Raw genomic sequence first — 209,716 nt, 5'->3', positions numbered from 1 at the left:
ATAGGTCAGTAGTGATATAAGAAAATGCAAATACAGAAGAAGAAGGAACGGTTTTAATGTGGCAAATAAATGAAGCATATCAGGTGGCTGCTGGTGGATCTGTACTATGGAGCAAGAAAACAAATTCAAGTGACCGGGCTACAAGTCACCAATCACCTTGTGAATCAAAGCTTGGGTAAGTTATGTTCACTTGATGTGATCCTTACAAACAGGAAATTCATGTAAGACAAACCTTTCCTTGTCCCAACTGACTGGAAGTCCCGAGGTCCCATGGAATGTAAATACTGAAGACTCTCCTGTAAATCTGAATCTTGATGACTAACCAAATCCAGATATTCATTTGCAATCTTGCTAACAAAGTGTTACTACTGTATATGTCTGCTGTACCAACACACTTTTGAAAGCTGTATTCTCTAGATGGATGATCTCAGACAAGCTTGAGATCTTATCAATAAATAAATGTATTTGCAGAATGTGTTACTTCTCTTTTTGTTAAGTGGGTTACAGCTTTGGCACTTTGTTGTTGCACAGGATTTTTTTTAATGTATAAACATTTATTTCAGAGGCTACAAGGAATGTGAGTTGCTACTGTATGTAAAGAAATTAAACTTGAAGGATTACAGGGTTTAGGCTAGCAGTTTATCTTAGAATTTCTTCCTGATGTACAGCAGCTGCAGCACTCTAGATGGTAAGCATAATTTTTATAGAACAAAAGCATTCAGAAAAACAAGGTACTTGTTACTCAAGTGTAAAGTAAGTAACAAGGAGGTGAGGTCTAAAACAGGTAACAGTAAATTGAATTCCATTATTGAAACATTTCATTTTCTAACATTCTCACTGGTGGGTAAGAGTTCTAGAAATGAGTTGAATTTGCATGTCATATTTCAGAAGGAAAAATATCATAGCTGACATCATAGCTGACAGTGCAGGGTTATATAAAATCAGCTTTTAAAATGGGCTGGAGGTACAAGTTGTTAGGAAATCATCAGAATTAGATGGAAAAATACCAAAGTACTATATTGAGCATGAAGTGTCTGAGCTGCTGCCAGCTGCACTGCCTCTCATTAGAGAAAATTCTTTCTGATGTTTAGCCACTAGTGTCTAGTTCTTATTTGGAAGAGAAAACCACCTGTGCTTTCTTATTTCGGATTTTTAAAAAATTTGTCTAAAGTATGGCTTATTGCTAAAAGTTTATAAGGAAAAATTAACACAACTCTTCTACAAGGTGATTTGCCCTCACACGTTCTTGTGTGTTACCCTACATGAGGAAAAGTCCTTGGAAAAAAAAAGGTTTTTCAGAAGCCATTTTATAATCTGGCACATTTCTTCTGTAGTCTGTGTGAAAACTTTAAACTTCAGAAAAAGCAAGATTCCGAACTGGAATTAATTACTAGCTTTTACAAAAGCAAAACAAAACCAAACAAACACACCCCCCCAAAAAAGAACCCAAACAGAAAAATGTGCATTTAGAACAGATGTTAGACATTTACCAAGTGCCTAAGGGAAAAAGCAATATCAGGGCAACAAAAATTTGTGTTTGACTTACTTAGTCTATATAAAACTAAAGGTGGCTGAGAGACATTTGGTCTAGTCAGGTTGAGCAAATACCATGATAGGAGATTAAATGTAATAATGGCAAATGCGAGTCAATGAAAATGAAAATAATTTCAACTTTTCTGATGTCCCTGGACCTCGATGAAGTGCATAGGGAACATTCTGCATCATTCCAGAGGCTCAGTCAAAATTGGTTCAGGTGAAGTTCACACACGTGAACTTAATATGTGTGTGATTACAATATAATAATATGTGTGTGCTTGCTTCTGGAAGAGGCTGGTTTTACTTGGCCTTAATACTTGAGCCTGATCTTGACAAGTTGATGTGACCAAATAGCTCCATTTAATGAATTCAAATTGTCAGCACATGCAATCTCATTTGTTAATTTCTAGTTGCTTTTATCTGTGATATACTGGAAGTATAATCCAGTTTATCCACCTCTGAGAAATAAAGTTTTGCAACAGATTCAGAAAGTAGTTTTGAAGGTAGTAATTAAATTCTGTCTTAACATGTTTGCACCGTCTCATGAATTGATTTTCTGAGCAAAAATAAAGGAGATACGTATTTCTAATTTTATAAAAAATTAATACTAGAATAAGGAGAAGTACTAGGGTAGAAATAGTTTAAGTACAGAGTTCATTCTTTACTTGCAAAGGTAGGACACAGTGCAGAGGCAGTAAATTTAACCTCTGGAGTCACCAACAGTATCCTCATTCATTGTCATGAATCAGAAACAAAGTTTGGGTCAGCCAAAGAAAATCCATCAAGAACAAAATTTCTCAAGACTGATTACCTCCTTGAACAGGAACCTACAGAATTACGCAAGCAAGAAATTACAAAGATATAGTTCAGGTACAGAGAATATGTTTGTACTTGTAGTTGCTTAATTTAGTTCACTTCTTCCAAGCTTTCCAGTAGAATTGACAGATTTGAGGAAAAGTAGGTGGCTTGGGCTCTCTAGCCTTCCTTAAACCCCAGTTGTGTATGTTATGTGATTGCCTGGAAACCTGGTGGATTTGTGGCATTTATGTGAAGACCTTAAGGCCATGTCTTCAGGAAACCTTTTATGTAGATAGGTTTATGTAGGTTTTTAGGTAATTTCCTTTTGTTTTCCCTTGGTAGAATACAAGGCACATCTTGTTCAACTTCATCTGTAGTGTGCCCTTGTATTTCTCAGAAAGCTTCTTTACATCTGTATGTTCCAACAATAAAGTTGCTTTTACAATATTGCAGTTGTTGTGTTACCTGTTAATGCTGTTTTGCAATATACACAGGGAATAGTGTTGTATTAAAAATATAGTAGAAATGGTGTAGAGTTATTTGGGTGTGCGTTTATGACGGAATTCCAGTCTGCAGTACCAACTGACTCTTTGGTGAAAGCTTCCCTTCACACAAGAGGAACAAAACCACATAGAACAGCAGTAATGGGAGTCTGTGTTCTGTTTGAGGCATTTCTCCCAAAACCTCGTGGATCTCATTGTGCAATCAATTTGCATAATTGTTCCCTGGACTTGTAAAGCTGCTCCTGCCTCCTTTAGTGACAGGAGCCAGTGACCTGTGTACGCCTTAATTCTAAATTAAGTTCTGAGTCTGTTGCACGTAGGAGTGTGTCACAGGTGAGTTATTAAGAGTATATCAATGTGGGTGTAACTAAAAAAGTTTTATTAATGATTAAATAAAACAAAAGATAATTGACACCTAAATGAAAAGTGAATGATGGTAGAATTGTTATTAAGCAATAATTGAACAGTAATTAAACAGCGATTAAAGTGATTTAACAATATTTTAAATTATTGTTTAAACAATAATTTACACTCTGGTCAAACACTCTGCTACTTAATGTACATCTAATAATTAAGCAACAGTTAGATTTATAAAAGCTGCAGCAAGTGTAGAATATACTTTTAGGCTTAATGTAAAATGTCACTTTCCTCGTTACAGATCTCAGATGTTTGGTAAGGGGATCTTTCAGCCTCGAGCATTAACCTTAAGAGCCAGCCGTGTCTGAGGAGGAGTTAATTGCTGAGCAGCCTACTGCTGTACAGGGGAGCCCAGTGGGCTCAAGGGGGCTACAGACATTTATTTAGAGGTTAAAATGACTGACTTGTAGCCAGAGCCCCTTTTGGTGTATGTGCAGGTGTACACCTGTAGCAGTTTCAGTTCTGTCTAGTCCAAGCTCAGTCTGGTATTGATCTCCTGATAAGAGAGGTCTAAACTCCTTTGTTCCTGGATAAGATTCAGTTTAGGATTATTCTCAGAGTTTGCACTGCAGGGATGCTTTTTAGTCAGGTCTCCTTTTTGGTGATGCCTGAACCAAAGTACTGTCACTCAGTCAGAAGGGGTGCATCCATCACAGGGATATTGCATTATAAAAAAAAATAAAAATGGCACTATCAGTGGTATCAGTATTGTATAAAAGAATTGTGGTCTCTTAGGTTGCTGGTATCAGCATCTAAAGTCTGAGTACAGGGATGTGCTGGAGCACTGCACCAGAAAATATTTTTCTCCAGCTGAAATGGGTTAGGTGGTGTAGCCTGTGTTCTTTATATCTGCCCTCCCTCAGAGAAGATAATGGGATTTTCTTCACAGAAGGGTGGAGACAAGGGGTCTGTTGACAGCCACCTGAAGAAGGAACATCTTCTCAAAAGGAAATGGCTTACCCAATTGTGGGACAGAAGCTTTTGGGAAGAGTGTCATGTTACAATTGCCCTATCCTTGTTTAAGTAATGGATAGTATGGTGATTCCTACCACAAATGTAAGCACTAGGAGCTCTTGCAGCTCAAACAAGAGACAGCTGGGGAGTTAAGGGTGAAGGACTAAGAATTACAATTATGAAGAAAAAGTTATGAAGTTATTCTTGCTTTCAGAATGAGAACAAAAGATGATGGAGTAACAATAGAAACCAAAGAGCCCAGGAGTAACATGATACAAAGCTAAAGGGAATACTCATTCCTATCTTTAATTATAGGTTTTTTTCTGAAGTATAGGTGAAGCTAACAAAAGGGGAGTGATTATTAACACAGACAAAACCTTGAAGCAATCTGGAAACCAGTGTAAGGCATGGGAATGGCAAAAAACTCATTGCCCAGGATATGAACAGACATGGAGATCATCTCCCAAGTGCTGTTATAAACTGGGACGTGTTCAAACTCATTTAATTTCCTCAGCTCTTTCATGCTTGTGGAACCTCTCCTACATAAAAGTTTAAAAGGAGGCTGAAAGATTATTGATATTTTCCCAAACTGTGTGTCTGATAGCCTTGCCTCTGTATGCCCTAGCTGCAGTGAGCCCTGGGCTTTGGCCAGTTACCCGTGTCTAACGCTGTCTTGCTAGGACTTCTCACTCCATCCTTGGCTACCAAAGGGTGTGCCAAGCCAGGAGATGTTCTGTTCCTAGCGGTGTGCTTTGGCTGCAGGCTCGCAGCATGATGTGGCAAAGTAGCAAGGGCTCACAGACTGGGAAAAGGAGTAAACAAAATGGAATAATAGAATTACTTAGTTTGGAAAAGACCTCTGAGTTTTAGTCCAACCACAAACCCAGCACCACCACATCCAACACTAAACCATGTCCCCAAGTGCAATATCTACATGTCTTGTAAATACCTCTAGGGATAGTGACTCAACCACTTCCCTGGACAGTTTGTTCTAGTGTTGGCTAACCCCTTCATTAAAGAAATTTTTCCTAATATCCAGTATAAACTTCCCCTGGTGCAACTTGAGGCTGTTTTTTCCTGTAATTTGTTTTCTGGGAGAAGACCCCCACCTTGCTATAACCTCCTTTAACATGTAGAGTACAATAAGGTCCCCCCTGGGCTTTATTTTCTCCATCCTAAACATCCCCTGATGCTTGAAAATGCATCAGACTCGATTGGTCCACATAGAATAAGAAACTATTGTCTTGAAAAAGCGTGACTTCGAAGACACCGGACTTTAGGCAGGTAGAAGGGACTGTAGTTAGCAAAAAGCAGAATGTGAAGTTTAATATTGCGTCCTCATTGTAATTAAACGCTTATGTTAAATGTTTGGGAAAGGGAATCACAGAATCACAAAATGAGTCCTGTTGAAAAGGGACCACAGTGGGTCATCTGGTCCAGCCTCCCTGTTTGAACAGTCATCCCAGAGCACGTGATGGTGCTTCTGGGTCCTTTTCAACTCAGACTGTTCTGTGATTCTCAAGTGAAATTGCTAATTATATATATATATATAAATATATATAAAGTGGCACTATTGCTATTAAATATGGCACAAGATTGTGTTCAGGAGGTTCTTGAACATCTCCAGTGAGGGAGACTCCACAACCTCTTTGAGCAATCTGTTTCGGTGTGTGGTCACCGCATAGTAAAGAAATTCTTCTCATATTCAATGGAACTTCTTGTGCATCGGTTTCTGCCCGTTGCCTCTTGTCCTATTGTTCGGCACGACCGAGAGGAGCCTGGCTCCATCCTCTCACCACCCTCCCTTCAGAAGCCGACAGCCACTGATGAGATCCCCTCTCGGCGGCCTCCCGTCGAAGAGAAGCGAAGCTGCTGGTGGAGAGGAAAGGCGCTATTGTAGTTGCAGAGGAAGGAAGAAGAAGGCGTTTCCCGGTACCCCGGTGCTGTATTTTTCCCAAAGGCCAGATCCCAGACGCCGCCGCCGGCTCCCCCTGGCCCCGGGGCCCGCGCGGGGCGGGGCCGCCGCCGCACGTGACAGGGCGGGCGCCATGGCGGGCGCGGGGGCGGCGCGCGGCAGCCTGGAGCTGGCCGGGGCCGCGGGGCCGCCGGGCCGGGCGGAGCAGCCGCCGAGAGCCGCCGCGATGTCCTCCGTCGCCTCCTACGAGAGCCTGGTGCACGCCGTGTCCGGCGCCGTGGTGAGCGAGCGGGCCGGCACCGGGCGGGGGGCCCGGCGGGCGGAGCGGCCGCGCCGGCCTGGCGGGGGGCGCGGGCCGCCGGCTGCCTTTGTTCGGCCGGGCCGGGCCGGGGCGGGGAACCGGCTCGGGGCTTGGCAAAGCTGGAGGCCGGCGCCGGGCCTGAGCAGCCGGAGCCGCCTCTGAGCCAGCGGGAGCTGCGGGGAGCTGCCCCTCAGAAAGCCGGTTTGGCGCACCTGGAGCTGGGCATCCCTTCAGCGGTGAAAATCTAAACTCGGGCAGAGGGGCAGCACCTCAGCTGTGTAATCCGAGAGCCGGACCGAGCACCGGCCTCCTGCCACGGCCTCAGAAATGCTCAGGAGTCGCGAAGGGTGAGGCAGCGCATAGCTGCTAATCAAAACGTAAAGCGAGCGCAGTGCAGCCGGAGGTGGTTTGTGTCGGTTACTGAATTTAGTTTTACATGTGACGCTTGCAAATTAAAAAAAAAGTCGCATTTAATTCGTGTAGATTTCCTAGCTTGCCCAGCCCTTGAATTTTTCCAAATTCTAGCTCTAAGTAGTAAATCAGCCTTCTGCTTCCAACAGATTAAGAATTTTAGTGCATGTAGCATGTTGGATTGGGCATACTGATGGATAGAAAGAATTCCTCATGTCTCCTGTAGGATGAAAGTTGCTAAATGTTATTGAACGATAAACACTGGAACAGGCTGTCCAGGGAGGTCATGGAGTCTCCCTGTCTGGAGACATTCAAACCCCACCTGAATGCATTCCTGTGTCACCTGCTCTGGGTGACACTGCTTTGAGGGGGGTGGGTTTGGACTGGGTCGTCTTCCAGCCCAGACAATTCAGTGATTCTGTTATAAAGGCTGATTCTAAAAGGAAAACCAAGACTTTAAGGGGTGTTTTGGTTTAATTATAAAAAACCATAAGATTTTTGTCTGCTCTTTAAGTTGTTTTAAGTCTGCTTATTTAAACATCAAAGGCTGTGGGGATTTTGTTTTCACTTTCAAAAAGTGGAGCTCTCTCAAATGATCTCATTATTGAAATACTACCCATTTTTCTTTTGCTGTCTTCTACAGAAGTCAGTGATACTTTCTAGATCTTGCTGTTAGCTTCTCACATACAGATTGCTGTAGTCACACTATGCCCCTGAACAAAGTTTGTGGTGTGAACCAAGCTCATAAATCCATCTGTAAACTCAGAACTGTGTTGAGCTAATGTATCAGAAGCACATGTCAGACCACAACATGATAATTTTTGTTTGTAATCTAATAAACTGAAAGTTCGTATACCTTCTAGGTAACCTAGTCAAATTTGAGATGAAGGAATAGATTTGTGAACAGTAAAAAAAACAAAACCCCGTGCTTGATTTCCTGTCAACTTTAATTGAATTACATAAGTATTCTTTAACTCTGCGTGTAGCTAAAATGTAATCTTCCTGTTGCAAAAGGTATAGGGATGAGAATTTTATGGGAGTATTATAGAGCAGTCAGGCTGCTTCATTGGCAGAATGGTGGCTAAAAAATAGCAGATAAAATTTTTTTATGTGTTTCACGGGTTTTTTTATTACTGTTTTTTATAAAGCCCAGCTTCAGGCTGCGGTCCTGCACACATTTTTTTGGCAGCAGTCACCTCAGACCATTTTTTCTGGCCACCTCTTGGCTCCTGCACCGTTGTTTCTCTGGTGCTGCAGCTGGTCAGTGAACTGATGTGACTGAAGAAGTAGCCCAGTGGAAAAAGTTGTTTTTCAGCCAGGTTAGTTTCTGTGTCTGCATCATTGTGTAGGTGCCCAGAAAGTTATGCCTCCAGCTTGGAGGAGGTAGGGATACAAATACAGTTGACCAAGAGCCTGGGATTACATGAACCAGTCTGTACCTGTCCCTGTGATTATTCAGTGGTAATGTGACTTGGCAAACTACCCAGTGCTGACAGTGAGGTGGTGTGAAGGCTGACAGTGAAGCCTCACCCTTCCGGCAATGCAGGGTAATACATGGCAGCATCTGCTCTGCACTCAGTAGTATAATTTTACCTGCTGGTCCCAATGCAGTTTAGCAAGGAATCTGAGTCCATCTTGAGGGCTTTTGCTGGGGAAAGGACTGGTCCTGCTCATCCTTCTTTTCCTTTCTTCTAGCCATGAAATCCTGTCTCTTCCGTGTGATGCTTCTGGCAGCCTCCTCATCATGTAGTTGAGTTGTTCCATTTGTAAACACAGGAGAAAAGTAACTTGGCTTTTCTATTTCTCTCAATTTAGCAAAAGAAGGGGAGAGGGTAGAAATTGTTTTTTATGTACAGTGATCTATTAGGTCAGTTTAGTTATCTAATGGTGTTCTCTTGAACTATAGTTCCATTGAAGTTTTAAGCCAGTTTGACAGTCAAGCACTGGTGCAGAGTGCTGACAGAGGTGGTCAGTGCTCTGTCAGTGTTTAAGAGGCATTTGGGAAATGCACTTAATGTGCTTTAGCTTTTGGTCAGCCCTAAAGTGGGATGGGGGCAGCAGGATTATGTGATCACTGCAGGTCCTTTCCAACTGAAATAGACTATTCTGTGTCTTGTGGCCACACATCCAATGTGTCCTGTATGATGCTACCTGACTATTTCCTCATTTCCATTTTCTAATTTTGAGTGCAAGTGTGTGTGTGTGTGTTGCTGCTGTGTGGTGCATTGCATTTATCCAGGATAAATCTCATTTTGGGAGGATGGAAGCAGGATAAATTGAGCAGGGGAAAGCTGGAAGTTGTAGTGACTGTGCAGTTGTATTCTGTGTGTAGGTGTAACTGTGTTTTGAGGCTGTCTTCAAAACTGTGGTAATGAAGCTCTCATTAGGAGGAGTATTATGGCTCTTTCTGGCACTTCTTGCTGCTGGCATTACCCTTCTAACTGAAATACGCTTTTTAGAAATTTTCAGTCAGATGGGTTCATTAATCCACTTGCTGTCTAGCTGGGTACATGGTAGGTACTGAGAATGATACAACACAGGACAAGTACATGGGAGACCAAAATCAACTGTTTTGGCAAGAGCCCAAACTAAATGGGTTAAAATAACTAGGTAATTGTGTCCAAGTCTTACATCTGCTACCTAGTGTTTTGAATACTGGAGAAAATTTAAGTCTAGTTAACACTTCAGCATAGAATTGTTTCAGTGTGGAATCACCACACGGAAAATGAATCCTCTGTTGCTGGTTGTAGAGATAGATCCAAGCAGCCTGCTGAGGAGCTGGAGTATTTCCAGAGGCAAAGCTCACTTAAATGTTTGGCATAAGACAGCTGTAGAAAAGCTCAAGTCATACTGTGCACTATACTCTAAACACAGCATGGAGTGACTTGCTATATCCCAGACCTTCCCACCATTGAAACAGTTTGCATGACTGCTAAGAGAAGAGATGCCACAGCTTTAGCAGCCACCTGATGCATGGAAAACAGGTTTACACCAAGCCAGGGAGGGCCTTTTTGAGGGTAATAGGAGGTAGAGAAAGTGCAATGTTTGTTTTCTGATGCCCACTAGATCAACTTTCAGGCTCCAAAAACTTTCTCTTTTGGCAAAAAACTTCTAATGATTTTAATTTTAGCTTGATCTAATGCAAGAGAAAAAAAACAACAAAACCCACAAACCTTATTTGTAAGTATGGGACAAAAAAATGCATTATTATATATGGAGTTTATCCCCCTTTTAAACTTGCTCAGCAGACTGATTTGTGGGTGAGAAGTGAAGGGTTACAAGAGTCTAACAGGCACTGTATAAGCAACTGATAAACTATACAGCCAGTTTATTTTGTTTTTCAGGGCAGTATGACTGCAATGACTGTATTTTTTCCTTTGGATACAGCTAGGCTTAGACTTCAGGGTAAGTGTCAAAATCTAGTTTCTTTGTACAATGGTGTTTCTGTTCATCTTGGCCTGGGTGGTTGTAGGGGGGGAGGTTCTACGTGAACAAGAGTCTTCTTACTTGTGGCACAGTAACACCATTTTTCCAGTTGAAGGTAATTCTTCCTTTTGAAAGTTGGGCAACCTTTTAATTAGCTGAAAAGGCTGTGTGCTCTGTGGCTTATAAAGGATTATCTAAAACCAAAGACAAAAACAAAGATGTGAGATTGAACAGGATTTGTGTGTTGTTTTTGGCTGCTGAGAACACTTCAAAATGCAGGGGCAATATCATGAAAAACAGGTCTAGAATTATTCCAGAGGATGTTTTAAAGGGAAAAGTCAGGGCTAGAATTGAGATTAGGAATATCCAATATTTACAAAAATGCATCTAGGTATAAACTGTGTTGTTCTAAAACTCTGTCTTCTAATCGAAAGTCACAGAATCACCAAGCATTTTAGAGCTATGACTAAAGTTGTGTTAAGAGCTGGAGGGAGATCATCAGCCAGGTTGCCTGAAATATGTGGTTGAGAAACGAACAGCTTTCAGTGCAGGAAGAGACTGCTTTGCTAAGGCTTAGCTGTTTGCAGATGAACTGTAGGAGATTGCTCTGCTACTGGTGCTAGTCTGCTGTCCAAGGAATAATTTTGAGAGCAGCTAGGCAGGTCCAATTCTAGCCCTTTACCTAGGGGAACCCACCTTCAGTTCAACTCACAACTATTAGGAACTGGTAAATCCAGGTACTCTGAAGCACAACAGAACCTGCCACTCTGGGGAAGAATGAAAAAAGGAAGTAGTCTTACCTAGCAAAAAAAAATAAGGAGAAATAGGATATTTCTGTCCTTTATGAGGAAGATGAAACATGTATTTGTAGGGTATATTCAGAATTGTGAGGATAAGGACTTGAAAAAGAGTGCTAAAAATTTGAATCACCTAAAAGTTTGATTCTTTTGCTTTCCAGTTGATGAGAAGCGGAAGTCAAAGACAACACCAGCAGTCCTTTTGGAAATAATCAAAGAAGAAGGCCTGTGAGTAGATAATAATTTTCTAATTTTGTCATCTTGTAGACAAGCTCTAAAACTAAATTGAATATGCTTTTAAAGTGGAACACTTAGCCTGTATCTATGTAGACAGATTTTTATTCCTAATTGAAATGTCTCTACACAAGTGTGATATGACTTACATAGTCTTATGTGTTCATCTTTAGCTAACTAGGATTAACTTCCTTGAGCACCTTATGCAATTGCTCTGTTCAGTGATGTAACTGTGCCTTCATTAGTGAGGTAGCTTTGCCTCCTCAGAAATGCAAATATACCTTCACATACTTGATCAACCAGCTTTGTCTGCCTGGATTCTTGGGTGTGTCAATTTCTCAGTAACCAAGATGAAACTCCTGGACAACTGAGCCACTTTCAGGAGGAGAAATGAGACATGTTTCCCAGTTGGAAGGTTTTTTCCTCTCCTAAGCATGTAGAAGTAAACAACACATGACACTTTATACTGGTGGGATTCAACATCTATCTAAAAGCACAGATGTGCTGTGCTTTAGTATTTGTCATAGTCTGAGCTGAGCTGTCTGGGAAAAACAGTTTATGCCTGTCCTTGTTAGAAGTATTTTCCCAACTGAATCCCTGGAACTCCTAACTAGACTAGAGCTTAAACTAGACATTAAAGCTGACAAAAGTTTAACTTGGCCCATAATGCTGTGTCACCTTTGAACTTGGGCAGTTGTATGCATGAGGAATTCTCTGTCAGCTGATCTCTCTTGTTCTCCTTCCCACATTACCACTGTCATGTGAGGGTGGCAAGTAAACTTCAATTAAAAAACGAAAAGAAAGAAAAGAGTAAAAAAAAAATAAAATTGAAGTTGTCTGAGGTAGAAAGACTGCAAAAGTGGTCATCCTGCTTTTCCTGTGAAGGAGAAAAATCAGTCACTCAACAAGAGAGGAACATTACTACTTCCGAAGGCATTGGGAAGGCCCGGTGAAGCAGTGGTACTAATTTAGATGTATCTAAAGTAACAAAAAAACTCCAGACAGCAACAAATCTGGAATGTGATGTGAGATCATAAACATTTTGCTCAGATAAGCTTGTAGAGTCTTGTCTCATTACCATACTTTTGTGAGACTCTCTTGTCTAGGTAAAGCAAATAGGTTGAGCTAAAGGACTTCCTGCAGAAGTTTATCAAGCAGCTTTCTTCCCTGCACTCCCTTCCTTTTCTAGGTGATCTGAAAGGTGTTCACTAGTGTACACTAAGTTTTTCTCAAGATTGCAATGAATCATGGATGCTACTATTGACAACTTAAGTTTTTAAAATAAGCTCATGGGTTTTGTTTTAGTTTCATGTTTTGTACTGCAAGATGTTTAATTTGAAAATCGTCAGAAGTCATTCTTAATAAATCAACCAAGCCCAAACTAACACTCAGTTAGAGGACATGCTCCCTAGAGGATGTTTCTTTCTTTCTTTTCCAGCACATAAGAGATAGGTAATATAAGAATTCTTTTAATTTGGCTTATGAATAACTGCAAAGTCACTTAATTTGTAACTGTATGGTTAGCTTTAACTTCAGAAGCAGTTGTAACAATAAGGTGTATTATCAGCTACATGGGAGGGAGAAGCACTCATTGGATTTGAGATGAAAAAGTAGCATTTACATTTTAAGAAAAGTCATATGTGGTGTTTACCAGCCTTGCATCTTTTACAGTCTTATTAGAGATCCTTAAATTCTATGTACGCCCAGTATTTTAATGAATTCTAAAGATCCTCCATAATTACAACTGTTGAGGTGATTTTTTATGCTTTTAACATGATACCAGTTGTCTGTTCATTCTGTGCAACTCCAGTGAAGGTGTGTATCATTATCTTTCGTTGAGATATGTTGTAGAACATGCTGGGAATGTAGGATAGCTGTTGAAGTGTCCCTGTTTTACAGGATCATCAGGCCTGTCACAGAAGGGAGCTTTGTTAGTCCATTGTTACGAAATCATTCCTAAATCAAGACAGGTTTAGATGATACTCAGTTTTTCATCTGTGATTAATCTAGCTAAATTTAAGTAGGTAATGCCTTTTTCTTACTTATCTGACTGATTTGCCCTAGATTTTACAGTAAGGCATTTGTTAGAAATTCTTCCCACCTGTATATCTTGTGTCCCCAGGTTGCATCCTTTGCAAAACTCTCCTAGGTGTAGGATATGAATTTCGGTAACTAGTCTTCAATTTTTAAATTTTGTGTGAGAATCCAGATACTTTTTTTTCCTTACTCAGGAGTTAAGTTACCATTGCTGATAAAGACATACCTAGTTAGTACTTCCTGTAGTATACAGCATTGTATCTCTGGGATCCTCTACCAACACATAAAATCAGCCAGATCACATAAATACTTTGCTGATTCTTACTGTGATTTTTTGCTCTCCATTAGGTTGGCACCATATCGAGGATGGTTCCCTGTTATCTCCAGCCTTTGCTGCTCCAATTTTGTTTATTTTTATACATTTAATAGTCTTAAAGCCCTCTGGGTCAAAGGCCAGCATTCAACCACTGGAAAAGACTTGGTTCTTGGGGTTGTTGCAGGTAATACTTAAAAATCTACATTTTGTCAAGGATGTATTTTTGGTATATTCCATCTAATGATTTTCTTTATGAAGTCCTCTGGAGGCCACACTGAGTGCTCACACTTCCCACTGTATGCGGACCTGCTTCTTTCTGATTGCTCCTCTGTGTCGTCCCCGCCTCATACGGAGATGCATAACCCATTCCTGTTGTGAGTTCCAGCACGAACCACAGTGCTCTTGTGGCTTAGTGTGATGCTTGTTTCTGGTGTGCTGCTTACCAGGTACCTAAGCATCATCACTGAGATGCTGAAGGCAAGTGGCAGAGAGAGATGATAGCTGGGTTTTTTTCAGAGGAAAAGATATATGCCGATTTTGAAGTAATTTAAATTACAGTAAGAAATTTTAATGTAAGTATTTGGTTGTCAGTTTTCAGACTTGGTTTTGGGTTGTCACCTGAAAATGACAGGAAGTTCCTAGATATATACAGGTCCAATGGACCATATGTTCTTTTTTATTCTGTCCTCTTACGTGGATGCTGCAGTGCCTTCTTTGAAGGGATAGTAACATTAGTGACTTTTCTAGCACATCCAGTGTGAAAAGTTACCACTGTGGGCTTTGTGTTTGCTGGTGATATTCTTTGGGTTCTGTTGCTCATGCAAATGCATAGAATCAAATGCATAGAATCAAACAATTAAAAAAAAACCAAAAAAACAAACAAAACTGTAAAAAAGGCCTCTGGGTTTGGGGTTTTTTTTTTTCTGGGGGTTGGGGGAGGAGTTGGTAGTTTCTTTTATTTTCAGTGTAGGTATAATGACTGGCTGAATAGCTGGTGGAAGTAAAGAAGGAAATTCTTAAGTTGGCTGTATGTCTGCATTAAAATTCCACATAAGTATATTTTGGAATAAAGGCTACAGGAATTAGGGTATAAATTATCATTTACTTTTCCCATGTGCTGTGTTGGTTTTTTCCTTCTTCGTACCAGAAATTTCAGTAGCATGTGAATCAGGGGGGAAAAGGGGATAAGAAAACATATGAAACCTTCTGTTTCATGCTGATTTTCTTTGTGCTGTGTTTTGCATTAGGAGTAGTGAATGTACTCTTGACTACCCCTCTCTGGGTGGTGAACACACGCCTGAAGCTGCAGGGTGCAAAATTCAGAAATGAAGACATTGTACCAACCAATTACAGAGGCATAATAGGTAAACCCCTGTTGTTGTCTTCAACCAAAGAGAAGTTAATGAAATTAAATGTATCAAGGACTTGGAAGACTTTAGTTCATGTAACTGTTTTCACCTTGTAATCTATGCTATTCTTTCACTTCGCAGTCATTGAGTTTTACAGGAAAGTGGACTTGGCTATTTGTGATGGTAATTAGGAGTTTGCAGTGTGCACTCCTGTAACTGAAATACCTTTTGCAAGGGCACATATGTTATCATAGAGATAGTGGTGCAATAGTGAACCCCATGAAGTGGTAGCTGGTAGTCTTGAGTTTGGACAGACAGTCTGAAAATTGAACTTCACTCCCCTTAATCACTGGCATGTTCAGGCTGTCCTTCTTTTAAAACCAACTAACCAAATAAACATTACTATTATTTTGAAGAAGGTTTGGAAGACCTTAATGTGGATGCTACACTTGTAAAAAAAAAAGATGATCTTCCCTTGCAGATGATAAATGTTGTTTATGTTAATGGTGATACAAACAAGAACCTCCTTTGTCACTACCTTTCTGTTAACTTCTGGATTAAAATGGAAGATAAAAATACTTGCATAAAAGACTGTGTGGATTTTTATACACTTTGAATATTAGGCTTTAAGAGTAACTTCTCTTATATTTTATATTCAGAGTTCTGTACTCAAAATGTTAATGTGTTTTTCCCTCACATTTTGTCTCAGATGCCTTTCATCAGATAGTACGAGATGAAGGAGTCTTAGCTCTGTGGAATGGTACTTTCCCCTCCTTGCTGCTGGTCTTCAATCCCGCCATACAGTTTATGTTTTATGAAGGCTTTAAACGAAAGCTTCTGAAAAAGCGGGTGCAAGTGAGTATGTTTTGAGGCCAGATGATGAACATGCTCTGTTACAAGACAGGTTTTTTGAAATGCATCACTTGAACAAATTCAGACTATAGGTTTGGTTTTGGTTCTTGTGTTTTCAAGTGATTTTTTGAATTAGTGTGTCTAAAAAGGGTTCAGGTGTGTGAAATGAGATGAGAATCTTTCCTGTCCCTAGGGAAGAGATTCCTGTAATAAATTCTTTACCTGTAAAAATGAAACTGAACCTTTGGTCCACATTTGTTTGCATATGTTCACAGGTCTTGATTTAAAGTAGAGTTTTCAATTCTAATATATCTTTTTTATATATTTACATACTGACTGTTTTGAGATCTGCTTTTAACGATTTTTGCAGTATATAATAACCTGTTTTTACTTGAAGACCTCAGTTTTTCAGTATAATTTTCCCAAGGATGGACACTAGAATTAGACATAGCATTGCAATCATAACTTCCTGATTTTCTGGATAGAAGTATAATTGCTTTTCTGGCCCTGCTTTTTAGTGCTCTTCTTTTTCCTTATTCTTTCTTCTTGTCTATATCAGATATAGAATCTCAGCTGAACTCACGTTCTGTTCCTTTTGTGTTCCAACAAACTGAAAAGCATTTGTATTACATTTTCAGATAACATCATAATGTATCTTTAAGATGAGGTGCTTTGCTGTTAATTTGTGATTTTAGAATGTTAGGTCATACCAGTATGTTACCAAGCCATCTTGTTTTTCCCCAAGACATAGTGAGATTATTTTTATATAAGATTTTTGCATCATCAATGAGACTTTGGGTTTTTTACTGTCTTTAGTTAGTACTGCAGCTGTAGCACCCCATTTGTGCCTGATGGATCTCCTCAGTTACATCATGCACATTTTTTTTTGAATGATGAGCTTAGCTTCCATCAACACTGTTATTTTCTTATTGGCTAATAACAATTTATTTATTTATTTATATGTATTTATTTCTTGTGCTTCTTTTAAATTACTTAGTTTCATCTTGAATTAGGACATTTCTTTGTCCATGATCAGTGAAGAGGGGGAAAAAGGTTTTTTCCAGCTAGGAATGGGAATTTTTATTTTGGAAAACATTTTTCTTCCTATTTGTCCTAAATATATCAGGTTGACCTTTCTAAAGATGTGCATGCTTGAGTGTATTTTTGATTGCAATCAATATGTTTTAGAATATATTTTGAGCATGTTTTGATAAGGGCACCTACTTATGTTCAGTGATTAATTCACACTGTTAGACTGAGGTGCACTGTAATCAGCTTAGGCTGTAACAATATATTTGGTGCATCCTGGAGTAGTGTGAGTTTTGGTGCTGAGGATGGGCTTTCAGCAGGGGTTCTTACCTAATAAGGGATGAGATTTTTAGCCTAAGGCATTGAGACTAAAATTCTGCCTGGGAGTGTAGTGATTATGTCTCAGGAAAACAGAGTGATGTTCAAGGGATCTTTTGCTGTCACTCTTCCACAAGCACCATATGACGTTCCACTGCTGCAAAAACTGAAATGCTAATTGATTGATGGTGTGCTTAAATGATATTTCCTTATCTTTTGTCTACTCTCAGTGCTTTGAAATGGTCTCATTGTATGGCCTTATATCAACCATGTTTTTGTAGTCTAGTTATATTGAGAAATGAGAAAACAGGTGGAAGTTACAAACAAACTGTACCATGTGGGAAAGTTAGTTGAACCATAACCTACTCTTTAAAATGACAAGACCCTGAGATTTCATGAAATCTTTATGCCGAATATCCTTAGATAGTCTTAGATAGTACAGAATCCCCAAATACAAATGGATAATTGGCTGTTTTGGTACTACGTAGAAGTAAATTTGTTCTTTATCCATTGAACAGCTCACATCTTTGGATGCTTTTGTCATTGGTGCAATAGCCAAAGCAGTTGCCACCACTCTCACTTATCCTCTGCAGACAGTACAGTCAATTCTGCGGGTAAGTAGTAATTGCATTTCACGGTAACTCTGCCTCTGACGTGGTCTGTATGATGCAAGCCTTGTTCACAGGACTTGTTTTTATTTGTGTTAATGAACCCATTGCCTTGGGAGGCATTTTTTCCCAATGTAGGTCATTGATTAGAATGGCTCTCCTTTTTTTGGTTTTGATTGAGCTTGGTATATTGGTGCGCATTTGTTTCAAGTAGCTGATAGGATTGTCAGTGTATTGTATTGGTGTAGTGTCTCACAGAAGGTGATGCATTGTACTGCTTTTAGGCACTACAAAATGTACATTTACTTCTTGGAATATAAGTGCAAAATGTGTCAAGAGGGAAGTTAAAATTAAGTCTTCTAAAACCAGCCTGTTTCCAGATGACCTATGGTAATTTAAAAAAAAAAAAAAAGTTTTATTCATAGGTTTTGTTGTTCAGATGGTGGTCTGACCTTGTCATTGTCCAGAATGTAATTCAACAGGGGAAGCTGAACTCCCTCATAAATAATATCTTTAACCTCATAAATAATATATTTAACCCTCATAAATAATATCTTTAACCTTCATAAATAATATATTTAACCACTTGCCTGGCCATGTAGGCTAATTGTGGTGTTAATGGAAACACTTGCATTTATTCTTACTTGCAATTTGTATATATGTTGGATAATGCTGCTGCCTTCAGAGTGTACCAATATTGTTGTAATATTGACACCAGACAAAACTGGGGAGTAGGAGGGAAGGAGAGACCTGGTGATGCATAAGCATATTGTACTTTAAACTGTGTAACAGTTAAATATTATTAAGTGTTTCCACATGAAATATATTTTCCTAAGTAAGGAGGAGCCTTAACTTGCCTGTACAGTAAAGCCATTGTGTATGTTCTAAAACTTGGACAAATTTGGAGAATGAGTTGAATTACTGAAAACAAGCCTTCCATGCTAAGAGTATCACTTTTCAGACTTTTCTAATGAGGGAATTTTTGTGTTAATAGTTCATCTGGAAAAAATATTTTTCAAGCAAATTTCATAATAATTTGTAATAAATGTATCTTGATTTTTTGTAACTGTAAAAAGATAGTTAGGATGCTGTATTTCAAATACTGTGTAATTTTGTCAGGAGTCATGTTTTCTGAAGTTTGCCTAATTTTTGATCAGCTGAACCTGTGTTTTCTTTCAATGCCTTATCCTGTTTTAACAGCCTGGGCACGTCTCAGTAGTAGCTAAACTAATAACACAGGCTTCTGCTACTGGAGTGGCAGATACAGAAAAACATTTAAGCAAAAATATCTCTGTTTGGATAAGTTGCAACATCAGTCAATTTCTAATTTGTGATGCTCCTGTTTTCTCCTGGTGTGAGGGAGAGCTGGAAGGAAAGTTGGAGTGCTCTGTTTTAGCCCTGAGCATTGCACAGCAGTGCAGGTCTCATGGGGCTGCAGCCATATAACAGCTTCAGCCCTTTCCATGGTTCCTAGAGAAGTGGTTACAGTCTTGAGGCTTCATGATATTTCTGTTTCCTTTCAGCTTTTTGAATAAAATTCTTCTGACTCTTAATAGCAGTGTTAAAAAAAAAAAAAAAAAAGAAAAATCCCGTGCCAGTCCATCCTCTCCCTGTGATGATGGGGAACACAAAGACCCTGTCTCTAGTTCTGCAGTCACTAGGGATGACTTCTTTCTTTGCTCTATGAAAGAATAGCCAGGAGCTCTGAGCACAACTGTCAAGGACAGCAGGAATGTGTGTCTGTGACATCTTTGCTGTCCAGTTCAGATTTGCTCTACTTTGTGACATGTTTTCTAATCTAAAGTTGGTATTGTTCTAGCTAATGAAGTTTTTGTTACTCACACTAAGTGATGTTAAAAAGAAGGTTATGAGTAAAGGCTTAGTATTTTCAGAAATAATATTCTGCATGAAAAAAAATAAAATATATAGTTGCAGGTGTTTTTAAAAACAATTTTAGCAGATTTGCACACAAACTAATGTAAGCTCAATATAATTAATATAAACTTACATATCATAACTAAATTCTGTCATCAAAATAGTACAGGGCTTTTTTTTTTTTTCTTTTTAACCTTAAACCTTTAGAAACTTACTCTTTTTTGAAAGTTATTAGGGTTCTTTGTAATAAAGTCTCTACACCTTTGCTTTCAACTCTGTCACAGTTCTCTTACTGACATATAATGAACTGTTATCTTGTGTAATTGACAGTGATAGCAGCTTCCAGGTTTGCCATTTGATATGTCCTTCTCCCAGTCATTAAAACTATGGACACTGGTGTTACTCATTGTGCAGTGAAACTGTTCTTTAGCCTGTGTGTCAGTAAAGAGCCAATAAATGAAATTTGCCTCTGGAGGTACAGCAGTACCATTAATGTTCTCAGTGATCCCAGATGAAAAAGTTGTCTTTAAAACTGAAATCTTTTTTTTCACTGTCATAGAGAATGTTAATCCCGTTGGGAAATCTTCTGCAGTAAACACTGAAGTGCTAACATCCTGGTGAAAAATTAATGGTTTCTTCTGTCTTGATGGACCTTTGTTTGTAGTACAAAAATTGTCTAGTGGTGGAGAAAAGAGGAGAATGAGGCACCTTATGGTGGTGTAGTGTGGAAGCCTGTGAATAATCTGGGCAGTGACTGACACTGTAACTTAGCAATTTTTGGGGGGCATGTCTGAGTCTTTGACAATCACTTTTAACACTGATTTGTCAGTATCAAATGAGTAGTTGCTGATAAGAAGATTGTGGATTTTGAGTGCATATTTACCTAATAACAGGGGGTTTCCACTAGCATTCTGTGGCTGCTGTTTCCACCCAAGTTATTATGACACATAGTAAAGGAACCTGTATCATCCTAGCATTCTCTTAAAATTTCTGAGCTACCTGAAATCAGGGGGCATACTTTACCTACTGTCAATGGCAATTTCTTACACCTAAGAAATAGCAGTTGCCTAAGCATGTTCTGAGAAAAAAATTATCCAACATGCAGTTGCTCAAGATCACCTTTCTTAGCACAGAAGCTTAATGCAGTCTCAAAAAGCTATTAGGCTGTGCTGTTACAAATACAAGTGTGCCAGCTCTTGTATATTAATAATTCATAGTTACAGCTTGCTGACAGTACTATCGACCTGTATCAGATAAGAGTATCAATGAATGCTAGAAAAGGAGTTGCTGAAATTGCTAGTTTAACTCTACAGCAGCAGCTATCATGCCTACTGAAAACCAGCTTGGGGATAAGCAAGTGCATTGAGTAAAAGAGAAATATTATTTAGGTCAGGTACGTGGTGGATCAAACAATTTTGAATTCTTCCACAGCAGTTCATGCATAAGTGCTCCAGGACCATTGCTGGGCAGATAAATTTTGTGTTCAGTTTTGCAGTCTCAATGTAGTAATGATTTGCAGATGTCTGAGAGTCTGAATCTTTGCAAAGTGAAAGCTGAGAAAGCCAGAAAGAACTTGCTTTGAGTGTCATATTCTTATTAAGACTCTGCAAATTACACTTTTGAGATCTTGAAAACTGCTTCCTGCAGAGCAACTGAAAGGGAGGAAATATTTGTTGGACTCCATCTTCAAACCAAACCAAATTACAGTAGAATGAACGATTTTAATGCTTGCAGTGAGAGCTTTGGCTTCTGTTCTCTGTTGGTGGTCCTATAATGTGGAAAATGTTTAAAGAGGTTTAGGGTAGGGTCTCCAGATTTCATGCATGTATGGTGTTCTCTGCCAAGCACAGTGGAGAAACAGTACAGCAAAATACTCTTCTTCCTTTTCAGTTTGGACGTCACAGGTTGAACCCAGAGAACCGAACACTAGGCAGTCTTAGAAATGTTCTTTACCTTCTTCAGCAGAGAGTGAGGTGAGCTTTCTCATTTTGTTTCTCCTACCATGATAGAGAAGACTTGAATATTACTAATATTTCAAAAATGTTGCTGGATCTGGATTTTGTTTCCTTTTGCCTCCTTTAAACTTGACATTTGAGTCAACCTGGTTTTTGTAATATATTGTAGAGTAAGCCCACAAACACAAATTCTCCTTAATGTCTGTACAGTAAATGACATCAAGAATACATAAGGATACTAATTCATTTCACATCTCAACTTGAAGCAGGTTTCTTGCACAAAAGACCTTAAATTGCTGCAGAATTTTTTCTTTAAAATATTATTAAACATAGCTGGCTCAAGATCAAGAATGGGTTTAAGATTACTACAGTTGTCATTAACTTTTGATATTGATTTCTCTTTGTAGTGTACAGATTTACTTACAGAAAGCTATTCATACTTGTTTTCTTGTTTGGTTTTTTTCTCCTCCTTAGGCGCTTTGGATTAATGGGACTCTATAAAGGCCTTGAAGCAAAGCTTCTGCAAACAGTCCTTACTGCTGCTCTTATGTTTCTGGTGTATGAGAAACTGACTGCTGCAACCTTCACAGTCATGGGATTAAAGCACTCGCGCAGACATTGAAAAGGAACCTATGCCAAAGATACTGGGTCTAGAAATCACATTCCATTCTTGAGACCTGGCTGGGTAACAAAGGGTCCTCACTTTCTCTGCTTCTCTTCTTAGCCACCTTTATCTCCAGTATTTGGAGAAATCTGGAATATGCTCTATAGGACCTGTTGCCACGAATTCAGGGAGAGCCCATTCTCTATTGTTCTGTGTACTCACTGTGTTAAGGAAAAAACCAGAGACCTTATTTAAGCACTTGACATGAAATTTAAACTATTATGTGATTTGGTTGTTTGGTTGCTATTTTTGGCAAGGATGATTATCTCTCACTATGCTTTCTTCTTTGCCCTCAAATCGTCCTTAGCTCTTCTTGTATCTTTACCTTCTGTCAGCAGCTGGTGGGGCTGGTTTTGTGTTATTTTCCTTGACCTGTCACCTGTGACCTGACCTGTGACCTTGTCACTTCATATTTGATTCATTAAAATAATTCATAAAGAATAACATTTTTGGCATGGTTTTCCTTTACCTTCAAGTATATTTGTGGCACAAGATCTGATGTTGCCCCAAATACCTGGTGGTGAGGTCTCTGGACTCCTGGAATGGATATTACAAGTGAGTGTGCAGTCTGGCTTCTTGAATCCAGCTATTTTTAATCTTGAGAATTTTGAATGCAAATACTGCCTAGGCAGGAGGAAGATAACCTCTTGCTTTCTCAACCTGAGTCCCTCAAGATGCCTCAAATGGGCTTGCTACAGAAATACATGAAGTTTTGTGACCCTGTTCCTTGTGAGAGTATGTGAATTCACACCATGTTCTTATGCAGACAGGGGGCACTGCCATATGCTTCAGAAGTGCTATGCCTGCTCAAAAATGTGCTTTGTTTATTTTTCCACTGATATTCCCAGACCATAAAAGTCATAACTGTTGTCCCAGTTAGTGTACATGCTTATGTTCTTTTGCATAATTTTGATCAATATTCCTAGACCCTAAAATCCAAATTAAATTATGCTCTGTCCGTTGTTAAGTTGGCAGTAGGATTGTTCTGAAGAACAGTTTTCTACTTGAAGTATTGAAAAACTTCATGGCAGTTTTAACACCAAGGATGTCTGGGAGGAGAAGACTTGAATGCTGCAGGAAGTACGTTACTGAATTGCAAAATGGCACCTGTTTTTGGAGTCTGAACTGAGTTAATTTTAAGAATGAAATTGTTAAATAATTCTGCAGATAATGTCTTTTGAACAAGAATAAGCACCTTTACACCAATTGTTTCTTTTAATAGAGAATACAGAGAGTATCTATACAAGAAGAATGTATAATTCAATGAATTAAATTTAATTAATTAAATATTTAAATAAATAAATGCTGGTTGGCTTTCAGTTCAAGTGGGATTTACATAGACAAGTAAGAATAAAAAAGTGCAATGAGCTGTAATTACACTTTGTTAGAAGATGAAAATGGAAGACTGGAGACCTTGCCACTGGAAAAGAATGAATCACATTTCTGAAAATTTCAGTGAAAATGAAATTTCTTCTGTAATGAAGTGCCCTGTGGAAAGGTCATCCGCTGTCTTTTGAGTGTTTTTAATAAGAAATTTGGAATCTGTAGTATGGCTCTTGATAAACTACCTCACCTCAAAATCCCTGCTGTCAGAATCATTGTGGGGAAGCAAAGTGGTTCTTGTGCCAGGCTGGCTGAAATCTGTGTGGCTGCCAGGAGCTGGAGTTCAGCACCTCGGACCTTTCTAGTCTGTGGCATGGAGGAGCAATTCCTGCAGAAATGTTTTTCTATTTGGTTGCTCTACCTATAAGAAGAAAATAAATTCTTGCTAGCATTTACTAGCAAAAAAATGCTTGTCTACCTGCCAGTGTGCATTCAAATGGTTAATGTATTTCCTTTTTGCAAAAAAGCTGAATACAGAAGCCCTGTGTAAAGGTGTGTTGGCCTTGGCTGTGTTGGCGTTACCGTAAAGCCTGGAACAGACATTTTGCCCTAAACTCTCTACTTGGCTCTGCTGAGCAATTGTAATGAAACAGTTTCGTAAAGGAATGAGAGCAAAAGCTACTGAAGCTGGGAGCATCTCCAGTCTTCTTTTAATGGTAGACGTGTGGGCATTTAAAGCTTTTCTTGCTTCTGCATTCTCTGGTATTGATTTAGACATTAAGCTGAAATAACTGAGAAACTACATAACCTTGCATGACTGAGCCAAAATGCAGGTGGTTGAGGAATTGTTTAGTCATTTGTTCAAATGGCAGGCAGATGTTCATGCTGCAGCTGGTACCTCTACCTGAGTTTTCTCAGATGTAGTTTGAACAGATGATGACATATTGTTAGACAGCCTAAAACTATTTTGGGCTTCAGAGGTGTTGGTGAGTATTTTTGACGTTAGAAAGTCCATAATTTGTCAAAGCAAACTATGAAAGACTATTTTTAATCTTGGTACTGGAGTTGTAATTAATTGTTGGTGGATAAATACTGTTCAGAAATGGAAACTAAATAAAATAATTTTACTGAGTTTTAAAATACATTTACATAAATTGTCATTTCCTGCTGTGCTCCTCATAAGCAAATAACAGCTTCAGGGGGTGCTGTAAAGATATAATCCAGCTAATCTGGCTCTGTAGATTTGTCATTTCACTGGAGGAAGATAGTAGGAGAACTAATAACATAGTTCCTGTCAAACAGTACAAATCATAAAGGTGTTCCTTTCGACACAGGTGGCTCCCCATGGACATGGTTCTGGCAGTTGAAGCTGGAGATGGAACATGGAGGCAGAGTATGAGGTGGTGTGGTATGTTCCATCCAAAAATTGTGTAAATGCATTCCTGGAGAATTTAACAGAAAATATTTTCATTTTTGGGTGAAAACCAGATCTTTTCCATATATTTTTAATACTGTTTTTGAGAGAAGAGAAAAAGGAAAGATGATAAAAAAAGACAGCAGATGAGAGGATCGTCTGTCTTAGCCGAGTTCCATCATGAGTAATTCTGTCCTTGGCTCAATTTAGGAGATTTAAATTTAATTCTGTGCTCTTCTTTCTCTTTCCCACCCTACACTTTGACTGAAGATAGCAAGACATTTTAGCATGTAGCATTTTAGAGCTTGCAAAGCAAGTGGCTTCTAGGGTATCTGTGATGTTTGGGATGAATTCTGCTCCAATTTGTATTCCAAACTATGTTTACTGGTATTATAGATTGCCTGTATGGTAGGAGCAGTATTTAACACATTTTAGCTTATTCATTAATGTCATTTATATAAACATATCTATCTATCTATCTATATATCTTTATCTTTTGGATATATATATATCTCAATATATAATATAATTGAAATTCTATTCACTAAGCCTCAGTTAGGAGGATGATAACTGATAGGGTATAATGTGTTCTTTTTGTCTTATGTAATGTTGAATTGCTAAGTACTTGCTGCCTTGGCTGTACTTTGCTGGAAGAGTCTGTCCATCAAACAATTTTCTGGCTGCACTGAAGAAAGTTATTAAAACCTGAAAGCTGGTGCATACCCTTTGTGGGAGGAAAAACAGGATTTACCTCCTATCTGACCGAGGGGAATAAAGCGCGCTGCACTGCAAAAGCTTCTTGTCCAGATGAATCCTTCTTTACATGTATTACTGCTCCCCTGCTGAGGAAGGAAGAGGGGGAGTGCTGACCCTGCTCATTGCTGGACTTCTGTAGTAAACACAGGCAGTCCATTCAGAGGAAAAAACAGGTGAGCTTTCACAGCTGGGATATTCCTAGCACAGGTGTCTGTTGAAAAAGGTATTCATTGCCATCAATGCAGTTATTTTTACACCACATGTCAAAAACATTTCTCAACTGGTGAGCATGGGACAGGAGAGCACAGGGTTGTGGAAGAGAGGGAGATATATAGAAGGCCTCTATTGTTTATGCCCATTGTTGGGGTTTGTTTGGTTTTTTTTAAATCAATGTTGTTTAAAGCAAAGAGGAACGAGGGTGATGTGATAAGGAAGATGGGTATAAAACATATAATTGTTTTTATTATTATTATATTATTATTATAATTGGTATAATTGTTAAATCACCTAATCTAAAAAGCTGAATTCTGTGTCTGCAGAGGGTACTTTGTGGGCATTATAAACCTCTGCCTCTTGCAGTCTTTCACAGCAGAAACAGGTTTTAGGGCATGGTCTGATGGCCTACATGGACTGAAGAACCCTCTTCAAAGCAAGTTTTCCTGGCACAGAGAGGGGCCAGGTCCATCTCTTGCACAAATAAAGCTGTGCTTGACTGCATGGTCTGTACAGGGCTATTGATGCTGACCTAGTGTAAAACTTTACTAGGATATATCATATATAACTTACATAATATTCATAGCTTACAGGTTTTGATAGCACTTGGTAAAAGAGGATAGCTTTAGGATCCACTGAACAGCAGCAAAAGAGCTTTTTTGAACTGACACTGCACCAAGCAATAAACTGCCTGCTAGAGAGCTATTTTAAATTCTTTATTCTTCCTTTGCTTTGTGTTTAAAAGAAATGGACTCCAGAACTTTCTGTGAAATGATAACTAAAAGGAGTTCTCTCCACCTTTCTATTTGGCTGACAACATTTTTCTCTGCTGTTTGTAGCAACATAGTGAATTTGTCAGAGCAGCCTGGAGCACAACACAGCCACTTCAAGGTAAAGGTGCAGAAGCTTGTGCAAATACGGGTTTATTTCTGTCCTCTGCAGTTGGAGAAATTATCCTACAGTTACTTCAGCTGGAGGAGAGGGAAGAGCAGGAATTTGGTGGTGGTCCAGATCAGGAAGCTCAGCAAGACAAGAGTCCCCAAAACTTGGAGCAATGGAAATGTGAAGTGATAACATGGCCAGAATTTCTGTGAGAGATTCTCCAGCACATTACCAGATCCTGGTGTAGCACTTGCACAGTGGAGCCCAGCTCACGGTGGTCCTAACGCAGCAGTAATCAACTTCACAGTTCATACCCCCATCTCAGCTGTACCGGTGGTGAGAGCCTTCATTTTAACAATTCCTGACTGAAATCTTGGGTGCATATTCTTTTGGAGCTGGAATGGTCTGGATAGCCAGGGGGTTTTCTTGTGGAATTCCCCATTGCTCAGCACTTTTCATTTGCTGTGTTGCTTTCTATGGCTTTTCAAACCAGCTGAAGAAAATAATAGGTGTGTCTAGGTTGCTGGTATTTGCATTTGGATTTGCTGCCAAAACTGCATAAGGCATTTAGAAAATCTCCCAAATGTGGCAATGTGCCAGACTGTAAGCCAGTTGAAAAGGCCCAGACAGTTACTGGCCACACTGGGAACAGTGCCTCAGAGCAGCAGATTTTAACTGCAGGGAAAGCCTCTTAACAGTGTTGTATTTGTAGCTTTAATGCCAAACACCAGATTGATTCACATGTGCTGGGCTCAGGGATATGTATGCAGAAGGGGCCTGGGATCAGCCCAGGTTTATCCATAGGAAACCACATTTCTCTGACTTTGGCTGGTGCTCAGTTCACATTGGGGGTTTGCAATTGTTGGTGCCTGTTATCCAGCTGTCGTCACAGCGCACGTCGGTCTTATTCTTAGTAACAGCTAATCTCCTCTGCACTCTGACATCCACATATGGAGGATGAGGTTGGGTTTTTTTCCCCAATAGGATTTATTTCAAATTAGAGACAAATGCTGGCCAGGCTTTGGCTGCCTTCACTGTGGATTCCTTGCTGAAAATTGTCAGTTTACAATTCTTGGCTTGGCCTTTCTGACCTTCATCTGTGATGGGCAGAAGATGCCCATGAGTCCCACCGTGTCTGGGTGGATTCAAGATGTGATAGGGCCTTCCCTAATTGTTTCATTGTCTCAGCTGAGTGATGGCACATCAAGGCCCAGAGCTGCTGTTTTGAACAAAAAAAAAAGAATTCCTTTGTCCTGTTGTTTTGGGAAGTTCATTATTCTTTTAATGTCCTTGAGAAGTCATGGTGACTTGTTGATGCGAAGGTTTTATGAAGTGCTGTCTTTCATGAATGCTGATGCGAGAGAACTAATTTGATGGATTTTTCTCATTATCTTTCCTCATGCACATGTCCATTCAGTCCCAACCCTCAGAGTCACCTGCTGCATACAAAACAAATGTCTTCATTTCTTTTGAGTTATTTATCCTAGCCTTGCTTTGTGGCCATGAAACAGGAATACTTTTACACCAGTGTTCTCTAGTTTTTAAATTCCCAGGATTACAGAAGGCAATGTATGAGGGTTTTGTATTTTTTTCACTTGACAAACCTTAGTCTTTCCATTATATTTTGAAAAATGCAATTTGGAGATTTCATATGATGCTTTCAAAACTCTCAAAGTATATATCAAGAATAAAGCAGAATGTTCAAAGAAAACTGAAATATCGTGTTTAGTAGATATATTTAGTGTTTGGAGGATAAAATGGGAAAAATTTCTATTTTCCTCATAAGCAGGGAAGAGGACAAAAAATGGAGAAAGAATTAGTAAGATTTCTTTGTTGCTTTTCTCTGGGGCAAATGCATGTAAGTGTTTTCTAAAGCCAAAGGAGAAACATTCACAGAAGTCTTGTGCAAGATGTTAACTGCTCCTGTAGTGTGACACAAGCTTTCATATTATTAAGAACTAGGAACATATGCATATTCATATACATAAAAACTATATTAATTTGTGAAGCTCAGCACCCTGAAGCTCAGCAACCTCTCTCATTCCCCTTCTCCATGATAAGTCTGTTTTATTCCTGCAGAGTTAGAAGGGGCTCTACCCGAGGAGCCGGAGGGCAGTGCTGGTTATTATTTGTGTTTTTGGTACGTTCTGTTTTCCATGGGGTTTGGAGTGTGTCCAGTGAAGAAGGCGGTCAGACGCCAGGAGGTGGCAGCCAAGCCCCGCTGCCCTGCCTCGCTCTCCCTTGCTGCCAGCAGCCCAAGGAAGAGGGACTTTTCTGTGAGCCAAAAGAAATCAAATTACAATCTAGAAATCAAATTAAAGATCTGGAACTTTTTGACTGGAGAGAGGGCACACCAGAAGCTGAGAAAGAGGAGGGTCAATACCATTCTGTAGCAAAGTTGTATTTCTGTGCTGGGTGCTTGGACTTGGCCTAAGCTCTGTGTGTCCAATGCTGTTGGTACACATCAGTGAGGTTAAATATTTTCCTTGGTATCATTATAGCATTATGGTGAATGAAAACCTTAGCTGAATCTCAGGTCTTTGTTTCAATACAGGCAAAATTTTTGTTTGTTGTCATGTCAGAAGAGTAATGAATTGAATGTGCTGCCTATTGCCTTGAATGCTGCTTGAATGGGCAAAAAACCAAAAAAAATCTCAAGTTTGAAAAATATATGTTGAGTCAAACTGAGAGACTGGTGGGAAGAAAAAGAAATAGCCAAATTGTGGGTTTCAGTTCAAGAAACATTTCAGGGGGGAGAGTGAAACCCATGGAGTTACAGGAAATGGAAAAATTAAGTTGCAAGAAGGAAGAATTTGTAATGTGATTGTTGCAGAAGGTTGTCTGAACTCAGGTCACCCCAGGGATGTGGCAGTATGATATTTCCATGTTTTATTATTATATTATTAATAATATATTACATATATTGCTGCCACCAACACCAAAACCTGTTGTTGTCATGTTTATTTCATAGATTTGACATGATTCTGTGGGACAAAGTGAATTACTTAGGCTGACAAAAGTAGATGTTGCTATGTGTGATTGTTGGCATTTTACCCATGTTTCTTACTAGCACTTGGCTTAAAGTATAATTTAATTTCAAATAACTTCACTGTGCCGCCAACATCCGTGATTTCAGTCTCTGCTTCCTGGTTTGTGCAGCTGAGTCTCTGCCAATGACCTGAGCCTTGAGGCACCCTTCCTCTGCCCAGCTACAACTTCACCCCAGCTCTCCTCCTGCCTGTATATATTCCTCCTTTGTTCCTGTGAAGTTGCTTTCCAGTTGCATTAGAAGGTCAAAGGTGAATAAGAATGTGGCCCAATCTCTGTGGAAAACACACTTTTCAGTTGTGAAAGCCTGTATGGTTTGTAGTGGCTGTAGTTGCTGGCTTCCTCTGTTTGAGGTGACAAAGACTTCTGAGCATTGTTTTGAGAAAGCTGACTCTTTGCAACAAGAACTGTTCCAGGCAGCCACCTCTCCAGTTGCTTTCAAAAAGGAATTCGGGTTGGTTTCCACAGGGCAGTGATCTAATATTCTATACATTGGAAGAAATGGGGAGGAAAAGTCAAAAGTCATCTGTTCAGTGAACATCACAATGACCTTGAACTGCTTTATGCTGTCCTAACAGACCATAACACTCTGTCATTTTCTCTTAATGGAAAGAAGTGTGTGGTTCTGGGAGGCAAAGGAAGGGGAAAATGATGTAGCGGAGGAAGGACATGCTTGTCAAAAGGCTCCTTTGCAGCATTGCTCTACAAACATAATTAATGTTAGAGCAGCATTAATGAATCTTGACTGTCCCTTCCTAGCTGCAGGAGCAGCTAATGTGATGTATGATATGTCACCTGAGCATGAAGCTTGTCTTTCCAATGTCACACAGAATGACATCCAACCGCCCGTGGCAGGGGATGGCAGAAGCTGTGTGAGGATGATGGGTCCCAGTAAATGACTGGTGGCTGTGTACAAGCTGGGCCATGTGGTTTTGTAGGTGCAGGCATTGTCCAACACCCACCTGTCTCTACAAAATGTGGCACAGGTCATACAGTGCAGTTTGCTCCAAGTGAAAAGACCATGAGTACCTCCTCAAGGAGGTCTGGGGGCCAGCAAGGCTCAACAGCTCTGTGATCTTCCAGCCATCTTAGTGTGGTTCAGATCGTGTTGTAAACCTTTCTCAGGTGTCTCATGCTGAGTAGAATAGGGAACTTGTGCCTGATTTTGCAGCAAATTGTGACCTTTTTGTTTGTCTCATCTGTAAAATGGGGGTAACATCTGACCCCTTCTCATGAGGAGAGACCTTAATGAAAGTAATTTCTTTTCCAGTGCTACAGACTTAATGCAAATGCCATGTGAACATGACCTGTTTTTAAGTTGGAAAAGTTAGCTGGATCAGTGCTGACTTCTGGAGTGATCACTGCTGACACACAGCACCATCATCTTGCAGAGATGTGGTCAAATCAAGTTCAGAGCAAGTTATAAAGCAAACAAGGTCTGTCTCGGAGAGCTTACGGATCAGCACCCTGTCTGCCCTGGTAGTCCCTACTGCTGATACAATTACCTGAAAGGAGGTTGTGTACATCGGCCTCTTCTCCCAGGTAACAACTGGAATGGAATTTGACTGAATTGAACTGAAGAGATTTGATATTGGAAAAATTTCTTCACTAAAAGAGTGATCAAGTATTGGAACAGACTTCCCAGGGAAGTGTTGAAATTACTGACGCTGGAAGTTTTCAAAAAAATGTGTTGATGTAGTTCTTAGGGACATTGTTTTTTGGTGGCCTTGGCAGTGCTGGGTTACTGCTTGGACTCAATGATTTAGAGGCCTTTTCCAACCTAAACAATTCTATGATTCCATTCTCCAATCTAGACACAGTTGCAGAAAGTCCCCTCATCCACTAAGCACACAGTGAGAGGTGTGAACTCAGCACACCTCCTATTTCTTCTAATCCCAAGTGGAGGTGCTTAGAAAAGTCCTGGGTTATCACCAGGAGAGGCTTTGAATAACCCAGGACAGAAATTGAACATTTCTTCTCTTGGCCACAATACAACTTGTGGTTGGGGAAGTGTGCTGAGACCTCTCAGCTGGTGGGGGATGTTTTTGGAGACCTCCTGAACCTCAACAAGTCTGCCCAGAGATGAAGGTAGCACAGGAATTCCCCCTCTGACTTTTGCCTTGATGAGCCAGGATGAGTTGTTTGATGCAATCAGCTGCTTCTGGACAGGAAGCTGCACTGTACCAGCACTGTTATCACTGATAATGATTTATTCCTGCCCTGTCTTGCAAGGAGTCTGGTAAAAGAAGCCAAAAAGTGTGGGAATGTGAAAGCTGCCTTCCTCCTGGTCTCCTCCTGATTGTCCTTTGTGACAAAGTGCTGCGTTTTATGGTGAGTTTTTATTTTCTGTCTGTCATTGAAGTAATCATACTATGGAATATAGGTAAGAAATGCAAGTATGGTTTAAACTCACAACTGTTTCAGTAGAGGAATCCTGGAAAGGTGAGTTTGGCACACTAGTCACACAGAAGACATTAGAGATCATCCTCCTATTTTTTTTACTGAGAAAAGATCTGGCAGGAATGAGGACAGTTTCTAGCAAGCCATTATTTTATACTTCTCTTGAGTGTTGATCATTTAAAAACATGCAAACAGAAAAGGAAGGAAGGGCTTCCTTTCCTCTTTCCATCTTCACTCTACAAGTGCCTTCCTGTCATGGTAACAAGGTGGGAACCTTACGCTTTATATACTTTGCAAGGGAAAGCAGTTGTGGAGTTTCTGGTTTACTTTCCCATGTGTCCCTTTGCTAGGACTGATTCTAGGCAGAAAAAAGAGAGAAAACACAGTGGGAAAACAGGTTCATTCTGAATGGCTGGAGTTATGTGTGCAAAAGAGGGGTGCAATTTTTCTCTCTGCTTTTCAGTCATGGGATGTGAGGCTGGGATGAAGGGGAGTCAACTGAATGAACTAATTCTCTTCAGGAGAGAATCAGTAGTTTTACAGAAAATGAGTAATCTTTCCCTTTGTCCTTTTTCATAGTAGATTCATAAAAAAAAAACCCAAAAAACATGGGAGCTAAAATATTTGGGCATTTTTCCTGTGGTTGTCCTTATCTGGACAGTCACAGCCCTCAAGGGGGCTGCATCATTTGGATGGATCTTTTATAAGTCAAGTGGGATGAATCAAAGAGTGACCTTGGCCCAGGAGTGCTCAGCAGAGTGTTCCTTACTGCTTTTCCCAAGGCAAGGACAGTCCAGGACAGCAAAGGGAAGATCCTACTGTGTGCAGCCAGGGAACAAGCTCAGGCTTCTGAGCACTCACATGAGCAGCTGATGGACAGTTTTCATTTGCCACCTCCCTGTGCTCACTACCAGTGTTTCATGTCCAACACTGAACGCATTTCCCTTCCTCCCAGGCTAAGCTGGGGGGTGACCTGGGCACTCTGTGGCACAACAGGAGCAGGCTGCCTGTAGGTGGGAGTTGAGTGGCTCCCTGTCCTGAAGGGAAGGGAACCATCACCTCTCCTGCCCCCTTCCACTGCTGTCAGGCAAGCCCTGCCCCTAAACTGGCCCACAGCCAGAAACATCTGAAAACTCTTAGCATGGGTCAGTGGTTGAATTCTAAAACTTCACATGTGCATCAGAAAACAAAAGAAAAATAAATCTGTGGCTTCTTCTGTAATACTCAAAAGAGCTTGGGGTTCTCATCTGAAGTGAGAGCTAGTCTTGTGAAATTTGGGCTGTTTGGTGAAAAGTACTGGATGGCTCCAATTTGTGGTGCTGATTGTGAAAAGTTGTGGGATCAGGCTAGATTTTCAAAGCAAGTACCTCGTTTTGATTTAATTCTCAGGTTGGTTGAGTTGAAAACTGACAGCAGCTACACATAACAAATAGCATATTTAGGTCCCTGATACAAAAAATCCTCATGGTAAGGAGTGTGTATAGATCACTGGTACAAAACCCATGCTGGGTAGCTTAAGCAGTTTTGAAATGCAGAATTTCTGTGGCGAGTCACACATGTACAGTTTCCACCTCCCTGCACAGTCTAGACCTCTTCACCAAGGCAGAGTGGGAGAAGCTGTCACTACGTCCCCGTGAGCCAAAGCACATCCAGACAGAGCAGCTTCTGGTGTTCCCAGCTGGGATGGGCAAAGATCCAGGTCTTCCTTATGTGAAGGTTCCTGCCTCATGGTGGTTTCATAACACACTTTCAGGGCCTCTCAGTATCCCCTCTGGGATTCCCCAGTGATAGAAGAGGAAAGAAATCCAGCCAGGTTTTGTTTGCACAGGAAGGTATTCAGGAGCAGTTATCAAAATTAATTTCCTGAGTGTGTAATTGCAGGAACAGGAGAGCCCACATGCACTGCTCAGGTTAAATCATGTTATTCTTTAATTCTTGTCAGCTCTCTCACAGGAAGATGTGTCCATGAGAAGCTGAAAACCCCACAGCAGGGAGAGACAGAGGCTCTTCTGCTGATACATCTGCCTGTTTTCAGGGCTTTTCTTTTACAGCTCATACTTTCTTTACCCAAGTGTAAAAAAAAAAGGCCAAACAGCCCCCAAAATTAAAAAAAACAAACAAAAAACAACAAAACAAACTAAATTAATGTAAATCTTCCTGGAAACAGTCAAACATGCAGAAAAATAAAAGAAGTGGAAGGCAACAGAAGCAGCCTTTCTGAAGACTGATTTCTAATGCCACTATCAAAAGATCAGCAGCGACACCCCCTCCTGCACAGATAGGGATGAGTGCCAGGCTGAGCTGGGAACCTCCCAGAAGAGAAGGGCTGGGTAGAAGTGGCACACTGTGTTGCCTTGAAGGTGAGCAGGCAGCTAATCTGTGGCCAAACCTGCTGCCATTTCTGTCCCCTGTTTGTACTGCAACTGTCTGCTGCCATCCCCTGCCAGCCCCTGCCTCTCAGCTGCCCTGCAGAGCCTTGGAGGCTGGCATTATTGTTGCCATCATCATAATTTTCTTCCTGTGCACTGGTCCAGTACTATCCCAGCCTCCTAGACTGGCTTTGTGGTCAGCCCCAAAAACCACTGCTCTGGAATCTAAAGTGAGTATCTTTCCCTTCCTTTCCCTTTCCTGACCTTGCTCCTGGTGGACTTTCTGTCCACCTCATGCCTTTGTAGTTGGCATCAGTTCCCAGCTCCTCTGTGCTCGACAGCCTGTGGGGTTTCTCTCTGGTTGGCTGCTCCCTCAGCTGACCCCAGGGGCACCGGCTATTTTCAGGTTTGGAATCTGATGCCACAGACATGCACATCCACCTGTGGCCCAGAGAAGTGCAGATGGGTTACAGGTGCAGATGGATGGACTCCTTGTTCCGGGCTCTGAAGTTCAGGGACAGGTGCCCCTCTCTCTTTCAGTTGTGCTTTATAACAAAAGCCCTCTTCATCCATCCTCACCGTCATTCACCGCCTCCAGCATTTCACGCCCATATGGCTTTGCTTCCTCCTGCCTCCATCCCAGCCCACCTTCCTACTAATTCTGCTTTGTGCTGAAATTCTGATCTCTTGGGCAATTGGCAGCTTCTCCCCCTCAGTGTGCCAGCAGCCCTGCAGCCAGTGAGAAGGATGTGCTTAAAGGAAAGTCCAGCTCCATTTCAGCAGGTGTCAGACAGCCTTTGTGCACAAAAAGCTCTTGGTGAGGAAGGCACCAGGCTGAGTTAGTGACAGGAAAGAGGGAAACAAAGTCAGGTTTTTGTACAGTGCATCACTTTTCATTGTGAGCACACACCTGAGGGCAGGTGGGCAAGAGCCAACAGAGCCCTTCAGAGGAGGTTCCGTGAGGACCTGTGGCAGGGATTTCTTCTCTACTGCTGTCCTCATCCATCTCCCCTCTGTTTTTCCACTCCCTCACTTCCTCTCACTCAGCTAGTTTTGTGCTAGTTCAGCTATCCTTCTGCAGCTTAGGCTGCAGAGCCAGCTGTGACTGCCTCTGTGTTGGGACCCTTTCCTGCTTTAGGGGTCCCTACGGGAATTGAGTACTGCACTTTGAATTCACTGTGAGTTCCCAGAATCTCTAGGATGCTCAAATCATAGAATATTTTGGGTTAGAGGGGACCTTTAAAAACTACCTACTTCAACCTCCCTGCAATGAGCAGACACCTTCAACTGCACCGGTTTGCTCAGTCCCATCCAGCTTGACCTTGAATGCTTCCAGGGATGTGGCATCTACAACCTCCCTGGGCAACCTGCTCCAGTGTTTCACACTCTCATTGTAAAAAATGTCTACCTTATAGCTAACTGAAGTTTATCCTCCTTCAGTTCATCCCTTGTTCTATCACAGCAGGCCCTGATAAAAAGTTTGTCCTCATCTTATTTCAAGGCTCACTTCATGTACTGAAAGGCTTCAATCAGGTTTCCCCAGAGGCTTCTTTCCTCCAGGACTGGGGTGGTCGAGGTGCTCCGGGAGCTGTTCCTTTGCCTCCCCTCTGCTCCCTCAGCTCCTCTGGGAGCAGCTACAAGGCAGCATGCTGGAGGGGATCTGCTAGCCAAAACCAGTTTATTTTTTCTGCTGTACTAGGGCGGCTGCTGTGGGATGACAAAACCTCCTTGGAGTAGCTAGACAATAGCAGAGAGAGTTTTTCAGGGTTCTTTATTTTATTTATTGGTAATTTTAGCCACTACTTCACTGATGAAGTTGAATACATTTGCTTAAATCATCTTTTTAGCAATAAAATTTAAGCTTATTTCATGCAGAATTTCCCTTTTGTTCTTTGCTTAAATACTCCTGCCCTTTGGCTGTTATTAATTACATCCATGGATTTCTAAATAACTTAATCTGTGGAAGTTAGAGTTTATGGGGAGGGCCAAGATCTAGTACATCTGAGAGCAATATTCCTGTCCCTTTTAAACATTGTTAATTTGTATTGAATACAAGAGCAGGTAAACAAAATGCCAGCTGTACAGCAGAGGAGAAAAATTACAGGGCAGTGAAGCCAATTAAATCAATTGCTATGGGCTTTGCCTTTCCCCTGTCTCCTGGGAAGGGCTGGGTTGGAAGGCTGGCAAACAGGTGTGGACAGAAGGACACAATAATTGTTCTCTGTATTTTAAACATTGTTACACGTTGTCACCACTGCACCAGATACTGCCACCGACCTTTAGAAAGGAGCTAACTTGCTATTTCAGCTCTCAAGCCACCCTGCTTGGCATATTTGCGTACAGTGCATCAGGGAGTCCTTCTCATCCAATTTTGAGCAGTCAAATGGTCTGACTAGCCCCCAAAATAGGGACAAGCTCATAATTTTATTATGAAAATCTACTTAAAACTGAAGGGAAAGTTGGTTTTCACCTGTCTGAAAAGACTGCTTTTCTAAAACAAGGATACAAGGCTCCCCTTGGACAGTGTGTGAGGTCCCTGCAGGACAGTTGCTATTGCAGTTTTGTCTTCTTCAAATGTTGTTTGGCATACAGAAACCAGCACTTGGTCCTGCAGAGCTGCCAGCACTGCAACAGGAAAGTCAGCATCTACATATTCTCTGGGCTACAAAGATAGGATAGTATCATGGAATCATAGTATCATAGAATAACTGATGTTGGAAAAGACCTTTATTGTAGTAGTGTAGATTTGCCAATTTCGTTTCGTGGCCAATACACCAAATAAATGTCATGGTTTTAAAGCAGTAACTAAAAATCACGAGAAAACTTACTTATTTCTTGCTGTGAGATATGGATTAGAACAAGAGCAAAACAGGCTTAAAACTTAAAAGGAACAAAGAAAACAACTTTCTTGTTGAATAAGCAAGAATAAGAAACCAGAATAAAACTTCTAGAAACCCTTTTTTCCCCACTACCCAACTACTCCCTTGTTCACATGACAGCATAGAGACAAAAAAACTTTGGTGGTTAAAACAGTCTCAATTTTGCTATAGTCCTTTCATCGGTCTTTGTAGAGAAAAAGAAGTCTTCTTCTGCTAATCTATGGGTTTTTTTCACTAAAAAACCATTTTCTTCATGGCTTTCTATTTCTCTGATGCCAACTGCCTGGAAATTCTGCCATCAGTTCTCTCCTCAAATTTCACATCACTCTGAGGTGTGTTATGGGTCAATGAGTCTAGGGATGTCATTTTTAAGGATGAGTTATTCAAAGGCCAAAGTTCTCTTCATCTGTCTCTGTGAGCTTCCCTGGAAACAGAAGTTTTCACTTTGCCTCTACAACGGCCCCAAATCTTCAACTATTACTTTTCTCTTTTTCTGTTCCAGCATCTCATAAGATCACAACTACTTCACCATTTGCTTAAAACCCACACTTTGAACTACTCCATTCCTCCCAATATACTGTCATGAATTAAAGGAGTTTTTTTCAGAACACTACTGTCCATCTCTATACTTTAATAGAAAAATATTTCAGCTTATTAAAGCATCTCCTTATTTCTCTCCCCTCTCTGAAGCTTAATTCCTTTCTTCACTGGCTTTGATAGTTTATGGTGTCTCTTTACATGTTAATCACTCCCTCTCTCTTCCTCTCTCTCTGGAAAAAAAGGATTAATCTGCAAGTCTCATCTGGATAGTAAAAGAGTTAAAGTCTTGCTCAGGCTGCAGGTGTTCATGGTGTCAGGTTTCAGTTCAGCGGCAGAAACTGCAAACCGAGCCAGGAACCGGCCCGGACCGGCCAGCCCCGCTTTTCCCCCCTCCGCAGGCTTGTCCAGCTGGTGGTCAGGGGGAGGAGAAGGCTGAGCCAGAGCCCTGTTACCTCTTCAGAAGCTGGAAACCAAAGAAAAAGATAAAGTCTCAGACTTTGGTCTTAAGGTGGTGTTCACAGGTTGATCTCAGTTTTCAATGATTAAAACCACCGTCAATTCTCAAAAATGGCTAATTATTGGCCAGGAGAAAAACTCCCATCATGTTTTAACTTCCTTCACTCTCAAAGCCAGTCTTAAAAGTGCAGAACTTAATATATAACATCAACCAGGCAACTGGGGATACCAGTATCATAAAGTCAACCCAGGAAAATTATTGAGTCCAATTTTTAACACAGCACTTCCAGGTCCACCAATAAACCATGTCCTTAAGTGCCATATCTACACATCTTTTAAATACATCCATGGATGGTGACTTCACCACTTCCCTGGACTGCCTGTCCAATGTCCACACTACCATTTTGGTGAAGAAAGTTATATGAGTATCCAATCAAAACCTCCTCTGGCACAACTTGAGGCTGTCTCCATTTGTCCTGTCTTGTGTCACCTGGGAAAAGAGGCTGACTCTCACCTTGCTGCAACCTCCTGTCAGGTAGTTTGAAGAGTGATAGGGTCTGCCCTGAGCTTCCTTTTCTCCAGGCTAAACAAATCCAGCTCCTTCACCTAATCCTCATAAGGTTTGTGTTCCAGACCCTTCACCACTGCCCTTCTCTGGACATGCTCCAGCACCTCAATGCCTTTATTGGCCCCAAAACTGAGCACAGGATTCAAGGTGTGGCCTCGTCAGTGCCGAGTATGGGGGGTGATCACCACACTGGTCCTGCTGGCCACGCTATTTCTGGTACAAAATGTCACAGCCAATGTGTTTACAATGCCTGCTTTTGAGCAAAGCTGCCCACCGGGATTTTCAGCCCTGTGTCACTGGCAGAGGTCAATGAGGAGGTGGTTCCACCAGGCAGGGAACTGGCTCAGATGTGGTTCAGGGGGTCCATGTGGTTTCTCAGTGGCTTTTCTTCATTTGCGTCAGGTGAAGGGAAACTCCCAGTGGGTATAAGAGCACACACAGGGCTTTTGGGACACTCAGCTCTTCCAGTTCATTTACTTCCTCTTTTTTTGCTCCCTGACTGTATCTCAGACTGAGGTGAGGAGGATGTTGGCTTTGCACTGTGCGAAAGGAAGAGGTCACCCTTGAAAGGAAAAGGTTTCCCTTGAAATCTCTTGCTGTCCTCAAGGGCAAACTGTGTGGGTGGGTTTGGCGTGCTGGTGGCTCACAACATCCAACCCACAGCAAACCTGGGTCACTGATAGCTGAGGTTCTCCAAAGCCACCCACATCTGGGTGCAAACAAACTCTTCCTCAAGCTTTCATCTCCTCCCATAAGGATTTGGCTGGTGCAGGTCATCTGGCTTCCACACCAAGCCCAGTTCCATTTATCATGCCATGTAGGACTGCCAGCAGCAGCTGGTTGTCATAACAACTGCATTTCCCAGCACTGGAAATAGTGTTTCCTGTTGCCCATCTTTCATTCCTGTAATCCCAAGTGGATCCCTTTTGCTCTGTTTTTGTTTTATTTCCCTCTTGAGGAAGACATAAACACATTTCTTAGTTTCCTGTTTGGAGAAAAGTGGCTGAATCAGGACCAAAATCAGCCCTGGGTGCCTGCTCAGGGTGAAAATGGGGACTGTGTGGCTTGGGGTAGCTGCAGAGTCACCTCAATTCCCTCTGCTCCTAACTCACCTTCCCATAAGCTTCAGACTGGGCTTTGACAAGTCCCTGGCCATCCCTGCTCTTGGGCTCCCTGGCAGTTTTCCCTTGATCTCTTAAGCCTGAGATGCTCTCTGTGGCTTCAGCCACGGCTGGCAGCTGGTCAGTCCTGTGAGCAGCACTTCCAGCCAGCCCTCCAGAGTCCCTTCCTCCCTCTGAGCCCTTGTGCACATCAAGTTTTCCAGTGAAGCCTCCCTGTCTCCCCAACAGCCCCCTGCCTGAGTGCAGCTTTCACCTGGTCAGCAGCCAGACAGAGTCAGGGTAGGGGCACTGCAAGGATGGGAATAAATTGGACCCTCACCCTGGCTTAATCTAATTGTAGCATTTAATAAGCCAGTGCAGAGAGCATATCTGACAAAAAAGCTTTTCTGTTTTTGGTTTGTTTGGGTTTTTGTTTGTTTGTTTGTTTTTAAAAAAGCTCTGCTTAATTTAATATTTTTCTAAATGCTACCTATTCAGATTGGTTCTCTGTGGGAGCAGACAGCAATGTTGCCATGGGTTGCACCATGGGGGTGGCTCTTCTTCCTGCCAGGAGGGAGAGGCCAGGGGAGCATAATACTGGGTGGAAAGCCAGTTTATGAAGGAAACATTAATATTTTCAAAATCACCAACCAAACTTCCTACTTGCATGAACAGACTGATGAACATAAACCCTTTACAACTCTGTTTTCCCCTACTCCCATCCAACAAAAACAGAGTAGCAAATGCAATTCCTCAAATGTTGCTAATATAATAAAACAGCAAGGACAGAGGACACAGGACTGGGAGGAGAGGCAAGAGTAGCATGGAGGTGTTTTCCTGTCCATGAGGAAGTAAGCTTAGGCCTGAAGTAGTGCTTCTCCTCTTCCCAAACAAGGAATGACTGAGACCAGCTCTTCCTGGGCTTTGCTTGATGCAATCATTCCTAGAGAGGTAAGAAATTCCTGGGTCTAAGGGGACTGAACTTTACCAGGACCACTTGAACAGATTCCCACTCAAGCAAGGCTTGTAGGAAAGGGTTGGCTGAGTCACTGCTGTGTGAGAGGCTGCAGCCAGCAGATAAAAGGTTTGCATCACCAGGTGCTGTCAGAATGAGTGTTAAATTAAGTGTAAGAGAGACACGTTGTGCCTAAGGCTCAATTAACTCTTCCTTTTCACCAGGAAATCTTGCACTCATGATTTTACTATGCCTCTTGCTTTTTAACTGAGCTCTGACTATCACCAGCTATTTAGCAACAATATCTGCTTGGACTTCAGCCACCTCCACATGGGAGCAGCTCTTTCAGGGCTGTGGTTGAAGTGAGTGGTGAATTTCAAAAGGACAACCTCATCTCACCAAGTGAGTAAGCAGAGCTTAGGCCACAGGAGGCTCTGAAGGGTGGGGTAGCTCTCAGCTGTGGCAGCACTGGGAAGCCCAGAAGCCTTGTAAGAGGAAGCTGAACTGCAAGTAGAATTGGGGTCTGTGGCTGTGATTTGCTGGAGAGATTTAATTAGGGCGTAGTATTGCAGATAACACTCACTTCTGGGAGTTTTTTATATTTACAAAGCTAATTTACCAGAGAAATCCTGTGTAAGGACTGTTTCCATATTTATCTTGAAAAGATGACCTTTCACTGCTGTTTTCTGCCCCATTGGTTCTCTTTGGTGGCACACAGAGCTCCAGGTGGTCTCGATGAACTCATTTCCCCTCCCTCAGATTTTCCCTGAAAAGTTGCTGCAGCTGGTAGCTCATGCAACTGCTTCTGCTTTATCACCAGAAGCTTTCAAGGAAGCCAGCTTGCTGAGACCTGAATTTCTGACAGAGAAGAAAAAATTTGAAGGTAGGAACCACTTTTTTTTTTTTTTTTAGATCTTTGAATAGCGCGCAAAGTAGGGTCAGAAAGGCACTTGCTTTCATTTTTCCATGTAAAGTTTATCTCTTAACACAGGAGCAGACTAAATCAGTGGGTCCAAGCAGGGCAAAAACACGGACAGGTTTCTCCATGGCTCACACATCATGCCCAGGGAGGGCTGGTCCTGCTCGCGGCTGCCATATGAACCCAGGGGCTGTGTTTTCCTGAAGGGCTTTTTGTGGCAACTCCCATTTAAAGAGATCTGGCTGTCTTCTTATCCTGCTACACTGGGGTTTTAGCCTGGATCAGTTCTCTGTTGGGGCTCAGCACTTGGCTCTCCAAGCCATTGTGCTGGTGCTGCGGAGCTGGTTGTGCTAAAGTGCGGCTGAAGGAAGGAATGGCTGGAGATGTAAGGGGGAAGCAAGGGCTCCATGAGCACAAGCATTGCTAGGGGGGAACCTGAGTCAGGAGATGGTGGCCTCAGACCTCTGTCCAGAGTTAAACTGCACAGGCTGTAGGAATAAAGCCATGATGCTGGGTCTTTTCCCCCTGATGACCCCCAGTGTCATGCCCTTCCTCAACAGGGGGACTCTGCTGCCAGGGTCACACCTGTTTGCATCACTGGGTTATGGAGCTCTGCTCACAGCAATCCAAATCACAAATAAGCAGGGACTCAGATGGTCTGACCTCATTAACACCTTCTTTCTTGTGTTTTCCCCCTTGATATTAATAATAAAGCAGCTCTTGAGCTGGCAAATATAACACTTCCATTATTTTGGACAGTTCAGGGTTTTCTCAGGATATGGATGTCTGAACAGCAAGAAAAGACACAGGCACATTTGCTCCTGCTGATTCTGACCCAGCTTGGTCCAGCTACTTCCATGATCATATTTTCAGTGGCAAGCACAAATACCACCATTGATTCTTTGGTGTTATGTTATAGCACCAATAAAGGAGGTGGGTGCTCAGAGAGGATGCAGGTTTTCCTCTTCCACACCACACATCACCCTGCTGGATATCCATTGTCCTTTCACATCTTCTTCATCTGCCATAAAACAAAAACAACAGCTGAACATTGCAGCTTTCTGAAGGTACATGTATGTGTCTCCTCCAGTGCCTAACGTAGCTGTAAAACTGTGACCCAGCAAGAACAGGGCCACATCTGATCATGAGAGGCACAGGGAGGAAAATGCTAATGGCTGAGTTTACCTGAACCTTTATCTTACTGAGTCTGATTTCAAGCTGTTGATAGTGTTCACAAGTGGTGTGGGCAGGAAGTTTCTATGCTGGGTGTCTATGCGTGACCTGTACTGTCTCAGGAAAATTTCGGCTAAAACAAGACAGTCATTTCTCGACTCCTAAGAGAAACAAGCTTTATTAGCATAACAAGAAAACCACATCCTCTTTGATTAAGATTTTCTAACACAGCTATACCCTGACTTCAGACACAAAGTTAGTCTTTCTATTACCCTCTGCTCCATGCCAGCTGATATTAGAAGCCATTCTTTCTGTTCCTACGTTTCCTTTGGCACAGGCCGGCTATGGCATCCTTGAACTGAACAGAGGATTCCTGGGAATTGTTCGTCTCAGTAGTAGGATACTAGTGTGTAACTGGCATTAATTTACTTATTTTATATATTATTGTAACTATTACATGCTGTTATATATGAGTAATGATAATAATGTTAGGGAGACATTGTTCCTGGTATGTTCAGGGGTTCCAGGAGATTTGTGTTCAAGTGTGGGATTTGGGTGTACACTAGTAGAGCAGGTAAAAGGGTTAAAACAAAAATTGGGACCTAGAGGGGAAAAAAATCAGTGGTGGATATCTGGGAGAAGAGGTTAATAAACAGGATCTGAAAAGAGAGAAGGATGGAGCATGATTAGGCTGCGAAACAGGAGAGGAGATTTAGCCTGCAGTGGGTCAGCGCAGTTCATTCCCCAGGCTAGAGCAGTGAAGCAGTGCAGAGCCTCTCCGGCCGCTCTGCCGGGGCTCCAGAGACACGGCAGCAGAACCAGAACCAGAGCCGGAGCGGAGCCGGCACGTCTCGCCCGGGCCCGCAAACAGCAGCACGGATCCCTGCTGCCTCGGGGAGGGGGATGGCGAAAATCCGGCCCGCAGGCTTTGTCTGAAGAAAGATCGCAGGCGATTGTACGTGCTGGTAGTTCCTCGGCCTCGTATGTCCGTCTCGTAAAACACAGCAAGGATTTTCCCAGATAAAAAACGGCACATCCCTTGGCAGAGAGTCACATCTGCAAGTACACGAGAATGAAAACATCCGGAGAGTGCTGCCCTTGAAACAAAATGCCCAAGAGGTCAAAACCACGGAGGGGAATGGAGAGTGAGTGCCATGATGGCAGCACATTCCCATCTCCTGCCTCCTTCTTACCAGCAATCTTTAGCCAGCCCTGGGCAGAAGCCAGCAGAGAGGCGAGGACCGAGCTGGATGCCTTCATGCCAGGAACCAGGGCAGCAGGAAGGAGAAGAGTGGTGCCTCTGCACCGTGGGGTGATGTGGGGACTTGCTGCCTGGCACTGTGCCCATGTCCTTTTAAATTTGTCATCCCACTTTCCAGCAGGAACCCTATGCCTTCTTCACCAAAGCATAAACACAGAACAAGGGAACAACGAGTGCTCATTCACTGCACGTTTGTTTGTTTCAAGAACCAAAGTTTACATAGTTTAAAGCTTCCACATGCCCCTTTCACGGGTGCCCCTGCAGCCTGGTAACTGGGATGTGACGGAGAGAAATAAGCAGTGGAGCACTTTAGTGTGATCTAACAGCGGAGTTATTTGATCTGGAGTTTGGTATGCACTGAAAATGCCAGTGGTTAATGGACTGTGAACATGGTGCAGCAGCTCTTTGCCTCCTTGCTGGCGCAGGAGCCAGTGCTTCATAAAGCTGAAAAAGATGCTCTCCTTCGCAGCATCTGTCCCACTGATCCAGTTACCAGCCTTGTTTTACTACTCATCCATCAAAGCACAGCCATCAATAAACAGATATTTCTAGCCTTCATTTAAAAAAAAACAAACAACCTCCATTTAAAAATAGAAAAGTCTGTCTGGGATGATCAGCTTTGTTCTCTGGTTTTGACCATTAGCCTGACTTTAAATTTCTACATCTTCAAACGTTTGGTTTAGCTCCTGCTACAATTTTCTAACACAGTGCCTAAATTTAAAGGCTACATCTATTTATGTCTGAAGTTTTAACATTTCCTCCACTTGGACTGAACGTACTTTATCACATCATCTAAACCCCAGGGACACTCCAGTGAAGAGAGAGCGCTGTCCATGTGAAAAGCAGTGATATTGTCCCAGTTTCAGACCCCTCATCTGTGCCAGACTCTTATCCAGGTCAGACACCTTTGTTTTCTCTGCACTTAAAGCTCACCAGGGAAAGGAGGACACCAATAAAAAAAAGAAAGGAAAAAAACACATCAATTCTGTAATAAGAAGACAAATCACTCTTGTCAAATGTATTTGTCTCCATAATGGGAAGAAGTACTTTTTTTAGGCTTTTTATTTTAGACACAGAAAAGCATGATGTGTCTGTCCTCTATGCACAGTGCCCAACAGAAGATTGTGCCATTCCCTCTCTGCGTCATTTACTCTACGTGCCAGGTTTCTGCTCAGTTTTAATTTACTGCTTCTGAGAGATTTCATCCTCTCCCTTTTGGGGATTGTTCAAATCAAACAGCAATTATTGTTGGCTCTTTCCATTTTAGGCAGCCACCATCACCATAACTTTTTGACTGACTTCCATAGAAAAACCCACAACAAGAGTGAAGCTCGCAAAGAACTCAATGTAGTATCTGGTACTTTTCCTCTTCCAAAATAACTGCTTGGAGGAAAGGGTTTGTTTGGTTTCTTAGGCTTTGTATAGTTACTTATTTTAGGTTGCTTTATTTAGTTGATATTTTTGTTCCTTGTACTGAGCCAAAATATTCCTTTTCTCAAATTCACTTAGGTCCTCCTGGCTATCACACTAGTACCACCATAACTACTCCTCTTTCCTTGACATTTATATCCTCCAAAGCTTTGTGAGTTATTATCATCATTCTCTTCTATATATATTCTTGTCCTTCTACCAAATTATACATTGGATTTGTCTAAATGTTTTAAAGCATGGAATCACCAGGGAAAATCAAACATCCTTTTGAAGTCTTTCTGGATTCTAGGCACCTGTAAGTCCCTTTATATCCCTCTAGATCAAATACTTTTACTTTTTGGCTTGCGTGTGGTCGGTCCCTGCCTGTCTTGGGCTGCTGACCTGACAAAGAAACCCAGGGATGGCTCTCATGACCCACCAAGTAGAGGGAGGGATGAGCCAGCTCAGTGCACAGCCCAGGATGAAGTGCCCATTTCAGGTGCAAGAGCAGATGAGGATCAGAGGATGTGTGTACCCACGGCAGCAAGGGGCACCGTGCCCAGCAGATAGAGGAAACCAGATTTAGAGCAATTGTGTAGCTCACTTCACCCTCAGCTGGGCACTTTGCAGGGCCAGAAGAGACTTGATCTTTCAGAATATTTGCATGTGGTAAGTGCAGGTCACTACAGGACACAGCCGGAGTTGGGACAGTGAATGTCAGAACCTCTGGCATCATCAGGATAAGCCTGCCATGGAGCCAGATCAGGGTAATGTGCCCACAGAAGGCAAACTATCAAGTCAGCAAGAAGGGACTTGCAACATCTTAGGGAGAAAATTGGTGAACAGCGGCTAAACATCAGTCTGTGTATGCAGCAGTAAGAATAGAGGTGCTGGAAAACTGCTGACATCCACAGCAGGGGGAGCAAACGTAGGGTCTCTCAACATGTCAGAGCTCATTGCCCACACGTTAACAGATTTTAAAGATTTAGATGTCTGGAATGTGGTGGCAGCAGAGAAGTTTGGATTTCTTCTCTACAGCATAAACAGTAATAGAGATGCAGACAATGTCCAGGAAATAGATGATGCTCAGGTTACAAAGCTGGACAATATTAACCAAGGAGATTCTCTGAATGAAGACTAGGTTACTAAGAAAAAAAGAAACATAGTCACAAAACACAAATTTAATATACTTTTTCTTATGTTTGGGAGAGAATCAAGTGGTTGAAAAAAGTCAGTCACTTGACCTCTATCTTCATCTGTCACATGGTGTTTTTCTGCCAGTCAAAGTGACCTGAAAACAGTCTTTGAAATTCCAGTTCATACCTTTCCTAACACACCCCAGCAGTAAAAAACATACTGAAAAAATTACCCCTGCAGGCTACTATCTGTGACAGAAACCAGCAGAAGATTATTCCCAGAAAAGTTCAAGAGAAGAATAGGCTAATTGGCCTACAGAAGAAGTTATTTCTAGTCATGGGCTTTCTGAGGTTGCTCTATGCCCTGAAGCTAGTAGGATTTCATCCCTCAAACATGAAAGAGAGAATAAAAGTAACAACCTTTGATTATCCTCTTTTTTCCTCTCTCTAATCCTACTTAAGTCTTAAGCTGACTCTTGCTCTCAATGATGGTCTGCAAAAGTCTCACAAATAACATTATTCTGTAGTAAAAAATACATTTCCTGTATGCACCCAACTTTGTTCTGTGATAAACATGTCTTTCCACTTCAAAATACATTATTTTTGGGTTCACTGAGTCCTCATTTAGTACAGGAGCTATCAGGGCACTGTAAAACACCTTTACAGACTGCAGTATTTTCTGCTTTTCCATTATGTTCCATTTCCTGAATGTCTCCCTGTAAACTAAATAATCACAGGGGGCTTCAGCATAGCAATATCTCCCTCCTTTTAATCATACCTGTCCTTCAATTCCAACCTACACCCTTTCTCCAGTGTCCTTTTCTTGAAATGAGACACCCCTGATATTTCAGGCAAAGCTACCTCCTGCCATCACTTACTGGCATCACGCACATTTTGGGAGAAATCAACTCTGTGAGAATGCTTTATCATCAGACATTTAACTCTGACAAGAGGCTCTTCGGGAGGACTAGAGGAGTGTTGGTATCCAAGATGCTGAGCAGTCCCAGCGCTAACAAACCACCCCCGGGCACTCCCCTGATTGCGTGGGCTCCATCAGGAGAGCCCTGGCCGGGAGCCCGGCGCTCTTGCTACATTGCCAGCAGCTGGAAGAGCTTTTGGTGTCTGACAGGCAACTGCCACACAAGGATATCTTTCTTTGGGAGCAAATTCATCTGCCCAGTTTCAGCGTTGTGCTGCAGCAGGGGGCAGGGAAAAAGTGGAAAGCAGTTCCACTTGTATTTCATTCCTACTTCCCTATGTTTGTGCCTCTTTGTTTATCTGGAACGCTTATTTGTGGATTGGCTATTTTGTAGGAACATCAGGCCTGTCTGAGAGAGGCTGCTGCTGTGTTCCCCAGACAGCATTAAGCACTCATTCCCTCTTTTTTTTTCCTTCCATTTGATCCCTCTTTTCTCAAGCATAAATCAGAATACTCTAATTTTTCTCCAGAGCTTTACCCTCCGCTGTTCTTAATGTATGTATTAAATCACACTTTAAAATGTTTCTTATTACAATTGTAAATCTTGTTATTAAGGCTGAAAGGCTGAATGTTATGTTAACAAGCCTTACCCAGACCAGGGAGAATTTTGGAAATACCAGGCATGTTGGGTCATGGTAAACAGACAAAGGTAAACTGAGGCAGAAGATGAGACTGCGCTCATTTTGGTGAATATCAGCCTACTCTGCCATTGTACTGCACAATTTGCTCCATCTTTGTCTGGGCACTGCCAAAATCCTGCTCCAGAGGCCATTTATTGCAGCTAAGCCATGGAAAGGTGTTTGGTCACATCAAAATGCCAAAGGACCTCTTTCCCAGTGGATGGTGATTATTTTCCTCCACTATTTACTGCCTTTGCAGTCTGCTTGCTTTGAAGCCTGTGAGGTCATGGCAGTGTCCAGTGTTACTGAGCCTCTTGGACAGCACACTCTCTGTCCAGCACCTCTTCCAGAGAGTGGGACCCCACAGTGCAACTCCCCCAAGCTCTGAGAATAGCTCTGAACTTTCCCAGCCTCTGCATGTGTTCCTTGGAACCGCAGCCCTGCTGGATGAGTCAGCTCTTGCAGGGTGACATCGCAGCTGAAATCAGAGCCGGGCTTTGCAAAGAGAAATCCAAAGATCCTCTTGTTGCTTCATGGGAAACATCTAAACAAAGTAAAGATGAGAGTGTCACACACTTCCTCACCCCATGCTGATTACTCACCACTCTGGGGAACCCCAAGGGTTGTGTGGGGATCAAATCTTCTCTTTCCAAATCCTCCAGCTGCACCTTCTCTGGCAATGAAAGACGGAGAACATAACTCCTTCGAGAGCAGACCTTGGAGTCAGAACAGCAGCTGGGAAGTAATACAGCCCTGATGAGGATGTGCCAAACAAGAGTGGGCTCCAGAATCTTTTCAGCAAGCCTCTGGAAAAGGAGGCTCCATCTAAAAGACTGGTCTGGCACCCGAAAACCTTGCCCAGCTTCCTCAACTGTTTGGTTGCCACAGCCTCTTGCTGCACTCCAAATGCCTCTGTGAAAGGGATAAAATGACTTCTGCAAATGCCATGATAGGTGTAGAACGATAGGGATATAAAACTGGATGCAGATCTTTTCTCCAGTTAGTTCCACAATTACATGACTGGGATATTACCAACACAGTCCCATGTTTCAATTAATGATTTAGTCTGAACACTGAATGGCAGGATGACAAGACAGACCTTTTAAATTTAATGGTCTTTTGAGAAAATTATGTGTTCTGTGGTTTTGCTTAAAAACAAGAGGCTAGAAAAAGGGCACTCAGTCGAAGTTGCCTCAGATGCTTCTTTCAAATCCAGTGTAACATCTGTTGCCAGGTAAGTAAAATCAGTGTGGAAATATTTACTCTTGCCCTTTAGTGGGACATGAGTGGCTTTGTACTCTTCTGAACACAGATGGGAAGGTGCCTTTCTTGGCTCTTGAATTGAGGAAAGAACCTTAATTTGCTCTCAGGAGAGTAACTATGGTTTCTTACTCCCAAAGGCTGGAAATGCTTACTCCTTACCCTGTAATTCTCTTATCCGTGTTTTGCTGATGGCTGTGTCTGTCTTCCTTATGCAGCTTTTTGATCAAATTGCTGCAATTTAGCTTTCATTTCACAGGTAGCAGAGACTGTAGACTCCTCCTCTCTGTTACATGAAGTTCTTACTTTCTATTACAAGTCATTGCACTGCAATCATGTAGATCCCAAACCTTGTGCAGTGGGAGGCCAGAGTCACAAGACCTGGTAGATCAGAATTTTGCCCAAGATCACAGTGCGACATGGAAGGAAAAAGCCTCCAAAAGATGCTTTCTAATGCCTTGTCCGTTCAGTGTGCTGATGAATAGACCAGCAGTAAAAACTGTGATACAATGTGTGATTAGAAAGGTAATATCTGTAACATTAGAAGAAACCATTTCCCCTCCAGCTGAAAGGGAAGGCAGTGTCAGATTAGTGCATTTGTGTGTCACTGTCTGTCGTGGTGGCACTGTGGGAACAGAAGCGGGGGGCAATGAACCAGTGTTGGGAAGTCAGTCTAGGGGAACGGGCAGGAAATGGGGCTTAGGGACCCATGACAAACTCTCCTGCTGCATAGTTCTCTGATTTTGGGCAAGTTTGCATGCACTTCTGGTGAGTCACAGGCAGCCGGACGATGTGAGTTTGGCTCCATCTACGGGGAGCAGGGAAATACTACAAAGCCCCAGGAACGAGTTGGTGTCTGTTCCAGTCCTTTCGAGCCAAAAGAGGATGGCCAACCTTCACCTCTTCTCATAAACCACAGCGTAGCTTTATCCCTACACTTTTGGACCGATGAGTTTGTAAGCTGTGTTATTTACTACGGCAAATGCTTGTCTATCTACGTGGGTCACAACTTGGATGTTGCAGCCTCGAGTTAATGATTAATGTATTATTTGATGGAAAGCACTAATTATTAACCCTGGACTCTGATACTAGTCCACACACTTTTTTATGAGCACTTACACTTCCCCAAACAATTTCTTTATTGCAAATTCTCGTGCTTGGTATTTGCCTAAAGGATATAATTTTAAAAAGGATTTCAGTTTCCTTTGCTCTGTTTTTCCCATATGTTACTCTTTCTTTCAGCAGCTGAGCAGGCAAAATACTCTTTTTGTGTAAAGGGTACATAGGAAGGTAGATTCCTTGCCCACAAAAACTTAGATTAATAAAAATATGTTGGTGTTTACCAAACTGAAACTGCTGACCCGTTTCAAAACAGAAAATTGTAGTAAGACAGGAAAATGAGTGTCTCTAACATTTTGAGCAGTCATTGAACTACCTCTCTAAGATGTTTATGTCCTTGCCCAACTCCTTTCTCAAGAGACACTTCTACTGTAGGGATTATAGGACAGAAATCCACCACTGATGTGCACGTCATGGAAACAAAGAATGAAACCATGTAAAAAGAGCAGGGCTCAATTTAAAAAGTAAAAGCAACTGGCCTTACTGAAGGCAAGGAATCTTGTTAGGCACTTTCTCCAGTTGTCTCTTGCTTGTTAGGACTTGATTAAATAAGGCTGAGAACACACCATATCTTCCTAGTTTTACAATGCAACCCTGAAGTCAACTGCTCCTTTTAAAGGTCTCACAAGAACTCCCAACCCAGCAGGACTGTGGCACCACCGTGAGGTGTTGCAGCAGCTGCCTGCTCAGAGCTGGACCGTTCACAACCCTCTGCTTTCCATTAGGGGCCCAGTCCTCCGTGTCCACAGCCTGCTCCTCCTCCTCCTGCCTACCCCAACACTGCCTGAACTCCAGTACTTCTGCATCCTCCTGCTCCTTTCCCTGCCCAGCTTTGTCTGGCACACCCTCCTTTTCAACCTCTGCCCTGCAGCCTGTGAGGGAATTGTAGGCTCTGGCTTGAGGCCAGACAGGGAAGCTGAGCTGATCAAGTGATGGACAGTACTTGGTCTGCTGTAAGGGCTCCTGCAGCCATGATCCAGGCAATTATGGCTCAGCAGAATCTGTCTATGTGCAAGTGCTCACCAGAGGCGCCGCAGGGGTGGCTTCCCTTGAGCACAGGTCTTGCAGGAGCCTGGTCACAGCAGCTGGTGTGCAGGCTCTGCTGAGCCCAGGGCTGGCAATCATCCCTGTTTGGCCAGCTGCCTCTGGAAGGATCTTCCCCAGAGCCCTGGGAAGTCCCTGCACACTCTTGCTTGTGGGTACACACACACACACACACACACACACACACACACACACACGAGCATCTGCTGCTGTGGTCTGTGCAAACCACTGGAAAACCTGGGATCTTGCTGAGCTGCTAAGATGCATGTTACCATTCAGAAGCCAAGATATCAGAATTCACTACTCCCCCAAAAATGAAGCTGGACCAGTTCTGTGCCAACAAGGTTCTTTCTCCATCAGAAGATGATTTGTCCATCAGCCTAATCCCGAGCACTGTTAGGCATGTTCTGAGCTGTTGGGTCATTAAGGCTTCTGTAATGGTTTGTGGTTTTAAGCAGAGTCATCTTTAGATGGCTGAAGGCCATCCAGCCTTTAGTGTTAAGCACCACACTGGGCCACTTTAAGAATTTTATCTTTAGAAAGACTCTTATGGACACTCTTTACTTTGTTCTCTTTTGATTTTTTACCCCTCCATTCTTACTTGCTTTGCTTTAAAGAGAAAGGAAATCCAAACACAAAAGTGAGTATAATCCTAAATCAATGATGACTAAAACATCAGGTCAGGAAAATAAAACATTTCTACATAAGATCCCAAGCTTAGTTGTTCGTGGTAGGCACCCAGAAGTGACCTGATTTTGTAATTATACAATTAAGTTCAGAAGTGCACATACACAGTCTCAGTGTAACTATACTGAATTCTATTGTATTCTGTTACACTACACTGGTGCCTTCTTTGTTCAGTGTAAACTTCCATCTAACATTAAATCCAAACGGGAGTCATTTAATAGACTTCATTTGCTGCCTTTACTAATGCTGCAGATGTTCTTCTGCATTTGTTAATAAAATGTGGATTTACTTAATTCATTGTGAGTCTTAAGGAAATTGAAAACTACTGAAAATAATGAGGCCTTCAAAACTAAATCAAAAACATAGCTCACATGTAACACGTGTTCTTCACTTGTTCCTGTTCTTGGTGAAGACAGGAAGATTTTATGGACAAGTGGAATTATTTATTTATGGTTTCCCCTACTGTATATTTATCAGGGTCTGTAAATACCTTTGAAAACTTAGTAAAGCATGGTAGTACCTACTGAAATCAATCTGTAACAGGCAGAATTTGTAAATCAGTTCCATCTCTTAAATGTTCACCTGTTTGAAGGAAGATACAGTGAGAAGGACTCCAGCTTGTGAACTGGAAATATGGGCAGAGCTGTGAGTTTTGCCATCAGTTTGTGGTATGCCCTTTGTCCTAAACCAGGACACCTTTGCACACATCATCCCTCCTCCCCTGTTCTGTAAACAGAGCTATTAACAAGTCTGCTAAGCAAATGATTTCAAGAATGAGCCATGCACCATTGTTGCTAAAATTTGCAGTGTAGAACAGAAAGATATCCATGCTTTCCCATTCACTTGGAGTATTTGTCTCAGACCCCTAAAAATAGCTGTGAATATTCCTGACTTGTCATTAAACCTGAAACTCCCAGGATTACCATCATACATGGGACTGTTTTGTGTTTTTGACTCTATCCTTCCATTAAACTGCCTCTGGAAGGCTAACCCTGTCAAACAGCAGGGAGAAGAATTATGTTACTTCAAAGATTTATGTGTGTATACAAAGCTGAACTGGATCTCTGGGAATGAAAAGCAAAAAGCTGTAAATGTCAGGACTGGAAACCAGGGCAAGACAGTGGCTGACTGGCAGTAACTGGCTAAGAATTTGGTTCTTCTTAACATACTTGTACCATCAAGCTTCTTATCATGAAATTCACAGATTAATTGTACACGGCACAAACATTTTTTCCTAACTACTTCACATACATTGCTTTGCAGTTATATCACGTCCTCCAGTTCTCTGACTGCATGAGAGAACGAGGAAAGGCCCACGACGCCTTCTTTGTATCACTTGTTATTGTATACCTCGCTCTTTTCTTTGTTTTGAAAGGTGAGCCTAACTTTTTCAGCTTCACAGTGCGAAGCAATCCTTCACAGGGCATTGTTACAGTCTGTCATGACTCACATCCCTTTCAGATACAGTAAGCAGGGCTGAGAACATTGCTGCAGGTAAAGCGCACAGGGTATTTATAATGGTATTGTAACACTCCAACTATGGTCCTCTGCCCTGCTCTTTAGGGATGCCGTCATTCCTCCATTTTCTGTGCAAACCCACTCCATTTTCATTAAAACTCCAGGTTTTCATTATGGACATTTCACCCCCTTGCACCATTTATTTTCCTGGCTTTGTACCACATCAAGAAGCTTCGTGTTTCTCCGAGAGAAGGAGCAGACCTCCCTGCCTGGCATCCTCCAGTTCAGCCACAGGTCAGGCAGTGGTAGCAGCACAGTCACATTGTGGGCTGCTCTGGGATTTTGAGACTCGGGTACCCCTGAAACCCCTTTCCACACATGAAAATGTGGAAAAGTTAGAAATGCGTTTCATTTGAAGATTTCTGCTGGCCAATCCCTAATTTCCAGTAAACTTGCTTCACTGAATATTATCTTCCAATTTAAGATTGCGGCAGTCCGGCGATAAAGCTGAACAATCACCGTGCTGCTGCATTTGGTTTCCAGCACTTGAGGTCCAGCCTCTGCCGGGAACCCCTCCATTCCCATCCCAAGGATTTAGGGGTGGGTGGTGCTGGGCGAAAGCGCGGGAGAAAGGAAGGTAAATATTCCTGACTTGTCATTAAATCCGAAACTCCCAGAACTGCCAGCACGAGCGCGCGATGTTTTTGACCCCAGTCTCGCTTTAGTAACCCAAACCCCACGGCGCCCACAAGGGCGGCCCTGCGCCTTTAAGGGCGAGGCCCCGCCCCTCCCCGCCCAGCAAGCACCCGCCCCTTCTCCCCGCCCACGATGACCTCATCCCTGCCTTTCGATTGGCTGAGCTCCCCGTCAGTCAGGTGGTGCCCGCCCCTCGCTCCCGTTAGCTTCCCCAGGTGCTCGCGGCCCATTGGTTGCTTCTGGTGCCGCTCACCGGCGCTTCTGCGCGCCGATTGGCGGGGCTGGCGGGGGGCGGGCCCTTCCGCGGTTGCGAGGCGCCGGCCGGCGGTGGCGCGGCCGGGCTGCGGGAGCGGGGGCGGCGCCTCCTCTGCCGGGGACGGGCACGGGCGGGTTCGGGCGAGATGGAGCCGTGACCAGGTGAGCGCGGAGCTCCGGCTCAGGCCGGGGCTGCGAGGCGGCCCCGGGCAGCGCCAGCGGCAGACAGAGGGAGGATGGGCGCGGGCCCTCCCCGAGGGGCCTCCCTGCGCTGGGGCACGGGGCGGCTGCGCCCCCTCCGGAGCCCCCGCGCTGTGTCCCCGCTGCCCCGGGGCGCTCTGCGCCGCTCCCCGCCCTCCCCCCTGAGAAGGGTCCCGGGCGTTCAGCGGGTCGGTGGGGGGGGGTTTTGGGGGGCTCTTTGCGGCGTTGGAGGCCGGGCAGTGCTGACAGGGATTCGCAAGGGTTTGGGCAGCAGCCGCCGCCGTGTCCTGCCACCCCCACCGGGCTGCCTTGAGCGGGGTCGATTTTCCCCACTGGGAAGATGCTTGTCCGTGCTGTGGCTGGGCGCTTATTTGAGGTAACATCCGCGTGTCCCAGCCGTTTGTCTTCCTCTCTGTGACTGAAAAATCTTTTATCAAAGAGGACTGTAATTTCACATCTTCCCTGACCGCGGATGGAAACCGACAAATCTGTATGTGTGTTAGTGGAAATAATCCTCCTGAGACCTTTATGATCTGGATCTGTGTAGCTTTATGCTGCATCATGCAAACTTTGTGTTAATACGGTTCTGTGTGGCTCTGTTTTTACAAAACGAGCCTTGAGTGAGCTGAATAAAGGGTTGCGGGTTTGCTGCTGCATGTAGCAGTCTTTTTCTGGTATCATTTGTCCAGACAGCATCAGGGCCTGTGCTGTGAAACTGCATTTTAACCTACCATCCATAGAAAATACATTTTGAAGACACTAAAAATGTTTCTGTTTAAGTCTGTAGCTTCGTATCTGTATCTTGGAACCCAAAATGTGCTTTTTGTTTCTTGGTAGGATCTGAAGACAAAGTGCTGAATATTTGGAAAATATAAAATCTGGGCTGAATGTGTATAACCCAACATTCTGTCTTAATTTTAAATTTGTATTTGACATCAGGGCTAGTTGTGGTATAGATGACTTATTGTAATTGTGTTTTCTACTTGTGTGTTGGTTTTCAGGTAAAAATACAAATGAACTTCCACCACTGATTTTAAAATATATCTGCTTCTTGCACAAAACCCCTCACTAGGTTTCTGTAATGACACATTTCTGTAAAATCCATACTGTTGAACTGGTAGAGGTGTAATGCCTTTAGATCTTCATAAGTATTTCCAAAAATATTTCAGTCATTACTGAATATGAAATGAAAGGGACACCAATTTGTTCCCATTTGCTGCAGTGATTTAATGAGTGATCTAATAGTTGTGATTAAATAGAATCTAATAATAGATTTTAAAATAAGTGTATGATCTGAAGCTGACTGTGAACTCCTTTTTTGCTCTTTAGATTCATGCTTACTGCTGAAGGGAGAAAAAGACTCGGGGCTAAAAGCAAATGCCTTAAGCTTTCCACAAGTAGGCAAATTTGCCCTTCTTAATTACTAGACATTGGCTTACTGAGCCCTTTCCAGTCCTTCCTCACTTATAATTTAGAAACCAAATGTGATTTCAGGAAAAGAGTGAAGTATTGCCAGCTACAGCTTCTTGAGCATCACCCTGTTCTGTACAAAATGTGAGCAGTGCTGTGTTTGTTGGCTCCAATGGTTGTGAAATCAGCTTTAATTTCTGTTTAATTAAGGCCATCCACTCCTATCATCATGTGGGAGAAGGCTCCCAAATCTTAAGGCTACAAGCAGATCTTGAAATAAAATGCAAAGAAAGGGAGTACAGAAGACTTTTTGACGTAGAACTAAGAGAATGTGGCATTTTTCCAAAAGCAGTCTTTAATTTTTCCTCCTTTCGAATATGAAATAATGGGAAACTCTTAGGTTTGAGGAGGAGTGCTTGCTTGCTTGTGGGTTTTTTTAACGCTGACTTCTACTGGCATGGCAAAGCAACAACATTTTTCACAGACTTTCATCCTTGAACCTCCAGGTGAAATGTACATTCAGGCAATAAAAGTACCCTTTAATTTAATGAAGATGATAATAATAATAATAATAATAATAATAATAATAATAATAATAATAATAATAGCAATCCCTACTGGATTTCCTTCATTATTGAGCCATGATTAAATTCCTGTATTTTATTTGGTGGGGAAAGCAGCAGCTGTACTAGAGAGAGAGAAATATCAGAACAAAAAGGGTTTGGATGTTGGAGCAGAAAGTGGATGAATTCTTACGATGTGTCAAAACATTATCACAAGATTAATTGTTGCACTCATTTGGAATGTGCAGGGTGTCTCCTTATATAATTTTTACCTCAAAAACACAATTTATAGCAACTCCAACACTTTTCTGCCTTTACTCTCTATACTCAGCTGCCCTTCCCATGTTGTAGATAACACAATAGGACTACCTCAATGTCTGTTTACTTACTGATAACTCAGTATTTGATTCAGATCCTTTTTGAGGACTACAGTTGATTTCCTCCATGTAAAAAGTAGTAATAATTAGCAAATCGTATTACAGTTATACAAAGCTCTTCCTTTAAAGTTGGTTGGGGTTTTTTGTTTTTTGTTTTTTCGGGTTTTTTTGATCAGTTATGTCCTGAGGGTCAATGTCTTTTCCTGAGAAACTGCTGGAGAGGAAGCAGAAAAAGCAATTGTTCAGCGGTCTTAAACTGTCAGACACCTACTCTGGGAAAGCCAAACCTAATTATTTCCTGTTGGACATATTGCTGAACTGCGACTGCAAACAGAGGATGTGGTTACACAGACATTTCTTTTGGTGGTAGGGCTGTCTTAAACAGCTCATATTCCCATTTGCCTTTTTTTCCCCTCCCCACCATTTGCTGTCACCTCAGTAGTAATGTGGAGTCTGTGGAGCTGTGTGCTAGTCCAGGTTAGAGACATGATTTTTAATCTGGGCATGTTCTATTCCTCTCCCCCTCAGACTCCCCCAAATAAAAAATGAGGGAGAGCTGCAAGAATGCATAGCTGGAGTGGAAGAGTGGATTAGTAAGAGCTTCAGCTGAAAGGAACTATAGTTTAAACTGTTCCTGTGATTCTTTTATGTGTGTGTCAGATGAAATGGATGAGTTTGTGTGAATTCAGAAACTCATTTCTTTGTCAACTACTCTGTTCAGTTTTTCAGGGATGCGGTGTGTGTGGTTAATTTGTATGTTTTACCTTCCAACCTTTGAATAATTCTGGAGTGCAAGTACTGTTAAGTGGCTTCTTCAGGGGAAATGAATGGCATTGGGGTGAGGACAGCTTTCATTACCAGACTTAGATATGCCACACTGGTCAGTTAGAGCCTTCTGATTTTTAAATGCGGGTTGTCCTTGCGGAGGGCAAACAGTGCATGCAGCTTGTACAGGAATCTGCCCTCAGTCTGATACTCTGTTTTCAGATGTGGAAAAACAAGGCTGCTAGCAGTATTTCACTTCCTTTAGTCTTTTCCTATTTCTTATTCAAGGCTCTTATTTTCCACACAGATAAACCTTAGAATTTGTCACTTAGTAAGGTAATGTAATTGTTTCAATTAGTTTGGTTTATATTTCAGAAATTGATGTAATGAATTTAGTTTGTGCAGCATTCCTTTCCCTTTCCCTCTCCCATATTTTTTATGTGTGTATGCAGCATCATTATTCTTGTGCAAAGAAATATTTTGGATTTGGGCACATAGCCATATTGATAACATCTCTGCAAGAAGGTGAAATTTAACATAGAGTCACAAATCTTTTTAAGGCTGAGCTTTTAATTGGAAATTTCTGCACCTTAACCTCATGTCATCCATCTGCTTTTGCTCTCTTACTGCAAACTAGAGTGTTGACTACTTCTTATCCTTCTTAATTAACTTGTGCTCCCGATTTCAGCTTGTTTGGGCCCTGCTGATCCAGAAAAGCTGAGCTTTTGTGGAGCAGCAGAGGAGGCATGGTAGCTGCTGCTGTGTGTGCCAGCACATTATTTGTTAACAGCTGATCACTGGGGGCTGCCTTTTTGGCATTGAGAGAGAAACTTTCTCCTGGACGTGATCAGGAGTTGCTGCTGCTGCTGTTGTCTCTGCTTGCCATGGGTGCATATTGAAATGTGTATGTACCACAGTGCAGGGACCCTGGCAAAAAGCAGTGCAGAAGCTTCCCTATTTTGCCATCTTCTAGTGAGGCAAATAAATGTGCTGACTACACAGTATCTTCAAAGTGTTTTCATGTGAGGGGAACAGGAGACTGAAATGATATATCTAGTTCTGTGAAGTTAATTTTCTTCTGAGACAGTCTACATCACAGATTGCTGCAACCTCAAATTAATGTTTCCTGTAATGTATGGCAATTACAACTAGTTATAGAAACACCAGGGAGGGGATGTGTGGTTCCTTGAGTCCTACCCTTCCCGTGGTTTAGTGGAGCACTGAGGATATATTTTCATTGCACGACTGATCCATAAGGTTGACACCCTGTTTAGGCTTACTCAGATGAGATCATCCTTTACACACAACCTTAGCCATGTTGTGATGAACTCATTCGCTCTGCAGTTGTTTATATGTGTGATGGTACAGCTCTGAGCAAAGATGAGACAAGATTCACTTTCTATCAATTACAGGGAAGCTTTTCCTCCTTCAGGCAGAAACTTTCAGAAAAAAAAAACATTGAAGGACTCTACTGGAATGTTTTTTTTAAAAAAATACTATTTTTGCCCTCCCTTGTGATCTTTATAGCTATATGAGACATTTCCCAGCAGAATGTCATTACAATCCACATTGTAACTTAATTTCTGTTCCCCAGTGTAAAATGGACCTGCATCCAGATGAGCGTTTTCTCCGAGTGACTGGTAGGGCCATGGTGATGTTAGGCCTAATATAACTGTCTCTAAATTCACTCTCATATGTCCTGTTGGACATGACTTATGGGAGCAGATCATTTGAGTTTGAATCTTTTTAAAGCCTCCAGCTGAGAGACAGCCTGGGTGTCGGAGGGTTGGGATATGAGTTCTGCATTCCCATGTTCCGATCAGGCTTACAAGTCATGTCAGTGAGTTTCTGTGTTGTTCAGGCATGCTGAAACTCCAAGTCACCAGTGAAGGCAATAAGCCATTGTAATCACTGGAATAGCAGCCATTTGGCTTGAACATGTAAACACTGACATATAAACTTTTCCATTGGATGGAGAAGTTTATCAGCAAGATGAGTCTTCTGCATTTCTTAGAGATGACACGATTTTTTCTTCAGAAAATCTAGGACAGTAGAGTTATGCCTGCATTGACTGTAGTGAGAGGAAAAAGGAGTGTTGGAGGAATGTTTTGATTATGCTGTGGGCAAAGAATAGCAAAAGCAGTTTAACTGTGGAATTTTGCCAGAAAATGTTTCAGTTATCAGATTAATCTTTGCTCACTCACTGCAGCGTAGAAGGAGCAGTAAAGAGCTTGTCTTTCATTACAGTTGTAAGGCTGTTCTGCTAAATATTTGTGAAGTTTGACTTGTTAATTTTGAATGTAGGGTGTGTCTCGCTTTTCTGTTGTTTTGTCTTGAAACTGGATTGAAATTCCATGGAGTGAGTGAATAAGAATAATGATAGGAATATGTTATACCTGCAGCATCTCTTAGCTTAATAGCACACACATATAAGAAAAAAAATAAATTGATGACTGTTCATGCCTATTGCAAGCCAGTTATCTTCTATTTGGGGTTCAGATGACCATGCAGTAAATTGCAGGATGCAATACTTTTTAACTGTCTCAGGTTGAGCAGGAGCTTTGTTGGCAAATGGGACTGAAAGTTTAAAAGTTGACCTTTTATTGTTTATTATTTTATAATAAACCTTTATTATGACCTTTTATTATTCCAGTGTATCTGGAATAGAGCTTTAGTTCTTGGTAGAGAAAGTAAGAAGAATGTCTGATGTCCAGGAGAATGAGTTTTGAGTGGGAGAACAAGGATCTCTAGGCACCTGAGAAGGCTAATGGAAGTGTTGAAAGGTCAGGAGAGGTAGAAAACCAAGCCAAGGGAAAAAAAAATATGCTCTGAAGAAAATACAGAGATTATTTTGACTGCTTATGGGGTTTCAGTTCTGTAGAAAACTTGTAGATTTCCTGTACCAGGACAGGCAGATCAAGAAAAAACTCACTGTTGACTCAACTGAGACTCTGGAGAACATGGATCTTAAGTGCTGGAAACTAAGTGCAGCAGCATGGTGATTGTTCAGCTTTATCAGTGCTGTTGCAATCTTAAATTGGAAGATAATATTCAGTGAACCAAGATTACTGGAAATTGCATGGGATTGGCCAGCAGAAGTCTTCAAATGAAATGCATTTCTAACTTTTCCACGCTTCCTGGTGAAAAGTGAAAAGTGGTTTCAGGGATACCTCAGTCAAAAAAAAAAACCACAAAAAAACTTCTTTGTGTAGTCTTGCATCATTATTATGTTTTAATTACAGTTGTGTCAGTTTGACTGCTTTATTAAAGAAAAATAATTACTTATTATGGGTTCTCACATTAAATTAATTAAGTAGTTGTAAGTAATTTTACATATGGACTTGATGACAAATACTGTAAGAGGTGGCAGAATGACTCCTTGATTCTATGATAGAGCCATGATTAATGTGTGCTGGCACATTTTATTCAGAGAAGAATAGGAACATTCTCTGTAAAGGAAGTTTCTGAAGTAGTTGTATCCTTACTTGTTTGGGGTTTTTTTTTTCACTTTTGTACCAGTATTGTAAATCGCTTCTCCTTCAGATTAGTGGAGGAGAGTGGAGAAGAGTGGACCAACTAGATGTGCAATTCATTACCTGTAGCTCCTTCTAAACAGTGTAAAAAGAATAAAATTATTTTATTTGTTGGGAATCAGAACACTCACATTTTGTGTTATGCTGACTATCCAAGTATCAAGACTAATCAGTCTAACTGATCTTATTCCTTCTGATGTTGAAGTAGTAGATGGATTATACAATTTTCAATTTCTTTTTTTTTTTCTTTTTCTGTGGAACTATGTTAATACTCATGCCCAAAACCCATCTGGTCTGAAGTTTGTATTTGGGGAGGTGCCTGTTTCTTTTTCATTTTATCTTTTTGAGAAAATATCATGTCATCTTGATTGCAGTTCTGTGCTTCCGATGTCTAGGGAGCCCTGGAGTCTGAAAAGCTTGGAGGAGGAAATGGAATGGAAACTTTGATATGTATTTTTTTAAAGGAGTCTAAGGAAGTAGGAGTAAATGTATGGCAACTTCTGACCCTTTTTATTGCCATTTGAAACAACAATCTTCTAGTGCCTCTGAAGTAATTGTTTTCTAGTTAGGTACTGCTGTGTATGCCATTTAGAACTGTATTGCCAAAGAAAAATGGTGTGTTACTTCAGTATATTTATGAGTTTTTAAGGTGCATGGGATGGTTCTTTTCCCCTCCTCCAAAATGTGATTCCTGTAGCTGTCTTGACAGATCTCTGTAATGTATTTTTATCTTTTCCCTGTTTTTGTGTGGATGGGTAACCTGATGTGATAAGCTAGTTATTGCAGTCTCCAAGTTCTACTATCCAATGTTTAAGAATGATTTCAGTACAGAGACTAGAAAATTGAGTATGTGATTTGGTGAATATTCTACCTTAGTAGACCTCAAACAGTGCATTCTTCAGACCTAAAAAAAAAGCAGTCCTAAAATAAAAGTTATGCTCTGCAAGTAGCATGGTGTGTGTATACCAGGGTGGCAGTCTTGATGGTATTTCAGTCCAACTTCTGTAGTGTGTACCAAATGAGTTAAAGATTATGTTTAAAAAGAATACCGGATAAAGGACTTTTCTCCTTACTCTTAAAGGAGAAAATGGGCTGTGTTTGGTTTTTGTTTAGTTGTTTGTTTTTAAATCTCTGAGTATTTGTGTCCTATTTTCTCTTTTAGTGACTGGGGAGTGAGCTGCTGGCATGGAAGTGAGCTGGGTTTGTCCGTGGGAACTGTGAGTAAGGTATGTTTTGTGTTCTTTTTTCTGTCTATAGTCTGCACCTTTTGGTCTTAGGTTTTGACTTGAAAATTGCTCGTAGCCGCTAAAAATGAGGGATAGTATTGTTTAGAGATAAAATATTTTGAATTTGTAATAGTTTCAAGTGTGACAGCTGTGCAGTAAGGACTTTATAGTGTCAAGAGTATAAACAGCACACGTGTGCACTTTTTTTGTGCTGCCGAGCACTTAATAAGACTTCTTTCAAAGGAAGAAGCAGCTGAATTTGTTTTAATTTAGTATCCTTTGAATTGGCAAAGAATAGCAGGAATCCTGATTCTCCCATCCCTATACAATGTTCTTAACATTGCTTATATTTCCATGCTAGGGAGCACTTGCTACTTCTTTTCAATAAACTGGTTAGCTTAAATATGCCTAGACTTATCAAGAAATATTGATCTTAGCTTCTCTATGAATCACTGAAGAACATTCTTACCTATTTTCAGTAGTGGGGAAATCCAGGGGTGGAAAGTCATCTGTTGTAAGGGAAAAAGGGAACAGAATATCTAGTAACTCAATTACTGGGCCTTCCACTTAATGAATGTTATGCTGGGTAGCTGCATTAGAAGATGCCAATAAATGCAAAGAAGTTTGAATTCTGCACCCAGTGTCTGTTGATGGGGAGGAGAGACAAAACCAGTTCAGATTGGTTTAAATTCTGTAGACGGTTTCATACTGTCATGACTAAGGAATGTGACTGGGATCAGAAAACTTCTTGCAGACTGTGTTTCAGGCTTTGGTTTCGCACTGTACTTTGCATGAGGTAACTGTAATTAAAGCTGTAATTTTTCAATGGGCCTTGCTCCTCTGTTCTTCTATTTGTTGTTTTGATGTTTTGTTTTTGTTTGTTTGTTTGTTTTTAATGAGATCTGAAGAATCCATGGTTGCAGGGTTCAGATTGCTATCACAATGGGAAAACAAGCATGTTTCAAGGTGTAGCTTTCCATCAGGACAGCAAGCTGAATTGACTTGCTCTGTGGCTGTGGAGTCATTGCTTGAAGGAGAGAAGATGAGAGTTTCAAACGGTGGTGAGGTGATACAATATACAATTTCAGTCACAGCTTGTGATCAGACTGAATTAGATAAAATGTAAAACTACCTCCTCAGACACATAAAAGTAAGTTGCCAAGAAACCTTGCCAAAAAATCCTTAAGATTATGAAGTTTTGCAGTTTTGCCTGCTGCTTTGTGCTGCAGTGAGTGCTTGTGCCAGGAACTGAACTGACTGAAATTTAACTATTTTATCTTTGTTTTAATTCTTCCTTTTCTGTTAAAAATTTAGAAATTAAAAAATTTATTTTCTTTTATTTTAGTCTAGATATGTTCCCTGAGCTGTCTTTCCTGCCTTGCCCAAGTCATCACTTTATTATGTCCTGTGTCATCTGATTCTAAACCAAAATTTCAAGTCTTCTATCTGAAAGTGTATTGTTTCTTCTGAGGCTTTACTTCCATGCTTCTCTTGTCCAGTGACTTTCTCATTCTCTCTCATTTCTCATGTAGTCTGCTCTACATCCATATTCAGCAAGAGTTCCTCCATACTTTTTTCAGCTGTGAATTTCCAAGTCAAAGCTCACATCTGGCTGCAGATCATCAGCATTCCTTTTTCTAGTTTGCTGCAGTCTCCCTGCTTCCATCGGTTGTTGGCATCCACTGCCACATGCCTTTGCTGCTGGCTGAATCCATTGCTTCTACTACTTGCCCCTATGGGGTGAAGAAGAGTGCTTTGCCTTTAACGTGAAGGAAATCTTAAAAGATGCGTTAGACAGTGATTGCAAGGAAGCCAGCCAGTCAGAAGGTGGTGGAAAGCAGGCAGTCCTGTTCTAAACACACTGCAGTTCATCATGCATTTCTTTGGCAGCAGTGCAGGCTCAAACAGCTTGCTCCCTTTCTCAGCTCCCTCTGTTTTGCTGGCATAGCTGTTTTTGTGGCCATGGTGAACCACTCTGGGGAACACATCCTCCTGGAAAGAAGTGTTTTTCTCTAGATTATTTTTCATCTGGTCCAGTACATGTTGTCTCTGTAAGATTTATGCTGGTTTCACAATGAAGAAGGTATGAGAACGGGAATGTGTAGCAGGCTGCCTGAGTTGGCACCACTGCTAGATATTTAAGTGTGCTCTTTGACATTACAGTTAAGTTGATCTTTCAGTGTGCTGCTCTTGAAAAGGCAGGTCAAACTTCTGCACAGCCTTGCACCCCTGCTTCTTCCTTTGCATCAGAGCTGGCGATTGTGCAGCCACAGGGCACAGCCAGCCAGCTGACTGATCCGGGCAAAAATGGTTTCTGATCTTTTGCAGAGTGAATCGTCTGCTGGTTTGGCTGACCTGAGTCACCCTGTTGGTGCACAATCATTTGATCAGACAAAGGGAAAGCAGCAGAAACCAACAGCTTGATACCAGTAGGCTAAATTCTTCTTTTAATTATGATGTCGAACTCCATCGTTACCAAGGCCTAAAGTACATTAGTGTACCCACTGACACATGACACCTGAACATGACTTTTTTTTTTTCTCTCTTTTTTTCTTTGAACTTCAGCAAAAACTGTTTTTTCTTCAGTAGCTATCATCTTTAGTCTCACAAACTAGATCATTCATTCAACACACTGAGAGATATGAGAGAATTAGGTGTCTGTAAAGGACTTCACCAGTTTGAAGCTTAATGTCCTCTGAAATTAGAAGAATGTTGTCCTCATTCATGCTCTGAACTGAAGTAAGAACTTCAGAAATTGGCGAAGAGTTAATTTTTTTTTTTAGCAAGGATTGTTTGTTCTAAATATCATTGCTAATCTCAACACTAGCTTTGGTATTATCAGTTCTCTGTGTACCCAAAGTTTCATGAGCTTGAAAACCACAAAGTTCCTCCAAATACATATTGAAGAATGAAAAATATTTCTTAAAAAACAGCTGGAATGTCAAACTACATTTCTTAGTTTGCTATTTGTGGCTTTAAGGAATTAATGTTTAATAATGATTTTTCAAGACCTCTTAAAAACTTTCTATCATTGCTGGATTGAGTGAAGCAAATGTTAATGTTCTATGAAGGGAATATTTAGGGCTTGAGAAATACCATCATTGATGAGTGGTTGTTAAAATGATCAAGGCTGTGTTTGTCTACAGCACAAATGATGCAGTTGGTTGCTTTGCACTAGATGTGCATTTTTTCTCCCTCAAGTTCTCACATCTCTGTACAGCTGTTCATGCCTTTTGTCTGATAACATTTCTTGCTTACCCAAGCATATTTTGACTCTTGTACTGCTAGATTTGCTGGAGGTGGTAGCAGAGAGAGACAGTGAAGATTCAAAGATATCCTCTGTTACTGCGGTGTTAGTGGCACAGTACACATACAGATTTGGGTTCTTTAGCTCAGATAAAGTTGTACTCATATATGTTTTACCAGCATCTTCATTCCCATGTGTTGCAATCTTTGCCTTTATAATACTGGCTTTGCAGTATAGTGGCTTGTGATTGTGGCAAAATGGAGTTTACACTTCCAAATCACTGGTTCTAATCCAGAATGAATTTGGTTACTTTTTGATTGCTTTTGTCCCTCTGCCTGTCCCTGCTCCCAATTACTGTAGAAGTGAAGGATGCTGATGACAGATTCATTTTGCAGAAATCAAATGTGTGTGGAGTGTGTGTGTGTGTTAAAATAAAACTCCATAATCTAAGGTGGCCTCTTTTTAGTGGCCTGCATAGTTTGGATTCTTAACTTAAGGTGATTCCTGAAGAAGTCCTTAAGACTGTACCTCTTCCAGGATACAGCCTTCGTGATATTTGCCTCGCTGCTGACTCTGTTGTATATTCTTTCTGGACACTATCATCAGGTTAGCTCTCTATTAACTGGAGAAATAATTCTGCTGACAGTTGTGTGCCTAAATTAAGCTGACTGACAGGAAATTAAATATTTTTTTTAATACAACTTTGTAGGTCTTCCTGTTGGTGACTTTGATATCTAAAGATATCTCTCACTCTGATTGTTGTAACTTCTCAAGCTAATGTGGTGCCTCTGCTTCCACCTGCTGTAAACTTCACTTCTCCTGGGTTATTCTTTTAATTTGCCATGACTTGGGAGATATAGTTGCTTTTTGGGCATGTCATGACATTCTCTTCCAGTCTTCTCACTCATTTCCAAGATTTGTCCACTTCAGCCACTTTGCTCCAAGATTGCCTCTTGGCTGGCTAATCTCAGCTGGCATGATAATTTAACAGAAGGCTGCTCTTAAGTTTAAAATAAAAAAATGCCCTGTCTACTCAAAATAGCACAGCTGTACACACATGCTGTTGCTGTTAGGTGCTGGAGGTTGCTTAGCAATTCTTAAATCAGTAGGAAATTGCTATTGCCCTGGCAACTTGGTCCTATAATGCAAACAAGGGAGAGCTGTTTTGAGAGGTGTCCTTTCTTAATTTGGGAGTTGCATGTGTTTTGTTTTGTTTTTTTTTTCCTGTGCTTCTCTGATTTTTACTCACTTATTTTAAAATTTATTTTATGTTTTAATTTTAAGTTAAAATTCCTCTATGTTTTACTCTGGTTATTGAGTTTTCATGTAAGGGAAGGTGATAGTGCTTGGTTCATTTAAACACTGTCAAGATCTTAATTACACCATGAGTATGTGAATATTTCCAAAATCATGCAGGGGCAATAGGAGCTCTCAGGAGCCAGGAGGTTTTAAGTTATGTTGCTATAAAACACAAAACCACTGTCACAACAATACAAGCATGAACCATGACACCTGGGAAGAAACAGATCTGCTCAAGAGAAACAGTAGACATTACTTGTAAATAATAACTAATCTTTATCCATTTCTAACTTCTCAAGGCATTTAAACACTTCAATTTCAGATAGACAAACAAGACAGAGTCAGTTTTGCACAAGGTATAAGGTTAGGAACCACAGCCATAAAGAATTTTCTGAAGAATACTCCCTTTATCAAACCTGCAAACTACAAAAACTAAACTGCTCTGAAGCTTGTTTTACATGGTAGCTGTTTAAGCGTATCCTCTTGCCATTGTATCACCGTATCACAGTAAACACACAGGAAAGCTGATTAGCTCACTCATTGGTAAAAACAGTATTCTGCTTTATATTTACCATGTGACAAAATTACTTAGAGAAATTTCTCTTGAAGCTGCTCATCCAGGGTCACTGAAGGATAGCTCAAAGCTCGGGAGGTGAGAGGGAATCAAAATAGACACATACAGCATGGAAACCTCTCTGACCAACAGTAGACTAGTGAAAAATAAACTGAGAGTAGGAGAAGGGATTGGAATTAGTTTCCTGTCATTTTAGCTCCATTAATCATCCCATCATAAGGGCAGACAAGCACCAATGTTGGCACAGGGAAGCAACAAAGGCATGCATCCAAGACCTCCCGTTTTGGCAAGAGCTGGCTTAGACCAACTTAGCTGTATCATCCAACCACATCCTCTGGTTAGACACTAACCTGGCACTGCCAACAAAAGGAGCAGTCCAGCCTGCTCATTCCTCACCTCCTGCCAGCCAGCACAGGCTGAACCAGATCAAAGAACTGATCTGTGTTAAGTTAGATCTGTTCGCACACTCCCACACACACTCACACACTCACACACACTACTTGTCTTAATCTGCAGCAGATCTGACTTGCCAGCCAGCCACACAAAAACTTGGTTATCATGAGGGAGAGTAAGGCACAGAGAAGTAAAAAAGAACTCAGGATGGCTACTTTTGATAGCAGTCATTTTAAGGCGTTATTAAATGATTTAGTCTATCCAACATTTACGTTTAATATGGACACACGGACTATGGTGACACAGCTGGGTGTGTAGTTGGCTGTGGACTGGGGAAGTGATTTTATTGAATACCCAAAAAATGTGCAGTTTTCAGCTAAATAGATTCCCCAGTCAAAGAAGGGGCAGTGTAGGGACAGAAGTGAGCAGCTGAACAGTGGAAAACTTAAAGGTTGCTTAGTCTGATGTTGCTGCTATAGAACATCTGTGGTATCACAGCCACTCTTGTCCCAGAAGCAGCTGGCCAAAGAGTAGAAAAATGCCATGATAGAAAGCTTTTGCCTGGTAAGGCAACAGATACGAATCCTTGAGGGTACTTACTCTGAAACCCTTATAGAGGATAAGAAATACTAGCTCTTAATACTGTCCATCAGCTTCTGGATGACTCACTTAAAGATCATGGCACGGTACATTTCTTTATGGGAAAGTTTCTAGTCTGGTTGGAAATGACAGGAAAACAAACACTGTAAAATTTTAATTAGGTTCTAGATATTAATGTGTGTAACTATCTGATTGATCATTCTACAATGACAGTTATAGAGTGGTATAACTGTCTGGGAAATCTAGAAACAGACTTATGTTGGCTTGCAGAAAAGGATTTCATGTCTTTCACAGGACTTCTATATACTGTAGCATGAAAGTTTATAAATCCTCAAAGCATCTTGCAAATCCCTCTCCGCCCTCGTCAGACTTTTAATTGAAAACATTTAAATCAAACTCATCCAATTATAGATTTTATTGCAGTCTTGAGGACTGGATGACTTTTTTCTTTTTTTAATTGTGGCGACGTGTTCCTTACCAAAACTGATCTGAAAAAGGAGTTTTCTTTCCCTTAGGAAGAGGCTGGATGTTTGGATGTACTAATGGTATCAGCAGGTTCTGTCCTTGCGAAGTGCTGGTACAAGCGCTGGTGATGCTGCACAGCAAACTGCACCAGCGACCTGACTGAGCAGAGGTGTAAACCAGAAGGCAGGCTTTTACACCTGGCTGTGTAGAATCTTGTGCTGGCCTGAAGTGGGAGGTGATGTGGAGGAAGGAGAAGACAGGCTCACCAAATACATTTCAATTGTTCATAGCAGTTCATCCCAGTTTTGTTTCATTTGAGATGCAGCCCTATTTGGACTTCCAGAATTGTTGTCCAAACTGACTGATTTTTTTTTTTATTTTTTTTTTTTTTTTTTTTTTGTGTTTTCTGGTGGTGTTCCACTGCTGGTTCAACTGTGCCTTGTATGGAGGAATTGATCCATATGAAAAATTGCATTTCAGATGAATCAGCTTTCTGATACAGTTCACAGTATGGCTCTACAAGCAGCACATCCAGCACAATTTGACATAGTGGCAGAGCAAGAATGAGTGTCAAGCCAAGGTTTGCTTAAGCTGTGTTCCTTTGATGTGGGACAAACACTGACTGACATGCCAACTAGGATTAAGATACCTTCCGTCTGTGTCGTTTTCTGCATGAGTTAGGAAATGTGCAGGTCCAGGTGCAATTCTGGATAGTCCAGCTGCTCTGATGAAGTCTCATTGAACAATTTAATGGAGAAACTCTGGTTTATAATCTCAGTACCAAATAACACCCTTTGGTGTGGTGTTGCTCAAGGTCACATAGGGAAATGGTGTGTGAGCATGAGTCTTGCTCCTTCTTGGGCTGTAGCTGGCTCTGCTGGACTGTTTTCATTGTGGCTTGATACTCTGCTTTTCCATAAATGATGCAGTTTCAGTAGTCTGGCTAATGTCAGTATACTGATTAGGGAAATAACACTGTTGTTAAAGTGGTGCTTGAAATGTGTTTTTCCTAGTTCATCATGCAGGTTACAAATTCCTCTTGAAAAGAAAATCCAGTATGTTAGAAATTCTTAAAGACATTTGCTATTTACTTAGTTGAAGCAGATCTTTCATATTTGAGACATGTCAAGGGTTTTTTTTCCTTTTGAGAAGAGGAAGGGAATTCTTCTCTTCTAGGGTAAATTGAGAAGGGAAGGTTGAGAATTCTGTTGTTCCATATCCTTGTTGGGTGAGTGTTAGATATGTCTGTCACCTGTTTGTGATTTCAGGCCTGGCTGCACTTGTGCTTCCGCATGATCTGACCACCATGTGGAACTAGGCAAGGTGTAATGTCTCCAGTACATCTCTTTCCATAAAGCAGATTGGCTTTGGCTCCTGGAAGTGTTGACAGTAGCCCTTACCAGCCAGCTTCCTACCTGGGCAATTACTCTTCCTTTTAGCTCCTTTCCACAGGTCTCTCATCCTACAGGGACAGGGCCTGAGGCCAACTATATTGGTTGTGTTTTAACTCTTTCCAACCTTTGCAAAGGTTGTTGTGGTTTAAGCATATGTGTTTTCAAGTTTTCTCTATCCATTATTAAGAGGAAGGCATGATACCAATTTTTTATCTTTTCAGATTTCTGTTACAAGTTGCTTTCAAATAGATATGATTTTATGTTTGCTTTGAACAGGAAAAATACCAAGGAAGGGATAGGCACTTTCTAGCCAAATTTTAACTGAAGTAAAAGCAAGTACTTCATATGGCAGTAAGGTTTGGCTCAGTCTCATTTGTTTTGTTTTAACAAGCACCAGCTTCAGTTGGTGGTGGTTTTTTTTGTTTTCTATTTTTTTTCTCCACCCTTCTTTTCTTTGCTTCTCTTCAGATCATGACATAGGGTCCTGGGAATGAATGAACGACAACGTGGATGAAATAGCATGTTTTCATTACCAGTGAATTCTTATTGTTGTCTTAAATATCTGCTGAAAAAATTCTTGAAACAAATTTTTGTACCACTTATAACTTTGTTCTGGATATTACAGAATAAATGGTGCTAATCAACTGAAGTATGCAAGAGGGGAAAGTGACTATTGTTGATGTTGTCACATGTCACACTCATCCAGGTTAATTATGAGTGTTAAGAGGGGAATACTTAATAAAATCTGTATTGTTAAAATCCTTGTTTCAAGTTTATGCTTTTTGATTGGTTTCTGGAGGATTATCCTGATGGTTTTGACTCTGCTCTGCCTGCATCTTTTTGAAGTTGAAGGTTAGTGTCTGCAAGTACCTTTTGCTTGCTATATTACAATGGTGCAGCCAAGTCTTCCGAGTTGAAACAGCAGTATGCTAAGAAGCAGGAGACCTCATCCTCATTAATCAAAACCAAATATGATTGCCCTTGTATAATGTCCGTTATTGTTTAAATGTTGACACAGTAACCATTTCACTGGAGACTTACAGCTGGTTTGTTTCTGTTTAAATTACTGAACAGAAAAGAATTTTAATTTGAACATACAAGTGGCTTTTGAATACTTATTTAAAGAATTATGGAAATATAATAAAACATTTAAAAATCACTTGTTTTGTTAAAGCCCTTTATATATTGCACATTTTGGTTACTGTAGCTGAGGTTTAAGACAGGAAAGCTTTTTTGTTTGTGTGGAATATTTTTATTTCATTCATTTTCACTGATTGTGAGTGGGGAGGACATCATGGACTAAGTGAATTATTTTTTGACATTCAGTTGATTTTTATCTGAAAATTCTCATTTATTGTACTCAGCTGTCCTTCCAGGTTTATTATTTATTACTTTACCTGACTGGATTTCAAACAGACTGTTGTTAAAACACTATTGTTGGTATAAAGGATGGTAGTCAAGAGTTCAACAAGGTTCCAAATAGGCTAACTTCACTGGAGCGAATCAATCTGTGTCTTCTCAAGACTGGGTTCCTAAAATACTGAAAGTTGAGAATGTTCTCATGCTTTCTAAGAAAATTTTAATAATCTTCATCATCAGTAGTAGTTTCATCAGTAGTTTCTGGTGCTGTTTATGCAAGGTTTACACAAGTTTTTAAACTGCTGAGTTGAGCAAGTTTCATTGGATTTCAACTGATGGTGATCACACAAACTCAACACGTTTCTCTCCAGCATGGAAGACACCGTGATGAACTGGACATATGGCCAACACTCTCATGTGAGACTTATGGTCTATTTTTTGCTGTTTTGTCTTGCAGGTTGCCATCACGAAAGCCAAAGTGGATTTCTCCGGCGTGGTGTGCCTGCCCCCTTCCGTCATTGCTGGAAATGGGCTGGACGGAGGAGGGGCTGGCGAAAATGACGATGAGCCGGTGCTGGTGTCCCTTTCAGCGGCCCCCAGCCCGCAGAGCGAAGCTGTTGCCAATGAGCTGCAGGAGCTCTCCTTGCAGCCCGAGCTGACCCTCAGCCTCCATCATGGCCGGAACCCCAACCTCCCCCCACTCAGTGAAAGGAAGAATGGTAAGTGGTACAGTGTGCTGGTGTCTCGTGCAGTGTGTCCTCACCAAGTGGTGGTGTCATGGTAAATGTTCTGATAACGGGTCTGCTTTTTATTGCTTCTTACTATGGTAGGAAAAACTAATGATCTAGAGTTCACAAAATGTGTTTACACTGTTCGATTGGAAGGATTCGTGTTAGTGGCTGTGGAAGTTCCACAGAGCTCCAGTGATAAACACTTTATATTATTACTTTAGGTGAACGCCAGAAACAGCTTCCCTGTACCTTGTGTTTACTGGGTTCTGCAAAACTGAAACAGTCAAAGGAAGTGTTAGCTCACCTTCAGACTGTAGCCATCTGTAGATTTTTCTTTGTCACCTTGGTCTACACTTGCCCAGGGTGATTTTCTCACTGCAAATGTCTGAAAGGTTATTTCAGACTTCCTGGAAGGAGAAGCAAGACCTAGAGTTAAAAATCAAGTGTTGCAGTAGGCCTAATGATCCTAGAGTGAGAATGGCCTCTGTATGTTTCTCAACTTACAAGTATCTTATGGGCAACTATATAGTGGGTTACAATACAGTGGCAAAATACAAGGTCACTCAGTGACCAGAATTCCTGGCTTTGAAAGGCTGTTAACTGTCTGAAGCTCAGGGTCACCACACTGCCATGAAAACCTTTGCATGTTCAGCCTCATCCTGTGAGAACGATAAAACCATATGATAAGCGGTGGTTTCTGTTTGTGGGTTCCTTTTGGTGATCTCTCTTCACTCCATCTTTTGGTGTGTATTTTGGTAACTCTTGGCAATATGAGGGTCTTGTTGCAGTCTGAATTCATGCTATCAGCTGCAGAGTACTGTGGATTTGGGCATGGTGAGTCCTGTGTGCCTTAGTGTTGGACATTATGGAGTTGCATGACACATCATATGAGAAATCCTGGGGAGCTTCAGAGTGGCTGTATAGCCAAAACATAATGTTTATAGTAAAGTGATTTAGAATATGTGCACTGAAGGACAGTAATTTGCATTGAAGGGGTACCTCATTTAACATGGCTGGATCTTTATATCTAGAAAATGACCATGCCTTTCTCTGAATTGTGTATCAGTGTTTTGCAATTTGGAGGAATTTATTAACTTAAACCCAAAGTGTTGGGACTTTAGGAGGTTAAAAAGACTTTCCTCATTCATATACATTATACCATCATTATGTGATCACAGTTATATTTACAAAAAATGGAGAAGATAGAAATGGCACTAACAGAACAGAAAACTTCTTAATGTTTTCAGTCTTCTAAGATAAAATACAACAGATAGAGATAAAGGTGGTGGGTGGAAAATAGAAGCACGTTGGAATGTTAGTCAGCAAGGTAGACTGTGATCTCAGCACTTCCCAACTAGTGGTAGACTTGGGCATTTTATAGTTATGGAAGCAAGGAGAGATTTCAAATGGTGTTTAATCGAGATAGCAATGAAATGGATAGAGAGCTGGAATATGGGAAAAGCATATGAACCTTTGGTTCCAGCACCCTACAACTGGCCACCTGAAGGTGACATTGTGATTTTTCTGGAAGCAGGATTCTTCTCTTAGCCAGTAAGGCATGATCAAGTGGGAAGAAGCAGTTTATTTTTGATGCCACTGGGAAAAGGATACTAGTGCAGGGAACAGATAAGAGTACCTTTCAGAAAAATGAAACTTGCAGCAGCAGTCTGAATGGCATTGTTATAAAGGAAAGGATATTCTGGCACAGGAACAAAAGTCTTTACAGGATTCTGTTGTTTGGATAAGTTTAAAAATTGGTATTTTGGGAATATTTAACAGAAGTAGGTAGTTTTCCTCTATCTGAGTAATGTTATTTTTATGGACTCAGCTTTGAAGTGGTGTTATTGTGGGCCACAAATCTGCTTGACTGGAACAGGTAAAATAGAGTTGTACTTTAAAAGTATTTGAAAAGGAACACCTCTGCCCATATCTTTTGCCAAAGAAAATTAGGATATTCCCGGAAATGACACATTAGGTGGGTCTCTTCAGAGCTGATTCTTTATCAGGGCTCAGCACAATAGTGAGAATTTTATTGCTGGAGGGGCAGCTTTTCAGGCGAGGCCTAAAGTCCAAAGTCCCTGGGCTAGATTATCTGAATATTCCTTATCTTTGGAGGTACATGGGAGGTACACAATGCTCTTTTCTCCTAGGCTGCAGTATTTTATGTGTTCTTTGTGTGTACATTCATTAAAGTATTGTGGGAATGAAAAGTGCGGTTGAAATATAGTTGTTTGCAAACTGTCACAGCATAAAAGAACACTTGGTTTAGTGGGCTGCTGAGAAATTCAGTGAGCTGTTAAGAAATTTAGCTGATGCATTTTGAATTAATAAATGGTTTCCTTCAAATGGGAACTTCTCAGTTATCTTGGGGTGGAGGTTGCACAGCCGTTGAAAGCTGTTGAACTTTTTAAAACTCCTTTTTAAATATGGCATACCTTTGTTGTTGTGTCCTTGGTTTCAAACATGTTAAAAAAATTCAGAGATGATCTACCAGTAGAGATGGCAATCTGCTTACACATTTGAGCAATCCAAAGTGGTTGTAGAACATACCTTGTGCAGTGACAACTTGCCAAATTCAAGGTATGAGGAAGATTCAAGCTGAATGGCAGTGGGAGGGAAGGAGATGGTAAGAGACTTGCTGGAAGCTGCCTATCTGTGTCAAAGGGTCTCCTGTTTGCAGTTTTGGACAGGCACTGCTGACTCACAGCTGAACTAACTACTTAAGCTGAGAGTTTCTAACAGATTAACTCTTTCTGTAGCTTTTGCTAAATAGACTTGGCTTATCTGTGGGTATCTGTAGAAAAGTTGTACATGGGTTGTGGCATGTTTGCGACAGACTGTGGCTCTGGAACATAAACTATTAGCTGAGTTAAAATAGAAATTTCTTTGGCTTATGAAGCATCATGGAATTATGTATCCCATGGGAAAACAGGGAGTGCAGTCCTGTATACACATGCTGCCGTATGCCCTAGGACAGAAGATTCCTTTTTAATTTTTTTTCCCCTTCTCTTAGAACTGAAGAGCAGCCAGACGCAGTTCCTGGGGGTTTTCTTGTTGGTTTTGATTTGTTTCAGATCCAGATTTCTCTTAATATTCTCTCTTATCACAGCTACACATTCTCCTGGAAGGATAGGTACACCTGGACACATGGGTGTAAAGACCATGAACAACTTGATTGAATAGCTGCTGTTAAGTTACACAATTAAAGTGCAATAAAACATATTAAGGATATAGAATTTCAATATGAAGTATTTGAACACAAATAGCTGGGAAGCAATTTTTTGTCACTTCAGTGGAAGAGACCTTATGTGGTAAGGTGTAAGTAAACTATTTTGACAGAATTGTTAGGTTCTGTTCAGACATCAAGCTTAATGGGACATTAAAGGTGTAGTTATTTAATTTGTGCTTCAGAGTGAATTTTCTACCCCGTATTTACATCCCTTTTCTACTGGTGTTCATCAAGGCCTCAACTTTCTTTAACTATGAGACATTACCTATGACCGAGTCATTTGTTGCCACACAAGCCAGAAAAAGTCCTTTAAGGAGGCATCTGAAGCTCTTCAGTATATGTGGTTTTTCTTGGTCACCTATACTAAGATTCTAAGATAACTTATCCCTGCCCTTAGGGCAGAGTTAGAGCAGGTCCCTGATGAATGCATTTACAAAGAAAAAAAACAAAAACAAACAAACAAAAAAAAGCCCTCCCAGGTGATAAATATACGTATCTTAGGTAGTTGGATAATTTCTAAAAAAAAAAAAAGAGGTCCTCTTCTCCTTAACTTTCATTTGAAATTATGATAATTGCTCCACTAACTTATTGACCCTCTCTCTTTGCCCGTTTTCCCCAGATGAATTCATAGTTATCTTTGTCCAGGGGTTATGAAAACCATTGTATTAGAATCCTCCAACACTCCAGGTTTATTCTCAATGTCAGCTTGTTTGAGATGAGGTAACATTCTTTCCAATGAACTGTTGCATTTTATGGTTACTTGTCTTGGATGGAACTTGCATCAGCTTGCTGGTGATTAGGGTTTACTTGATCTGGGATTCTTGCCTTCTACAGAGTACCATACGTGTTGGGGGAAGTCTAGTAGGAATGTGTGGAATTTCAGTATGACTCAAGTCATATAAAAGGCATGTGCTGTAGGTATGGGAAGGTATTCCTGTTAGTGCTGTACAAAGCATGGGATAAGTAGTTGCTATGTAAGCTGTTCTGATACTCAGAAATTGCAGAGCTGAACTTTTAAAATGGTTCTAAAGCTCTAATTTACTGCCCATGTTCTTATGCCCATTTACTATTAAAATAAATGAGTGTTAGGGCACCTTTTTTATTTTAAATAATTGTGTAGGTAATTGATTCCTTTAATTCTTTTATTAGGCTATACATTCCTATCTCCGTCCTCTGCTATCCCTTTCCCATTTTGAATTGTCATTACACTGAATACAGTTAGACTCAAACATAACTTACTATAAAGGGTTTGCAAATTTTATTGTCTTCTTGTTATTCTGACCTTAAAAACAATAATAATGTTTCCTTAAAATTGTGTCATAAACCATTATTTTAAAAAGTAAATTATGTGACTCATGAACCCATTTGAGAAGCTAGGCATGTTTACTTATAAACAAGGATAGTATTTTTTTCCTGAGAAAGTGTTTTAAAGATATGAGTAAATTGTTTTTTCAGTTTTTTGAGGTCTGGTGGTTTTCTTCTGGAATAGTGGGACTCAAAGTTACATTTCATTACCAAGCACTGGTTACTGCCTCATCCACAACTTAGATGTGAAGAAGATTAAGTCTGTATTGTAGCAAAAGGACCAAGACAAGAAATATATAGTTATCTCTGATCCGTCCTTCACACACATTCCAGTGAGGCTTGTTGTTTTCTCTTGTGTGAGAGTAAGGGGAATGGTTATTAGAACAAAAACAACCAGTCTGTCTTGGATAGATTTGTGTTACGAGACTTTATGTCCCAGGAGACTATAAATTTAGCATGCTGTCTGAAAGTTTCTGATAGAGCTATGAGATCCAGAGCATGACAGAAATGACTGGCCTGTTACTGATGGGAGCTACCAAACAACTGAGAAGTGGTAATCTCCCTGAAATATTTTAAACAAACTTTTAAACAGTGATGGGGGAATAGTTGAGCTGGAAAGAATAATGCCAAAGGCAGCTTTAACATGGTGGCTTTAACAAGTTAGCTCTTAACAAAGTTTTCGTTCCTTGTCAAGTTAACAAGGCTAACACCTTTCTACAATCACTCACTCATAATATTACTCTCACCTTCTGTTTTTTCTGTCTAATTTCTCTCTTACTCCAGTTTGCCTTTGAGGTTTCAAGCTTTGGGGCTGCTGGATGAATGTTAGACATACAATTTGATAGCTGTTTTAAAAAACATTCCCTTTTTATGAATTTAAACTGCTTGCTAAACAAGTCAGGCCCAGATCTGGGCAACGGTTTTGTCTGTGTGAGGACTTCTGTTGATGGTTTTGCTGTTTTGAGTGTTAAGGTCGGTAATGGTGAAAGGAAGCCTGGCTCTTTAAAGGGAGAATGCCATTCAGCAGGATTCTCAATCTGTTCTACTTAAACAGAGAGTGGCTGCATATCAAAAGAAAGATTGCACTATTTCACAATAGTCAATTGCTCTTAGTACTTAACCAGCTTTGGGACCTTTGCTGCTTCTGTAATGTGTGGCTTTCTGGAACTCAATTTTATTGGAATACCATCAGCCACTTCTGCAGCTGTAGCTCTGCCCCTGCCACGATCAATGCATTGCCACAAAGTATAATGGCAGAATCTCTGTCAGAAGACATCTGGTAGTACAGTCTTCATCTTCCTTGCTGGTCAAATGAGCAACATCTGCTTAATGCTTTAAATTTCATCTACCTCTTTGTGGTCACTGACAGTGTACACGTGCATGCTTCAGAGAGTTAAGTGATGTTCCTGGAAACTGTCGGAAAGATTTCCTTTCCACTTGGGTCATACTGCTTCCTCTTATATTTCCATGTATCACAACAAAAACAAGCATACCTTCTGCTAAAAATGGATGTTTCCTTTATTTATGATGCATATGAATATTCAGAGGAGGTGGTAAAGTGAGTTATTTCTGTCTCTGAATGATCAGGATACAGTGCACTGTTGCAGTTCCTTTTCATAAAGATTGCATAGCAAGAAGGAACATTTAGGCCTGGGATTTTTGCCTACTCTGTCTGCAAATGTAGGACTGCAAAGGTGGCACTTGAGTATGAGAGAAACACAAATTAACTGATTCTTGTCCTTTTAAAACACACTAATGTATGGAGTGTGAAAACCAGGTAAATACTACGATATAATCACTTGAAGGGATCCTCCTGCATTGTTTAAATATGATAAATTAGTTTTTCCTGCCTCCTTTAAAGCTCCAGATGTGTTTGTGTGTGGGAAGGAAGATATGCTGCCAGAACCTGCCATGCTCTTACCTCAGCAGTTGAGCAGCTGTCTGGGAGCTCTTGTATCTGAATGGTAGAGAAGTCCTGAAGTTATTTCATGTTAGAGTGGTCAGAAAATAGGGCTTAAGCAGTTTTGCACACCTAGGTACTCATTTTTATGCATACTGTTGTGGCAGGAGAGGAATTCTGACTTGCTAAAAAGGAATTTAAAATCTAAAAATTTGTCTGTATCTTAGATTTGCAGAGCTCAATATATTTTAGGGCTTGGTAGAAATATATGCAGTTACTTATTTAGATGACCTAAAGAGAAACGATGATGAGCCTTGTGGAAAGATGGGGAACGAGGGAAAGGTGCTCTGGGGACAGAAGTGTTGGAATTAGTTTGTTAAGATAATTAAATTATCTGTTGGTCAAATTACTTGAGACTCTTTAGAGACCAAGACTGAATTTTCTTTCTGTTGGGAGCTGTAATCATCTAGTGAGGAAAGACTTAATTCTATTTTTATCTTTTACTCAATAAATACTTGACTGTGAAAGTTTTGTCCACTCTCCCAAATAATCCCAAATAATGAAACTGATCATGTGGATGTGGGAAACAAGACTGAATTTTTTTAACCCCTAGTCCAGTTAGATGGAGGGTGTGATCCATGGTGGGAAAAGTCTGAATGACACAGGCCAAGTTTTTTGTTTTTAAGAAACAAAAACAAAACTACCATCTGTTAGAGTAGCTCAGGTTTAGTGATTAGCAAGGGGAGTTGATTCGGGGAGTAGTTTAATTACTGAGAAAAAGGACTGGCAAAGACTGAAGAAAAGTGACTGATCTATCAGCAGGATGTATATGACTTTGTCATGTTGTTTCAAAGCTGAGGATGTCTGCATGTTTATGTTAACACTGGGTCTCCTTGTCCTTGGAACGAAATTGCCTCATCAGCAGAGCCCCTTAGGGGATTGAAAGTCAACCCGAGACGTCATCCTCCTCTTATAAAAGGGGAAAAACTGCCAGTTCTAGTGTCTCTGACCCCTCCCTCCCCCTCCCTTCAATTTACAGAGCATCAAGGGGCGGACCTTACTTCTGCAAACTTCACATCTTGCTCTCCCTTGCAGTATTCATTTTTCTCCTAGCAGTAATTTGATCTTGGACTATTCCAACTTGCCTGTAGTGAATAAGCAGAGAACTGCATTTTGAAAGACTTGAGTTTTCTCACTGGGCACAGATTTCATGATGCAAGGATGAGAATTTCTTGGAAGTCTTGAATGAGATTAAAGTTAAGAGATCCTCTTGGATTATTTTTTTTCTTTAACATATCTGTGTTTGTATAAAGAGAGGTCTTTAAGGGCTTGTAACTGTTGAGAAAGGGATCGACATGACACTGCTGGAACCAGAAATGCAGATGACAACACTCCAATCAGGTACCACTTCAAACATATACCGTGGCTAATTTTTCCTAGTGAATCATGGTTGCTGAACTATATAGGAACTGCCGGGAAGCTGTGTGACTTCAGATAAAGACAAATTAGAGAATTGTGGTGATTTCATGTGCAGGTTGCAGATGGGTACTTTTAGGATGTTAAATACTGTTCAATTTAGAGCTTCATCAGAGATAAAATTATCTCTCTTTTCTTCCCTTGTTGGTCTCCAGTGTTAAACTTATGTGTCTTATGAAGATTAGAAAGCTTCAGTCAAAGCTAAGACCTGTTCTAAAAACCTGTTCCTCCATTTAGCTTTTGACTGATTTACGTGGTTTTACTGTTAATTATTTTCTGATTAAACATATTTTTGATACTTTGGAGTGATTTTAAATTGCATGGTTTGGGAAAAACTTGTATTTGAAACTTTTCAATACTTGTTTTATATCTTGAAAGTTTGTTTCCTTGAGAATGACAATGGTATTTTGTTTACATGATTCATTTGTAAGTACTGTGGCCTTTTGGTAATACTGTGCTTACCCATTAGATATGTACAGGGTTGCATTTCTCACATGTGAGCCATGCAGGAATGAGAATTATCTGTAAATGGGAGCATGAGATACTTCTGTAGGGCGTTTTTATCTGAGGCTCTAGGACATTATGTAGTCATGAAAATAAATACATATATAGATATGAATGGCCTTTGCTTTCTCTGATGGGAACAGAGAATGTAACCTTCGTAAGATTTGACCACAAGCTTGTAGTAGCCTAGGAGTTTGGGTTTGTATACTCTTAATCTCTTGGGCAGCATTGTCTGAAAAGCAGCACAGAGGTAATGCCAAAAGTGTGAAGACAAACGTGTTCCTGAAAGTCAAATGCTTTTTCATTTCTGTAAGTAGTGACTAGGAAAGAGACAAGTAAAACAATAATTCTGTGGTTTAATTTTTCCCCAAAAATTGCTGGATTTTTTTTTGGTTATTTTTTCAGGGTTTTGTTTTTGTTTTTCCTGAATTGACAATGTTAATTTCCCTAAGTTAATTTTGTGTATTTTTAAGTATCTGTGAAGATTTTATATGTGTATAAAGATCCTGTATGACCTTTATCTTATAGTCCTGACATATTCTTTGCTGTCTAGAGAGCCAAAGTATGGATTTTTCCTGTCTCCAGGACAGACCTACATCTTATGTAGTGTTTGTGTCAATTCAGAAGAGGGTTTGTACATAATACATCATTCCTCCTGTTGTACTCTTGCAGTCTGTGAATTTTGGAGGAAGGGTTTAGACACTAACAAGGTGTTTGGTGTTGAACAGGATGCATATGGCAGGATAGTATCTAATCTGGCTTTGTTGGAAAGAAGGCTCTTGCGTGAAGGCCTGAAAAAAGGTGTTGATTTTAACATGCTTTGTTTCTGATAAGTTTTTTAATTTCCTCCCGCTCCCAACAAAGAGCAGTCATGAAATTTACATTTCAGTGTCCTTGTAACTGAAATTGTGCATAATATTCTCAGGAAACTCACATAATAAACTAACACTTGTTAAAATTAGGAAAACAGCCTTTATATTAGTATTGGTTTTTCTCAAAATTAGTGTGGCTGTGTTTCTTGGCTCTTCCAAATTATGGTAACTCCTGAGGCTTTCATTTAATTCTGAGGGCGAGAGTTTCTCCCACTAAGGAGTTCTTGAATGGAGCTTTTGCTCAAGTCAGCCAACCCTAGTCCTAGATAATGCAGTGGCGTTCTGCGGCATTGAGGCAATTTCCTGGTAAGATTAGCTTACCTAATGAGGGATAGATTTATTACACCTCTTCCATCAGTGGCCACTCTCTTCTCTCCTGGATCAACCACTGCTAGAAAAATCCTCATCAAGAAGTGGGCGAATGTTTACGGAAATGGATTCACAAGATTGGTGGGGAAATGGAGTGTGACAGCAGGAACGTGTGTGTAAGAAGATTTAAAGATCTGCCTGGAATAATGGAAGTGTATTACAAGCTTCTGGATAAGGAAAGCAGCTACTTGATGATGAGGCCAATTTGTTCAGTTGTAATATTTTGATACTTCATGTGTTGCTGGTGTCTGCTCTTGTTTGGCTTAGTGAAGTAGTTGTGTGTTGGGCAAACTATTTGAGACTTCAGAGGCTGAAATTGCATCTCCTGTCTGCTGAGAGCTAGAATGAGGAAATGAGGAAAATGACTTAGCTGAGGAGAGACTTAACTTCTCAAATCTTCTTGGTCCTGATGTTCATCTCCAGAAGCCCTGCTGGAAACATGGAAGATGGAAATAGTTGTCCCAGTCAACTCCTCAAATTTTCCAGTCATTGAAGAAATACGATAATCATGACCTAAGCTGGGTAAATAAATTATCCTGGTAGAGCTTACACAGCCTGCACTCCATAGACCAAAATTTCTTCAAGACTGCAGGTCATGAGGCTGTGCTTATTTACTGCTTGGGTATTAATGGGAGTCCACTCAAGAAGCAGGAGGATATGAAGCCATTCCTGACCCAGGACATATAATAATATGTCTGTATTCCATGTTGGTGGGCACATGCAAAGCAAATCCCTTGATACCAAAGATGAGAAAACATTCTTAATGTTTTGGAGAAAGAACTGAGGGGGACATTACAACTTTACTCTTCTGGGAGCAGGATAGTTTAAGCAGGGAGAGACTGTTTCTTCAGAACAAAAAATAACTGAAGCAAGAGTAACATGAACAGGGATGTGCATATTGTATTAACCAGAAAAAAGTCAAACATGCCTGTCAAACTGAAATAGAGGAGTAAAAAAACCAATGCAAGTGGTGACAGCGGAGGAAGGAGAAAGTGAAAGTGAAAATCAAGCTGAAAAGACATTCCAAAACAGCAGTAGACACAGAAAAAAATTCCAAAATAATACCAAAACCTAACTGCTCTATTTGACATCTCATTGGACTACTGAACTTATTTAAAGAACGGGTATTACTGGTATTGATTGTGGTAGTTTCACATTTCACATTGATTGACATTTGGGGAAGTAAACCGCTACACCGATCCAGTCATTCAAAAAGCAGCCATACACAGTGGGGTGAAATTCTGCATTCAGTTTCCCAGTGCATTTCACAGGCCAGCCCTGTGCTAGTTTGTGTGTGTTCATTCTGCTGAACACAGTGAAGCTGACCTGCAGATCTGTACCAAGCTCTTAGTAGCAGGAGCTCCCTCTTTAGGGTTTCTTCTCCAAGTCACTTGGTCTTTTTTGCTGCCTTGACTCTCTCAGCATCTGAATAATTTGTTTTCTTTATATTTATTTGTGGATTCCAAAAGCTTGCTGTTTCCTTCCCATTATCTACTTCTACCTAATCTTCTCCCTATGTAGCTTCTTTTTTTGTTCCCCTGCCTTTTTGTTATTTGTGTCATTATCTAATTATCCCATTTACAGATCTTGCAAATTCTTTTGCTGTTGGTCAGTGTTCAGTCAGGATATGGACTAAATAGGTTTTGTTGTTACCTGGCTTTGTAACAGACTGGCCACTGAAGGAATGAGTCATCAATATTATTTTTTCTTTTCCTTTTTTTTTTATGGAGAGGCAAGAGTGCTAGAAACATACTTTTTTTAGGACACAGACTACAATTTAGTAACACTTAAGTGTTTTTGAACAGCCATATGAGGGACTCATGCAACTGGGGGAAATCTCAGGAGTCTTGGGTATGCTGCTGGCCTCTGTATAGAAGTTCTGTGTTTAAATAACAAATTTTCAAATATAATTTCGTTTTCTTTTTAATTTTATTTGGTTTTGTCACAAGTTCCTTTTTACAGCTTCTAGCAGGTAGCTGGGCAGAAGTGCGTGTATAATACGCATACAGAGGTGCAATGAGCCAGAGAGAAACCCTAAATTTCAGACTTTTTTTTTCCTGATGTTTTGCATGGGTGGATAAGTGTTTTGGCCACTTAGGGTCATGTAGAATCTAACAGTGCATTGCCAGAATTAATGGATATTAGCACTTGGCCAAATGGCTGCTTCTGTTAATGAATTCTATTTCCTTATGGTTTTGCTCTACTTAAAACCTTTGTTTACTGTTCTGTGTAGCTTTGGTTTGTTACAATGCACAACGCTGTTGTTTGCACTGTCTTGGTATATATTGAATGTTAATAATTGTCCCATTTTAATCTTCTTTCTGTGAGTATACTGAAAAAAATTAAGATTGTTCAGCATAGGGTATTCTGTTGAATAGCATCTTTGGGGTTTGATAAGTGTGTTCTGTTGACCTGCTGAAAAAAATCTTAAAGTCTATTAGATATCAAGGCAGGTATGCAAACCCGGAAGCAGGTGGTTCTAAACTGTCAGAAGTTTGGTTTAGATGAACAAGAGGGGGTTCTCCATGTATATTTAGAGAACAAAAGAAGAGCTGTTTTGAAGTCAGCACTGTAAATGAGCACAGAAATAATTTAGTTCTCTGTCATGGATAAAACTTGACTTCTGTGGTCTAATTTGCTTTGCTTCCAACTGGTTCTGAAAAAGGAGCAATTCTTTTAGCTAAAAATTAGTGTCATTTTGAATCAAATGCAAAACTTCTCTCGTTTTCTGGGGAAAAGTTGGATTTTTGAGCTGCTTTAGCAGATTAGGGACATATTAAATTCAATTTAGGAAAAAGCAGTGCTGATCCCTTCATTCTTTCTTTGAAACCACAACTCCTAGGCTATTTTTCTTCCCTCTTTACAGGATTTAAGTTGAAATGCTTTAGGGATGTCAGCTGCTGAACTACTTTTAATGGGAAGAAAGGGGACAGACAGCATATCTGTGTATTCTTAGAAGGAACACGTCCCTTCCTCAGCTCTTTCAGGAGTGACAAATGTCAGAGCTGCAGTTTGTGGTTGGTGTTTTCACTCCTGTTTTAAATAAATTTAAAATTCAGTATTGACTTTTAGTACATGAGGAATGACCTTTCATTGAAGCAGTAAAATGCCGTCTAATTTCATCCTGTCTTTTTCAAGAACCAGTTACAAGGACTCTTTTTTTCCTTGCTATTGTTTTCATTTTCTAATGAAAGATTTTTCTAGTTGTGAGGTTTTTTGCATTTTGCTTTGTTCAAGTAGTAGAACTTCCATTTTTCTTCTCCTTTCTTCCCCCCCCTCCCTCCAACTTGGAATTTCAAGATTGCAATGAGTTCTTGAATCAAGACAATTGGGATTTTGGTTTTGAATGGAGGGTGGAGCTGAGGGAAGAACATTCCTGGCTCTATAGTATGCATCATCACCACTTTAAAAATAGAACTTTTGATTTCTATTTGGAATCGGTGGCATGTGGAAGTGTAACGTTTTGTATCTAGGTAGCAAGTTCCTGGGAAGTGTAAAGAGTTCCCCCGGTACTGGTGCAGCTCCCTGAGTGTGTATATTTTGAGTAGTGATAAAATGACCCTCCACTGGCTTTTAACCAGAATCCTGCATGTGATTCAAAGACTGAACAAAGTTATGTGAGCTTCATCGTCATCATGCAGTGGGAATTCTTTCCGAAGCAACAAATGGGATGTTCCTGAAGTCAGCTTTAAATATGGAAATTTTTGTGCTGGAGCTACAAACTGCACAGAGTTCTGGGTTGGCTGTTATAAGACATGGAGAAAGGAGTGCACAGCTGTAAGCTGCACATTAGTGAGTTATGCCATTAATGAAAGATCTGAACAGAACCTTTTGCTACCTTTTATCCCTGTGATTAACTACTGAGTAAGCAAATCACAGTGTGGTTGTGATAGTCAAACTAGAGTAAAAGGTTGTACTGAAACTAAATATATAGAGGATGCTTTTCTTTTTTCTTTTTTTTTGGTGTCAAGAGTGACAGTCTACAATAAAAAGTACTCATTTTAATAATTTAGTTGAGCAGTATCTATTTCTACTGACAACCTTAAATTTAAATAAGAAACTCCTGGAAGTTTCTTTAACCCTGTAATAAGTATTTGTTGAAGCATTAAATCATCTTTTGAAAAGAATATTTTTTTTTCTCCATCTACTTTGAGAATACTCTGTTTATTCTTTTTATACAGCAAGTGTTACCCTATAGGTTGAGAAAGGGAGAATAGGGAAAGAGAATCCTCAAGCAGCTTTTTGCCCTTATCCATTCTGTGAACTAAGATCAACTTGCAGGGGGGCACAGATAAGGCTGCGCTTGTTCTAAAACAGTAAAAATGTGGTAGACACAAAATGATTATTCATTGACTGCTTTGTCTCATAACCCTTCTTATGGCTCCAGTTTACTTTAAAATACAGCTTCTGAGAATTAACTTTAGGGGCGTGTGTGCGCGTTTTAAACAGTTTCCAGTGTACGCAGTAAGATTGTCATCATCACACTGCAATTTTCTGTATCATTCATCAATTGTTATTAAAAACAAAATGAAGGTTTAAAGTGCATGTAAAGTCATGCCAGGTTTTATATGTTCTAACTGTAATCAAAACAGAGTCTTCCTTTCTGTGAAATTAATGCATTATGTATAACGGGCCCTGTTTAGTTGTTGTCATCATACTCTGTGACTTACACACTCATTTACATAATGAATATGAATCAACTTTTCTTTAGGAATGTAGTTCAAGTGCATTGGAAAAATGAAATAAAAAAGGATTACTTTAATCAAGTTTTTATTTGGGGCTTTTAGGCACAATTGTGTAGGAATTATTATTGATTATGTATATAGCCTCAGACTGATAATTTCCTATCTTTGTGGGCTCAGGCAGATCATAGTTATCTTTGTGGCCTGCCACTAACTTAGGTTCTGGATTAATATCTGAACGTGTGCTATGCTGAGTCTCTCTAAACTGGTATGATGATTACACCATGTTCTTTGCCTAAAGGGATACACAGCAGACGCACATCCGTTCTGTCTCCCAGTTACCTGGTGACTCCTTGCTATCCAGTGTTTGCCAGATTAAAGAGATGACTAAAGTTTAACAAAGTGCTCAAGTTTCCATGCCTGTGTGATAGCAAAAATTTGCATTAGTGTTTATAATCAAGATTTTTATTTTTTTTTAATAACGGGATCCAAGTCCACTCTATATTTTGATTGTAGGCATTAAAACACATTTTTTTTATGTCTAAGCATCAATGTGAATCAATCTCTGATGTTCTAATGTGTGCCCAGAGCGGTATAGATCAATGGTAGGGATTATAGGTAACTGTTGATATTTTGAAAATCTCTCTGGTGTTATTGCTTGATGTTATGTGGAAGCTACTGTAAATAAATTTTTGTATCAATGCTTTTACCAGTCTCAAATGACTCCTGTAGCACCAAAAAACCTCCAAAACCAAACAAAAAAACCTGACAAAAAACCCACCCCATAATCTGCAGTAGCCTACAGCTTCATGTTGAGTCTAGATTCTCCTTGCTGCTGAGCTGCTGCACCTCAGTTCAGACTTACAGCACCCTCTGCTGTTGTGACCTTAGGGTTCTTCCAAGGAGAGATTGGCACTTCTTCCAAATTGTCTTTTTAAATGGAGAAACCTCAGCTGGTTGTCCTGAGGCTGTCTGGCTTTTCATTTCTGGCCTCCCTGCTTTATGGAGGTGAAACTAGAACCTTTATCTTAATAGAAAAAATATTGCCACCCTTTCCCCTTAATTTCTTTGTCAAGAGAATTTTACTATCAAAATCAATATAGAAAACTGGTTTAATTACATTGGCACAACTCCCTTTTGTGATTAACCTTAGTGTGGTTTAAGAATGCTGTATAATTTAGCAATAGTTTAGGTAGGTAAGAAGTTATAAAGCAACTGAAGTGGAATTACTCTTTAGGGTTGCAGAGCCCCCTCCCCTCCTGCTGCAAGTAATCTGGTCATATAGTCCCCTACATAAATTTATTGAGCACTACTTTAGAAAGTGTTAGATTTCACACTCATACTGGAAAGCTGTCCTAGAATTTCTCTCTTTGGTTAAAAATCTTTTGGTTTTCAACATTTGCTTTCAGTGCAAATAACATCTTGTAGTTAAACTGATACAAACCTTAATGCAGGCAAAATAGTCTCCCTAGAAGAAGCTTCATTTAGTTACAATATTCTTAAAGTAGTCAAGTGCTAAAATAGTATCTGTTAATGTGACCTGCTTTATGGGTTTTTTTTTGTATCTTTCTGTAGTGGTGCTTATTTTAAATCAGATCCTCTACCTAATGTTAATGATGGTTCCCAGGCATTATGCACAGCATTGGATCCCCAACAGGATATGAACCTATTTAATTATCCCATGTGAAAAGTAGGTTGAGAAATGTATTTGTAGTTTTTTGTAGTCTTTCATTTTCTTTGCCCTGATTGTTTTTCCTCAAAAATGAGTTTTTCCTCCTTCTTTATTTTCCAAATAAAGAAGCTGTGGCTTCCAGTGAAGCACAAGCAGGTTTGATCAGTCTGTAATCATAAATGACCTTGAGGATGTTTTTTTTTTTTTCTTTTTTTTTTCTTTTTAATTTTTCTGGAGATACTCTTGTTGAAGCTGTTGTTCCTTGTCTGTGTTTGTCAAGGTTTGAAATTTGGACTTTGTGTTCACTAATGTCAACTCATAAATATATGCCTTTCAAAAATATATTGAGTGGTTTTGATTTATTAAAGTTACTATGTGACACTGACGAAAAATTGCAACTCCCAAAACATTTGGTTCAGAAAGTACTTTGAGGTTGACTTACTGTGAAACATTCCCAAAGCTTAAGAGACTTCAATGTTCTTTTACTAAAACTGAAATAAATGGAAAGAACTTTTCAGTATAGCTTTGCTGATTTCATGTTACCTCTAAGTAAGAACAAATCCAGATTAGTAGACTCCTTTTGGAAAATCTGCTATTCTTAATCTTTCTGTGAAAATGGAGAGATTAATGAGATTCTAGAATATGCCGTGTACGAAAAGTGGTGTCTCAGGCACGAAAAATTTCAGCCCATTTAAAAGTCAAAGCATCTTTTAAGTTTAAGGTAGAAATTTACTGGCAACTTTAAATGGACCAGAAAAGAACAGCAAATTTCAACAGACTTGCAGTGCTCTACAGAATTTAAGTTTGTTTGCTTTTTAATTTATTATGATTTCTAGATGGTGCACAATATAAAATCTCCATTCTAGGATTTTTTAGAATTTGTTGTTCTTTTCTGATGCTTATTTTTCTTCTTCTCTTTGTACTGGACCTTTGCATTATGGCGACAGACAAAGTGGCTGCTTATAATAAGAGGCTGCTCCACTCCTCCCAGTTTTCCTTGGAGAGAGGCAGTCACTGTTTGCTGTGGTTGTTGATTTAGTGCCTGGGAGGAATGAGGTTTATTTGGACCCCTTCCTCATCTCTCTCTTGCTAAGGGAGCCTGCGTCATTGAGAAATGTTTAACCTTCTGGCCCTGAAGCAGGACTGGAAACTTTGCTGCAAAATCTAGAAGCTAAAACTGGATCTTGGAAATGTTATTTATGTGAACTACTCTTTCCTTTGATTTAATTGGGACAGGAGATTGCAGAGCTTGATTTAGAATTTTGAGTAGCAACTAATTTGGAGAGTTAGCAGGGGGGAAGATAATTTCTTCAGTGAAAAATGGTGAGTAACTGATTGAGGGGAAGAGGAGAGAAGAGCTGGGAGCAGAAAACGGAAAAGTGTGGGAGGACTTAGTGGAGAAAAATGTCCTAAGATCTTAATTCTGGCGTTGTCAAGTACTTGAGTACTTCTTTCAAACTTGTATCAGGAGGCTGGCTGTGCATAATTTTATTCCTGTAACAGAAGTTGGTTGTGGAGAGCCAGGGGCCTAAATTGTGGTGGGAACTTTATTTCCAGGGGATTGATTTAATAGCAGATACTGCTTTCTTGTATATGTCTTATTTTCCCGGACTTTCCATTTTTTTCCTTCTGCCTCCTCCTCCATCCTGGACCATGAGGGTTCTTCTAACACTTCTGCAGAATTTCCAGATGTCTGGTTGCCCTGCTTCAACTACGCTCCATTAACCGAGAGGGAAGAAGACATTCAGAAATCCCAAACATTTCTGCAGCATAAGCATAATAAATCTGACATATCATGAAACTGTTGTGCTTGTGCTAATTAAGTATCTAGTGTGCTTGTAGTACAAAGAGTAATCCTGATGTGCCCACAGAGTGTTGATTTTATTTCACAGGCTCTGGCTATCTATACACAATACATGCCTGTATGTTTATCTTGAAGATATTCCAAACAGAAATGTGGCAGCTCTGTCTCTTGGGACTCAATATCTTTATGGTAAACTAAAATAAGGAAACTAAATTGAAACTAAAATGAAGAAGCTTGTCTCAAGGGTGAAATAACATGAAGCAATTTAAATGATTTGTCCCAATGATTTGTCATGACCAGTGTAAGGGAGGGGAAGGGGCTGTACTTTCCTTCACTCCTCTTTTGCAGCAGCAGCAGCTCAATGCATCTGCTGCTCAGTCCCAGCTAGCCTGGACAATTGGATTTTCCTGTGAGGAGTCTAATTCACTTTTGAAAACAAAGCCATTAAAGCCCTCATACTTTTCTGATGGATCAGTGACCCTAATTAACTCATGGAACTTTCTTACGAAACCTAGAGCCCCCAAAAAGAAGGAATGATGAGAGCAATAATGCTAGATGATTTCATCTGGCTTGGGCAATATCACTTAAACTCTGTACTGAGCAGTGAAGCTGAGGAAGCAGATAAACAGTTTCAACTCTGAAACTGTAAGTAGGGTGAGGAAACTACTGAACTCTAGGTCATGGATAAATGGTGGCAGTGGTTGGGTAGTAACTCCAAGAGACGGAAAAGTTTGGCCAGCAAAGAATAATATATGGTGCAGATAGACTCAAAATATTAAGAATTAAATTAGAAGTGAGTGATTCTTAGGAGAATATTAAAAATATGTGCACTTCCCCAGTATGAGGTTTGTCATGTTAGAATTTGCTTTGATTTTACTCTGAAGTTGCTACATATCTATGAATGGACAAACAAGTCCCTGGCAGAAGGGTGGTTACACGTCTCTCACAGAATGGTTGAAGTTGGAATGTCATCTTCCCCAGCCCCCCTGCTCAGGTAGGTTCCCCTAGAGCCAGTTGCCTAGGACTGTGTTCAGATGACTTTTGAGTATCTCTATAGATAGATGGAGATTCACAACCTCTCTGGGCAACCTGTGCCAGTGCTTGGTTGCTCTCACAGTAAAAAAAATTCTTTCCTGATGTTTGTAAGGAACCTCCTGTGTTTCGGTTGTGCCCATTGACTCTGACCCTGTCACTGGGCACCATTTGAGAGGATTCTGGCTCTGTGTTCTTTGTACCATTTCTTCAGGTTTTTAGATGGATAAGATCTCTAGTATGGCCATGGCGCTCCTGTACTGGGGACCTCAGAGCTTGAGCCAGCACTCCAGGTGTGGCCTCATCAGGGCTGAGCAGAGTAGGATCACCTCTCTTGATCTGCTGGGAACATTCCTCCTAGTGCAGCCAAGGATGCCTTCCTTAGCCTTCTTTGTCCAAGGGTACATCACTGTCTCACGTTCAACTTGGTGTCCAGTGGGTTCCCCCGGCCCTTTTCTGCCAAAGCGCTTTGCAGCCACTCAGCCCCCAGTGTGTGCTGATGTACCCTCTGGGCTTGGCCAATCAGTTTCCAGTCCATCTCACAGTCTCCTCATCTGACTCAGACTTCATCAGCTTCTCCGTGAGGGTCTCACAGGAAGCAGTGTCAAAACCTCACTGAGTCAGGGCAGACAACGTCCACTGCTCTCCTCCCTTACACCAGGTCTGTCTCTCTGTAGCTGGAACCTGAAGACAGATTTGCTGTGGTGCCCCAGGGAAAAATATTTTCTGACAGGAAAGAATTGTGAGTCAGTTCTGGCCTTACTATAGCATAGTTGCTAAAAGTAAGCATATGGCAGTGTCTGTACTGTTAAAATTGATTTTGTTTTAAAGAGTTTGTTCATAAGTGACTTCTGTTGAGCCGGCTGCTAGATGTATCGGCAGTGAGAAGCCAAGTCCTGCCAGATCATAACAACTGTCAGCCATATAAAAAACATATCTTCTTCCTTTGCATGTTTGTCTATTCAGTTAGATCCTCCACCTTTTTGCTTTTATGCAGACCCACCTTAATGGTCCCTCTCTTGTATCTGGATTCATAAAATAGATTTGGTAGCCAAGGAAAGGAGGATACACAGGTTACTAATTCCATTTCTGACACACAGACTCTGTTATATGTAAATCTCTCTACTTGTTTTAACCTAGTTTATTCAACCAAAAGTTTTTTTAATGTATTTGAATTGATTCGAATCTGTGAATATGAGGTTCTGATCGATAAGTTCTGGTAACTTATATGAAAGCAAGAAAGGAAGATCTTAAAGGGGTGTGAGGCAGCTAATAGAAAATTGTGACTGAAGAGACTTCTCTGCATATTGTTTCAGGTGAACTTAAAGATTTTAGGAATAGGCAAGCAGAACAGAAAGCTGATGTCTGAATCAGAACATCATGTTCCAAGCACACTTATCTTTACAGTTATAAGCACTTAGGCTATGTGCCTTCCAATGCTTTTAGGACAGTTGGTTATTAAAACTCCTAAGATTTGGCAGATTTTGCTGGGAAGAGGATGCACCCTCTCACAGTTACTTGCCTTTTTTCTTTGCTTTCATGGCTGACATTACCAGAAATCCTGAACATAAGATAAAATTTGTTTTAAGAGTAATCACGCTCCTTGCAAAGGAGGCCTGTATCTTTGCCCCTGCTCCCTTTAGATAAAGGAAAGTAAACCTATAGTTTGGTTGATACAGAATAGGATTCACTTAAAAATGTAATTTATGGAGAAGGACTGGTAGTACTGTCAAAACTACACCTTCCTAAAGTGATAGGCAAGTGAGTCCCATGAAAGCATTAAAGGATTTCTTCCACCACAGCATGCCAAGAATATTTTTCCTGCTAATGAAAAGCTGAGTAATTTAGCAGCATCCAGGTAAAAATAATCCCAAATCTAGTCTAAAATTCTCCCCGTTTTGGGATTTGTGCTTTATGCTTCACTAAAGGTCTGAAAGGTCGGCATGTGTGGAGGGGGGATGAACCCATACAAGACCTTGTGAGTCCAGGATCAGTGTGTCCATACCATGAGTTTAACCATATAATGGTTGTGTGCCTTGACATTTTGTGTTGTAGCTATAGATTAAAACTCAAACACACTATACATTTTTATATTGGAAACAAATTCAGTTGTTGAAGCCGCCATGAGAGCTTGAGATTTGCATTGATACATCCAGAATTTCAGCACTAAAGGAGGAGTTTGAACACTGATGTTGGAGGTGATTATAGATTTTTTGGGGAATGCAGGAACTGAATTTTACATTATAAAGAGAAATTTATTTCCTATCTCAAATAATCCTGACAATAGCACTTTTCTACTGTGAGATGAAATAAGCATCCATGGTGAGGGGAAAGGAGATTACTGCTTTTAGTGGCAGCTGAATTGGTTTAGAGGTATCACAAAACTTGGTCTCCTACTGTACCTCAACCAAGCCTCCACTACTACCCAATTGTGACAAGGGACTTGAACCACTTTTAGAGAAGAAGTTAAGAGTTGAAAAAACCCCACATCTAAAATTATTAGGGTTGTCTACTAACTTATTAAATGAATGGGATGATTTATGGTCTTTTTAGAATTATATCTCCATTAGTGAAGTTTTATAAGTTCTGAAGAAATCCTCTGCAACCATAGGGGGAAGATAACCTTTAATAACAATCTAGGTTCTGAGATTGTAATTCTGTATCAGATTAACCAAGAATAATGGTCATATTGAGCCTCAAGAATGTTTTTACTGCCCATGTATAACCAATGTGTTCGGAGAAGGAAGTAGCTTCCTGGGCAAAAAGCACAATCCTGTAATGAAGGTTCACCTAGTAGCAATTCTGCTAGTATAAGCTGAGAAGTAAATGAAGGGTTTTCTAATCCTTCCACAAGCAGTGTGTGAACACAGAGTACAGCCTGGCTGTTTCCTCTCTTGTTTAGGTACTTTAAAAATAGACTGCATTTTCCAAGAGTTTGCAGGTAACCCTCTTGTGCAATAAGTAGGAGGGTTTGATAGAGAAGAAACCTTTTATTGCCAGATGTTTAAAGGATGTGGGAGAGAGAAGTGCAGGATATCTTTTGCTCAACAACCACAGGAATTAGTGACATAACTTCTCAAACTCTTAGACATGCCTTAACATGAGGGGAAGGGTATCTTCCTCCCGTCCTTTCCCAGTTACTCCCTCCTAAAAACAATATGCTGTTTTATGACAAATTCAAATTGCTTCCTTTTCCACTCTATCCTGCTCACTAACCCACTTGATCTGGCAGCCAGAACTTCCTCTGTTTTTCTGCTCTTGAGAGCAAAACCAAATGTTTTGGACTTTGCTGTTTTCACTTGTTCGTAGTGGTTTAAATTGAAGTCTGGAATATCTGTAAGAGGAAATGTTTTGAAATGTTTTGAAAAGTCTTGTGCTCAGTGTTCTCCACTGGTCACAGTGTATGCTCACGTCAGTGCCTTTCACTTGATGCTTGGACTTGATGCTCCTTGTGGGTGCCTTCCAACTCTCTGTGATTCTGTGTGTGTGATTCCTGGAACCTCTGAGTGTTCCTGCCTTTGTGCAGTGGTGGGGGTGGGGAAATGCACGTCTGAACCTGTGTGAGCACATCTACCTCCCCCTGGAAAAGTTAGAGTTACTTGGTGAGCATGTGGGTGAATTAGCAGATTAACTGTAGGCAGGAAGGCTGATAAAAACAATTTTAACTTGAACCTTGAGTGACTGAGTCTGGCTTGAAACCTCTGATTCTTTTGTAACAAGTAAACTATTCCTCTTAGGTAAGAGCAAGGAACTGGTACTTCCTTTGGTCTTAGTAATTATTTTAGAGCAAGATGGGTAATAGCTGAACTAAGGGAATATATGGAATTCTGTTGTGATTCCGGCTGGAGCAGCTCTCAGTTAAGGCCTTCCACTGGAGATACAAACCCCACATTTAAGATGAGGTTCTTGATGTGAGCTCTCACTATGAAGCTCGTTGGCTTAGCCAAGGTAATTTGAGCTAATCTTTCTAACTTTGCACTGGAACAGAGTGAGAGCATTCATACAACCAGTTCTGGGGGCTCACAATGGGGTGGTAATTTGAAGAAGGACTAGTAACTTTGAACTATGAAGAAGTATGCAACAGTGTTTGCATCTAACCAGAATTTATCAACCAAAATGGTAAAAATAACAAATAAGATGTGCTTGGATATGTGTTTTTAATTTACTTGCTTGTTTTTGTTGGGCTTATATGCACATTGGGCTGTAGTTGTTTGGGAACTCGTTATAAAACTTCTTTCTCTTAATCCCTCTGCTTTTGTTCTACCCTCTACTGTGAAGTTTTCTGCCATGGACAGAGTCCTTCTGCTGCTTTGGTCAGAGAAATCCATCGTTTCTTCTTCTCTGGGCTAGAAATCTCTACTCGGGCAACACCTTTTTGTAGTCAAGGAGTCTATATGCAACTATTTAGAGCAGAGAATTGACAGAACTGCTGTCAGTGGTTTTCTGAAGAAAAATCCAGCTAAATTAACCAACTTGTCTTTAAAAGTTGCATCATTTTCTTTGGCTGCATAGGTGACACCTTCTGAGCAGATGTTTACCCTCACATGTGGTAGGATCTGGAGCATGTGCCGCATAAAGGTTTTGCTTGCCCATGGTCTAGAGTATTAGAGACCTCTGGACCATTTCCTTCTCTTTATCACACCCAGCTTGCTCAGTGCAGTGGCTCCTGGGGGGAGAAAGGAGAAGAGGCATCGTCCATAAATGGACCAACATCTTTGCTTCCCTTCCTCTCTCTTTTCTCTCTTTTCAGCCCTTGAAGCAATATTTCTAGAGTCTCTGCACTACTGACACCTCAGCTCCCAATCTGGGGTGGGGAGAGGTGGGAAAATCAAGTTTCGGCTTTGTTGTGCTGCGCTTTGCTCCTCAGGTCTGCAGAGCATGGGAGAGAGGCAGGGCTAAGTTACTCATTGTTAGCAGAGGGGGCTGAGATTGCTGCTGCTGTCTTTCCACACCTCACTTACCATGTTGACTTGCCTTGCTGGTTGGAAACTGCTTCTCTATGGAGTTAATCAAATGCAGATCAGAGTTGCATTCCTTGGGCTGAACTGATTCTTCTTGGTCCAGTGTTTTGCAGATAGGGATCGAGGATTTCATGTGCTTTGTGTTTTCAGGGAAAGGCAAACTGACATCTTGGCTGAATTCCAAGGAATGGAGTGGGTGGCAGAGTTTATATATGGGCTGGGGGTTGATTTGGCTCTAGCTGCTGTGTAAAGTTCACTTTGACAGCTGAAAGATGCAGAGAGAAGCACTTTCAGAATTAGAGACAGTGAGGTAATGAGAAAGTGACATAGGAAGGGAAGTGGAGGGGGGGAGGTGGGGGGAAGGGAGGGCTCAAAACTCGCCTTGACATCATCTGATAGGTTTTCCACCCTGTGCAGCAGCTATTTTTATGCTTTCAACTCACAGTAATTACAGCTCAATGACAACCAACTTGCCAAAAGCAGGGGTGGTGGTATATCCCAGAGTGGGTTGGAGGACTGAAGAGCGGCTCAAAAGCTGCAACAAAAGTCCAGGTTCCCAGCACGGTTCCTGCTGCTGTGACCTATTTTTACATCTGCATGGTGGTTTAGCTTTGGCTACCTGTCATATCTAGGAGTTTTCTGAATGCTGAATGGCAGCACTAGCTGTCACCAGCTGGTTGAAAAGGTAAATTTCAGGCTCTTCCTGAGAACTGGAGAAGCAAAAATGTACGGTGCTCCCAGCCTCGCTTTTCTTCCTCTTCCTAAAGGTCATTGTTGGTGGGAGGCACTGTTGGTGGATCCTGGGAATGTCCACGGGGAACTCACATTACATAGATGTGATCCCTAGTGGAGAAAGAAGCAACACATGTGTCAGTGTGCAGTCTGTGTTTATTTTGAAGTATAAAATGAATTGAGGTGTAAGACATCAAAGCTTTACAGTGATGTAGTGCAGCATTCTATTATTTTCCCAGCTTTTGTCTCCTTGCTAGAAATCTCAGACAGATCTTCAAAGGTAATGGGCTCATACTTCTTTCTTAGGATTCATCTGGCTTAGACCTTGGCTGAGATCTCTCTCATGCTGCCCAAATGAACATATTTTGCAGCTGCTTGCAAGTTTTTAGCAGTATATTGTTTATATTTCATCAGTACATTATGTGCATGCAGATCATTGCAGGCGTTGTGTCCTGTGAGAACATTATTACTGGGGGAAAGAGGAGAACCTGCGTTGGGCTGCAGAGAGGACTGGAGGTGAAAGGAGGAGAAAAATGAATACTTGAAGGTGGTGGTGGAGATTATGAGCACATTTTCAATCTGCTTCATAATTTGAATTTTAAAATGCAGTATTTTTTGGGGGAAAGAAACTAATGATGCAGTTTTGTGTTACAGCTGAGCTCATCCAAGGTCTACCCTATGTCAAGATTGGTGTGGTCCCTCTCTCCCTTCCCTTGGCTTCTGAAGATAGAAAGATACAATATAAATTAAGAGATAATTAAGAGATATAAGATAAATTAATTCATTAAAATTTGTGTGTATTTGAGATACCACTACCTACTCACTACTTTGAGCAGCAGTATCTGTGCAAGCCGTGCATGCACCCAATACAGCATCTTGAGGAAGAATACATCCCCACATTCTTCATCTCATTTCACATGTGAAAGTCAAAGGATGTACAGCTCAACTGATGTCTTATGGATAGATTATGACAATTGGGCCTGATGTTTTTCGGATGAGAAATCTGTGGTAAATACTTAGGTCCCCTTGGTAAAGGTGATTGTTTTGCCAACAGCACTTCTGCCAATTCCAGGGTAAAAGTTGTGCAAGACACTGAATGTTGTGCGTGTATCAATGGGGTTAATCCTACTTTTCTGGAATAGTTAAGCAAGTGAAACTGTTGTTGGAATCCTTCCTCTGCTGTGAAAAGGGTTTTCCAGTCTACCCTGCTGATTTCCAGAGTAACTGTCAAAGTTACTCGTTCTTACAGTGCATTGATATTTCTGTCCATGGGATTGCTGATCAGACTTTCAGATCTCTTACCAGTATATCAGGACCCAGTAAAACAAATCAAACTTTCAAAAGCTTTTTTTATGTTTATGAAGTAAAAATTATATCAGTGTTTTGTACAAGACAGGTTGCTCTTGGCCTTTACTTATCTCTAACAAGTCCATGTTTTGCAATGAGGAACCCCACAAGTGCTAGCTTGTGTGTTGAAAGCATCCTCCAATCTAGGCTCTTCAGAGTTTATCTTCTTGCAGCACGGGGGACATTATCCATATCCTCTTTGGAGTGCTGGCCCAGATAATTTGGATAATTACTGCTTCTTTTAGAACACTAAATAATGCTGTGGAACAAATTTGATAGCGTAAGACAAAATTTTAGAATATCTTTCTCAGCAAATAAAAGATTTACCTAATTACCATTGAGCCAGTCAAGTGTTTTTCTATCCAAGCTGTTTTCTGCATAGGAAAAAATAAAGGTGTGTCTGTGTACATATCTGCAGCTCTGCAATAATACATTGAAAGGATCTGATCTTCATCAGTTCTTAAAGTTTTCTTCATCAGAACTTGGACAATGTCTTAGGGCATTGTTTTGGCAATACCTGAGTATTGGCAGGTTTGCTGAATGATCAACTAGCTCACGTTTCTCAGGTTTTGTATGCTGTAGTGACCGGCTAACTTAGAGACCCTAGCTGGCAAAATAATAGTAGGTTCTGACCTCTGTAGCTGAATCTTGTCATTTTACCATCCAGATGGTATACTGCTTGTCAGGAAAAGTAGAATGGGGTCTGACACTGGACAATTTTTCTTTAGTTATTACAGTTATGGGACCATTCTGCTCAGACTATCAGGCCTGATTCAATGTGCAGTATTGTGTTGCTGCTGAAAGGGGGACAATATATTTCTTTATTTTCTTCATCCTGTCTTTAGAACTCTTGTGGTGTGCTGGGTCTGTTTCCCAAGGCAGCTCTCCACAGTGCCATGACTGCTAATGCACACGCAAAAACAATCTTTTCTATTTATACAGTAATTTGACCTTATTGGCTAAAGTTCACTGTGAGACTGAACCTTCACTTGGCTTTTACAAATGCTAAAATTAAGATGAAAATTTCTGTTGAGTGTATGGTGATAATTCAAGAGCAGTGCAATTGCAGAGCTTTATATTATCACCAAAGATATTTTTTTACTCACTGGAACACTGGAATTTGGATTCTTTCCTGGGTGAAAGTTGAACATTTCAAAATAAGAAGAGTACTGTTGGAAGTACTCAGAACTGTCACTGATCCCATCTAGTATTTGGTTGAACGCTACTTTTCTTAGATATTAGGTTCATTATTAGAGACACTTTTCCCCTGATTGTAATTCCAGCCTTGCTTTATAAAATGGCTTGAATGGCTCTCTAACTGTTTGGAAATGAGAAGATTTTGTCTTGCTTGTGATGGGAAGAGAATATGAATTGGAAACTGTTCCTGTAGTTTTTAGAGTATTCATCTTTTTATTTTTTAATGTCCGTGTGGTTATTTTTGTTTCAGGTGTGTAGGATGACACTGATTACTATTCATATTTTTTTTTTTTTCTGGAAAGATAACAAGAATACTTTTTTTTTTTAGGTATATGTAATCATTGGACAACTCACCTTTTTTTAATTTTTTTTTTTTTTTACCCCAGACTTTATTGCACCTCTTATGATTTATGATTAAATTTCTCCTGCTTAGCAAAATCAAAAACCAACAAAGCTGTACTGATGAGGGTACCTCCTGGTTGTTGCTCAGATGGAACATGTCTTTCCCTGGCCACTTCCAATTCCAGTACCATGCTGGGCTGTGTGTATAACCAACATTTGTCAGCCATGTGGCATCTGTTCATGATGCACATGAAATATACTCAAGATGAGGTGGCTGCCCCTGTGCAAGCACGGATTCTGAAGTTCTAGTGCTTGCAGTAGAGAGAGGGTTATTGATTTTGGGCTGCAGATTATCTTCAGGTTTCTACAAGGCTGGGAGAAAGGATTTAAGGGAAGAGGGGATGAGAATATGTGCTTGCACAGAAGTAGCCTGCTGTTACCTGTGTGTGGTCTCGGGGCAAATGCATATGAAGAGTGTTTCTTGACTTATCAGTGTAGCTTTCTCCACAGCTAAAACTCTTGTTTCTAAGGGTTTAAGCAAGAAGGGAGAAAAAACACATGGCTTCTGCACTCGGGGCGGGGGTATTCTCCTAGCTGTGTGCACAGCGTTTTACAGTCGGGAGGTGCAGGGGGAGAGAGGGTACTGCTCAATCACATGATATTGCCTGTCTGGCAGGTGTCTGCAGTGTGAGTAGAGAAACCAACTGTTCACTATTTTGGGTGAATGAGGTTGGCTGTTACTGCAAGTGGCCCCACAAAGAAGTCCACGCATCTGTTGATAAGCAGTGCTCTGCATACTGGGTGCTGAATGCTTATAGCTGCTTGCTGAAACAGTGAAGCTTCTGTCTGAGCTTTGAGATCGTAGGACGAAAATTTTGCCAAGAGCCTTGCTGGTTTTAATCTTTAGATGTTGGCTGTCAGGGTTTGCCTCTGCCTGCAGAACCTCTCTGTACTGATGCAAGCACAGCCTTGGAATCTAGCAGTAAACTGATTTTTTTTCTGCTCTACTGCTTGGTGCAGTGACCGAAACCTGGTAGAGAGGGATTGCAGTTGGGTCTCTTGTGAGGATTAAGCACCCCTTCCACTTGCCTGGACGCCTCCCGTGTTACAGAATCCACCTTCAGGTCCAGGGATTTCCTGTAATATGTTGGATAAAGCCAAGACACTTCAGCCTGCCTATGTCGGGATTGTGCCGCTTGCAGAGACTGTGTCAAAGCAAGGGAAGAGCTGTTCAAGCACATATCAGGATTCATACCACAGCTTACGAGAAGGTTAGCAGGCTCTGCTTTCTTTGTTGTAGGCACTGTATAATTCATTTGTTGGGGCTTTACTTTGGTGGTTTGTTGTTTTTTTTTTTTTTTTGGTGGTGTTGCAGGGTTTTTTCCCCTCTTGCATATTGAATCTGCCTGTGTTTTGTTTTCTGGGCAATAGTCCAGATTTTGGGTTTCCCACTGACTCCTGTGACCTCTTGTCCCTGAGGGCGCTCAAGCATGTCACTCGACAATCCTGGAGCTCTTATGTAGTGACTTGCAGCGCTGGGACCTTGAGACAATTTGACTTACATTTAGAGGTTTTGGTTTCAACCTTAAAATTTCTTCTTCTCCCCTGTGTCAGTGGGCCTCTTGTGAACAATGTTTTAAGGCTGTTTCATTGAAGGTGTAAAGGCTTGTTCTGGAGTGGCAACTCTGCCTTGAAGAAGATAAGAGTACCATGTTTTAAGTTTCTGTATGTTCTTGCTTTGGCAGTGTGCAAGGAGCGTTGTGTATGTATCTAAATGTGATTTTGTTGTAGTTGATGGTATTCTGCAACTATGTGTGATTTTTTAATGAGGATTTAACAATTCTGAAAGATTACGTAGGAAGAAGTCGGATTTCAAGGAGTGATATCTAGAAGGAAAGAAGAGGATATGGAGGGATTGAAAAAGATTGAGAAGATGAAAACAGGCAGTGATCCATTCATAGTGCACAGCATAATAAATACCAACAAACAGGAACTGGGAAAAGATTACGGGGAAGAATGGCAGAACATCACAAAAAGCTAAAGTAGCTAGAACATCACAAAGCAAGTAGCAAGGTTTATGTTTTATCAGAAATACTGGATCTATCTAGCTACAAGTGAAATTTCAATAGGAACCTGAAGAAGGGAACAATGATCTGGAGTACAGTAGCCTCAGAATAAGGTGATGATTGATTTTTAAGAGCAAGTAATACCATCTGAAAGGAGGGGAAAATTATGTTTTGACATCTTGGTCAACAAAGTAAGATAAAGGAAAGGGATAAGGAGTTGAGGACAAGAATCCACATAGAATAAGGCCATGTTTGTTGCATAAAGGTGTTCTGTGTATGGAAGAGGATTTTAGCAGCTGCATTTAGAGGATTTTTCTCTGGTACATAGTCTAGGCCTGCTGGAGCTGCCAAACAAAACTGTTAGGTTTCTGACCCTAGCTGTCACTCCCTTTACCAAGCCTATTTAGCATCTATCAAGAGCTAGCTTGACTTAACTTTTAAAAAATACTACTATTTTTGTTGCATGTTTTCACTGGAATATTCTTTGTTGAAAAAATACGGAGAAGGAAAAGAAAACTGAAGTCACAGTCCTCAAATTCAAGTTCAGGAGTTATAAATCCATTAGTACAGGCAGTGTTCCCAGATTTCTTTATCTGCTTTGGAGACACAGAGCTGAAGCACATCAATCTTCAGAGGAAAAAAACAACCCAAAATTAAAAAAAACCTCAGAACTTGCATCTGTCCTGTATTTGCAAGCATTGGTTTTCACAGAAGGTGAGCACTTTGCATTTGGATGTGCCAGGATACATCTTTAATCCAGTCACTAAATATCACAAGCTGTACAGTGGGATAACATATAAGACAAGGAAGAAGCAATTCTGTCTTACTTTAATCAATACAAAAAGGTTTGTTGCTGTCTCAAGTTGAAGTGAATTAAAGCCATTGAAATATTGTATAATTCTGGTTATTGGAAAAGCTGTGTTGATTCTGCAAAGTCCAGCAGTACCATCAGCCTACTCCATGGCTAATTCATGATGCTCTAATATCACATGTAATAAGGAAAGCTGCTTTCCATCAGCTACAAAATGAAGGTTAGGGAAGAGAAATGAATGCTGCCAGCTACTTTCCTGTCAGATGAAGAAAGTAATAATCCTTTAGCTTTGCTGCTGCTCCATTCAAGTCTCCTGCAGTCTTGGGATGCCTCTTGTATTTATGCTGTAGCACGTACTGTATTTTGCAGAGCCAAATCTTACGGGCAGTGGAGGAACAGATGGACCCACGTGTAAACCCTTATGGAAGTCCAGAATTAGCACTGAGCTGAAACTAATGACTGTTGTGCCTTAGTTTTTGGGCTCTCTAAAAATGGGACAGCTTAGTTTTGGTGTCACCAGGACAGAAAATTCATACATTTCTTTTCCTCATAATAAAACTCATAATAAAACTGGACAAATAAGGGCTGTCTATAATAACCTTGACAACACTCATCTATTCTCTTAATGATTCTCATGAGAAATAGCTATCTGGACTAGACTACATCTTGCTTCCTGATTTCTGGAAAACAGATGTCTCCTAAATCTGATTTATTTCTTTTTTTTTAAATTAGGACTTGACATTGAAGTTTGGGAACTGGTGCTCCTTTCTACACAGAATTGGATTTGACATGCAGAAGTCAAAGAACTTAAGCTTGTATTTTTCAAAGTATGTGTTAGGGCAGTTATTTGCAAAATTCCTAGAATTCAGGAATCCGTAAACATGTTTTCTGTTCAAGAATGCCTTGGAATGATTTAGTCTTCAAACACTAGAGGCCAGTTTGCAGTTCCTAGATCAGTTAACACAACAGTATGGTAGCCCCTCATGAGAGATATGAAGAGGGAATTGCAGAAAGCTACTCAAAACCCAGTTAGCATTCACGTGAGTTTGGCTTAGAATGAAGTACTTCCAAAACTGAATTCCAACTTTTCCACTTCTGTGCTATATCTTTAATTTGTTGCTCTTAAACTGAACCCTTTATTTTTTTGGCAAGTGTTCCCTTCAGAAACACTGAGTGTGACTCGGGGCCTGACAGTGAAACTCACCTGTCTTTTTCCAAGATTTGTATCTCAGAGCCCAGACACAGGAACAAGTTCCTGCATGCCATCTGATCTGCACGAACTGTGTGCACATTCTTGGTCCACAGCAAATGGGAGGTAATTTGAGTTAGCTTAGCCTTTGATTAAACTATTAATATCTGTTCAGTACTTTGAAGAGATCAGGAGTCGTGCAAGTGCTTGTTAGCATTTAACTTTCTTCAGGAGTAATCTAGACCTTATTGTCACTGCGCCTGCAGCACCTGAAGGTCCAGCTGGCCCTGGCCCCACCTCATCCAGGAGGGGTCAGGAAACCTGCATGAGTAGACTTGGAAGCTTTCAGTCCCAAGGATATCCCCAGCAAGAGGGCAGCCCCTGCACCCAAGGCATCTCACAGGAATGCAGGGTGACATTTTTCTGTAAAGGGTGATCTGGGTCTTCCTGCTTCAGAGTGGATCTGAAGTTGCTCTGGGAGATGTGTGAGCAGTGCAGATTCCTGGATAAGCAGTGTCAGAAACCAGTCACAAAATACAGAGGTGACTTGATGAATTATGGCCTAATGCATCCCGCTGTTTGGAATTATTTATGCAGTTAGTGCTCTGATACATTAAAACACAGAAAATGTGTTGAATGTATGAGGAACTGATCTGCTCTGGCATTTCTTATGGCAGATCCAGAGGCACACCAGACTTCCTGTATCCTCTTGCTGCAACCATAGTTTGTGGCTATGCTTAAAAGTAAGAGGTGCAGTGAAGGTAAGATAGTGATATATTTATGTGAAGTGGCTTGAAGTTGACTGTCAATTTAAATTTATTTTTGCTTAATAGCCAGTGTGCCTCATTTGACTGTGAGGACTAGAGGTGTTTCAGGGTATTTGTTAACTCTGTGACATGAGTGGGAAGCTTGGGGAAAGGGTTAACACTGAATGACCAGGGTTTCTGTAAGTTAGTTGTTATCAGTGGAAGAAGAGTCATAGCATTATCCCTGGAGCTGAAATCACATGTTTTTTTCAGTCCTGATGCTCTAATGTGTTTTTGGTTTTTTTGGATATGACATGTTTTCCCCTCTTGCAGTTTACTGAACTATTCCTGTCAGTGTAATGATCCCCAGCTGTTGCTGTAGCCCTAGCTATTTTCATGCTGGGAATGGGAAGAGGAGGAGGAGGAGGAGAGGGACAGAGGCTAACTTGTTTACCACACTGTGATCTACTTAATTTGTCAAAAATGGCTGTTACAGTGCTTTCAGTGCAAAGTAATACTAAAAGGAAAGAGTTGCAGACTTGGACCTTGCAGAGCAAGGAGATGTAAGGACTCAACACAAGCAGAAAACAAAAAAGAGCAGAAACTGGGTGTGGTGCAATGAGTACAGCTGTCAGTAGCATTTATGCAGACAATGCTTTGAACTAGGAATGATACCAAGTAAAATTTCCAGTAAGTATTTTCCTGCCCTGTCAACTGAATTTTCTTCACAGTTGAACTGAGCTTCATGTTCAGTGGCAGTGGTGCTGAGGTACTGATAATCCCAGCAACTGGGACACATATTAATAAAGCTTGGAAACACTTGTGTGGCTTTCAGATTATGTATTTTTTCATAGTTAGCTGTTGTTTCCTTAAAAAACAAAATAGAGAAAACATCTCTATTTATAACTTTCAAACAGCAAATGATTGATGCTTAGACTTCCCAGGAGCTGTTGAAAAGCAGCTGCTTCTTTTGAAAATGGATCTATGGTATTGAAACTCAAAGTGCTTTCTTTGCATCCAGAAAGAACTTCTGACTCCTTGCCCGAAGATGAGGGTCAGTGACAGGAGTGGGTTTTCCTTCTGCTTTCAGATCCCTCTCAGGCTGCCTGTGTAAATCTTATCTCGGTAGTTTTATCATCCACAAGATCTGTCAGTAGTCACCTCTGATTTTTCATCTTGCAATTACACCTGCAAGTCATTGATCAACAACTTAGTGAATATCTATACCTAAAATAAGCACCCGCTTAGATCTTTCATTTCGTGCCCCAACTCCCATATCCCCAGTCTTTTCTGAGCATTGAATTACTGATTTTGTCACCTGCTGTGTCAATAAATTTAAATCCAAAATGTAGAAGCAACACATTTTTTGGCAAGAACCTCTGCAACCTATGGTAGAAAATGGGATATGATTCCTGATGTGACCTAGGTTAAATTAAAATGTGTACTGAGCTTGTGGGGAAAATTGTGCTGCTTTTTCTTGCAGGAGGCTCTGCAGGATACATAATCTACCCAAGGGCATTAATGTGGAGCAGAATTCCTAGTCTATTTCTTTTACTTGGGCTAGTAAAAGTAGATAAGATGTTTTTTCCTAGCACTAGGTAATATTTACTAACCTGGTATGTCTCCAAACTAAGAGCAGACCTGCAGTAACTGAAATACATTGCAATGTGGTGATTGCTAAGAAGAGCTACAAAATGTTTTTTGGTCATCAGTGTATTCAGGAGAGGTGAGATGGGGAGAAGAACTGTGCAGGTGATCTTCTGTCAGAGTTTATTGTGCAAATAATATAAACAACATTCTTTCAAATGAACAAAGGTTTGAACTGTGTAGCCTGTGGTTTTGCCGTCTAAAGTTATATTGGCCTGATGACGCTAACAAGAAATGTGAAAGAAGTTGGTGATAAGGAAGAGGATATACTGCTTTGGGATGTAAATTCTTTGCAAAATTTACTGTGAAAACTGGTGAAATCCAGGCTTTCTTGACAATCTTATTTTAAAACTGGCTTTTGGAAATAAACAGCCATAGAGAAAACTTTCAGTAAAAATACAGTTTTTTGCAAGTTTTCAGTGGAAGTGCCTATGATGGACTTTCTCCATCATAGGGACAGGAATCATCTGTTGCAATCATGCTTTAAAGACCTCATTCTGTGGTCTCTGTCCCCAAAGGTGGCTCAAAGGCCTGTCACCATTCTGAGGGTATTTTATTTATAACAGCTCTGCTGTACCAGCTGACACATTTAACATCCTTTTGGTAACCTTCCTCACTGGAGCACTTGTCAGGCACAAGCATCGTGCTGCCCAGCTGGGTTGCTGGGGGCAGAGCTGAGAGATGCTCTCTGGGTGACAGAAGGAAGAGATCTGGTTTTGACTTTCTCTGTGTGGAGTTTCTGTGGCTTCCTGCTGCTCCATGTCTCTCTAGCAGTAAGTGCATGGAGACTATAGCTGTGTTTTTTGTAGGGACGGAATGTGGCAGTAGGTAAGATCGTTGGTTACTCACCTCTGCAAATCTCACAGCAGTGCTGGAAGGCCAGAATACAAGCCAGAAGCTTGCATAATTTGGTCAGCATTGCAAGCAACATGTAACCTGTCCCTGCAAATTGTTGTGTGTTCTGTTTCTAATTTTGTTCTATCTAATCACTTTCACCTTCCTAAGCATTCATTCTTTCTGTGTTACACTTAGATGTGAAGGTCCTTCTAAGGCTGCTTGCAGCCCTTTTCCACACTGATGTCAAATTCTCCCTTTTCAGAAGCAGAAGGCATTTTAGAAGTAGATGCTAAACTAATTGTACCTTTGTGTCTCTCTGAGAGACCCTTTTACTGCTGCTAATAATATCTGTCACATTGACTGCAGGCAGTGCAGAGCGAGGATTGTATCTTCAGGACTGACGTGTGACAGTGAATCTTAACTACAGCTGCAAACGCTGTCCCCTGCAGCCACCTCCCTGCCTCAGTGCTGCAGGGAGTGACAGAAGGGAAACGTGTCTGCCCTTCACTTGCTTTTGTTCGGGATGTGAGTGAAAGCCCACTTCCATTACCAGTTGGAGAGAATCTTGAAGTGTGTGCAATTTGCTGCTGCTGGCAGTCCCCTCTGTGCCCTTCAGCAGAGGATTGAGCCAGCAGTAACATTTTAAACATTTGCAGAATTTGTCCGCAGGTCTGAAGTCAGTGGTCATGCAGGCCATTCTGGACTGCTGGGTTTATTGGTTTGCTGATTGATCTGTTACACAGAATTATGTTATTTAAATATTTATAGCTATGATAACACATTAAGTCTCACAGTTTGAATTGTTCGATGCTATGGATCTTCCCTCATGGCAAAGACCACAACAGTCAGTCCTGGAGAACTGTAGTTCAAAGTTTTTTTTGAAAGAAAGTAAATACCCATCAAGAAAGGAGGTAAAAACCGTAGACAGGTGTTGCATCATCAGGGAAAAGATTCTGAGGAACTTTGATGTGCTTTTTATGTGTAATGCAAATTCTGGGGATCAGCTTCCACACTGGGCTCCTGTGGAGGAACTGATTTCTAATGTAGAGTGATATGATGGCCACAGCTGAATCTTGCAACTTTTTTACAAGCAGTAACAGAAGTCTATTAGAATTTGTACTTAAATGATAAAGAAGGTGTCAGACTGTTGGAGTACAGAGGCCAGGATCTTTATTGGAACCTCAGATGCCATGACTGTGGTGTGTGTTTTTTGTAGTCTTTGAGAAAAGCCAAGATGTTTTTAACTACTATGAGTTAAAGAAATATGGTAATTCCTTGTAGTAGCCACCTGGAATTCTTGCTAAGAGAAAATGCTAGGGCTTGGATAGAAGCTGGTGAAAGGAATGCTAAATAGATAGGGAATGCTCTGAGTCTTTGTTTTGCATGTAATATGCACCTTGGACAAAACCCCTTTTGTTTTATGTCCCACAAAATAACTGCCAGCACAATGAACCAGCTGAAGCTGGGAGATGCTCAAGCTAGCTAATATAAAATTATAAGGCCCTGCTTTCTGAGTTCCCTGTATAACTAGTTAATTATTTCTTCTAAAGAACTGCTGGTTTTGTATTTAAATTTGCATACTTCTAAGTAATTTTTTCTACTACTTGTGGAAAAACACATTTGCTCTCATTTGCATTTGGTTTCAGTAAACCAAAGATGTTTAGATGGTTAAAAATCTGAAATGGTCTTGGAAATACAGAATTATTCCATATTTTAGTGGAAAACCCCAAAACACAGCTCATATGTCAAGGTGCCCCAGCTGTTACCAGAGAAATTCTGTGGTGTCTTGACCATTAGATGATTCCTGTGAAGGGAACTTTTAACCTTTATCTGTAGAGGGTGCCCTGTGGCAGAAGGAAGGCTGAACCACTGGGCCAAAACCAGTCTGTCAGAAATATTTGAGGAAGTTTGTGACCTTGATCTATGAGGCTGTTTGTTCACTGGAGCACTCTGCTGTAGTAAGAAGTTGAAGTATGGGAGGCGAATTATGAAGGAAAAGTATTTGACCATATCTCTTTTGCTGCAAGGGGCATGGAAAAATTTGCTCATCAATTTTAGTGCTATAAACATTTCTAATCAATCATGTGTTTTATGGATGTGTCTGGGGACTGTCTCAGTGCTTGATTTTCTTTCTGCTTGTAAGAAACCCACAAAAACACATCCCTTGAACTCAAGAGTTTTAAATACAATGAAAAATTGTTCAGATTCTGATGTAGCTCAAAACATTTGTCGTTTTTTTTTTTTTATTCTATATAGTTTTTTTGGAAAAAAAATATAAACAACTCCCATGTATCATCTTTATGGAAAATGAAATGGTTGGAGCATTTTCTTCTTAGAGGCAGAGATGCCCCTATCTTTCCAAGAAAAAAAAAGAAAAGGGTTTGAACTTGTGTAGGTGAGCCTACATGGCCTTTTGTACTGCCACCTTAGTAGACAGCTATAGATCTAATTGTCAGGATACATTTACCCATTCCTTCTTTTTACTTCATTCATTCCCATCTGCCATGCCATATTAAATTATCTGGCAGGATTTCTTTCTAGGGTCTTCTTTGCAAGCTGGTTAAGGGCAATGTTAATTCCTCCTTGTTCATTGTTTCGTGGAAAAATACGAATCACTATAGACTGTGACTCAAGTTTACACAGGGAGGTGGGAATTCTCTCTCTTTTTTCCTCCTCAAGACTTCTCTTCCAGCTATAAATAGTAACAATGGATATATAGATGGCATCAACAAGTACTGATTACAGTTAATATTTACTGTATTATGATACCAGGGTCAATTTTAGGTAGACCTTTCCACCTAGGTATTTTGTTACAGGTCATCTTGTTGGATCATGCATGGTAGCCAGATTCCATGGATATGGATATGTGCCTAGTTACTCACATGCTTACTTTTCACCTAGCCAGTACTACTGAGACAAAATGATTTTATAAGAATCAGTACCGGGCACAGAAAGCAAACCAACCTTTTAGTGTTGACAATCTTGTGCATTTTTACATGTTGCATATCTTACTAAATGTGCCATGTTACATGTATTTCAGGAGAATTTCTTAAAGTTGTATTTTAACAGTTTCAGCAAGTGCTGAGATGGAATATAGGTGTACCAAGATTTTATTGTTAAGAGTGGGCTTCTATGTGTTCGATAGAAACACTTATGTACTAATAGTAACAAATGTATCTGATTTTAAAATTTTAGTATCAGAGAAGACAAAATTGGCACTGCATTAAAAAATAGCAGTGAATAAAATGGCATCAACTACCCCTAAATCTTAAATGTTTAATGGAAGTGGCAGGAGTTAAGTCATGAAGGAAGAAGGTAAAGGTAAATACTGTAAACCTCACAGCAACTACTAGTCTTAATTTTAAATAAACATGAAAAGAACCTGGCAAAATTCAGCATAACTGTCATGGTAATAATCAAGTTTACATTTATTTGGAATCATATACATGAGTAGCTCCTGTGAAATAAGCATGTTCAATTGTGTGCAATATTGAGACCAAATCTCAGAAGTAATGAAGTAAACTTCTAAGGCTGTGAACTGGTTCTTCCTCTAGGATCTCCACATTTTACCACCAAAACCAATGTTAACTTGAGCCTTGGAGAGCTACTAACAGGAGTAACTGTTCTGTCTGGATCTTAGATCATATCATGTCTTGGTAGTTGGATGGTGCTACTGATTTTGTTTGTTTTATATGCTGTGTCCTAACAAAAGTAAAATTGCTGTAAATGCTGGTTTTGTCTTCTAAATACAGTTTTTAATTAACATTAACCAAATTTCATAGTAAGTCTCAAAAATGGCCTGCTGAGGTAGCTGCTTCTTCTGTGCTCTGTGTGAGCCAGCTACCTTGTGGTAATATGAGAATGGAAATAGATCCTTTTTCCTTTGACTGTGTGCTTCTGATTTCATATTCTTTGCGGACCACTTTGCTCTGCAGGTTGGGATTTTTGATTCTGCTAAATTAGCTGTATCAAAGAATCTGTATTTGTCTGTCTCCACTAGGAGAACTGCTTAAAGCCTCGTAACATTGTCTCATTAAAAGCTAATACAGTATTCCATCATCCTTTGAAAACATATTTTTAAACTTTTTCTGTTTCATATTTCTCTTCCACTGGCATCCTCCCAACAATAAAGGACTATTGAACCTGTTTTGGTTTTTTTATTTCTAGCCAAAACCAGTCTTCTGGAATTCACTCATATAGACAATCTAGAGGCACGTGTAAGCTGCATGCCATTTCAATGATTTGGTATGAGCCAAGAATATTTTGAGTGGTAGAAGCTTTGAAGAGTGTGATTTTATCAAGAAACAAGCCCTTCTTGTTCTGAGAGTGACAGTCAGTTAATTTTCTCTTTTCCTTGTCTTCTTGTGTTCTTAATTGACCAGTCACTCTTTCCCCTGTACTTTTCGCTGCTGGGTATTTGAGAGCCTGAAGGCTTTTAGAAGTGCTGGATGGAAATAACCACCTCTGGTGTGATATGACCCCCATTGCATCCTTGGATTATTGCTAGCACATCCATTGTGAAATATTTTGGAAGTTGTTGTTTTGGAGGTGAAGGAACTGTTCTGTTTGTTAGGAATCACTTGATAGAGGGTTTAGATCTACATCAGGCAGAATCATGCTCCTGTTCTCATCTGTACAAATGCTTAATTCTTTCATAAGCTTTCTAAGGGAATAAGAAATAAGAGGGGGTCATGAAAAAAGTTTCCAATCCTCTATACAAGAACTGCCCATGATGCAGTGTTCCCTACTTGGACCACCAGCTGGGATAAGACACCTTCCCCTCTCAGCATGTTGCAGCAGGACGTGCTGATTTCTGAATTTCTGTGAAGAAATCCTTTCTTTCATCACTCTCAGAACCTGCAGTATGGAGCTGCTCCCCATCCCTGATTTGTTTCCTGTTCAGGATCTGCTTCACAGACCTCTCGGGGTGTAGGGAGAGTGGTCCCAATCCTACGTCTCAAAGAGGGAAGACCACAGCATGAATATAAATAAGTGGCTTTTGCCTCTAGAGTGAAAGGTTGTTGTAACAGTTGAAGAGACCAAACCAAGTTTTCTTTCTATTCTTTATGCTCCCAAACTCGATTTTCTCCATCGCGTGGTTGCTAAGGAAGAGCGGAGGAAGATGCCTGCATTTTAATCGCAGCCGTAGTTGCTTCAGTAGAGAAAAGAGTGGAATGTGAGACAGTCTCAAACAGTAAAGAAATAAACTTCTACTTAACTCTCCCTTTGTGCAGGCTTGAAGCTATTCTGTAAAATGCATTGAGATGAACAGAACCGTATGGCTGCTGCTCCCAACAACAGTGGATGCTTGCAAATTGTCAGGATCAACAGTGTGTCTGGTGCTTCTCCTTCACCCCACAGAGGGACATGAATTTTTGGCATCCCCTTCCCAGGGTAGCAAACTGTCATATAATCCCCACAGTTTGGGTGTCATTTACAGTCTGCTTCACTTAAATGCTTCTCTGTTAACTGCACAGTCTGCTTAAATGCAAAGCCAGCATGTATTCCCCATCAGCAGTGGGGAATAAAATGGATTTAGTGGATTAAAATGCTGTTAGGCTCAGAAAATTGCCTTTAAAAAAAGGCCCCAAAAGTTTGCTTTTCTTTGTTGGTAACTCCCATTCTAGTACATTCTGTGTGGTGTGGGGTATGTTGTCAACAGCACCAGAAAATGCTGCTCTAAAACAGAAAAAGTAATCCACCTCAGCAATTTAAGATATTGAAAATTAATTTTGACCATTGTATTCTCACTCACTGATCACAAACTATCACAGCAGTTTTTTTCTTACAGCTTCTTGTGGACCCTACATGTAATTTGGTGCACTATCGGCCCGTGGCTGTTCCTGTGCAGAAATGTGTTGCAACTGGAGTTTTACAGATGCTGCCTTTGCTGGTGAATCTAGTGTGGCTTCCTGTTGAAGCATGAAAAATCTAATGCAAGTCAACATTTGTTTTGTAAGCTGGCAGAGCTGAGAAATGCTCAGAGACCATTTTTTGGTGTAAGGCAAAGGTTTTCTTACCACATCTCCAAGGGACTGAATTCAGTAGGATATGGCTTCCACAGAAAACAACAGCTGGTGTGCTGCATATTCAGAAGCTGAATTTGGCATTTGCTTCTGGTCAAATGTGACTATTTAATCAGAAAGTAGGAAAAAAAAATCTCTTCTTAGTTTAATTAGAAGGGCTGGTGGCCGGGTGGTAAGTGGAAAAGTGACTTCATCCTTCAAAGCAGCAGTTACATGGCGCTGTGATATTTGAGGTAGAGGCCCCAGTTCTGCACAAACAGCTGTGCCAGTTTTGTTCAGCAAAAACCCTGTGTCATCAAAGTTGGCTTTTATTGTTGCATATTATAATTAAGTTGCTTGCATATGGTATTATGCACATTGGACTGAAAAATTGGAAATTATGTGTGGGCTGCAAATGGTGGCCTAGAGCCACATCTCCTTAGTCCATTGTCTGTGACCCTCACAAAGTAAACCTGGTCAGACCTGCTCAGTGCCAGACCAGTGAAAATTCTCCTGCAATTCCTTTGGCACTACAGAAAGGTAGAGGTGTTGAACTAATTGTCAAGTTCTTATCCCAGCTTGTGCTGTATTAGTGCTTCCTTGTGAGTTAAGAGGATGCTGTAGCTGCTCAGTGCTTTCAAAATGGGCTCTCCAGAGGTGCTGAACAATGTACAAATAAATGAGCATTAAATTGCTTTTTACTGCCTTTACTTACGCTTGCACTTTCCTCAACTTAGATAATGAAATTAGGCTAATTTCACTTGTTCTTCAGTAGTTTTGCTTCCTAATCACATGGTCTATTTATTGGGTTGCAAGGATGAATTCTTCTATCAGGCAGACTGCTTTCATTGAATTTACAAAATCGATATGCTCACATCTGTGTGCACACAGACTTTCTTGTTAATAGGCAGTTTGTCTTGCACTCTCCCTTTTTGCATGGGTATCTCAGCCCAAATTCCTGGGAGTTCTGCCTCCCTCAGTCCCTCTGTAGGGTTTTATTTGGCTCTAGCAGCCTTCCTTCCTTCCTGATCTGCACTGCTGCTCGTGCTGTCCCAGTTGTAATCCACCATATGGCTGTGCTTAATCATTACCTTGGTTGGGTGACCTTAAGTATCGCTTGGGATTCTTTAGCAGGAAAGGTTTTGTAGAAATGTGAGCACAGACTCCCTTTAGCAGTAAGTCTTCAGTATATCATGCACAAGGTCTCACCACAAGCTGCAGTTCTCAGCCATGTGCTTCTTACTGGCTTTTAAAAAACAGGAAATGCAGAATATTTTAATAATTTATTATCACAAACCTGTCCTAGTATGTGAGACAGTCTTTGAAGAGTTTTTAATTTTATTTTTCACTGTTGAAATGCTGAGGTGCAGAATCTGCAGTCTAGTTTCTGCAGTAGTTCTAGCTGCACTACTAAATGCAGTGTGGTTTAGAAATAGAAAGGAAGGCACGCTGCTGCAGATTCAGGTGATGAGCTGCAAAAAATAACTTAGCTCATCATAGATATTTGTTCTTGCTTCTGCTTACTACTGATGCAACCCTGAACTACCACCAGTTGTAGCTTTTCTGAAAGCACCCCTGTGGGTTCAGGCTCTGTATATTAATTATATGCTGATAAAGCTGAGCTGCTACTAGCCATGAGTGGCTGGTCCTGGAATATGCCTGTGGGTTCCTTCTTGAGAAAGTTTTATTCTAAGATGAGCACAAAGCAATCATGACATGCTGTATTTTACTAATAGGGTAACTGTTGGTAGTAGCTGTATCACAATATTATTTGTCATTTAATGCATCTCCCGCCACCACAGTTCTCTACTCCTCTTAAACTGCTGGCAGTGGTCCTCTATCCTAGCTCCCAGATTTCTCAGGAATGTTTTACTAATTCTTGGAACGGTCCATTAGTTATATGAAAACATTGTTCAAAATTTAATTGGGAACATTTCATGCTTGTGAAATAAATAAATTATGCCCAGCTTTGAGTGGGAAAATCTGACAAGCATTGAAATCCCAAAATGTATTGCATATAGTAGAAGGGCACCAGTTTGGAACTTATTTTCTAGCCAGCAGTTACACACCGCTCTTTATATTACCTGATTTATTCTTAATTTGAAAACTAATTACAGCTTAAGTACAGGGATAAAGGAGACAGAAGATTGTCCATTAGTGACTGAAGGACTTGCACTTCAGTCTGTCTTAGAGTAGCTTTGAATTTCTCTGGTCATTCTAGACCTTTGGCTGAGCTCCATGTACAACAGCCTTGGATTGGTGCTTGGGACATCTGTTAATCTATATATAGGATTCACACACTTGCACATGTAAACAGGTGATCTCCTAAATATATGAAATGGCATTGGGAACTCCAAGTACTTAGTTAAGCCAGAATGTATTTAGGAGTGAACTGAAATAATCCTTTTTGTCCTCTTCCCTGCCACAAAAATAAACTGTATTGGGAAAAAAAAGGTACTTGATGGTTGATTATAATTTGTGCTTAATACGTATGTATATACATTCATAAATCCCAGGAATTACTTAATGCTTATAAAAAGGGTCCTGAAAATTACTTTTTTTCTGTTCTCCAGTTTAGTTCTCTTGACAGTTGCTAGTTTCTTGCTGTGAAGGGACATAGGGTTTAAAAATAAAAGGTGCATATAATGGGTAGAGAAAATGGGTAGTAGATGGTAACTAATAAAGAAATAAGATATATTTAGAAAATTCATAAGGGAGGCTGCGGTCAGGAGGGGAATTTTAAGTCATTTGATGAAGTCTCTAGCAGTCTGACTGAGAGTAGTTTTAATAAATCTGGGAACAGCAGGGAGACTTCAGAAGAGCGAAAGACCAATAACATTTTGCATCACTGCTGACAAAGGGTGAGTGAGTAAAGAGTGGTTCATCTGCTGTCAGTTCCAGGAAAAAAACCCTATGGAAAATTTGATCAAGAATTTAGGTGGTATAAGAACAGTACAATCACGCTGATCAGCTTTTCAGTTTGTGAAAACAGGTCTGCCCAAATGTGATTCTGTCATTTGGATAAGTGAAATTTGGTTGCTAGGGGTTTTGTCTAGGTGCAACAGACTTTTATAACATCTTTAACTTGGTAGCATGGGGTATTTTGGTTTTAAGAAGAATATTTGAATTTAATGAAGTAGCGCTTAATTGGATTAAGAACTGGTTGTAATCATAGAAAGCAGAAAAGTATTTCTGGTTGAGATCAGCTCGCTGCAGTCCAGAAACACATGCAAGAGGTTGTAACAGTGTGGTCAGAACAAATATTAGTGGAGGAATAAATTGTGACATAAAAAAAATAGTTTAGATCATTTAGGCAAACTGAGACAGTTGAGCAAAGTGCACATTAATGCAGGTGACAATACAAGTGTGTGCTCAGGAGCAAAAAATGCCAGCCACACCTATGTGGGGGAGTTTTATACTGAAAATCCCCATCTGGGAGGTGAAAAGGAAATAGCAGATGTGGTTAGAAATGTGAGGGAAGGTAGATGGTTGTAGACAGTAAGAGGTAGAAAGGGCTAACATACATTACTAGATCTGCAAATAGAGGACACAAATAATAATAAGATAATCTGCTGGGGAGATGGACCTAATGCTGCAGGTCTGTGCCTTGCCTGTATACATTTAGTAAGATGTGCTAATTTAGGGTATGGATATGAGTCCTTAAACAGCTCAGTTGGGGATGTAATGGCAGGCAGTGAGAGATTTAATGGGCAGCTCCTAACAGGACAGAAATCACTTAGTGGCAATGTTGGAAGGATGAAGTCCAACTCCCACCTTCAGTGCTGGTGAATGCCTGGGGTCCTGGTCGTTCCACTACAGCTCCTGGCCATGTGGTCATCCTCTTCAACTCACTAATGCAAAAACTGGTGCCTGTTTTGCCTGGGCTGTGGTCTCTGCCACTGAGTCCAGCCAGCAGTCAGGGGGACAAGAGAGGCGATGGGGGGAGTAAGAGATTTGACACTGTCTCTCTCAGCAAGGTGTTAGATCAAGTGCTCCTGTAGGTTTGGGTTTTGATAGCCTCAAAAGGAATCCAGCAAATGAGAAGCTCTGTGGGCAGGCTGGCTGTGAGCTGTGCTAGCCCTCACATTAGCACAGAAGTAGGAGTGCGATCTCATGCTGGGTGGGAGGAAGAGTCTGGAACTACCACTTCTGTTTGCAGTTTCACAGCCAAATGAAGGGCCTGTTCCTTCCCCTCTGTGTTCCCTCCTCCTCCTTCTGGCTCTTGGCTGATCCCACACAGAATTACCATGGTGCTCTGTACATCCTCCTCCCCTCTCTCACTTCCATGTGCTAAAAGAAAGTAGTTTCCTGCCCAGGACGCATATATTAAGAAATCATAGTTTGTCTTAAGAAACAGAAGAGAGGTAACTTGTTTGCACGCTGTGTGCACAGAGGTTTTTCCACTGGTAGGAGGTACTCCTGTCACTGTCACAAACAGTTTCAGGGAAAGGTACATCAAGAGTCAATGGAAGTGGAAGCCAGAAAAATCCCAGAAGAAAATTAAGTGTGATTTAAGTGAGGGTGATTAGGTGCTATGGAAACAACCATAGAAAGGAAGAGATGGATCTCTTTTTCTGTGCATATGAAGACCAGAACCCATATTGGAAGATGTATCTTACTCAAATGCAAACTGCAGATAGGAGATGGAAAGAAACAGGTAAAATGTCATGATGTCTGTAGGTAGACAAAGTGGCATCTTCTAAAAGTTTTTGATCTCTACTCTATGGAGTGTACAGTACAAATTTGGATATAATGTATGAAATTAATGTGCTGGACAAACAAAATACTTAAGAAGGGAGACATAAGGGTTATAATGAGATTGAATAGTTAGACTGTAGAGCAGTTTTTCTCTGTAGTGGTTCCACTACATTTGTGTGGAATTTCATAATGTGGACTATAAAAAAACATAAGAGAAATTAAAATTAAAACAGGGGAGATGAGATGCATTGCCATTCATTTTACAATATTTTATGTTGAGTATACCTAGGAGTTTGGGCTTTATTGCAGGTGGGATTCAGTGATACTCAGGCTGTCCTATTTTGAGACGTGTGACTACACATTCAGGGGAATTTGTCTTCAGTTTTGAAAAGTTGCTTTCATATGGAAGGTGGCTTTGACTGTAAGAGCAATCTAGAATGTTGCTTTGATTTTATAGTTTAAAGGGAAACTGCTGTTAAAATCTCAATGTTAAAATTATGACTATTCCGGGGATTTGCACTAGAAAAAACCCCAGCTAATTGCATTTCATACAGGTCACAAACATGTTCTGTTATGATAAAATAAATAGGAAAAATTCTAGTGATGAGGGGATTCCTTTTGTGGTGAAAGGACACATCTAGGTGTATCCGTGGTGTTTCACTTTCATGAGATGTTTCTGAAGGTGAATTTCTGAGCTGAGGAAGGAAATCAGCCTTGTAATTTAGAGTAACGACCAACAATTTTGACATATCATTTAATCTGCACATAGTAATTAGAGTTTTCAGGAGTCATTAGCAGCTGGGGTGTCACTCTGTGTTTATTGGAGGACTGTCAGCTGGTGTTTCTCTTTGTTTGTTTTTTAATATTAATGGTTTGGAAAGCACTTGGTGCTCTAGAAAGAACTGAGAAACAGGCCTGGCTTTGTGGATTTTTATCACCCTGCCAAGACCCTGCGCAACTTCCTCTCCCCCTGGCTGCAGCAGCCTACGGAAACCTGACTGCTGGGGGCCACTTCTGCAATTGCAGCGGGGCAGGGCAGCAGAGTGGGAGGGGGGTCTTTTCCTTCTGCTGCTCACCGCTGCCTTGGCATCCACAGAAGAAAACAAGATGCGTTTGAAAATGTCTCTTCAGTTGTTCCTTGCACTGATGGGTTTCCTTCTCTCCTTTCTCTCTGCTGTCGTGCAGTGCTGCAGTTGAAGCTCCAGCAGCGACGCACGCGGGAGGAGCTGGTGAGCCAAGGGATCATGCCGCGTAAGTACCACTTCAATTCTTTGCCCTGGTGTTTGTATGCGTGTGTTTCGGTGGAGAATGGTTTCCCATATGATTCAAAGGATCAGGTTCTCTGCTTCTGCATGGAAAACATCATGTGTAAGAGCCCCACCCTGTCCTGACCCAGCCTGACCCAGCCTGGTCCTCCTGAGGTGTTGGTGCCACCTCCCATACTGAGGAAGAGAGCAATGCCTGCAAGTGTAACTGTGCTGCAAAATAAGGCTTGCGTTTCATCTCAGTGCACAGTCTTCTGGACAACATACATGTTAGAAGTGCCTTATATACTTGACCCATACTGCTAATCACTCTTTTAACAGGCTTCCTGCCTCTGCAGTTTCTGTTCTTACAGTGTGGCAGCTCCCCAGACCTCTGAGGCACTTGTAACTTTGTGTGTACATATTCCATAAACTGGCCAAAACCAGGCATTGTGTGCAAGATGTTAACCAGCAAGCTAGGAAACAGCTGAGATGAGCCCTATGGGCATCAGCCGTTGCCCTTCTTGCAGGGAAAGGCAAAATCTGTGCAGGCAGAGAATGTTTACTTTTCTGGGTAAACAGAGAGGATCTACCCTAAAGCCAAGCTTTCACTGTCAGATTAGCTTTGGAGAAGGTATTTTTCTCTTTTGCTCTCCTTCTTCCCCCCAAAATGCAAAAAAGGTGTCTGACAAATAGTTTTGTCATGCTTTGGTACCTCTGAACTAGATGACTTATAGGTAACAATTTGAGGCAAGACCACACAGCAAATGTTTTATTTTTGAGGTCCTCTCAAAATTTTTTTCACTCAACAGCTGTAGTAAAATGCAGTGCATCAGGTATGTGTTTTCTTCTTTCAAAAGATTTTCTGCCACCCTGTTTCAGAAGCTTTACTTGAAGATGGTGTAGTAATGAGAAATTTCTCGTTTCTTCTGTTTCTGGGGTGCACGCTGTAATGTGACTCGGTGCTGTGACTTAGACTTTACTGAGGGCTGAAGGTTAGATTATCAGCTTTCTGAATGAAGAGAACCTGTCAGCAGCACTCTGTCAGCTGAAGTGGCTTGCTGGATGGCAGTAATGTTCTTTAAGAGGTTTCTGAGACCCCTGATTAAAATTATGTTACCAAAGCAAAAAGAGAAGATTGTCCTGTCTGGACATATCATACCTGTTGTCTATTTTTTTAACCTGAGGAGCTTGTATACGAGCTTCTACAGAATACACTTGTTTTTGGATGAAAGACTAGTGTCCCAGTGACTGTGCCTTTTTACTAATGCTTCTCAGAAGAAAATGTTCCTGACTTCTTTGTGGTGTCCTGCTTTAAGTGGATATGTATGCAAATACTGTATTAACTTATGTTCAGTACTGGCTTTCTTCAAAGTGTGCCTGGCCAAACTTGTGATTCCTGAGAGGGGTCTGTTTTACAGGCCTTTTGAAAATGAGGCCCTTGCAAGTAATTCAAATAAGGCATCCAGAATAATTAGTGAGTCTTAAATTTATTTAAAACATAGCCTACATTACTAGTCTTTGCAGATTTGTGCCCTTCATTGCATCATTTATATCCCTTACATGTGAATTTTGTGACGGACTAAAGGAAAACATTTAGTAAGATACCATTATGAAAATACTGGCAACACATTAAAAGGTCCTTTCTGCAATGGAGAAAACCCACTTTAACACATCTGTTCTAAACATGATTTGAAATTAGTTCCTCCCAAGTAATGGTATCATATACCCATACCTGCCAGCTGGAAATAACCACACATAGGGAAATGTTTAAAGTGTAATTTGCCTGGGCCGTTTTTGAAGAAAAGATCAGATGTGGGATAAATTGTGATACTTAAAGCAAAAATCCTGTTTTTAACCTGAGAAGTACAGAGGATGACTAGGGACCATGTTCCTCCAGAAGGCATCTCAGCACCATGACAGCTTTACTTCTACCTTCAGGAGTTCCAGAATAGACTTTTTTTTTACTACTGGGAATATGCAAGTATCCTGTATTCTTTCTTCTCTCTGGACTCTTCTCTGTGAAAACATTGAGGTACTTAATCTTGTTCTGCTGTCACCTGCTACTGAGCATGCTGTGCTGAACTTGTGTCCCTCTTGAGTTTGTTAGCCAGGAACCAAGCCCCACACAGTCCTTCATGATGATTCAACACAAGTATATAAGTTGGAATCCAGAGGATGGTTTGGTGCTGAACTAAAAGAGCTCTTGCCATGTCAGATGCTGGTTGGTTTCTTTTCTTTCCTTTATTTTTTATCTGGAGAGTCTTAATACTCTTGAGAGAATTGTGATGGTTGCAGTTCTATCTGCATTACAGCTTGTGTCAGGAATGTGTTTTTGAAGTGAAGCTCCTGATGGCACCTGCCTACTGTGCCTTGCTTTGCACCATAAAATGAAGTTTGAGAGCTGGATTAAATTGGAATGAAAGTAAAGTGGAAAATATTCTGCCTAGAGCTAATATGCATTCAGCCCATGGGACCAGACTACGGCTTGTCTGGCACCACACCTCCAATTCACCTTCACATCCAGAGTGTGGAATGTCACTTCCTCAGCATCGACTTTGTTTCTGTTTTGGTCTTACTGTGCTTTCCTACATGTTCCTTTAGATTAGCCTGTGATACAGATCAGTTCCTGTATATCTGAAGGCAAACAGCCATGGAAAAATCCCTCAGCCAAGTGTGGGAAAAGTGAAAGGTTTTGTTTTACATTACAGGCTATGTAGTGTGCAAACTCCCGTTGGTACCTTTGGCTCTCCTGACTGAATCCAAACCCCATGTAAGATTTATTCTGCAATTTGGTGCCCTAAAAGAGAAATTTCATTGCGGGCTTCCATCAACACGAGGTTTTTGGACACTGTAAATACAAGGAGTGGGAGATGACGCGTTTGTGTCACCTTAAAGTGAGAGTCATGCTACTCCTGCTGTGCTTGTTCATAACAGAGCTGGAAATTGCTTACTTTGTCCCATGTGGAATTTTGTTTATATGGTAGAGCAGAAAGGCAAATGTTTCAACATTTTTTTACCAAGTACACTTAATCTCACTTAACCTTCCCAACCCACCAGCCACCTACAGTGGGGCTTTTCTCAACTAAAAGATTAGTGTACTGTAGTAAGAAATAAAGCATTTTTGGGCAGTGAAAGAGGATTCAAAATAATTGTGTTTTATGCTTCATTGATTCTTCTTGCTTTCTGTTACCACTTTGCGTAACCTTTTACTAGTAGCAGGATTCATTAGTTCAAGATTAAAATTCTTAATTGCCCTTAGAAAACTGGTGGGAAGCAAGTCTTCACCTGCAGCTGACATACCTGTGGTCTGAGCTAGAATGACTGTATCTTGAAAAAAGGAGAGCTGAGTTTTTATATTTATTCAGGTTTTGGCCTATTTTCTAACAGTGCAAATAGACAAGCCATTTTTGCTATTTGCATTTTTTTGTAGCTATGCAGAGATGGTTTTCATCTTCTTGTCCTCACAAAATACAAGTTAAACAAAAATCTGCTGTCTGTGCTCAGCTCTTTGAACTCTGTTGTGCTGTAGAAGAACAGTCTGATGCTGTCATTTTTTAGCGTTGAATTTAAAGGTTACGGCTATTGTAAGGTTTTTGGAGGGAATATTAAACACCCCATTTTTCATTCTTGAAGAGAGTGTTTAAAACAGAAGTTAATGCACATCTGAGTAGAAAGTTATGTGGAAAGTATCTTCAACTAAAATAGCAAAAATTTTTAGGGGAAAGACATTTGGCAAATTTAGCAATACTCTGTTATGCAAAATATGTGGCTCTTTTTCTTTTTTGCAAGATTTAAAGCTTCGCATGCCGTTTGTTTTATCCATCAGGATTGTGATCTTTGGCTTCTGGCTGCAAACACTAAATACAGGCAAGAATGCAAGGTTGTCTTATGGCACAATGCTGCAGGAAAGCTGTTTTGACCATCACTTCTATCCAAGCTGGCGAAGCAGAAGTAGATAATTTCTGGGAATGTGCCTTGTGTTTCTCTGTAGTAGTGCTGTGTGAGTCTCTGAAAAATGACACAGATGTCCTTTGCAAAGGGCATTGCCTGCACTGAAAGCTAGAAGAAGGCTGCTGTACAGGCTGAGAATTTCCAGGAGCTTCTTTGTCACTTCAGTGTATCTGATGTTTGCCAGCTTTTGTGCCCACATCCAACTCCTCTGTCTGTTTGTGTTCTGGGCCACAGAACACATGGCTGTGGAGCTCCAAAGAGGATGGAATTTGTGCATGGAGATTCTAATGGGACTACTTCAACAGGTGCTGAGGTGTTTCCATGCTCTAGATCTGTGCTACCAACACTGATGCAGTTTTTGCTGGGACGTGCAGCCTGCTGGATGCTTGAGCTTTTTTCAGAGTACAAGAGTGTATTTTATCCTCAGACTCCATGAGGGGAGCGTGCCATGGTTCAATTCCAACATGTCACATGATTAGAAATTACTGTAATACAGCAGGCAGTCTAATGATTATCATCTCATTAGACCTTTCATGTCACTTGCTGCATTTTTTATTAGCCATAAGGCTAGTGGACAAAATGTAATATTTGTTATAAAACTAAAACGCAGTATTTGCTTTTTTGGGAGTCTGCATTCATTGCTTAAAATGAATTCTAAAGGAAACGCTATTTACTGGAGACAGCTGGTAATTTAAGAATACAGAACACAGGTTATGCTTTAGCATATCAGTGTTGATCATCATCTAGACAAAGCTTGTAGCAGCTGGTCTTCAACATCCAGCACAGGTACCATCACAAAAACCCAAGGATCTTTGAGATACTGAGTTTGGGAAGCAAAGTGCTTGCCACATGTGAGTTTCTAAGGTTAAATAATGTCTCTAGACTTCAACATCTCCACCCCAGGATTTGGCCATACATCCACACTTGTGTTTCTGTAGGGTAGCTAAAACTGCTGTTTCTGCTTTAGCCTTTACCTCATAGTCTAACTACTTCTCAGTTTAGAAAAAAAATAGGTTTTTAAATACTTGAAAATTATGCACTCGTAACTTTATTGCTGCATGGCTCTGTATTTAATATTTCTGTTCATATTTTCTTATTTATTCTTATTTCTAATTATGTATCTCATCCATTTAGTGTATGTGTGCTAATTTAAGGAGACCTGTCAGTTGTGGATATAATCAATCTTTGCTTCTCTTTATATACAATAGCTACAATAGAACATATTAAATGTCAGAAACAAAACAAAAGAAAAAATAAGTTTTATAAATTAACTGTTAATTAATAGGAGCATCTTTCTATGCTTGTCAGAGAAAGGAGAGGCAGCAAGCTGTCAGAACGTGACAGTTACCTACAGGTGCAGTATTTTTCATGGCACAAGCTGTTCTGCCATCATGATGGAGGCTTCAGGGGCAAATTCTTCATGCCTTAGATATATTTTGTCCTCTACATAAGGGCCAGGATAGATGAACTGCTATGCCTGGGTGGAGTTCTACTGACTTGGAACTGTTGCAGTGTGGCTACACAGCTGACATTTCAAGGTTGTGGTGTGTTCCCTTAGAGCTGCAGCTAAACCTATTGCTTTAACACCCTGAAATACCTCTTCCTGCTAAGTAACATATCCCAGTCATTCTCTCACCACTTTACATCAGCTCTTTGTAGTGACATTCCTGTAGTTTTATGGAATCTATTTGTCATAACAAAACAAAAATACAAATTTTCACTTCCCTGCCATCTTATTTCTGCTGTTCAGCACATTGGCAAGTGCTTCTCTTTCATTTTAGGCTTGAACTGTAATTTTGTTTAGGACAAGGAGTTAAAAACATGTATGTGGACTGTAAATATTGTTACTCCATACAGAAGCTGCAGCTAGACTTTTAATATATTCAGTGTCATGCTCTGAGAGTAAGACTGAAACACTAAACAAGTAATGTAAAATAAAAAGAAAAAAAAAAAGTAGATGACACTTGCAGCTGTCCTCTGCATTTTTTTTCTGTTTCTGGTGTGTTGCACAGAAATCTGTAACTGTTTTTATTTTAATTTGATTGTATACCTATAACTTGTCTCCCAGGAATTATTTGCTGGTTATTTGACTTTGATCATTTTCCTTGAAGCAGAATTTCAAAGCCTTCAGGCTATGTCTGTAGAGGGCTGTCTGTACATTTAAGCTGAGAGTCTCATTGTCAGCGGACTAATAACTGCATCTGCTTTATTTGTATTTTTGGATGTCTGTCTGAGTGTGTTTTCCATGTGTTTATATGATCTGTGACTAATAAGACATGATTGGAGTAATAAAGCTCATTGTGTTAGGATGGAAATGTGCTGTTTGCCCTTTCTGAAGCTGTAGAAGGATGACCATGCTCAGGTGTTTGATAGGCTGCATTTGGTCCTTGATCCCTGCCATGATAGAAGGTTTAACTCTGCCAGTTGCAAGAGTTATTGCAAGTGTTACTGTTCCAGTTCAGGGAAGTAAAGTCTGATAGGCAATAAAGTTTTTTCCCTTCATGTTCCCACAGTTGTCTTAGGTTCATTCTTACTTGTTGTCTGGGAATGGTCTGTGCTTTTGCGACCCCATACCTTTCCCACCCTGGACACTCTGGAAAGTTACCAGAGGAGTTTCCAAAGGCCAGTTACCCATGCACGAAACAGGCCTGAAGTCTGATCCATGAATGCATGGATCAAAGGGATCCTGGTAGAAGTTCTTTGTCTTCCTTTTCCTCTTCAGTTAGGGGTGGTTTTTTAATTTTCATTTCAGGATTTAGGTAATGTCTTTTGAATGCCAAGAATTAATGGCGACGGATAGAGCAGATTATACATTATTTGTATTTGCTGGAAATGTTTTTTGACACAAAGCTGTAGCCATAGTCATCCACAGATCTGATAACTGTTACCATGGGTGACAATTTCCATTCTGCTTCTAAAGAGGATGAACTTTCTGAGAAATTGCACATATGTTAGATTTTAAATTAACTCAATGTTGGGCCTTGGAAAAATCTTAGTCCTTTCTGCCAATAATTTCATGTTTACCGTGACAAACCTATACTTCAGGCTTTTCACACAGTTAATGAAAATCTTAAACTTCATCTGCATCATCAGTGGGATACTGATGTACTAAAGTTACTGACAGTCTTTGCCGAAAGTGGGCTTTGGAGGGGTGCCTGGTGCATGCATTGGGAGCGGCGCAGCTGGTGAGTGTCTCCAGGGTGAGCTGAGCTGGGGCAGGGTACCGCAGTTCCCCCTGCCCGTGTGCTTCAGCAGCCAGGGCAAGCCAAATCAGGGAGCTGGAAAGTGGCTCTTTTTGGGAAAAACAGCTGCATGAGCTGGTACACTGTGCAGGTTCAGAATGTTGACCCAGGAGAAGGGCTGGCTGCCTGGGGCAGGGTGTCAGGAAGGCAGGACCGGAGCTCTGGCTTCCACAGAAGCCTGGGGCTCACCAAAAATTGCTATCAGGGACTTCATCTGGCTGCTGTTATGTGTGTGTGTGTGTCTCTGGTGGCTGGAATAGCTGGGCAGTGGGGAGGACTTGGTGGAGCTGCAGCACTGAATCAGTAACACTGTACTTTGGCAGTGCTGGCAACAGCAGCAACGTGGGAAGGAACCTTTCTCCAGCCTTTCTTCTCTTTGGGACTAGGAGCACTCATAATCCTTCAATCACAATAACATTCTCCTTGAAGGGTGTCACTGAAAGGCAAAACTGCATTTGTTTGAGTGCCAGAGATGTGTTTCTTACCTTCATAAACATACTTGCATTGACTTTTTTAGGTCAGTCTTCATTTTCAATTTTCTGAGTTTATGTATTTTGGGATTTGAATAATGACAATTTAGGAAAGAAGCTGTGGCTTCTTTTCCTGTCCTTAACTTGATATTTATATTTCAGTCTTAATCCAAGGTCATTTACCAGTGTTGGGGTATGGTATCAAGAATTCTCAAATATGATCAGGTCTGTGTACTGGATGAGAAATCCCCAGAGCTGCAAATGAAGAAAAGGATGTTGATGGAGATCTGTCTTCTCTCAGCTGTGTATTCACCAGCCCCTTTATGTATTTCTGCACCACACAGCAGCTGTTTGACACTGCCCCACTGGCAAGATGACAGCCCCTTCTGTGCATGTGACCCCGTTTTTTAATACCTTTTTTCTTCCATGCTGTGAGAAATGCTTTTTGAAAGTGGGGTGAAGATGAAGGGAGGAAGAAAGTGCTAACTGCCTTGCTCTGTGGTTCAAGTTCTGTGTCTCTTAGCAAATCCAACGGGTGGGAGCCCCACCCTCAACCAACAGAGGAAGTCATCGAGCCTATTTGCAGCACTTTATCTCATCTTTTTACGAAAGCATAGTAAACAAGAGAGAGAAACCAGAATTTGGTTGAGAGCAGGGGTGAATAGCTGCAGCAGAAGGCCTTCTGCCATTCTGAATTAAATCTGTGTGTCTAAGGTTGGGACTGGACATGACACAAGCTTCTCTTTGTCATAGCAAAGGAAGGAAGGTTTTTTCTTTCCCTTAGGAACGGGTCTATATGAAGAGCAAAGTATTTGACTCAGTATTCTGAATTTAGCTGTAGCCTTTCTGCAAACATTGTGTGTTGTCTTACCAACTGATTTGCTGTTCAAATATCACCTGCTTGTCTATGATGAGCTAGATACTATGGCCAAAGAAAGCTCATGTGCTTCCTCTGTCAGTTTACAAGTCTGATAGCCTCGAGTAGTGATTTACTGATTACAGAAAGCTTTGCAGCCTCTGCTTCCCACAAGACACTTGAGCTGTAAGGATCTGTGCAGATCCTTTTGCCTTTCTTCCCTGTGTTTGGTTTCGTGCAAGCCTCAGTGTCTTCCATCAGCTGCATAAGCAAATGCAGGGTATATGGGTATTTTGACCTCTTTTTCTCAGCAGTTGGATCAGTCCCCTTCCCCTGCTGTGTTTCATTCTTAGAGTGTCTCAATCTGGTTCTGATTCCACTTATTTCTCACGCTAGGTAACAGGAACTCTGAGGTCTGCATATGAATATCTTTGAAAGCTTTGCATGGCTAAAATCTGCTTTTGTATACTGCGGGATAAACCCCAAACAGAAATGTTTGGGCCATTTTGCTCAGCTGCTTGTCTCTGCTGTTACACTGACGATTTGGGTTTGATTCCTGAGCCTTGATTCAATCAGTTTTATATAGCAGAACAAGTTTGATGCTTTGCAGCAGTGTCTCAAGGCCAGGCTGGATGGGATTTTGTGCAATCTGGTCCAGTGGAAGGTGTCCCTGCAATCATAGCAGGGGAGCTGGAACTACACTATCTTTAAGGTTTCTTCCAAACCGAACCATTCTGTGGTTCTGTGATTCATTCACACTTTGCCATCTGCAAAATATGGCTTGTATTGAGAAAACACTGGAGTTTTGCACCGTTTCATAGGAATTAATACATTGCTTTGAAGTGAAGATTAGCAACTTTCATCTGTGGGTTTTGTATGGAAAGGCGTGGGTCAGTGTAGATGGTCTTGTGTGCTGCTGCTTGGTTTTGGGGGGTCAGATGGAAGAACACAGTTGCAATGTATAGCTGCAACATTTTTGAAGCAGGGTGGAGGCACGGAACAGTTGCATCATTGATGTGCAGGGAGGTTTCTCATGGTAGCTGAGGGTGTGGCCACAAAGATGCTAATGCTTCAGGAATTCTGGAGATGAAGCATCAAAATGCTCCACAACAGGCAACAGAGAGACTAAAGAAATAGGATGCATGTGGTAGGAATTTCATGAGATCCTTGCTAGCCCATCTGTGGCAGGAAAATCAAGTCCTGCTGTCAGTCATCTAAAGGTGAGGGCTAAAACTCATCTTCCTAACAGCAGATGTTACAAACTGCCACAGTTGTCCAAGTGGGACAAAAGTGTGAACAGCTCAGTGGAGGTCACCTGCTGGACTGTGCTGTCCCAAGCCCCATTGGTGATGCTACTGTCCCATCTGTCACTGAGCCCTTTTTAGCACTTGTTGGCCCATTTGTAACTCCAGGCTGTTTTCCTGTGGTGGATGGGGCAATTTGAAGATGTGGGGCCATGGTTCAGCAGGATGGAGCTCCTGTTCCAGTGCTGGCCTTAAAGTCAGCCTCTCATTTCTGACTTTGGCGGGGCAGTTGTGCTCAGCTTTGCTGACACTATTATTTGTGGAGCCATGCTGTAAACCAGCATACCAATCCAGGTTAAAATAACTCTTTCAAAACAACTGTGATCGGAGTCCACAGACGGTTTTGTCAGCATAACCGTGAGCTGACATGCTTTGTCCCAGACCTAGGTACAGGAACGAGAGCAGAAAGTGGAACTGCAGGTTACTGAGGCTGGAAATGCCATGTACATATCATGTAGAAATAAAATCAAAAGGCAGGCAGGAGGTAACCTAACTGAAATTGAGTATTGCAGAAGTTACTTCTGCAGTGTCAACTATTTTCTGCATACAGTGGAAAACGAAAACCCAACAGCTCATACTGCTGTTGTTTGGCAAGTTTGGTGGGTTTTTTCCCTCTGGCAGCACTCTGTTCTCATCAGGGCTCACACAAAGGTAGCTGGATAGTTGGTTCAAGGATTCAAATTAAGTTTGGAGAGGGGGCAAGTGCTATGGAGAGGTGCAGGGGATACTTTATGGCAATAGTTCCATAGAGCTCCCCCTGCAGTACAAGTACAGTTGCTTGGAGCATCAAGGGCAAGGCACGTGGGACATGGAAAAGTGGGGAAAAAGCCACTGATCCAAAGATCCATTACTGAAGCTGGATGTACCAGAAGACTAAATATTTGTTGAAATGCTTCCCCGGGAATTCAGGGTGTTAAACGTTTTTGCACTTCTTGGGTTTAATGAGGCACTTGAAACAGCCTTGCCTGATGTTTTTGGAAGCAAGCTGGGACTACCTGAAGCTGCCTATGCAACTTGTGAGGGAACTGGATTGGAATGAAATCTGGGTGTCAGACTAGGAGGTTGAGTTGAGCAGGGTTGTTGGGTGGGATGGGAAGGGAGAAAATCAGTGTTTGACACGATTGAGTATTTTCAGTGATTTGAAAAGGAACAGTCTGCATGTTTATTAAGCTCCAGGTTAGTAGGCTGGGGGCAGGACAGGACTGGGACTCAGAATGTTTGGAGAAACCAGCAAACATGGAATAAAATGAAAGAAAAAGGGAGAATGTCTACATTTTGTAATGCATAGTCAGTGGCTTGAATTGAGGATGAAGAGTGGTTGGCTTGGTACCAGCTCTGCAGAAGAGGATTGGAGACCTTCAGTGGTTTGTGAGACAAGCACAAGTGAACGTTGTTTGTTTTATGTACACAAACAAGGCAAACTGGCTGGGACATGTGACTGAGAAGTGTTATTGAATAATCATTTGACTATATAACAGTCAATAACGCCTAGGCTGGAATATGTACCCAGTTCTGGACACTAGGCTTCAAAAAAATGCAGCTTAAATGGAAGGAGTCCAAAAGAGACTAAACAAGCAAAGGTCTGGATAATGTTATCTGCAAGGAAAGGTTGAAGCAACTGCCTTTGGTCATTTTATATACCAGAAGACTGTAGGAGAACCAAAGTTTTCCAAAGGGATAGATGCAAAAAGGAAGAAAATAAATTGCTCTCTGTAATGTTTGCAGATAAGGTGAGGAACAAAGAGTATAAATTGTATGAAGGGAAATAGAAGTTAGACATTCAGAAAGGTTTTTAAATAGTAAAAACATTTGTGTACTGGGATAATTTCTTTGCAATAATATTAAATTTTTTTATGAGAGGTCTCCAAGAACAGGTTAGACAAACTACTGTAAGGAATAGTTTAGTGTATTTTATGCAGGCTGAGCAGTCAGAAAGCATCAGGTGATAGGAGTTTCCTCATCCCTAACCCTCTGTGGTTATAGCTGATGCTTCAGGTCCTAAGGGCTGTGGACAGAGTGGGAATGCTGCCCCACACCCCCCTGATTCACACAGGTTCTGCTCCACCAGCTCAGCCACTCATTCACACACAGTGCCAGAATGAGCCACCACAGCTGATACGGCTGAGAACAGTAGAGCTTTATCACTATGGGTAATTTTGGGTGGAATGGATAAAGCAGCACTCTGGTGAGCGAGCCAGATGGGTTATGAGGCACAGAAACAGTTTTGCAGGGATCAGTGCTAAGTGGCTGGGAAAGGCAGTGGTAGGAGCTGGAAAAGAGGCTTATCTGCACTGCGGGTCTCCTTTAGAGCTCACCCAGATTATTGTAATATCACCTTATTGCTTCGGAGTTCTTCATAGGATTATATTTTTCCTTTTTTTTTATTTGCTGCAGTAAAGTTAACAGGGTTTCTCCACAGCTCTGGGCTAAGCAGTCATTTCAAAGCCAAAAAAATGTGCAAGGATTAGTTAATTTCAAGTGGAGTATGATTTTACAATAGACACCCTATTCTGACATATCAACTTCATCCTAGATTGCTGAGGGAAGCACTGAAGGATTTGTGCCCTCTTGACATTTTCAGAGGTCAAATATGAAGTCCTCTGTCATGTTGCCAGCCCAGACAGCTACAACCCAGTGCACGTTTCCAGAGACTAGTCCAGAGAGACTGAAATTGTTCTTTACAAGATTATTTCTGTAGCAGTTCTGCATTACTTACTATTAAATGCATATGTGTTTTTCTTTTTTCCTTCTTAGCTACTCTTTTCTTGCCTTGTTCTTCTGTATGCAATAGTTTTTTCCTGGACTACCTGTGACACCAGCTGAACTCCTGCAGCTGACTTTTCTGACCATTAGCTGTGGTCAGGGAAATGTCACTTAAAGTTCATCTGCTGCCTCATACTGACAGCAGAGGTAGGCAGGAAGGGGAGAGTGAAGAATTACTGCTGTGTCTGCACATTCTGGTAGAGAGCTTTTGAAGACTCATGATGAATCCTGCTTTGCTTTTCTCCAGGGTAGATGTTTATGCAGATTTAAATGTTGCTTGTTATCTTTGCCCAAGTGGACCTGAGCTTTTATTTCACTTACCTGTGAGATGCTCACAATGAAAGGAAAGCACGTTCAGGTTCAAGCATGTGTGTATTCACAAGCAGCTCACTCGACTTGAGAATAGTATTGGTTGTTCCTTGCTCTTCATTGAAGTGCCGTGGTCAGACTGCCCAGGACACCTCATTTCAGGCATCAGCTGAGGCCTCGTTGGTGCCTTGGCTAGATGGGGAAGTTTTTTGCATTATTTTTGTAGTTATTGCAATACAATATCCCAACCATATCTCTTTGGTTTATGTCAAAGTGTGTTTCACACCTTGTGTAACTTTCTCTGGTGGTTTCTCTCAGTAACAAGATTTATGCAACTAATATGAGCAGGAACTATTTGCCCCATTATTGCAGAAGTCTGTATACTCACTGTGGTTTTCAGTCATTGTTAATTTATTCTACAAATTATTCTTCATTCACTTCTGTAGTCCAGATCCTATCTATGATGCCTGGCATGTTTGGAATTCCTGACATGTGGACTGAATTCTACTTCTTACCCCATTGATGTGAACCTAGAGATGATGCCTTTCCCTGGTCTTAAAAATTGAGAGCCAGACACGGTTAAGGGATAAGGGGTTTTACCTCCTATTTTAATAAGGATCCTTATGGTGCACCACTTGGCCAAGGTGGGATGTGCTGCAATGCACCCCCATGATAGGTCACCTGTACAATTTATAGACCTTACAAATTAGCATATCTAACAAGGATGCCCCAATGAATGGGAGGCCTGGATGAATGGTGTGATATTCCCTCATCTGTGGAATTTCCCCCTGGATGTGCCAAATCTCTAGTTTACAAGCTGTGTTCTAGAGGGGCCTTGGTTTCCCAAGATAGCGTAGCGTTTTCCTACCTCCTACTACGAGGCCTTTAGGATGTTTGGTCTCCTGGCCTAACAGAATACCAGGACTATGGTAAATTATCAGACTCAAAGAATTACAAATATGCATGCTAATAATACTGAGGATACATAAAAGTTATATAAAAGGTATATAAAAGAAAAGGCAAAAAATCATCTTGGCATCAGAGGGACTACCTTTCACAGAAGGTGTCTTAACACTTTCTGTGGCTACTCCTTTTCATTCTGTAGGAAAGGGCAGGGAAGGCTCCACATGCATTAGAAATAGTTTCTTACATTGCATTTATGCAGGGGCTTTTATTTCTTAAGTCTTTTGAGACTTTATTATGAACTTATATTTGAGAAATACTTAGTCACTGGTCTTAAGTGAAAAATAATTTGAGCAGACTATTTTTCACAGGACCTAGATGCAACACTTTGGAGTTACTAACTCTATGAGCTTAGTTTTCTGTCTTCAAAAGACTTGCAACTTACCTTTAAAGCTGAAGTTTTTTAACTTTTCTGTTTAGCTGGATGGTAAGTCAATTTAAGTTACGAGAATTTCAGAAATATAAAAAAAAATTATTATACTCCTTTCAGGTGCTTGTTAATACAAACCACAGTGTGGTCATTTTTTAAGAAAACAAGCTACTTGCAGCTTCAGGGAAACTGTGAGGAGCTACTGACACCATCATTACCCTCCCTCTCTGGTTTTACTGTGGGACGTGAGCTTTGTGTGCTCCAGAGGAGCCAGGCAGAGTGAGAGATTCCTCCAGGGTTAGTGTGGTCCTGGACAGCAGAGGATCAGTTTCTTAAAACCTGATCCATTTTGGCTCTGGTTTTAAGCAGGGTCCGAGGGGGCGAGAAGGCCTTTTCTGTGGAGAGCTGAAGTTAATTCCTCAAGCTGTGGTTTTCTGTCAATAGACAGATGTACTTTTCTCTCCAAGTGTCCCTAATTTCTCTTACAGGGAGCAGTGTATGTGTCCAGTGGACCTGCAGGATTTTCAACCAGTCCTTGCACGTGTAGAAAACACAGGTGCAGATTCAGGAAAGACTTGCAGCTTCCTTTGACATTAAAAGATAGTAAAGGGGATTTGCAGTTCATTAGCATTGTCCCCCATCATTCCAACCATTTGACCTCTTCAGTGTTTCAGAGCCATTCCCATAAGGGTCCTGGATATCTTACTGTGTCTTAAAGCTTGTAAAAGGCTTTCTTGGGAGGCTGGTTTTGAATCATATTCTTGGACCCAACTTTGGGAACAGTGACTAGTTTGACTTGAAGTGTACCTCTATTTGACTCCAGTGGCCCACAAAAATTTCAGATCAGTTCCTGTGTCCCTGTGCTGTCAGATGGAGTATGGCAATTCCCACTGCTTTGCACCAGCTGGAGATAAGCCTCACTGTGTTGGAAGATGCAGGAGGCAGTTGCTGTGGTGTTGTTAACTTGGCCTGAAGGGTTGTGCAGTGAGAGAACTTCCATCATTATAATTCATTTCTCTAAATGCTTTTCCTCTCCACAGCTCTGAAAAGTCCAGCTGCATTTCATGAACAAAGAAAGAGTTTGGAGCGGGCCAGGGTAAGATGCAATATAATCTTCAGTGTTTTGGGAAAGTTTTGGAAAAGTCAGGAATGGTATGTCTTGTGTTTTGGGCATCCTGTAGCTGTTAATGACATGCAGAAGGGAATTGTTCATATTCTGGATGTAATACAGCTTTCTGTATTCAGAAATGCATTGGATTGGGTATTCTATAGCTTGCACGTGGTGCTGGTTAACCCTCAGTGAACTAATTGGGCCTAAAACCCATTGAATATGGTGCCTGGATTTTCCCTAGAGTCATCTTTCGGGAAGTGACTGATGCTCTTCTTCCCCACTGTCCACACACTTGGCATTTTTATTTTTATGGTGTTTGTTTTGCCCTTAAATGCTGTTAAATTATCATGTGGAGCTCAGTTCCACCTTTGAGGAAAGTTTGTCTGTTACCTGCACGTGCAGTTTTTACCTAGGAGACTAGAAAAATGGAAAATTGAATAGAGAGGATCCCCCTAAAATCTTGTGACACTGAAATCACAGACTTCTGGCTCTACAGAAAGAGGAAGCCAGGCATCATACTTCATGTGCCACTTTTTCTAACTGGGGAGTTTCTTGATAATTTCTGTTCCTCAGAAGGCCTCTGGGGATATTTTTTTCTGATTAGCCTACAGTGGAATGTAACTTGTTATGACTAAGTTTTGTTTGAAAAGTGAAAGCAACATAAGTAAAAAAATAACAGCTGTGATGAAGACCTGAAAGGGAGGCCCTTTAAACTGTGGAGAGATTGCAGTGGGGAACTTTGCATTAAGACAAATGACCAAAGGGCTTTTGCTTATTTCTCTTTTTTTCCTAAAACCTTATTAAGTTAATATTTTTATGTGGGCAATTGAACAATTATGGTGCAGTTTTCTGACTGACTTTAATACGTATATTCTCCAAAGGCCCATCCTGATATCCAGTATTTACTGGTCTATTACCTGCTGCTTCCAGATTCCCATTCCTTAGCAGTGTAAACAGTAACATGTTCAGCCTGTCAGGGTCATCTCTGTACATTGCTCCACGGCACTTTCTCCAAAGGCAGAGCTAAAAGCACCTCTGGAACTGAAATAAACCTTGTCACAGCATTTAGATTCTGCCCCCCAAAGGACTGCATGGGGCTTTTAGCTTAACAAATAACATATTCAATTTAATAAAATTAAAGATCCCCAAATCATAAGTCAGCCCTGAATGCCAGCAGTACATGAAAATACTTTCTGTGAACAATGAAACCAGTGCATTTATCTTTAACATAAAAATAAATGTCATGGATAGTTACCCTGACACAAGTTAGTGGTGATGCATACAATGGGAAAAGAAGACTTCAGCTCCTGAGGAAGTCCTTCCCAGTTTTTGTTCTGTGGGGTAGCATAGCACAAGTGACTGAGGTAATTACAAAGAAGGTCATCTTTAGAGTAAGCTCATTCTGGGTGCTCTGGGACAGGAGATAGGTCTCTTCTCCATTTTGTGCTTATTTAGATCTCAGTAACAGCTAAAGATGGTTGTTTTTCATTGTGCTGTTGAAGATTACCTCACTCCTGTCTGATCGGCTGAAAGTGGTTCTTGCTTGTCTATTTTTGCTACAGACAGAGGACTATCTGAAACGCAAGATCCGGTCCCGGCCAGAGAGATCAGAGCTGGTTAGGATGCACATTCTGGAAGGTATGGCAAGTGCTGAACATGAAAACATCAACAATAAACTGTATTGTAACTACCTTTTTCACAGCTTTCTGTTTTGCCTCTGACTTCCAAAGCTTCCTTCTGGTTGGGAGCGGGCAGAAGATCATGCCTGTTTCATGATTCCTTGGGAGGAATTCAACTCTGCTTGCTCGGAGATTATTCTCAGAAAAATCCATTGTGTGAATTCAAATTGTGCAGTTTTGTGTAGCTGAGCAACAAGGAAATAGAATGACCATGGATTGCTCTTCTGCTAAGGGAAGACAGTGTAAAATGTCCAAGAGGGAGTGAGGCAGATTGATCTGAGTAGTGATGAACCTCAGCTTCAGAGAGGGAGTGCTGTGCTGCTGCTGAGCACCAAATTTGGGGCACAACCAGGGGGAAAAGATGAACGAGAATTGGGTGACATCAGTTTGAGAACAGTGAATTTGTCACAAGGGCTACTGTAGTTATCTCTATAACCTAAATACACATAATGTGTCATATCTTTGTAGTGTGTAGTTCTCTGTTGTTATCTATCAGCTGGTTTTCTGTACAGTTACCTTTCTGAATAGAATTAAAATACTGCTGAAGGGCATGGGTTGACCATTGTTGGATTGATGCCATTTTATTTACTTTCCCCCAAACAGAGACCTCAGCTGAACCCTCCTTGCAGGCTAAGCAGCTGAAGCTGAAGAGAGCCAGACTGGCAGATGACCTCAATGAGAAGATAGCGCAGAGGCCAGGGCCCATGGAGCTGGTGGAGAAGAACATCTTGCCTGTGGAATCAAGCCTGAAGGAAGCTATTATTGGTAAGGTCAGAGGAGGATCTTTGTGGAGGGCATTTCCCACATGTGGCTGTGATTACCTATCAACCTGCATGTCTGAGAGAGTGCATGGCTGGTCTCATTTTCCTGGCCCAGGATCACAGGCTTTCAGCCCAAGGATTCGGAAAAGCAGATCTCCCTCTGGTCCAGATAATACTATGGAGTCATTAAATTATAGGGATGTAGACATTCCAGAATAGTATGAAAGCAGTTGTATATCCTAAAGACTTTAAAGACTGTTGAAGACTGTATTCCCTAGATTGTCTCCTTAAAATCCCTCTCTCAGTATAACGTCAACAATGTTGGCCAGGGGGAACCCACTGACTTAGATCAGGAGAGGAGACAGAACATAAACAGGTGTGATGAAACAAAAGATGTCTGTGAACTCAAAAACTTCAGAGGATTCAACCCCTTTAAAAATAAACCAGAACAGATGTAATTCATGCCAGTGCCATTCCAAGGGCTGAAAGGAATGCTGAGGAATTGCCTTCCCACTGCCTCAGCAGTGCTCTTTCCTGTCTCCCCAGACTGAGCAGTCTGTGTGCCTGTGGTTATTCATCCTCTCAAACATGCACAGCTACTGTAAAGACAAATGGGACACAACTGTGAGCAAGATGGAATACTTTCCATAAAAAAGCAGAAGGACAGTGTTGTGAGAGAGCCTGGCTTCACTGGTGAACACGAGGTAGTTGAGGAGGGGTGAACTTGTGAACTGATGCATAGGAGATGTGGCTTCCTTCTGACTGAGAAGTGCATCTCTGGATTCCTCTTGATTTTTTGGTGAGGTGCAAATTAATGTGAGAAAATGTAGTCTGAAAAAGCTTTGGTATATTACAAGTGTACACTCATGTGAATTTATCTACTGTGCATGTAGATGGACAGAAATGCTAATAGCAGCCAGGGCTACCACTTAATCCATAGCCCTTCTTGTTTGTAAGACTATAGGACAATTTGGGATTCTGTCTTTCAAGACAGAAGAATCCAAGAGAGAGTCTACCTTCCACCATACAGGATGAACACCAAAAAAGCCATGACTCAACCTTACACTCTCTAATCTTCTTCTTTGGTGCCAGATAATGAAATAAACCATACCACAGAGCTGGATTTGGACAGATCTGAGTATCTCTTACACTCATTGATCTTGCCTGCCTAGGGAGCAAGGGAAATGGTTCACCCCAGTCCACATCATTTTATTGTACTGATAGTGAGTGTAAACACTTAAACCTAATCCAGCTGGAACTCTGTTCTCTCATTTTTAGCTGGTGCTTTAAGCACAACTCTCTCCATGCCATCACTGTCTTTGTGAAATATCTACTGTCAAGTGAAGTCCTTTCTTACTCCACTTTACAGACCACAGTTGATGTTTGTGTTTTTAGTTGGACAGGTGAACTATCCAAAGGTTGCAGACAATTCCTCCTTTGATGAGGACAGCAGTGATGCCCTCTCCCCAGAACAGCCAGCCAGCCATGAGTCCCAAGGCTCTGTCCCATCGCCGATGGACTCCCGGATTTGTGAGCCTCTCCCTAGCACCACTGGTACATCACTAGCTCAGGTGAGAATGTGGAGGCCTCCTGCAGTGCCCTGGAGCTTCACACTGATTTGTGGCAGAGGAGCCTAGAAAGTGAGACTAAGGCTTGCCTAAGAGGTATAGTCTGTGAGATTTCACAAGGAGCCTTAGCTCCATGTGGTGTCAGTGATGTCCTCCTCTGGTTATTCACAAACCCTCATGGTGATGCCTTGTGGGGAAGTGGGCAGCCATTGCTTGGTGGTACAACCTGTGTGTAAATGAGCCCAGCAGGAAATGCTGGGAGATACAGGTGTTGGATTTTGATTCCCTTTTTGTCCTAAGAAGTTATGCTGCTTCTCAGGGACAACTGAAGGAGTGGGTTAAGGGAGTCTGATAAAGAAGCCCATGCTCCATCCTTCTAAGTGGACACTTCCTGCACTCTGTTAAATTATTTCCCTCCTCCTGTGTGTATTCATGATGCCTTTTTCTGTCCCTGCAGGGTTCATCCCAGTTGCAGATTAGCACAGACTCCAGTGAAACTCCTTTCCTACCTGAGCAGCCACCTCCACCACTGCCACCTCCACCTCTTCTGCCCGCTAGTCTTACCAATGGAGTGGCTCTTACTGCTGCCAAGCCCCCACCAACACTCATTAAGGTACTACTTTGGCTGATGTCTTCATTGTTGTAGCCTGAAGGAAGATAAGGTTACTTTTAAGCAGGTTTGGAGTTGGAAGTATTAGATTAACAGATGCAAAGGAAGGAAACATTTCTCACTAGTGTCTTCCTCTGACACTAATTGTAACATATTTAATGGGGTTTTCTGTTCATTGTTGTGTTCACCTTCTATAAAACGGATGCTGAATGCAAAATGTTTTGAAACAATCAGTGTTATCTATAATTAGAGTCAATGAGTCTGCACTGGATGAGCAAATGATCTGGTGTGCTGGGAAGGGTGACCTGCATTATGGTGCAGCATAAGCTGGTGCCAGTGAGGTGTCTGATGTCTCAGAGAGGCATGGAAAGACCCTGAGGTGAACAAACTGGAGAATTTCAAAATTAAAATCCCAATGTGTGTTCTGGCTTACATGGGGTGTTACATTATATCAGTGTTTTCATTCTTACTTGCTTCCTCCTTTTCTTCTAAATAGCAAAGCCAGCCCAAGTCTGCTAGTGAGAAGTCTCAGCGCAGTAAAAAAGCCAAGGAGTTGAAGCCGAAAGTCAAGAAGCTTAAATATCATCAGTATATTCCCCCGGACCAAAAACAGGACAAGGGAGCTCCTCCCATGGATTCATCCTATGCCAAAATACTGCAGCAGCAGCAGCTCTTTCTCCAGCTTCAGATCCTCAACCAGCAGCAGCAGCACTACAACTATCAGACCATCCTGCCAGCCCCACCTAAGTACGAGTCCCCAGTGGCAGCTCTCTTAGCAAGCACTTACCAGCACTCTTACCAGAGATGTGTTCTGGGTGTGAGGGGTGGCCACTGGGTGTGACACACTCGGTTTTGTAGGTTCCAGAAGGCCTCAAAAAGAACCAGTGCAAGATGAGACAGACAAAAGCAGCTGAAGTGAGTTGGTTGGCACAGCAAGGGGCGTGGATACAGTTGAGAGCATTGGTGTGCTTCAGAGTCTAGGGCAGCACTAGTGATCCAGATGTTTCTGAATGTGTATGTTTGTGGACACTAAGGGCCTCTGGTGTCTTTCCACTGTGGTTTTGATGTCTGTGTTCTTTCTTTTCCCGCAGGCCTCCAGGAGAGCAGCAGAGTGGTGCCAGTGCCCCTGCTGTACGAAATCTCTCTGCCACAGTCAGCAGCACATCTTCAGTATCTTCTGGTTCCAGTGGTCTGATGAGACAAAACAGTAACGCTGCAGTGGGCAAGCCTGGCCCTCTCCCTGCCAACCTGGATGAGATGAAGGTAAATGTCCTGTGAAGCTGCACAGACCCTTTCTGCCATTGTCAGAAGGCAGTACTGGATGATGTTGCTGTCTCAGAGCAGGGCTGAAGTGGACTGACAGGAGTGAGTTAGTGATAGGAACTGGGATTGCTACCCCACACTCTGTACCTGAGATGCAACTTCGTTGGCCGGAAGGAAGATCAGTTTAGACCTTTGTCTCATTGCTCTGGCGACTGTTCATAGTTGTTCAGTTAAAAGTTCTCTTAATGTTGCCCTCTTTTTTCCCCCATATCAGGTAGCAGAGCTGAAGCAAGAACTGAAGTTGAGGGCCTTGCCTGTCTCGGGCACAAAGACGGATCTCATTGAGCGTCTCCGAGCTTACCAAGAGCAGAACGGTGCAGCTGGCCAAACAACCCCCACTCCCAAGCCCAGCACATCAGCCGTCCTCCCTAAAGCTGCTGAAGTGGTGGTGGCCTTCCCAACTGCCAGGCTGAGCACAGGGCCAGCCCTGGTCACCACTGGCATTGCACCAGCAGAAGTAGTTGTGGCCACAGTTACTGGTGGCGGCATGATGAAGTTTGAGAGCACAGGCTCAACTCCTCCTGTTTCTCCAACTCCTTCTGAGCGCTCGCAGATGAGTACAGGGGATGAAAACTCGGGCACTGGAGATACCTTTGGAGAGATGGTGACTTCACCTCTGACCCAGCTCACCTTGCAGACATCTCCAGTGCAGTTCCTGGTGAAAGAAGAAAGCTCCAAGTTTGCCTCCTGCAGCGTAAATGCGGCACCCAGGTCAGAGCGGTGTAATGCTGGTAACAGCAGGGATGCAGAAGTTAGGGACAAAGATCAGATGCTGCAGGAGAAGGATAAGCAGATCGAGGAGCTCACCCGCATGCTGAAACAGAAGCAGCAGCTGGTGGAAATGCTTAGGCTACAGCTGGAGCAGGAGAAGCGATCTCAGCAGTCACAGCCAGCTCCAGCAGCCACGGAAGAAGGAACAGCTGTCGCCTCCAAACCAGGAGCATGTGGCATCCAGGTCAAGAGTGAAGATGGTTTCCTGAGTTGCCAGTCTGCGAAGCAACCCAGTGGCCAAACAGACCAATGCAGCCCTGCACCAACCGCTAGCCAAATGGACACTTCGAATCCAAGCCCAGTGCCAAAGAAAGCCGTGACAGTGAAGCAGGAGGTGCCAGCCACGGAAGCAGAGCCGCCGTGCCAGTCCCACAGCCCGTGGCTTTTCCTTGGCCAGCAAGGGAGTGCCCTAATCAAGGGCACCCCTCCCCCCACCCTCATCACTGACTCCACAGGGACCCACATCGTCCTCACCGTGACCAAGCAGAGCGCCGAGAGGCAGGGCCTCTCTCCCCACTGGATGGCAGGGAGCAGCTGCCCACCCTCGCAGGTAGGCAAAGGTGTGAACCCATCACTGATATGGGCAGTTGGGTTCCTCTCTCCTAGTCCCACTCCAGTTACCATAGGATGAATTAACTGGGTGGAAATTGGCTGCAGTAAATCCTGAAAGGGCTGAGTTGCTCACTACAGTGGTTGGTAGATCGTGGCTTTGTAAAACAGAGTGGTGTAAGCAGATCTTCAGCAAAAAGACTGGAATTTGACAATGATGAGCTGCATACAGCAATGCACCATTGGTTCTGTGCATCACAGGCTGCTCAGCATTCTTCCAAACACAGGGTTCTGCCTTTTGTCAGGCAGGACCTCGGGCTTGGAGGACAAGGGTTTGCTGCCACAGTTCACTAGTTTTTAAAAGAACAGCTATGCCCCTGTTTGTAAAATGAGCAGAGTGTATTTCACCTGTTGTCCTTAACTGTAGAGATCGTAGTTGGAGTGATAGATGGGTCATCTTATCTACCAAGAGCTGAAATCAGACCCTGGGAGCAGACTGTTTGCTTTTTGGCTGCTCTTTGTTTTAATGCGTGTCAGTATTTCAGTGTTAACAGAGTCTTTCATCAGAGATGATTTACTATTCCCCTGCTGGCATGAGCTCAGCACTTAACAGAAGTGTTCCGAGTGTTCCTTCCAGGAAGGGATAAATATGCCCAGGTTTGATGGCATAAGTCAATCCCCAGCACCTTCCATGACATCAAAGATAATTTTCATTCTGGTGATACATTTCTTGTACTTTCTGCAGAGCAAGTGGCAGTGTCTGCCATCAGTGACAGCCACTGAGCAGGCTGCATTTGCTGCAAAGCAGGTGAGATATCGGCAGCTGTCTAAACATCAGCATCCAGTGTCAACCTTGAAACCACAGAGTATCTCACCTGAACTCCACTGCTGCTCCACAAGGGCACAGCTCCTGTGTCAGGTCTGGCAGTCCCTGAGGCATTTCATGGGTACCCCAAGGATTTAGGATGGTACTGCCTCCTCTCTTAGGACTCTCAGTCTCATCCAATCTGATTTCTCTGCTCAGGGAAAGAGAAGGATTGAATTTCATAAAGAATAAAGAGTGGAGAAAAAAACAAACTCTAAAATCCTGTTAGAAACCTAAGCCACGTGTCCATGTCATTTCTGGGGAATAACCTGTTATGGATACCATTTTCTTTCCAGAGCATACAATCATCACCCGCTAAACCTTCCAGCCAACTGCCGTGTCAGGTACCTGCAAACACCCCTCAGCAGCCCACGCAGCAGCAGCCCAGAGGACCAAACCAATCTAAGGTAGCTCACTGCCTGCTCACTTTTCTCCCTTGGTTTTGTTTGCCTGCTGCCAGGTTTGTACCCACAGGCAGTGAGTACAAACATACCACATACCAGTGGGTGTTGTCTGTGGATTAAAAACAGCGAGGGGCTGGAGTGGGCAGCCTTGATTCACAGGGGTGTCCCAGATTCTTGAAGGAGTGCTGCTGAACAGAAAAGGTGGCTGCTGCATGGAGAAAAGGTGGTGTGACTGCTGCTGAAGGGACATGTGAGCTCAGAGGGGTAAAAGGGCAGTCTTTTAGTCTCTGGTACTGCTGAGCATGCTGTCATTTCCACTCCCCTGCCCTGAGCATGCCAGTTAATCACCACTTTGTGAAGTGCTGTACTGCTTCAGGAAAGAGAGCACCTCTGCCTTTAACCCTCTCCAGGTGCTGGCTGTAAAGAGGCTCTGCTGTACATCTCCTCCCTTTTCTAGCCTGCTTAGCTGTCTCTCTAACCTGTAATTTAGGTAAGATACAGAAAGATTATGAAGAGTTTTTAGAGCTTGGAGGATCATTTCTGAGTCAGTTCCTGGAAAGGGTATGAAGACAGAAGTACTTTCTAGTATATTTGGAATGAGATTTCTACTTTGCAAAGGGTCAGTGCCTTGGTTTGCTTTGAGACCTCGGAGAAAGTGCAGAAGGTAAATAAAGGCACCTTTTTCCTCAGAGTTCCTTAGCCTTTGTGCTGCAGAGGCCTCTGCACTGACTCTTCTAATCCTTTTGCCTTCCTTGGGGTCAGAAGCCAGGTCTGCAGCTGGCAGGGAAGCTGGCCTACATGATACTGTCTTTCTTAGCACTTCCAAACCTGCAGCCTTTTCTGTAAGCAGTCCCTGAAAATTAGTGCTTCTGGCAAAACCAGCCCACCCAGTGTGTCAAAAAAGGTACGCTCCCAGCACATCCCAGTGGCCTGTGGCATGGTTTCCAGCCCTTCTCAGCAGAGCTGGTCTGGGGTTGCTCCTCTGCCTGCGGGTCACAGGACAGATGAGCAGCTTTCCAGGGAAAACAGGATGGACAAGGGCACCAATACATACACGTGTTGGAAGTGGTATTCAGCTGCTGCCCAGGGTCCGCTGCTCCAGGGGAGCAAGTTTCCATGTGGGTCATGCACAGCTGCTGTAGAGGGGAAGGCCTGACCCTCATTTCTGCCGTTCTTATGGGCAGTTATGTGCTGATTCATCTGGTGAAGCTGAGTCATGAGCACCACTTCCTGCAACACTTGGGGTTTCCTTTGGAGCTCTGGTGCTGCTGAGTGCTCTGGTGCTCTCTGCCCACCATCAGGCTGTGAAACTTGCTGCTAAGTGAAGCTGGCTTGTGACCCCAAAGCAGGCACTGCAGAGGGAGGCAGGTAGAAGGCAGGCCCTGGATATATTGCAGGGTAGGCTGAACACACAAGAGAAGTGCCCTTTCTCTCCAAAGTGCTGCAGGAATCCTCTGCTTGGACAGATGAGGCTCTGCCTGTCCAGGCAAAGTGAGGAGGTGGTTTGTGGTGTGGCTGCTTTAGCATTAGAAAAATCAGCTAAAGATTTCCAGCTGTGAGTTGGAGGGGAAATTTGTCTTCTTCCCCTGCAGCCAGGGCATAGTGCACAGAGCCCAGGGAAGGAGGCAGGCTGCTGCGGGCAGAGCAGTGGAGACCACTGTGCAGTGCTCACAGGGAGAGGTGGTGGTCTCTCAAAGCAGTTGTGAGACAGGAATCTATGTAGACTTTTCCCTGATTTCCATTCTTTCCCTCTTCTGCCTTCATTCTAAACAGTCCTCATCGCAGCCTAGCTCTCCTGCTGCCCCTTCCCCCTCCCAGATGGACCTGGAGCAGCAACAGCACACGCCGCTTTTTGGAACTCCTCCACCTCCTCTTCCGGTTCCCTCGGTCCCAATGAAAGAGTCACCACCAGGCTATGAAGAGGCCGTGAAGCAACAGCCAAAGGCCCAGGTGAGAGCACTTATTCTCTCTGGTTTCCTTGGAGAGCAGATGAAAGGTTGTCATTGTAAACTACCTAGTTTCTTGCTGTGGGCCAGTGATAGGGAATGGAGGTACAACTGCACCTTCCTTGTTGAATTTCCTCTGGAGGATTTGGGGTGGACCCTAAATCACAGATAAAAAGTCCCAAGCCATTCATTGCTGTTGTTGACCGTACTTTCCCAGCCAGTAACAGTCTGGGGAACAAAGGATTCTGGTGCCATGTCATGGTGTGCTCATTCTCACTAGAAAACAGCCCCATCCCTGGAGCAAGGGAGGACAGCCAGCAGCCAAGGATGTTGCTTGAAGGTGTAAGTTCCTCTGGTGAATAGAAAGCTAATCTTGCACTTGCTCTCCCCAGGAGAATGGCTCTTCCAGCCAGCAGATGGACGATCTGTTTGATATCCTCATCGAAAGTGGAGGTAAGGAGAGAAAGCCAGCGTTTCCCATATGGGTCTGAGTCAGGGGATTGTAGAGCACCGAGGGACAAGTCTGTCATGGCCCTGCTCTTTTCTCCAGTGACCCTTCCAATGCCTTTAGCACTGGCAGTAGTCATTAAGGCACTGAGGGAGATGTCAGTCAGGCCTTAATATGACTGTGCTTCTTGATGGCTCTGCTGCTTTAGATTCAGACATACTGCTTCTGAGATACTGGACAGAGATGGAATTTCATGGAGGTGGGCTGAAAACTCCCCATAGTGAGGCAAGCACAGGCACAGGATGTTTCCTCATCCCAGCTGGTGGTCAGTGATGGCTTAGTCGAGGGGGTGTCTGTGGCCCTGGTAAGTGGGAGGAATCCTTCACCCAGACTTTTCCTTACCTGCCCTATTTGTTCCCTGTGCAGAGATTTCTGCTGACTTCAAGGATCAGTCGTCCCCAGCTGGCAAAGAACCACCTGTGGCCCCGGCCTGTTCCCCACCGCCCAGCAGCCACCACTCCTCCGAGCTGGCGGTGCTGGTGTCCCTGGGGCAGCCGGTGCCTGTGGGCCGGCTGGAGGACTTCCTGGAGAGCAGCACCGGCCTCCCACTGCTGACAGCAGGCCACGATGGGCCGGAGCCCCTGTCCCTCATTGATGACCTCCACAGTGAGATGCTGAGCAGCTCGGCCATCCTGGACCACCCGCCTTCACCTATGGACACCTCGGAATTGCACTTTGCTCACGAGCCATCTGGGGGCATAGCCCTGGATCTGGCTGAGGCTAACTTGGACAGCATGGACTGGTTGGAGCTGCCAGGGGGTTCTGTCATGAGCCTGGCTCCCCTGAACACCACGGCTCCCAGCCTCTTTTCCACAGACTTTCTTGATGGACATGATCTGCAGCTGCACTGGGATTCTTGCTTGTAATTCTGTGAGCAGAGACTGAAGGGAATGGGAGTGGGAGGGCACAGGCATGCAGAGGGAAGAGGCCAGTCAACCAAAAAAAAGAAAAAAGAAAAGAGCTCCTAGTATTTGTACTCCTCCCCTAACAGTGTCCTTCCTGCATGGAGCTGGCAAAGGGCCAGGCCAGGGCAGGGAGAACGGCTGCTGGCGGGGGAAACAAGAGGCAGGAGGAGCTATGGGGCTAGCAGCCTCCTGCCCACTCCTCACAGCCTGGCCCAGCTGGGGTGAGAGCAGAGCCAGCAGCCCCTGTTCCTCCAGGCAGGAGCAATGGCAGCACATTGTTCCCTCACGTGGGACAGAGCGTGACTGGGCCTGAGCTGTTTCCAGAAGCAGCACTCTGCGCCTTCCTGGGATTGGCAGATAAAGGGGGTTGTGCTGCCCCAGCACGGTCGGTCTTAACGGTTGTGGAAGGGGATTCTACCTCTGGAGCAGGACACAAAGGCAGGAGGGCTGCCTGGGGCCCAGAGCAGCTGCCCTCTGTCTGTCAAGGGAGGGTCTGATCTGCCACAGGGCTGGGAGAGCTGGGCAGAACAGGCACCTTCTCTAAATGTAGCCAAAGGGAACTAGGGCTCCCCACCAACCTGGTAATGTCTAAGCTGGTTTCCCAAATATTGCTGAGCTTGGCAGAGGCCTGCTGGCCAGCCTGCTCACTTCACTCACTTTGGGCTGCAAAACAGTTTTTAAGGTGCTAGAATCAGGTCCTTATATGTTAAAACTGCTGTCAGGCACAGCCCATTACCCCCAGCTCCCACAGCACTTGTGACATCCCCAGGTGAGCAGGGCAGTCAGCCTGGGCAGGGACACTGCGTGTCCTGGGGAGGGGGTGAGTGGCACAGCTGGCAATCAGTGACATATCATGGGGGCCATGTGCAATCTGCCTCCTGCCTTTGCTGTGTTGGTGCTGCACTGTAGCACTGGCCCCAGAGGAAAGCAGCAGTGGGGATGGATGTTGGACCCCGTAGGCGAGGAAGGGGAAGTGGGACTTCAAGAGTGGTGTTGTGTGGTGCAGCACAGGTCGTGGCTCAGTGACTGTGAGGGCCCCTTTCTGGAGAGGAGCTTGAAAGCAAGTATTGGGCAGCTGACCTCTGCTCTTCCCTCTCTGCAGTCCCACAGGGTAAAAGGCAAAAGTAAATGGCTGCTTACTTTGAGCTGGTGCCCTGTGTCCTTGTAGGGCCCCAGGCTGGTGCCTTGGGGGAACTGCAGACTGAGTGGGTGGACAAGCCCCCAGGACCTCAGAGCCATGACGATGCTGTTCCTTGGGCAGGGCTCAGTGGTGGAACACCAGGCCTGTGGCTCGCTCTTGTGCTGTTACTCCTGTTAATTTAGAATTCCCATGTCAGTTGTAACTCACGGCCATACTGAGCAAGTAGGACATGGCTTATGTGGATGTGGCCACCTCGCCACAAGGCTGTCCCTGGCCCTGAGCTGGGTCCAGGCTGCTCGTGCTGAGTGAGGTGGGGGAAGCTGTGGCTTCTGAAGTCACGCAGTCTGAGGTACTGACCTGCTTAGGGAATGAAAGGATCAACTGCCATTCATCTCAGTATCTCCTTGAGGATGCTGTCCCCACCTTTCCCCCACACCAGCCCACAGAGCTTCCTGCTAGGGAGTGGTAGCTGTGAGCCACGTGCTGCTTCCCTGCAACTTTGGTACCTGGCCCTCTTCCCAGGGAGAGGCTGTGCCACAGGGGTGCTGGTACCTCTGCTCCGTGGTGAGGCAGGTGAACAGCAACCCTGCACAATGTGCTCTCCTTCAGCCACTGAACTGGGTGAGGTCATGCCTGTTTGGAGCTGGGAGATACTCCTGCTTTCCTGAGCCCTTTGCTTGTTAACTGCATGGGGAGCCACTTTTTTAATCATTGCAGGGGGAGCCTGCTGGCAGCTTCCTTTCTGTCCCTTCCTCTCTCCTCTGGCCCTGAGCTGTAAGCAAGTTGAGGCCTCTTAACCTGTGTCCCTCAGTGTCCAGGTTGGGAAGGACAACCCCCCCACCCCCCACTTCCCCACAGGCTTTCTATTCCTCAAGCTACAGTGTCACATCCTGAAAATCAGAATAAAAGAGACTGGTGGGCACCCTCTTTATTCTCCTGAGCTCTCCCTGAATTCTCTCCTGGTGCAGCCCAGGTGCTCACTGGGCACTGTTACTTAGCAATCAACTTACAGAGCTTTTACCAGCTCTGCCAGGGCAGCTGCCCAGCTGTAGGGGCAGGAGGGAAGAAACTCCTTAGAAGTTTCTAAGGAGGAAACTGTGGGGGGAGTAGGAGGATCTCCAAAATACTAAGGGGAAAATCTGAGGCTGCCTGTTTGTCAGACTCAAGCAAAATCAGGTTCTTTCAGCCCATAGTTGCAGTAGCTCCCACAAAAATCAGCTGTGTGATTTCTTTTGTACAAGTAATTTCAAATCTGCAGCCATTAAATAAAGAAGGAAATTATCAATAAAGTGCAATGAGCTCCTAGAGGAAGGTGGGAGCACTCCAGCTGCAGTCCTGGCCTGACCCAGCCCTGGTTCTTTGCCCTGGGCCAGGCACTCCAGTCATTGGCAGAGAGATGCCAATGCCTGATACCAGTGTAGCCCTTCCCAGAGGTTGCTGGTGAAAGGCTGAGCTCACAGCTGCCCCCTTTTGCTTTCACCTGTCCACCATCAGGTGTGAAACTGTAGGAATTTAGTGACCCCTGACTTTGCCTAACATACTTGCATTGGCTGAAGAGCTTCAAGGAGCCCTCAGGATACAGAACCAAGAGCCTCATGTCCCGAGGAGCTGGGCTGACCTGTGGGAGCACCCCTGCACAAGGGGTTTCTGCCAGGAGAGTGAGTGATAACCCTGTGCCTGTGGGGAGAGGGGAAGGTGGTGCCTCAGCCCCAGAAATGTTAGAAAGTCTTTTCCCCAAGCAGTGCCCAGAGCAGGCTTGCCCAGTTCTCTGCTTTCTTACTATTATTTCTTTGAATAATAGTTCAATAGGTCTTTGTTGGAAGAGGTATTCCCCTGAACATCCATTTTTGCACCCATTGGGAAAAACTTAAGTCTGATGTTCTGCCTCTACCTTGAATGTAATCCTGAATCTTTCTGCTGTAACCACTACTTGTTTGTAATGTGTATTTGACTAGCACGCACTCTCCCTTCCACTATGCAGCCAATGGCGAGGGGTGATCAGCACCATCAGTCAGATGGTGTTGGGGCATCAGATCCAGAGCGAGTATTCAACTGGAATAGGATAAAAGTGACAAGTTAATGGGGGAGAGAACAGATCTTTAAATTGAATTATTTTTTCAGTTACAAATATTTGAAGAAAAAAAATCCATTTTATTAAAAAAATTCCAAACAGCCACGTTCTCAAAAACTTCTCTGCTATGCTGGTGGGAGGGCTTGGGGCTATTCTGCCTTTTCCAGCTAAGGGTGGGTGATCCCTCTGTATATCTTTCTCAAACCTGAAAAAAGCAGCTTAAGTGGTGGTGGCTCATCCTTCTCAGCTGTAGGGAGTTTTCCCTCAGTGTATGGGAATTACCTACCCTGCAACCAGAAGCAGGTTTTACCAGGATTAACTATTAGTGGACCATAGGTGGTGGTGAGGTGACACTGCCTCTTCCACAGCCACATTCAAAAGGAATTGCCTTCACTGAAAACACTCACTTTCAAATCAGAAGATAAGCAACTTCCACCCTCCCATAAGCTTGGACTTCTAAACACATTTCTCCCAAGGGCCTGTGCCCTGTTCCTGTCCCACTTTGCAGCTCAGCCTACACCTGCTTTTTCCAGAGACACCTGTACAGACAACACTGCTGTCCCCACCACCCAGCCCTGCTTTCTGCTAGCCCCTCTACCTTTCCTACAGGTCCTCCCCCTGCAGTGTCCCTACAACCTTTTCAATATTTCCAGTATTTCTGGCTTTTCTGGGGCTCTGCTGTTGACCTCCTCTTAGGGCTGGTGGTGCAGAGGCAAGGCAGGGCTGCCACTGCTGGCAGCAGAACTGGCTCTGCCCCGGCTGCTGCCTGACCTTGCAGGCTGCTGTGACGCAAGGAGCTCCCTCCGTGCCAGCACAGAAATGGTATTGCCATTGTCAAATGGCAGAAAGGAAAAATTAAACCGAGTCCTGGCCCTGTCAAAAAATAAGACAAAGCCCAGCACTCTCCCAAGATGCAGCTTTTATTTACAAACCCACCAAATAGAGGAAAGTAAGAATCTAGTGTCCTCCCATCAGTAGTTTGTGCTCACAGACAAGCGCTTTCAGTAGAAAGTCACAGACTCCATATCCAGAGCCACCACCACAAAGCAGCAATTCTCCACTCCTGACCCGTGTCCCCGTTGTCACCGCAGGGCAAGGACGAGTTAATCTCCCTGAGCCAGCTCCAACCTAAACCTTGTCCTGAGCTACAATGGTGCCAAAATGTACATGTTCCTGGAGTAAATTTACAGCTTTTTGGTTAACAGTAAAAATCATCTAGAGACTAAAGTAACAGCATGAAACACTCTTGTTTAGGGGAGATGTGCTCCCAGAGGAGACAAGGACCATCCCCTAAGGCTGTTACAGTGGTAACAGGCTGGTAAATTTGGGCAACTCTTGTCAACATCCCACACCAGTGCCAGGGAGGTGGGATGAAACTGATGCCAGTTCCCCCTTCTCAGCTCCAGATCAAAGGAACTTGTCCATGTGTCCCCCAGCAGAGGGGAGCCTTTGGCTGGCACCAGGGAGTATTCTCCCTGCTCCTGTACAGCAGTGAGTCTTTCACCAGCCCAATTCCACGTGCAGCTGCAGTGCCAGCTGTCAATGGCACCAGCTCTCATGGATCAAAGCCACCCCACAAGGGCTGTCTCTTCCCCACAGCTCCAGCCATAGCCACGCTCACACCCCCATGTGACTGCTGGCCCATGGGGCAGTGCAAAATGGCTCCAGCCAGGCTGCCCCCCTGGGCACTGCTGTGGAGGCAGGGCTGAGGAAAGCAGATGATAGGGGTGGCAGATATGGAAAGCTAGGAGAGGGCATTTGCTTTTTGTAGCCAGAACACTCTTGTCCCTTTTCAGCATCACCCTCAGCCATCAGCCCCCTCGGGTCTGTAGCTCAGCCTCTCAGCACTGCTCCATCTGTCCCAGGTGGTCTGGCAGCCCCCAGGGGGATTTTGTCACAGATACAAGTGGGTGGGGTGGGGAAGGACAGGGGGTGAGATATGAGGGGGTGGAGGAGAGGAGTGTGCGCCATCGAGAAGGTCCCCAGGCTGGGGCAGGGTGGGGGTCACCCATCTATATCCCAGCTGAAGAGATGGTGCTTCACGAGCATGTCCTGCACACCTTCCTTCAGTGGCTTCTTCTCCTTCTCCTGCAGGATGACACAGAGACCCGGGTCAGTGCACCACACCCAGAAAAGGGGAGGTTGTGTCTGCGGGCAGAGCCCAAGCATGCCGAGGCCTCTGGCACCCAGACAGAGCAGCTTCCTGCACTTCCCACCTGTGCACAGCTGGCTTTGGTTAGGAGAGCACCGGGGAAAGGGAGCCTGTCACTTCCCTCTGCCCCAGCTGGGCAGGGCAGGCAGCCCCCTCCACAGCCTCTGCAGCTGGCTCCAGAGGACGCAGAGGATGGGCTGAAGCACAAAGCCGGGAGAGGGAGGCAGCAAGTGAAACTCCCGGCTGAGTGAAAGAATAAGAGATACTCACCTCCCTCTTTATTGGCAGCTCCCAGTCCTGGGAGAGGCTGAAAGCAAATTTGCCGAGGACTCTGCAACAAAACCAGAAGAGAGCAATGTTAAAACAGCCCCCCCAGACAATACTCCCAGCCTTTGCCTACAACTCCTGCCCCAGGCATACACTGTCACCCCAGTTTGTCCTGGCATGCCACTAAACTTACAAGGATGAAATTCCTTGTTTGATGGTGTTGAAAAGACAGCAGCAGTCACTCATTCCCTGTTTCCCTCTCCTCACTGAGCTTCGCATCCTCCTAGGCCCAGGAAGAAGGAGCTCGAAGATGTGACTCAAGTGCAGCCCCTACAGAGCTTAGTGCAGCAGCACAGGGACTGCAGACATGCTGGCTGAGGGCTGCATGCTGCTGGAAAAGGCAGACTGCAGGTTCCTCTCCAGAAAGCAGACCCCTGCCTGTAGCACCTCAGAGTTCTGCAGCTCCCTCCCTCTCCCTGGAGCAGGAGAAGTGTCCTGCAGCAGGACTGCAGAGCAGAAGTGCTCTAAGGGGTTGGCATGGGCAGCTCCCTTGCTGGCTGGGAGAAGTAGGATGTAAGACATGAACCAGTCCCACTGTCCTTTGACTATGCCCAGCTGGCACAGCCCCCAGGCTGTGAGAAAGCAGCTGTGGGACATGGCAGCCCAGAGGTGGCAGAAGCCCCCACCCATTCAACAGCAAGCTGAGAACACTACACCTTGAAGTGTGCACACACAGGCCTGCTCTAGCTACAGATGCTCCCACTGGAGCCCGAGGCAACTGGGTGGTGCACACAAGAGCCAGCTCCCACTGAATGGTAGCAGCAACCAGGCTGGAGCAGTCGTGATGGCAAGAGATTTGCCCTCCAGCTCCCTGGGACTTCCCCTGGCTTTGCAGAGTGCAGGAGGGCCAGGAGCATGGACACCCAGAGCCACTGGGATGTGTGTCCTGGGACTGCCTTGTGTGAGCTCAGGCCCTAAAGCTGCTTTCAGCCCCTGATACCGCTCCCTCACCTAACCAGGGAGTCAGTGGGTGACTGTCCAGCTGTCTCCCTAGCACATTCCCTGCTCCCTGCTTGGACTTTGAGTGGTTGGCAAAGGACGTGGAGAGCAGTGGGGTTGAAAAGGCAGACTTTCCATCAGAGTATGTGTACAGCAGGAGGTTGCTGGCAAGCAAAGGCTGCCTGCTTGTCACAACAGGTCCCCAGGAGCCAAGCTCTGCTCTTGGATCAAGCAGGCACAGTGCCTCACAATAAACTGTCCAGAGATTTGTTGCTGCCTCAGCACACAGCAGTAAATCTCTGCGGCTGGGATGTCTGGGCAGCTCTCGCTGCAACTCACTGGAGAGGGCCCAAACCCAGCCGTAGAGAAGGCCACCTCCTGCAGAGGAGGAGGAAATCTATTCCAGATACTGGCATGGGAATGTGCCATGAGGACACTCACCTCAGCTCACATTTGATCTGCACCCAGCCAGGACTGCGTAGGAATGACCAGGGATGGAACCACTTCTCCACAGTCTGCAGGCTTGAGCATAGCACCTCCAGCCACAAATGCAGCACCTGCTCACTGCAACAATGAGGTAGAGACCTGTTACTCAGCTGCAGCCAGGGAAAGAAACCCCATCCCTCTGGAATAGTCTATTTTCAGCCCAAGTCTTGACCCCCACCCACAACCCTGTTCCCAGTGGGAACAGGATAACCCAGTAAACTTGTGTGAGCCACTCCACACAATAGGAGCTTCTTCCTCCAGCTAGGAATCAGGCCAGCACAATGCACAAGGAACAAGTCTCACCCACTAGCTGCAGTTGAGAGGGGGGGAAAAATGATGCTGTGGCCTAAGATTGAAACTACTGCTGCCCATAAACCCACTGTCCCTCCCCAAGCTCTTTGCACCCAAAATGCTGAGGGTACCAGGGCCAGATGACTCACTTGAGTCCTACACAGATGAGAGAACGAAGCTTCACATCCATCTGTGCATGTGCAGCATCGTGCGTCATGTTCACAGCCTGAACTGCCTGTAAGGGAGGGAAGGTATAGTTACTGCTGGGCAGCCACTTCAGCAACACGGCCAAATGCTGCCCTCCCAGGAGCTCCTGCCCTCACCAGTGCCCCCTGCTAGCACCAGAGGGGCTAAGGGAAGGTCTGGGAGACTCTTGAGCATCTCCCTCCAACAGTGTAAAAGTAGGAGCTGGGCTCTGGCTGGGCTTGGGGCAGCACTCACCCGGTAAAGCAGCTCCTCTGGAGTGAGGACTTTGCCATCTTCATCAAGCCTGTAAAGATCACAGCAGAAACCCAGCTAGCTCCAGTCACCCTGGGCACATGCAGGCCTTTCCTGCTTCATACCCCAATAGCTCTCGTGCTGCTGCTGAGCCCAGAGGTGCTGCTGCAGCCATGAGAGAGCCAGATACAGACCCAGAAGCAAACACAGGAGCCCAGGGGATGGGATAAGAGCCACTGCCAGCCCCAGGTCAGCACAGGCACAGCAGCCTGCTGACACCACAACCACAGGAGGCTGGGGCAGACCATGAGCCTTGCCAAGGTGCAGAGCAGCATCAGCTTGATGAGCACGGAGGAGCAGGGCACAGACCTGTAAGTCTTGCAGAGCACGAGGCGAGAATACACGGAGTCAAAGTCCCGTTCCACTTCCCGGCTTGCAGCCTGGAGGAGCAGAGGGACACTCAGCACACCTGCCCTACAACCCATCACCTCAGCCCTCTGGCAACACCGCCCCATGAAAGGAACTGGGACATCTCACCTCTTCAATGAACAGCCAAGGGTGGCAGGCCCCCCCCAGCAGAGATGGCTTCTTCAATCCATGTTCAAATATGGACTTCAAGGCTGGACAGAGTGTCCCTCGCACCAAGTCTGTCACTCCCTCTGTGACAGAGTCATCTCCAGCGATGGAGTACTGAGGAACAGGAAGAGCCAACTCTAAGGGGGCAGAGCATGGAGGTGGTCCACTCACCTACACCTCTGCACAGACCAATTCCACTCCCAGGTGCCTGCCAGAACCCCTTCCCCAGCCCTCTACCTGTCATGGTCTTGCATAAGGCCCCATGTTCTGTGCTACTGTGGGGGATCTCTTGGGACCTTTGTGTTTAGGTGGTGCCCAGGAGACCACACAAGTGATCATCATCCTGGCAGCATTCAGCACATACGAATGTGCTGGTGTGATGCTGACAGCTAATGTATGGAGAGGAACTTGCACTGAGGGTCTCTGGGACTCTGTAAGCTGCTAAAAGTTAAGGCAAACAACCAGATAGGAATTTCCAGGTCAGGGGGTACACCACTTTGAGGTGTCATGCTGACACTGTTAACACTCCCATGAGTAGGATCCTCTCTGTTTCCACAGTTAGGAGAAGAAACACTCAGCAGTGCAGGGTATTTCTATGTACAGAGAGGTACTTCGATTACATCTAAGGAGCCAGCCCTGAGAGAGGGGGAAGGAAGCAATATGTCAATAGCAACATCTCTCTGGGAGCTTCTCTCGGGGGTCTTGAGTCAGCCTTTGAGCTCTTCCTCAGTCCCCAAATACTGAGAAGAGAGAGAACCAGGCCTTCTCCACTTCCCCTGAAAACTGCTTATGTCAACAGCTGCTAATGTTTGTCTCATGCACACTACCCCAATCTTGAGGACATACTGAAGTATCTGCTATAGATAAGTGCCATCCCATCACTGCCAGTTGTAAGAGGAACTAAGACAGATTGTCCCCTTAGGTGTAGCTGCTTGGGGAGAATTTACTGTCATGGTCACAAAGCATGAGCAGAATCCATGGGTACAGCCTCAAAGGAGTAAAAGCACACAGGAAGCTGGGAGCAGACAGAAACACTGCCTTGCTTCTCTCCCTGCTGCTCTCTCAGCTTTCATCTCTAGGGTCCTTGCAACCCCAGGCATCCCACACAGGTGTCCTCTGGGGCCCTCATTCTCCACTTGGTCAGCATGAGGAAGTTAAGCAAACAGGCTTAGGAAGATAAGCTGCCTGATCACATCACAAAGCACTCAATGGCCAGAGAAAGCAAACAGAATGAAGGAGGGAAATCTGGCTCTTTTAAACTTTTTTTTTTCAGTTATAACTCTTTTTTTTAATGTGAAGTTTTTTGTAGTTTTGGGGTTTTTAAGTACCTCTTTACTCCGCTCATCCAAGATCTCCACAAATTTTGCAGGAAACCAACCTACAAAGAGTGAACAAGGAGTGAACAAAGAGATGAGCCTAACAAAGATACTGAGAAATCCTTACACAAAGGATTATGTGGATTAAAGGATTCTCAGCTCCAGTGGGAACTGAGAATAAATCAGAGTTCATAGGGCCCACCCCCAATGAAGGAAGCAAGCAAACTCAAGATCACAATACCTAAGGCAGCTGCACAAGAAAGCCAATTGCAGGACACTGCCTACACGCAGCAGTGGTGACATGCACCCAACCACCTCGTACCAGGAGGATGAAGCCTAATTGCAAGTAACTGCTGCATGACTGCTTTCATACGTTTCCTTTGCCCCTGGCAGAGCCTTTGCTGCCAGAGCAGTTGCTGTAGATGAATGGATGCTCTGCATCTGGCCCCACTCTCCCCAGTGCAACCCATCATGTTCTCACCTCTCAGTCCATTCAGCTCTCCCACCCAACAGTGCTCATCCTTCTGGGAAATAATCTGAAAAAGAGGGAGTGGAAAATGCCAGTTGAAGAGGTTGCAGTGGCAGGAGGGGTACAGCTGCCTGGCTGTGTGTCCACGAGGAACTGCTTTCTTCTCAACTGCTTTGCCAATGTTCTCACATAGCCCAGGGCCTTCAAGGACACAAAGCTACTGTGAACATCCTCTTCTCCCCAATTTCAGATGGGATGCTCACAGTTAAATGCAAATGGATGCTTTTACAGCCTTACCACAATTTGTTATGCAGCGTTAAACTGGGACTTGAGCTGGACCAATCCATCTTTTGCACAGCTGTACAGAAGCCAGGAAAGGGACTTTGTGGTGGAAGCGAGAATGACCCACAGGACAACACTCACAGGAACACACTGCCCCATCTGCAGGCAGTCCCTAGGAGCACCAGCTGCTTCTCTGGGCCCTAACTGGGCTCTGAGCTTATCTCCTCCCTTCTTTCCCTGCAGGGGAGGTAGTTTAGTCCCAAACAAGCTGGGTCTGCTTGTCCCCCCAGGTGCCTGTCCCCAGGCTGACACACCGTAATGATGTCGTTCTTGCGGAAGCCCAGCTCATCGTCATCGTGGCGCTCAAAATCCAGCAGTGCCTTGGCTCGGCGGCGCCGGTTGCGGGAACAGGCCACGTAGTTCTCGTGGTCCCGCTGGTGGCTCTCCATGCTGTAGTCTGGGGTCAGATCCTAGCAGGCATGCACATGAGAGCAGAGAGGAATGAAAGTACATGGGTGACTCCCAGCTATCTGACAAAGCTTGCCTGCCCCTGTTCCCAAACCTTTTCCTGCTCCTAGCCAGCAGACAAGCTGTCAGCACAGCCCTCCTCCACCACAGATAAGATTAAGCAAGTCTCACCCTCCAGCCATTACACCTGGCATGTTCCTTCTCAAGCCCACACTTGAGGAGCATTTGAACAGCCCTGTCCTGTGCTGAGCACTCAAAACCCATGCCTGGAGTACACAGCAGTGCAGATCCAGCTGTTTCCACTTACAATGACACAATTCTTGGGATCCACACACTGGAAGTGCCGTGCCACCTGGAGAATGGCCTCACGCAGGTCAGCCACCAGCTCTGTCTGCTTGATGTTCTTGGCTTTCAGTGCCTCCAGATCATCATCCCCTGGTGGAGTCCATGCAGCCAGAGGGAAGGCGAGGGAAGGAAAGCAAGTACATGGTATTTATTTTTTTGTTACTATTAGAAATTACAGGTTCTGAAGAAACCAAAAAAGCCTAACATCAGAAGTACCTAAACTAAGGCAGGTACTTACTGCCAAGCTATTCAGTAAAATAAATAGCAAATACCAATTCGACTGCATCAAATTTTAAGGAGATGATACTTCAAACCGCATATGGAACTGGAATATGTCATCTTTGATCTGTCTGGGAAACACAGTATACCAAGGTACTACTTTAGAGAAGTGTCTACAATATGTCACTACAATGTCCGCTGAAAGGTGGGACACAAGACTGGGGAACTTGTAATAATTCACTTCAACTGAAATTCTCTTGAAACTGAATCAGGTTTTGGTTGAATTACTTCTGATATTTGTATAACTCACAGGCTGAGAGCACATCCTTCACTGAGTCTTGGAAAAGATTTAAAAAAACAAGACAGCCCACTTTCCTCGGCCAGTCATGAAGCCAGAGCCATGAGAGACCTCAACCTCCCTAAGAGCCAGACTTCAAACATTTGGGGTGTATAGAAATGGTCATGAGCCCAAAGTAAAAGTTACCAAAGCATCTTTCAACTATCACTAACTCCCCCAGGAGTTTTGACAGCCTATGTCTATTAACTTTTGCAGAAAGATACCTGATGGGATGGATTCTTTAGACAGTTAATGTATCTGAATGCCTTAAATACTGGGTATGTGATGTTAGGGAGCAATGAACTATTTGCTTCTTTTTCTTAAAAAAATTTTGTATTAAATCCAAAGTGCACTTTCATGTATCTATTTTTGCTCCCTCAATAATATACTGAAGATGTGGTAGTTTGAGTAACAAAATGAACACTTAAACAAATGTATTTTTCACTGAACTCTGATGTTTATACAAACACAGCTTTTATTCAGGAGCCAAGTAAATCATTGGCTAGCAAATTATCTTATGCTTATCTTCTAGCAGCATTATAGAAAACAGTATGAATAAAGTGTGGCCTGAGCTACAGCTGCTACAAGAGTTATAGACACACTAAGCTTCTACTAATTGAAAAGTTATTAACAGTATCTTTTAATCATGTCATCCTAATTAAAAAGACCCAAACTTTAGGAAGGCAAATAAAGGCACAAAATTAGATATAAAATTATTTTATAATTGTTTTCTATTTGCTACATTAAATTATTTGAGATACATCAGAGCTTAAGAGAAAACTGAACCTTGTTTCTGGATTAGAAAAATTGTGGGGCATAGTTACTTTTGATCCAAGCAATAAAAAAATAGCAAAATCTCATCCTCTGTATCCAGGGGTAGGTACAGAGCATGCAAGAACTCCTACTATTCAGAGATGCAAAAATTGCAAATAGACAGGTGAGCACGTAGACCTCAGGGATTCCTCGAAATTTCATGCTGCTAAAATAGACTGTAACTAGAGAAGAAACTAAACCACAGCTACACTACCTCTGTGGGCTGCTCTCATTTACATAGATCATTGATTCTTTCTGTCATCTCTCAGTTCCATCTGGTCAAAATACCATGCTCTTCCCTCTGTATTCAGATCAATCCTAGCCCAACACAAGCAGGAGACGTGGGAAGCAAGTTCCATACTCTCCCACCTTAGAGTGGGCATGGTACAGAGGAAAGCAGCTGGTGTGTCCCCCAGATCACCTCACCGCACTCGACATGTACACTTTCAAACTTCAACACCCACATTTCCAAACAGGAAACCAGTGCATGATCAGCCACACATGAGGAGGCTCTACTTTGAGCCTGCAAAGACTGATGAGCTGCATGGCTCTGCACAGGACAAACTCTTCTGCATTCCCTTTGTGCAAGCCCACACAACAGGAAAACTCTTGCACGTTCTGCTCTCCACCAAATTACCTTTCGTTATTTCTTTCTCTTACTGCATTGTAAATCTGCTTCAACTCTTTGAACCTCGACTACAGAAAGCCCTGACCAACCTGATCTAGCATGAGCAAGAGGCTGCTTCAAGAAGGAGATGTTGGAATACAGGCACTGAGAGGTCTCTTCTAAATAGTACTCCTGTGTTTCTATGACTCCTGCCCAAGTTACTGCCACATCTGAATTCACTCTAAGGGAGAAGAATTAAGCTCTGGGTAAGTTCTCATTCCCTCTCAGATGAGGGCTAAGTACCAGTTCTACACAGTAACTATCACAGGCAGCAGACTTACATTTAAGATTGACTGTCAGTTCCCAGTAAAGAGTGAATTTATCACATGCAAGCTTTCCTTCCTCTCACTTGGGCTGAATTTTTCCATTGTGGTCAACTGCTGCAGGATGACAACTTCTCAGTTTTAACCAACATTTTAAATACTAAGAATAATGTTACGTAAAATACATGATGGCCATTGTACAGAAGCCCCACTAAAATGAGAAAACCCTATAAATTATCTCTGTTCTACCACTGATATATTTTGAAGCTTGAACTTAAAGTTTATCTTTGTGCATAACTCACTATCACCTTCATAAAAATACTCAAACTGTCAAGGAGGCTATATGAGACACAAGAAAGGTGTGTGTGTGTGGCAGCCAAGTTCTCTGCCAGTTCAGTCTGTACCAACTGTATGATAACATTACATACAAAGGCTCTGAGTTTAGGTTGCACAAGCAACTTTCCTGTGTTTCTTCACTTCTGCATGCTTGACTTTACAGTAATATGGGTATTCTACCATAATTCTTCTATATAATGCTTTGTGTGCTTGTAGGAAGCCTGTGACAATATATCAGCTTCCTGGAGAACATCAGAATAGCTCCTCTCTGGAAAGACCAGTAAAGCCCATTTTTAGATTTATTCAAGCCATTTCAACCACAACAGGAACACTGTCTGAGCCCTGTAAATTCAGTATGTTGTCTTCTTCCTGAAAAACAATTCCTGTGGTGACATGTGGCAATTTCAAGAAGGCTAGCCAATTTCAAGTAAAGTGATGACAGTGAGGCTTACAGCAGAAAGGTCTCTTATGGACTCAAGAAATAAGTCACTCTTAAACCCCTACAAATGCTATTCTGACTGTGCCCTTTCTGGACATATGTTGGCTTGGCTCGTAGGTGAAGAAAATTAATAGTAAAAAGCATTCACAACATTAAACTCTCGGAATAAGTAAGGGAAAATATAATGATGCCTTCATTTATAATTTTGATGTGTGACACACTAGACATCCTGCCCTGTCTCAGATCTTCAGAGATGTTCCTGAACTGAGAAGAGTAAGATCAGAGAGTACCACATCCAGCCTGTGGACCGCATAAGGTCTGCCAGGAAATGTGTTTGACCTGTTGGTCAGTGCAAGAAGGACATTACATTTGGGCTGAACTGCACCTCCTGTTGGTCGCTATTCATGGACTGTCTAACCTAAAATTTACCTTCTGAGCTCAGATCAAAGAAAGCAAGAAGTAAACTGCACTTCTTCCCTCTCATCCTTCAGTCCTGACTCCCTTCTCTCCAATCCCTCTGTCCCAACGTTTCCCTGCTTTGCCTGCTCCCCTCCTTCCTAAGCTGCTATAGCTACCAGCTACACATGAAAGGCGCAGGATTATCCTTACCGAAAAGCAGAGAGGTGATGCCAGATTTCCTGCGCTGAGTCCTGCGCCGCACAATCTGTGGGAGAGGGAAGAGAGAGAACAAAGTGCACACATTAGGACAGATTTCAGAAATAAAATAAAGCAACCCTCCACACCAGTCAGCTCTGGGCAAGGGGTCCTGACAGCTACAACCAGCAAGGACAGGCCAATGAACTGGCAATTTCAGACAGGAGTTGTTCTATTCCTAACACATTGAATCAGCTCTACTGCTCCATGTGCAACAGGTTATTTATACCTTAATTATTACAAAAGCATAATTGAAGTTCAAGAATCAACCACAATCCATGCAAATAATTTTAACTCTAATTCTGTTTGTTGTAAAAAGCAGTTCCACATGTGATTGTATATAAATTTCTAAGTGAATGGCTACTGCATTCTAGAATTGCCTGAGTATCTTGTATGCAACTGTAGATTTTAGTCCAAGATTAAACACAGGTGCATTTTTAATTTGGCTTCTCAAAAGCAGCTGCTGCTGTTTTCTGACTCTACCTTCCAAGGTTATTTTAGTGTACCAGTTTCTTACTAATGGATTAAATCTAGTTCCTACTCTGTGTGCGTCAAGCAGATTCTGCCAAAAGTGTATGTTGTTTCTTTTAATTTCCATTAATGAAATGCATCACGTTTCTTCATCACTCTCATGAATGATAATTACAATCACTGCTAATATCCCTTTCATCTGGGGATCTATCAACCAGGACAGATCTGGCAGCATTTCATTGGTACAGAACTTCCCAATACATTTTCTTCACTGCGTAACAATTACCCTGGAACCAAAAATCCTCTCAAACAGGAGGACCTCTTGCTCCTTGGTGGGAATACTTAAGGAGTGGCAAAAAGGGAGCAGCAGAGGCAGTGGGACTCTGTGCACTCACTTTGGATAGATTGTTGACAGTGGTGCTGGAGTTGAGCAGCTGTCCCTGCTCAGCGATGAGATAGGCCAGGTGTTTGCGGCGCTGGGTCTCCACCGCCACATCCGTCAGTGAGCCAGCCACGCGCATGGCCTCTCGCAGCAGCACATCTGCATCTTCAATCTGGCTCGGGATGTCTGACAGCGTGTTGAAGATCGAGGCAGAGTTCTCGGACTGGATCAGCTCATCCTCCTGCAACAACAGTCTTATTTGCCTCGTGGAGGGGTGAACATGATAGCTGTGCTCCCGAGGCTGCTAGATGCAGTTTTACATTCAGTGTACAGCCTGGGCAGGTACAACTAGAAAATTCCATGAAAAAAACCTTCAACAGAAAAAGTCCTAGCTACTCTTGAGAGGGGAACAGCATCTTTTACTACTCTACTGCACTCTCCTCCCAGAATTGTAGCTGGCATTTTTTTGAATCACAGCATTTACTGTTGAAATGAAATCAAATCAGCATGGAAAACCAAACTCAAACCTATTCTGCACCAACCACTAGGACTGGTCACAGCAGGGATCTTGCTAGAGATAAGAGAATGGGAGCTACATTCTAGAGCACTTACCCTGTCAAACTTGCTCTGCCTTCCCCTTACTCCCAAGCAGGATCACCCTTGCCCTTCACACAGCAAACTAAATACAAAACTTTTTCACATAGAAAAGGAAAAGATCAGGCCAGCAAAATCAAATGCAGACAGAACAATGCTCATCTCTTAGAGCATTCACACAATGCCATCCAAAACTTCCCAGATGATCACAACTTTGGCTTTCTCTTTCCTTCTAGATTGTGCAAAATTGAGAGGTATCTCGGTTTAGGTTTAGGTAAGATGGACCCTCAGGCTGGGATTTAGACTGATTAAAGGGTTGTAGCTGATGAGGTTTAATTATGTGGCAACAAATGAGATATGCCCAGGAAGCAGCAATCTCTAATTTTTGTGAAGTGCCTTAGAAGTTTTTCACAGCCTCCAGTTCCGAAGGCAGCAGGAAGGTGCCTTCCCTAACACGCTCCCAAACCACATACAAAAGTGGATACAAAATCTTCTTTCCCCTAAATCTCAGAATTAAACACTAAAATACTATAAAGGAGGGAGAGGAGTTGGGAATTACCTTCATACTTAGCATGCCCAAAGTGACTTGGAACAGCACCAGAGAGCCTTCATAGAAGAAGAGGTCCCAAATACGCAGCAGCAACTTGATGTGGACAACACTAGCGAAAGAGGTGAGGAACCAGTGCAAGGTGATCAAGGAGAGCTCTGTGAACAGAGACATGGAAAATAATCACAAGAGAGGAAGACAGTCAACCAGTGAAGGTGGATTCTCTTAAGGGCTTGCCTCCAGGGTCAGGAGGTTTCCTCCTCTCCCTGATGCTCCCCTTTGTGAAAAAAGAACAATACTCTTTTGTCTGCATGTTACCCTGGCAAGAAATTTCTAGGGCACACTTTTACCAATGTCGTGCTCCTGAAGCAGCTTGTCCAGACGGGGCAAGTACTGCACGATGAGCTGCCGCAGAACACGCTGGTCTGTCTGCACACCCATGAGGGTGGTGCTGAAGTAGGAGGCAGGAACCAGTTCCTCAATGATAGCACACATCATCCAGAAGGCATCTTCCTCCTCCAAGAAGAGCAGCAGAGAGGCAGCCACCTAGGATTTTGAAGGAAGAAAAACTGCATGTTCTAAGAGAAATAGAACTCTTTCCCCACTTTCTCACACAGAGAGATGGACCAGTATCTAGGTGACAAAAATCTTCCTTCTGCAGGATCTCTACTGCAGTCTCCACTGGAGGGATTTCTCCTCAGTACAATGACTGCCCCCTCCCCAACAGATGGACCAAATATCTTTGGATGTGTGGTGCTATTCTGCTGTATCTTCCTTAGGAAAAGTATTCCAGGTGGAAGGGATTTCTCTTCAGCTCATCTGGAGACCACAGTATCTGGCAGCACTACCTCAAAATCATTCACTCTGGTGTAGCAGCTGGAGACAAACTGATCTCTGTCACAAAGACACTCCGAAAGCAGCTTACCATGCCAGTGCCCTGACAATATCCAATGTCTGGGTAGAGCCAGGCAAGACCCCGTAGTATCCTGCGCAGCCGTGGCACCCCGATGCTGTTCATGTTGGAGAAGCAGGCGTTGCTGGGCATTGTGCGTAGCAAGTCCTTTTCAATCTGTCAGGCAGCCATAAACAAGGACAGAGTCAGCTTGCAGCATCTGAAAAACTGACTTCAGCTGTCTGCACTTCCCCTGGCCCCCTGCCTCAGGGAGCTCTGCCTCTCTATACCCACCCATAAGTCTTCATGCATCAAAGGAGGGGTCCCTGTCCAAATATTTGGGGTCAATTTAACAGCCTTCACTGATATGTGGGAAAATGCCAGTGCAGATAGTGGCTAGCCAAATCCCTAGAAATACTTGTCTAAATTCAGACCTTGGTTTCACCATTGACAATAGGAAACATACACTAGCTGGGAATTACATCTGCTTGGATTTCAAGCATGGCTTCCCAAAGAACGTATTCCAGAGAAAAACCAATGACCTGGCCAAATCTGTCAGATCAAAGGAAGAGGGAAGACACCCTTTAATAGTCTGACTGGTGTTTAGAAACTTTGTGCTCGAGTGAACAAAGACAGGTCCTGAAAGCAGCTGCCACAATCTCAACAGAGGTGCATCTGTCAGCCTTTCACCCTTCCCTTCCCTCAGTGAGTACCAGGATGCTTGCTGAGATGCAACTGCAGCACTTTTCTAGTCTGCAAGTAGCATGGATCAAACCCTTTCCCTGGTGTCCTAGGCAAGAACAGAGCTAAACAATTGCTATTCCAACAAAACAGAGGAGAAATCTGCCCCACAGGATTACTCTTTAACAGGATTTAACCACACATCATCTCAACTGCCCCTGCTGCAGGTGTCAGGCAAACACCCTGTCTTCCTCACACAGTAAATCCTGCTCTTCTTCCCACTCAGCACCAGGAAGTATCTCTTACCTGTTTGGCAGCAATGGTTTCATCATTAGAGCTGTTTTTCACAATATCTCGATATGACATCTCTGAGTTCCTCTTCTTCTGCAAAGCCCCTGAAAGGCGCATCCACAGCTGGGGGGACAGGGTGAACAGAGATGGAAGCCACTCAGCCACAGAAAGCCATAATCTGGCACCCTCTCAATGAAGAGATCCCATTCCATGATCTCTTACTGCAGGCAGGAGTGCCTGCCCAGAACAGGCAGCGCTCTCACCTGTGGTCTCATGCTGTGTGGAATGCCGGCCAGCACCAGGGAGCGCAGCTTGTCTGAATGTGGCAGGGTGACCTCAATTTTGTCCCAGGTGAGGTCACCCACATCATGGTTGTGTGTGAATTCCAGATGAGCCTGCCACTTGAGCCTCTGCTGTGGCTCTTCTGTCAGTGGGACACCCAAAAGCTTGCTGGAGTTTGGCTCAGCACCGTCTGCTTCAGCAAAGGGAAGAAAAAGGAATGGAGACAAGTGAGAGAGGGAACAGGAGAGGAAATGGACACACAGCAGGGTGGGGAATAGGATGGCCATATGAAAAAAGCCCATTCAAAACATTTGTATTTTCCAGTCAGAGCATGGAAAGGCAGAGGTTGGTCTCTAACTGCCTACTCCATGCAGCAAATTTTATGGTAATAAGCGAAAGGCTTGGGACTTTGAGAACTAAGAAGCTGTCAGCAGGCTTCTAGTCTCTACTTACTCATGATTTAGAGCACAGTGTGGCTAGAATTAAACCAGATCCTGGCAGCAGTTATCCTGCTGTGCTTTGTAAAGATCTGTAAATCAGGCTGACAAAAGCATAGCAAGCCTCAGAGCTGGGAAGCAGAAGCTATATGCTCATGGAAGTAATGAGGTTCAAAATGAGAACTTTGGGGATATTTAATCACCAAAAATGCTTTAATAAGGACACTTCCAAATTCACAATGAGAGAGCACCTTAACCTGAAGCTGGCTTCCTAAAATAGATACTTTAGCACAAGGACAGGTTTCACATAAGGCACTCCATCCTTCATCATATAATACATCCCAACAATGCACTCCAAATCTTTCTGCTGATTTTATAATGCACAGATCTATCAAATGTTCTGGCTGAAAAAATCACTGTGCTCTGGCCTCATCTTCAGGTCATTGCTTCAAAGAGGATCCTCTATGACTCAAGGTGCCTCAGGGCACACATGCAAACAACTTCTGCCCTTACATTGTATAGCCTGAACCCTGAGAATGACCCCCAGAGCACATTAAACAATTCCTATATCTCCCACTCCTTTCCCTTCCTCTTTGCTCAGCTTCAACAGCGCTCCCATGCCTCCTTCTATTTGGCTGCCTACCTCCATAGCTTGCAGAAAAAATAGGATGTAGCTTTTCCCCTACAGTTTGCCCCACACTTTGCTGAGATGAGCAGAACATAACACCACTCACCTTGGCCATGAGTATTTCAGCAGACAGCAAATTTCACTGTGCCTGCTATGAGCCCTTTTGGTGTGTTGAACACAACAGAGATCCCACTGTGAACTGGGAAAGTTGCCCTTCTCCAGCATGCAGCTGCTAATGGAAATGGTAACTCCTCAACTTTTCTCCCTCTTTCCCATGGCACTTAAGGAGATGGAAATGACTGCTGCATAGTCTATGCTCTGGACTTCCCTAAGTCCAATGCACTTGGTTACAAGTGGTAGGATACAGAAACAGGTGGGTAGACAAGACTTAGCACAGAATGGCTGCAAAATCCTGTCACACTTGAAAGCATATGAAAGGCTGGACACAATGCAAGTGGGACGGATGGGACTGGTTTTACCTTCCTTGTCAACTCGGAAACCAAATTCATCATAGCGGAACTCTGGCTGCTCGACGGATTCTTCTTTCTGGGAGATGTGAAGAAGGAAAACAGGCATTTTCAGGAATTTATCACTGAATAACCAGAGACAAATATAAATTGCCTCATCCCACCACTGCCCACTCTACGCCATTTGAGCAACTAGACCCCTTGCCCTTTAATTTTCAAAGCCTCCCACCACAATTCCCAGCTGAGAAGATGTTGCCTGCCATTCCCATTTTGACTTCTCCAGGGAAGAAATCTATACAGATTTTCCCAGGAGAACTTGAGCTCAGCATCTTATCAAGATCAGAACTGTTCACCTGGAGGGGCACACAGCCCTACTCATGGACTGAGGAATATACACATACCAGCTAAAGTAGCCTCTACTGTCTGCATCATTCATACACAGCCATCCTTCCTGTCACCTCTGCACACACACACAAATTCAGCTCCCTGCACCACTCCATCTCCTGCCTGTTGCTCTCAAATTTCCTTTGAAAGGCAGCAGGCAAAACTGGGATTTGCACCTGTGATGCAAGTCCAAATTACTGGCCAAAGAAACTTAAGGTGCATGACTTATACCTCAACCTTCTTCATCTGTGCTCATGGTGGCATTGGGGTGTACTGGGGGATGCACACTGGAGATTAACTCCAGGCTTCAGGAATAAAAACCTACTGCTCTTTCCCCTTTCCTGCAAGCCTACCCACACCTCCTGTGGGGACTCTTGCAAGCAATGCACCTGGACAGCACCCAAGAAGCACTGCCCACATACCTCCACAAAAAGATTTTATCTGCTTTCAGCAAACACTGCGGCTAAATTACAAAATTCCACAGCTGCTTCCTTCCTTCCTGCTTTACCCACATGGTACCAAGCTTGAGGCTAGCATTTCTGCCATGCACAAGCCATCCAGAGTAGCTTGATGATGACAGAGGCTCCTTGAGGGTGTCAACATTCTTACAGTGGAGCAATAGTTGCAAAACAGCAGGGAAATAATTCACGGAAGTTTCTTTGTGCTCTGCAAGATCCTCTTGCAAGAGCCAGGATGCAACCACAAAACATGTGAAGTCCACAACCAAAGCACTGGAGGAAAAGTTCACCTCTCCCTCCTTTTCCCTGTGGCTTTCAGAGACTACCAGAAAACACCAGATTCCCTCTACTTTTGCAGAGCCAGAGAACATCCCCGCCCTGCCCCATACTGTACCTGTGTGTATTTTGCCAGGATCTCCTGAGGCCAGATGCTGGGTGTGAGTGCTGAGAAGGGACCCCCAGCAGAGGGAGTGTGATGGCCTAAACAGAAAGAGATCAACACACAGCAGTGAAAACCTGGAAGAACACTCTTGGAAGATACACACTCCGTACAGACTGTTCCAGCATGGGAAAGACTCACCCATCAGTTTGTTGCTATTGCTACTCTAAATACTGAGACAGCTCACACTGAGCCAGGGAAGCCAATAATTTCAGATGGTTTTGCTCCTTTTTACTGAGCAAAGGAGGCAAAAGGGCCAAATGGAGTTTCCTCTAAGAAAGCGATTCATAGGGAAGAGAAGTAGTTCCATGGCATCATATGATCATTCACCTGCTTGGAAAAGCTGTGTGATCAGCAACAAACCAGGGCTATCAGCACCAAATATTTTGCAGAAGTAAATTTCTCCTATGGACCAGCACCAGCAGCACTCCAGAGTTCCCTGAAACTCTGTCATTCAGGCACCAGAATGGAAAATCAGAGCCCTCAGAAAGATGCTCAACTGCTCCTTTTTCCCCGGTGGCCTCGGATATTGTCAGACCATGTATAGAGAACTGCAGCAATGAAAGTATGCCTATAATCTTGGTCTTTTGGGTGCAAAACAAGCACCCTTCCAGTCTCAGGCAGAGTTCCAGTGAACAGCTTCCCTTGTAATACAAGCAGACATCAAGTCTTGAACTGAAGCAGATAAACATGTCCCAAGTCTTCTAATGCTCTACCAGCAAGACAAAGGTCTACTTGGCCTTGAAGCATAGTCTCCCCTAGGGTTACACCCCCTGAAATAACCAGCTGGACCAGAAAGGAAGGTTTAGGAAAAAGTACAGGGCAGGAAAGTTAGCTTCTCTAAGGAAACCTAGTTTTAGCAAAGCTTGTATCTCAGAAGTCTGAACTCCAGTTATTCTTCAGCATTCCTCCTGTCCTAGAGCTACCACTGTACAGCAAAAATCTCTCTCAGTCATTGTGAGCCAGTCTGGGTGAAATCTTGTGGGGAGAACAGAATCAAGCAAATCCTAACGAAAAATGGGGAAGGCAAACCACATTTCAACCTCCTTCTTCCTCTCTGTTCACTGGCTGAAAAAGCTTCTACATGGTAAAAGAAGGAACTGAGTTCACCCTGAGTTAAAAGGCTGCTGGGTCACAAAGCTTCTTCTCTCTCAATCTGACCAGAAAGTATGTTCATGTAAAGAATGCCTCTTGGAACCAGAAACCTTTGTTATGAAGTTTCAGCTGAAGACAGAGCAAGCAACCACATGAGAAAATACTGTGGCAATTTCTGTGTGCTCACCTGACATTGCACTAGGCAAGGCTGAGTGGCACAGGTGTCACGAGGTCCAGAAATACTGTCCAGAGAGGTGAGATATTACAGTCCTGTTATAAAAAGAAAAAAAAAATGGTGATGAGAGAATTCAATTAACATCTAAGAACATGGTGGGAGACTGGAAGACCTTTCACACACAAGTTCCTCACGTGAAAATTAAATCCCTTAGTATTTAAATTCCACCCCCAAAGGAAATAAATTCCAGAAACTGGAATTTCCTTTTGGTTCCATACCTACTGACCAGCTAGAAAGAGCACACCTTCATTTGCCAAATTTCTTGTGGAAATTACAACACTGCTGGTTGAAAGAATGTCAAAAAAGTCAACTTTTAACACCTTTTCCACTACATATTGTGAATTCTGTATTTAGTGATGTAAACTAAAAAGACACCCCATACATCATCATTCTCTGAAGACAATGACCATGGAGAAGGGACAGGAGCAGTGAAAAGGGTTTAACGGGCTATCATTAGATGCAGTAAGTTCAAAAGAGATTTTAGGAGTAGCACCACAAAGCACAAGTGCAAAGTGTGTGGGGCTGCAGAATTCAACTCCCTGAAGCATGTGGATGTGGAAAAGATGCTATCAAGTACCTCTGCAATGAGTCACAAACCAGGCACCTCTGAACTAAATAGGCTCCTCTCCTTGCTTTCCTAGTTAACAGCAGATTTTTGTGGGGATTTCTATGGGGATTTCCAGGAAAACAATGGAAAAGTTCAGTAACCAGAGAGATTCTAGACTTTAAGATCAACCTTATAATTTGTGTGTGGGAGACAGCAAGAACCACCTCTATGAAGCAGATAAAGCCAGTGCTGGGACAGATCTGTCACTCACACTTCCTTGGGAAAGAACCTGGGAGAAACTAACATTTGCACATCTAGGACGGCTTTTCCAGCTTCCCTTCTCAGTATTGCTACTTACAACTGTAAGCTGCTAAAAGGAGGAACCCCAGGGATTTATCCCACAGGCCCTATCTAAATTGTTTCACAGTGCTGATTAGTACAAGGTTATATTTCCTTTGCATTCCAGTGAGCTTTCCAGTGAGCACTTGCAGCCAGGAAGTGACTTGCTACAGCACTCCAAGACAAGCAGCTGTACAACACTGCAACAGCATAAAAAACATCTGTCTGGGAACACAAATGATAAGGTTTCCTCCTTACAGAGTTAAATAACTCACTGCCTGAGAAAGGCCAGCATGGATGAACAGACACTGATCCATTCTGACACCAACTCTTAGGGAAAAAGAATCACGAACAAAAAACCAAAAAAATCCAGCTTTTGTTTCTGAGAAGTAATGTCCACAGGATAGTCAGTTGCATGTCCACCAATTCTGTAAATGTTCTTCCCTACACTCCAGTCCCATTTGTTCCCTTAGCACCAACTCTTCTCTAAGCAGTAGAAGACATAACAACAATTACAAAATTAGCATCTGCATGCTCATATTACATGGGAACACACAGAGCATGCACCCCAAGCAGGTAAATCGGCTGACATTACTTCCCTTTCAACATTGCTGTGAATGTATTCTGATGCTTTTTTCACTGCCGTGCAACCATGGCCACTCTGTTCCTAAGCCTGCAAGGTGTCCTTCTCCCCTGCCTTCTCTCAGCCCAGTTAAACCTGTTTCCAATGGCTTTTATTAGGAATGCAGTCACCATGTGGTATGTCTGCAATGCTTCTCATTGCCTGTGCTCCAAATCCATCCTCAGTGCTTCAAGCTTGCGAGTATAGATTCCCCTCAGCCATTATTAACCTTCATTGCATGCACAACCACTGCTGACCCAACCTGCTGCATTGGAGGAGACAAGCCAGGGTGTCAGGCATGTGGCTGAGAAAAAAAAAACATAATAAGGGAATTAACCACAGTGCTTGGAAAAAGGGCAGGGGAGTGCTGAGTGAGTCTCTCCTTGTCCCAAGACAGGTGCAGCAGATGGAACACCCTCCCTTGTCCACGTCATCAAGCCCTGGCCTCCACCTTGCTGGGGATCGCTCCCCTACCTGCTCTCCTGTCCCTGACATTAGAGCACTGAACTTGGTGGTCAGGTTTTTCCTGCCCCTGGTTCCCATAGAAACCTTCCTGCAAACACCCATCTGGGACAAAGCCCAGAGAGAGCGTGAGCTCACCTTGCTGCTGGCACAGTTGTGCAGAAGGGCAGAGTGAGCACCAGGAATCACACTAGGGGAAGGCTCCTGCTGTGGCACATGGAGACACTGCACAGGGCACTGCTCTCAGAGCCAGGTGTCTCCAACAGAAGGTGCTGAGCCACTGATCCAGCCCCTCCAGCATCAGAGACCTGGGAAGAAGGTTCCCTGAGGCAGCCAGGAACCAGTGTGAGCCAGGAGGAGGCTTTCTGGTACGTGTGATTGACATAGTAAGGTCTTTCCTTTGATTGAGAGATATAAACCTAAAGGAACTCTCAAGCTCTCCTAGCCAGGAGAAAGAAAGTAGCAAAAGTGGCTCCACAAAACTTATGAAACCACATGTGCAAATTTATTTCACATGTGTGAAATCAATTGCTATGTTTTTTGCAACATACACACTTCTGAAATAAAGCAACAATAAGAAATACAAAGGAAAAAACACATCAGCTCCAACAAATATTAATGGCAACTCCCAAAACCTCAGTACTAGAAAATTAAAACCTGTTTCATCCACACATTAAGGAGGATCTCCCATGTTTAAAGGCAATTTAAGTTTCTTATATGAAGCAATTTTAGTCACACAACAGGTAGTCTTCATATTTTGAAAGAAATTTATTTTTTGCTAAAATGCAAATAGTACCTGTTAATCACAGATTTTGAATTCAGAGTCCGAAACAAATCACACCACCATTGATTCCAGCCTGCTAGAAGACAGATATGATGTACCTGAAAAAGAAGGCTGCAAGGGAAGCATGCAGTCAGCATCATGTACAGCCATTTGAAGAACTCCACCTGCAACACCTTTGTTGGAGTTGCAAACACACACATTGCAGGATTATGTCCAATTAGTTTTTCTTCTAGTGCAGGTGTCCTTTAGAAATTGATGTTTGCAAAGGAGTCCTGCAAATTTACTTCCACTTGGAAATACTGTTGATTCCCTTGGACACACTGGCTCTTCCCCACAGGTGTAGTATGAGAGATTTCAATCACCTGGCTCCTGGTAAATACCAGATAGCAATCTCCTGCTGCCTGTTTCACCTGCTTGGCCTCTTTTGCCATGTGATCTCCACCTAAGCCTGTAGTGCCTGGATGTGCTAAGCACTAAATGATACTGTCTGGAGCCTTTCAGTAGGATCTTTATTTTGGGACAGAAACTCCTTCCCAGGAGTGTTCTTCCCCCACTGATTTTAGGGAGAAAAACAAAACAAAACAAAAAACAACCAAAAAGGCACCAATACCTCTAGCAGACTGTGCAGAAGACAAATGTTTTGCCAAGCAATGTTTTTGTATCCTGAAGACTTTACAAGCAGTAACTATGCAAGAACCTCCAGTGAGTATCATCAGGAGGAACAGAACAAGCGTAACAATTCTTTCTAGAATGATTTTCATTCACTGTTACAAGAACTGCACCTCTGTTGTGACAGTTACAACACCTCTTCTGACAGTAAGCTAGCATGTGAAAATCTCTGCTTTCTGTTCATTAAACATAATGGAAAACAACAGTGTATGCAGTAAATCCCACTGCCACCTCTGGATTGTCAGCAGGTTTCCACTGTTCTCTATTCTCTTCCTTTATTAAGAAAAAATGCTTTGGAAGAGAGAGAAGTGATTGAAAGTCACAGTACCCATCAGGAGGTTATACACGTAGGTGTAGTTCCAGAAGCCTCTTCCAGCTCAGCTTTTGAAATCCCAAGTAGATTGTGCCCAATTTAACATCTCCCTCTCTCAGAAATCAGACAAAAGCTCTTCACTGAACCAGACAGTTCAATTTCATCTTTACACAACCAGAAAACTTATGTTTTCCAAATTATAATCCTGTTTTTCTCAATTAAATGTCCAAGGGAAACTCTCAGCAGGATGCCCTTGGCCTTCCTTCCCTTCCCCCATCAGCATCTGCCTCAGGTCAGGCAAAGGCATATCCTGGAGCTGCAAATGCCATTAGTCCACAAGTTAATATTTGCTTTGCACACAAAGTCAGAAGAGAAGTCGAGCTTCACAAATACATAAGTGAGCAAAGCGCAGCCACACACCTGACCAAAGGGCATACAAGATGCAGAGAGCTCCTGCCCCTCACACCCTGACACCCTGGCTTTGTAAAAAATGAGGAATCACACACAGACACTGGCTGGTTAAGGAGTCAATATGGTGTTAGTGAACCTGGCTCATCCTAACCTTTCTGTCTGAGGCTTACAAACCATGACCAGCCTCACACTGCTTTGGGTGTTGGGCAACACCTACAAACACAGGCTGGAAGTGTTGAGGTGGCCTTCAGGCTTCCTCTCTACAACATGACTGGGAATGAAGAGCTGGGAACTTTACCTGCCCTCAGCCCACTTCTTGTAGCACTGGAAGTGAACCAGAGATGCATCAAAAGCCTAGGGCAGGTCTCAAAGGGGGATGCCAGACCTGGAGAGCAGTGAGGGGGAGGCTTCCAGAGCCAGAGAGGCAGGAAGGCAAGCTGTTGACAGGTTATGCCACTGACTGCTGAGGCACCACCCAGGGACTCCAGTGCTGCCCAGTCATCAACTGGGATCACACACTGACAGCAGGAATGTGGCACGTTTCCTCCCAGCTGCCTCAGGGCAGTACTAGAGCAACAGAGACAGCAACAGGAAATCTGTGTCTCCTGCCAGAAAGCACCTTGTAGATTCCTGCCCTCATTGAAAACGTAATTCTGTGCAGAAATGTAACTAAAAGATACTTCCATGCAACAGTTCTGCTCCTTGCACTGCTGGGTGTCCAGCAATGACAGAGAGAGCCCCAGTGGAGCTGAAGCTGCTGAACCATGGCCAGTTTATACAAAAGGAACAAAACAAGTAACTTGCAGCTTTGTTCCCATTGCATCTCTATTTTGAAAATAAGGACGTGAAAAAGCGGAATCCTGCTTCCCACCACTTATGCATTGGACACAGACCACAGATGGACTTCCTGATCACAGTTCAACGTGTCAAACTTGTCCCAGAAACACACCTATGTAACACTTACTTATGCAGAATGCAGGTATCCTACACATTAACGGATATTTTCTTTCCAGAGCAGAACTGCCTTTTATTTTCCTGGCTCCAAAGGAAACAGCATGCCAGCTAAGCACGAATTGCACCTCTGTGGAGAACCTCTTGTTAGCCAAGACCCTTGGGATCAGAGGAAGAGTTTCCCCTTTCCCAGTACTCCCATTATTTGAGTGGTGAGAAGATATGCGACAGGAATAGAGAGCGTTCCTTGCAACTCACCCAGGAGGATTACAGTACAGTACACGAACAACAGTTTTTGTCTATCTGCATCAAATGAAGTTAGAAAAAGAGACCAGGGTACAAACTAGCATGGTGTTCATTCTCACTGCACAGCAAAATTCTCCTTGCTTCCCACACAGAGGCAAGAAAAAACTGTACATGCCAAAAAAGACAGTATTCAAGGATTAGGGTAAAGGCAATTCCCTGTTAAACACCACCATGCAAATATAAACCAAAGATTTCTGATTAGTGTCTAAGCACATCTTCCATCAGGGTCAAGCACTGCACAATAAATGGGCATTTTCACCCAAATAAGCATAGTGCAGGACCAGGGCACTTCTCCAGAACTCTACAGAAATTTGTTTTCCCAAAAAATTTTCAGAAGAGTTGTATACCTTCTGGTCCATTGCAAGACTACAAACTATTTATGAGATGTCTGTGGAAAGCAATCACAACTCTCCAGTTTCATTTGAATACAGAAACTTGAAAGAAAATATTTCTGTTAGAGATGCAGGCCTGTGCCAATCAAAGAAAGGTTAAAAGACACTACTGACAGTTATTTAAAGTTATGTAAATAAAAGTCTTTTATATCACACTCCCATCCTGAGAGGTGACAAGCAGTGCCATCTGAGGCTGTCTCCCAGCCCTGTGATTCTCAAGCTGGTCTCATCCTACTGCTCCCAGTGACAATGGAACAAGGCCTGAACAACAGCTCTTCCTTGATAAGGCCTCAGAGGATTTGCAGAGGTTTTGCTGCCATGGTTTGCTGTTACCTTGGTGAGGCACAGGAAAGGCTCCTTTCAGGTCACTCTCCTGTAGCTCTGTTTTGTTACTGTTTGCTCCGGTATTTGCAAAAAATGTCAGATTCACTTCACAGGACTCCAAGCAGGTCTCGCTTCATTTGGCTTCAGAAAATAGCTTTTAAGGCAAGTATATCTCACAGAATTCAAAACATTTTTCCCTTATGGCTCTGTCATTACAGGACTCAACTTTCTCAAGAGGTTAGTAACACTCAAACACCTCTCAGGACTGTTTGCAAAGCTCTTATCTAGCATGTCATGTTGGACTACTTAGATCTTACTCCTGCAGAAATTTATATGCACAGATAACTTAAGAAGAAAAAAAGCAAAATATGATTGTTAACATTTGTAACAAACCAAGACAAAACCTCTGACATTTCCTGATTCTGGGGATTGGGAGGATTTCTTCTCCAGAGAAAAAAAGGGCTGTCGGGTTATGGACTGTCTCATCTCTGAATCATCAAATTACTTCCCAGCCAGCACTTACTGGGCAGTAACAACAGTTCTTGTAGTCATACTAATACAAATATACTCTCTTCACCTATCTCATAAAACAAGCGTGTTTGCATTTCTTCCAGGGTGTTTTCCTTAAGTCAGAAACAAAACTGCTATGTTACCAATGTAACTGGTTGCCCTCCAATTTAAAAAAATCTGATACTTCCTCAAAGACAAAACAAATGTGGCAAGACAACATCCTTCTCTTCCCTACCCAGCGTCAACAGTAACACAGCTGACGAGTGAGATTTTTTGCAGCACCCCCAGATACTCAGTCTGTGTAAGCTTTAGGTATCAAAACCCTTGACCCTGGGATAAAAAGCGTCAGAGAAAGAAATTAAGGCAAGTCTTTGTGTGGCTGACGAGACAAACCTGAAGTACCAAAACCACTCCATCTCTTCAGGGACACTTAGGACATCGCACTCACAACTCAGAATGAAGCTGTTTGTTTACCTCCTCCTATTGGACAGCTGCAGATTCTCTGTATCTTATCTATTTGAATTAGGGTAGGATCTAGAATAACCAGTGTGATACAGATCACCATCATCACCAAGGGTCATCGCTGATTTAGCTAGAAGAGCTGTAGGACCACATACACCAAAATATAAAGCAACTTAACTTTACCACTGCAGATAAAGTTGCAATACTCCTTAGGATTTATTTTTTTAAAGTTTTTGTTACTTCTGATGTGTTGGTGAGATGTTTACAATTAGTAGTCAGGAAGAGACATCATTCCAACCATTTCCTAAACTGTTAGTGCCTCAAACATGGTATCACCAATTCCTTTGTCAAAGCATCCCAAATTCCAAACATGGGAAACAATTTTGCAACGCAGAAATCAATTCACCAAGAATGGGACTAAGACTGGCAGCTCTCACACAGATCTCTTGACCAAGAATCTCTACTGTTACCTTACTGTTACATGTCACCTTAGGTAAGACATGTTAATTTTTAAAAGCCAAATGCTTTGATTATTGTCTGTCTTTTAAGCTTGTCAAGGTTCTTTAGAATACTGAGATTAGCAAAAGATCCCATCTTGTGGGAAAGTGATAGACTAAAAGCACAGCAAAGAATTAAAAACTAAACATTAGCAGGAATCCCTAAAAAGTGGAGCACTTTCCTCCCCTCAATTCTATCATTCCCTGACCAGTGCAATTCCTCCAGAGATATGCCTCTCCTCTCTGCTACCCTCAGGGATTCCCTTCATCCCTCTTCTTCAGAAGAGACACTATGAATGACATCTCCCTAAGAATACCAATGTCATTTTAATCTGTTAAATACAGAATGAACATTATATTAACATGACACAACCAGTCCCCACCCTGGGCTTTTTGATTATACCTCATGCCTATTCTCACCTTCTTCCTTCCCTTTTACTTTATGAATTCTCCAGAGTAGGAATTCAGCCTTTGTTTCTGCATAGGGACAATCACACACACATTGTGTGGATCCAGAAATAAATAATGAAATTTAATTTTGTTCCAGTGGCTGTTTCTTTCCAGGCCACCACTCCAGACGGCGTAGCAGCTGAGAAACTATTCCAGAATTCAGATTATCCTGATCAACAGCTCAGCAAAAGAGCACAGCAGTGCCCCACTCCTGCTAGGCTGACAGTTCCTTCTTGAGTGATTTTAAGATCCAGTCTTGCACTACTAAAAACCTACTGATATTAATTCCAGTAAGACTGCTTCGCTCTCCCATCTATTTGCACTAAAGGATTCTCCATTTCCTCAAGGCACCGTTCTTCCTTTTTCTCACCTCCACCCTTAAAGAAAAAAAATCCACAGCAAGCCACGAAGAGTAGGGCTGAGACATCACGAAGTAGGAAGCTAGGATATCATAAGCTCCTCACACACCAATACACAAATTGACTTGTTTAGAAGGAAAGCACCCGCTTAAATTCAGGCATCCCTCAAAAAATTAGGAAGGAATCAAAGCCACACAGAGGAAATTTTTTCTGTCCCGCCCTTACCAGTTCTGTGAAGAGTCATCAAGAGTCGTCCCGGAGCCCACAGCCACTGCCTGCAACGAGATTTAAATCCGCGTGACTATGGCTCTTTACTTCCTTGGATTTACATCAGCAGGTACGAAGAATTACATCTGTCTTCTGCTCTCCTTCTAACATTTATTATAGCTGACAATCACGGGGCCTGCAGCACGTCTATCTGTGCCCATTGCCTAGAAGATACTGCCATATTTCCATCTGTGTTTCGTGACTGTTCCTTCCCCCCAGCCAGACAGGAGACAGACTGTCTCTCCTCCAGGGCACCTCCGAAAAGGCGCAGGCGTGCAGAGCAGACGAGAATGGCAGAGCAGGACCCCCGGGAGTCACAGCCACGAGCAGAAGAGGCGGGTTAGAGGAGAGACACGTCCCGGGGAGCAGAGGGAGCCCAGCCGGGGGAAGCGGGGCTCAGGGAGCACGAGCCCCGGGGAGCCCTGACGGAGAAGCACAGCGTGAGTCACTCCCCGGAGCCAGACCCTGCGTCAGCGCGGCCGGTGAGCGGAGCCTTCCTCGGGCCGGGGTCCCTCCCTGCTCCCCCGCTCCAGCCCGGCGAGCGGAGCCGCGGCCGCGCACCCCCGCCCCGCGCACAGCCCCAGCAGCGGGGCCGCCCCGCGGCCTCGGCCCCCGCTCCGCCCGCGGGGGCAGCAGGGCAGGGGGGTGCCGGGGTGAAGTGTGCGCGGGGGGCGCCGCACAGGTGGCGCAACCGCTCTTGGGGAGCGCCCCCGGGGCGGGGGGGAGCGCAGGGCTGCGAGCCCCGGAGGGCGAAGGGCGGTCCCCACCCGCCCCGGCGCGCACCTGCCCCGGCACCCACCTGCTGCCGCCACCGCCGTCCCCTCAGGGCGGGCGCCCGGCCCCGACCCGGCGGCCCCACACGCCGCTGCCGGGGCGCATGCGCGGGATGCGGGCGGCGGCGCGCGGCGCGGCGGGGGCTGTAGGCCGGGAAGCGCGGCCCGGCAGGCGGGAGGAGGCGCCGCGATGCTCATCAGCAGCAGGGACATGCACCGAATGGCCCAAAGCGTGACCTGGCCTCACGAAGCCCTCACGGAATCGCAGAATCTATTAGGCTGGAAAGGCCCTCTGAAGTCATGGAGTCCACCCTCTGACCGAATACCACCGTGTCAACCAGATCACGGCGCTGAGTGCCACGTCCAGTCCTTCCTTAAACACCTCCAGGGACGGTGACTCCACCACCCTGTTTAATCACCCTTTCTGTGAAATTCCTCTTAATGTCCAGCCTGAATCTCCCCTGGTAGAGTTTAAGGCTATGCCTCTTGTTCTGTTGCTGGTTGTCCGGGAGAGGAGGCTAACCTCCACCTGGCTTCCAGGTCGTTGTAGAGTGACAACTCACTAAACATCATTCTCTCCGGCAAAACAACACCAGCTCCCTCAGCTGCCGTTCATCAGACTCGTGCTCCAGCCCCTTTCTTCAGCTTCGCTGCTCCCTCTCTGGACTTGCTCCAACACCTCAATGTCGCTTCTGAACGGAGGGACCCAGAACTGGACCCAGAACTCAAGGTGCGGCCTCACCACTGCTGAATACAGGGGGAGAATCAAGAGCTGAACAGTAGAGAGCTGTTCCTGAAGCACTGCTTGGTGACCTCCTCCCAACAACCGAGAAGACAGGAGAATTACATCTCTGGCTGTAGCCACTGCCAGCTCTGCAGAAAAATAAATAGGTCCCAAACCAAGGAGTGGAAGTCTCCTAAAGGATTTGTGTATCATGCCAGTTTTCTAGGATGACTCTTCCTCTGCACCGTTACTTGTTTTAAAATGTCCAGGAAAACAAGTCCAACAGCTCACAGCTGATGGCCTCTACCTGAGGCTCTACAAAGATTTCCAATGATGAGAAAAGATACTGTTCCTCCTCTCCACACAGGGTTGTTTGTTTTTTTTTAAGGAGGAAAGAGGACCAAAAAAGGAGGACTTACGCATCTGTCTGTTTTCTTTCTTGGCTATCGGTTTGAGTAATAGCCTGAAAATTATGAGGGTTCAGTTAGAGTTATCCTTTTCAAGCAGATGGCTAATTAAATGTTAATAGCACAAGCAAGCAAAATGTTTTAAACACCATCAAACTCAAAATGTTTGAGACATTTTGAATGCCATATTCTAGGGGCAAGGTAAAGCCAGAGCAATCTTGACGGAAGATCACAGCCTGAAGCTTCCCACTGCTCTTAACTACTTAATAAAGACAAGCCTTATTAAAACATGCAGTATTTTAAAATCCTCTTTTAACAGTGATGACCTGAAGGACAGCAGGTAGCCTCTGTCAGTTAGTTCTGCTTAATTCTCTTCAGCAACCACACTTCAAAAATCATCAAGTAATACCTATCATGTATTACTGAGGGTCTGAATATATAAGAAGCCAGAGAGAGCTTTTTTATTGCACTGAAGCAGAAGAAATCCTCTGTGGTGTAATAACATCGGAAGAAGAGGTAAGGAAATTATTCCAATTTAAGTCAAAGGGAGAAGAGTTTGATCCAGTACTAAATGTCCAGTAAAGCACAGACATTACAAAACAAATAATTTATGTCAGAAATAAAACTGAACTTCTCTGGCATTCAATGAAGTCCAGTATCTTCTTTCTTTCCTTATCAGACAAAACTTGTAGTAAAGAACAACTTTCACATGCTAGAGTCCACCTGCCACTCATCGAGCACCTATAGCCAAGGACCACAATCGCAGCCAAAACACATTGACTGGTTTCTTACCCACACCTGTAAAAATGATTTTCAGCAGATACAGAGCCACAGTTACAGTATTAAACTAGGAAAGGAGCATTGAAGGAGCACCAGATTCCTGAGCCATTAAGTTCCATGGCCTCTCTCTTTCATTATTTCTAATATTTTGGTCTGTTTCTTCCCGAAGTCACAGTACTCTGAAAGCCAGGACAAACTTTTATCAACTTTTGAGACACCTGTGGAGAAAGTTTCAGGGCATGGAAAGAAAGATGAAAATGGGAGTAGACTCAGTTGTCCTTATCTCTGCTCTTCAAAAAGTCAGTTTTACATAAATGTCAGGCAGCACCAGGCATTGCTCTTTAAGAGCTGGCAGTGCTCTGTGAGGGGCCAAGGAAGGTGCTGTGATTGGTGTGTACCTTGTCACAACTGAGTGTTTCTCAGTAACTCAGCACACTATAGATGGAGGCTTGACCAAACAGTGGATAAAGAATGAAAAGCCCATCTGGAATCAAGGTGGCTGTAAGCTCTGGGGGTTAAATGTACTGTACAGAACCAAAATAACATGACACAGTAAATAGACCTGGGTCAATAAGGCTTTTATTATCTTCCTGTACCCACACACATTTGCAGACTATACCTAAAGTGCCAGTTCAATTTTCCCACCCATTTTGCTTTGGTATGGAATCAGTGCTGGTCGAACCTCCTCCTTCAGGAACTTTGCCACCTGTTCAAGATGAGAAAAATAAAATTAGGGAAAGGACTTGCCTCCTCCTCCCCATTTGGACCTGCTTGTCTCACTGGGGTCTCTCTTTCACAAAGACACCCAATGGTCTGGCATGTCCAGAGTCAAAAGTGTGAAGCCACAGGGAAGAAAGCCAAGGAAATCAAAAGAAAAATGTGTCTTCCTTAGTAGTTTGGCTAGAGTTATAGAATATGTACACTCTGTAGCAAACAGAGTGTACATATTATATACAAAAGGATGCAGGATTAAACTACACATTGCATTACAACCCACAGCCTCTTTCCATTACTTTACCTGCTGAGGAGCACGTCCAGTGAAGGAGGATGGATCCAACAGGCTTTCAAGTTGTTTATGGATAGGGCTGAAGTAAGGATCAGCACGGACACGGGCAATGAAGTCATTATCACCCCCTTCCTGTTTCACAACAGCTGCTGCTTGTTGAGAGAGAACACGAATTTTCTCGTGGCAATCCTGTAGGTAGAGGGAGAAGAAGACAGAAAAAGAAAAAAGTCATTCCATTGATGTTGACAGCACATGTTCATCTCCCCAACTTGTGTGGGTGGGAAAAATATCAAAGTAAATTGCCCTATGCAAAAGGATGCAAAAAGATAACACAGTTTGGACTGCAGTGGCTCATGTGCCACTACATTAAAACAAGATTTTTTTCATCCTTTCACATCTGCACTTAGAGGCTAAAACACTCCGAATGTCACATACATTCTGTAACAAACTGGTGACACTGGAATCATTTATATGTCTTCAAATTTCCCAAATACCCTTAGGAGTCATTTTAGGTTGTTTTTTGTTTTTTGGGTTTTTTTTCAATTGTAAACAATGCAAAAACTCTACAGATTTTGAAAAGGGAAGAGAATCTGTCCAACTTAACAAGCAGTGAGACTTTGCAAACCATGGCCTACATAAGAATAGACTGAGTAAAAAAAGATACCTTTGGAATCAATTGGTAAGAACAAGGGTACCTAACTGTAGTCAGGATCCACCTGCAAAATCAGATACTGCCATGCTGGTCCCAAAATACAGCCACGTGGCTGCATTTACAACTATGCAGGAGTATTCTTCTTAAATGTATTATCCTTGATCTACAATTAGGACAAGTATTAACCTTCTTCCTCTATCCAAGTATCATTTTGCTTCAGCACTGACCTGCCTCAGGTGAACAGATCTATCTTCTGGATATTCAGGGGAGGGAGCTGTTTAATAGTGGGGAAAGGAAGTGAGTTTCAGTGCTATGAGGTGGGAAAGCCTAGAAAATGTGCTGTTCCAAAGTTCTCAGCACAGAAAAACAGAACATATGAATGTGGCTGAACACCTTATAAATGTACTAAGCCCTATGGGTAAGTAATTAAACAGCACCAGAAAGAAGGCAGGTCAACAAGATACACAAATGAATCACAGAATGTGATTCACATGATGTGAATACATGACCTTAATGCATTTAGTCAGGAAGTTTGCTCACTGACCCACTGACATCAGAGACACAGAGGAAAAAAAGGAAAAAAGGATGTTTCCTGACTAATATAATGGGTGATTTGCCACAACTGTTTCAGAAAACGGAAACCACATATATTCTGCTCAAAGCTTCTATCAAACTCTTCCATTATTCTTGCAAGTTTCATTTCTGCCATTGGTACAGATATAAACATAGAAGGAAAAATTATAATCTAAAAGGTAAATGAAAATAAGGTGTTTTAAAGATGGATATTTGATTATCAATTTTGACCTGAACTGTGAAATTAAATGATAAGGAAATATAATCTAATTGTGTCTGGGTTTATTTACTAAGGAAAATATTTAATTAAAGTTTGCTTGAACAGAGGAAGCTGAATGAAGGACTATAAACCAAGTGGTTAATACACTGTACTGAGTGAGGGAAGAATGACACATGAATGAGTGGTTCAGAATGGTCTTACTTGTTTTTTTGTTAGCAGTAGTGATTCATCCTCTTTTAATTTATAAGGTAGCCAACTGCCAACATGTTCCATTTAAAGAAGCCTGGCCTGTGTTCAAGTTCCTTTAAACATTTAAAAAAGGAAAACACCTACTAGTATCAAACATAAAAATAGGTCTCCCTCTTCTCCAGCAGAGCCAGCCAGATTAGCCCAAACACACAGTGTTCCTAACAGAAAATAGGGATCTCCACAAGCGCTCTCCCCTCAGGGAACAAAGCCTGGCTTTGCAGCACCAGTGCAATACTAATAACTCTGAGGGAGCAGATGAAGAGCAGAGAAAGGTGAGATATGACAAGAGCCCAGATACATTTGTTTCTTAGGAGACAAACACCAGACCATAAACAAAGGTATTTTGGATGCTTCATTTGTACCTGACGATTGCCCCCAGCCTTCACCATTGCCATGATTATATTCTCTGTGGCCATGAATGGCAGCTCCTGCCGGATCCTTCTCTCAATCACCTTAACCACACACACACAAAAAAAAAACAAACAGGAAAAAAGAAACAGCATTATACGAAGTCTACAGATGACTGAAAACTTTGCAGTATTTGCAGTGACTTTTTTTTCCTCTCCCCTTGAATCTCTAGGACTGGACAATGGTCACAGAATCACAGAAAAGTTTGGGTTGGAAGGGACCTTTAAAGGTCATCTAGTTCAACCACCTGCAATGAGCAGTGACATCTTCCATTAGGTCAGGTTGCTCAGAGCCCTGTCCAACCTGACATTGAATGTTACCAGGGATGGGGCATCCACCACCTCTCTGGGCAACCTCTTCTAGTGTTTCACCACCCTCTTTGTAATAAAACTTCTTTCCTGTATCACCTAAATTCTCCCTCTGACAGCGTAAAACTGTTACCCCTTGCCTGTTATAACAGGCCCTGATAAAAAATTGTCCCCATGACAAACAGTCATTTTGAATTTAGCCCTGGAAATCCAGATATTGAAGTTGATAATACTTAGAAGCCAGATCTAGTAAGAGACATTAGTTTGGAAAAGATGTCCAATAATTTTTTTTATCCAGTAGTTAACTTTTTAACCTATAACTGTTTTTAAACTGTAGTAAGTTACAGCATTGGATGAGATCTGTCTAAACAGTATCTTTCACTGCTAAGTTCTACACATCCATTCTGTAATTCAGGGAAAAATATCCTTTGTGTCAAGTTTTGTACTTTCTTTCTGACCTCACAAGAGGTATGTATGTTTCATGTATGTCCTACAACAGTGAGAATACGGCAAGAATGGAGCAAAACTCAGAAACCATTTGAACAAACATATAAAAATGTAATTTTTGAAGTGAGAGCATTCTTGTACACTTTGGCATAGTTGTAGCATTACCAAGGATGTCCATTATCTCCTGCTTTACCTTTGGATATACCACGAGTCCCTCGGAGACATTCTGCAGTGTACTGAGAATGATGTCAGCCGTGAGGAAAGCCTCAGCCAGACACACGCGCCTACGAAACACACATACCCAGCACCCTGGTCAGCAACAACAAAGCCATGCTCCAGTCCACCTCAGATCCTTCAGCTTCTGTAAATAATGCTCGAAATAGCATTACTGTGTCCTAACACTGGAGCTGTTCTCATTTTTTTTCCTTTTTGGTCAGTAGAGAGGGAGAGGGAAAAGGGTGAAGGCACACATAGAAAGCTCCAAGACAATTCAGTGATTACACAGATAGGAAACAGGGCAGCAATCTACAGGATCTTCCCCTATATGTTCTATTTTGAACTGTCTGCTACTGATCCTACCCTCCAGCAGTAAGACATGCTGCATGCTCATGCTGTCCCTGGCTGTGCTCAGTGGGCAATTTCCAAGGGGATCCATGCATTTGGTGAGGGCTTCCTCCAAGAAACCTGCTCCTGGTCACAAAGGAGGTTCCTGACAAAAAGCAGAGGAGGGAAACAAGAGGAGTAGTGGGGACTGAGCTGTATCAGGCAAAATGCTCCACATCATAATGCAGCAAACATAGCATCATCCATCTGTGACAGCAGGGCCTGGCCCACCCTAAACTATGATCTTTTAAAATTTCCTGGTTCTTGAACCTTGCGCTACATCTAAGCCCTCCAATTCTATCACAGTGCCTTAAAACAACTTTGCTGGATTGAAGATTGATTGAACTTTATTTTGCTTGCTCTCCTTCCAAAACACTATAGCTTTAACAAGAAAAATCCAAGGCGCAGATTTTTATAATTGGTTAATGAAGTGGAAAATTGAATCTTTCTATTAGATAAGATGAAAATAAAATTTTAAACATTCCAATACATCTCTCAACACTTGGTAGCTATTGGGAAATAAATACACCAGATCAACCAATATGCAATTTCTTAATTTAACATTGTTTGCTGCTGCCTATGCAGCTCTTTTTTTAATGAGATTAGGAGCTGTGGTGTAAGGTCCCTCTGGGAAAAAAAATCTTCTGTTTTGTCATGAAATTTTATGCAGGTATTACGTTCGTGGAGACATTTAAAAATAACATTCTCATCAGCAATCTTAATGCTAATCTAGCATTAATCAAGCCAAAACTGCTGCTGTTCATTGTCTCACAGGTACCATACCTTAGAAGTCTAGAGATTTCTAAGATTCTAAGAGATCAAATTCTGCAACAGAATATGACTTTGAAACTAAAATGCTTCAACGGTAGGTATGAGCTTTATGCAGAATTAGTACTAAATAAAAGATGGAAGCATTGAATTTAATTGCTGAAATTTACTTAATAATTGTAAATAACTTCTGCTCAGCTCAAAACAGTTGTAATGAAGAAACACAAAACAAAGCAAAATTTGCTGAGCAATATCCTAAAGATACGCATAGATTTTCATGAAATTTTTAAAAAGTAGACTAATTGCGATCTTTTTCCAGGATCTAACTACTTCTTGTAAAGAATATTTTTCAGAATTAAAATATGTTTTTTAGATTATCTGGAGGGTTAGGGTATTGAACTATTCTCTAAAAAGTGAAAAAAAAAAAAGCAGGGTCAAAAAGCTGCATCCAAAAGAAGGAAGAGAAATGTCAGTACTGTAATACTGTGCTGTTTAAACAGGAAGACTATGAAAGCAACTTATTACCCTGGCTTCTGTATCCCTCCCTTTCACTGCTGGTTTGCTCTGCAGAAGATCTTGACATTAAAAAAACCCAAATAGTTCTTATCTGATGGTACAGAGGAAACTAGTTTGTAGTCTCTAGGTTGTATTGAGATTGCTTTTTGTCAAGGTAGTATCTTGTGGGTTTAGTTTAAATGCAGTATTTTCTAAACAGACCAGAGGACCTTTCTCTGCAGTTGCTGCAGTGCACAATCTAAACAGACCTGTTGGCACTGTCATCCAGCGTTCGCTCAAACCATTGCACGGCGGCTGTTTGGAGGGGATCCATCACCAGCGTCATCAGGTGCCGAGCAAGGCTGCAGCAGCGCTCCGAACGCATTGGGTTCCTCTTGTAAGGCATAGCACTTGAGCCTGTCAGAGGAGGAAAAGGGATGCAAACAGGGCAACAGGAGGAGTGATGCATTCAGGGAGAAGAGATGAAGGTCCTCCCCCAGGAAAGAAAAATGTGTCAGGAATCATAGTTTTGACTAAAGCCTCAAAACATAACAATTTTCCACAGACAATACGTAATAACAAAAATGACTCCACCACTTTCCCCTTCAGATCAGAAACATCTAAATGGGAGCAGACAAAATGTGAGAAGACATTTTTGCAATTCTGCAAAACAGAAGTACTACCACATAAAAGGAATGAATAGTCTTACTTTTTAATGTAGTATTAAGCACCATCTCTCCAGGCTACCCATGGCAATCTTAGCAGTGTTCGAGCCTCCATCTGCTCAATAACACTGCCCTTCAAAGTCAGATGCTTACACTGCTGCCTGTTGCTCTAGTGAATGGCTATTAAAATCATCCACAGAATGGGACAAGTACCAGACAGGACTAAGACTTAATTCGCTGATTCAATTCTATACAACTGTTTAAGAGACCCAAACTTTCTTTCAGCCAAGAGCCAAAACACTACATTTCCTTTTCTAATGGTGTCAGAATCCCATCATTGGTGTTCTTCTGGCAAGGATGCAAGGGTCCACTCCAGTTGCATTGTTCCTAATTTGTCTGCTTATAAAAATCAAAATGCTGAGTTGAGCTGAAAACCTGCTTTCCAGTCAGCTTCATGAGGAGTGGAAAACCTTAAGCTCTCCTCAGACCCAGGTCTGCCTCTTTAGGCAATGGGACATACATGGCTACTCCTGCTCTCCCCGCAAACACAGGAAGTGCACAGATATAAATCTGATTTTAATTCCTTAATATCCAGAAACCTTTAGGTAAGGTGTTTTTTTCTTTTTCCTTCCCCTCTCCCCTCCTTTTTTTTTTTTTTCTTTTAAAAGGAGTGAAAATACTAACTATGTCAACTCCAGTTAATTCAAACGAAATTCTGCCAGTGCCATTTCTAAGTTTGTTTAAAAGGCCTCACCAACATAAATGAAAAGACACAAACACCAGTCCATGAAAACCCTCTGATCCCTTACCAATCTGGTCTTTCTCAAAAGGCTCCTCTATCTCCTTCAGGTTGGCCAAAAGACGAATGTCAGTGCAAATCTGGAAAGAAAGCATGAGAATTTAATAAAATAGAACCAAACTGACACCCACCAATATATCTTACTGTTAGTGCTGAGAATCTTTGCATCTATGTGCAAGAAGTAAACTGGGGGCAGTGAAAAACTGGACAAAAAACTTGACACTGCAATCCTACTTCTCGGCGTAAAAATGTTTGTCAAGAAAACAAAGAAAACAGCATGTCCACTGGATTAGATGAGAACAGGACATCAACAAGGGCAAATGTTTGCAGGGAATGGAAGACAGATCAGAAGAGAACATTGAAAATGCATAAGAAAATTGCACAGTGATTTGTAAACACAGATAATGTGTGCTCACTGAACTGGGAGAAAAACAAAACAGAAGAAAATACCACAGATCACTTTAGCCCAAGAGGAGGAAAAGGGAGGGAACAGAGATAAATCAATTAAAAGGATCCACAAGGACAGAGAGAATAACACCATTTTCAGAAAGGCAATTAACTAGGAGGAAATGGTGAAATTTAAGAACTCAAACACCACTAGGAAAGACATTTACTCTAATTGGATCAATTTACTATAGATTAGACTAATATCTGGTGTGGGAGTTGTTAACCCATCTTAGAATCTGCTCAGTTAACTTGCTTTATTTGTCATTGGTCTTAAGATCTTTGAGATTTGAGTGCCAGGTGTATACCCAGCGGTGAATTTACATGATCACAAAGAAGACAGCTGAACAACAACCAATATTTCTTGAGCAGAGCATTCTGCACCATGAGAACCTTCTCTTCAAGATCTGAAACACTTCTCCCTCTTCCCAATGTATGCAAGTATGGTGCTTACCTTGTGTATAGAAGCCCCCAGACTGGCCAGCACAGCCAGGACTCCAATATCCACCTTGCGACTGTAGGTCTGCCCTGTGACCATGTAAGCCCTAGAAATAAGCACAGAACCTGAGTGTTCCAGCCAGACACAACAGTACTGGCAAGAGTTTGAGCAAGGAGTGACATGGTTCTTGAAGTGGAGGGCTGTCATTCTGCCCTGATGAGAACAACTTTGGATTCAGGCTGTCAGTTTCTCGGGGCAGCATGCAGATGGGAGAGAGGTAAACAGAGGAAAATGGACAGCTGTGCTTTGACAGGGAGACAAGTAGAAGTGGCCTATTTAGGAGATGAAGTTTCATCTGGGAAAATGCAACTGGGAATGGAAGATGGCAAGGAGGAATGAGTGAACAGCAGCACAGATGTCGGTTTGGCAACCAGGGGAATCTGGGCCAACACTACCAGGAGTCACACACTGTTAAGAACGCATGTTACATACCGCTTAAATCCTGCCTTTGCAGTCACTAATCTATCCAGTTCTTCAACCTTGAGGTGAAGTGAAAAAAAAAAAAAGAGTTCAAAATGCAGCTCAGCAAGGTCTGCAAGAGCAAAAACGCTTTTCTCAGTTTACTGTCAAAAAATCTTCTACTTTCTGTGAAACATCCCTTCCAAAATGCTGCTCACTTTCACACAGAACCTTGTCAATGAGCCCCAGAGGGATTGCAGTAACTTTGTCAATTTAATCCTAGAATCTCAATGTTCCCTCAAAGAAAACAACATTCCAGAGCAGAAAATTGCCAAGACCGTATGTCTGCACTCTGGGCTGTCTGACGTACTTTATTGTGGTCTCCCTCAAAGAGCTGCAAGAAGCTGGCTTGAGTGCCAGTGGTGCCTTTCACACCCCGGAAGCGCAGGTCATCCCGAGCCCGCTCCAGGTTCTGCAGGTCCATGCACAAGTCTTGAATCCACAAGCAGCAGCGTTTCCCCACAGTGGTGAGCTGGGCAGGTCTGAAAACAATCAAGAACACAACATGACTTGTTGAGGATTTGCACAAGCACAACACTTCATTGCTCAGTCTACCATTAAGAGTTCCCTACAGATTCATCTCTCTTGACTCATTTGAACAGAAATTAACAGGATTTGGCTAGGGCAGAAGGATGTACTAATGTCGGCAGTAAATGGTACTGAAGATGTAATCACTCCTTTCAGGAATTAGATGGAACTACATTACCAGAAAGCAGCGATTGTGTCCACGTGCCAGGCGTGCGCCCCCTGCCGGCCTGTAGGGGCTGTGACAGACCGGGGGTGCATCTGTCCCCCACCCCAATTCCGCTCACCCAGGGGCATCCTGGCTGACTTACAGCACTGCTGTGAACTTCTCAGCACAAAAACATCTGCATTCACTATGTGATTTTAAATTATTCCGCTCAGGAGCCTTTACTTATTTCTAAAATTGTGTTCCTCAACCTCTGGGCAAACGCACTTCAACAATTCTGTCAGCCAACACTTATAAGACCTCAGCCTTGGAATAAGGAACTGCAAACTTCAGCTACACTTCAGTCTCCTTGCAAATGCTTTGAAGTGAAAACAGAGGTGTTATGCAGAATCCAGAAAGTTAACTATTTCAAATTATCCACATGAACTACAAAGAAAACCTCTATACTACTTCAAAAAGCCCATATATACATGAACAACGTGCTCCTGATTAAGCTCAGACATAAAAATGAAGCTTGTAAGATCTGGAAGCTGGACAGGCAATCCAGGAGGAATACAAACAATTTATCACTGCAGGAATGGGGCAAGGAAAGCCAAAACACACCTGGATGAATTTCATAAGGAATGTGAAAGGCAACAAGACCGGCCTCTGCAAGGACATAAGCAGGAAAAGGGAAGGCTAGGGAAAACATGGACGTGATTGCAAATGGAGCAAAGGCCCTGCTGACAAATGACACAGAAAAGGCTGAGACATCAATTATGATTTCAGCTTGTATATACTTCTTGAATACTCCTCTGTCCCCTCTCCAAAAGCTCAAATAAAACTATCACAGATACTCCTCCAAAAAGCTGTAGATGAAGAGGGCTGTAGGATTAGAGCTGATACTACCAACAGTGCGTATACAGCATACAAATCAGAGACCTGATCTGATGCTTCCACTCTCCTTTCAGAGAAATGTCAACATGCTGCACACCGAGTCTGACACGACCTGTGCTCAATTCCCCTGCCTCTGCTGTTCTGAATCACTGCAGTAGAAGACCCAGGCTTATCTCATGGTATAGCTTAATGCTTCTGCAAATAGTATTAATGAAGCAGGAGATTAAACTACCCCAAGAACAGAATCACCCAGATCTTATTGTCCTTTGACTCAGTATCTCTAGTAACAAGTAGCCATTAACAAAGCTTTCTAGGCTGCAGAGGAAAAAAAAGAAAAACAAAGAAAATCTGACTGGAAGATAAGCTTAGTACAATTCCCAGTCATGCTTTTTTGAAACAGCCCAGCATATGCACACCTGTGTTTGCCTGGAAGTCATCCTTTATAAAGCTGTGTTGAAGCAACTGCTGACAGCTAGTCAAAGCAACAGTCCAATTTCCTGAGAAAAGCCTGGAATAGGCCTTTTCTGAACCACCAACTGGTCAGAGATGGGAAAAAGGATGGCAAAAGAGCAGGAGCAGGTCAATTTAATCAAAGCACAGACAACAAAAAGAAAGCAAAGGCTGATGGCTACTTACTGGTAGTGAGTGAAGCCCAAAGCAGGCATGTCAGCATACTTCTCAGCAAAGTCGGCCAGCCGGCTGATCACCCTTGCGAGCTAGTGGAAGCAGGAAGGATAGAAAAGAAGTGGAATGAGAGAGAAAAAAAACCCCAAACAACACAGCAGAAGTTGACATGCTTAAGCACAACATTGTGAGAAAAAGGGGAGGGAAACCACTGTGCAGGAAGGGGCAGTTGTGCAGGGAGGGACCTTGAGGGGCAACTGTGCAGTCCCCTCTAATTGTAGAATATTGCATTTTTCAGTTTTTCAGGGCACGCATGCAATTTCTGCTTGCTACAAAACTCAAGCAAGAGCCAACAGAAGTCACTGGACTTGAGTTCAAACTAGTCTAAACTTCATGCTCAAGCTAATCCCGCAGCTGGTTCATCCTTGGGTATTTTCTTTATTCCTGGAATTAGTCAGAAATAAAGCTGCTTGGGGTATAATTGGACATGTACACTCCAGGGCCAATTTTATACCAACTCATTCAGGTCAGACACCGCTGCACTACACTCCTGCTATATTTGACCTCGGAAAACTGTATTACGTAGTTTCTTGAATGCTGACACACTCCTAGGAATATAGCTAAGACTAAGACTAAGATAATCCTGAAAGCAATACAGTTGTATTTTTATGTAGTACCTGTGGCACAGACAAACAAGGAGCTGCTTATAATTCCTACTGTGAGCAAAAAAGTTCTGGGAAAAAGACTTGAGAAACAAAAGGAAGGTAACTGTTCACTTTTTTGAGAACAACCCAGACAGACAACTCCTCCTAGCTTCCCACAAAGGTTTAGGGAAATCCAAGTTAAACACAGGCCATACACAGGACATGAGTGCTCCCCAATTCTGAGACACTGCAGAACCACCTTCTCACCTTGGGTAGCAGGAGGTTAAACCCATCACGGAGGACAATCAAATCCTGCAAGAAGCAAAGAAAGGAACTTTGGGCCATGTCTAAAGGACCAGACATAATAGTTTCTCTCAGAGAGGACACAGATTATGCTTTGTTGACTCAAAAGTCTCCTCTTAAAACAAATTATTTATTTTACTTCTTGTAACAGAACTTGCTTATGACAAAAATGCTGGATTCACCATTGCTCCTTTCATACTGACCACAGAAAGTCATAAGTGGTGGAAGACCTGTTTCCAGCAAGTGCCTATGAATGATTATTTTGAGGTACTTGGGTCTGCCCACACAATGAGAGACTAAATCCTACAGTCCCAAGTGGAAAATACAGGCACTGTAGGCTAAAGACAGCAGGAAGTTAAGCGGGCTAATGAGGCACCATTCAGGCACAGCTGTCTTTACTCCTTTTTTTGAGACTGAGGTACAGCTGGGTGCAAGTGTCAGAAGAAAAGTGATGTTACCCAAAAGCTAAACAGGTTTACAAAGGAGTAGAGAAAAAGCAATCACACAGCAGCTTCTCATGTGACAACAGCAGCTGTGAGGTTGCAATGGCTTGAACAGTGGAACAGCAACACATGCTAAGAAATAAGGCTTCAGTTTGCACTGTTTTAGACAAGGTTTTTCACAAATATTTTACTGTTCTGTAGAATGCTAGTACTTCCTTTTTCACTTAACACACTGATCCATTCTCTTCGCTGCTGAAAGGCTTGTTTTCCCCTCCATTATGCAGGGGGTCCAAATAGCAATTGAAAACTCACGGACCTTGTTTTCTAAATCAGTGAACTCTCGTCAGAGGGGTGTAACTGATAAATCATACAGTCCACATGTTGCTTCATGTGTTTGCAACTCCTCTCTTATCTCCTTGAATATTAACACGCAAGCAGAGGTTAGGGAACAGTTTCCAGATAGATCTTGTTTCACGTCAGAAGAAAGGCGGCAAGTGGAGCTTGCCTTCCAAGGGTAGCCAGGTTAAAGATCTGAATTAACTTCAACAGTAAAATTAACAAAAATGACTGAAAAATCCACTGAATATTTTATGAAGAAAAGTTTATAAAAAGCTATAAAACAAACAACTGTAGCTTTGTTTTGCCCAGCTCTGCAGGCAGGGAACTGGAAATACTCTATTACCGTATTATCCCCTACGTAGCAGGAAGTTGCTCCAAGGTGAATGATGGCTGCAGCTTTTGGACAGCAGTGGGCAAAGGTGTGCACGTGGGCCATCACATCGTGACGCAGCTTCTTCTCCTCCTCTGCTGCCATCTTGAAGTCAATGTTGTCCAGATTTGCTTCCATCTCCCGTATCTGCTCATCTGTGATTGAAAGCCCAAGTGACTGCAAGGGGAAAAGAACTTTTATTGCTTTTTCTCTTTACAAACAAACTGAGACAGAAGCTGATTAAATAATTGACTCCTGTCTGACATCTCCCAAAAGCGTGACAATTTGGTGTAATCAAGCTGTAACAGCAAATGCTCTCATTCTAGGGCTCTCTAGCCTTTTCCAATAGGATAGGAAATTGTGTTCATTCTTAGATGTTTCTCTTGGGCTTTGTACTTTTCTCAACGACGTAACATTCCGGTGAAAACTACAAAAATTAAAATACATGGGGAAAAGTGATATAAAAATAGTATAAACTTATTATAATGAGGTTTACCTTCTGGGTAAAGAATAATCCATCTAACATGTGACTAAATAAGCTTGTGTCAGGAAAAACTCTCTGGACCACAACTAGACCTACACGACTGTAAACAGGGGGCTTAAAACATATGGAAAGGTATTTATGTTTTATATGTTTATACCTTTTCAGAAGTCCTGTAGTACCTTATCTCAGACTGAATATGAAACCTTGTGAAATCAGTTATTTGATCTGGAAGAAGGAGATAAATGCTCCTAGTTCATGTTCAAAATCAATTGCTAGAGCTTTTCAGCAAGCTGACTTAAAAACAAAGATATCCAACCACAAGATTATACACTCTTGTAAACCACTAACAAAGATGAGAAAAATGTATTATCCTGATACTGAGAAATTGAAAATCTCACAATGAACTTGGCATTACTGCCTTTTCCAAATTAAAATACTATTGTCCTGTGCGTAAGTAATGAGAAATCACCAACCAGGAGGATCTTCTACTTCCTGGATTTAAAGTATTTAAAAAACTGATTCTGTTCAGAATCAAACTGACTGAAGAAATGGTTTGCACATGTGGAACCTGGAACTGAAGAAGACAGCAAGTGAAGCAGATGTATCCTCAAGGTCCTCATCAGACAATTAGTACCCAAACTTACGCTGTCACAAGCATATACATGCCTACGAGTGTCCAGCTAAATGAGGAAAAGCACCTGGCCCCAGACTGCTTGCTGCCTTTGAGGTGCACCAGTATAGACTGCGACTGCCTAAAAGCACAGGCAGCTCAGCAGGCAGTACACTCTTGTGCCAAGATTAAAATCTCATGCCTTGCTCAGACATCTGTGACCCTTTGGGAAAAGCTGACCACAGTACACAGTTGTACAGAGAGGAAAGAAATAGCCCCCCAAAATGGGATAACTTGATGTAGAACACGTGCAAGGTAGGGTAGTGCCAAGACAAATGATGTTCTCATCTGTCCACAAACAATGTGTGAGGCCTCTTCCCTATGAGCTTTTGCTGATATTGGCAGTACCTCGGGAAGAAAACAATCGAATGTCCTTCAAACCTGTGTACCTAAGAAAACCAAGCAGGAAAAGTACACAAGGGAGAACATAAGCTTTTCCCCAAAGTACCACAGGTCAGTGAAGTCAGTGATGAGCTCTCTAGACTGCGCTTTTATGGTGTCATTCTTCTGAGACTGTCCCAATATTTTGATGTGCCACTCTAACAGCTATGACTGTTCATCACTTTTCCTAAAGGACAAGGTAGAACAGGCAGATGACATGGCGCAGCTTCTGCACTCAGAATGAGAATGCTGGGTTGCTCATTGTATAAAGAACACATGACAGAAAAATAATGAAACTTAAACTGCACAGAAAAAATAGATGGAGGGCTATTATAGAAAGAGAAAAAACATCTATATTTCACACGTGCAAAACGTATTTTAGAAGTCAGTTTGATGCTGAAAGATGTCAAAGCTACTTCTATGAGAAGGGAGAACTCCAAGAAATTTGTTCTTGACTTTCAAACCTAATTAAGAGCTCGAGACAAAAAGTGTTAACAGAAGCATCATAATACAAAGGAATTTATGCAAAAAATCAAATTAGTATTTTGGAATGGGTATAAATTCAGACACCTCAGCTCTTCACCCAAACTTTAAATACTGTCAGTTGGGAAAAGATAATCTTTTCTTACTAATCCCACACTTTGCTAAGCCTGCTCTTTCAAACTCCTGCTATTGCCTGCTGAAAGGAGAAAAACACTGAGTAGACCTTCTACCAAGTTCAGTTTCTACTGAAGTAATTCTTCCATTCTTATCTCACATACTCCAAACAGACCACTTGAAAATTTCACCTTTTAAGTAGAGTGAATATTGAAGCCATTTGCCTGGGCCTGTACCTAAAATTTTATCACTAAACTGCATGTTCTTCTGTCTTACTATTCCCTACAACTTTCAGAAAACCTATAGTTAGACCTTCGAGATCTGATTTATCAGAAGACAAAAGTAAGTATTGCCCACAGTTCATTTGTTACTGTTTGGCTTTTAATGTATCTGAAAAGATATGCTATGTATCTTCAAAAAGAATGACCGAAGAAGCAACGAAGAAGCAACGGATGAATGTCTTGGAAGCAAGGATAGGTGCTGCAGTAAATTTCCATAGTCCATTTATTACCTGGTATTTGGTTTGGTGTTCTTTTTCATAGAAATACTATACATCTTCTGTAAGGAACCTAAAGAAACTGTCTGTATGTGTAACTCACTAATCACTAACAGAGATAACAGGTGCTGAAAGTAGCTGACTCTCCCTCCTTTTTAGTCCAGAGCTGACATTAGATTACAAACTGCTCTGGAATGAGAAGCCAGATAAAAATAGTAAGTCTCCCTCTTCCGACTATGAAAAGAGAGCTCAAGAAGTCGTAAGACCTGTCTCTACTTTCTGGGAATAAAACTCTGGGGTGGCAGTGGACGGCATAGCAAGGGTCAAGAGACAGGGCAGCCCGGAGTACAGGGCTTGGAAGTAGAAACCTAGAAGCCTCAAACTAGTTTTTTCAAGCAGATTGCTTTCTCCTACTGGGCAACTCACATATTCTGTTCTTGAACAGAAGTAAAAATGATGATTATCTGCTGGAATTGATACAATTATGTTTAAATTGTCATGCTTTGAACATACAAAGCTCCTCAAGCATGCATTCATAGTATCGACACTTTCTGCGCTAGATGAGATTTGCAGCTTTCTCACTCCAGCATCTGAACTGTGACAAAATCAGACAAGCGGAACTTCAAAAGGTGACTCCTATTTAGCACAACTGTATAACTACATCTTCAGCTTCTGAAACATCACATTTTGTCCAGCAAATTATTGACAGTGCTGCTGTAGTGATATTACCCTTGCATGGAGAAGGAACACGGTAACAGCACTGTGCACTGTGTGTTCATTCTCCAGCATGGTGCTTCTCCGCCCTTGCACTCGTAGTAACAGCTGGACCTAGTGCTTGGATTGCTTCTAACAATCCCAAGGCAGAAAACAGAAACTGGACTCTACAAAAAACGGGCTCCTATTGAGTCTGAGAGCTAAAGCCATTCTGTCAGAAACCTGGGTGGTTTTGTGCCTTTTATTTTCCACTTTGTTTTTTTTTTTGGGGGGAACATATGACAGCTTTTTCACTATCAAAAATCTGGTAAGAGAACAAGGAATCAAGCTATTGCATCTTAAAAACTGACTGGGTCTCAATTAGGATGTAATAATAGCTGTACATGTATCCTTAATTAGGACCAGAGTCAAAGTCAGAAGGCTTATCTTAAAGTACACATTAAAAAAGTTAACTTCATATCCTCTACTAACACAACAGCTTGCAATCCTATGGACGTATTCCCAGTTGCTGCTTCCCAATAACTGAATTAATAATACACAATACCCAATCTTTTGTGGTATTATTTTTTTTTGTGGCACTCAGCCTACCAAAAACATGACAACTACTTGCAGGGTAAATGTACTGCTCACTTTGGCCAAAAGTAAACTTATCTCGGAAAAAAAGGGCTATCTAACAACAAGTGGCTGCAGATGCAGGGGGTGGTCCGGTTGGCACGGACTGACAGCCATCGGATTGAATGGACAGCGGCCCTCATCCGTCACACCTCCTGGAAAGCAAACAGCCGAACGCTTGGGAAGGACACCGATGTTTGCTCAAAAGGCAACCCCTCACCAAGGATTGCTTAGCAGAGCTTTCACAAAACCAATTTTACAGTACAGGCAAAAGTGCAAGGGGGAGGGTACGAGGCGAGAAGAGGTGATTTGCTGAGGGGCGACAGGTACGCGGAGGATTGTGTACAGAGGGTTGGGTAACCCTGAACTCGCAGGGCTCCCACCCCTCGCGCCCCCTTCCTCCCCGGAACGCGCCTAAGGGGCGCCTGCAAAGTTGCTCTGGTCGGTTTTCCCGAGGGCAGCTCCGGGAAAGCACGGCCGATTCCCGCCGGAGCCTTTAAGGGAATTTAAGGGACGTGAAGACGCCCCGGCACCACGCTCCCCCCGCCCCGCGCCGCTCTGCCCTCAGCGCCCGTCCCGCCGTTACCTTCTCAGCCTGGGCGAGGTAGAGCCAGAGGCGGCGCCAGGTGCCGAACTTCTTCCTCTCGCTGAAGTTGTAGGCCATCTCGGCGCTGGCGTACCGCGACACCAGCGGGGAGCGGTACCGCGCCATCACGTCCTCCGCCTCTCCGGGGGCCGCCATGGCAGCGGTGCAGCGGCGGTGTCGGCGCAGGGCAATCGCGGGGCCCGCGGGCGCCGGGGATAAGGGCGGGCAGAGGCCCCGCCCCGCCGCCCTCAGCGCGCCCCGCCCCGCAGCCACGGCGGGCCTGGCGCCCCCCCGCGCCCGGAGGCCAACGCGGCCTGAAGGGCCCCGACACGGCCGCGGGACACAAAACGTGCACAAACACGAGCTTTAAATGCTTAGCAGCCAAACACATTTATTAGTCTTTTTTTTTTTTTTTTTTTTTTTTTCCAGGAACCCAAAAATAGTTTGTAGTTATAATGTAAGCAACTGAGTTGCACATAATACAATCATATCTTTCAAAAACAAAAAAAAACAAAAAAACAAAACCCCCAAACAAACAAAAAACCGAAAAAACAAAAAACAACAAAAAAGCTGTTTAAAAGCCCAAAAAAAACCTTCAGAAAACTTATATAAGTATTACACCATCTCTCAGTTTCAATGAAATGACGACGACTTAATTCCTTATTACTCTTAACTTGTCACACTCCAATAAAACATCACCCTTTTGTTTGTTTTTTTTCTTTTTTTTTTTTCCTTTTTTTTCTAAATCCAGCATGAGAAATACAGTACCTGCTATGGCAAAAATACACATAAAATGCAACATTTCAGCTTATTTGTACATTAGTAGAGTTTAAACATTTTATTGGTTTTTTTCTTTTTAAGTGAACCAGTGATCTTAAGTACCACTATACTAAAAGTAAAATAAAAATATAGAAAAGGAGGAAAAGGGGGCAGCCAGCCTTACAAGAGCACCTTCTAAAGTGCTGAGTTTCTGTGTCCATGGAAAACCCTTAGGAAGTTCAAACATTTCTGAGAATATGGGATGGAAATTAAGATGAAACCTGGATATGCAAGACATTGTGTCATCTCCTCTACATTCTCCCCATTTGTCCTGTAATTCTCTTTACTGCACACTATAGAAGGAGGGGAGAAACCAGAACTATGGTAAGAGTTTAGTAAAGTAAGCCATTTCAAGTATAAGAAAAAAAAATAAACACTTACAGGTAACTTGCAAATAGCATCAATATACACACAGCCACTATTTGTATTATTACAATGTCTGCTTCTGAGGGACAGTGTTTCAGGCAAGAGGACTTTAGTTGTACCTTCCTGTTACCTCTATTTATGTGCAAAGTAGAAAAGCTGCCTTTTCTAATCCAGCCATATTGGACATCAATGATTTTCTATTCAGCCACCTCATCCCTCCATTCCATAGGAGAGAAGAAGGAGGCATTATTTTACCAAGCAGACTAGATGAAATGAATCTGTTTCTCCATTCCTCTTCCAGACACACCCTTCTCCCATTACTTGTTTGCAATGAAGAGAAACTTGCCAAACTCCCGATGCCCACCAGTAGCCAGTTTCCTGAACAGGTAGAAGGCATTTACCTTTGTAAACATAATCCCTTATGTTTGTGGAACTCAAAGCAGCATTTCACACCTCCAGCCGAGCAGTGGAGATGAAAATAGATCAGAACGCTCCCCTGTCACTGCTTTTCCTCCTCCCCTTTCCTCTTCCGCACCCAGGAAGATTACATTTGGTTATTTTTGTTAGAAGGTGGGGATTTTTTTGGTTCTTTGAGGAAAATATTTAGCATTTAGTTTAAAAGTAAACATGACAGAATTACCATCATCAGAGTTATACTGCTGTTTGTTCTGCTTTCTAGATGAGAAAGAAAAAGCACTGTGCATCAGATGTTCTGCAGGCTTTAGAGCAGCTGCGGCAGAAAGCCAAGATACCTCTGCATGTAAATCCCACAGGTGCACTAGCATCACTTCAGCTTCTTTCTCTGCCGAATCACTGTATGCACTTCACCTTGATTACTGGCAGAGATGGAGAGGGTGGCGTAGGGCAACAGTGGAGAGAAGTTCCTAAGGCCACAGGGAGCAGTGCAGGACAGAGAGGACCAGGGAGTGTCAGACAGAAAGGTTTCAGGTACAGAAACCATGTTCTTGATATTTCAAACGCCAAATTCCAAGAGGCATGGGCTCATATGCACATCCCTGAGACGCACATCAAGAAAGAAGAAACAGCAACCAAGTGATTGAGAGGGGAGAAAGTAGCAGAGGTTCCCTGACAGCTGTGGGATTTACCCAATGAAGACCTCATCCCCCACCACTCCCCCAGAGACATTCTGGGAGAGCTGTAAGGCATATACACAAGCAGCGTCTACTATCATTCTCTCTGTTCCTACGTTCTATTGGCAGGTGATGGCTTCTGTATATTGTGGACAAGAAGAGACACTGCATTTGCAGTGTGACTGGTAACACACTGAAATTAACTCAGGGAAGGACATAGGAAGCTACTCTGCCCTTTATCCCTGGAGCAGCAGCAAAAAGTGGCCAGGTTCTTCATTTTACAGTCCCCTCTCTGGAACTACACACCACCACCTCCCCTTCCTGATGGCAGGAAAAGATGTGTCTACTTGAAATATGACATTACCAAAACTGCCATTTAACAGCAGGGAGAAGTACACAAACTTATTCTGATTTGGTGGCCTGGTGAAAGAAGCAGCAAGCTCAAAGTACTTCAATTTTGAAGTTTATCTAAAAGTACATGTGACCTGTAGCAACACTGGCATAACTATATAAAGAAGATAATGATAGAAACAGGCATGAAGACTGAAGAGTATAAGTAACTGAATCTCTATCAACTTCTATCATTTAGGATCTGAGTGTTTGATGGCTTCAAGGATTAAAAAAAAAAAAAAGGGTTATCTCCCTCCACACAAGCAAATAATGTAAAAAGAACTAGTGATCTTGCTGTGAAAACCTCGTAATACTTCTATCATGCTTTTTCCTTTAGAGCACTTGACAAACATTAGTAGTTGATCCTCACAAAACCCCTGTGAGGTAGGTAAGTATTATTAACAACCCCACTTTACAGGTGAAAAAACAAAGGCAAAGTAGTTAAATGACTTGCCCGAGGCAAGGGTGGAGTAATGGCCAATGTTAAAATTCAGGAGTTTCAGGCTTCACGTCCTTTACGCAAAACCACTAGCTGAAGTATCTTTTTACAAAGGAGATAACAGATGGAAATAAAAGCCCATCAAGTTTAGAAGAAAAATTAAGATTTAAAAGGTTACATCAGAAGGGAAAATGTACCACGAGGTATTTTTGTGAATGAGTTTAAGCTTCTGATTTTTTTTTCTCTTTTTTTTTTTTTTTTTTAAAAGGCATTCTGACAGAGTGGAACCCTGATAAGATCACATCTGCAAGGCAGGCACAGATGCGAGAGTGATCATCAAGTCTATTACTTATTACAGTACTGTGAATGTCAACAAAAATAAAATTGCTGCATGAAAACACTGAATACAGGCAGGATAATCTCTCAGTTTATGATATTACACCTAAGATAATGCCAGTACCATGGTTCACCATGGACAAAGGAAAAAGTCAAGTCAAAAGGTCCCTATTATAATGACGGAGAGAGCAGTGAAATCTATTCTGAGGAGACACTTCCCGGAAGCTCAGCAAGCTTCCAGGAATGCACAGAAATCACAATGATTGCATTTTGGAGATGTGAGGAAGTAAATCCTTTTTAATGACCAATCTGATACCACCTTATAATGAAAACAAGATAGTTCTTTTTAAAAAGAGAGGACCGGGTCTACATATCAGTCTACTTTCCCTAAAATTTCACATACTGTGAACATTAGTGCTACGTCACTGGCAGCAACACCAGACAACAAAGCACCAGTAGCTGCAGATGTTGAAAAATCACAGTCCTCATAGCTGGCCTTTGATCAGCACTAGGAAGTACCATCTCCACCATCCTGCCCACAGCTGCTCTGTCACTGTATGAACAGTACCAGAAGCAGCAAAGAAAATGCTAGGGGATAAGGAAATGTGGACATCAAGGACCAGCCATGTTCCAAATCTCCTGGAAGAGCACAAGGACTGCTGAAATGGAAAATAAGTAGTAAATCCAAAACAACCAGTGCCTGTGGCAGTGTGTTTCCTGAGCTTAACAAGGGCCAGAGCACAGGAAATGGTAGATATTCCCCAGGTAGACCTGGTGTCCCATTCACCCTTTTGGCCCTGGGTTAACACTGTGTGGCTGAATTCATAGCCCTGTGCAAGGCTGAGAGCTGATTTTGTTTTGCAGCCAACATTGCTTATTCGAATCTCTGCCCAGTTATCCATTGGCCAGCTTCTGACAAAAGAAAGGTTCTTATAAATTCTTTCTTAATTGCAAGTTATCACTTCCCCACTTCCCCAAATTATAATGGATATGCCATGGACACAGAAACTCCTGAACATTTTAGCAAAGTATCTTTGTCCCCTACACCCCCTTTGCAGAATGCATAGTTTACAATTCACTTACAAAATAAAGAAGCAATGCTGACCACATATGGGACCTTTTTTTTTTTTTTGAAAAAAGAACAAACAACCTCTTCTTAAGTTCAGTATCAAAATTCACATTTGCATAATAATACATTTCAAGGCCATTAGAGAGGAATGAGAGCGAAGCAAAGAAAGCTGCAGAGTCTCTCCTCTCTTTGTCTTCCTGAATAGAGCTGAGGGATCCCACCAGAGTTTCTTTTCAGGGTGGGAATTACAAAGCGCTACAACAACAGCTCTTGATCTTGTACACCTCATGTTTTGAGTGGGACGAAGAGGTGAAGTATTAGGAAAAAAAAAAACAAATGGAAGGAGACACTGCAGATTCCCATGTTTAGCTACAAACAGCTTCGAAGAAACAAAAAATTACTTCAGATTTTTTTTCCTTTTAAACACTTCTACCTCACCATTTCAAAAACTTTTTTTTTCTTCTTGTGTAATACCCTGTTCATTTAAATGGCAACGTTAAGTGTGCTGGAAGTTGAAGGGTTGAAAAAAAACTCCTGTTTCGCTTATCAGGACACGGGCAGAGAGGGTAAAAGCGTGCCTGCACCCACTATTTAACAGAAGCTACAAAACATCATCTTCTCTACATGTATAAATTTGTCTCAAACATCACTGTATTTAATTTCTCCAGTGCTTACAAAAAACCACAGCCACACGCACTCACACTCATGCACACAAACATAAAGAGAAGCCACAAAATACATATACAAACCCAACCTGCAATGGCAGACTAGCCTAAAATTATCAACAGCTTCTGTGCATCACATGACATCCCTTCGCACCCCCACCCCAATCTCTACCACATATGAATACGTATTGTGCAGTGTAGAGACCAGCCAATGATGCTGCTTGTTAAAAGGGACCAGTGGGCTGCAATCTCAATGTCTGACCTCTTGAAAGAATAAACTGACCATTGTCTCCCCTCCAGCCCCATCGGTCTCCTCAATTAGACAGTCACTATACTCACAAAGGCACATTCATAAATACCACATTTAACTTACTGCTTGTAAAAACATAGGAGGAAACGTTAAGCGCTTATACCCCAACCCATTCCTACTGACCCAGCAAGAAGTATCACAATAACGTATCACTTGGTGAGACCTTACTCCACCTTTAGAAGGTACATATTAAAGAAGTCTTCCAACACCTCTTTTAATTTTTTTTGCATAAATGAATGCTTTTTTGTTTGTTTTTGGCTTACATATTTTGGAATACAGCACACTCACTATAAAGCTCTGTTGTAAGGCTACCCCCTAAAGTAAGGCTGTTCTACCTTGGCTTGCATTTTCACTTCATTTTGCTTCTTCTCCACATGTCCCCAAAACAAAACAAAAAAACCCACACAGCGCCTTATATAGAAAGGGTAAGCCACATCTGGCAGGGAGAGGGAGGGGAAAGAAAGCACATAATATCATAACCATGTCACTATAATAGCTACTCTAACAAGCTGTGCAACCTGCTCAACAGTAAATGATGAAGAAAATGACCACTTATGGTTGGTTGCTTTTCATCTGAAAGAGGAGGAGCTTCCACTTTGTCTCAATTAATAAAAAAAAACAGACAAAAAAAAGAGAATGTTAGTTCTGCAAATGTAACAACATGCACCAATAGCCAAGAAGAGGCATTTAGTGCTGAAGAAAACATTTCTTGCCAAACACACAGCCTCCTCCTTGTATTGTGCATTCGTGCAAAATTCTCCAGTCTCTTCCCTTCTGCCCACCACAGTCAAGGATGTTTGCTGCTAAAATACTTAAATACTTAATGCTGGCTGGCAAAATACAATCTCCCCTTTTTTTGTTCTTTTTCTTTTTCCCTGGAGTACTCTGCATTACTTCACAGAAAGGCTGTCGGAGTCAAGTCAAAAAACCCCCCTTTCTCACTACAAAGTTTACAGGAACCCTAACACTGCTGAATGTCACCAGTCCCAACTATCACACACACAGGGCAAAAATGGCTCTTTTGCAGAGAGCACTTGATTTGCTAGAAGCTTGCTAGGACTCTGGGAGACTTCTAGGGAAAAGCTTTCCTGCATAGCTCGATGAAAAGCAATGCACAGGCAAACTGTGGATGCAAACAGATGTTGCCTGCTGCATGCTATAGATGAAACTGCATCTATTGTGGCCTGACAAGTTTTAAAAGTAGGCTCCAACCCATCAGGAACTGTGGTGCTTCTTGTAGCACAGATGAAACCTTAAATCACTTTTCATACAAGGATCAGAAGCTATAGTTACTACATCACGAAGTTTAAAGTCACATAACACCACAAAATAGAGCGCTATAATTTTAAACAGGACCCTGACTCAATTTTAACAGCAATGTAGACAGACCCTTAAGGTCTACTGTAGGCAAAGCTCTGCTTGGTGAGTCACTATAAAATGGACCTGTTTTCTATTATCTACTGCAAGGGAACTTTGGTAAAATTCAGCAACACTGGTATTTACAGTGATGGGACACTTATGCAAAACATTGTGAAGCACATGGACCAGCAAGGCTGCTAAAAATCTCCAGTTTGGCTCCTGTCATTTAGTCCAACCAGCAGGTCTGCTACAGCCTAACTGTTACTTTGTGGTTTAGGCTTGGATGTGAATTCAGAACAACTGGGAGTACCAACTCTGTTTACATTGGGAAACTTGACATATTTCTCCCCATTACTGTTAACATCCTTCTGCCACAGGTGGAAGCCTAGTACTAGAGGTAAAGGGGAAGAAAGTGTTTGGGTTTTATATATCCATATTTTGATCACAGTGGGAATGACCGATATGATCTAACAGTATCAGTTCCTAAAACTGCGAAACAGTGGCAAATGGACTACAGAACTGAAATGATATTGTGTGCAAAATAATTTAGACAAACCAACAGATTCTGTGTATGTTGCTTCAGATTCAGGACCAAAGTTGCACTTCAACAGCATTTGTTTATTGGGGTTTTTCCTCAAAATTAATTTCAACGTAGCTGTCTTGGTATTACTTTCCTGCCCACAAAGCATGCATGCATATTTACAATTAAGAAAGCTGCTTCTCTTGGGGGAACTTTACATCTTTCAAAAAAAAAACCCCTACCTTCTACTCAATCAGGACTATTACCATGAGATGTTAACCAGCCTCTGCAAAAACTGCGTTTCAATCCACTTGAGAACCTGGATACTCAGGTCACATGATTTACAGTGAAGGCGATATATGCAACACACACTGGAAACAGGACCTCCTCTGCTACGTTAACCCTGATCCAGCTCATTTTCTTGACCAGGCTTGGTCAAATTTGGGTAGCTCATATATACAAACAGTGCTCCTCTTAAAGTCAATAGGAAAACAATATGCACAAACAAAACCAGAAACCTAAGAGTTAAACATAATAAAGAATGAAGCAAAAAAACCCAACCTAACCAAAATTTCCCCCTAAAAAACTACAGTACTATTTGGATACACTATTAGGACACAGTGGAAGATGTGGCAGCATTTTTAGGAAGAAAAATAGGGCAAAAGTTCTAAGAAATAAATGCTCAGAAATTTCATGGTAAAAAAAGAAAAGGAGGCCAACTTAATACAAATGTTTGTTATATAATTTTTGAGGTGGTTATCCCACCCAGTTTTTTTTGAAAACAGCCTGTTTATATTGCAGAGGTAAAAACATACTTGGCTTAACATTCTTACTCATTACAAAAGCCACTTAATGTGAAGGACAATAAAAAAAAATGTAAGAAAAACCTGACACCTTGTGATTGTAAAAAAACCCCAAACCAGTAAAACCCCACTCTCAAGACTGCTAGGCAAGTGTCCAGGTAGAAACATAAAAACACTGGGAAAAGATGGCAAGTATTCCAAAGTAAATGTCAGAAGTCTAAACACAGGTTTCTGAGCTATAGAACACTTCATTTTGCTTGCTAGACTCTGCTGTCACTGCTAAGACAAAATCCTCAAATGGAGCAAAGAATTATCAAACAGATTAAAAACTCCCATCTTGATAGACACTGCAAGGTAAGGTAAGCAAAGTGACTGGATTTTTATCTGGCAAGAGATGCCCTTAGCCTATTCCAAACTGTGCTTTCCACAGCCTCTTCTCCCTACCTTGCCAACAAGATGCTGCCAATGACCCCTTCCTGGGAACAGTTGTGAAAAAGGCCAGAAATCTCCCAACATCAATTACTGCTGACTTTTCACTGTTAGGAGCTCAAATGGTAGCAGAATTTTTACAACATTAAGCAACGGGTGTCCCCAGTAGTTGAGTCTGGTTAGCACAATTCTCAGACACTACTTGCAATGGTTGGGAGTGCCATGACTAAGCCATACAGATCTGTCAACTGCAGCTGGAAAACAGATTAATGTTACTTTGACAATGCAGGGAAACTGTCACTGAGGAGACAGTCACTAACACTTACAGGATGCACATTCAGGAAACAAGGAGCAGATTGTTGTACTACAATAGGTTTGGACCCAGCAGACTGCTGAAACTTAAGACTGTCAACCCTTCCATAGTCAGTCACAATCCACTTCCAAAGTGAACGTCAAGTCTGTCAGCTTTTTTGACCAAATGCTATGGTTTTCTCTCTTTTAGGACACTGGTAATTTGATAAAACACAGCTTCTGGCAAAGCACTCAAATTCTATCATTAAAATAAACCTAATAAAATAAAATCCTAAACTTTCTAAGTAAACCCTCCTTCTACTGGCCCACGACAGGATTTTTAAAGCACATTATTATTACTACTAATGCATTATTTTCAATAGACTCACATGCACACGCAGCACAACATGAAAACACTGGGCAATTGCTATGAGAAAGACAGAATTTGGCATCTGATTTATTAATAATAATAATAATAACAACTTAACTACTATTAAGTAACTCATTGCACAACTTGCTCACACGGCATGCTCTTCCCTTAAGAATGGGCACATCTATTTCCATGAAGTGGCTACACTGCCTCACTTTGCCTCGTCTTCCCTCCCCTCCCCTACTGTAGGGCATGTGGGTGCATGTAACAAGGCACTAGCGCGGTTTTTGTGGTTTGAGCCGAGCTGTTTCAGGCGGAGTAAGCCCCTGACCCCTAGAGCTGGGAGGCAGAAGCTGACCATCCCAACACCGAACTTTTAAGTTCAAGACTCTAAGCCCTGACAGCCAGCAGCAACAAGGTGAACAGAGGAGTTTAACAGCTATTTCCCTCATATAGAATGAAACAGAAAGATTGGGAGGTGGGGTGGATGAAGAAAAGCAAGCAGTGAATCTCCAAGTGGGAATTAAACTCACCAAGTAGCTGAAAACAGGACAGTTGACTTCCAATGTACATTTGCGTGGAGTTTTTCTACATATTTTTTTTTCTGTACTGAAAAAGGCAGGCTAATAAAACTACTTCATTACTGAGTATTCTGTCAGCACTGTTTTTTTTAGCACTGTTCAGAAGTGATTCAAAGAAGCACCATCGTGTATGTCCTGCTAGTCATCCTAACCAAGGATTCTTTCAGTTAAACTCTACTGCATTTTAATAAGATTTATACTTTCACTCTGCTATTAAAAAGGTGCTTGGAAGGATATTTTTGTTTTATTTTCAATCAAGAGGGAATAGTAGGTTTCCATTCACACACTTCTCTTCTCCATGCAACTGCACGCATATGCATGAGTAACAAAGCACAATAAACAATAACCCTTCTCCCACAAATTGTTTAGGATTGCAATGAATTCCTGTTGCTGATATTGAGAAGTTTTCTTAATGTATCTTAATTTAGAAAGTATTTAAAATTCTTGATCCCTCGCTTGACAGTAACATTTGGAGGTTTTTTCTTTTTTGCTTTTTCTTTTTCTTTTTTTTTTAGCATTTTTATTTTAAAGTAAAAACTTTC

At 42.4% G+C, this 209,716-nt stretch overlaps 4 protein-coding genes across 26 annotated transcripts; 2 read left to right on the top strand and 2 right to left on the bottom strand.

The window, feature by feature from the left end:
• Window positions 1–6,245: 6,245 nt before the first annotated feature.
• Window positions 6,246–22,739, top strand: SLC25A17 (solute carrier family 25 member 17). 3 transcript variants are annotated; one of them, XM_086885687.1, is made up of 10 exons: window positions 6,289–6,403; window positions 8,531–8,618; window positions 10,180–10,240; window positions 11,220–11,286; window positions 13,678–13,829; window positions 14,893–15,009; window positions 15,704–15,849; window positions 17,712–17,807; window positions 21,567–21,649; window positions 22,106–22,739. In XM_086885687.1, the coding sequence occupies exons 3-10, from the start codon at window positions 10,186–10,188 to the stop codon at window positions 22,251–22,253; spliced, it is 864 nt and encodes a 287-aa protein (XP_086741813.1). In that variant the 5' UTR covers window positions 6,289–6,403; window positions 8,531–8,618; window positions 10,180–10,185; the 3' UTR covers window positions 22,254–22,739. The 3 variants fall into 3 exon arrangements, with proteins under 3 accessions (XP_086741812.1, XP_086741813.1, XP_086741814.1); XM_086885686.1 differs by lacking the exon at window positions 8,531–8,618 and having other exon boundaries at window positions 6,246–6,403; XM_086885688.1 differs by lacking the exons at window positions 6,289–6,403; window positions 8,531–8,618 and adding an exon at window positions 6,481–6,771.
• Window positions 22,740–24,952: 2,213 nt separating this feature from the next.
• On the top strand, window positions 24,953–147,305 carry MRTFA (myocardin related transcription factor A). 10 transcript variants are annotated; one of them, XM_086885668.1, is made up of 21 exons: window positions 24,953–25,026; window positions 25,655–25,961; window positions 26,944–27,219; window positions 31,202–31,473; window positions 32,164–32,262; window positions 42,019–42,081; window positions 63,227–63,290; window positions 73,079–73,340; window positions 119,961–120,026; window positions 135,291–135,346; window positions 136,924–136,999; window positions 137,644–137,805; window positions 139,197–139,372; window positions 139,827–139,982; window positions 140,476–140,726; window positions 141,071–141,242; window positions 141,517–142,623; window positions 143,784–143,894; window positions 145,665–145,841; window positions 146,230–146,290; window positions 146,712–147,305. In XM_086885668.1, the coding sequence occupies exons 9-21, from the start codon at window positions 120,020–120,022 to the stop codon at window positions 147,209–147,211; spliced, it is 3,012 nt and encodes a 1,003-aa protein (XP_086741794.1). In that variant the 5' UTR covers window positions 24,953–25,026; window positions 25,655–25,961; window positions 26,944–27,219; window positions 31,202–31,473; window positions 32,164–32,262; window positions 42,019–42,081; window positions 63,227–63,290; window positions 73,079–73,340; window positions 119,961–120,019; the 3' UTR covers window positions 147,212–147,305. The 10 variants fall into 10 exon arrangements, with proteins under 10 accessions (XP_086741794.1, XP_086741793.1, XP_086741795.1 ...); XM_086885667.1 differs by lacking the exons at window positions 24,953–25,026; window positions 25,655–25,961; window positions 26,944–27,219; window positions 31,202–31,473; window positions 32,164–32,262 and adding an exon at window positions 41,025–41,194; XM_086885669.1 differs by lacking the exons at window positions 24,953–25,026; window positions 25,655–25,961; window positions 26,944–27,219; window positions 31,202–31,473; window positions 32,164–32,262 and adding an exon at window positions 41,423–41,600.
• Window positions 147,306–150,521: 3,216 nt separating this feature from the next.
• SGSM3 (small G protein signaling modulator 3) lies at window positions 150,522–180,079 on the bottom strand. 12 transcript variants are annotated; one of them, XM_086885675.1, is made up of 24 exons: window positions 180,027–180,079; window positions 179,186–179,649; window positions 173,329–173,427; window positions 170,515–170,597; window positions 169,188–169,273; window positions 167,964–168,030; window positions 166,401–166,612; window positions 166,153–166,260; window positions 165,199–165,342; window positions 164,624–164,819; window positions 164,286–164,431; window positions 163,146–163,373; window positions 162,235–162,289; window positions 158,514–158,641; window positions 158,053–158,208; window positions 157,469–157,523; window positions 157,000–157,049; window positions 155,633–155,785; window positions 155,465–155,535; window positions 155,099–155,147; window positions 154,807–154,892; window positions 154,322–154,444; window positions 152,885–152,945; window positions 150,522–152,550 (listed from the first exon to the last, which is right to left on the bottom strand). In XM_086885675.1, exons 4-24 carry the CDS (start codon window positions 170,519–170,521, stop codon window positions 152,467–152,469), a joined length of 2,265 nt encoding a protein of 754 aa, XP_086741801.1. In that variant the 5' UTR covers window positions 170,522–170,597; window positions 173,329–173,427; window positions 179,186–179,649; window positions 180,027–180,079; the 3' UTR covers window positions 150,522–152,466. The 12 variants fall into 12 exon arrangements, with proteins under 12 accessions (XP_086741801.1, XP_086741807.1, XP_086741799.1 ...); XM_086885681.1 differs by having other exon boundaries at window positions 166,401–166,609; XM_086885673.1 differs by having other exon boundaries at window positions 179,186–179,235.
• Window positions 180,080–182,468: 2,389 nt separating this feature from the next.
• Window positions 182,469–199,607, bottom strand: ADSL (adenylosuccinate lyase). Its single transcript, XM_023934929.2, has 13 exons — window positions 199,337–199,607; window positions 194,770–194,973; window positions 193,609–193,653; window positions 192,710–192,789; window positions 190,817–190,988; window positions 190,480–190,526; window positions 190,003–190,093; window positions 189,115–189,184; window positions 187,910–188,057; window positions 185,968–186,058; window positions 184,974–185,063; window positions 182,930–183,106; window positions 182,469–182,617 (listed from the first exon to the last, which is right to left on the bottom strand). Exons 1-13 carry the CDS (start codon window positions 199,490–199,492, stop codon window positions 182,531–182,533), a joined length of 1,458 nt encoding a protein of 485 aa, XP_023790697.1. The 5' UTR covers window positions 199,493–199,607; the 3' UTR covers window positions 182,469–182,530.
• Window positions 199,608–209,716: the final 10,109 nt, after the last annotated feature.

Source organism: Cyanistes caeruleus, chromosome 4, assembly GCF_971803275.1.
Source record: "Cyanistes caeruleus chromosome 4, bCyaCae1.hap1.1, whole genome shotgun sequence".
Classification (NCBI taxonomy): Eukaryota; Metazoa; Chordata; class Aves; order Passeriformes; family Paridae; genus Cyanistes; species Cyanistes caeruleus.
Note: the sequence above shows the minus strand (reverse complement) of the source record. Positions and strands in the feature narration are given on the sequence as shown.

Excerpts from the sequence above, each read along its gene's own strand:
- SLC25A17 (XM_086885686.1), top strand. The coding sequence starts at position 6,257 with ATGGCGGGCGCGGGGGCGGCGCGCGGCAGCCTGGAGCTGGCCGGGGCC. Across the intron at positions 15,010-15,703 it reads CAATTACAGAGGCATAATAG|ATGCCTTTCATCAGATAGTA; the intron begins GTAAACCCCTGT and ends ATTTTGTCTCAG. Across the intron at positions 17,808-21,566 it reads CAGTACAGTCAATTCTGCGG|TTTGGACGTCACAGGTTGAA; the intron begins GTAAGTAGTAAT and ends CTTCCTTTTCAG.
- MRTFA (XM_086885662.1), top strand. The coding sequence starts at position 101,921 with ATGTTGGATAAAGCCAAGACACTTCAGCCTGCCTATGTCGGGATTGTG. Across the intron at positions 137,000-137,643 it reads TAGGATGCACATTCTGGAAG|AGACCTCAGCTGAACCCTCC; the intron begins GTATGGCAAGTG and ends TCCCCCAAACAG. Across the intron at positions 139,983-140,475 it reads CCCCACCAACACTCATTAAG|CAAAGCCAGCCCAAGTCTGC; the intron begins GTACTACTTTGG and ends TCTTCTAAATAG.
- SGSM3 (XM_086885675.1), bottom strand. Across the intron at positions 165,343-166,152 it reads AAACCATTGCTGCCAAACAG|ATTGAAAAGGACTTGCTACG; the intron begins GTAAGAGATACT and ends GCTGCCTGACAG. Across the intron at positions 154,893-155,098 it reads CAGAGGAGCTGCTTTACCGG|GCAGTTCAGGCTGTGAACAT; the intron begins GTGAGTGCTGCC and ends CCTCCCTTACAG.
- ADSL (XM_023934929.2), bottom strand. The coding sequence starts at position 199,492 with ATGGCGGCCCCCGGAGAGGCGGAGGACGTGATGGCGCGGTACCGCTCC. Across the intron at positions 190,094-190,479 it reads GCAAAGGCAGGATTTAAGCG|GGCTTACATGGTCACAGGGC; the intron begins GTATGTAACATG and ends GCTTATTTCTAG. Across the intron at positions 189,185-190,002 it reads TGGGGGCTTCTATACACAAG|ATTTGCACTGACATTCGTCT; the intron begins GTAAGCACCATA and ends CTTTCTTTCCAG.